Source organism: Nycticebus coucang, chromosome 2 (genome assembly GCF_027406575.1).
Source record: "Nycticebus coucang isolate mNycCou1 chromosome 2, mNycCou1.pri, whole genome shotgun sequence".
NCBI classification, from domain to species: domain Eukaryota; kingdom Metazoa; phylum Chordata; class Mammalia; order Primates; family Lorisidae; genus Nycticebus; species Nycticebus coucang.
This window is the reverse complement of record NC_069781.1, coordinates 165,409,684-165,634,751: the sequence shown is the minus strand read 5'-3', so window position 1 is coordinate 165,634,751 and position 225,068 is coordinate 165,409,684. Positions and strand designations below refer to the sequence as shown.

The 225,068-nt window shown below is 47.7% G+C and overlaps 15 protein-coding genes across 48 annotated transcripts; 6 read left to right on the top strand and 9 right to left on the bottom strand.

The window, feature by feature from the left end:
- Positions 1-2,238: 2,238 nt before the first annotated feature.
- Positions 2,239-27,534, bottom strand: SLC9A5 (solute carrier family 9 member A5). 3 transcript variants are annotated; one of them, XM_053603912.1, is made up of 16 exons: positions 26,675-27,534; positions 22,295-22,597; positions 20,538-20,701; positions 20,312-20,390; positions 19,882-20,059; positions 19,120-19,340; positions 18,706-18,908; positions 18,382-18,471; positions 18,215-18,285; positions 17,382-17,511; positions 16,582-16,670; positions 16,308-16,434; positions 11,956-12,126; positions 11,379-11,442; positions 10,613-10,747; positions 2,239-3,675 (listed from the first exon to the last, which is right to left on the bottom strand). In XM_053603912.1, exons 1-16 carry the CDS (start codon positions 26,859-26,861, stop codon positions 3,203-3,205), a joined length of 2,685 nt encoding a protein of 894 aa, XP_053459887.1. In that variant the 5' UTR covers positions 26,862-27,534; the 3' UTR covers positions 2,239-3,202. The 3 variants fall into 3 exon arrangements, with proteins under 3 accessions (XP_053459887.1, XP_053459886.1, XP_053459888.1); XM_053603911.1 differs by having other exon boundaries at positions 11,379-11,445; positions 26,675-27,533; XM_053603913.1 differs by lacking the exons at positions 20,538-20,701; positions 22,295-22,597; positions 26,675-27,534 and having other exon boundaries at positions 11,379-11,445; positions 19,882-19,973; positions 20,312-20,389.
- A 970-nt stretch (positions 27,535-28,504) lies between these two features.
- On the top strand, positions 28,505-44,300 carry FHOD1 (formin homology 2 domain containing 1). 2 transcript variants are annotated; one of them, XM_053603908.1, is made up of 24 exons: positions 28,505-28,948; positions 35,986-36,092; positions 36,501-36,565; positions 36,869-36,936; positions 37,008-37,113; positions 37,188-37,282; positions 37,499-37,610; positions 37,696-37,790; positions 37,888-38,031; positions 38,156-38,304; positions 38,440-38,616; positions 38,736-38,759; positions 39,159-39,212; positions 40,365-40,480; positions 40,568-41,172; positions 41,592-41,747; positions 41,964-42,146; positions 42,235-42,354; positions 42,429-42,590; positions 42,911-43,101; positions 43,201-43,393; positions 43,479-43,641; positions 43,715-43,900; positions 43,979-44,300. In XM_053603908.1, the coding sequence occupies exons 1-24, from the start codon at positions 28,748-28,750 to the stop codon at positions 44,059-44,061; spliced, it is 3,555 nt and encodes a 1,184-aa protein (XP_053459883.1). In that variant the 5' UTR covers positions 28,505-28,747; the 3' UTR covers positions 44,062-44,300. The 2 variants fall into 2 exon arrangements, with proteins under 2 accessions (XP_053459883.1, XP_053459884.1); XM_053603909.1 differs by lacking the exons at positions 38,736-38,759; positions 39,159-39,212 and having other exon boundaries at positions 43,979-44,299.
- Positions 44,301-44,354: 54 nt separating this feature from the next.
- TMEM208 (transmembrane protein 208) lies at positions 44,355-46,758 on the bottom strand. Its single transcript, XM_053603921.1, has 6 exons — positions 46,637-46,758; positions 45,892-45,987; positions 45,187-45,246; positions 44,969-45,105; positions 44,732-44,816; positions 44,355-44,637 (listed from the first exon to the last, which is right to left on the bottom strand). Exons 1-6 carry the CDS (start codon positions 46,640-46,642, stop codon positions 44,500-44,502), a joined length of 522 nt encoding a protein of 173 aa, XP_053459896.1. The 5' UTR covers positions 46,643-46,758; the 3' UTR covers positions 44,355-44,499.
- LOC128595187 (F-box/LRR-repeat protein 2-like) lies at positions 46,646-63,358 on the top strand. 7 transcript variants are annotated; one of them, XM_053603917.1, is made up of 8 exons: positions 46,646-46,884; positions 51,227-51,328; positions 57,764-58,756; positions 60,139-60,354; positions 60,483-60,626; positions 60,818-61,035; positions 61,140-61,314; positions 62,443-63,358. In XM_053603917.1, exons 1-7 carry the CDS (start codon positions 46,702-46,704, stop codon positions 61,306-61,308), a joined length of 2,025 nt encoding a protein of 674 aa, XP_053459892.1. In that variant the 5' UTR covers positions 46,646-46,701; the 3' UTR covers positions 61,309-61,314; positions 62,443-63,358. The 7 variants fall into 7 exon arrangements, with proteins under 7 accessions (XP_053459892.1, XP_053459890.1, XP_053459891.1 ...); XM_053603915.1 differs by lacking the exon at positions 62,443-63,358 and adding an exon at positions 61,482-61,733; XM_053603916.1 differs by lacking the exon at positions 62,443-63,358 and adding an exon at positions 61,404-61,733.
- A 1,273-nt stretch (positions 63,359-64,631) lies between these two features.
- Positions 64,632-69,308, bottom strand: ELMO3 (engulfment and cell motility 3). 3 transcript variants are annotated; one of them, XM_053603903.1, is made up of 20 exons: positions 68,889-69,308; positions 68,703-68,743; positions 68,543-68,615; positions 68,289-68,339; positions 67,932-68,101; positions 67,694-67,793; positions 67,449-67,600; positions 67,295-67,373; positions 67,150-67,200; positions 66,943-67,065; positions 66,730-66,861; positions 66,528-66,629; positions 66,311-66,419; positions 66,061-66,197; positions 65,806-65,969; positions 65,605-65,717; positions 65,408-65,512; positions 65,221-65,303; positions 65,053-65,139; positions 64,632-64,969 (listed from the first exon to the last, which is right to left on the bottom strand). In XM_053603903.1, the coding sequence occupies exons 1-20, from the start codon at positions 68,964-68,966 to the stop codon at positions 64,757-64,759; spliced, it is 2,163 nt and encodes a 720-aa protein (XP_053459878.1). In that variant the 5' UTR covers positions 68,967-69,308; the 3' UTR covers positions 64,632-64,756. The 3 variants fall into 3 exon arrangements, with proteins under 3 accessions (XP_053459878.1, XP_053459877.1, XP_053459879.1); XM_053603902.1 differs by having other exon boundaries at positions 66,943-67,200; XM_053603904.1 differs by lacking the exon at positions 66,528-66,629 and having other exon boundaries at positions 66,943-67,200.
- A 53-nt stretch (positions 69,309-69,361) lies between these two features.
- E2F4 (E2F transcription factor 4) lies at positions 69,362-77,878 on the bottom strand. 2 transcript variants are annotated; one of them, XM_053603905.1, is made up of 10 exons: positions 77,676-77,878; positions 77,152-77,261; positions 76,848-77,009; positions 76,483-76,526; positions 75,681-75,742; positions 75,173-75,458; positions 74,506-74,703; positions 70,607-70,654; positions 70,350-70,394; positions 69,362-70,263 (listed from the first exon to the last, which is right to left on the bottom strand). In XM_053603905.1, exons 1-10 carry the CDS (start codon positions 77,808-77,810, stop codon positions 70,148-70,150), a joined length of 1,206 nt encoding a protein of 401 aa, XP_053459880.1. In that variant the 5' UTR covers positions 77,811-77,878; the 3' UTR covers positions 69,362-70,147. The 2 variants fall into 2 exon arrangements, with proteins under 2 accessions (XP_053459880.1, XP_053459881.1); XM_053603906.1 differs by lacking the exon at positions 74,506-74,703.
- A 64-nt stretch (positions 77,879-77,942) lies between these two features.
- Positions 77,943-85,448, top strand: EXOC3L1 (exocyst complex component 3 like 1). The gene is made up of 15 exons (XM_053603740.1): positions 77,943-78,079; positions 79,580-80,284; positions 80,474-80,620; positions 80,810-80,985; positions 81,061-81,280; positions 81,834-82,446; positions 82,527-82,644; positions 82,762-82,887; positions 82,987-83,087; positions 83,280-83,390; positions 84,110-84,239; positions 84,369-84,491; positions 84,577-84,732; positions 84,812-84,936; positions 85,037-85,448. Exons 3-15 carry the CDS (start codon positions 80,575-80,577, stop codon positions 85,224-85,226), a joined length of 2,235 nt encoding a protein of 744 aa, XP_053459715.1. The 5' UTR covers positions 77,943-78,079; positions 79,580-80,284; positions 80,474-80,574; the 3' UTR covers positions 85,227-85,448.
- Positions 85,449-85,570: 122 nt separating this feature from the next.
- Positions 85,571-98,289, top strand: MATCAP1 (microtubule associated tyrosine carboxypeptidase 1). Of its 5 annotated transcripts, none has more exons than XM_053603838.1 (8): positions 85,571-85,803; positions 86,222-86,295; positions 88,653-89,278; positions 89,362-89,505; positions 89,751-89,883; positions 90,809-91,114; positions 91,210-91,307; positions 92,265-93,957. In XM_053603838.1, the coding sequence occupies exons 3-8, from the start codon at positions 88,709-88,711 to the stop codon at positions 92,427-92,429; spliced, it is 1,416 nt and encodes a 471-aa protein (XP_053459813.1). In that variant the 5' UTR covers positions 85,571-85,803; positions 86,222-86,295; positions 88,653-88,708; the 3' UTR covers positions 92,430-93,957. The 5 variants fall into 5 exon arrangements, 4 of the variants coding, with proteins under 4 accessions (XP_053459813.1, XP_053459800.1, XP_053459809.1 ...); XM_053603825.1 differs by having other exon boundaries at positions 85,701-85,803; positions 86,222-86,419; XR_008382659.1 differs by lacking the exons at positions 85,571-85,803; positions 92,265-93,957 and adding exons at positions 97,461-97,598; positions 98,079-98,289 and having other exon boundaries at positions 86,096-86,419.
- NOL3 (nucleolar protein 3) lies at positions 94,159-97,207 on the bottom strand. Its single transcript, XM_053603900.1, has 4 exons — positions 97,018-97,207; positions 94,923-95,230; positions 94,425-94,772; positions 94,159-94,322 (listed from the first exon to the last, which is right to left on the bottom strand). The coding sequence occupies exons 2-4, from the start codon at positions 95,215-95,217 to the stop codon at positions 94,315-94,317; spliced, it is 651 nt and encodes a 216-aa protein (XP_053459875.1). The 5' UTR covers positions 95,218-95,230; positions 97,018-97,207; the 3' UTR covers positions 94,159-94,314.
- HSF4 (heat shock transcription factor 4) lies at positions 97,719-103,683 on the bottom strand. 9 transcript variants are annotated; one of them, XM_053603764.1, is made up of 14 exons: positions 102,746-103,683; positions 102,361-102,527; positions 101,644-101,752; positions 101,430-101,557; positions 101,205-101,329; positions 100,875-100,950; positions 100,612-100,676; positions 100,006-100,108; positions 99,632-99,756; positions 99,283-99,510; positions 98,667-98,811; positions 98,516-98,593; positions 98,287-98,356; positions 97,719-98,021 (listed from the first exon to the last, which is right to left on the bottom strand). In XM_053603764.1, exons 2-14 carry the CDS (start codon positions 102,481-102,483, stop codon positions 97,870-97,872), a joined length of 1,527 nt encoding a protein of 508 aa, XP_053459739.1. In that variant the 5' UTR covers positions 102,484-102,527; positions 102,746-103,683; the 3' UTR covers positions 97,719-97,869. The 9 variants fall into 9 exon arrangements, with proteins under 9 accessions (XP_053459739.1, XP_053459789.1, XP_053459768.1 ...); XM_053603814.1 differs by having other exon boundaries at positions 98,516-98,581; positions 98,667-98,772; positions 99,283-99,406; positions 99,632-99,782; positions 102,361-102,928; XM_053603793.1 differs by having other exon boundaries at positions 98,516-98,581; positions 98,667-98,772; positions 102,361-102,928.
- FBXL8 (F-box and leucine rich repeat protein 8) lies at positions 103,068-105,448 on the bottom strand. The gene is made up of 2 exons (XM_053603899.1): positions 105,297-105,448; positions 103,068-104,713 (listed from the first exon to the last, which is right to left on the bottom strand). The coding sequence occupies exons 1-2, from the start codon at positions 105,446-105,448 to the stop codon at positions 103,741-103,743; spliced, it is 1,125 nt and encodes a 374-aa protein (XP_053459874.1). The 3' UTR covers positions 103,068-103,740.
- On the top strand, positions 105,355-113,413 carry TRADD (TNFRSF1A associated via death domain). Of its 4 annotated transcripts, XM_053603896.1 has the most exons (7): positions 107,556-107,597; positions 108,873-108,958; positions 109,548-109,667; positions 111,036-111,194; positions 112,075-112,352; positions 112,434-112,623; positions 112,746-113,413. In XM_053603896.1, exons 3-7 carry the CDS (start codon positions 109,622-109,624, stop codon positions 113,054-113,056), a joined length of 984 nt encoding a protein of 327 aa, XP_053459871.1. In that variant the 5' UTR covers positions 107,556-107,597; positions 108,873-108,958; positions 109,548-109,621; the 3' UTR covers positions 113,057-113,413. The 4 variants fall into 4 exon arrangements, with proteins under 4 accessions (XP_053459870.1, XP_053459872.1, XP_053459871.1 ...); XM_053603895.1 differs by lacking the exons at positions 108,873-108,958; positions 109,548-109,667 and adding an exon at positions 105,355-105,489 and having other exon boundaries at positions 107,378-107,597; XM_053603897.1 differs by lacking the exon at positions 109,548-109,667 and having other exon boundaries at positions 107,537-107,597.
- A 315-nt stretch (positions 113,414-113,728) lies between these two features.
- On the top strand, positions 113,729-119,737 carry B3GNT9 (UDP-GlcNAc:betaGal beta-1,3-N-acetylglucosaminyltransferase 9). Of its 3 annotated transcripts, none has more exons than XM_053603863.1 (2): positions 113,729-116,509; positions 116,886-119,737. In XM_053603863.1, exons 1-2 carry the CDS (start codon positions 116,348-116,350, stop codon positions 118,098-118,100), a joined length of 1,377 nt encoding a protein of 458 aa, XP_053459838.1. In that variant the 5' UTR covers positions 113,729-116,347; the 3' UTR covers positions 118,101-119,737. The 3 variants fall into 3 exon arrangements, with proteins under 3 accessions (XP_053459838.1, XP_053459851.1, XP_053459843.1); XM_053603876.1 differs by having other exon boundaries at positions 116,386-116,509; positions 116,881-119,737; XM_053603868.1 differs by having other exon boundaries at positions 116,422-116,509; positions 116,702-119,737.
- Positions 119,406-152,402, bottom strand: PHAF1 (phagosome assembly factor 1). 2 transcript variants are annotated; one of them, XM_053603891.1, is made up of 17 exons: positions 152,359-152,402; positions 152,111-152,231; positions 145,701-145,783; positions 141,186-141,269; positions 136,611-136,654; positions 134,668-134,747; positions 134,298-134,392; positions 133,590-133,687; positions 133,389-133,501; positions 125,949-126,082; positions 125,172-125,255; positions 123,165-123,247; positions 122,694-122,737; positions 122,122-122,165; positions 121,931-121,989; positions 121,232-121,304; positions 119,406-120,571 (listed from the first exon to the last, which is right to left on the bottom strand). In XM_053603891.1, the coding sequence occupies exons 2-17, from the start codon at positions 152,172-152,174 to the stop codon at positions 120,485-120,487; spliced, it is 1,269 nt and encodes a 422-aa protein (XP_053459866.1). In that variant the 5' UTR covers positions 152,175-152,231; positions 152,359-152,402; the 3' UTR covers positions 119,406-120,484. The 2 variants fall into 2 exon arrangements, with proteins under 2 accessions (XP_053459866.1, XP_053459869.1); XM_053603894.1 differs by having other exon boundaries at positions 152,354-152,376.
- A 10,052-nt stretch (positions 152,403-162,454) lies between these two features.
- On the bottom strand, positions 162,455-224,184 carry CBFB (core-binding factor subunit beta). 4 transcript variants are annotated; one of them, XR_008382643.1, is made up of 7 exons: positions 223,841-224,184; positions 223,514-223,600; positions 216,894-217,010; positions 189,721-189,837; positions 177,737-177,832; positions 173,720-173,792; positions 162,455-164,671 (listed from the first exon to the last, which is right to left on the bottom strand). XR_008382643.1 is itself a non-coding variant. In XM_053603721.1 (7 exons), the coding sequence occupies exons 1-6, from the start codon at positions 223,916-223,918 to the stop codon at positions 173,755-173,757; spliced, it is 564 nt and encodes a 187-aa protein (XP_053459696.1). In that variant the 5' UTR covers positions 223,919-224,184; the 3' UTR covers positions 162,455-164,671; positions 173,720-173,754. The 4 variants fall into 4 exon arrangements, 3 of the variants coding, with proteins under 3 accessions (XP_053459696.1, XP_053459704.1, XP_053459686.1); XM_053603721.1 differs by having other exon boundaries at positions 177,706-177,832; XM_053603729.1 differs by lacking the exon at positions 173,720-173,792 and having other exon boundaries at positions 177,706-177,832.
- Between the last annotated feature and the right edge of the window lie 884 nt (positions 224,185-225,068).

Below are 225,068 nucleotides of genomic sequence, written 5' to 3'. Positions count from 1 at the left end.
AATAACAACTATAACAAAAAAATAGCTGGGCATTGTGGCTGGCGCTGTAGTCCCAGCTACTTGGAAGGCTGAGGCAAGAGAGTTGCTTAAGCCCAGGAGTTTGAGGTTGCTGTACCAAGGGTGACATAGTGAGACTCTGTCAGAAAAAGAAAAAAGAAAATGGGGGCTCTTGGCCTCATTTCAGAGAGAAATAAGAGAACCACAGTCATTCTCTTCACTCTACCCCAAACCTTGCCTACCACACTTCAGAACTGTCCCAAATAGTGAGGGCAGTTAAGTACTCCAAAACTTCCAGACCTCTCTTGCCTTTCTCCTAAATAAACTCTAAGCTCTTTAGTATAGCATTTAAGGCCACCTCGAGGCATCACAGCCTTCCTGTTCTCCCAGACTGACCTAGAAAATGAATCTGATCATAAGCCTTTTCTGCCTGAAGGCCCACACCTACCTCCATGATCAAAATCCTCCTGCTTCGGGAAGCCTTCCCCAGTTATCTCTTGTCCAGGCAATTCTGCCCCAACCAGACCCTGGCTGTGTTTACCTCCCTTCCTGCCTTGCTGCATCAGAACCTTTGGGGTAGGCGTGGGAGTGTGCATGTTAGACAAGCTCCCAGTGATTCTGAAACTAAGGTCTGAGAGCTGACTGAGGCCTACCCTCCCCAGCACCAGCCCTTCACATCCCTGGACTGCTGGAGCCGCTTCCCTACAGGCCTTCTATCTCTAGCCTTTCTTCCTATGCATCCATCCTCTACCTGAGGTTTCATACATCTCCCACACTGGACCAGCCACACACACACACACAACTGACTCCTCCCAGAAGCCTGCCCAGATCTCAAGGACCCACAGCATTTTCCATGCACCCCAGCCTTGCAGTATAAGACCTGTGATGACAAATATTTATTGTCCCTTACTGTGGAATAGGCCCCCGGGCAGAGTCCTGCCCATTTTGTCATTTAGTCCTGGCAGCAACCTTATGAAGTATGACTGTTATCTCATTTTAGAGATGAGGATGCTGAGGCCCAGAAACATTATATAACATGCCCAGAGTGACATAGCTGGTGAGTGACAGCTAGAACAGCCTGCTAACTGCTAACTACTAGTTAACCAGTAGGCCTTACACCCAACTCACCCTTCTTATCTTCCTCCCACATAAAACAGAAAAAGTAATTGTTAGTTGGCTAAGACTGTGACCTTCAAAGGGTGTCAAGTCATTCAGATCCACAGAGACAGAAAGTAGGTTAGTGATTGCCATGGGCTGGGGAGAGGAGGGGATGAGGAGTGAGTGAGTACAAGGCTTCTTAGGGGGATGATGAAAATGTTCTAAACTTAGATTGTGGCAGAGGTTGCACACCTCTGTGAATGTATTAAAAACACTACACTGTACATTTTAGGTGGGTGAATTTTTATGGTATATGAGTTATATCTCACATTTTTTAAAAGGACTTTAAACACAGAATTGGGTTTGGGGATTGCTATTATCTAGGCATTTTTAGCCATGTTTGTAGATGCCACACTACGATTTGTATCATAAATACTCAGGGTAGCCAAGTTCCTGAGATTGTGTTCCCACCTGTCATGTACGGAAGGACTTTTGTTCATTTGTTCTACACCTGCCTCCAGGTTTTCAAGAAATGTTTATCTGGTCCCAGGTATATGGTTACATTTTAGGGCAGGTTGGCACCTGACTTCTTGTGTTTCTTTCCCTGCTAGCTTCTCTCATTTTGTGGACTCCAAGTTCTGGGACCCTATATCCCCTAGACTGCCACTTCAGGTCCCTGCTCAAGGGACAAGATTGGACAAGTATGGGAGAGGTAGTTGAGGGAAGGCAGAGACTAACCGTCCTACCTAGGATCCCCACTCCCCCGACCCCTGTTCTTTTTTTCTAGAGACAGAGTCTCATTTTATGGCCCTCGGTAGAGTGCCGTGGCCTCACACAGCTCACAGCAACCTCCAACTCCTGGGCTTAAGCGATTCTCTTGCCTCAGCCTCCCGAGTAGCTGGGACTACAGGCGCCCACCACAACACCCGGCCATTTTTTGGTTGCAGTTTGGCAGGGGCTGGGTTTGAACCTGCCACCCTCGGTATATGGGGCCGGCGCCTTACCAACTGAGCCCCAGGCGCCGCCCCACCGACCCCTGTTCTTTATCCCTGGGGCAGGCAGCTGAAGTTTCTGCTTCTCACCAGATGCCCTTGTTGTCTCTTATCATGGAACGCCCAGACACGTGGACACGGAACACCCATTCATCTGAGAGATGTTTAATGTATCTTAGGTTCAAGGTATAGAACACAAGGCAGGTGCTAACCCCTGGACAGTCACCTGCCATCCAGTCATCTTTCCCCTTACCACTGCAGCCAGGCTTCCAGCCCGCAGAACAATGGAGCAGTGGCCTTGGGATATCTGGTCTCCACCCTGCTTGGGGAATGTTGAGGTGGTGACATGAGAACCCAAAGGCCAGTGTGTCTCCTCCTCAGAAAACTCAGACCCAAAGATCAAAAGGTTTGGATTTGGACCCAGAGCAGCAAATCTCTAGAGTGAGCTGAGGAACAGCTCTGAACTAGAGCCTGACCCAGCCCCAGCCTTGGTCCCAGTTCTTCTTTGTAAAAGAACTTTTACCCCAATATCTGACAGCAGAGGGAAAGGGGGCTAAGCAAGAAGGAGAAGCAGAGATTCTCACTGCCCTAAAAAAAAATGGACTGTGGGCAGCTGACCCAACAGGGCAGCAAAACACAAGGTTGAGGGCTCCCCTGCCTCCCACCCCAGTCCCTCAGAGGACCAGCCCCTCAGTGAGCCTCACTGTCAGTACACTGTCCCTGACCCCATGCTGGAAAGAGGTAGAGGGCAGGGAAGGCTAGTATCTGCTAAGGAATGATGCCCTTGCTTTGGGGACAGAAACAGCTGCCTATTGTAACCTTAGAAATACCCACTGGGAAGGGGCATCAGCTACCCAAGTGTCAGAGCCTAGAATCTGGTCTGGGTCCTGAGCCAGAGTAGGGGTCTTATTGAACTAGAAGGTGGGAAGGGTTAGGAGCAGAGGGTGGTGAGAAGGGTCCCTGTGAGGACCAGCTCAGGAGACCCTTCTGACCAGTCCCAAGAAAGGCCCTGTTGCTACTTCAGTCCAGGCCCAGCTGGCAAGCTGAGCAGGCTCCTCTGCCCAGGGAGCCCTTCCCCCAGGGGCTCCACCTCTTGTTCTCCCCCAGGCGCTGTGCTACAGCTGGCTACCTCTGTTGAACTGGATACACCAGTGGGAGTTAGCGGTGCCTGGGCTAAGATGGGTGCGGTCCTTGTGGCCCATGAGGGGCTGTAGCTCCTGCTGCTGGGGGATGTCAGCACTGCTCTCACTATGGGAGCGGCCAGCCTTGGCCAGGCTCGGGGGAAAGGCAAAGCTAGGATGTGGATCAGAAGGCAGGAGGAGAGGGGCCTGGGGCTCTTCAGTGTCCAAGGGGTGGCGAGGCAGGCCGGTCAGAGTCTGGGCCTGGGTGCAGGGAGGGGATGCCAAGCTCTCCAGGGATGAGATGCTCTGGTTCCAGCCTGTCTGCATGTCCACAGGCACTATCTTCGTGGTTTCTGAAGACACATACACTGCCAGGTCCCCATGCCCACTCTTCCAGGGTAGCTCCTTCTCTGCACAGGTTGGGGATGGGGGGATGATGCGTGGGCTTGGGCACACCTCAAGGCTTCCTGGAGACAGAATACATAGGCGTTCATTACCAACCCAGTGGAATTCTTCTCAAGTATAAGCACACTTTCATAAATAACTTATTACGCAGTTGCCATGTTACATCCATGTGTGCAGTTGTTCAATGCATGTCTGGCTAATGGTAACCCTTGCAGCTGGTTTACTCTCCTGTGTCTCCCTTGCTCCTAAAACAGGACTGGGTACACAGTAGTTGCTCAAGAAGTACCTGTTGAACAAGTGAAAATAACTAAAGCAAGAGAAAGCAGGAACCAGGCAGAAAGGAAGCCCCATCTTCAATGTCCCAACTCTGACTCATAGCCCCAGTCTTAGAAACTACATCTTGCCAACCCCCATCCCAGCCAGCCAGCCAGGGAGAGAAAAACCTGGAGGCTCTGGGCCAAAGGCCTTGCTGCTGGGCGCCCTGCCTGAGCACCCACCACAGCCTTTTGATGGGACATAACCCAGGAGTGTGAGCTCATGCAAACCTAACAGCAGGCCAAAGCTGTGCCACAAAGAGGATGACACAGCATGGGGGATAGTAGCTGAGGATCCCAGAACAGCTGCTGCTGAATTGCTGGAAGTCTGAGGTTCTGAAAGAGGAAACTTAGGAAAGAGAAGACCTATGGTTGTCTACTACCCAAGCTCTTCAAAGTCAAGCGCAGTGCTTGCCTAGGATAGGTGCTCAGCGGCCAGGCACTGTAATCCTAGCACCCTGGGAGGCTGAGGTGGGAGGATCGCCTGAGCTCAGGAGTTCGAGACCAGCCTGAGTAAGAGCAACACCTTGTCTAAAATTAGCCCAGCGTTCTGTCAGGCACCTGTAGTTCCAGGTACTCAGGAGGCTAAGGTAAGAGGATCTCTTGAGCACAAGAAGTTGAGGTTGCTGTGAGCTATGATGCCACAGCACTCTACCCTGGGCTGACAGAGTGAGACTCTGTCTCAAAAATAATAATAATAAAGAAAAAAATAAAGAAAGAATAGGTGCTCAGCATGTATCTGCTCATTGATAAAGTCCTGAACAGTACAATAAACTTGAGTACATTATGAAATATATTGATGCTATCGTTAGAAGTAAAACTATGGGGGAAATAAGGAACAAAAAAAGTAAAACTATATTCTTTAAACTGGTCCCCCACCTTTTTGGCAGCAGGGACAGGTTTCATGCAAGACAATTTTCCATGCACGGGGGAAAGGACAGGCGGTAGAGCTCAGGTGGTGACACTCTGTGGCCTGGAGGTTGAGAACCACCATCTTTTTTTTTTTTTTTTAATAAAGAGACAGAGTCACTTTATCACCCTCGGTAGAGTGCTGTGGTGTCACACTGCTCACGGCAACCTCCAACTGGGTTTAGGCGATTCTCTTGCCTCAGCCTTCTAAGTAGCTGGGACTACAGGTGCCTGCCACAACACCGGCTTTTTTTTTTTTTTTTTTTTTTGGTTGCAGTTTGGCCAGGGTCAGGTTCGAACCCACCACCCTCGGTATATGGGGCCAACGCCCTACTCATTGAGCCACAGGTGCCGCCCAGAGAACCACAATCTTAAAGGACCAGAATCATTAGAATTGAATAACAAAAACCTAGGTCAGGTGTGGTGGCTCGCACCTGTAATCCTAGCACTCTGGGATGCTGAAGTGGGTGGATCCCTTGAACTCAGGAATTCAAGACCAGCCTGAGCAAAAGCAAGACCCTGTCTTTAAAAACAGCCAGTCACGGCGGTGCCTGTGGCTCAGTGAGCAGGGCGCCGGCCCCATATAGTGAGGGTGGCGGGTTCAAACCCAGCCCCAGCCAAACTGCAACAAAAAAATAGCCGGGCGTTGTGGCAGGCGCCTGTAGTCCCAGCTACTCGGGAGGCTGAGGCAGGAGAATCGCCTAAGCCCAGGAGTTGGAGGTTGCTGTGAGCTGTATGATGCCACGGCACTCTATCGAGGGCAACAAAGGGAAACTCTGTCTCTACAAAAAAAAAAAAAACAGCCAGTCATTGGGGCAGTAGTCCTGTAGTCCCAGCTACTGGGGAGGCTGAGGCAAGAAGATTGCTTGAGCCCAAGAGTTGGAGGTTGCTGTGAGCTATGATGTCACAACACTCTACCAAGGATGACAAAGTGAGACCGTCTAAAAAAGAAAAATAAAAACAACAATAACAAGAACCTTCCATGTTCACCTTTAGAAGATGCTAGGGAACTAACACATGGGTCTGAAAACTGTTAAATGAAAGAATCAGGTTATCCATTCTTTCCTGAATGAACACTGTATCTCAAGAATAACCAAATAATTGATGAGGGGAAGTTTTTAATAGAAAAATTCTTGCTAATAAATGCAGGTGAAAAAGTAGGTTTATTAAGAGAATATCACCATTGTACATGTATAACCTCTAATGAAATTTTGGATCTAGCAATGATCTTCAATGCCTGTTGAGACTGACCATTGGAGGAAAAGCTGATGGGAGGGCAGCGCCTGTGGCTCAGTGAGTAGGGTGCTGGCCCCATATACCGAGGGTGGCAAGTTCGAACCAGGCCCGGCCAAACTGCAACAAAAAATAGCCGGGTGTTGTGGCGGGCACCGATAGTCCCAGCTATTTGGGAGGCTGAGGCAAGAGAATCGCCTAAGCCCAGGAGTTGGAGGTTGCTGTGAGCTGTGTGATGCCACGGCACTCTACCAAGGGCAATAAAATGAGATTCTGTCTCTACCAAAAAAAAAAAAAAAAGAAAGAAAAGAAAAGTTGAAGGGGAACTTGATAATGGATGGCTCAGGGGAACAACATCTGAGCCCAGTGATCAGTGTTAACCTTATGAAAAGAGAGACAACCAGATGGTGTTTGCTAATGTGATGCATAGGAAGTACACCATCTCGGTGAAGTGTTCTTTTTTTTTTTTTTGAGACAGTTTCATGATGTCACCCTGGTAGAGTGACGTGGCAACACAACTCACAGCAACCTGAAACTCTTGGGCTTAAGCGATTCTCTTGCCTCAGCCTCCCAAGTAGCTGGGACTACAGGTGTCTGCCACAATGCCTGGCTATTTTTTGTTGCAGTTGTCATTGTTGTTTAACTGGCCCGGGCCAGGTTTGAACACACCAACTTCGGTGTTTATGTGGCTGGCGCCGTAACTACTGTACTATGAGCACCGAGCCGTATGAAGTATTCTTAGCAAAAGTTAAAACTGAAATATGATCTACATTTAATTGCTGATTCAAAGGAAATATTAGAGATGGAGAAATACATTAAATGACACTTTGGGGATGCAATCAGCAAACTCCAGATAGAAAAAGACTAGAGGACAAATAATCTGCTTTCTTCAATAAATACATGGAAGGCCAGGTGAGGTGGTTCACGCCTGGAATCCCAGCACTCTGGGAGGCTAAGGAAGGTGGATCACATGAGCTCAGAAGTTTGAGACAAGCCTGAGCAAAAGTAAGATCCCATCTCTATTAATAATAGAAAAATTAGCCAGGCATTGTGGCTGGTGCCTGTGGTCCCAGCTACTCGGGAAGCTAAGGCAAGAAGGAGGATCTCTTAAACCCAAGAGTTTGAGGTTGCCATGAGCTATGATGCCACAGCACTCATCCCAGGGAAACAGAGTGAGACTCTATCTCAAACAAAATAAAACACTCAAAAGGGAAAAAAAAGGTGAATGGGAACCTATAGATCATGGTTCATCAAAGTTAACACTTGACATTTGGGGACAGCTATTTCTTTGTTGTGGGGACTTGTCCTGTGCATTGTAGGATGTTTATCAGCATCCTTGGCCTCTGCGCACTCAATCCAAATGCACCCTCCCTAGTTGTGACAGCCCAAAATGTCTCCAGACATTGCCAAATATCCCCGGGGCTGGGATTATTGTACCACTTCTCTCTATGAGAACCACTGCTATAGGGTAAAAGGGACTTACTAACTAAATTCAATGAGTGGACCTTATCTGGATTTTTATTTGAACAAACCTATTGTAAAAAAATATTGACAGGAAAGTTTGATATTTGTCATCAAACTAGATATTTGATGACAGAGCTTTTAGATATGGTAGTAGTATTGTGGTTATGTATTTTTTAAAAGAATCTTTATCTTTCATAGATAGCTACTGAAGTATTTATATTGATGAGATACTTGAGACCTACTTCAAAAGAACCCAGTGGAGCAAGGGGCATAGGCAAAATAAGAGTGGCTATGAGTAGGGTGGCGCCTGTGGCTCAGTCGGTAAGGCGCCGGCCCCATATACCGAGGGTGACGGGTTCAAACCCAGCCCCGGCCAAACCGCAACCGAAAAATAGCCGGGTGTTGTGGCGGGCACCTGTAGTCCCAGCTACTCGGGAGGCTGAGGCAAGAGAATCGCTTAAGCCTGGGAGTTGGAGGTTGCTGTGAGCTGTGTGAGGCCACGGCACTCTACCGAGGGCCATAAAGTGAGACTCTGTCTCTACAAAAAAAAAAAAAAAAGAGTGGCTATGAGTAGGTAATTATTGAATCAGAGTAATGGGTAGATGGGAGTTGATTTTACTGTTCTATCATATATATTTTGAAATTTTCTGTAATAAACATTTAATAATGATGATAGAGGATGCTGAGCTGACCACCAGTGATACCTAACATTAAGATAGAATACATATACAGGGACACATGTACACATAGCATACTTTTGTTTTGGGGGTTTATAGTCTTTAAAAAAAATTTTTTGCCGGGCACAGTGTTTCACACCTGTAATCCCAGCACTTTGGGAGGTTGAAGTGGACAGATCGACTGAACTCTCAGGTTCAAGACCAGCCTGAGCTACTGAGACCCCATCTCTAAAAATAGGCATTGTGGCAGCCTGCTCAGGAGGCTGAGGCAAGAGAATTGCTTGAGCCCAAGAGTTAGAGATTGCTGTGAGCTATGACACCAGAGCACTCTACCAGGGGCAACAGAGTGAGACTTTGTCTCAAAAAAAAAAAAAAAAAAAAAGACTCGGTGCCCATAGCACAGTAGTTACAGCATCGGCCAAATACACCAACACTATCAAACCCGGCCCAGCCCAGCTAAACAACAATGGCAACTGCAACAAAAAAAAATAGCAGGGCGTTGTGGTGGATGCCTATAGTCCCAGCTACTTGAGAGGCTGAAGCAAGAGAATCTCTTAAGCCCCAGAGGTTGAGGTTGCTGTGGGCTATGACGCTATGGCACTCTACCAAGGACGACATAGTAAGACTGTCTCAAAAAAAAAAGAAAAAAAAGAAAGCGGTGCATCTTACAAGGGTATATGTGAAACTTAGTAAATGCAGAATGTAAATGTCTTAACAGAATAACTAAGAAAATGCCAGGAAGGCTATGTTAACCAGTGTGATGAAAATGTGTCAAACGGGGCGGCGCCTGTGGCTCAAGGAGTAGGGTGCCGGTCCCATATGCCGGAGGTGGCGGGTTCAAACCTAGCCCTGGCCAAAAACCAAAAAAAAAAAAGAAAATGTGTCAAATGGTCTATAAAACCAGTGTATGGTGCCCCATGATCGCATTAATGTACACAGCTATGATTTAATAAAAAAAAAAAAAAAAAAGGCAGCACCTGTGGCTCAGTGAGTAGGGTGCCAGCCCTGTATACCGAGAATGGCGGGTTTGAACCCAGCCCCAGCCAAACTGCAACAACAAAAAGAAAAAAAAAGTTAAATTTTATTTATTAATTTTTCAGAGTCTTACTCTGTCATGTTGGGTAGAATGCAGTGGCATCATAATAGCTCATGACATCCTCAAACTCCTGGGCTCACGTGATCCTCCTGTCCCGGTGCCCCCAAACAAGTAGCTGGGACTACAAGCATGTGCCACCATGCCAGGCTAATAATTTTTCTATTTGTGGCAGAGACAGAGTCCCGCTCTTACTTGGGCTGGTCTCAAACACCTGAACTCAAGTGATCCTCTTGCCTTGGCCTCCCAGCATGCTAGGATTTCAGGTGTGAGCTACTATGCCAAGCCTGTTTTTTGTTTTTGTTTTTTTGAGACGGGGTCTTTGCTCTGTTGCCCAGGCTGGAGCTCAGTGGTACAATCATAGATCACTGCAACCTCCGACTCCTGGGCTCAAGTAATTCTACTACTTTATCCTTCTAAGTAGCTGGAACTATAGGCCCACACCACCACACCTGGCTAATCTTCCTGTCTTTTGTAGAGATGGGGTCTTAAACTCGCGGCCTCAAGTAATCCTCCCACCTTGGCCTCCCAAAGTGCTGGTCTGAGGCTCTTTGCCCATCACCACCCCTCAAGCCCCATACTAGTTTCTTAGTTATAATAATCCCATTGTGATGAATACAGACTCCTCCCCCAAGTCAGGCTTCCACCTCACCAGGGCCTCTACCTGAGGGCAGGTGTGCTAAGCCTGGGTTTGTTTACCACATACTGTTCCTAATCAGACCTAAAGGGAGGCAGCATGGCAGTGAAAGTATGGGCTTTGGAGTCAGATGGGTCAGGTTCAAACTCTGGTTCTGGTTCTTGCTGTGTGACACTAGACAAATCAAAAGCCCCTTAAGCTCTATGAGTTCCATTGCTCCATCTTGGTGGTTGGGAGGGTTGAATCTGGTCATATGTATCAGGTGTATAGTATAAATGTGATGCTCAGTAAATGATGGTTGGTGAACAAACTAGTGAATAGAAAAAGGGAGTTGTGGGGCGGTAAGGCGCTGGCCCCATATACCGAGGGTGGCGGGTTCAAACCCGGCCCCGGCCAAACTGCAACAAAAAAATAGTCGGGTGTTGTGGCGGGTGCCTGTAGTCCCAGCTACTCAGGAGGCTGAGGCAAGAGAATCGCTTAAGCCCAGGAGTTGGAGGTTGCTGTGAGCTGTGTGATGCCATGGCACTCTACTGAGGGCCATAAAGTGAAACTCTGTCTCTACAAAAAAAAAGAAAGAAAGAAAAAGGGAGTTGTCTGGAGTTGAGGCCATGAGTGAAGGAGAAGGAAACCAGCTTGCTCCACGAGGGAAGGAGGCAGCAAGGAAGCCATTACCTGAGACCTTGCCCTCTTGGAGAACCTCACTGGTTGCCCGAGCCACAAAGATGATCCCCTCGTCATCCTCCTTCTCAGTTTCTGAACTGTCACTCTCCTCCTCATCATCAGACTCCACAGTCAGTATCACTGCAGCTGGACAGAGACAAAAGAGTTGGGCAGCCAGCCCAGCAACTGCCTCCTCATACTCACAACCCCAAGCCAGCTCCCTGGCCCCTCAGGCATAGCCTACATTGACAAGAGGCACTTGCTTTCTCCTCTGGCTGTTTTGAGCACTGGCCTAGGGGATAGGGACTTGAGAGAAAGGGATGTGACATTGTAGAGCCCAAGGGGGCAAGCAGAGGAAGCTAAGTGCTCAGAGGAAGCCATGAGGGTCACACTTTCCAGCTCCCCCATCCTCTTCTGTCAGCCCCAGATTGCATCATCAACTGAAAACATAAGTATCTGCAGAGCTGGAAGGCCCATCAACATCCAGCTCATACAAAATATTTTGCAGATGGGATACTGGGCTCTAGGGTCTACCCATCCTTCAAGGCCCAGACCAAGCCTCCCACCCCCCATGATACCTTTTCTAAGTCTTCAGGAGCTGTAGCCCATAGTTAGCACTCAGACACCGCCCACCACACATTGTCCAATAACTACTTTGAATATTTACAACTTGAAAGTCAAGTGTGCCCATCTAGTCCCTGATGCACCCCCAAGCAGGTCCTCTAGGGTGCTAGGCTCTTCCCCATCTCCCTCAGTCCCACCCCTGTTCCCCACTTGCCTGTGTCCTGAAAGCCCAGGTCTTGAGGTTTCCCATTTGGAGCCTCAGCATTAGCCACACCATCCTTCTAAGGACCAAGAAAGAAAACCTGAGCCTCTGGCACAGGCTTTATATTCCCACCCTGTCATCTAGTGGGATGAACAGGAGGGCATGTTTTCCTAACTCAGTAGCCCTCCCCTATTGAGTTGAGGAACTTACATCAGTCCCAGTGGTTCCCACAACCCTTTGCCAGCCAGGCAAGAACTATGGAGTCTGAGTAACCCATGCCCCAGCAGGGGCTCTGTGTATCAGCCTGGGCTGGTTAGGGATGCCTTTGTCTTGCTTGTTTCATCTCTGCTTGCCTGCCTCCCAGCAGGTAACCTCATGGCCAAGAGGCTGCTATCCCTCTGAAAGGCTCACCTTACCCTGCTGGGGCTCTAGGAAGATCTAAAAGGGAACCCAAACTGCTACAGTCATCAAATCTCTGAGGACTGTCCAACTGGGGGGTCCCTCTAGGCTGGATTCCAACCCTTGGAGCCTCAACACTGCTTGGTGTCAGCCTCCATCCCCAAAGAGGAGTCCTAGAGAAAGGACATGCCTTCCTGCGGCCAGTCTTGCGGGGTCGTAGCTTGCTCTTAGTGAGGCAGATGTTGTGCTTGGTGGACTTAAAAGACTCCAGCCGCCGCTTCATGTTCTGCTGGAAGACCTCCTTGTCCTGCCGCTCCTGCGCGTCCTCTGAGATGAAGTGGCGGCTGCAGCTGGCTTTGTACTAGCAATGAATGACAGCCCCACCCTGCCATGAGGCCAGGTGCCTTGGCCTTCCACAGGAACCCTAGGTAGCAGCCCCAATATGTTCACCACAGGCCCTGCTAGCCCAGCTTTTCCAGAACTAGCCATGGATTGAAAAACAAAAAGTAGATAGGAATGCAGCCAGGGGTCCTGTGTTCTCAGTTCTCTGGGGAAAGGCTTTCCTTTATCCCAGAACTTCTCCAAAGCCTGGCCTTCCCCATCCCCTGCCACGCTTTCCCCAATACTCTCTGATTTGAAGGTGACCCTCTGTCTTGTCCTCCAGGGCAACTGTGAGACCATAGGCCACATTTCCTTCTTTGAACCTGAGCCTGGCTTATATACCTGGCCCACCTGCCCCTCTGCTAGCCACACAGGATCCACCACCATGACATCCCGAGCTGTGCTTTGGACTTTCACAACTATCTTCCCTGACACCCTGAACCCTGTGGGTCCCAACAATTCAGGACCACCCCCATCATCTACCTTTAACTCTTCCTCATAAAAACCAAACCCATACCCAGTTACCTAGACTACCTCAGTCTCTGCCCTGGGCTGCTTAGTAACCCTTTCATTATCTAGCAGTAATCCCCCAAAGTATTCCCCAGTGGTTGCAAATCAGTTGGTCTTGTCCCACCTTCCCAGTGTGGTCCATTTAGTCTCCTGCCTGTCTTTTTCCACTAACATAGCAGGAGGTTGCCCTTTGCCCACCTCCTTCACAAGACCCACAACCCACAACCCTCCTTCCTGCCTCCATCAGCTCCTGCTTCCTGCTATTTCCCAGCTCTCCAGCATCTGTATTCCTTCCCTCCCCACTTGTCTCCTCCCCTTTGCTTTCAAGCAAGCCCCTGCCCTTGACTCCTTAAAGAGAACCTCTCCATTGGTACTATTGTCTCCCTTTTTTTTTTTTTTTTTTTTTGTAGAGACAGAGTTTCACTTTATTGCCCTCGGTAGAGTGCCGTGGCGTCACACAGCTCACAGCAACCTCCAGTTCTTGGGTTTAGGCGATTCTCCTGCCTCAGCCTCCCGAGTAACTGGGACTACAGGCGCCCGCCACAATGCCCGGCTATTTTTTGGTTGCAGTTTGGCCGGGGCTGGGTTTGAACCCACCACCCTCGGCATATGGGGCCAGCGCCCTGCTCACTGAGCCACAGGCGCCGCCCTTGTCTCCCTTTTTATAATTTGATTCTGACACTTTCTTTCCCACTTGTACTTCCTTAAATACCAAAAATGCAACCCCAAGGACTGCAAATCCACAATGCTCCTTCTCCCTTGTCACTGGTGCTATGGCCTCTGTCTAGGTGCCAGCCTTGCCTCTGTACAGCATCCAGCCCTCCTCCTATCCCTGACCCGCAGCAGCACCATCTGCTACTGCTTCTCCAAAGGACACTTCTCTCCTCTGCTGTCTCCTTTCCTTCCTCCCATGTACATTCCTCAAAGTATAATCCAAGCACTCTGGGAGGCTGAGGTGGGAGGATTCCCTGAGCTCCTCTTTCCTCTCTAAACACTCTTCCCAGAGGACTTATCCTAATCCTCTGGCTTCACCTAACCTAATGATAAAGATCTTGGGTTCCCAAACACCAGTCATCAGACTAGCTGCATTTGAATCTCCTGGGCATATTAGTAAGAACATAGATTCTCAGTCCCACTTCAAAGTACAGAGTATTCTGGGAGGTGAAACCAGGAATATAGTATTCTACCAAGTTCCTCAGGAGATTATGAGGTAGCCAGGTAAGGAAACCTCTGATATAGATTGCTTCCAAATCTTCCTCTCCAGCCCTTAGCTCTCTTAAGCTATCATCTTTCTAACTGCATAGTAGACACTTCTGTCTCTCTGTAATGACATTTCGGTGAAGAACATGAGGAATTCCAGATTGTGTCATGGTACAACTAAGTGGATTCAGAACTGATTGAGCAGTCATACCCCAAAAATGGTTGATCCATGTCAGTCTGGAGGAAAGTCTTTAGTAGCATGCCACAGAGCTCTGTCCTCAGCTCTATCCTGTTCAACATTTTTATGTTGATTTGGATGAATGCAAAGTTAACAGGTTTAGCATATTTTCAGATGATATGAATCTGAGGAGACATTTGGTGGCGGACATGGGATCCAAGCAATGGAATGATAGGCTAAATCAAATAAAATTACATTTAACAGGGTAAGTACAAACTTATTCTTGATTTTTAAAAAGTTGAGTATACATGAACTGATTGGACTGAGTTCACTGACCAATTTCTCTCTCTCTCACACATACACACACACACACACAGCCAATTGTCATGTACTTCCTGATGTGACAGAATACATAGCATCCCTATTGAATATCCCTGAATCTGATCAGGCCTCTAGATTTAAAGACCAAGAAATACAGGGAATGGAGGAACATGTTAAACACCATCACTAGAATACACTCAGCAAAATCTAGAAAATGGGAAAATTTCCAAGACAAAGTATCCAGTATTCTTCAATAAATAAATAGCAAGGGGGAAAAAAGGGAGGATATTTTATTAATGAAGAGACATATTTCCCAAATGCAAAGTATCTTTATTTGGATGCTAATTTGAACATCCAGCTGGAAAAAAGGTATTTATTAAACACCAACTGGATGAAAGTTCTTGCTACCTAGAGATACACATTAATATTTAGAGATGATGTGATATCTGAAATTTCCTTTAAGATAAAGTGTGGGCAGAGTATGTACATAATTATAAAAGTATAACTATGCATTGATAATTATAAGAGCTGGGTGATGGATAAATGACTTATTTTATTCTCTCTACTAGAATTTTACATGAGAAAAAAAGAGGGTATTTTTTTTGTTTTAACCATACAGGCTGGGGCCAGGCACAGTGGCTCATGTCTGTAATCCAAGTACTTTGGGAAGCTGAGGTGGGAGGATTGCTTGAGCTCAGGATTTCAAGACCAGATTGAGCAAGAACAAGACCCCATCTCTACTAAAAATAGAAAAATTAGCCAGGCTGTGTGAGGGGCACCTGTCATCCCAGCTAGTCAGGAAGCTGAGGCAAGAGGTTCACTTGAGCTCAGGAGTTTGAGGCTGCAATGGGCTATGATGACACTACTGCACTCTTCTCAGGGTAACAGAGAGAGACTGTCTCAAAACAAAAACAAAAACCCCACACAGGTTGGGATGAGACAGGGTCTGGACAGCCATTAAGGGGTTTGGAGGAAGATATAGGGGTTTGGCAGATTGTGGGGATGATACGGGGCCCCAGCTGGTAAGCCAAAGCTGAAGAGATCCCTGGCTGTGGAAAAAGAATGTCAAGTTCCAGAACTACAAAGGTGAAAGGGTCCCTCTGCCCTGCTCTGGCCAACCACAGCTACAGTAGCACCTTACATTCTGGGCTGCATTTCTTATGGCCAGAGAAGACATATCAGAGGCAGATGTTGGGTTAAAGGAATAGGGGCTTGTATGAAAGGAACCTGTCTTGGAACCTTGAAAGATTTATTCTGCAGAGCTGCCAAATCAGGACCAGAAGATGCAAATTAAAGGAAGCCAATGGTAGAAAGAGCCTTGACTGTTAAAATTGTCAGGCATGCTAATGGCTGGCTCCCATTTCAGAAAGGTTCTAGGTAATAGCTTGCTGCCCCCTTGTGGGATTAGAACAGATTCTCCCCTGGATGGGCTGGGTTTTTTCAGCCATAAAGCTTAATGATCTGTATTGAACAGATGCCTGCCTTCCTCATGCTAAGCTGGTCCCACAGGCTTCCTTGGAAACCCTGCTTCTGTCTGACCCTGTCATTCTCCAGCAACCCTCAAGGCCTCCTGTACTCTGTCTCCTCCTCTCCCCTTCAGGGCCAGTCACCTAGGCCTACATATTCTTCTCTCTGGCCCTCACCCAGCTCTCATCTGCAATGTTTCACTCTAGCTTCCTAACCGGCTCTCCTGGCCTCTCAACTCACCCCTTCCAATTTGATCTGCACCCTGCTACCAGAGAAGGGATCCTTAACAGGCCAACCCTTTCTCAAAAAAAAAAAAAAAAAAGAAAGAAAGAAAGGAAAGGTTTCTTATTATGGACAGGATGAAACACACACTTCTTCTGGGCATCTACAGTTCTCCATGAGCTGGTGCCAACTGCCTCTTGAGCCTCTGATCATGGCGTCCCAGCCCCCTCCCACCCAATGAACTCATGCCTGCCTGCTCTCACCCTGCGGCGTGGCTTGTAGAGGCCTCCGCAGAGCAGATGATGCATTGCAGCATCCTCACGGTCCCGGCCGCTGCGTACTGTGTCAATCACCTGCAGATCCAGACACGCTCCACTGCCACTCTCTCTCCTACAGGAGTTGGGGGACAGTATGCTAGAGAGGGAGCAGGAGGCACAGGGGAAGGGTAGAAACAAAGGTACTGGCCACTCTTCCCCAGAACGGATTAAGAAGGCTCAAAACATAGTTTGAGGAAGGCGTCGGGGTTCAAGGACTCACAGCAGGTTGGTGACAGAAGTCTCTGCAACAGAATTGCGGCTGGGCATAGAGGGGAGTGTGAGGCCTGCAGAAGACAAGACGTGGCCTCCCTGCAGGGGTCACAAGCAAGGTCAAACAGCAATCAATGGAGAGTGGCCCAGGCAGTGAGAGGGTAATAAACATAATGACAATAATTAACACTTATTTTGCTCTTTTGATGTGTGAGGTACTGTGCTAGGCACTTTACATAGAAAAATCCATGGCACAGATACTCTATTTTTTTTTTTGCCGCCCTCAGTAGAGTGCTGTGGTATCGTAGCTCACAGCAACCTCCAGTTCTTGGGCTTAGGCAATTCTCTTGCCTCAGCGTCCCAAGTAGCTGGGACTGTAGGCGCCTGCCACAACACCCAGCTATTTTTTGTTGCAGTTTGGCTAGGGCCGGGTTTGAACCTGCCACCCTCGGTATATGGGGCCGATGCCCTACTCACTGAGCCACAGGCACCGCCTGGCACAGGTACTCTTATTCTTACAGCTGAGAAAACTGAGTCTCAGAGCATAAGGGACTTACGTAAGGTCACAAGTTTGCAATTAACAGCTGAACCATATCTGCAGACTCCAGAGTCCACCTTTCTGTACTGCCTACCAGACTCGAATGGCGGGACCAGGCCTGGTTGGTTCCTGCAGCTGTCATTTCACTATGGAGCCAGCTGGGAATTTCCAACTCCCTGCTCAGGGCCTACGTGCTGGTTGCTCCTCTCTTGTCCTGTTCTGCTGGCCACCTGCCCACCCACCACTGGCCTACCTGGTAGCTGCTGGCCCACCTGGTCCACAAAGCTGATGGCATCCCGGATGTTGAGTCTGTAGTACACATCCCAGATCTGGTCCCGGATACGATAGGCAGACCGCCGCATCAGCAGCTGACTCAGGTACTTCTTGTCAAACTGCTCCCACCTACAGAGGATGTCAGGCCCAGTCCTGAGTACCATCCACAAGGCCCAGCCTGCTGGCTTTTCCTCAGATGGGGCAGGGACACCACCAGCACTCTCCTGCCTTTCTTGGTATGGGCCTCAGTCAGGGAGAATCTCAAGTCTAGTCCCTTCCTTTATGGAATTTTTAGTGTTATGGGAAAGTCTGATGTTAATTCAAGTTTTTAAAAATAACTGTAAACTTGCAACTATGACAAGAAGTAGAAAGGATAACTATAGAGTAAGTACAACAGGGCCTTGTCCTCCTAGTCAGGGAGGCCAGGAAAGGCCTTCCTAAGGAACTGATAGTGAGAGCTGAAGGATGACCAGTAGTTGAATAAGTGAAAGGGAGTGTTCTAGTGGTGAGAATGACATGTACAAAGGTCCCAGTGGCCAGGCTGGGCGAGCATGGTAGGTCCCGAGGCTCTAAAACAGGGTCCATGGAATTAGCAAGCGTACAAAGACAGAGCAGAGCACAATGAGGCTGCAGTGACCATGCAGGGCTGGCCAGGCCACGCAGGGAGCCTTGTCTTATTCTGAGAGTACTCGGATGCCATTGAAGGGCTTTAGGCAGAGGTCACTCAGCCTCAACCTGCCTCTGTCCCTTCTCAGAAGTGTGGCATACCCCCCATGCTGCCCTGGCTGGTGGGGCTGCTGCTGCTGAAGGAGCCTCGGGGCAGCTCCCTCACCTGTCCCTCCAGTAGTGATAGCCATGGTGCCCCACAACGTCCTCCACTGCAGCCAGAATGTGGTCAAAAGTCTAGAAGGGGGCGGGTAGGGGGACTGGATCAGGATTCTGCCCAAGATAGGAGAAGGGAGAGAGGGAGAGGTGGAGGGATGGGTTTCTAGTACCCACGTGCTCATGTAGCTCCTGGTTCAAGGTGGGTTTGTGATGTTCACTCCTCTTCACCTTCAGCCACTTGACCAGTGGCTTGATGGTCAATCCCTATGGACAGGCAAGAGGTAAGCCCTGTCCTATTCATTTCCCTGCTGTTTTTCTCATCCCATAATTAGGGATGTACCATACCTAATTATGTACCACCACCCCATTGGACTCAAGGTCTGAGAAGTCAGGTCTCTGCATCCCCTGATGGGAAGAGGAGGCAGTGTCCCATAGGCTCCAAGACTCCCCTAGGGCCTGCCGGACCCTCTCCCCACCCAGCCTCATGGGCACTCCCACCTGTACGATGACTGTGAAGAAGACCACCACAATAGTGGTGGCCACAAAGTAGTCCTTGGCAGGGACCTTGGTCCTGTCCAGTAAGATGACGAGAGCAAAGGCCACAGCCCCCCGTAGTCCTCCATAGGACATCACCACCTGATCAATCTTGTCCAGAGGGACCAGCCGGAACTGGTTCAGCACCCATGTCTGCAGGACTACGCCTACAGTGGGAGGGAGGCCAGTGGGAGCAAGGCGTTGGGAATGGAGGACATAGGAGTGGATGACACCAAGTACCTGGGCTAAGGTCTAATGGGGGTGGGAAAGGTGAGCAACAGGAGAGGCTTAGGAATAGGCAAGAATGTGGACTGAGACTGGGGAATGAGCTAGAGGGGTGAAGACAGGGGGATAGGCAGGGAGTGGTGCCAGCAATACCGAGGGCTCGGAAGAACAGGATGAAGACAAGAGTGCCCAGCACCAGCCCAGAATCCCAGGCCCACTTAGAAGAGTCCACAGCCGAGATGCCAAGGAGCATGAAGATGACAGTCTCAGCGCAGCTTGCTAGAGTCTTCATTGTGTATTTGACAGCTGTGCGTGACTTATGGGAGATGTTGGCCTCCACATACTTCTTACAGCCCAGGCCACACATGGTTACCCTTGGAGAGGGATGGAAATAGGGCAAGTCAGGAGGGCTCCCAGGGACCTCAAGGCTCTGAGGTTTGAGCAATCTGTGGAAGGGGGTTTTGCCCAACCCAAATGTCAGACTCTCAGAGTGAAGCCCAGGGAGGCATGAAGTCTGCTAGTTAGTGGTGAAGAGTCCAAATTTCCAGGCTTTCCCTCAAGCCTCCTAGAGAAGAAGATGAGAGAAATACGTTCTGACTAGCAGGCCCTCTGACACCTTGTGGAGGGCTATAGCCACCAGACCTGGATGTCTACTTCCAACCCATCCCACACCCCAGAGGGCACTTCAGACAGAGGAAAATTGGGTTCTAGGGTGCCCAGGACAGTTCGGGAGGCAGCTCCTGAAATATTATCTAAAGTTTACTATCTCCCCAGTAGAGTTTGAGGCTCCTACCACCACAAAGGTTCAGGGAAACCAAGTAGGATTCCCCAGGGTCCTACTTCTGTCCATATGAGGGGCTAACTATCTCCAGAGCCCCTTCCCAGATGCATGCCTGCAAGGCCCCCAGGACTCACGCAAGAATGGCGGAGAGCGAGGCCATTTCAGCAGTGAGGTAGGCTGCATAGGCGAGGAGGAAGACCAGCAGTGGCTCGATGATGCGGACCCGCTTGGTGAAGCGTGTGGTCAGGGCCAGGAGGAAGGCAAAGACTAAGCCCACAGCTGCCCCGCCCAGACTGACCACAAACAGGGAGGCTGGGGGAGGAGTTGAATTATCAGCATGACCCCTGGCCCCTGGGCTGACAAGACTGCTGCCTGGCAGGGAGTGGAGGATGATCCCCACCACACTCCCAGGGCAAGCCCCTCCCAGACCCTATTTCTCCATAGAGGAGGAGCAGAAAAGAGGCAACCAAGCCAGCCTCTTCTGTCCTGATGTGGGGTGGGAGGGACTCAGCAGTCCAGTGGAGGCAGACCTCCAATGCCAGCTGAGAGGGGTGAAATACTGACCGACTCCCTTCAAGTAGTCAGTGGCCTGCACGTTGGCAGAGCCCATCTCCACAAAGGAGTTGCAGACCTTGTACAGCACCTGAGTGAGAAGAGAAGAGTTAGGAGTAAGGCAGGGAAGGCAGCGACCGGGCCTTTCTTTCCGAGGGGGCTGAATCAGCTCAGACACCCAACTGGTCAGAGCACACAGCTTAGGGTCAGGGAATGGCAGCCAGCTGAGCACTCTCACCACGGTGACTGCATCATTAAGCAGGGACTCGCCAAAGACGATGATAAAGAGAGTCTCATTGACGTGCACCTCCTCAAAAACAGCCAGCACGGCCACGGGGTCCACTGCTGAGATAAGACTCCCGAACAGTAGGAAATCCAGGAAGCCAGCCTGCACCCTAGGTGCTGTCAAGGGAAAGATGGAGGATAGGCCAGTAATTAGTAAAAGTGACCAGGTCTCCTGCGGCATTCCCTAGGACCAGCTCCAACTCTACCCTTCCTGATGAAGCCCAAGGAGGACTTGGGATGGTGAGGAGAGCACTGGCCTGCACATCAGGAGAACTGAGCAGAGCTGGCCTTGCCACTTACCACCTGTGTGATATTGGCTCTGTCACTGTCACATGACTGCTCTTAGCCATGCCTCCTCATCTGCCTACCTCACAAGATTGCTGCAAAAATCAACCCAACCCTTTAGAAAAGATAAAACAACCCAGGAGATGGCTAAGAAAGCTCTATGTGACCTAAAAAGCTAAGGTGGCACACGTAATAAAAACTGCAGCAACAGTAATCACAACTGCCAGCAGGTGGAAACTGACTGTTAGCTGGCTTTTATTAGGGGGAATAACAAAGGCGTGCTTTCTCCCACACCTATGGTTCCCAGTCAAAGTTTTATGACACAATTCTCTGAATAAAGTATGAAAAGCACCACAGGTGGGACTTGAACATGTGATATATACATGACATTTTCAATACATACATATAATATATATTAGGGCATGTTAAAGTCTGTGAGCCTCCTTGTGTATAAATTGAGAATAATACCTATCTCGAAAATGTCCTTATCTAGCTAGTGTCTGATATAGAGTAAGCCCCCAAAAGATACTCCGTATTATGAGGATTACTACTATTATGATCTGATATCCTCCCTTCCCTTTCTGCACCAAATAGTTCACTATCTCAGTAAGGAAACCAGGTGGGAATTGCAAACCTCTCCTTGTTACTTGGAAAAAGTCTGAATTATCAACATACAGGGTTGAATGGATTTCATGGGTCAGGAAATTAAGAAGGTAACAAGAGAGGCAGCCTAAAGGCAAAGAGCCTCAGTAAAACAGACCTTTCCTGCTAACCTTGGACCTGATAGCAAACAAATTTAAGAAATTCTATTTCCCCTGTAGTCCCAGCTACTCGGAAGGCTGAGGCAGGAGAATCGCCTAAGCCCAGGAGTTGGAGGTTGCTGTGAGCTGTGTGACGCCACCGTACTCTACCGAGGGCCATAAAGTGAGACTCTGTCTCTACAAAAAAAAAAAAAAATTCTATTTCCTCATCCATTAAATGTGACAAATTATACCCTCAATAGGATAAGTAAGGAGAGAACACCCAGTGTAGTGCCAGTACTTTGTAGATGTATAATATGTACTTACTAATAATAAAAACAGAAACCACTCTGGCATGACCAGGGCAGAGCCAGGATTGTAGGGCCTTGCAGGAAAAGGGAACTGTGCCCCAGGGGAGCAGGGCTGGCAAGTGGCAGTGTGGTAACAGAGGGCAGAATGCAACAGAGTGGTAATGCAGGCTCCCCAGCCTTGGCAATCCACACACAGCTGGGAGCCAGGCTCCTGCTCAGCTGTCATGTTGCAGACGCCCCAACTTGATTGGCAGAGACCTAAACAGGGCTGAAGCCTATCTGGCGTGTTGAGACCTCCAGAGTTGGAGGAGAGGGGAGTCAGTGGAGGGTGTGGGAAAGCCTCCCTCTGCCAGCCAGGTCTTACAGTCACTCACCCACAAGTCCAGTCTGCTGCAGGCCCCAAAGAGCAGCACCTGTTGTGAAGGCATTCCAGAGCGTGCCCACCACAGCATAGGTGAGGATGGCGCCCAAGTTGTCAAAGAACAGTCGGCTAGGCATGAAATATCCCGAGTCCAGCACAATAGGAGGCAGCAGGAAGAGGAAGAAGGTGCCTGGCTCCAGCTGGTACTCAGCTTTCTTGGCCACAGCCAACACAATACCCCCTAGCACCAGGCCCAGCAAAATCAGCAGGCAGCTCTCAGGGACCAGAGACGTTACTTTCCGAGACAGATGAAACACTACAATGCAAAAAGAGAGCAGGATTTATCGCGTCTGCCTCAGGCTGTGGGAGGAGAATGCCCTCCCACACACTGGCCTGTAACCCACCAGTCTTAAAAGGTTACCTAAGGTCAGGATCTCAGATCCTGGAACCAGAGACTTCTAGAATCTCCAACCTTCAGGACTACAAACCCTCCACTGCAGCCAAACCTCTCATTGTCTTGCAGTTCCTCTCCCACCAAGGTAACCTACGCCTTTGCTTGCTTTTCCCTTCCTAGAAATTCCCTCCCCTTTCTTGAAAGCCATTATTTGAACCTCAGTAAATACTACCTAGTATCTTTTAATGTGTGATATAGTTGCAAAAATCAGGGCCTCTGGAGTCAAGCTGCTTAGGTTCAAAGCCTAAGTCCTCCATTTACTAGTCCTGTGATCTTTGGGCAAAAATAACTTCACCTCTCTGACCCTCAATTTTCTTATCAGCAAAATGGGAGTAAAAACAATAATGACCTCATAGGATTGCTGTATTAAAAAAGGCAATGTAAAAAAAAAAAAAAAAAGTAAACAAACAAAAAAAGGCAATGTATTCAAAGGCACTTAACACACTGCTTATAGGGCGGCGCCTGTGGCTCAAGGAGTAGGGCGCCAGTCCTATATGCAGGAGGTGGCGGGTTAAAACCTAGCCCTGGCCAAAAACCACAAAAAAAAAGAAAAAAACACACTGCTTATAGTAAGCACCTAATAAATTATTATCTATTATTAAATTATGTCTCGCCTCCCTAATTGGATCATAATGTACACAATTCCTAGCACAATAAAGCACATTCCTAGCCCAATGTGCTTTTCATTATATGGACTCACTTAGGACGCAGTAGTTTAAAAAATTTTGGGGGGGGGTGGCACCTGTAGCTCAAGCAGCTAAGGCACCAGCCACATATACCAGAGCTGGCAGGTTTGAATCCAACCCGGGCTTGCCAAACAATGACAACTACAACCAACAAGAGAATAGCCGGGCGTTGTGATGGGCACCTGTAGTCCCAGCTACTTGGGAGGCTCAGGCAAGAGAACGGCTTAAGCCCTGGAGTTTGAGGTTGCTATAAGCTGTGGCAATACGGCACTCTACCCAGGGCTATAGCTTGAGGCTCTGTCTCAAAAAAAAAAAAAAAAAAATTGGGGGGGGGGGCAAGCATGGTGGCTCACATCTATAGTCCTAGCACTTTGGAAGGCCAAGGTGAGAGGATCATTTGAGGCCAGGGGGCCTGGGTAATACAGATGCTGACTCTACAGACTTTTTAAAAAAAAAATTAGCTTAGAGAATGGAAGAGAAAGGCGGTGCCTGTGGCTCAAGGAGTAGGGTGCCAGTCCCATATGCCGGAGGTGGTGGGTTCAAACCCAGCCCCGGCCAAAAACCACAAAAAAAAAAAAAAAAAAAAAGAGAATGGAAGAGGAGAGAGAGGGGAGGGGAGGGGGGGTATGGGAGTAGGGAAGGTATTTGAGGGGACTCACCTAATGTGCATGATGCAGTGGTACATTTCAAAATTATTAAGAAATGAATATAATTGTGATGGATGTGTTACTTAGTTCAATGTAAACATTTCACATTGTATATTGAAACAGTACCCAGAACCCCATAATTGCATCAATGTACAAAGTTATGATTTAATAAAAAATAATTAATAAAAAATTAGCTTGGCATGTTGGCACATGCCTATAGTCCCAGGTACTCAAGAGGCAGAGGCAGGAGGATCACTTGAGCCCAGGAGCTTGAGGTTATAGTGAGTTTGCACTGCTGTACTTCAATCTGGACCACTGAGTGAGACCCTGACTCTTAAAAGAAAATAATAAAAATAAAATAGATAAAAAAAACTTTGAGTTTAGCAATCAAGAGATCTCCAGGTCTTATTCCAGCCTTAGCATGTCTAATTGAATGATCTTAGACAACTTATCTCTTTCCTGAACTCCAACTTCTGTAATATAAGAAAAATAACCATCACAAAGGGTGAGAATAAAATGATAGAAAGTATGCAAATGTACCTCATATACTATCAGTCACGTTGTGGGTTCTCAACAAATGTTAATTATATCTGACTGCAGAAAAATAATTAACAGTTCATTTTGTCTCTAGAAAAGGGATAAGAAAAGGGTTTCTGGGCCTGTGGCTCAAAGGAGTAGGGTGCCGGCCCCATATATTGGAGGTGGTGGGTCAAACCCGGCCCCGGCCAAAAACTACAAAAAAAGAAAAAGAAAAGGGTTTCTAGTACTATTGCCTCTCCCACTTTTGTCCGCTAAAATAAACTCTTGGCTCTCCTTTGGGCCCTCAGACCACAAGTGAACACCTCTCCCTACACAATCCCTAGAGTACTAGTGGAGGAGACCTCCATGTTAGCCTATGTGAGACACTACGCCAAGATAGTGCCCTTTGAAAGCTGCACCTAGAGGTGGTAGGACAATGCCTGGCACATAGTGGGCTCTACATAAATATCTATTGACTAAAAGAGAAAAAAATTCCTAGCAATGAAGTTGGGAGAAAGTATTCCTAAATGTTCTGCCTATTTTTTCCCCTTGCTGAGGATATTTTTTAGCTAGTGAGAAGGAGATCTCTTCTCCCACCTCCATAGGAGGTGTCATCCAAACTAAAAAAGCTCTATGGCTTATGGGGAGGAACTCCAGTTGTTGCTATAAACCCTAAGACAGGAACTCTTCTGCAATTCACAGACTTCTCAGCAAACTTGAGTGGTGGCTCCAAATCTGAGGCTCCCTTCCGTCTAACTCTCATTGCTGCTGGGCCTCTAGGGTAAGCTCAGCAACAGATCTCTCCATACTCATCCGACCTTGGAACCCCTTCTATTTCATCTTTATCTCTTTGTGCACCAATCACAGCCCTGCAATCCTAGACCCATCACAAAAGCCATTCTCTGGCAGAACTAGGCTCCCTAAAGGCATTTTAAGTCTTGTTTTCCATTATTAATACCAAGCTGTCACAGTAGGGTGAAAAGTTCTTTTGTTTCTGCCCAGCCCCCAGAGTATCCCTGGGAGAGAAGGAGAGCAAAGTCTAGGCTGTGTGATTCCATGAAGGCTGTATTGGTGAGACTGGAGTACAGACTGTGCCAGCATAGTTGGGGAGTGAGTAGCAACGCTCATCTATAATTAGTCACCCCACAGCAGAGCCTGCACAACAGGGAGGAGGAGGGTCTTGGTGGAGGAGGGACCACTGGCTGCTTAGAAGGCAGGAGGAAGGAGCAGAGGCAGGGAAAAGGAGCTCTATTCAGGGAAAAAGGAGTCTAAAGAACAACCTTCAATGCTGTGAGGACTGAAGGAGGTTGGATATATAGAAGCATCTCTGGTAGGCAACCCACAGTGCCCTCCCCAACCCTAGATGGAATTTTCTTATACTCTGAAGTGGGAGGAATGTGAATTCCGATGGGGAAAGGGGGTTTCCCTCAACTAGGCATAAGAAGGTGGCATATTTAAGTGGGGAGTAAAGGAGAGCTAGAGGGAAAGTGGCAGTTTAGTATCCCACCCAAGAGAATGGGCGCCTGTAGCTCAGTGGTTAGAGGCAGAATCTGAGCACCAGGGGTGGTGGGTACTAACCTGGCCCAGGCCTGCTTAACCAAAAACAACAACAACAACAAAACCAAGCCGAGAATGGACACTTGAACGTGGTCTACAGGGAAGGTTGCCTCCTCAGGACCAGGATGCCTGGGCCGTCTAGAGAATACCATCCCCTCAATGTCTCCACGTGTGCTCACCACTAACAGAGGTATCTAATTAGCTGGGGATTGGCGGATGCAAGACCAGATTGAGGCCGGCTTACTGTAACAGGAAGAGGAGAGCAGAGAGGGCAAAGGAGCCTAAAGATGGAGGTGGGAAGAGCGGGGACAGCCCTTCAGCAAGGCAAATCCTCAGAGCTCCCACAGGAGGATACGAGGAGGAGAGCGAGCCGCAAGAGGCGGCTGATGAACTGAGTGAGAGCCCGGATTTGTGGAATCAGAACCTAAGTCCCCCCACGAGGCAAGAAGCTGGCTCGGAGCTGGGTACTTGGGGGCTTTGGGGTGGGTCTGCTGCTGGCCACGGGCCTGTGCACGCACACACGCACTCACCGATTTTGGCCAGACTGGCCACCAAGATCCACAGGGCCACCAGGTAGGGCGCCTCGACCTCGTGCCACTGCCAGCGGAAGAGCGTCAAGCCCGGGGAAGGCTCGCCCGGGAGCCCCGGCTTCTGGGGGGATTCTTCGGTCGCCCCGGCCAGATGCAGCGAGAACAGGGGCAGTGCAGCGCTCAGCATCCTGCCTCCTGCCTAGCAGCCCTCCTACACGCCACCGCCGCCGGCCCAGCGTCGCCGTCGCCGCCTACCGGGCGCCCCCGCGTCACAGGCACGTGGGGTCCGCTCCCCCCAATCCTGGCTCCGATACCTCCAAGCCAGGTCCGGGCTCCGAGATATTTCCTCGGACGTCCGTAGTCGGGACCCCCTGCTGCTTCCACCCACGCTTGTCCCAGCTTCGGAAATTCCCCAGTGCAGCCCTGTCCCAAGTCCCTCACCTATTCCTGGGAATCTATTCCCCCAAAATCGCCCCCACAGGATTCAGAGAAGTGAGCGGCCTCCGCCCTCCAGAGACAGCCCTCTGCGGGAGAGAAAAGGGTCCGCCCGGGCGCAGGCTGGGCGGGAGGGGTTCGGCTCCTCCACCCCTAACGCCACCCGGCGGCTAGCAGCCCGCCCCTGGTGCTGAGGCTGATGGCCCCGGCGTAGCGCGGTGCAGCGGCAGTGGGCGGTGCTCCGCGGCCTTCCTGGCCACCCTCTCAAGCCTGGGACCCCCTATCGGCCCTGGGCCAGAGCTGCGCACGCGCACTGGGTGCTCCCCAAGGCCATGGTGGGCAACGCTGACCCCAACATCCCCAAAGACTCCAAGACCCAAACTAAGCCCAGCTCATTCCAGGCAGAGAAGGAGGCTGTTCTTCATCTCCCAAACCAAGGGGCATCTGGCCCTTCCTTTCCCTCATACTAGAGAGAATTATTTTTTTTTTCTTTTTTTTCTTTTTTTGTAGAGACAAGAGTCTCACTGTACCGCCCTCTGGTAGAGTGCTGTGGCGTCACACGGCTCACAGCAACCTCTAACTCTTGGGCTTACGCGATTCTCCTGCCTCAGCCTCCCAAGCAGCTGGGACCACAGGCGCCCGCCACAACGCCCGGCTATTTTTTTGTTGCAGTTTGGCCGGGGCTGGGTTTGAACCCGCCACCCTTGGCATGTGGGGCCGGCGCCCTACTCACTGAGCCACAGGCGCCCTACTCACTGAGCCACAGGCGCCGCCCACTAGAGAGAATTATTATCACCTTTTCCATGAAGTTGAAGGGAACCTGTGAAAAACTCAGCCTATTGATTCCCTTCAAACAACTTTCCCCCCAAATCTGAAGGGCGTTCGGCTCATCTCGCCCCAAAGAAAGATCATCTCCATTTTTCATTCAAGCTGAGGGGCAGCCATCTCACTTCTTCCCCCAAACTGAGGGGAACGTGTTCTACCTGCCCCCTCAAGCTGACTCATCCCATTCTTTTCCCAGAAGGGCATCCATTCCTCTTCTTCCCACAACTAAAGGAAACTGATTTCACCTCTTCCTTCAAACTGGGTGAAATTTATTTTCACTTTTTGCTCCAAACTGAAAGGGACACCTTTCACTGCTTTCCCCAAATGAGGGAAACAGATCCACTCACCCTTCAAGGAATTACAGGTATCTGGTCCCTAAACTGAGAGACCAGGCGATCACTAAACTGAAGAAACTTCTGCGCCTGCCCACTCCCTAACACCCCTCAAATAGAACGAAACCCCATCTACCCAAGACCAAAAGAAAGCCTGGCCCTTGCCTCTGCGCGCTTTCAAAGGCGGGACGCGAGCTCGGGTTTTCCCGCCGACCTAGCCAGTAAACTAACGGGATTCTCACTGGGTTTTCTGAGTGGCTGGCGCAAGCCCCGCCTCCGACAGTGGTTACCCCGCCCCCGCGAGCGTTCAGGGACAAATCTTGACTCCACCCCCTTCCTCGGTCCCGCCTCCGTCTGGCTCCTCCCCTCCAGCCGCGTCCGGTCCGGCCCGGCCCAAACAGCGGAGTTTCAGTGTAGTTGAGTAGAAGCTGCTGCACGGCCGGGACCCAGAGGCGCGAGCACAGAGTGCGGTGGCAGAGCCATGGCTGGCGGGGAAGACCGCGGGGACGGGGAGCCGGTATCGGTGGTGACTGTGAGGGTGCAGTACCTGGAAGACACCGACCCCTTTGCATGTGCCAACTTCCCGGAGCCGCGCCGGGCACCTACCTGCAGCCTGGACGGGGCGCTGCCGCTAGGTGCGCAGATACCAGCACTGCACCGCCTGCTGGGGGCCCCGCTCAAGGTGAGAGAGCTAAAGAGAGATTGGGGCGATCGGGGCTTCTGGGTAGGCGCTATGAAAGCTGGTGGGAGGTACCCCTTGGGGAAAGGCTAGAGTGGGTGCTCTGCTTTCCTGTGGAAAGGTCTCAGAGTCCACGCTGCCCCGCCTGTGGGAAGATCTCTCGAGTTGCGGAGAAACTAAAGAGGGGTGATAGCAGCTGGTGGTTTGCGCCACACTAGCTGCCTCTCTAAGTGAGGCCCACCTGGGGAGATGATCGAGATCCACTTGCTGCCTATCTGCCAGTGTGGCTGCCCTGGCTAGAATGACCATAACTATTCGGGGTGTAGCGAGCTCTGGAGGCGGAGCTGAGAGGGACCAGCTTCCACCTGCTTCAGGTGAGGCGAAGGCGGGACCACAAGGAGGGGCGGGTCCAGGGCTGGCCACCAGAGGTGTGAGGCTTCCAGCGGCATTTGGAAGCCAGATTGGGTGCTGCGCTCTAGTCTTACTCCTGCAGGTGGGAGCTCCACCGGGGAGTGCCGGCTGAGACTTCACAGTGTGCAGGGAGTCCCGGGAAGCGGCCTGGCCCGGGATGCGCCGAGCGCAGGAGGCTGCACGAGTGGAAAAGCCCTCTGAGTCACCGCCCCCAGCAGTCCTTACACCCGTCGCCCATCGGCCGGCGCCTGGAAGCGAGAGGGAGGGCTGCGCTGATTTTAAACAGCCGGCCTGCCTTAGGTTTTCGCCGCCCGGAAGTAGGCTTGTGCACAATGCGGGAAAAGGCCCTTTTCCAGATGGCGGCCCTACCTCCTCTTCCCTCCAGCTCGCAGCCCCCAGGTCCCCGCAAGCAGCCCTTTCCGGCGCGCTGTTTCCGGGCCAGTACTCTGGGAGGCGCACTAGTACCCACCCCTCACTCTCAGGGCTCCCCGCCAGCCTGTCGGCTCCGAGCTGGTGGGGGTGCCGCCCTGCTCCCAACCACAGCTAGGTGCCGAGTTGCGCAAACTTGCCCCCTGGGTCCGGGGTCTCCCCTGGAATGTGCCCCGAGCGCCGGGCCCCCAGCCTGCATTCCTGGCGCTGCAGCCAGCGCTGCCTCCAAGTGCTGGCGGGAGGGGTGGTGAGACTATTGGCTTGGGGAGTGGCGCGTGTCCGGGCAGAACCCCGGGCTTCAAGGCCATGGCTGGAATATTGCAGCACACTGCTCGCCTCCGGAGTTTTGATGCAGCCCCCGCTTGCCCTGCTTTATTCAGAGTGTCAGACTGAGAGATGGGTCTGGAAGAAGCAGAGGCCACTTCCCATTCAGGATGGGGGCTAGGGAGAAACGAATGCTGAGCTAAGGCGGGTTCTCACTTCCAGGCTCCTGAAACTCCTGGTCCTGATGTAAGGCTGGAGCACTACAGAGAAGATAGTATTCTCCCCATCCTGCCACTCCAGGACTGGACCTAGGCCTTATATGTACCCTCTTCACATTTGGAGGCAGGCCTGGGAGGTCAGCTGCAGGAAAGAGGCTCAGAACCACCCTTTACTTCTCCACCTCACCCTCATCCCACCAGGTGCTCTGCCCTCTGTTCTTTGCTCCCTAGCTGAGGACTCTGCTGAGCTCCGGTGGAAAATGTAACTTTCCCAGTCTCAGGTCACGCTCCTGGTCTCCCCATTGTCTTGTTCTCCCACCTGGAGTACCACAGGACTGCCTCCCCTCCCCCACAGGGATATGGGAGCAGGCACACTAGGTTACCACAGCGCCTGGAGCCAGGACTCCTTGGGGCTGGCAGCTCTGCCAGGAATGGTCAGATGCACTATGATGTGCTCGTCCCAAATATAAACTGTGACCACAGCCCTAGAATAGAAGGTTGGAGGAAGAGGGGCTGAAAATAGGGCAGGGGCAGGGACATCAGAGAAGGGAGGGAGGGGAAGCAGGGCCCCTCCTTGCAGGAAATGTCAACAGCTGGTTCCTCCCCTCCTCCTATAAGTGGGTGCCCCAGAGACATAGACATGACTCAGGCCTCCCTCGCTAACCTTCTAGAGAGGGAGATGTCCCAGAAATCCAGGCATCCCTATCTCAAGCTATAAGACAGAAAGAAGAGGAAGAGGCTCTCTTCTCACTGCCTCATCCTACACACAGCTGTCCAGCAGGAGACAGGTCACAGCCCAGTGCCCTCTGCCTTCCCTTTCTGGGCACTGGCCTCCACCATCACTATAGACCCCGCCCCCACCTTGGGGCTGTATAGAGGGTGGCCCACACACCCCTGTGGGCTGAGTTTAGCTCCTAGAGTTCTCCTGGGGGCTTCCTTTTTAAAAAGCTTTCAGGTCTGAGAAAGCCTTTTGCTCATTTCCTCCATGTCTAGGAGGAAGCTCCTGGCCACAGCATCTGACTCATCTCCTGGCCATGGTTGGTTGGGGGAGCATGGCAGTGCCTTGGGCCAAGCCTAGTATCCCTAGAGGAACTCAGCAGTATCTTCTTCCCCTTGGTGCAAGAGGTTCTCCTAGCCCAGGGACTTGCCCTTGCCCGAGGGGAGAATGTGTGCCTCTCACCCTGTATCTCAACTCCTAATCCAGAGCTACTCAGTCCCTCCCTCCCTTCTGGAAAGTGCCTCAGGAGCTTCTCCCTGAATCCAAAGGCCCTACCACATTTGGGATAGCACTGACTTCTCCCAAGGCTCTGGGCAGAGGGACCTGGGGTGCTTCTCTAGCAACTTTTTCCCCCAGCAGTGGCTAAACATCAGAGTAGGGTAAGAGGGGCACTGTTTCAGAATGTTTTCTGACCCTACCCCAACACTTTCCAGCCTCTTTTATCAGGGACCCTTGTGGCAAGAAGGCTTAAGGGTGAACTGGACCTGATAGGATAGGGGCCAATTAAAGGGATTCCTGAGGATTTTTTTTTTTTAAGAGACAGTTTCATTTTGTCGCCTTCGGTAGAGTGCCATGGCCTCACAGCTCACAGCAACCTCTAGCTCTTGGGTTTAAGCAATTCTCCTGCCTCAGCCTCCCATTGTGGTGCACCCGCCACAATGCTCAGCTATTTTTTTTGTCGTTCTTGTTGTTGTTGCAATTTGGCCGGGGCCAGGTTTGAACCCGCCACCCTTGGTATATGGGGCTGGCACCCTACTTACTGAGCCACAGGCACTGCCCAAGATTCTTAAAGGGACAGTGGGGGTGCACTGGTGATGAACTTTAAAGAATATGAGAGTCTCTTTGGGAGACTGTAGAAGACTGGGGCTTGGGCATGAGTTGTGGCCTCGCCCAGTCTTCCCTGGAGCACCATGTCTGCTGGTCATTCCAGGCTAGAATGGCTGAGATGCAGCCTGGTGAAGGACCCTAGGACCTAGTTCTTGGCAGAGGAAGGCACTGTTACCCTACCACGATCATGTATGAGGTGGGGATAGAGTGGTGTTATTTCTTGTTTTTTTGGTGGAACTGGGAAGACCAGTTTAGGGTATTTGCAGAGTCCAGAGAGCTGAATGGCAGTGTCCAGTCATTGGCAATCGCAGGCACCATCCCTCACTCCACTTCCCTCCAGGGTTCCCTGGAGCACTTCCAAGGCAAATCCACCAGAGATCTGGTTGCTTAGCTCTGGTTCTATTCCTAGCTGTACAGCATGGGGCAATTCAGTCAATTTCTGATTCTTGGTTTCCTCACCTGTAAAAGGATTATCAAAAGAAATAGGCAGTGCTGAATCTGGCCAAGACGAGGCGTAACAAATATGGATTTCTCTCCCTGAGGCCCATCCAGAAGTCACAATCTAGTTGGAGAACCATGATAACAGGAAAGGAGGGTCTTCAGAACACAGGGTCCTGTGTTTATCGGAAAGGAGACTAAAGAGACAGATAAACGATTCTTTCTTTTTTTTGAGACAATCTCACTATGTCACCCTCGGTAGAGTGCTATGGTGTCACAGCTCACAGCAACCTCAAACTCTTGGGCTTAAGCAATTCTCTCGCCTCAGCCTCCCAAGTAGCTGGGACTATAGACGCCCACCACAATGCCCAGCTATTTGTTTTATTGCAGTTGTCATTGTTGTTTAGCAGGCCCAGGCCGGGTTTGAACCGCCACCCTTGGTGCACATGGCTGGTGCAGTAACTGCTGTGCTAACAGCACTAAGCGTAAACGATTATTTCTTAAAACAAAATCCTTCAGCATATAATTCTGCCTGTTTTCCATCTTCCTTGTGCCCTGCCCCTGACAAGTTCATTCTTACCTGATTACACTACTATAAAAAAAAATATTGCAGCATAGAAACCATGGTCCCCTAAGCTTGACTCTACATATAAAGCCATATGTAACCAGCTGGTTTTGGGCTGCCAGGAAAGCCTGAGCCTGGAGTGTCAAGAGAAAAGTGGGCCAGAGGCCAAAACAAGGGACTGAGTCTGGGAAGGAAAGGGGGAGAACTCTACCCCAAGATAGACCAGAGAAGTGTGGAAGACAAGAGCTGAGAAGGAGTAAAGACTGTGGATCCATACTATGTGCTGACCCTAGGCACTGTCAGCAGGAACCAGGGTTTGGGCTTACTCAAGCCTGGCCCAGCCCCACAGTGTGAGAAACAAGGCCCAGAGGTTTGGCTCTCAGAATGGTGACTCCAGGAAGGGGCCAAGGGTGTGAAGGACAAGCACCATCCTGCTGGCAGGAAGTCTCCCCTCTGTACTGCCTTTGTGATCCTAGCCTAGCCTCTTCCCCACCCCAACCTGACAAACAGCTGGGGGTGGGGGACAGTGTCCTGAAGGTATTGAATTGTTACCCCTGGACCTCCTCCCCAGAAATTGGGTCCTGACAGGATTGGATAGGTGAAATGGCTAGGGGGGGCCACTGCCACCACCATGGAGGGAAAAGTTGCTTAGCTGAGGAGGCTAAGGTGGATCATTAATTAGCCTTTGGGATTAGAGTATGCAAGTGTGCATGCAGGAAGGGAGAACAGCAAGGGGAGCCTGGCCCTTCTGTGGCTGTGTTGCTTTGGCCTGTGTTGGCCAGTGAGCATAGACCCAGCCATATTCCTGGGTGTGAAAGTAGCTACCAGATGTAATACAATCGCCCCTCCCATGTTTACCTTTACAGCACTCCGCCCCTTCTCTTTCTTAGCACCCATGGAAGTTGTGATTAGATACTTATTTGTGAACATTTTCTGAGTCAAGCCTGTCTGTCTCCCCCACTGGTCTAGAAGGAAGGGAAGTCAGAGACAGTGTCTGGTTTCTGCTTTATGCCTCTGTACTTAAAACCAGCCTGGTTTGTGAATGTTCAAATGAATCAGCTGTTCTTTATGTGTGTGGTGTGGGGGGAATCCCCAAGGGGGAGTTTTGACTCTGGGGGAGGTTTTTTTCCTTTCTCTAGGGTCCCAGAATTCTCCAGTCCAAAGTGGAGGGAGATGTGGCTAGGGGTGGGGTGGACAGGCTGCTGAGTCACCATGTGGAAAGAAGGACCAGGAGGAAGGAGCTGAGCTGACCCCGGATAAGATACCCCTAGCCTTAAGACCTTGCCACCCCCTCTCAGGCATGTTCCCAGTAGGCCCTGGAGAAGATGCCTCTGTTCCCAGGGAGGGGTGAGAGGCCAGGCCCGCCCAAGGCGCCCAGGAGAGGGCAGGCAGCCAGGCAGGAAGTGGGACAGAGAACAGAACAGGCTGGAGTGTTTGTCCTATGTCCCAGGTCTGGAGAGGTGGGTGGGGGGACCAGAGGGCCTTGCAGGCTGAACTGCCAGGAAGGAACCAAATCAGGCTCTGAGGCATGAGCAGGAGTGGTAAACAGAGGCAAGGGGAGGAGCTAGACTCCCTTTCCCCCAGGGGACTCAGGGCTGCTGGAAGCCCTTGGGCCGAGTCCAGTGCAGGGCAGGGCTAACCAAAGACAAATGTTGGGGTTGATTTGCCCAGTAAGATGGAGACCAGCAGGCCTTCAGCCTTTCCAGAAGTGGGCTCTCCTTTGGGCAAGGCATCTACCTCAAGGGTCAGAGCCACTCAAGTCAAGGGGACTTTGCTGATTCCACATACCAGCACTGTGCTGTGGGGGAGGAGTCATGGAGAGACAGAGTGCTGCCTTCAGCCTCATTGAAGACATCTCACTCAGGACCTCTCCAGAGGTACTTCCCAAGGAGCCAAGTGCCTGCCTGCTGCTGGGGCTGTGGCAGGGGACTGCCAAGCTCAGGCAGGAGAGAAACACAGGGAGTAGACACATGGATGGAACACATACCTTCCTGTTAGAAATGCAGGTTTCAGGGTCCTACTATATAGATGGCTGAGTCAGCCCTAAAATCTCATTTTTAATAGGCCCCTTGGGGCCTCTGAGCTCTAAATTAGGATCATTATGACTAACCTCCTGGGGGGAGGGCACAGACCCTAAGTCTGCCCCTTCCCTTCACTGTCTTAATCAGAATCTCTCTCTCTCTCTCTCTTCTTCTCCCTCTGCCCCTCCTTCCCTCCTCTTCCTCCCCCCACTCACCCTAGGTTGATTTATACCTCCCTGCACTCTTAACGCTTTCTCTCTGGAATTTATGCATTGTGACTACAGCTTATCACTCCACAGGGCTATGAGCTTCCTCCAAGGCAGGAACTCCCCCCATCTTCTCTCCATTCCCCTTCCTCCTTTGTTCCTATCCTCAACAAGCCTGTGGTGAGCAAGAACTTTGTGTCTGGTGCTGTGTGAGGCTTTGCAGATATAGCAGGAAGAAGGCGGACAGGGTGCCTGGACCCAGAGAATACAGTGGGGAAGGAGATAAGTGTCTAGGACTTTCTAATGTTGTATGGAAAGTCTCAGAGGGGAGTGCATGCACAAAGTGGAGTGGACTGCATAGCATTGCCTAGAGGTGTTCAGGAAGATGTTCCCCTAAAGTGTTACCTAATATGAAGCCTAAAGAATGAGTAGGCCAGAAGAGATTGTGCATACAAAAAGGGTAAGAAAACCTAGCGCCTGAGACAGATGGGCTTTGCACATAGTAGGTGCTTGAGAAACAGTTGCTGAAGGAATGTTCAGTTGCACTGCAGACCTTGTGTGCCTCTCTGCCACACTCCAAGTGGGAGGTAGGAGGCCACAGGGTCTTCGTATGTTCTGTTGCCACCTCTTCCCTAGTCTAACAGTTGTTCCCTTTGACCTCAGCTGGAGGACTGTGCCCTGCAAGTGTCTCCCTCTGGATACTACTTGGACCCTGAGCTGTCCCTGGAAGAGCAGCGGGAGATGTTGGAAGGCTTCTACGAAGAGATAAGGTTAGAGCTGAGGGGCCTAGGGAGGCAAAGCTTGCTCTTACCCTTGTCCCCACAGGGGCTGGTTTAGGTGTTAGCAGCTGAGACACTCAATCTCTAGCCTGGGTCGTGGGTTACCTTCTGCCTCAGGGAACTGTGCCAAGGGAATCTCAAAGCCTGGCCAGTGTTACCTGTTGCCCAGGATTGTGTGTGTGTAAGTGTGTGTGTGTGTTGGGGGGGGGGCTTGGCTTTTCCGCATACCTGAGATACCTGTGTTTGCACCAACCCTTCTGTCTGGCTAACCCTTGGGCCGTTGGAGGAACATTTGGGAAAGAAGGAGCTAGGCCAAGGTTAGCATGTGGGAGTGTTTGGCCTTGGCTTTGGAGGAGGGATGCTGAGGAACGAGCTGCTGATTAGGCTCCTTGATTCTAGCAAAGGTCGGAAGCCCACGCTGATCCTGCGGACTCAGCTTTCCGTGAGGGTCAATGCCATCTTGGGTGAGTGTGTATCAGTGTCCAGCAGCCTTTCTCTCCCCACTATTCAGCCCAATTGGCCTAGTTTCTTTTAGGCCTGTGCTAGACAGTGGCAAAGCAAATCAGAAACTGGATATGCTCCTTCCCCTCCTATCCCAACCTCCAGGGCCAGGGCTGATGTCACAACTAGACTGAAGTAGGGAGTGCCCAAAGTCAGGGATTAGGATACAAGAATATTCTTCGATGGAAGACTATGGTTCTTCCCTAGTGGAGAAAGACAATGTGTCTGTGTCTCCTTGAGAATTTTATACCCACCTACCCTTGCAGAAAAGCTATATGGCTCCAGTGGCCCTGAGCTCCGCCGTTCCCTCTTCTCACTGAAGCAGATCTTCCAGGTGAGACCCAGAGATGGGATGGGGGTGGGTGTCCAGGCCACACCTCCCTAAACTCCCCCATGGTACCCCAGGAGGACAAGGACCTGGTGCCTGAATTTGTACATTCAGAGGGCCTGAGTTGCCTGATCCGTGTGGGTGCTGCTGCCGACCACAACTACCAGAGCTACATCCTCCGAGGTCAGCCCCGCCCAGCCCCCATGACCTCTGCCCCAGTGATCCTCACTGATGTCTTCTCATCCCTGTGTCTCCAGCACTAGGCCAGCTGATGCTTTTTGTGGATGGGATGCTGGGGGTGGTGGCCCACAGTGAGACTGTGCAGTGGCTGTACACACTATGTGCCAGCCTGGTAAGTGGCCTTTGACCCAGACATACACTCTTTTTCCTTTTGCTCTTCTTCGTGCCTCTCTAAGCCCCTCTAAGCCTAGAAGGTACTTCAGTACCAGGGTCTTTCTGCCTAGACCCTCTTCTCTGGGCCCAGCCCCAGGAGCCCTTCCCATCCCCAGCAGGACCTGGCACAGGTCAGGCTCAAGCCCCTTTCATATGTGGTAACCTCTCCCTTCAGTCTCGCTTGGTGGTGAAGACGGCCCTGAAGCTGCTGCTGGTGTTTGTGGAATACTCTGAGAACAACGCACCGCTGTTCATCCGTGCAGTCAACTCTGTGGCCAGCTCCACTGGTCAGAGACTGTCCCTTCCTCCCCACCTTTCAGAGCCCTTTCTCCTACCTATCCCCCAATAACTATTCCACTTTCTGTGTAATAGGCACTCCTCCCTGGGCCAGTCTGGTGTCCATCTTGGAGGAGAAGAATGGTGCTGACCCAGAGCTGTTGGTGTATGCCATCACCCTCATAAACAAGGTGTGGGCAGGGACCAGGTGTCAACTCTGGGCCCTTGGAACTCCTGACCTCTGGTCCCCATTGGCCTCAGACTTGCCTTCCTATCCCCACCCTCCAGACTCTGGCTGCACTCCCAGACCAGGACTCCTTCTACGACGTGACAGATGCACTGGAGCAGCAGGGCATGGAAGCACTGGTCCAGCGCCACTTAGGCACCGCAGGCACTGATGGAGACCTGCGCACTCAGCTTGTGCTCTACGAGGTGGGCCGGTCGCCAGGCTCTGAGTGAGACTGTGGGGAGGAGAGAGAGAGGTGCAGTTACCAAATGACCCACTCCACCCATGTGAGCGTTGACCACTTGTCACGTCCTGGCCCATCTTTCTTAGAACGCTCTGAAGTTGGAGGATGGAGACATCGAGGAAACTGCAGCCGTGGGTGGGCGGCGAGAGCGACGAAAGCCTTCTTCGGAGGAAGGCAAGAGGAGCCGGAGATCTCTGGAAGGCGGGGGCTGCCCAGGGCGTACCCCAGAACCTGGGTAAGTATGCTCCTCGGTGGATCTGCCAGGCCTGACCTTGTTTACTGACAGGCCCGGCAGAACCTACCGATGGACCCCACCTCCTCTCCATTTGCCCTGCCTTCTCCCACCCCTGCTGACAGACCCCACCTCCAGCCCCACAGGCCCCGCCTCACCAATAGGCCCCACCTCCTCCACCGGTTCTGCCCTGCTGACAGGCCCTGTCTGCAGCCCTGTGGGCCCTACTTCTGGCCTCAGTACTTCTGTGAATCTCTTTCCTACCATCTCTGTGGCATCCTCAGCTGACAACTCCTGCGAAAGGAGCATCTACAAGTAAGTAGGGAGATAGAGGCTACTCTGGGAGTCCTTTCTCCAACTGTCCCTGCACTTTGCGCCCCTCCATGGGCCCTCAGCCTCCTCTGCCCAAACGCGTGCTTTCTCTTTCTTTCCAGACTTCACCAAACTGCTCCTGTTTGGTAAGTGACCGCTGGGGTGTGGGGTCGGCTCCTACTGGACCTCCTCCTCCTGCGGCTTCTCTTTATCTCCTTCTGACATTCCTCCTGTCTTTGCCTCTTGTCATTTGTCTCTCTACCTGCTGTTTCTCTGTCACTCTCTTGTCCTGCTCTTTTTCTTTTTTTCCAGCTGATGAAATGAACACCGAAGTCTTTGTCTCCTATTGCACCCTGTCCTGCTTCCTGTCAGTCTCTCCCCTCCATTTCCAGTTTCCTATGTCATGCCTCCCCTACCCTCTCCTCTTCCCACTGTGGTGGGGAAGGAACCTCTAATATCACAGCTTTGTGTGGGTGTGAGCAAGTGGGCCTTGCAGTGGAGCTGGCACCACAGTTACCATCTCTTCCTCTTACCCCCCTACCCAGCGCCCCTGAGAGCCCACCTGTCCATCAGTCCCCTACTGGGCAGGCCAGGCTAGAGTAAGTATAGAGGCCAGCCTGCAGGCTTACCATGTGCTCAGGGCTTCAGCATTGCTTCCCCTAGCTGGGGTTCCACATGCTCAGTACAGCCAGAGCTGAGGGACTCTCAGGCCCATTCTCTCCCAGACTTACGTCTTCTCAGTAACCCAAGGACTGAGCCCTGGGAAGCAGTTCACTGGGGTCAGAGTGGTCCCTATGTTTCAGTAGTGATACATTAACAAATAGCTTAAGCCAGACATGAGGGTGGGGATGCCCCTTTTCCGTGACCTCAGCCCAGGGATGGGGCAGGGAGGATCTAGGGTGCTGTGTAGTATGGGGCGGAAGATAACCTAAGGCTAAGAGGAGGGCAGAGACTGAGAGCTGACAGAGGCTGGAGAGGCCAGAAAAGAAACACTGGATCAGGTTCATTATTTCAAGATAAACTTGAGTACCTACCATTTGCCAGACCCTTTTTTAAGCATAAGCCATAGCTCTCAGAAGCTGCTAGACATGCCAAGGGAGGGATAACCTGGTATGCTCATTGGGATAGCTATCCCCTTCCCCTCCTGTAAGGATTCTCATTTAGAATCAGGATAGTGAGGGTGGGCACGGGCAGTCACACCCCTAATCCTAGCTCTGGGAGACTGAGATGGGTGGATTGCTGGAGCTCAGGAGTTTGAGACCCCCCAGCCCGAGCAAGAGTGAAATCTCCCTCTATTAAAAATAGAAAAACTAGCCAGGTGTTGTGGTGGGGACCTGTATTCCCAGCTACTGGCAAGGCTGAGGCAAGAGCATAGCTCGAGCCCAAGAGTTTGAGGTTGCTGTGAACTATGATGATACCATGCCACTCAACCCATTAATAAGAAAAAAAAAATAGAATCTGGATAGTGAACATGAATAGCAACAAGGTTGCAAGCGGGATGTCAAGTAGAACATTTCCCTGTATTTTCACCTGGGAATGCTGATTTGGTAATAACCCTTTCCAGATGTGGAGGACTGAACAGGGGCTGGCCTTGGGGTGGGGGCAGGTTCTGAGTCTGCTCAGTGCATGGACTGCTCCCTGTGTGTCTGTGAGGCTGCAATTTCGGGGGCAGTGTCCAGGGGCTCAGCAAGGCATGTGCACCTGGGCTGGTGTTGTGTCGGACACGGTTACTGACAAGTACCTGCCCTCAGAGCCCGGTTCCTGGAGAATGTGGCAGCAGCAGAAACAGAGAGGCAGGCTGCACTGGCCCAGGGCCGGGCAGAGACACTGGCTGAGGCTATGCCTGATGAGGCTGATGGACACCCAGGTGCGTAGGTGGGTGGGCAGAATCCACCCATGCTGCTCTGTTGCCCCACAAAGGGCATGACACTGATAGCTTCTTCCCTTTTTCCAGATACTCGGGAACTGTGGGGCTCCCCAGATACAGCCCCTGCACCCAGAACACCCCAGAGTCCTGTTTCCCAAGTCCTGCTCCGGGCCCAACGGAGCCTTGAGCTTGAGCCTAAGGAGCCCCTGACACCACCAAGCCCCAAAACTGAGCCCATTCAGATGCTTCCTTCCCGTGTACCCAGGCTTTGCATTGGGGACTTAGACTTCTCAGATCTGGGGGAGGATGAAGACCAGGATGTGCTGAACATGGAATCTGTGGAGGCCGGACAAGGCATCCCGCCCCCACCACCCCCATTGCCCCTGCTTTCTGGAGGTCCCCCTCCTCCTCCTCCCCCACCTCTCCCATCCTTCAAAGGCCCCTTCCCACCACCTCCACCCCTGGCTGCCCCTCTTCCCCCTTCAGCACCTGACGGCCCAGTCCTCCCCACCAAGAGAAAGACAGTAAAACTCTTCTGGCGTGAGCTAAAGCTGGCTGGAAGCCGTGGAGTTTCTGGAAGCCATTTTGGGCCATGCCCCACCCTGTGGGCCTCACTGGAGTCTGTCTCAGTGGACACAGCCCGGCTGGAACACCTATTTGAGTCCCGTGCCAAGGATGTGCTGCCCTCCAAGGTAAACACACTGATCTGCAAGGTAGTCCCATAGAGGTGGGAGGGAATCAGAGCTTAAGGGTCTGAGCTATTTATTGGAGCTATTCATTTCTTTTTTTTTTTTTATTTATTTTTTTATTTTTGGCCGGGGCTGGGCTTGAACCCGCCACCTCCGGCATATGGGACCGGCGCCCTACCCGTTGACCCACAGGCGCCGCCCTGGAGCTATTCATTTCTCATGTGGGGGAAACTGAGGCAAAGAAAGGGATTTGCCTGAAGTCTCTGGAATCAGCAGAGCCTTAACTACAATCTAGTTTCATCTAAATGCCTTATATAACCCAGATCCCCACTCATTAGAGAAGGGCCTTGGAGTGTTCTTGTAGATTGTTAGCCAGCTAGTCCTTTCCTCAGTCTTATGCTTCCCTTCCCTCAACCTTGCAGAAAGCTGGTGAGGGCCGCCGGACAATGACCACAGTGCTGGACCCCAAGCGCAGCAATGCCATCAACATTGGCCTGACAACATTACCACCTGTCCATGTCATTAAGGCTGCCCTGCTCAACTTTGATGAGTTTGCTGTCAGCAAGGATGGCATTGAGGTAGTACCCATCTGTGGGTATTAGAGGGAAGAGGGAGGTCTGGTCCTCTCCTTTGACATTTCCTGTCCCTCTAGTGGTGGGCATGGCATTTCTGCAGGGCAATCCTCAGATCCTGGGGCTCCACCAGATGAGGAGGGGAGGAGTGTGTCCAAGACCAATGCCTAAAGCCTCAGGCCTGCATTGAAGGTCCCAAATGGGGTGGTGGTTGCATCCTAGAAGCTACTGACCATGATGCCTACAGAGGAAGAGCGGCAGAAGATTGAGGAAGCCCAGCTGGCCAACCCTGACATACCCCTGGGCCCAGCTGAAAATTTCCTGATGACCCTTGCCTCCATTGGGGGCCTGGCTGCCCGCCTACAACTCTGGGCTTTCAAGCTGGACTATGACAGCATGGAACGGGTACCTGGGTCATGGAGTGGGACAGGGAGTGGGGAAAGGTGAGTATGATGACTGTGTAATCTGAAGAGTCCCTGGTCCCTCACACCAGGAAATTGCTGAGCCGCTGTTTGACCTCAAGGTGGGCATGCAACAACTGGTACAGAATGCCACCTTCCGTTGCATCCTAGCTACCCTGTTAGCTGTGGGCAACTTCCTCAATGGCTCCCAGGTGAGAACTCATGAAGACTGGGGGATCAGTGCTCTGGAGCCAGACATGCTGAGGCTCAGATGAGGTCCTTTCAGAGCAGCGGCTTTGAGCTGAGTTACCTGGAGAAGGTGTCAGAAGTAAAGGACACGGTGCGTCGGCAGTCATTGCTGCACCATCTCTGCTCCTTGGTGCTCCAGACCCGGCCTGATTCCTCTGACCTCTACTCAGAAATCCCTGCCCTGACCCGCTGTGCCAAGGTAAGCACCCATCAGCAACAGATGGAATCTAAGACTGAATAGGGCTTAAAGGAGCAGATTCCTGGACCTGGCTCCTCCCCCTTCTCCAGAATTCAGCATCTTGCCTACTTAGTCTTTCAGTCTCATTTTAGCTGCCATCTCTCCCAAGAAACTTTGTTTCCCATTGAATCAACTGGACTTACCTGTCTCTTCTATTAGACTGTGAGCCTTTGGAAAGCAGGAGCCAGAGCTATATCCCTAGGGCCCAGGCTGGCCAGCCCGAACAGAGGCAGCCTCTTGTCTATGGTGGCAATAGCACCTGCACGCCCTTGCTTTTCCAGGTGGACTTTGAGCAACTGACTGAGAACCTGGGGCAGCTGGAACGCCGGAGCCGGGCAGCTGAAGAGAGTCTGCGGGGCCTGGCCAAGCATGAGCTGGCCCCAGCCCTGCGTGCCCGCCTCACTCACTTCCTGGCCCAGTGTGCCCGCCGTGTTGCCATGTTAAGGGTAGTGCACCGCCGTGTCTGCAACAGGTAGGGTCATGGGCCAGAGAGAAGTGAAACTGCCCACCACCCTCCTTCAAAAAAACACCAAGCAGAACTCACTGTCCCTTCCCACTCTGGCCTTCCTAGGTTTCATGCCTTCCTGCTCTACCTGGGCTACACCCCGCAGGCAGCCTGTGAAGTACGAATCATGCAGTTCTGCAACACACTGCGGGAGTTTGCACTTGAGTATCGGACTTGCCGGGAACGCGTGCTCCAGCAGCAGCAGAAGCGGGCCACCTACCGTGAGCGCAACAAAACCCGGGGACGCATGATCACTGAGGTGGATGCCCTTCCAGGTCTTGGTCTTGACTGCCACCCCCATGGTTTCCTATGCTACGCCCAGCTCACCCTTCTTCCCTCTCTAGACAGAGAAGTTCTCGGGTGTGGCTGGGGAAGCCCCTAGCAACCCATCTGTCCCAGTGGCCGTAGGCAGTGGGCCAGGCCAGGGTGATGCTGACAGTCATGCCAGTATGAAGAGTCTTCTGACTAGCAAGCCTGAGGACACTACCCACAGCCGACGCAGCAGAGGTCAGACCCACAGCCACTGGGGGAAATGGGTTGTAGGGCCACCTTGGCCTGACTTCCCATGTGGCCTCCTCAGGCATGGCCCAGAGCAGCTCCCCAGTGACAGCTACAGTGGGGCCCTCCACTGCATCACCAGAACCTCAAGGCTCCAGTGACACATCAGATGAGATCATGGACCTGCTGGCGCAGTCAGTGACCAAGAGCAGTCCTCGTGCTTTAGCTGCTAGGGAACGCAAGCGTTCACGTGGCAATCGCAAGTCTTGTGAGTAAACCAACCTCCACAAGCCCACTGTCCACTTTAAATCCATCAACTCCCTCTAAACCTGCTCTATCCCTGTAGTGAGACGGACATTGAAGAGTGGGCTTGGAGATGACCTGGTGCAGGCACTGGGACTGAACAAGGGTCCTGGCCTGGAGGTGTGAAGGTGCTGCCTCCCCAAAACCTATCAAGCAAAATTCTGGCCCTGGAACTGTGTCCAGGGGCCAAGCCTTGAGCAGTATTATGTGTGTGTTGTTTGTATCTGTGTGTATGCATGTGCACATGTGTGAGCTCCCTGAATTCATGGAGTAAAATAAAGTTTTCCTAGCTAATCCAACAGCCTTTTTCTTTGTTCAAGGTCCCCCACCAGACTCAAGTCCTGAGTCTATAGGAGGAGCGAAATCTCATAGGACTAGCTCTTCCTGCCTCATCCCTCATCACTCACACAGCCACTAGCCACATTCTAAGCCATTTATTCAACAACCCTATAGGATACAGCCTGAAGTATACCCTAAATACCTCGGATTGCTTTTGGCCCCTGGACTAGGCCCTCATTGCTCCAGGCATGGGGACTGTGCAGCCTGTGGCCACATTGTCAATGGCTATAACCGCTTCATCTGTCGCCGCTCCTGTCGGCGCTGACGTTTCTCACTGTGCTCTGGTGCTGGGGCACTACTGTCTGCTGTAAACCAGGGACCCAGCACATTTACCCACAGGAGGTAAAGGGCCCGGCCCGGAGCCTAGGAGAGAAAAGGTTATCTTGAAGCCAAGTGCAGGGAGTGAAAGGCAGGGAGAGTTACATGTCCCTTCTTGGGAGCCTCCCAGCCCACATACCAGAAGCCAGAAGGACCAGATATAAAGGGAGAAGCAACTGAGCACCTGCACGATGGCTGTCAGTAGGATCACATCCTTAAGGTGCCTATGAATAGAAGGAAGGTTGCCACAGATAGCATATGGCCCCCAGTTTCACTCCCTTCTACCCTTTTCAAGTTGCAGGTCACTGTGGATCTTGGACTAGCTGGGCCCCAGCCCTAGGACCGCTCACCTGGGCTGGCGGTGGGGGACACTCACTCTGCCATGCCCTGCTCCATGTTGAGGTCCATGCCACCATCTATCAGAGCCCCATCCTCAGAGAAGGCTGCTCGTGCCATCGAGTTCATAGAGTGGTAGCTGGCCCCATATACAGCCAGACTAAAGCCCAGGGCCACCTGCAAAGCAAGAATGGGGGTAAACAAAGGCCATCCACTGACCCTATGCACTCATCTACTTTCCAGGATGGGGACACTTACCCAGGCCCAAAATGAGGCAGATGAGTAAAAGAAGACTAAGGTCACAAGGCAGTAAATGGCCTGCAAGAAAACACAGCATCAAATGAGTCAAAAGCTACCCCTAAACCATGGGCCTCCCTTAACTATAAGAATTAGGCCAGGCTGTAAGAGGAGCCAGGTTGTTCTTATAGGGTTGGAGTAGGGCCTGCTCCCTGAATCTTGAATACTCAGACTCTCCCCTGACACCCAAGTCAGTATAGGAAAGAGGATTTTGTGTTCTTGGGGGTGGGAAGGACTCAAATCCAGCTGGGACTCATGCCCTTATTTCATTTTTGTTTCTGTTTTGCTTGTACTAGTCAGCATTTTCTCTGATTCTTCTTTCTTTTTTATTTTGAGATAGAGTCTTACTATGTTGCCCTCGGTAGAGTGCTGTGGTGTCACAGCTCACAGCAACCTCAAACTCTTGGGCCTAAGCTATTCTCTTGCCTCAGCCTCCCACAGGCACCTGCCACACGCTGGATATTTTTTGATTGTAGTTGTCATTGTTGTTTGGCAGGCCAGGGCTGGATTCAAACCTGCCAGCTCCAGTGTATGTGGCTGGCGCCCTACCCACCGAGCCATGCCATTTCTTTTTGATTGTAGTTTTATTCTGTTACATACCATCACTCCTCGCCAAAGAGGCCTGAGCACCATGGGATTATGAGTGAGCCAGAGGGAGGCACTTACATTGGCCCCTAGTATGATCCGCAGATAGAACTTCAGGGTCTCTCTGTTCTCTTCAAATATCTGCTTCTTTCCTCTGGTGCCCACTTTGCCCTTGGGCTGCAGAGGGATGATGAGAAGCTGTCAGAGCTCTTCTCTGCCACAGTGCTTCCCACTCTCCTCACCACACTGGTTAGTTACAGAGTTCTATCTGCACCTTATGTAGGTCTCCCTGGTGCTCAAACCTAGCACAATCCCTCAGACATCCACGCATCTTTCAGTCCATCCTGTCTACGACTGACAACATTTTTTTCAGCACCCCCAACTATGATCGCCTCCTATTCGCTCTGAAACGATGCAATCCTAGGATAATTTCTTCTCTGGCTCCCCTGATAAAGACTAGCTTTGGGCTGATAACCTCTCTAGGGTGCCCTGAGTGGAGCTGGAGAGTGCCTCTCTCTGGCCTGTGCTGGAATAGTACAAATCTGGGCTAAGGTCCATCCCCCTTTCACACCTCAAATCTCTGGCCTGCTCTAGTACTACTGTATAGTACTGACGTCTACCCTCCTCCAGCACTGATTCTGATACGGTCCAGCACAGCCAGCCCTCCTCCAACACCCCCCTTCCTGAGCTCGGTCTAGTACAGTCTGGCCATTGGATAGCGCCCCCGCTGGCCCACTCGCATCTCTTGATGTCCTTCCTCTATTTTCGCTCATCAGCCCCAGGAGCGCTTTGCTGATACGGACTCCGCTCTACCCATTCTCCTTACCGCCATGGCGCGACGCAAACACCCAGCCCGGGAAACAAGAGAGAGCGACCGAAACCACAGTCAGTATGCACCACATCGGCAATGCATGCACTTCCGGTGCGGAGCAAAGTCGTCAGGTCTGGGACGGAAGTGGTATCCACTTCCTCCCCAAGCCCCGCCTCCAGGGCGGAAAAGACTACACTTCCCAGAAAGCCTTGCGCGGGGGCGGAGGCGTCAGGGATGCGATGGCGGAGTCGCTGCCCCTGGAGGTGAGAGGAAACTGTCCTCAGGCCTAGCTCCGGACAGGCCCCGCCCTCGGGGTCCCCGGCTTTGGGGAGGGGCTGTCATACTGCTAGCCCGGCCCTTCCTGCCTGGCGGAAACGACCCGCCCGGCGGATCTTGGGACCTGCAAGCTCTGGGTAACGGCCCCGCCTTTGGGCCACTCTGTCCCCTTAGCTTGAGGACTGTCTTCTTCATCCGTCCAAGAAGATGGCTGCTTTGTCACCCTAGAGAGGACAGCAAGGACAACCCCTCTACCCATCCCCTTCCCTTGAGATGGCCATCCCCTCCCCCTCAGTTTTGGAAGATGTCTGCTCCATCTCCTCGTCCCGGAAGGGTAACCGATCTTATCCCCATTGGTCCCTTGCCACGGTCGTTCATTTCCTCCGCCCTGAGGAAGACGGCTGTCTCCTCTCCCTGGCAGTGGGAAAAAGACTGCTTCCTCCTCATTAACTCCACAGAAATTCTCTGATGTCCATTAGTGAGGACAGGCCTGTTTCCCACTCCTTAGGCCCCTAGCGATGACCGCCTCCACCTCTTTTACCCCGTGGGGTATTTGCTCCCCTCATTAGCTAGGGGCAAGACACTTATTGGCTAGGAAAATAAGAGATATTGTCCCCAGTGGCTAGGAAGATAAGAGATACTGTCTTGGAATGGCCTCTCCTTTTACCTTGAGAGTTGGCAGCCCCCCTCACTGCACACAGGAGACAAGCCACTCTTTCCTATCAGTCTTGGAATAATGCTTCCTCTCCTTAGCAAAAATATGCCTGTTCCCATCCCATAGAGCCCCTTGCAATAGCATCCCTTTCTCCTTTGGTCCCATCCCCATAGATCCCATAGATGACTAGTCATATCTCCAGTAGCCCCTAGGATGGGGTTCATGGGATGGCCACTCCATCCTTATTACTGCTTCCTCTGGTCCTTCTAGAAAGGCTACCCCATTCTCAGCTTAATAACTTGTACCTTACCCCCAGTAGTGACAGGTTTGTTCCCCTCTCCTTTTGCTTCTTGGGTTGACTGGTCAGCCCCAGAAGACAAAATGGCCACTATCTTAGACAGGCTTCCCTGACTCCCCCCAGGGAGGAGGGCTTGGTCACATTTAGTCTCCATCTAGCTGTGATACTAATCTTTATTAGTATTCTCTTCTCCATGCTTATCCTCCCTGGCCCAGGAGGTCCAGTAATTGTGCTCTAATGATCTACTTTATCTTCCTACCCCTTCCCTGAGCAAATCTTTGGTGAAAATAGAGGTAGAGGACTGGACTGGCCATCCTTAATTTAATCTAGTAGGTATGTTGTGTGCTCAGCATCTGAGAAGGGGAGAGATCAGAATGGGCTGGTGAAGTCAAGCATAAGGAAGGGCATCCCAGGGAAGAAGTTCACATAGACAAAAGGAAATAGATGTGTTTGTAGGACAGTAGGGAGACTAGATTGGAGATGCTCTGGACCAATCAGAGCTTGGAAGCCTGGCAGTGATTCAAAAGTAAAGATCTCACGCTGAAGGGCTGGGTGCGGTGGCTCACACCTGTAATCCCAGCACTCTGAACCGAAGCTGGTGGATCACTTGAGCTCACTGGTTCAAGACCAGCCTGAGCAAGAGTGAGACCCTGTCTCTAAAAATTAGCCGGGCATTGTGGCAGATGCTTGAGGTCCCAGGTACTTGGGAGGCCAAGGCAAAAGGATCTCTTGAGTCCAAGAATTTGAGGTTGCTGTGAGCTGTGATACCATGGTACTCTACCAGGGGTGACTAAGTGAGACTCTGTGTCAAAGAAAAAAAAAAAAAGATCTCATGCTGAGAGTACTGGTAACCCTCAAGGTTTATAGCAGGGTCATGTTGAAACTGAAAACTGCTTTTGTGGCAGTGTGCAGAATGGATTAATAAGGATACACTTGAAGGCAAGGAGGACATGTGGAAGGAATCCAGGTCTGGGGTGATAGAAATATGAGCTACTGGGTGGCGCCTGTGGCTCAGTCGGTAAGGCGCCGGCCGCATATACCGAGGGTGGCGGGTTCAAACCCAGCCCCGGCCAAACTGCAACCAAAAAAAATAGCTGGGCGTTGTGGCGGGCGCCTGTAGTCCAAGCTACTCGGGAGGCTGAGGCAAGAGAATCGCATAAGCCCAGGAGTTGGAGGTTGCAGTGAGCTGTGTGAGGCCACGGCACTCTACCGAGGGCCATAAAGTGAGACTCTGTCTCTACAAAAAAAAAAAAAGAAATATGAGCTACTAAGGTGGTGAAGTTGCAAAGGTAGAAATATCAGTACTAGCAATCCGGAAACCACTTATGAAAGATCTATTAACTGTTGAGCACACTATATATATGTGTGTGTGTGTATATTTATATGTATACATATATGTAAAATTCAATGCCCATAAGACTATGACCTGGATTTTTTAAAACATCCCCATTTTGGGCGGCGCCTGTGGCTCAGTGAGTAGGGCGCCAGCCCCATATGCCGAGGGTGGCGGGTTCAAACCCAGCCCCGGCCAAACTGCAACAAAAAAATAGCCGGGCGTAGTGGCAGGCGCCTGTAGTCCCAGCTGCTCGGGAGGCTGAGGCAAGAGAATCGCGTAAGCCCAAGAGTTAAGAGGTTGCTGTGAGCCGTGTGACGCCACGGCACTCTACCCGAGGGCGGTACAGTGAGACTCTGTCTCTACAAAAAAAAAAAAAAAAAAAAAATCCCCATTTTACAGATAAGGAAACAAAGCTCAGAGAGGTCAAGTCCCTTGCCTGAGGTCACACAGCTAGGAAGTAGTGGGACTGGGGTTTGAATCAGTCTAGGTTAACCTGGCCTAAAGTCTGTGCTTTATCTGAGAGCCAGGGATAGAAGAGCGTGAATAGTCTAAATTGTGATCAGGTGGGTACACTGTAGACATTGGAGGGGAAAGTTAGGGGGAGGGGTTGTTTTGGACTGATGGCGAAATGTGAGTTTTGGTTGAGATTAAGGTGATGGTTAAATATTTGGATGAAGGATCCAGTGGACTGTTGGTAATACTGGACTAGAACTTGGATAATAGGACAATATTAGGGGTAATATTATAATAATAGGGATATTGAATTATGGGTTATTCCTGTATTGGTAAACAGAAAATCAAAAGACCCAGTCTGAGCTCTGTGGGACCCACAGAAGAATCCAGAAACTGGCCACTTGGGGTACTGGGTGAAGCCCTAGAAAACAGGACTTAGGAGGGAAGATTCTGGAAGAAAAGACTTGTTAATATCAAGCATTCTAAGCCTAACAGACAACTTTTTCCCCTGTCCCTTAGCGTATCCAACTTCACCACCCCAGACTCATAGCATGGCATCACAGCTCACAGCAACCTCAAACTCTTGGGCTTAAGTGATTCTTTTGCCTCAGCCTCCCAAGTAGCTGGGACTTACAGGCGCCTGCCAGAACACCCCGGCTATTTTTTTTAGTTGTAGTTGTCATTGTTGTTTAGCAGGCCCAGGTGGGGTTCAAACCTGCCAGCCCCGGTGCATGTGTCTGGTGTTCTAGCCGCTGAGCTATAGGCACTGAGCCCTAGGATCATATCTTAACAGCTAGGTGAGTTGGCAGTGGAGAAGATGGGAAAAGACCAGTTTTCTAGAGCTTGACCTGTGAGGATAGGAGGAAGAGATGTGACTTCCTGAGGATCAGTGGAAAAACCCCTGACTTGCTGTGTTACTTAATGTTCACAACAATCCATTTAAATCTCACTACAAATGCCATTTTACAGATATAGAAAACAAGACTCACAGAGGTCAGCTGATAGAGTAGTGATTTGAACTAGGTTGTCTAGCTCCAGTGTTTAGACTTTCTACCAAACTTGGCAGGAATTTTGATTCTTGGAATGAGCCTGTACCCAGAGAGGGCTCAGGAAAGGTTTATTCACGGTAAAGATACCTGAAGACTGAATAGTGGAAGGGAATCCTTCCTGAAGCATCCGTTCCAAGATGAACTAGAAGCCAGTACTCTGGTGCCCTCAGATGCACAGTGCTATCAGCAGGAGTCAGTTCCAAAGTCACTTCTTTATTTTATTTTATTTATTATTATTTTTTTTTTTTTGTAGAGACAGAGTCTCACTTTATGGCCCTCGGTAGAGTGCCGTGGCCTCACACAGCTCACAGCAACCTCCAACTCCTGGGCTTAAGCGATTCTCTTGCCTCAGCCTCCCAAGTAGGTGGGACTACAGGCGCCCGCCACAACGCCCGTCTATTTTTTGGTTGCAGTTTTGCCGGGGCTGGGTTTGAACCCGCCACCCTCGGTATATGGGGCTGGCGCCTTACTGACTGAGCCACAGGCGCTGCCCCCAAAGTCACTTCTAACAGCCCCCAATGCCCTGTCTTTCCTTCAGATGCTCACATATATTCTGAGCTTCCTGCCCTTGTCAGATCAGAAAGAAGCCTCCCTTGTGAGTCGGGCTTGGTACTGTGCAGCCCAGAATGCCCTTCGTGAGGTAAGGTGCTCACCCTCACCTGACCCATCCTCAGTTATTTCTCACCGACTTGTTCATGGCCCTGCTTGTATATCATCCATTCTTCCATCTATCCATCACTTGGCTCTGGGTACAGTGCTGGGCTATACAGATGAATAAGACATAGTCTTCTAAGGAGTTTACTGTCCAGTGAAGGAGAAAGACAAGTAATATGAATGATCGTGATATTGTATGCTCAGTGCTGTGACATTGAATGAAAAGGTGCGATGGTTGGGCGGCGCCTGTGGCTCAGTTGGGAAGGCGCCGGCCCCATATACCGAGGGTGACGGGATCAAACCCGGCCCCGGCCAAACTGCAACCAAAAAATAGCCGGGCATTGTGGCGGGTGCCTGTAGTCCCAGCTACTCGGGAGGCTGAGGCAAGAGAATCGCTTAAGCCCAGGAGTTGGAGGTTGCTGTGAGCTGTGTGAGGCCATGGCACTCTACTGAGGGCCATAAAGTGAGACCCTGTCTCTACAAAAAAAAAAAAAAAAGAAAAGGTGCGATGGTAACGTGAAGAAGGACATCAAAGGGAGACCAGCAGCATTAGGGAAGGCTTCCTGAAGGAATGAGGATGAAAGTTGGGCTGCCAGGACTGGTAATAGCACAAGAGAAGGGTTGTGGAATAGTTCTGGAAATGACTGCACAAGTTCCTTATGACTGAAACTGAGAAGTGTATGGGAGAAGAAGTGGGACATGAGGCTAGAATGGAGTCAGATTGCAAACTAGCAGTTGTGCCAAGCAGCAGAGCTTAGTTTTCTGCTGATGACCATGATGGAGTCTGTTAAGGCAATCAAGTGACACACTGTGATTTGTGTCTTAAAATGCTGCAGTGTAGAGTAGACGAGAGTGGGTGAGACTGAGCGAAGGGAGGCAGCCCAGCTGGGTAGTGAATGCAGACATCTGTGCCAGTTTGAAAGGTAGGAACAGTTCCTAATTTTGATTTCTTTGATTATTAGAGAGGTTGAACTGTTTTGTTTTGCATTAGCTGACACTTCATATTTCCCCTTTGTTTATTTGTGCTCTTTATCCATTTACCTGTTAGGGTCTTAATATTTTTCTTACCCATTTGTATGAACTTTTTATACATTAAAGAGATTATTCTTTTTCTTTTTCTTTTTTTTTTTTTTTGAGACAGATCCTCAAGCTGTTACCCTGGGTAAAGAGCTATGGCATCATAGCTCACAGCAACCTCCAACTCTTGGGGCTCAAGTGATCCTCTTGCCTCAGTTTTTCTATTTTTAGTAGTGACAGGGTCTTGCTTTTTGCTCAGGCTGGTCTCAAATCCATGAGCTCAGGCTGCGACGTCCCAGAGTGCTAAGATTACAGGTGTGAGCCACTGTGCCTGGCTTCTTTTCTATATTTATTGGAATATATTCTTAGTATATCTATCTTTTAATTTTGTTTGTAGATGTGTGCTGTAATTTGTGAGATACAGAAGTTAAATTTCTATGTTGTTCATTTTGAACTTCCTTTTTTATTTCTTAAGGATCCCTTGCCCCTTCAGAGATTTGATAAATACACACTTGTATTTTTCTTCTGTTTTTCCAAAATAGACTTTTATTATTTAGAGCAGTTTTAGGTTCACAGCAAAATTGTTTCTTCTGTTTTATGGTTGGAATTCTTTTTTTTTTTTGAGACAGAGTCTCACTTTGTCACTCTTGGTAGAGTGCCTGGTGTCACAGCTCACAGCAACCTCAAACTCTTGGGCTTAAGCGATTGTCTTCCCTCAGCCTCCCAAGTACCTGGGACTACAGGCGCCTGCCACAATGCCCGGCTATTTTTTTGTTGCAGTTGTTTAGCTGGCCCGGGCTGGGTTCAAACCCGCCACCCTTGATGTATGTGGCTGGCACTGTAACCACTATGCTCCAGGTGCCGAGCCTATGGGTTTGAACTTTTGTATTCATGCTTTTATTGGTGAAATTTATTTTGATTTATGTTATGAGATAAGAAGCTAAACTGATTAGTTTTCAAATAACTCAGATACTATTTACAGGTAATCTTCTCCCTTTCCCTGTTGGGTAGGGTAGGAGTCGTCCTCTGTCACTTTTTTTTTTTTTTTTTAGAGACAGAGTCTCCCTTTATTGCCCTCAGTAGAGTGCTGTTGCGTCACAGCTCACAGCAATGTGTCCAACTCCTGGGCTTAGGCGATTCTCTTGCCTCCCAAGTAGCTGGGACTACAGGTACCTGCCACAATGCCTGGCTATTTTTTTGTTGCAGTTTGGCCAGGGCCAGGTTCAAACCTGCTGCCCTCAGTATATGGTGCCGGTGCCCTACCCACTGAGCCACAGGCGCTGCCCCATTTTTTTTTTTTTCCTGAGACAGAGTCTCACTTTTTTTCCCCCAGTAGAGTGCTGTGCCATCATAGCTCACAGCAACCTTAAACTCTTGGTCTCAAGCAATTCTCTTGTCTCAGCCTCCCAGGTAGCTGGGACTACAGGTGCCCACCATAGCACCCAGCTATTTTTTTTTTTTTTTTTTTTTGTAGAGACAGAGTCTCACTTTATCACCCTCCGTAGAGTGCTGTGGCGTCACAGCTCACAGCAATCTCCAGCTCTTGGGCTTAGGCAATTCTCTTATCTCAGCCTCCTGAGTAGCTGGGACTACAGGCGCCCGCCATAACGCCCAGCTATTTTTTTTTGTTGTTGTTGTTGGGGCTGGGTTTGAACTCGCCATCCTTGGTATATGGGGCCGGCACCCTACTCACTGAGCCACAGGTGCTGCCCAGCACCCAGCTATTTTTAAAGATAGGGGTCTCGCTGTGGCTCAGGCTGGTCTCGAACTCATGAGCTCAGGCAATCCACCCAGCCTCCCAGAGTGCTAGGATTACAGGTGTGAGCCACTGCGCCTAGCCTCTCTGTCACATATTGAATGTTTGTGTGTAAGTAGAGTCTGTTGTCAAATTCTCCAGTGCCGATTGACCTCATTGTCTAAAGGAATTTGATTTTGTTGAAGATTTGAAGAGTGAAACATCTAGATGGTAAAATCTAGTCACTAGTTGGATTTCTGGCTGAGAAATTCAAGAAAAAGGTCCAGTTAATAGGTATAAATGTAGATATCATTAAAGAATGGTTGGGGCTGGGCCCAATGGTTTACACCTATAATCCCAGCACTTTGGGAGGCTGAGATGGGAGGATAGCATGAGCCCAGGAGTTTGAGGTTACACTTAGCTATGAGAGCACCGCTGCACTCCACTCTGGGCAACAGAGTGAGACTCTATCTCAAAAAGTAAATAAAATAAATAAATAATGAATGTGTAGAAGTTGAAGCCACAGATCTGAGTATCTTCCCCCAGGTAGTACATGAAGAGCCATGGGAATAGCAGGTCACAGAGAATGCCCCAGGGAAGGATAGCCATCTAAGGGTGTGAAAAGGAGATACCCAAAGTGGGTATCTCAAGTGGGGCTGAGATCCCAGAGAGAGAGGCAGGTATAGAGATCAAGGGTGGGAGAACATTTAAAGGATCAAGTGGATAGTTAAAAATGTCCTAGATCCCACAGAATCCAGCAAAATAAAGACCAAATAGTGTACATGAGATATGTTATCTAAGGAGGCCACTGTGGCTTCAGCAATATTTGGCATATAGAGGGGAAAAAAAGCCAGGTGGGTTGAAGAGTGAATGATAGAAGACAGGAAGTGTAGGCCGGGCATGGTGACTCACACCTGTAATTCTAGCACTTTGGGAGGCCAAGGAAGGAGGATTGCTTGAACCCAAGAGTTGGAGGTTGCTGTAAGCTATGACACCACTGCACTCTAGCATAAGCAATAAAGCCAGACCCTGTCACAGAAAAGAAAAGAAAGAAAGGAAATGTAATGAATAACCTCGCTGGCAAGAAAGTTCCCTGAGGAAGGAAGGAAATAAATAGGGCAGTCAAGTTACATGTGTCACTTTAGCAGGTTTAGGGCATTTCCCAAATGATTTAAGATGCCAACATTGGGAAAGGAGGGGACCAGGGGCTAGTTGGACCCTCTGTGGATGGGGCAGCTGAAACTAGAGCAGGTGTCCTTGCAGTCCTTTTTCAGGTGGTTCTAAAAGCATCTTCCTGGCTCGGCACCTGTGGCTCAAGCAGCTAAGGTGCCAGCCACATACACCTGAGCTGGTGGGTTCAAATCCAGCCCCAGCCTGCCAAACAACAATGACAGCTGCAGGCAAAAAATAGCTGGGCGTTGTGGCAGGCACGTGTAGTCCCAGCTACTGGGGGGCTGAGGCAGGAGAATCGCTTGAGCCCAGGAGTTAGAGGCTGCTGTGAGCTGTGAAGCCACAGCACTCTACCCAGAGGTGATGGCTTGAGGCTCTGTCTCAAAAAAATAAAATAAATAAAATAAAACCATCTTCCTAAGGCCTAGGAAGGGAGTGTCCTACACCAGGGTCAAAGTCCAGACCCCAGGAGACCTGCTTCTGCCCACTGCTGTGCCCCTACCAAGAGAAACAGCCCCAAAGCTCTGGAAGTGAGGTCTGGAAAGGGAACGTGGTTGACCCTTGATTCTGGTGAAAGAGCCCAGGAGCTGATTCTAGTCTCTTACACACACTTTATCCTGTCACAACAGCCATGGTGGCCACTTCTTTCTTTTGCAGAAGCCAGGCTAGATTCTCACATTTAGGAATGAATTCTGTGCTTCCTGGGAGAATCCTGTTGATATTTATGTTGCAGGAATGCATCCTATATGTCACTTCTACCTTGCTGATTCCCTTTTAAAATTTATTTATTTATTTATTATTTAGGTCTCACTAAATAATTAGACTAGGTCTCACTTTGTTGCCCAGCATGTAGTACAATGGTATGATCACAGCTACTGCAGCACCTTGAACACCTGGGCCTAAGCGATCCTGCCATCTCAGCTGCCCAAGTAGCTGGGACTACAAGCATGCACCACTATGCCTGGGTAATCTTCTAATTTTTTGTAGAGATGGGAGTCTCACTATGTTGCTAGGGCTGGTCTTGAACTCCTGGCTTCAAGAGATCCTCCCATTTCAGCCTCCCAAAGTGCCAGGATGACAGGTGTGAGCTGCCACACACAGGCTCTGCTTCTCTTCTAAGGGTGTTCTGTGAGGTAGAAGCAAGGAATGGCAGCTTGTTTTTGCAGTTCTTGACAAGATAGATTTTTCAGGGAGCTTGATTTCTTGCCTCAGGACTATATCGATATATTAAAATAGGGGTTTTCTTTGGGTACCACTTGCCTGCAACCTGGGGCTAGGACTTTAGAAGCCATGGCCTCTTCTCCCTCTCTCCATAGACCTGTTCCACACAAATTGTACCAACTTCCCTTTGACTCCCTCTGGCACAAGATCAGGGAAGGTGCTGTGAAACTATCTCCCTAGCTGGGGCCTCCCAAACTCCTGCACAAGCCAGCTTATTCCCATGGCTTAGCCCTGATCTTGTCTCCCAGTCTTACCTAACTTCAGCTGTGTACCCATTCTTGCTCCCCTGTTCTCTACAGCAGTGCCAGCTCAACTTCCTTGGCACCTTGTTCTATTAGCTTCTACCCACAGAAATGGGAGGCTTCTCCTTCCTTACCTGGACTGATAGATGTCCCCTCCAGAGATGTGCCACAGTGATCACAAGCATATCTTGAACGCTGAAGCATCCAGGTCCCAATACCAGGTGGCCCTACATGTTTATAGATACACAAACACAGGCACATGCATTTTGCTTACACACAAAACCCACTTTTGCGAACATTCACGTGACCGAGATACTCTGAAGCCACCAGAGGACCTAGGCCTCACTGCCTGCCCCAGACCTCTGGCACCTGAGCCACAGGAAGTTGTGGTGAGTGACATCTGTCTTATTTCTCCCCACTTTGAACTGTTCTGAAGGCTGTTTATATCCTCTATAGAAAGTAGGGAAGCTGGGGCGGCGCCTGTGGCTCAAGGAGTGGGGCGCCGGTCCCATATGCCAGAGGTGGCGAGTTCAAACCCAACCCCAGCCAAAAACCACAAAAAATAAATAAATAAAGCAATTCTCTTAAAAAAAAAAAAAAAAAAAAAAAGAAAGTAGGGAAGCTGGCTGCTTTAGCTAATGCCAAGTCCTTAGAGTAGGAGGCCGAGTCCATCAATTTCAGGGCCTCCTGGAAGTCCTAAAGGTTGGGGTGCAACATAGTTTGTTCTCCCACTTCTTGGAGGCTTCAGTGGGCTTCCTCCAGGTTGCATCTCAGCCCTTCTGTGTTCAGCATGCCAACTGCCCATTCTGTCCCTGCCCCCAGGAGGCATCCAGTCCCTGCCCCCAGGAGGCATCCAGACCTGTCCATTGCTAGCCTTCCTGCCCTCTCCAAGTCATCTCCGTTTGAACCCCAGTGTGATTCACCTTCCCACCTTCCCCCTTCTGTGATCTGCCCTCAACCTCTGGCTGGTGCCAAACCCAAAGCACAGCACCATGTGAAGCCAGAGGGCTAACCCAGGCCTGCTGCTACTCCTTAGACAAATGTGCGGTACAACATCCCTGTGTCTTCTGCCTCTCTTCCGGCCATCAAGAACCTGGGCCTCCGGGGCATCTCCTGTATCAGCCTGACCGACCTGGATGGCTCACCCACTTCACATCAGGTGTTGCAGTCTGTGGCCCACCACATGGGCCCGCACCTGCAGAGCTTGTGCCTGGGTGGGGGCAGTCCCACAGAGGCCTCTTTTGTGGCCCTGATCCTGGGCTGCCCAGTCCTACGTATCCTTGATCTCAGTGGCTGCAATAGCCTCTTCACATCAGGCAAGCTGCTGTCTCAGCCCGAGATGGCACAGAGCGTCCGAAGGGCACTGAGTGGCCTCCGTGAGCTGAACTTGGCTGGCCTGCGTGACCTAGCTGACCTCAGCTTTAACCAGCTCAGCAGCTGTACCCCCAGCCTGGAGCGCCTCTCCTTGGCCTATTGCCACCTCACCTTCGAGCTGGGCCCAGCCCGGGGCTCCATCGGCCCCCAAGACTCCTCCACATCCCAATTCTCCTTCCGCAATCTACTACGATTTGTGAAGGAGAGGGCTGGCAGGCTACATGCCCTGGACTTGAGTGGCACTGGCCTGCCCCCTGAGGCCCTACATGCCCTGGGCCAAGTGACTGGGCTACAGCTGCAGGAACTGAGCCTACACAGCTGCCGGGAGCTCTCTACAGAGGCTGTGGCCACCCTGTGCCGCCAGCAACCAGGCCTTACCTCCCTGGACCTCAGCGGCTGTTCAGAACTGACAGATGGAGCACTCTTGGCTGTGAGCCGGGGCCTGCGGCACCTGCGGTGCCTGAGCCTGGGGAAGCTGCGGCGACTGACAGATGCGGGATGTGCAGCCCTCGGGGGCCTGCAGGAGTTGCAGAGCCTCAACATGGCTGAGTGCTGCCTGGTGAGCGGGAAGGAACTGGCCCAGGCCCTGGGCTCAGTGCACAGAGCCCCACCCCACCTGGTGTCCCTCAGCCTGGCCTTCTGCTCTTCACTTAAGGTAAGTACACACCATCCCCCTCCTTCCTCTGTAGGGCCAGCGTGAGAGGGGCGGGGGGACTGGGCTGTGGTACCAGAGAGACTCCCTAGTATTCATGTGCAAGGATTACTAGTTAAAACTGAATGTGGAGGGGCAGTGCCTGTGGCTCAAAGGGATAGGGCACTGGCCCCATATGCCGGAGGTGGTGGGTTCAAACCCAGCCCTGACCAAAAACTGTAAAAAAAAAAAAAAAAAAACCTGAACGTGGGCCACAATCTGGAACATAAATGGTGCCTAGAGACAATGCTTCTGCCAGCACTGCTCCCCAGAGCTCTCACTCTAGGCTGGGGAGGACCAGGAGACCAGGGTGGTCCAATACCTCACATGCCAAGTGCTAGGTGACCACTGTAGTCTGGGGAGAGGCACTATGGATGAATGTTCTGGAGGTGGGAGGGTGCTGGAGAAAGAGGGTGATGGAAGAGAAAGGTGAGGAAGGGGCAGTGAAGAAGGCGCTGGGGCAGGCCTGCTGAAGGTTATGTGACATGGGAGCAGCAGGTCATTTCTTGGTTGAGGCCAGACCCTTCTATAGGGTTCAACCTCTGGGTGGTGTCCCTGTCTTAGCAGTGTCAGTCTGTTCCTCTTCAGTGAATTATTCCTTCAGCCCATCCATGTGACCAGGGCATTTTCAACCTAAACACCTTCCCTGCCCCACTCCACTTTCTTTATTACCGAGCCTCTCTCAGCTGCTCTCTCCCAGGTCCCATGTTCTGTGCCTCTGCAGCTCCCACCTCTGGCTGTGTACAAACCAGCTTCCTCTAGTCTACCCTCAGCTCCTGCACCTCGACCCTGCCTTCTCCTGACCAGTGGCAGCTCTACCCTCAACTGCAACCTCACAGTCTGGTTCAAATTCTAGAGGGAACTTACCAGATTGACTCAGTCAGGGGCAGTGTCAGCTGTCCGCCTCAGGTCCAGTGAGCTTCGGTCAGAGGGCTGCCTCGGCCCACCCTCAGCAGAGGCTGGGAGAATAGCCAGGGCACTACCTTAGAAAGTTCTACCTGCCCCAGCCACAGTAGGCCTTTGTCTTTCAGCAACCTCCTCCAATTCTCCTTGTCCACTCTGACCTCTCACTGCCAGCACAGGGACCATAGTGCTTCCCTCCCTGGATCTTTTGGTGTCTCCTGTGCCTCTCTCCTGCCCACAAGGCAGTAACTTTAGACCAGTGGTTCTTAACCTTCCTGATGCTGTGAACCTTTAATACAGTCCAAAGGGGGTGGACCCATAGGTTGAGAACCTCTGCTTTAGACAGGGACTCTAAACCTCTGCTTTCCTAGGGACTCCTGCCAAGCCTGATGGCACAGGCACAAGCTGTCACTCCATCCTCTTTCTTCCTACATTCCTCCTAGGATGCTTCAGTGCTCTCCGTGATCCCTGCATTGGGCCCAAGCCTTAGAGTGCTAGACCTGTCATCCTGTGTGACCCTCACCAACCGGACTGTGCAGGCCATCTGTACTTACCTCACCCACCTTTCAGTTCTGCGCCTGGCTTGGTGCAAGGAGCTCCGTGACTGGGGCCTTCTGGGGTTGAGGGAACCACGTGAGGAACCTGCACAGAAGCCCCAGGTGTGAGACCCTCACGGTCATGGGGTGGCCCAAGGGCTCAGCTACCCTCCTGCCTCTCCCAAAACTCTGTAGGAGCATTTAAAGACAAACTCAGGAAGAACCTGAGAAGCAGGGGCTTCTTTCCACAGCCACACCCTGAGCTGGAGCATCAGCTGCCAGACCTGAAACACCTCTCTCCTGAGCCACAGGGCCCCTCCCTGCTCATGCTTCGGGCCCTGCGGGAGTTGGACCTCACAGCCTGCAGCAAGCTAACTGATGCTAGTTTGGCCAAGGTGTGGGGCTGGGTGTGTGGAAAGACTGAGGACTGGGGGGCCTGGGCCAGCCTGCTTTTCATAGTTCCTTTCTCATTGACTTCTGCTGCCCTTGGGCACTCCCATGGCTGGGGGTAGGGGAAACTGGGAGGGCCCCAGGCTCTGGCTCCAGCACCATACCGCACTTAGCCCACCCTACCCCATCACTGCAGGTGCTCCAGTTCCCCCAGCTAAGGCAATTGTCACTGAGCCTGTTGCCAGCACTCACAGACATGGGCTTGGTGGCTGTGGCCAGGGGCTGTCCTAGCCTGGAGCACTTGGCGCTGAGTCACTGCACCTGCCTCAGTGATGAGGGCTGGGCCCAGGCAGCCAACTCCTGGCCAAGGCTGCAACACCTCAACCTGTCCAGCTGCAGTCGGCTCACAGAACAGTGAGTGTATCCAGTGACACTGAGCATGTGGAGCCACGGTGCAGGGGTGGGCGGGGGGCCGGTCCCAGGCTGGGCCAGGCACTCATTCAGTGGCCTCTCCACAGAACTCTGGACACAATTGGGCAGGCATGCAAGCAGCTCCGGGTGTTGGATATAGCCATGTGTTCTGGCATTAACATGGCTGCCGTTAGGCGCTTCCAAGCCCAGCTGCCCCAGGTGACCTGCATCCAGTCCCGCTTCGTGGGAGGAGCTGACCTGACCCTAACGCTCTGAGGCCAGGTCAGTAACCAGCCGTGTGGCTCAGTCTCCTCTACCCCTGAGACCCCAGCCCTGGCTTCTCTATGCCTCTTTGTCATCCTCTGCTACAGACCACTTGTCTAGGACTAAGGGTGGGACCAATCCCAGGCAGCCCAGGGATTTTCTTCCCATCTGCCACCTCTTTCCAGCTACACATCACTGCCACTGGCTCCTGCTTTCCTGGCCAGGCCCTGGTTGGAAGGCCAGGCCCACAGCAGGCTGAGCCTGGTGGTGAAGAGAAGCAGACCTGTGCCTCTTGCCTGCCCACCTCTCAGACTACAGGCCTGTGCACTGCCTGTCCCCTGTGGGAACCATCCTAGCCCCCCATGAGCACTGGGCTTTAGCAGCTGAGCCCAGGTCTTTGCTGTAAACCCAAATAAGATTAAACATTCCAGATAGTGCCTCCTTGCCTTAAGTTCTCAGACTAAAGTGCCCCTCCCCTCCCCACTTCAGTTGAAGTGGCCTTGGGGCAGATGGAGAAAATACCAGAGCCATAGAGACAACTTAAAGACCCAGGCCCAGCCTGCGAGGCCACTCCCAACACAAGCTCTTGGGTTGTGCAACAGGGCACAGTCATATGGACTTGTCCCAGGCAGACCCCACGAGCAACTGATTAAAGATGGCTCAGTCAATGAGGCTGCCTTGAGGGGGTAGAAGGAAAGAAAGAAAAGAAAGAAGACAGCATTTCTGGGTAGGCCCGGTTTTTGTTTTTTTTTTTTTTTTGTAGAGACAGAGTCTCACTTTATGGCCTTCAGTAGAGTGCCGTGGCCTCACACAGCTCACAGCAACCTCCAACTCCTGGGCTTAAGCGATTCTCTTGCCTCAGCCTTCCGAGTAGCTGGGACTACAGGCGCCCGCCACAACGCCCGGCTATTTTTTGTTGCAGTTTGGCCGGGGCCAGGTTTGAACCCCCCCCCCTCAGTATATGGGGCCGGCGCCCTACCAACTGAGCCACAGGCGCCACCCTGGGTAGGCCCAGTTATTAGAGTTTACCTAGTCCAATCCCTTAAAATAGTGCTGGTAACTTTTCAATGGCATCTCTGAGAAACAGTCTGTCCAGCTGGTCCTCAGCATGTCCCAACACCTTGTCTATCTGTTCCTGGATTCTAGGAGCAGCTTCCCAAGGCTCCAAGTGCCTGCAGGTGCTGTGCTTTATGTGGGGATTCAGAGGCCACAGCTCCCCTTTCCCAGCTCCCAGGCCAGCTAGGGAGGCAGATGAGCCACTAGGCAAGGACCGTACGTTTGGAGTGTATGGAGAAACAAGTACCTGGGACGAGGAGCCTGGGAGAACAACAAACTTGGCCTGGAGGGTCCAGGACGGAATCAAGGCAGTGAAAAACGGGCAGAAGGGACTGTGAGGATATAGAGGTGCAGGCCAGAGCCAGCAGAGGAGGGTCTAGGCCTCGATGGGGTGCAGGGAGGATGCTAGCTGAGACCAAGCACCAAGAAGCCTGCAAGCCAAAAGTACTCAGTTGGAAGGGCTAAACTACATGTCTGCAGCCCATCAACTCAGAGCTCAGTCATGAAAACCATGACCATTAACCCTCGGACAATAGGGAGACGCTGAGGAATATAGGGTGTGTCTGTGTGGGCAGGTCAGACTCACATGTGAGAAAGCGGAGTAGCTAGTATTGAGAGGACTGGAGAGGCAAGACTAGAGGCCAAAGTCAGGAGATTGTTGCCAAAATGACAGTGGCGTGGCCAAAGTCAGTAGGTTGTTGCCAAAATGACAATGGTGTGGACAAGGGACTGGAGATGTTGAGAAGGAAGAATTGACAGGATTGGAAGACCAACTGTGTCAGGGACTTGACCCCATTTCCACTCAAAACTCAATAGCAGACTCAAGTTGGGGGAGGAGTCTCTGAGCCAGGCACTGGCATGCAGGGCCCTGGATGCCAGGAACCAGAAGCTTTGCTGGGGGAGAAGAACTGAAACCCCCGGAACATTCTCCAAAGGTGCCATTTCATCAGTTTTCAAGGTCAGCTTGAAATCTTGCTTGTTAACACTGATTTTTTTTTTTTTTTTGAGACAGAGTTTCACCTTGTCACCCTCAGTAGAGTGCCGTGGCGTCTTAGCTCACAGCAACCTCAAATTCTTGGGCTTAAGCGATTCTCTTGCTTCAGAGATTCTCCCAAGTAGCTGGGACTACAGGTGCCTGCCACAATGCCCAGCTATTTTTTTTTTTTTTTGTAGTTGTCATTGTTGTTTAGCAGGCCCCAGGCCATGTTCAAACCCGCCAGCCCCGGTGTATCTGGCTAGTGCCCTAGCTGCTGAGCGCTGAGCTACAGGCCCCAAGCTGTTTATTAACACTGTTAAACTTGGTATTGGAGAAGGTGCTGGGGAGAGAAGAGATGAGCAGCATGAAGAAAGGAAGTCAGCATGGTGGCAGCTTTCAGCCTGCCCTGTGGGTTCCACAGACTGCTGGGCTATTTCTTCCTCAGGTGGTTAGTCTATGCCCATAGCCTCTGCACCTAAGCCCAATACCACTTCTGTTCCCAGGGGCTCTGGTTTGCCTAAGGCCCAACCCTACCCATGCTCCTCAGTTAGGTTTCATTTTGAAAGCAGGGCTTCCTGCACAGAAGTACCTCCTGTCAGAATCAGCCCATATCTTCCCACTGGCCTGGGGATGCCCTTCAGAATTTTTTTTTTTTTTTTTTTTTTGAGACAGGGTCTTGCTCTGTCACCCAGGCTGGAGTGCAGCAGTTGATCATAGTGCACTCACTGCAGCTTCCAACTTCTGGGTTCAAGCTTGATACTCCCACCTTGGCCCCTCACAGTGCTGGGATTATAGGCACAAAGCACCAGCCCAGCACTCTTTGGCATCTTGAGTTTGCCCTTCAGCAGAAAGCAGGCCTAGCTCCACATCTCTTCCTTTATGCCTGTCACCAGAAGCCTCCAAGTCCTACAAAGGACACCAGGCAGGGCTACCAGGGTTGAGGACTGAGTTCAGACTGTCAGGAGCCCTCTGGAATCATGGTCCTCAAACTAGTCTCTGTTTATGCTGCCCAGGGAAGTATCCATTTGGGGCGATGCCTCCTGCTCTGCTCTTTCCCTTGACTGGTATCCCCAGACCACAGACCATCCCTGTCCACAGACCCAGCACTGAGGGAGGTCGAGGGCTCATACTGAAGAAGAGAAAGAGCTCCAGCCTGTCTGCCCCCCAACTGCAGCTGCCTAAGTTGTGGTTCTAGCCCAAAGTCCTATCTTATCTACCAGCTAAATTTGAAGGCAGAAGGGGAAGACTTGTCACTGTCGGTCACAGGCTAGGCCCATAAAGTTCAGAGCTGGCTCAACACATATCCAAGAGCCAAGCAGACTTTATTTCTGTTGTGGTCCCTGCGGGTCAAAGTGCTGTATTTCTGTACCCTCCACCCTTCAGGGCTGTAGCAGTGGCAGCAGCTGTGGCCCTTGGCCAATCTCCCTGTCAAGGTTCAGTGATGCTGCAGTCATAGCAGAAGTTGAAGTTTGTGGGGGGTGGAGGAATGGGGGGTGGCTGCTCAGGGATGGGCACATTCTCCAGCTCCAATAACCGCAGCTTGGTCTCCATGGTTAGCAGCTGCTCCAGGTCCTGCCGCGTCTGCTCACTACCCATGGGACTGCCCAGCAGGGCGCTCAGCCCATCTGTCCACAAGTAGAACTGAAGACAGAACCAGCTCCATGAGGACCTGCCCACTGTTCCCCCTGCCCATCCAGTCAACTCAGCCTGGCCCAGACACTCACCTCCCTCTTGGAGGGTGCAATGAAGTTGAGGTGTGCCTCCTCCTCCCCACGGTCATAGCTGACTGAGAAAGCCAACTCACAAAGGTCCTGGGGAAGCAAGGCAGCAGGGGCACTGAGCAGGGAGCAGGGCAGGCAGGGGCAAGCAGGAGGGAGCCCCCTAGCACTCACCTTATTCTGTTTCCCAGAGCCCTTCTCCCGGACGTGGGGACAGTCCTTGCCTGTCAGGAGTGCCCTGATGTCCGCCACAGGGACTGCAGAAAGAAGACTGGGCTGACCACTGGGGGCCCAGGTGGCCCCAGGGCATGGGCTGGTCTGAGGGGAGCAGGTGTCTAGCCCCAGCCCTCACCCTTCTTACGCTGCTCAGGCAGGCTCTCAGGGGTGGGTGTGTCAGTGCCTTCGTCCACATCCCCATACTGTAGCACTTTGTGGTTGGGGGACAGACAGCAGAACCATAGCTTGTCTATGCAGAGAAAGGGGAAGAGAACAGGAGTGCTGCTGGGGCCCTGACCCCAAGCCAACCACTCTCCACCCCACCTCTGCCCACTGAGAGACCCTGGCGCCTGCGGCTGCTGATCTTGCGAAAGAGAGTCCCCTCGCAGAGGCGGAGCAAACGCTGCTGGCGGATGAGGCCCAGGAGCTCTGGCTTCAATTTCTCTCGCAGCTCCCTGGATTGAGGGGAAAATCACTGACCAGGACTGACCTGGGGCATGGCCTGTGGGTGCCCAGGAAGATGGGGCCAGAACTGGGACTCACAGTATGGGAGGAGCCAACGTGCCCTCCTGGTGTAGCCGCTCTGTCTGCCGCAGCCGCAGCACCTCACCATAGGTGAGTGCATTCACCTTGGTGCGGAAGAGCTCCAGGGAGGTGGGCTTCAGGGCCAGTGTTCGGGCCAGCTGCTCCCGTACCACCTGCATGACCTGCAGCACCCCAAGCTCAGCTCAGGGCCTAAGCTCTGTGCACATGCCCAGAAGAGCCCCCTGCCCTGACCCAGGTTTCCCAGCTCCCTACCTTGTCAAAGTCCTCCTGCGTAGCCCGCATCTCCTTCCAGGTCTTGTTCAGCAGCTGGATGCCCACACAGAAGAGCTCATGGAAGCTGTGGTCTTGGCCGAAGAACATGGGTGAGAAGTCCTGGGCCGTCTCGGAGCCTGGAGCAGGGGGGCAGGAGGGGCTCAGGGAGAAAGTGTGTACAGCCCCTGGCCCTCTCTGCCCTTCCGCACCCTGTTCTCAGATACACAGTGCCCAGGCAAGTCCTGCTTACAGGGGTCCCCAACATGGAGCAGCTCACACAGCAACACTGTCAGCTGGACACTGCTCCGGGCAAAGGGGCACTCGTGCTTGTCCTCACGGCTGCTGTTCTCCAACACAAACTGGGGTGGTGGAGAGCAGAGAATGGGCTAGATAGTCATAGACAAGCCCACAGAGACCTTGCTAAGGGAAGAGGGGTGCTGCTATCCCCCACCCCTCCCTGCACTGACCCTACTGTATGCACTGGGTGCATGTCTGGAGAAGTACACCATGTTGTCCAGGGCCAGCAGGCCAGGGGGCACGCGCTCTAGGTCCTGCGCTGGGTTGCTATTCTGGGGGAAGGGGGTACATGCAGTTGAAGAAGGGCTCTGGCCCTTTGGAACAATAGCCCTGGGCTGAGGCAGTGGTGAGAGCTGGGTAGAGGTCACTCACTGAGAAGCCCAGTTTGCGGAACTCTCGGGCACAGAGGGAACGGCGGCGGTCAGCACTCAGCCCAGTGCCCAGGGACTCCCCCTCTGGCTCAAAGGCAGCCTGGCGCAGGGCCTGCAGCTGCTCCCGCTGCTCCTGGGGGCATTGTTGGGGAGAGTGTCAAGATTGTGGATACAAAGCCTAGAGCCAGCTTGTGCCCTCCTCAAATACATGTACCTGACTATAGGGATCCAGAGGCGTTCGCATGCGCTGCTCCAGCAGCCCCAGTGTGAGGGCCTGCAGCACATACAGGTGATGAGCCATCTCGTCACCCAGGGGTGCTGCACTGTGGATGATGTTCTGGAGGATAGCCAATTGTGGGGGTGAGCATGGGCTCACTGGCAGAGGAGCAGGGAAGGATTTCCCTGGCCCATTCCTTCCTACCTTATAAATGAACTGGCGAAGATTTTTCTGCCAGAGGTAGTCAAGCATGTGCTGAGGGATGGGAAGGGGGCTTAGATGACTTATCCTCAGGGCTGAGCATAGTGCCTACCAGCTTTGCCCCATCCAGCCCCCAGTGGACACTGACCTTGCGTTCCTCAGTGATGGCCCCCTGCAACAAGGCTGTGAGCAGTGCCATGGCCTTGGTTTGCAGCTGCTGGTTCATCCTGTGGCCAGAAAAGGACTCAGCTGAACACCTAGGATCCAATCCTGCTCCCCCCCATCTGTACCCAGAGGCTTACACCTGTAGGTGCACCAGCAGTCTATCCAGTGGCACCTCACTCTTAACCAGCTGGCCCAGGGCATGGCTGCTCAAGGTCACACTCTCTAGCAGCCCAAGGGCTAGGGGTTGCACAGAGGCATCCATCAGGTTCATGTTCACATAGCTTACCACCTATGAAAGGGGTAAGGAGTGTCACCACCTCCCCATCATGGCAGCTAGTTCCAGCACTGCTCTGCAGACCCCACCCACTGCCCCACCACCTACCTTCTTTACAAAGGGGATGCTGAGAGTCTCCCAGGACACCACACCATGTTCCATGAGCTCCATGAAGGCCCTCAGGCCAAGGGCAAGGACTTCTCCTAGGCTAAGAAGGACATCTGAAGCTGAGCAGGACCAGACCAGGATCCTTAAGCCCCCCCCACCTTTCCCCCCACCAGTGTCCCCTTAAGCCCCACCCTCTTCCCCCACCAGTGTCCCCCAGCCATAGTAGTCTTGTGCTCACTCGTCCCCATCTTCAATGATGGTGCCTAATCTCTGCAGCCCATCACGGCTGATGACCTCCCGGGCAAAGGTCATGTCTGAGGCCAGCAGCACGAGGCGTCTCAGGGCTTCCCGGCGCCCTTCACGACTCCCACTTTGCAGCCCACCCAACAGCTGCTCAGCCTGTAGGTCCTAGCAGGAGCGGGAGCATGAGCAGAGGTGAGGAGGCTGGGTGCTGCAAGGGTGAGAGCTGAAGGGCAGGAACCCTGGTGTCCACAAGGTGGTGCACTGCTTGGCTGGGACTCGGGGCAAGGGAGCCGGGCAGAGGAGAGACCAGGGGAGGGGCAAGAAATGAGGGGCTGGCAGGGAGGGACATTACTGGGGCAGTACTGAGGCACAGGATGCTGCCATTCTTGATCTCAGCGCGGTTCTGGAGAAGAGAGCGGAGAGGGCAGTAGAGTCAGGACAAGATCTGAGGGTGGTCAATTAGGTTGTCAGAGAAACTGTGTGTGTGGGGGGGGTGGTGTCCGTAAAAGATCACATTCCAGAGAGTGGGATGAGTTTGGGGCCCCAGGGCTAGGTGTTTTAGAGGGGTCAGAGTGGAGTGTGTGGGCTGGGGGAGAGGGGACTCACATTCTCGGTGATGTATCTCCTGTGCCCATCAGCAAACTGCAGGGCATAGCGCTCAGAGTGAGTCAGGCTCCATCTGCGGGGCGCGGAGGTGCGGTGAGGCAGGTAGGGTGCCCCTCCTGCCCGCCCTCTCCCAACCTCTGGCCCGGCTGGCCCCACTCACGCGTCGCACACCTCCTTCAGCACAGCGGCCAGGGGCTTTGCCTGCAAGTGGAGCGGTCACTCACCGGGCAGAGTAGAGGGGGCTGGGGAAAAGCCTCGGGGGAGGAGTGGGGTGGGCTGTTCCCAGGGAAAGGGGCGGCCCAGGGAAAGGCGGTAGGGCAGATGGAGGTGGGACAGGTCTGGTGACCTGGTCCAGCTGGATGAGCTGCGGGATGGCGTCACGCATCTGGACGGCAATCTTCACCACGTTCCGCGGGGGCGACATAGTCCAGCCTGGGCGTGGACGCCCACACTTTCAGCACACTGTGCAACCTCCAGCCGAGGTTGGACTCAACTGGCCCGGGGCTCCTGGGAACGAGGGCGTTCCTCTGTTCGCGACCAGGCCCCAGTGCAGTGGCCTGCACTCACGGTCCAGGCTCCCGCTCCTGACCAGGGACTGCGGCCTTCCCAAGGGAAGCTAGTTCCGGGTTGGAGTCCCGGGGTAGGAAGGTAGGACGGCGCCTGTTCTGTTCTGCCCTGCCCCGCCCCAGCCGGCTCGCCCCGCCCCAAGGTGCGGCAGGTGGAGGCGGGGAGGGCAGGCTACCTCACCTCCCATTCCAGTCCCACCACCAATCCGGCCAGCACAGTCCCAAGGAGAGGCCCAAAGAACCAGGTCAGAGATAGCCTTAGGCATTATTTTTATTCACTTGGACACTGTACAAATATTACAATTTCCTTTTGCTGCAAAAAGTATAAAAATAATCTTTTATATAGGAATCCATTTGTTACTGTAAATCTTTCTAAATCTCTGCAAATGGCTCTACATGAGGGTAAATGAATAAATGGAAATAAAGGGGGCAATGGGGCAGCAGGAGGTTGGGCTAATCCTCAGGTACAGAGCACCCAGTTTTCTAGCTGGAGACCTCTGTTCCTTCCTGTTAACACCTCCCCACCACCACCTGCAGGTTGTCAGGACTAAGGGCCCAGCAGAAGAAGGGGCACATAGGAGGTCCAGGAGGAACTGGAGGGTCAAGGGGGAGGGAGCAGCGAAGGAAGCTAGGGGTGGTGCTGGGACGTGCCCAGTTCCACCCCACCCTTTTCTCCTAGAGAGTGACCCGCTAGCAGGAATAGGGCAGTGGGGCTGGACAAGCTGCTCTAAGGGGGCAGTGGTGAGTCCTCAGGTCTGTGCCACTGGGTGGCAGCTCGGCCTGCAACGAACAAGCCCCAGAAAAGGAGAAACAAACACTTTGGCTCCATGGTGGTGGGGGCTAAACCCCTTTCCCCTACACAGCAAGCACAGTGTGAGTGCCACAGCAGGAATGAGAGCTGTGGCCAGAACTGTGCAGAGGGGAGGCTGGGGAACCAGGAGTCTGTGGCTCTCAAGCTGTGTAAGGGTGAGTGAGGGAGGTCCCCAGGCAGCCCCCAGGTCAATCTGGGTCCTGGCCACACAGGGAATGTCCCTGTCAGTCAGAGGTTGAGAACAGGCACATCAAAGAGGTCACAGACACCTTCACTCTCGTCCAGGTTGTAGATGTAATCGTGGTCTCCCGGGGGTGGAGAAAGGCGGAGGAGAGGGGCAAACACTGCAGAGAGCACTAGGCTGAGGCCCCACCCAGCAGCTGCCCAACCCCCTGCCCAAACCCACCCTCCACCATCCCAGGCCACCCACCTTCTGAGGACATCAACTCCTCCAGTAGCTCTGAACTCATGCATTCTGGGAAGGGAGAAAGAGCTCAGTTACATTCCAGCTCCCACCTCTCTACCCACCAAAGCCCATAAAAGGGAACCCCCACTACCCCTCAGGAGCTTTACCCTTTCCCCAGGTACCAAGCATGACCATAAGGTCCTCAGAAGGGCAAGAAAACAGCCATACAACCCAATGAGCTATGTCCCTTACTCCCAGGCCCAGGGAGGACTGCAGCCTACCTCTTGTGGGATCAAAGATTTCTGACAGCTCTTTGGGAAGTTCCAGAACTGAAAAACAAGGAAGCCATACTCAAGGTACAGAGGTCCAGTCTGGTCCCATTGCAGCCCCTGCCTTTCTCAGATCCTATACCACCAACAACCTAGGGCTCCACATGTCCAAGGAAACACAAGCCCTGCCCTAGGCCGTGCTTGCATCATCTCTTGGTTTCACCTGCTAGACCTGAATTCCTCAGTGCTGAGCCCAGAATACTAAAGACCCACTGCAGGTAACCAGTACAGTCTTTCTTTTTTTTTTCCAGACAGTCTCACTCTGTTGCCCCAGGCTAGAGTGCCCAGGCATCAGACCAGCTCACAGCAACCTCAAACTCTTAGACTGAAGTGATCTTCCTGCCTCAGCCTCCCAAGTAGCTGGGACTACAGGCCCCCACCATAATGCCAGGCTAATTTTTCTATTGTTAATAGAAATGGGTCTCACTCTTGCTCAGGCTGATCTTCAACTCCAGAGCTCAAGGGATCTTCCTGCCTCAGCCTCCCAGAGTGTTAAGATTACAGGCGTGAGCCACTGTGCCCAGCCTGATACAGCCTATAGCCTCTCTAACTTGGAGGTGCTACAGAAGGGCAACACACGCCCCTCCATTGCTGGGCTGAGTGTGCGCAAAAAGATGCCCCATTCTTTCCTACTCTTGCTGAGCACCTGCTCTGTGCAAGGATCAGAGCCCACACCTGGGTCAGGTCACCTGGCTAAAGTGGGGATAGACACTTCAAAGGGAGGGGCTAGTGCTACAAAGCTCTGACCCAGAGGACACATATGGGAAGCAGAAAATGAAACTAGAAAGGACCACAAGGAACTTCACATGCCAGATTCAGGAGCTTAGATTTTATCCAGTGGGCCTTAGGGAGCCATTAAAAAGGTACCTTTGGGCCAGGCATGTGGCTGATGCCTGTAATCCAACACTTTGGGAGGCTGAGGCCAGTGAATTGCTTGAGACCAGAGGTTCAAGACCACCCTGAGATAGTGAGTCCCCTATCTTTACAAAAAATAAAATAAAATAATTGGCTGGTTACGATGGTTCACGCCTGTAATCCTAGCACTCTAGGTGGCTGAGGCATATGGATTGGTTAAGCTCCAGAGTTCGAGACCACCCTAAGCAAGAGGGAGACCCCCATCTCTACTAAAAATAGAAAGTTGGGAGTTGTGACAGGGAACTGTAGTCCCAGCTACTCATAAGGCTGAGGGAAGAGGATCACTTGAGTCCAAGAGTTTTTTTTTTTTTTTGAGACAGAGTCTATGTCCCTTGGTGTAGAGTGCTGTGACGTTACAGCTCACAACTTCAAACTCTGGGGCTAAAGCGATTCTCTTGTCCTCAGCGTCCCAAGTAGCTGGGACTACAATGCCCGGCTATTTTTTTTGGTTATAGTTGTTGTTTGGCAGGCCCAGGCTGGGTTCGAACTCACCAGCTCCGGTGTATGTGGCTAGCGCTCTAGCCGCTGAGCTATAGGCGCCAAGCCAAGTCCAAGAGTTTGAGGTTGCTGTGAGCTATGACACCATGGCACTCTCCTAAGGTGACAAAACAAGACTGTCTTAAAAACAAAAAATAAAATGGGGCTGGGCGCCTGTGGCTCAAGCAGTTAAGGCACCAGCCACATATACCTGAGCTGGCAGGTTCAAATCTAGCCTGGCCCCCGCCAAACAACAATGATGGCTACAACCAAAAAATAGCCAGGTGTTGTGGAGGGTGCCTGTAGTCCCAGCTACTTGGGAGGCGGAGGCAGACTTGCTTAAGCCCAGGAGTTGGAAGTTGCTGTGAGCTGTGATGCCACAGCACTCTACCCAGGGCAACAGCTTGAGGCTCTGTCTCAAAAAAAAAAAAAAAAAATTAGCCAGGCATGATAATACATGTCTATAGTCCCAGCTACTTGGGAGGCTAAAGCAGGGGGATTGCTTTTAGCCTGGGCGTTCAAGGTTGCAGTGAGATATGATCAGCCACTACACTCCAGCGTGGGAGATAAAGCAAGACCCCTATTTCTTGAAAAAAAAAAAAAAAAAAAAGTACTTTTGTAAACAGAAATGCCAGTCAGGCTTGTGTTTCAAGAAGATTGTTCTGTTAGTCAGGGTAAAGAGAAAGATGCTAAAGAATCTAAGAGGTGGCCAGGAGTCATCCTAAGTGCTAAGGATGCAAGAGAGACAGGAGGAGGTGTCTGGGATAGAATGCTCAGCTAACAGGGGACAGGTAGCGGAGGGAGGAGTGAGAAGATGAACTGGAGTGATACAGGGTATGCACCAAGGTGGAAAAGCACGTTTTGGGAGGAAAGTGAATTTGGCTGAGGACACGTGGGACTGAGGTGTCCACTGGATATGAAGAGGATGTCAGGTGGATATAGCAGTGTGGGGATCAGGCAAGAGACCAAGAAAGGCAGTGTCTGGCCATTCACCCACCCAAAGTTGAGGCCCTCTTAAAATGGGATAAATGGGATAAAATGGGATAAAGGCCCAGATGTGCCAATGTTCAAGGAAGTGCCAGAAAGAGTTCAAGGAGAAGCCAGTGAAGTTAAAAAAAAAAAATCTGGCATCATTAAAGCCAAAGGAGAAAAGAATATTAACATGGAACAAGAGGACACCTAAGCAAAACATGCCAGAAATTCACTGGACTTGGTAGTTGAGTTTTCAGCAACTTCTCAAAAGTGGCACTGCTGTGGTGCTAGGGGTAGGTGACTGTTACAATCTGAGAGTGACCAGAAGAGCAAGATTTAGAGGGAGGGCCGGGCGCAGTGGCTCACACCTGTAATCCTAACACTCCAGGAGGCCAAGGCAGGACTATCACCTGAGCTCAGGAGTTTGAGACCAGCCTGAGCAAGAGCGAGACCCCATCATTTTTTTTTTTTTGTAGAGACAGAGTCTCACTTTATTGCCCTTGGTAGAGTGCCGTAGTGTCACACAGCTCACAGCAACCTCCAACTCCTGGGCTTAGGCTATTCTCTTGCCTCAGCCTCCAGAGTAGCTGGGACTACAGGCGCCTGCCACAACGCCTGGCTATTTTCTTTTTTTGTTGTTGTTGTTGCAGTTTGGCCGGGGCCGGGTTTGAACCCGCCACCCTCGGCATATGGGGCCAGCGCCCTACCCACTGAGCCACAGGCACCACCCGAGACCCCATCTTGAGAAAAACTAGCTGGGCATTGTGGCCGGTGCCTAGAGTCTTAGCTACTCAAGAGGCTGAGGCAAAAGGACTGTTTGACCCCAAGAGTTTGAGGTTGCTATCAGCTATGACATCACAGCACTCTACCCAGGGTGACTGAGTGAGACTCTGTCACAAAAAAAAAAAAAAAAAAAAGGGCGGTGCCTGTGGCTCAGTGAGTAGGGCGCCGGCCCCATATGCTGAGGGTGGCGGGTTCAAACCCAGCCCCGGCCAAACTGCAACAAAAAAAATAGCAGGGCGTTGTGGCGGGCGCCTGTAGTCCCAGCTGCTCGGGAGGCTGAGGCAAGAGAATCACGTAAGCCCAAGAGTTAGAGGTTGCTGTGAGCCGTGTGACGCCACGGCACTCTACCCGAGGGTGGTACAGTGAGACTCTGTCTCTACAAAAAAAAAAAAAAAAAAAAGGAAGAGATTACTTTTTCAATGAGTCCAGACAGAAAGGAAGGTGAGAGAGGGGACACAGAAGAACAGTATCAATTAGAGTGGTAAGAGAGACTTAGTGGTGTTCTGAGGGGTGGCAGGCAGGGCTTGAAAGAGGGCCAAGGAGTTCTCTGCACAGGAAGGAGGAAAAAAGGGTACTTCACTCTGGCTGGCAGAGAGCTCTGTGTCAGGTGGGGGTTCACAGGCGAGCTGGGTTCCGGCCCTAGTGGTGCTTCTGACCTAGGTAGAAGCTGGATCCTTTCCACCCGAGGGTGGACAGGTACTCACCACCTGTGGGATCTGCCTTGATGGGCTCAAAAGAGGTAGAAGGGTTGGGTCCAGATGAACTGCTGCTATTACTGCTGCTGCTGCTGCTGTCTAGCAGGGCAGAAGACTGCAGTGGCCGGGTGTCCAGTGCTGTTGGGCCCAGTGGGAGTGAGCTAAGCTCACTATTGTCCTTGCTATCGGTTCCAGGGCCACCACTAACTGCAAACACATCCCCCAATTCCAGTCACATGAGGGCAGGAAGTGGGTCATTGAACCTAACTGTGCTAGAACCCATGGCCAGGATGGACATTCCTAATTCTCAGATCCCAGGAGAAACAGGCATTGCCAGTTGACCCAAAATAGGTATCCTGCAAACGAGTCACTAAAGGAGACACAGACATAAGGCTTAGAAGACGGAGACTCATGGATGTATCTGCTGTGGCAGATAAAAAAGGTGGTAATAATAAGTTACACACCGGTGGATCTGGGGGAACCGTCACCATTAATGGCCCTGTGCACGGTCAGAGCTTCCCTGTTAAAGAGATCATTCGCTGCCCTTGCAAGGGGAGGCTGGTGGAGGCCATGAAAAGGACAACCCCCTCAAAGTCTCTTCTAACTCTGAGTATAGGATTCCACAAAACACAAGTGTCACCTCTTGGACCCATTACTAGCTCCTACTGTGCCTCACCTGTGATCTCAGCTGCTGGGCTGGCCACCCCCAGGACTTCGGTGCTGCCAGAAACAGGGGCTGGGGTGCTTGGCTGGGGACTGCCTGGGCGTGAGGCTTCCAGGGTAGGCTTGGGCAGAGGTGGAGGGGTAGACACAGCAGGTGGGCTCTGAAGCAGATCTTCAGGTGGTGGCACAGGCACAGCCACAGGTGGTGAGCTCCATGCCTCCTTGTTCACCAGCAGCACCTCGATGGGGCCACTCACACTCTTTAGGTGAATCTGGTACTTCTTCTGCCCATTGAGACCCTGAAGGTGAGTGGTAGAGGAGGGGACAGGTGGAACTGGAGGCAGGCTCGGCTCCTGCCTGACCTTGGGTCAGGGCCACTGTCCTCTCCCACTCAAGCTGCCCATCCTCCTAGATAACCCCAAACCCTAGGCCTCCCCCTACCTGCCCCACCCGGGACTTATCACGCTCCACAGCCAGCACCCGCCCTCAATCAACCCCGCCTGCCTGAGCTGAGCACCCACCTCTGGGATGGGCACCTCCAGGCTGGTGCCCGATGGGGCCCGGATGGCCAGGAGAGTATCTCCTAGAATGACAAAGAGAATGGGTCAGAGCCCATGGGCTCAATCTGGCTGGCAATGCAAGTTCTTGCCCCTTGAAGCAAGGCAGGAGACCACAGTCTGAGGGACCAGAGAATAGGCCTCACCTATCTCCCATACTGGCTGGACAAAGCTAAAGCTTTTCACTCCCCAAGAGGTCAGGGTCAGTAACAAGGAAATCTGGATTCGAAGATATGCAGCAAAAGATTGCTGGCCATGACACCTCACTCTTTGATTGACAAAGCTGTTCTCTGGGTACAGGTATTCTGCCTAAGGCCAATGTCCCCTTCCTAAGACTGGCTTGAGGGAGGTATAAGGTAGAAAAAGAACAGCTCCTGTGTCCACAATGCCATCAAATTAACTACAAGTTAAAAGAAGGTATCACCATCCGCTGCGCATGAGCATGCCAGAGCCAGCACACAAGCATATCCACACACACTCTCTCCCTCCCGTTGTGCCTTTATCATGCCCAAGAAGCCAAATCCAGGGGATGATGCAAATGGGAACAAACCCAGGGACCTACTCCAGAATTCTTATACCCTCTTAGTATAGTTGGGTTCCACAGGGTCCCAGTGACCCTCAGACAGAAGACTTACCCTGCCTGGTTCCTCCTTGGGCAGGCCCCAGGATTTTAAGAGATGACTCTCCTTGGACACTTAGCCCAATACTCAGGGCTGTAACCCAGCCCAACCCCACCCCTGTATCCCCCTACCCAGGCTCTGCTCACCAGCAAAACATCTGCAGATGTCCTCATGAGTCACGTAGGCCAAAGTGTGGGGGTTAAGGAGAATGGCTGATGCCCTGCCTATGGCGACAGACGGCAGGCTACAGAGAAGACCCAACTCTTCAGCAGAGGTCTGACACACAAGCCCTCAGATTAAGTTCTGGGGACTGGGGTCCACATAGGCATGGGTTACAGGCCCAGACTGGAGGAGAAGGGGCTCTGAAGAAGGGGCCTGAGGCTGGGACCTCACCAGAGGCTACAGGACAATCCTCCCAAGAGGAACAGGGTCCAGGGCACACAGAGAAACCCCAACTAAAACAGAGGGCTCCTTGCCCACTCCCCCAGAAAAGGGACCGACAGGAGGATATCAGCTGTTTTGTACATCCTCTGTAACATTCCGGATGCTTTGCTGCACCCACACCTTGTGCTGGTCCAGTTCTTGCTCCCTCTGCTGCAGCTCTTCGATCTCTGCTTTGAGCTCAATCAACTTGTCAGCAATCTCTCGGGTATTGCAGCCAGGCCCCACACCCCTGAGCCCAAGGAGTGGGGATGAGAGAGACTGCCAGGAACTCTGGGTCCCATGGCTCCTGTCCTCTCCTGCACCCTCCACCCTATACCCCTGATTCTTCTGGACAGGATACCCTACTGCCCTCCCATATATCCCCCACTCACTTCCACTGGATGCTGTTCTTGGATTTTTTCTCGATTAGCCCAATACCTTCCAACACGTTGGTAATGTCATAAATCCGCCGCTTCTGGCGCACAGCTAGGGTGTCAGCTGCCTGACAGACAGAACACAGTGGAGAATGCTCAGCTCCACTCTCAGGTGTACCCCCGGCTATCTGAAGAGGTGGGTGACTTGGGTCCCAATCCTGTAGTGCTTCCCACTACTGCAGCTCAGGATCGCAGAGTGAGAAGAGACCTGGCACAACCCTGAACTGATGTTCTGATGCTCTTCTCATGCCAGCCAAGAAGGGCCACGAGGTCGAGCACCTGCAGCCCTAAGCCTGGCACACAGCTGACGCTCAATGACCTTAGCCAAATGAATGAAACAACCTTCAGCCTTTCTCCTGTGAAAAAGCGCACGCTAGCGGCTGGCTCTGGGAAAATCCAGCTGGACCACCCCAAGGGTTCCCGCTACCAGCCCCGGCCTGGTCCACCATCCCCTCCTGGTCGCCTCTTAGCCCGGGCCGCACCAGCTTGAGGTCAAGCACGCCGTCCTTGGCCTCTTGCAGAAGGGACACGAACTTGGTGGTAAGAAGTCCCAGACTCTTCTCGTGTCGGCTTGGAGTGCCCGGGGGCGGCGGCGCCTGCGGCCCGGCCTCCGCCATCACGCCCGCCCGCCGCCTGCCTACAGCCAGGCCAGGCCAGGCCGGCGCCGCCGCCACTTCCGCTTCCGTTCCTGGCCGCCCGGCCGCCGGAGCCAGAGGCGCTAATTCCGCTTCCGCCCTATGCATCTTCCAGGGAACCTGGTGCATTTCTGTCTGAGGGAACTGACGCAAAACTTCAGGGACCATCTGCAAATGACTAAGTGTTGAATAAGACGAAATTACTCCGGAGATCCCGGAGACCTGATAAGTTGGGAAGGAATGTGTTGGAGGTCAGTGGGCAGCCCCGGCAGTAAAGAAGTGGGAGCCACCCGAATCTGCTTCAACATCACACTGCCTGATGAACCCAACCACTTCCCTCAAACCTGCTCCTAAAGGCTGCCCCACTGTCTTGGGGTCACCCACTCAATTCCTGTCCTCGCTTCCTGCCAAACAGCAAGCATTTTACTTTTCTCTAACCATGATCCCAGCCTCATCTTCCCCTTGCCTCTACACTACAGTGCACCAGTGCAAACGTATCTACCTATGTATAAACATAATAAGTGAAGTACTTATAGCAATTCTTGGCATGTAGGAAAGATTATGTGTTTGCTAGGACCATTTGTTATTTTTAATATTATTTATTACTCCTTTTTAATTAATTCATTCATTAATATTTTAGAGACAGGGTCTACTGCTCTTTCTCCCAAGTTGGAGTGCAGTGGCCCAATCACAGGTCATTATTACCTTGAACTCCTTGGCTCAAGTAATCTTCCTGCCTCCAGAGTAGCTAGTACTACAGTCACATCCCACGATGCCTGGATATTTATTTATTTATTAGAGACAAAGTCTTTCTCTGTCAGTGGGGCTAGAGTGACATAGCCTCAGCTTAGCTCACAGAAATCTCAAAGTCCTGGACTCAGGTCATCCTCCTGCCTCAGCTTCCTGAGTAAAGGGGAACACAGACGCATGACACTACTTGCTAACTTTTATATTTTTAGTAGAGACAGGTTCTCCCTCTTACTCAGGCTGGTCTCGAACTCCTGAGCTCAAGCAAGCCTCCTCCCCTGACCTCCCAGAGTGCTAGGATTATGGCATGAACCACTGAGCTCAGCCGATTTTTTATTTTTTGTAGAGATGCGGTCTTGCTATGTTGCCTCAGGCTAGTGTGCTGTAGTATCAGCCTAGCTCATAGCAACCTCAAACTCCTGGGATCAGATGATCCTTTTGCCTCAGCCTCCAGAGTAGGTGGGACTATAGGGACCTGCCACAATGGCTAGTTTTTCTATTTTTAGTAGATACAGGGTCTTGCTCTTGCTCAGGCTGGTGTCTAGAATTCCTGAGCTCAAGCAATCCTCCTGCCTCAGCCTCCCAGAGTACTAGGATTACAGGCATGAGCCAGAGTGCCAAGCTCAGCCTAATATTTTTACTTTTTGTAGAGACAGGTCTCATTATATAGCCCAGGATGGTACTGAATCTTGGCCTCAAGTGATTCTCCACCTTGGCTTCCCACAGTGCTGAGATTACAGGCTTAAGCCACTGCACCTGCCCACTAAGTTATTACATCTTTTAGGTCAGATTCTCTGAGAAATGGACTCTAAGACAGGGATTTGCAGCAAGCTTATTGGGGATCCTCATTTGTAAGGGAATGAGACAGGCAGAATTGGCCAAATGCCATTATAATAGAGTCCTCAGTCTGTTCCACCAAGAGCTCTGAAATTGGGGTAGTCCTTCTGAAGTGGTCACATCCAGGCAAGGATACCAGGCCTTTTTACCCCAATATTGATTGACAGACCCATCTGTGAGACATCACTACCTTATACTCCTGGCAGCTGGGGGAATGAGTGGCTGACCCCTAGAGTCCTTCCTCTGGCTCCCTGTAACTGTCAAGGTAACCCAGCTTTCATGACCTCTCTCCTGCTATGGTTCCCCTTAGCCAACCTTCACAATAGGCTGCATCTGTTTCTCCTCTGCAGAGGTATACAACCTCCTCTGAGGGGTGCATCAACACAATATTCATACTGTGATGTCCTTTGTGTCCATATCTGCACACTCCTCCTCAGCACCAGGTTAAGGCTCAGTCTAGCTCACATCTGTGTCCTGAGCACGGAAAGGTCCTGGGTGGGCTGGTCAAGATTTGATCACAGGAGCACACCCTTCCCCCACCCCTCAGGGAAGTGGCGCCCAGCCCTCCCCACTCTCAGTGCAGATGCTCTTTCCTGTTGGGAATAAAGAGGCAGAGACCCAGCTTCCTTCCTTTCTGTTGGTGGCCTCGGGGAGGGAGGGGCATTGATGGGAAGAAGGGGCTTCTGTGCTGAGAAGTGGGAGACCAGCTTCCTTGGAGAGAGGAGTTGTCCTCCTGTGTGCTGAAGTCAGCTGGAGTCACCCAGCCCCTGTGAACAAGTGGAAGGCGTGCTTAGCTCTGCTGGGGGAGAGGGCCATTCTCAAGGCCAAGGCCATTTGTGGAGGAGGGAGAACTGGACGTCTAGTCAAGCCTGGTAAGTTCTGTCCTGTGCTGCTCAGGGTAGAAAAGGGGTCCAGTAGAGCCTGTCCCACCCTGCCCACTTGGCATCTGCAGTGGCACAACTGAGAAAGCCAGCAGGCAAGGCCTCCCAGGTGACTCCCATCACACTGCCTCCCTCTCATTTCCTGAGGGGTCTGGGCAAGAGCCTCCCTCCTCCTCACAGGGGCCCTGACTGCAGCAGCTGCTCAAAGGAGCATCCTCTCTTCCTGCTCTATCTGAGACCCTCATCTCAGCCTACTTCAGCTCCGGCTTCTCCAGGCCTGCATGGACTCAGCAGCCAAGGACGAGATGCAGCCCGCACTTCCCCCTGGTATGAGCCCTTCCAAGTGGGCTAGGGGAGGAACATGGCAAGTAGGTGGGAATGGTGGGGTTGGGTCATTCCTGCCAGGTCTGGCTGGAGCTCTATAGCCCTGTCCTTGGGACAGGCTGAGGGGTAGGAAGGCGAGCAAGTCTGGAGGCCACTTCCTGCAGGCCCTTTCTGACTGACACGGCTGCCCAGGCTCTTCCTGCCCAGGGCCTGAGTGGCCAGAGCAGGAGAGGGCGGAGCAGCTGGCCCGAGGTGCCGCACTCAAGTGGGCTTCAGGCATCTTCTACCGGCCAGAACAGCTAGCCAGGCTAGGCCAGTACCGCAGCCGCGAGGTGCAGCGTACCTGCTCCCTGGAAGCACGCATCAAGGTGAGCCAGAGCAGGGACCCATGCTGGGGTGGTCTACTGGGCTGGCGGTGCCTTACCAGCTGCTTCTCTCCTTAGTCGGTGGTGCAGTCATACCTGGAAGGTGTACAGACTGGTGTGTGGCAGCTGGCCCAGGCCCTTGAGGCTGTGCAGGAAACCCGGGAAGCCCTGAGCCAGGCCCGTGGGTTGCTCCAGGGCATATCCAAGTCCTCCCAGATCCTACAGCCTCTACGGGAACAGGTTTCCCAACACAAGCAACTGCAGGCCCTGTCTCAATTGCTGCCTTGTCTGCGGGCAGGTGAGTGTGCGGGGATCCTGAGCCTCAGCTTTCAACAGTCAGTCCACAAACACCCATCACTGATCAAGGGGCTGGGGTGCTATGTGGGGGATTGCATTGAGGGGCAGACCAGGGACCTACTAGGGGGTAACCCAGGCTTCAAATGGCATATAAATCAGGGTGCAAATCAGCTCATCCAGGGCTTCCCAAACATGGGATGCTTGAGTCAGAATTGATATGCAGTCGAGTGACTTGACCATTCTGGCCATTAACCTATTGAAATGTTTCCCTAATAGACTGAGTGAATAGCCACTAGCATCACTTGTTAATTCTCCTTGCTTTTCCTCCAGGATACTCTACTTTCTCATATTCCATTAGCTCATGGGTTGATACCTGGTCCACCAGGCCTCTAGGACTTTGCCTGGATCCTTTTAGATTAGCCAATGATTTACTGCATCAGTTATTAAATATTTTATACGTCACTCCAGTCCCAGGGCCTCAGTATCCCCTGGTGTACCCACTGTACTGGTGGTAAGACTGAGACCCAGGGCTGTCTCCTTTCCTCCCTAATTAGTGCCTGCTGCAGTAGCCCACACACAGACCTTGATTGATGCCAAACGGCTCTTGGAGGCATATGTAAGCCTTCGGGAGCTGGAGCAGCTGCGAGAGGAGACATGGGCACCCCTGGGGAGCCTGGAGCTGCCAATCTTCCAGGAGCTCAATCTTCTGGCTGAGGCACTGGGCCAGGCTGTGGAGGCAGCTGCAGGGGCAGCAGGGCAGCTGGCACGAGAGGATCCAGCCCTGCTGGTGGCTGCTCTGCGTGTGGCAGAAGTGGAGGCTGGACGAACAACCCACCTGGGGCAGGCCCACCGGGACTGGCGGCAGCGCTGTCTTCGGGCACTACAGGAGGGCCTGGAGCAGGTCCATTTTGGGACATCTCTGCTGCCTGGTCCAGGGGCTCTAGCAGAGTGGCTGGAGGCTCTGCGAGTGGCTCTACCAGCCGAGTTGGCCACAGCTGAAGCACTAGTAGCACCCTGCTGCCCGCCACACTACAGAGTGGTCCAGCTATGGGCCCACACTCTGCACAGTGGCCTGCGCCGCAGACTGCAGCAGCTCCTTGCAGGGCCTGAGCTGGGAGCTGCTGATGCCTTTGCCTTGCTGCATTGGGCTCTGCACGTGTACCTGGGGTCAGTGTCTCTGGGGCATGGGGAGTGGGCAAATCAGATGCTGGGAGCTCAGTGTGACACCTTATGCCACCTATCTCCAGGCAGGAAATGATGGGGAGCCTGGCGTTGGGGCCTGAGGCTGATGTGTCCCAGCTGGAACCCCTCCTGACCTTGGAGAATATTGAGCAACTAGAAGCAACATTTGTGGCCAAAGTCCAAGTGAGTAATTGGGGCACAGGTCCAAAGAAGCTGTGGGCCTTTATCTGTGAATATCTGCTCACCTATGGCAAGGTCAGTGCCCTGCTACATTCTTTTGCCCCTCACCCTCTCCCCCAGGAAAGTGTGGCCCAGTGGATGTGGAAGGCACTGGATGGGGAGGTAGCTGAGTGGCTCCGGGAACAGGAGCCCAGTACAGACCCATCTGGTTTCTACTACTCACCAATGCCAGCTATTGTGCTGCAGGTGGGTAGGGAGTGGCCAGGCAAGTGGGCAGCTTCACGGGGAAAAGAGAGGAGGGCAGGGGTAACAGCTTTGCTGATGGCAGCCCATCCCTGCCTGTAGATCCTGGACGAGAACATTCGTGTGACCAGCCTCGTCAGTGAGTCACTGCAACGGCAGGTGCATGGCATGGCACTGTCAGAGCTGGGTGCCTTCCTGAGAAGGTCCGCCAAGGCATTGACCCACTCCCAATTTCTAGCCCTGCTCCTGGCCCAAAGGGGCATTGAGTAAATAAGACACACCAGTGGGAAAGGGCACCTTCAAACAAGGACTGGAGGGTGGGACAGGAGTATCAGGGACTGGGGTTGTGGGGGCTCCAGGGGAGCACCAAGTCCAGCCACCTCTGCCCATTGCAGCTTCAGTGATGCTCTGATCCGATTCTCCCGCGACCACATCAGGGGGGAAGCAATGGCCCCTCATTATGTGTCCTACCTACTGGCCGCCCTCAACCATCAATCAGCACTCAGGTACCAGGAGGTCCCCATGGAACATTCATCCCCCAACCAAGTGCCTATTATGTGTGGACCCAGCCCACCCTCGGGACTTTGGACTCACATAGCTGGGCGTTTCCATCCTAGTTCTGCTAATTACTACTTGGGTAAATTACCTAATCTCTCAGAATGTCACTTTTCTCATTAGTATTATGTGGGTAATAATGGAGTGTTCTGAGAATTACATGAGATAGCGGATGGGAAGTACCTACCATAGGGCCTGGCACATAGTGTCAGTTATTCTAATGAATGAATAATGCTCAACAAACATTTGTCAAGGCCCTGGTCTGTGCCAGAAAATGTCTGGGGTTACAGAACAGAAAAAGTTCCCCTCCTCTTAGGGTTATGTTCTTTATGGTGGGGACGAGGAGGGCACACAAGTTGATGATTTTTACTCTTTCCTCACTGGGATTAGCTCCCTCCCCTTACGGATGAGGAAACAAAACCTGAAAGAATGATTTGCTCAAGGTGACACCGCAAATTAAAGGCAGGTCCCTTTGGGCTGTGTCCCTTCCAGCTCTCCAGCCTCTGTCCAGCTTTAGGCCTTCAGAAGTGCAGGGAGCCTTCCTGCTCGCTCCCTCTGCCACACACTTGCGCCACAAGGTGGCGTCGGATTGGCAGGAACACTGAGGGCCACGGGGGCCTGGGCTTGGGCCTTGGCCTTGGTCCTGAAGCTGTGATTTTGGTCCGGCTAGCTCCTCATTATCGGTCCTGCAGCTCGACTGGGTAGCTTCAGGGGCTTTGGCTCCAGTGGAAGCTGGGCTGGACGAGTTGCAGAGGAGGATCTGCCGTCTAGTGTTAGAAGCGCTGCTCGCGGAGCTCCAGGTGAGGCTTCTTCAGATTTGGACGGAGGTGGAAGGTGGAGATATAGCATATATATTGGGGTCTCAGCGGGCAATGCGAGGTCTGGGTCATTTCTCAAGCTCCATCGCTGCCCCCGTCCCCCCGCCTCAGCCTCTTTTCGAAACTCTGCCCTCGCGCCAGTGGCTATCTAGCCCTGAACTGCTGGACAGTGTGTGTGAGCGGACTGAGCGCTTCTGCCGGGATTTCTGGCGTGTGCGGAATCCCACAGTTCAGGTGCGTCGGGGTGGGGGTAAGACTGGGGAGAGGGCAGCGCGGGTGGGAAAGGCGACCTGGACCCACCCGATTGCCTTTCCCGCAGCTGCTGTTGGCTGAGGCCGAGCGTGCTGTGGTGCTTCAATACCTACACGCGCTGATGCAGGGCCGTCTAGTGTGCCATGGAGCCGAGGAGAGGACCCAAGTGGCCGAGCGCCTGCGGCACGATGCTGCCCAGCTTCGGGAGCTTTTCCTCGGTTTGGTGAGAGCTCGCGGGGCAGATAGACGTTTGTTGGGTTGGGGCCGAGGGTCGGCGCCATACCGTACCTCAACCTACACAGGGCTTGGAGGAGAGCGCTCACTGCGCGCCGGTGCTGCTCGCCCTGAGGGAGCTGCTGAACCTCCGCGACCCCATGATGCTTGGCCTCGAGGTGGCGAGCCTGCGGCAACAATTTCCTGACGTGAGGTGCGGGGGATGGGGCGAACTGTGTGGTTGGGAGGGAGGAGAGATCCGAGAGGGGCATAGTGGGGGTGGGGCTGACATGTCTTCGGTGGTGCCCCTGCAGTGAGGACCATGTCTCCGCCCTCTTGGACCTGCGCGGGGACGTGTCCCGAGAACAGCGCCTCGCCGCACTCAGCTCTTTGCAGGCGGGCCCGCCGCCCTCACCCCCAACTGGCGGCCGCGCACTCTTCAGCCTTGTGCCGGTGCCGGCTCCTGCGCCGTCCTCCTGCCTCATGTCTGGGTCTTGCGCTTGATGCCGGGCTGCCCGCAGAATAAAGCTACGGCTAACGTACGCCTGAATCTATGTGTTTTGGGGAAGGGGGTATGGAATTAACGTGCCGGCGAAATTTAGGAGGCACACGCACAGTGGCACGCCTAAGACATCCTGGCTCCGGTCCTGGCATACGGGCTGCGACCTACCTATCCAGATCTCAGCCCTCACGGTGACTGGTTTCAGAGGTCCGGTCTTCTGCCCCCACATTCACCCCAAGGCAGTGAACTAGTGTCTTGACAGCCTTAACTCCAACCTCTCGCTGGGTAGCACCTGCGGTCCCCAAACCCACTCACGCTTTAGGAAGAGGACCCGCTTTACCATGGCGCCCCTAATCAGGGGCGTGGCGTGTGACCTACACCACCTCCCAGCCCAGCCTGGCCCGCCCCCATTGGGCTCGGGGGCGCGCCGCCGCGGAGACTGCTGCGGTCTCCACCCCGTCGTGTGAACGTGCGCGCGCCCGCGTGCGTGCGTCATCGGCGCTGGCTCCCTCGGGCTAGGGGGCAGGCGACTGGCGTTGCAGAATGGGAACGGCGGGCGGCAAGAAAAGGAGAGAACAGGTGGGGGCGCGGCACACGGACAGAATTACCACAAAGGCTGACAGAAGGCAAGCGAGGCAACCCCTCCAGTTCTAGCGGAGAACCCCCACTCCATTGTCCTCTGACCCCACCCTCCATTGGGCACGCCCTTCGCCCTTTCCCCGCCGCTTATTGGTTCTAGGTCACGCCCCTCCTCGATCTCTGGGTCCCCATTGGCTCCTCTGCCCCGTTATCTCCTGGCGTTTCTTACTGGCACAGGTCACACCCTCTCATTTGTCACCAGACCCCGCCTTTACTAGTCGGGGGCTCCTCCCCCATCCAGCCCTCATTCATTCGGCTCCTAGAGCTGGGTGTCTGGGACATGGGGGTGAATCAGAACTGGGCTTGCCTTCGGGGAGTTCAGGGGATGGTAAGGGTACTTGGACCTTGGCTCCGACAGTGACAGCCTAGTGCGGTAAAGAAGGTGCCAAAGCAGAGGGATCCTCTAGACGCTGGGAAGGCTTCCCGGAGGAGGTGAGGCCAAAACCGAGTCCCGAAGAATGATTAAGAGCTTGCTCCGGGGAGATATTGCAGGGCATCCTTGGCGGAAGGACCTGAGACATGAAAGAAACAGGCGTATTCTGGTAATTGCGAGGAGGTAGGTCAAATGAAAGAAGGGGAGATGGAGGGAACTGGCCCAGGTAGAGGCCTGGAGATCAGTGAGGAATCCAGAAAAATGTACTGTTAGTTGAGGTGAGTGAGGCCTGAAATCTTTGTAAGGAGCTGATTATTAAGCAAGGTAGAGGAGGGTGGTGAAGAGCAGGTCTCGATGGGGAAGGAAAGCTCAGGGAAGGAATGATTCTAGTTCTGATAAGGAGAAAGGCTTTGGGGTTCATTTATTGAGTAACTGCTCTGGGCAGGCACTGTTCTGCATCTGGGAACACAGCTGTGAACACTGGAAAGGATAAAACATAACTAACCATCAAATTACTATACAAGTTTAAAGTGTACTGAAATACACTTCAGATGGTGATAACTGCCACAGAGAACAATAACTCAGGGAAGGAAAGATTGTGATGGAAGGAGGAGAGAAGGTTTACTATTTTTTAAAGAGTGTGTTAGGGAGACTTTCTTTTTTTTTAATGCTCCCTTTAACATGGTAGATAGGCTTTTTTTTTTTTGAGACAGAGTCACTCTGTTACTTGGGTAGAGTGCTATGGCATCATAGCTCACAGCAACCTCAGACTTTGGTCTCAAGTGATCCTCCTGCCTTAGCCTCCTGAGTAGCTGGGATTATAGGTGTGTACCACCACACCCAGCTAGTTTTTCTTTTCTTTTCTTTCTTTCTTTTTTTTAGTAGAGATAGGGTCTCACTCTTGTTCAGGCTGGTCTTAAACTCCTGAGCTCAAGCAATCCTCCTGCCTCAGCCTACCAGAAGGCTGGGATTACAGGCTTGAGTCACCTCACCCAGGCAAGCCTTTTCTACTAAGACGGTATTTATGCAGAGATTTGAAGAAAGAGAGAGAGTAATCTACGCCATTAATTTGAGACAGAGGACATGCTCATTTTGATATGCCTGTTAAAAAAAAGTTGCATTGAAACTGACAACACTAAAGTTTATGAAGAAGTCTAAGCTAGTATTTGGATGAGATCACCTACGGAGAAGAGGAGAGAAGTTCCCATAAACAAGCCCTGGGACATTCCACTGTTAAAGGTCAGGGAGATGGGGATGACCAGCAAGGGAAACCAAGAAGGAACAGCTAGTGAGGTAGAAGGAGAACCAAGTTTGAGTGTGTTTGGAAAGTCAAATAGAGGGGGTGTTTTCAGGTGAAGCGATTAACTCTGTCAGGTGCTGCTGATCAATATTAAAGTCATTGGTGACCTTGATCAGTTCAATTTGGATGGAGTGCAGGGAACAAAAGCCTAATTGGAGTGGATTTAAGAGACAATAGGAAAAAAAGGAATTGGAGATGGGTATAATATAAATGACTCTTACTGCTGCAATAAGGAGCAGATGGAAGGAGCTGCAGAGTGACTATAGCTGGATGAGTGTGGGTTCAAGTGAGGGTTTTATTTTGTTTCTTTAAGATGGAGAAATAAAAGCATATGTTTATGCTGATGGAAAGACTCCAGTAGAGAGAAAGAGACTGATGATATAGGAGAAAAGAGAAATGTTGGAAATTGCATCCCTGGGCAGGCAAGGAAGCTTAGAGGCTGGAGTCTCCAGTCAGTCTCTGGGGAGAGACTGGATTGGCCTGAGCCCTGGCACAGAGTCAGGGGTTGAGTGCCCTGACACTGGCCCAAGAAGATGCCTCAGATAGGGGACAGGCCTGGATTTGTTGAAGTTACCCTCTGCTCCCAAAAGCAGGTTTTAATTTGGATTTGAACAAATAGCCTAGAGGAGAGAGGGCATTCCCAGGAGGCTAGCATAAGCAAGGGGTACTCAGGGATTCAAATAGACTGACGCCAAATGGTCAGGAGGATGTGGGTGGAGCCAAGTGGGAGGGGAGTGGTGGGACTGAGAAGACACCATGGGCAGAAAGCAGCCCTGAGGACCCCCATCTATTATCATCCAGGCAAGTGAATACTGCATTGTACCAGCTTCCAGACGAGGTGAGTGCTGAGCAGATGAATAGCGGCTCAGTCCTTGTTCTCTGGAGCTGAGGGAATTCCGGTAACTAAGAATCTTCTTCATCTAGGTGGATATATAAAACTCTTGCTTTCTGCTTGGGTGAGCTTGCTGGTAGGAATGGACACTGCAGCCACCCAGACCCCTGGCAGCAGAACCTAGGTCTGTCAAGGGCCCTCCAAGTGTTGTGTGGAGCACAGAGCCTGCTGATCCTCTGGCCACACCCACTCATGCTGATCTCCACATGCCCTTGTGTCCCCAGAGGTCAGCTGAGTGGGGAGTTGGAGTGACCTGGCTGGATGTGACCCCCAAGACAGAATGGTGCTGGACTCAGGGGATCAGGCATATGAGCAGGCACCCCCCAGCCCGCCTGGCAGTCCCTCATCTCTGCACCATAGGCTGAAGCCCTCAGACCAAGATGTGCCACCGAGGTACCCCTGGCCTCCATCCCTGGCCTTGCCCCTGGCTCTGGCAGTCCCCTCAGCACTGCAGCCCCAGCCTGAGCGACAGCCCTCCTCAAAGCTGCACTTGGGCCACCGTAGCCACATGCGTCGCAGTGAAAGCACCTACACTGTAAATAGTACGGGCCAGCAGAGGTGTGGCACCCAGCGACGGGCTCTGTCTGGACAAGGACGGAAGCCAGGTGGGGGCACCCTGCGGTCTGCAGCATCCCTGCCTCACATTGCTAAGACTCGAAGGGATGGAGGTCATGGTACCAGCAAGAGCCCCTGCATGTTAGTGGCCCTGCGACCAATCAACATGGACCATGAACGGGACAAGTTCTTTCAGTCCCATTACACCTACAACCCACAGTTTGAGTACCAGGAGCCCATGCCCACGGCTGTACTGGAGAAGTACTGTGAGGCCTCTGGACAGTTCATCCATCAGGTTAGTCCAGCCTATCCACCTCACACTGGTCCTGATCCCCCCCAGGAGACTGTCCTAACTAGCTGCTATGGCCTTGTGTGCAGGCAGTTGGCATCATTGAAGCTGTTCTGGAGAAGTTTGGTACCTATGAACACTTTGAGGCTGCTACTGGGGGCCAGCTGCTGACCAAGTGCCAGATTTGGTCCATTGTGCGCAAATACATGCAAAAGGAGGGCTGCGTTGGGGAGGTGAGCTTGCCATATCTGCAACCTCTCTTCTACAGGCCCCAAATCAGTGTGTCACATCTGGCCAGCTGGTGACCCCAGACAAACCCTTGCCCCTGCCCCAGTGAGGCATGAGCTGGCTCTGGCAGGGATGATGGATTGTTGTCTTGGCCTGTTGTCCAGCCTGGCTGACTGGGGGCATCAGTATGTCCCATCTGTACACTGGCCCCAGGGCTGGTGGCTATGGCTCAGAGCATTGCCATCTGCAGGTTGTGGTGCAGCTGAGTGAGGACCTCCTGTCCCAGGCAGTCATGATGGTGGAGAACAGCCGACCCACACTGGCCATCAATCTGACTGGAGCCCGCCAGTATTGGTTGGAAGGGATGCTGCGGCATGAGATAGGTCAGGGTGTGGGCAGGTGGGTGGGTAGAAGGAATGAGAGGGGGCTGGGGCCTGGGAGCTGGGAGAGGCAGGGAGAGGTCCCAGTAACCCCTTTTGTTTCTCTGTCTTCCCTCTGGAGGATGGGCCCTTTCCCTTTGTGAGCAGCTTCTTCCTCCCTCTTGCTCACAAAGGTAGGCCAGAACATGCCTGCCCACTCTGGGCTCACCCTCATCTCTTACTCCTTTAGAGTGTCTTTTTCTGCCTCCATTTCCTCTCTGAGTTCCCTTGACAGTGGGGGCAAGGCTAGTGAAGCCCTCAAAGGCCAGAGGGATAGAGCCCTGAGGGTCTCACCAGGCTAGCCAACACTCCAGGTGTGGGTGGAAGCCCAGATCCTGGCAACAGACTTGGCCTGAGGACACACAGTTCCTGGTTTAGGAGAGACAGGCCAGGCTGGGAATAAGGGCACAAGGCACTAATCACTATTCTTTTCTATCTATCCCTCCTCTTCAAGAATCCTGTTGCTTTGGGCAAGAGGTGGTTTTTGCTGGGGCATCAGAGTTACTGTCAAAATGATATGGGCACTCAGGGTGTTGGGACAGGTGGTTTCTGTGTTCCTTGTCTCCAGGAGGGGTGAGGAGATGTAAATTTGGGGAGTTTATGTGTGTGGGGTAGGGGTCCCTGGACCCGTGAGGGAGGATTGATGCATGTGAACCTCTATGGGTCCTTGGATACCGAGTTCGCTTGAGGAGAGTCTTAGCGTTGCCTGGTGTTGGTCTGGGGAAATACTTGTGTGATAGCCTAAGTTTGAGGCTTTGAGGACACAAGAGTCATGGGTAGAAGTCCATCCAGAAGTCTGGCCTGGCAGAGTAGGGCACTGGCCAGGACCGCAGATGGGTCCCCCAGACGCCCCGCCCAGCACCTCCTCTTCTTTCTGCCCACCCCCCAGGCACCCACTACCTGCGAGGCGTGAACAATTCGCGACAGCCGTGGCACAGCGCCGAGGGCCGGCTGCGGTACGGGCTGCGCCCAGCTAACCCCACGGAGGAGGGCCTGGCCAGCCTGCACAGCGTGCTGTTCCGCAAGCAGCCCTTCCTGTGGCGCGCCGCCCTGCTGTACTACACCATCCACCGCGCCGCGCGCATGTCTTTCCCACAGCTCTTCCAGGATCTGGCGCGCTACGTGCAGGACGCAGACGTGCGCTGGGAGTACTGCGTGCGCGCCAAGCGCGGCCAGACCGACACCTCAAAGCCGGGTGGGCACGAGGAAGAGCCCTGGGCGGGGCCGGGGGCTGAGAAGAGGGGCGGGGCTTCGGGGCACCCGGGGCTCACCGCCCTCCTGTACTCCCAGGCTGCTTCAGCAAGGACCAGGTGTACCTGGACGGCATCGTGCGCATTCTGCGACACCGCGAGACCATCGACTTCCCGCTGCTGACCTCGCTGGGCAAGGTGAGGGGCTGCGGACCTTCATAGGTCCCAGCCAGCTGTCCCTCCCCTCGCGGCATTCCCCGAGCCTCTGATTGATACTAGGGTGAGGGCTGGGCGCCAGACCTCTCTGGCTGGGGGCAGTGCGGGTGAAGGTGAGCCCAGGAGATGAAATGATGGTCTGGCGGACAAAAGCGGGTGTTTGGCCCAGCCTACAGGTATCTGTAGATACTGCATCTTTAGGGACATTCAGGAAGGCCTGAGGAAAAAAGCTGGAGAAGTAGCCATGGTCGAGGTCCCTGGTACTGGTATTTGAATCAGCCTGAGAAAAGCAGACCTCATTCGAAGCAGTGGAGGAGTGGGAGGAGGTTTAAGTAGAATAGTGGCTCAGGTGTTTGCTTTGCAGACTCCCTAAGGAAGGCCTAGGGAAGGGAGTGCAGGGTCGAGAGGAGGAGGCCTTTCTCATCATTCCTGCAGAATTTATAGTGACCTGACCCAAACATGCAGTGTCCATACATTTGGAAAAGGAACCAGAAGGAAAGCTCTTCAGAGAGTGGAATCCTTTTAACTCAGGGCCATCCTGAGTGGGAGGGTGAGAGTCTAGGCCTCCCTCCCCAGAATCTGACCTGGGTGACTGTTAAGAGAGTGGGGCTGGTGTAAGTGGCATCCAGGAGTTTACTGTTGGATGTGCAGAGGTTCCTGGAGATATGGGGGGAAAGCGTTAAGGAGGCAGTTGGATAGCCATGTTTGGAGGTGAGGGGAGAGGTTGGGCTAGAGAGATGAATGGGGGTGTAAGGCACAGATTATAAAAGAAGGTGTTGAAAGAGCAAAGACCCAGGACTGAGCCTAGAGTTACAAAAACTTGGGAGTGGGTCAGGAGGGCAGAGGAAGGAGCCCCAGGAAAAAAAGTGGTAAGCTAGGACCTGCTACCTGAAAACCACAGGACTCTGCCTACCCCTGAGGTCACCTCCCTCCCTGCAGGTGTCCTATGAGGATGTGGACCACCTGCGGCCCCATGGGGTGCTGGATAAAACCCGGGTACCCCACTTCATGCAAGACTTGGCACGCTACCGGCAGCAGCTGGAGCACATCATGACCACCAACCGGCTGGATGAGGCAGAGCTGGGCCGCCTGCTGCCGGACTGATGTTGGTTGAGGGCTACAGATAGAGGCCCCAGAAAGAGGGCTCCAGATCAGCCCCCAGAACATGAAGCTGTCTGCTCTGTTCATCCATGGCCTGGGTGTTTCTTGGGGGCATTGGGAGGGCAGAAGCGTTCCAAGATGAGGAGTGGCAACATCTGAGGGTTTCTGTCATGCCTAGCATGTTGGGCAAACTGAGTTGCCCTTCGGCCTCCAGCTCTCTGTTGAGCAGAGGGGAAGTCTGGGGGTAGGAGGAGAGCTGAGCATTGAGGGGGATGGGGGGAGGTTTGGGAGTAGAAACTTGTTCTTGCATGGAATGTTTTTGGGTGCTCGGGTACTCCAGTCTCTCCCTTCCCCTACCTGGCCCCTTGGTGCTCCTTCAGCATTCATGCTGTCTACCTCTTACTGGGTCCTGGTGGAGGTTGGGATCCCTGGGGTGATTGCCTGAGCCTAGAGTCTTGGCTTCACACAGGTTCAAGGGGCTGGGTCCTGGTAGTAGAGACCCAGCTGGACTGGGCTGTGCTTAAGCATTTGGTTCTCCCACCAAATATGGTCATGTATTTATTCCATATTTATGTACTCTACTTCCTGAGGCTGGGAGGCAGCAGCTTCTGAAGGTTTTTTTTTTTTTCCCTTGGTGTCACAGCTCACAGCAACCTCCAACTCCTGGGCTTAGGCGATTCTCTTGCCTCAGCCTCCTGGGTAGCTGGGACTACAGGTGCCCACCACAACACCTGGCTATTTTTTTTTTTGTTGCAGTTTGGCTGGGGCTGGGTTCGAGCCCACCACCCTCGGTATATGGGGCTAGTGCCCTACCCACTGAGCCACAGGAGCCGCCAGCTTCTGAAGGTTTGATGGAGGGAATAGGACACTCCTAGTCCTACTCTCATTTTACACACACACACACACACACAAATGCAGGCCTTGTGAGTCAAGCCCAAGAGCTCACCTGGCCCTATCCCTATTCTCTCTGCTGTTCTTGTTTTCACCAGCATGCTCACAGCTGGTCTCTGGCAGAGGTTGGCATAGCCTGGAAGCAGCCACAATCGAGCCTGAGGGGCAGGCCCCCAAGGCCCTAGCCCCTCTGGGACCAGAGAGGTGCAGAGGTGGTTGATGCTTCCAGTTTCACTTCTGACTCAGCTATGTGCAGTTGATCCAGTGTCACTCTTACCCTTGGCCTTAGTTTTCTCATCTGTAAAACTCAGAAATGCGGTTGGAAAATCTTTATTCATTTAGCCAATGAGTATGTATAGAGCACCTTCTGTGTGCCAGTTACTAGTCAGAATCCTCACTGAGCTACCAGTCCAGAGGGAAGCCAGTCAATTAAAACAGGAATGACAATGATGTGTGTGGCCTCTGTTTACCTAAGATCCCTTCCCCTTCCCCTTCTCTAATCTCAGCTTCATGTTCTAGGGTCTAATCTGGAGCTCTCTTTCTGGAGGGAGCTCTAAGCCCTCCCTAAGTGGAGAAAAGTTTCCTTTCCCTTGCTCTCTGCATCAAGCCCAGGGGCTTCCATGAAGTTCAGCAGGTGCCTATACAGGCCCCCATATGGCTCCTGAGGGGAAAGGGTGATGCAGCATGTGTTGGGCTCTTGTCCTATCAGGAGCCTTATTCTGAGGTCTCCAGTGTGCAACTTGGGTTACTGAAGATAAGGATGAGGACTGGGTGGCGGGTGTGGTGGGGCCCGGGGCTGCCCAGGTTACTGGGACTCAGAGGCAAACAGCCAAAACAGCCAGAATTGTGAAGAGAGTCAGGCCCAGGCCAACCTGGAATTTATTCACTGCCAGAGGTTCTGGGTTGGAGGAACTCTTGGTGGGATCCGATCTAGCTCCAGCAGGATCCCAGCTCCTATGCACCTTGGGCAGGGAACAGCCGATCAGCGCTCTGGTCTTCAGGAATCTAGAGATGACGGGGGCAGTGGTCAGTGAGGTGGAGCCCACCCTCCGCTTCCCAGGCCATGTCCTCCTGCCAAACCTGTGTGGGATTTGGGCAGCCTCACACCTTCAGACTCGTCCCCCTCCTCGAAGTCAGGCTCCGGCTCGGGGTCGGGCTCCAGCTCCGGTTCTGCATCCGGTTCCGGATCCATCTGGGGTTCTGGTTCTGTCTCCAGTTCTGGTTCCTGATCTAGATGGGACTCTGGCTCCGGCCCAGCTCCTTCAGAGGCCTCTGCTTCCAGGTCTGGCTCTGGTTCCTCTGGGGTCCCGGATTGCACCGCCTCGGAGCCCTCAGGGCCCCCAGCCTGGTCATGGTCTGAAGCTCTGGGCAGCCCGGGGAATGCGTTTCCTGAGCCGGGTGCCTCAGGAGACCAATGGCCAGGGCACGGAGGGTCGTAGTAGCGGTCCCGGTAGCCTGGGGCGGAAGTGGGAGCGACTTGGGATCAGTTTACCGGTATGCGGTTCCCTCCGCACGAGCTAGTCTACCTTTCGGGGAGATGACTACGCCTCCCGCTACTTAGCCTTTGCCCCGCCCCCAGCACGTCCCCGCCCCGCCCACGCTCACCCGGGCCCACGTGCTGCCAATCCCAGGCGGGGTCCGGCGCGCGCGCCGTAAGCTGAGCGCAGCGCAGCAGCTCCTGGCAGGTGGCCTCGCCCTTGCTCTGCACCAGCAGCAGCAGGCGGCGCACCCTGCGCTCGGCATCAGGCAGTGCATCCAGCGCCTCGTATTCGGGCCCGGTGAGCACGCCCCGCGCCAGCAGCGCGTCCAACAGCAGCCCCGAGTCCGCCTGCAACGTCTCCACCAGGCGTTTCCGCTCGCGGTCGATTGTCTCTGACGGCCGCTCCTGCGCGTTGCCCATGGTCAGGGCTGCACTGGGGACCCGGAGAGAAGTAGAGGGGGCTGAGAGGCTGGGCCTTTCCCAAGGCCCCAGTGAACACCCGTAGCTGGGACCTTAGTTGACCTTGACCCCTAGCGGCCAGTCGGCTCCGCAGCGCAGGACCTGGAGGCCACCGCAGGAACTGCTGTTCTCGTCTCTCTGGCCACTTCTGTCCTGTCACCTCAGGCCCCGCCTTCTATCCCTAAACGTCAGCTGTGGATCTCCTAGGTTTCCCATCTACTGGCTGAATGCTCTCCCATCCAGGACATCCTCCTGAGCCCCAGCCATCAGCAAATCTTGAGACCAGTTCAGACCCAGTTTATCCAAACCTCTTTCTCTTTCCCAAATCTGCTCCTTTCAGCTCACCAGGCAGAAAAACCTAGGATTGACCTTCATACTCCCACCCAGCCTGCAGTCGAGTCATTTCCAATCTGTCTGCTTGGGGTTTCATCATCACCACTGACTTAAGTCTAGTATCTTACCTCCTCGTGGACCTTGCGGAACCCGGGGTCCAGGCTTCCTACCTCCACACTCTGCCCTCTAATCCCCTCTGCACCCAGAGCACAGGGTGGAGAGCCTTCCTCTGCTCCTCTTCCTATCCAACCCTGAAGAGTTAGCCCTTCTCCCAGGCCCCTAAGCAGTGACCAGACTACCCTTTGCGCCTCCATTTCCCTTTGTGACAAGTACTGCTTTTCCACCTCTCAGTGAGTCTCCATGAGCTCTTGCCTCTTCACCCCACTGTTGTCACATGTTTTGCAACAGTTCCTCTGAGTATCTCACTCATTCCCACTCCACCACCCCCATAGCATAGTGACTTTAAGAACTCTCTGGAGTAGGATTTTATTATATCCTTTTACAGAAGAGGAAACAGGCAAGGAGGGACCAGGTGGTAGAACTGGAACCCGGTTTACTCCAGCCTGAACTACAAGGGGGGTCTCCTGTTTAGAAATGTCAATTGGAATCATCTCCCACCCCACCCCCACTACCCTCAATGAGAACCCAATCTATGGTCTGATTACTCTGGCCACCTCCCATCATCCAGGACAGCCAGGCCCTTCCCCACCACGCAGTGCTTGAAGAACTCGCTGAGCCCTTGGCGCTCCAGAGCCTTTGCTGATGCTGTTTTCTAAGCCTGGCATGGCTGTCCTCTGCCTCCATTGCGTTGACCCATCCTCCACAGTCAGGTGCTTCCTGTTCACACCAATGCCTCAGTGTCCAAAAGGCAGGTGGTTCTCTCCTATCTGTACCCCACTGAACAACATTCACCTCACCACCGTGCTAACTGACATTACTGCACTGCTTACGTGGAGGACCCTCTGCTCTCTTTAGCTAAGTGTGCCAAAAAGTGTCCCTCCAATTGTGGACCACAGTAAGAGAGAGGGATACAGCACCTACGCTGGACAGACGCAGAATGAGGGCGCAGATTGGATTGTCCCTGCTTCTTCACTCCTGTCATTACCCCAAGTCCTGCTCTGGGTCCTGACTAGGGGTACAGGCCCCAACTGGCCAGGGCCTTCTCTTTGAGTCTATCACAGCTCTAAAGTGAAAGCCAGGCCAGTCCTTCAAGGGTCACAGGCCAGATTCTTCCCAGAGAGCCACATGGCGAGGCGTGGAGCCTGGTCCCTGTCCCCATCCCCACCTCGCTGCTCGGGCTCTCTTTCCCGCAAGGGTGGTGGGAAACCACGGGAGCCTTTGCGCATGTGCGACCGTCTGGCTCCCCTCGCTTCCGCTCCACCGGGTCCCAGAGCCTGAGAGTCCTGCGGCAGGGCGGGGCTCACAGACCTCCGAGTGTGGCTGCTGGTGGCTGGGCGCTGATTCTGCCCAATCTCGGTTTCCTTTCCCTCCCCCAGCCGGGTGGAGTGGTGCTCTGGGTTCGGCCCGTTTCGGGCGGCCCCACTCACGGGTCGAGCATCGGCGGGGCAGGAGATGACGGTGCAGAAAGGGCCGGGCAGGGTGGGGGTGGGTGCAGCAGCTGCGATGGGGGCGGGGCGGCCAGGGCTGCCGGGAATGGGGGTGGGGGGGTTCTTCCCCGGGGCACCGGGAGCCAGGCGGTGCGCTGGCTAGGGACGAGCTTATAGGCCATTTTCCCTCCTCATCCAGAGATGTGTCAGGGAGGAGACAATTCGGTCCGTGGCTCCACATGTCCAGCACCCACTCTGGGCCTCCCAATTCTCAAGCTCCTTACATCTGTTCTCTTGTCGACCCCTTCTCTTTTCCTGTCACAGATGAGGCTCACGGACCGGAAGCGACTTACCCAGGAACACTGAACGCTGGAATTGCGGAGCTGAGTGTGACTTAGAAGACCACCCCCCACCCCCGGAGTTTGCAGTGGCTACACCAGCCCAAGATCAGAGCTTAAATGAGTAAACTCCCTAGCGGTTCTTCCATTTAAAGCTCTAGGATCTGGATGCTTCTATGAATGCAAAATAGCTCCCACCCATGACTACTGTGATCCCTGACTGGTAAAGAAAAGAGAGCAGAAACACAGAAAAAATGCAATTTATGTGCAGGGCTCGCAGGCTGTTGAGTATTGGGGGCTTCGCTCACCCCCCGCCAGGGGGCGCCAGGAAGCCCAGAGGAGTGTGAGGCTGCAGACTGGTTCCTTGGCCAGCCTGGCTTCAGAGGCCTGCGTTCTCAGGGGGAAGGACTGGCTGCTGGGCCGACGTAAGAGGCCCTGCTCTCAGGGGTGCTGTAGATGGTTAAAGCCCCAGGCAGGCCAAGGGCTGGGCCTCCCAAAGCAGCCTGGACATCCAGCACGAGTGGGGCCCCAAGTGTGGGGTCCTTCCCTAGGAGAAATGGGGCTGTGCTCAACAGAGAAGAAAAATCTCCTCTCCTTTATTTAGGGAAGGAGAGTCCTGTCTGCCTGCCTTCTGCTCAGTTCGGATGAAACATCCATTCTCAATTTCCTACTCTCAGCTAACAGTGAGGGGTTGGGTGGCTCAAAATGTACTCCGTGGGGACTTCCCTGTAAAACAAACTGCCCAGCCCAGCCCAAGGCACCTCAGCCCAATCATGGCCTCCTCCCAGGTCCTGAGTCACTACAACCATTACCTGGGCCTGAAGAATTTAACCCCTTGGCTGCCAGCTCAGGCTCACCCCTCTCTGGAACCAAGGGCTGCATCTGCATGAGAGAACCCCAAGAAGCAGCTGGGGAGGGGGCCAAGTAGCTGAGGAGAATTACTGGGTCAATCCTCAGATATGGCTCTGGTTCCCAGAGAATAGACATGGACTAAAGGCTTGGTTCAGCAACACCAGGTCCCCTCCTCCACCCCTTTCTTACCAGGGACAGCTCCATGTCCAGGTCCATCAGGGTCCATTCTCGACTTTGGAGGCTGGGGCTCAGCACCTTGGGATAACTCTAGGTCAATGGTGTATAGATAGCTGGATCTCATCAGGTCTCATGCCCCTACCCCAGTGGAATGTATACTCACATCCAGGGGCCCTGAAGGCTCCATACTTTCTGGTGGGGGCCGAAGCAGCATTGGAGGCAGCAGATTCTCTGGGCTTTGGTCCCCCCTCTCCAGGCCCAGAGGCCCCCTGTGCACAGAGAAGTGCTGTTGGCCTGCAGTGCCTGTCCTACATGAGGTTTCCAAGGAACTGATACATCAGGATTGAAATCCCCCAACATTTAGAAAATCCTCTTTCCCCACAGGGCACTTAGCGCCTTTGCTTCCTAGCTGGGACCTGAGATTTGTGTTGTGGAGCTGGGGTCTTGGGACATGTCTCCTTGCTATGCAAGTGTCAATACCAGTGGTTCTTAAACTGTTGTGTACTTTCCAATCACACTGGTGAACTCATTTATAAAATATAGATTCCTGAGCCCTTCCACAGAGATGCTGACCTGACTAGGTATTTTTACTTTCCAGAGGACTCTACTGATACTCTTTAGAGCACACTCTGAGAAACCAAGTTAGTATTACAGACTCAATCCCAATCCCCCCCTTAGCCACCATGCAGAAGACAAAGATAGGAAGTGTGGGCTGGCACATGCTGGTCTATCTGCAAAAATGGCTCACAGGGTTTACTGTCAAAAAGGGCTCTACTCACCTGTCAGCTATCTCCCTGGGGTCCTTTGGTTCAGGCTGTTGGGCACTCCTGGGCCCCTCGGGGCTGAAGCTCCCTTTCCCTTCCAGGATGGCCTGTACCACAGCCACAGGCAGTGGTGGGGGTGCTGTCACGCAGAAGTCACACTCGTTTGGGGCCAGGGCCAGCCCGGCCTCGCCATCCCCCCCTGGACTGGCCGGCTCTTCTTTGAGCAGTGCCAGGCCCTTCTCCCTGCACCGGAGAAAAGCTTCAACCAGACCCTGACACTGACTTCTCCCCCATCCCCACAGCCATCTGGGCTGCCTGGCCCTCCCCCCCAAGCTCCCCAGAAGGCAGTCCCTGTCCTCCTTACCTCCTGCCACCACTGGAGGAAGAAAGCCTGGTTCCTTCAGGGGATGGGGAGTCTTCTGGGATGTCAGAGATGATGGGGCCCCTGGCTCTGTGAGGGCTAAGGCCCAAGGTAGCCTCTGGGAGGGGCTGTAAGCAGAAGGCGAGGCCCAGCCCTTGGCCTCTAGGCACAGGGAGAGCTAGCACCCTACCCATACCCACCTAGGACAGGTCTTAGAAAGAAGGTTTGAGGGAGGAAGCTCAGTCCATGCTGGGGAGCCTGTGTGTGGTTGGGGGAAAGGCTGGCTTCCATCCTTTCTTCTTTTGGGGGAATGGGGAGAGAGAATGGGCTCTCCATAAGCCCAAATATGACCTAGGGAAGGGGGAAGAAAAACCTACCGACTGGATATAGTAGGGGTCCTGCAGGAGAGCGCCAGGTAGGGAGCAGGCATTGAATTTGGCAGGTGTGGGGCATGTGCTCCCTTCATCTAGCATCAGAGACCTATGTGAGGTGACCAGGACACAGGCAGGTTCAGGCCCCATGCCCCTCAGCCTGCACTTCCCTCCCTCCCTCCCTCAGGCCCCAGCAGCCAAGTCAGCAGAGCTGAGGCCTGTTGCCAGGGCATCAGTCACATGCTGGAGGTGGAAGGGGCTCCCCCCAGAGATGGGGGCCCTTTTGGGTAGAGAGGTGAGGAAGGGAGCATGGTGTGAGCCCACGGCTCTCTGCCATTAGGAAGCTTTTGGGATGAGAAAGGAGCTGCTGGGTGTGGATTGGGGGAGAAGGTCCTGGAACAGGAGGATCTGGAAGTGGAGGGTACCTGGTGGTTGAATTGAGGGGAGAAGAGGGAAGTCCTAGAGGGAGTGAAGGAACCTGTAGTGCAGGGAGAGGAGTGAGGATTCCTGGGGAAGGAGTTTGTGGAGAAGGCGTTCCTGCTAGGGACCTCTGTAGGTGAGGGTCTTGGACATGGGGAAGTGAGTGTGAGCACCCCTGGCTTTCTCACTCACAGCTTTCTCTTGGCTCCCGAACTGCTGGGCCCCGCCTGAAGTGGCCCAAAGAGACACTGGATCAGCTGAAGAGAATGCAAAGGGCTAATTCGTACTTTAGTCCTTGACCCCATGGCCTAGCAAGGCACTTCCGGATGGGGGAGTATGGGGTTAGGAGGGGGAAAGGGCCTTATTAGGACGCGGGGGGCTGTGGGGGGCACTGGCCAGAGCCCGTGCGGTGCGGAGGAGCGGGAGGGAGAAACCAGGTAGTGGGAGAGGAACACCTTGCCAATGACCCGGTGCTGCTGACCGTGGCTCTGCCGTAGAGTCACCACCTCCCTCCACAAGATCTCGTTCTGCCTAGGGGAAGGGGTGAGAGGGTGCTGAGGCATCTGAGAGTTCGTCCAATCACTCCCCAACCCCCGCCAAATGCCAGACGCGCACGACTACCCTAGGATCACCTATCCTATAGATCAGACCAAAGTTTCACAGCTCGGCCCAGTTGTCATGATGGAGAGGCACTAAGGCCCAAGCGTAGAAGGGGCTGCAGCAGAACCGGTTACCCTCTCACCCCAGCCCCCTGCCTCGTCTTCCCCCGCCTCCACCTCCCGTACTGCCTGAGCTCCCGCAGCCGCGCCTCGGTGCTCTCCTGCGCGCCCCGCAAAGCCTGCACCTCGCCCAGTAGCCGGCCCAAGTCCTCCGGGCGCCAGCGGCCGTCGTCGCCTCTCAGCGCGGGCACCTGCGGGTGGGAGGCACAGTCGGGATAGGGTCGTACCGAGTCGGGCAGCCAGTCCCAACACCCCTATTTGGGTTGGCTCCTTCCCTCAGGCCGCCCTCACCTTGCGCCGCACGCGCTCCAGGAGCTGCTCGCGGCCGCGCACAAAGCTTGGGTGCTGGAACTCAACATGGTCGCGCTCCGGCCTGAGCAGGCCGCCCTGGTCGATGCTCACCACCTTCCGAAAACCGTCTGGCGAGTGGGCCATGGGGGTGTAAGTTGCCCCATCCCAGCACCACGTCACCCAAACCCGCTTCCCGCTGCCCCTGAGGACTCACACATGTTGAGTTGTCGCACAAAGCTCGCCATGTTGCTGTGCTTGAAATACTGGGGCAGCACTTCCTTGGCGAAGCGGCTCTGATCGCTAACGAGGAAACTGGTCCCGCTCTACCGAGAATGCCGCCCGCCCACGGTGCAGGCGGAGACCAGACCCTGTAAGTGGTGTCCGCCCACGGCCAGGCCCGCGCTCTGGCGCACAGGCACACACTCACAAGCACTTGGGGTCCCGGCTTGCCGCTTATCTCCATATGGGACGAGGCCGGGCCAGAATCAGCTCTGAGGCCTAGCCTGGGGCGACCACAGTGAGTCCCACCCCCACCACTCGGTACTTGGTTTTCACAATGGAGGAGCTGAGGCCGGCTCGGGTTCCAGCCCGGGGCGGGTCCCTGACTCGCGACGTGACCCTGAGCTCCAACCAGACCATCCCCTTTTTTCTTTTGGCCTCTTGTTTTCAGGACGGGGTGGGGTGGAATCTCAATGACCTCGGATCCCTTAGGCTCTAGGTGTTCAGGGGACTCCTAACTCTTCTTTGGCGGCAAAGGAAGTCGCCTGACCCCCATCTCGCACACCCCCTCCAAGGTGAACTACCCTGAATGGCTGTATTGCGGGAACCCACAGCCCAGTCCCAGGCGGAGGTTGGGTGGGCAGGGACGTTCATTCACATGGAGAGACCCCGGGGAGAACCACTGGGGGAGTTAAGGGGCCCCGGCCCTCACCGGGCTCCAGCGGATCAGGTGGTCGGTGCCTGGGTCGCCCACCAGCGCCCACAGCTTGCCGAGGAAGGCTGGTACGGGGCTGGGGCCTGGTTCCGTGGGCAGCGCGGCTGGCACTTCCTGCATGGTGCACTCTCATCCGGCTTAGCTCTCGGCCCGGCCGCACTAGCCTGGTCAAAGCGGCGGAAAGTGCTGCGTTTGCCGCCCGCTGGGCCCTACTCCGCCCCCGTCCGCCAGGTCAGGCGGGGGCCACGTGCGAGCCTGCGGGGCGGGGTCGGACAGCAACTGTGGCACCAACAGACAGAAAGGGCTTGCTGGACCCGAAGTGTGTGGAGCGTAGGGGTAGGGTGGGTTGGGGAAGGGAGGGAGACCTTAGTTCGAGTCCCACCTTTCTTTATTTTGGGGGGAGAAATCGCACGTGTCCACACTGGTGTGGGCTGGGAAAGTCCTAGAGGGCGATGGCACAGTGAAGCTCCAGGTGGGACGGGCAGATAGGATGGAGGACTGCGGCACTTGCCCCCCTCCCGCCGGACCCTGAAACATAAGTCTTTCCAAGGGTGCTGAGTACCCCGATCCTGACCACTGCAGGCTCATCCGTTACAACGGACCTTGAAGAGACTTCCCACCTCTGCCAGGACGGCTCGTCTGGTCTCTGCGTGTTCCCACCCTCCCACTTCAGAGCCAGTCCGGCTTTTCACCAGACACCGAGACACTAGGCAGGATTTGTTTATTTCACACATCCTTGACGCCTCGCCGGCATCCGTGCCCTCTCTCCCCTGTGAGCCGGCGGCCCAGTCCGCAGAGTGGTGGGGGTGGGAGGCTGCCCAATACCATCTGGGCCTGACAGAACAGGAGGTCTTCTGCAGAAGTTGTGAACAGCTAACACCAAGTGGAGGCAGGGTGCCCTGGCTCACGCCTGTAATCCTGGCACTGGGGGGAAGAGGGCAAAGCAGGGCTATCGCCTGAGCTCACGAGTTCTAGACCAGCTTGAGCAAGAGGGAGAACCCGTCTCTAAAAAAAATAGCCGGGTGTTGTGGCAGGCACCTGTAGTCCTAGCTATTTGGGAGGCTGAGGCAGGAGGATTGCTTGAACCCAAGAGTTTGAGGTTGCTGTGAGCTAAAGACGCCACGGCACTCTACCGAGGGTGAACAAGTAAGATTCTGTCTCAAAAAAACTAAACTAAACTAAACAAACAAAAAAAAAAAACACCGAGTGAAAGCGGGTGCCCTGGACTGGTCCCATGCCATTCCATAATTCCCAATCCTAGAGAGGCACAGGAGGCCACAATCCCGAAGAAAGGGGCTAGCAGTAGGGGAGGGCCGGGCACCCCCATCTCGCATGTCAGAGGTCTCACATGTCTGGGGGAGAGAAGGGGTTGCCCACTCATGCCACAAGCGTGGGCCGCCAGGGATGGGGCTCACGCGTTAGTTTGAGCGTGTAGGCACGCAGGCGCGGGCAGTGTGCGCGGAAAGCGTCCCGCACGGAGGGGCTCACTACGCAGAAGCAGTGTACCTCGCGCAGGCCAGTGCAGCACGACGCCAGCTCTTCGAGCGCAGCGTCTAGCTCGGCGGAAGCACTGGAGCGCACCTCGAGCGCGCGCAGGGTTGCAGCGTAGTGGCGCGCCGCAAAGCGCACTGGGCCTACCGTGTTGCAGGAGAGATTGAGGCGCAGCGCAGCCACCGGCACTGCTGGCTGCAGGACGCACGTCACGATTTCGGCTGGCAGCGCAGGCTCTAGCTCCAGCTCCACCGCCAGCCCAGGGTGGCGGCGGCGCAACGCGGCCCAGGCTTCGTTGGGCAGGGGGGACGCGCGTGCATCTTCAGGGCACGCGCACCGCAGGGCCAGGAGAACTAAAGGCGTGCGGTCCGGCGCGGCCAGAGCCTCCAGGGAGGCACGCGACATACTGGCCAGATGCAGGCCGAGGGCGCGCAGATGCGGGCAGGCCTCCAGTAGCTTAAGCACCGAGCCGGGCCCCACGCTGCCAATCAGCGTACCATTGTCCAAAAAAAGGCTGTGGAGCTCGGGGCAGTTACTTGCTGCCTTCAGCACCAGTGCGTCGTCCAGTGTGAAGGGCAAGCGCCGCAGGTCGAGGTGGCGCAGCTCGCGGGCAGCCGCGCAAACAGCGTGCACTGCATCCAGAACGTCTCGGCCGGCATCGAAGAGCGGCTTTTCTCCGCGGCATTCCAGGCGCAGGCTTCGCAGCCCCGAGGCACGGCCCGCCAGCTCCATCAACAGCTCGGTGGCCGTCTGGCGGCTTGGCTTCCTTGATGGCTCAAATTCCAGCCGTAGGTTGCGAATGTGGTTCAGGCAGTCAGACGTATGTGGCGGCAGCATGTCTTCCCTCTCACGGTTGCAACTTGTGTTGGAGCCGTGTAAAAAAGGAATCGTACGTCCCCGAGACCGAAATTGGGAGAGAATCACCTCTGAGCTGGGGTTCCAGCTGCCATCCCACCTCCTGCCCCCACTGCAGACCATGCCTGTTGCCCCAAGGCAGCCGCTGGTAGCAAGAGGGAACTTCCATCCTATCCCTTTAGAAGACTTCAGTGGAAAGCCAAGTATACTTAGGAACTGGGCTTTCCTTCTCAGCTGTCTTTAAGGAGTCAGGCATGGCCTTGGGACTGCTAACTTCAAATTCTGCTTCTGCCACTCTCTAGCGTAGTGACCTGTGGGAGGTGATTGAGTCTTTCTACCTCAGTTTCCTATCTGTGCAATAGAGATAATACACTACTACCACACAAGGTTTTTCATGAAGATTAAATAAATTAATGTATGTAAAGCACTCAAAAACTATGGTTGGCACATATATGGTACTCAGTCAATAACGTTAATAATTACGTTTTTTAGTATGGGTCAATCACTGAATCTCTCCAATCCTCAGCTCCATAGACAGCAAGGAGGGAGTGGGAGGTAGGAGGCAGAAGGTGGGGGAGCAGGCTCACCTGATGTTGATGTCATGCCAGACAGCGCTGCAGGTGGCAGCCATGGCCCATGCCCTGCAGACCCTGGCAGCAGCAGCACGGTCCCTCAGGGGCAGGTGGCGAAAGATGAACACTAGCACCTCCTCTGGCAATTGCCCTCTAGGCTCAACCATGGCTCAGCTTGGGTGGGACCTCTGGGGCTGTTGGCTCTGGCCTGGAGAGAGAGGGATGTTATTGGGCTCAGGAAGGCCCAAAGTGTCTTGGGGACACTGGAGCCTAGGGATAAGCATACAAGTGCTATGGCCTAGGAGCTGCTACATTGGTTTATAGAGTCCAGTGCAAAATGAAAATGTGGGGGACTCCTGTTCACCACATTATTAAGAATTTCAGGACAGCACCAGCAGAGCTTTTAATCAAGTATGGGACCCTAGCCAACTGCACAGGTCTCAGGCCTATGAAGTCAGTCCTAGATGCCAAGGGTTTCTGGTTCTCCTTGAAATTACTTTCTCACTTGTTGAACGAATCCACATTTTATTCTCTGTTATAAGGAATGGCAACCACCACCTATGTGGGAGGATGCTCAAAGAGCCCATCTCCCCCTACCTCTCTACCACAAACTCAGAGCTGCCCAGCAGGGATCACTGAGCTTCCTTCCAGACTTAAGGATTAGTAAGGAACTGGGCCAAGGTCAAAAGTGAGGGCCTCTCAGATGGTGCAGGGCATCAGAACATCCGGACAGTTTTCACAATTCAGATTTTACCACCCTATGTACTAAATCAGGCTGTCGGGAAAGTCTAAGCCTAAGGAATCTGCATTTCAGCAAGCTCCCGGTGACGCCACAGGTTGTAAGTTGAGAAACCCCATTCTAACCCCTCCAGTCACTAGAGAGTGACTATAAGGTTGAAAAGGCAGGAACAGGGGGCGGCGCCTGTGGCTCAGTGGGTAGGGCACTGGCCCCTTAATACCAAGGGTGACGGAGTCGAACCCCGCCCCGCCAAACTGCAACAACAACAAAAATAGTCGGGCGTTGTGGCAGGCGCCTGTAATCCCAGCTACTCGGGAGGCTGAGGCAAGAGAATGGCCTAAACCCAAGAGCTGGAGGTTACTGTGAGCTGTGACCCGATGGCACTCTACCGAGGGCAACAAAGTGAGACTCTGTCTCAGAAGAAAAGTGCACAGTCGGCAGGGGGCCAGCCACATACACCAAGGGTGGCGGGTTCAAACTCGGCCCAGGACAGCTTCAAAAAAAAAAATAGAAAAACTGAGGCAAAGAGGATCGCTTGAGCCCGAGTTGGAGGTTGCTGTGAGCTATGACGTTACGGCACTCTAACCCAGGGTGACTGCTTGAGACTGCCTCAAAAAAAAAAAACGAAAGAAAGATAAAGAAAAGGAAAGAAAAGGCAGGAACATTAGCGAAGACCTAATTGTCAGGGACCACGAACCAATCAGGAAGCGGGAGGGCCCAGCTGGATCCGCCCAGAGAGGGGCGGTTCCCTTCCTGTCTCCGCCTTGCCGGGGGGATGTACCAGGTGTTTCTTTAGACCTTCCCAAGAGGTGCAGAAAGGTTTGAAGTTCTGGGGCCCGGCGGCTCTGGAGTCTGAGGGGCTCAAGGTTCAAGTTCTGACTTTGACCCTTGAGCATCCCTGGCTCCCCCTGGGCAATTTATATTCGGCTGGAACTCTGCAGACTCACCCTGAAGCGCAGCTTCATTGGAAACTGCATCCTCTTTGAAGTTGCCAGTTTTGTTTTAAGGTGCATGAAGGTTTGCGTACATATTCCACACCACTAGCTAGTTAATTTTCCCAATCTTCCAGGCTAATCGTCTCTCCTGGAACTTCTGAGAACCTCAGCTGAGATTGTATCTGAAATCCACAGGCACCCGGTTTTGCGTGCCTGGGAGTAGCAGAGATCAGAGACCCATCAAGCCAGAAAATTCTGGTCTCCAGGGGGCGCCCCCTTGTTGATCAATCTGTTCCCGGCTGGGGGAAGTCTGGCAGCTCTCACTCTGAGGCGCCTTGGCCTCTTAAGAACCGCAACCCCTCAGAGTCCCGTCCCAAAGACAGTTCTTCCTGCCGTCTAACCTTGGGCGCCAGTGTCTTACCTGCTCAGCGGACTTGATGGTGTTTGCCAAGGGCTGGAGACTGGCCCAGAAGGGCAGGGGGGCGGGAAGGACAGGCCCGGAGCCCGAGGGGCGGAACGCGCGAGCGGACGGGGCGGCCCGGGCTGGGGCACCGCCTCGGTGCCTACGCGCACACCCGGAAGCGGTGCAAGAGGAGCGGAGCCTGGCCAGCGTGGGAACCCAGGCCCGGCCGAGGTGGCCAGGTTAGTGCGGAGGGTGAGTGGGCTTCCCGGGGCAGGCAAGAGCGGAGGCGGATTTTGTCGCCTGAGCGTGGGCACAACGCAGTTGTCACTCGTAGCTGCCCCACCCAGCTGGCGGCAGAGGCCTATTGGTCTGTTTCTGTGGGAAGTGGGGGTGAGTAGGGGACTTGATCCCCACACAGGTTCCTTGTCCCAGCAGAGGACTTTCAAGGTGGGGCGGGGGGAAGAAGAGGGCCCTGCAGGTGAGAGGGCGGCGGGACTGATTATGAACACTTCTGTGAACCGAGATCCCCTGACCGCTTTAGCCCAAACGACATGCGAAGGTGGGCTAGTGGGAAGTAGGAGAGCGCCAGAGCAGCGCGGCTGAGTAGGGGGTGCGCCCGACTGGTCGCTGGGAGTCGTCAGCTTTTAGTCATTGTGCCACTCCCGCAGGCCGTCCCCGCCCACCCAGCCAGAGGTGGGCTGCCCAGGGACCATTGTGTTAGTGGGGTGAGGTGCTTGGCTTGCCCCCGGTGGAAGGAGCAGTTGTTCTTAGGTCTGTACCCCAGTGTCGCCCATGGTCTTCGCCCACTAAGCGTTTTCTGGACTCAGTCTGAAAGCCTCAGCCCCGCCCGAAGAGGGGCGGACTCCGGGTAGGTGGGGCACCGGGCTTCCCAAGAAGGGGGACCCTGTGGAGGGACACATAAGGAGCTGCCAAGGAAACGAGGGAAAACTAGGGCCCCAGTCTTGTCTCTACCTTGTTAACTGAACTCTCCACCTCCAATACTGCCGACTTCCCCTAGTTGTGTGTACTAGTATGACGGGACATACCACATCTCCAGGCTCCAGTACTCCCTGGCAGTCCTGATGGGCGGACTCGCGCCCCATTTCATACTCACTTCCGTCCTTTGGGGTGAGATCACATCCATCAGGTCAATGTTCCAAAGTCTGGGGTCCCTGGGGCCACTGTCTCAGGCCACACACACCCCCACCTCCCACTTGTCCCACCTCCTTGACTGGCTCAGCTAATGCTCTTGGACCCAATTGTCACCTGCAAAGTTCCACTCCATGTGTTTTTGTTTGTTTTATTTTGCTTTTTAAGAAAGACATTTATTTTGCCTTTTATTTTTTTTTCAGACGGAGTCTCCCTCTGTCTCCTGGGCTAGGGGGGCTAGAATGCAGTGGAATCATCATAGCTTACTGCAACTTCACACTGCAACCAATTTTTCTGCCTCAGTCTTCCAAGTGGCTGGGGCTACAAGCGCTTTTCACTTGGCTAATTTTTTTATTTTTTTGTAGCGATGAAGTCTTGCTCAGGTTGGTCTGGAACACTTGACCTCAAGTGATCCTTCTGCCTAGGTCTCCCAGAGTGCTAGGATTTACAGGTATGAGCCATCACACGTGGCCTTATTTTGCCTTTTTAATACAAAAGAAATGTATCTACATAAAGTATTAAATATAGCTAAACACAAAGACGTAAAAATCACCACAAATCCTTTCCCTGTCCTTCCATCCTACCCAGCAATAAACACAATACTAGCTTCCTGTTAATTTCCAGACTGTCATTTTGGGTAAATGGACAAGTTTTAATATGTTTTCTATGAGAAGACCAGAGGAGTGGGGGTGCCAAAGGACATATCCCTTATACTCAGACCCAGAGTAATGCCATCACCAGATATTGTTTCTCTTGCCAGGGGCTTGGTGATGCTGCAGGGCCCCTGCTCAGTTATGCTCTCAGCTTTGGCCCTTAGGTTAGGGCATTGGTTCTCAACCATCCTAATGCCATGACCCTTTAATACAGTTCCTGTGGGTGGCGAACCACAAGTTAAGAACCACTGGGTTAGGGTCTGGGGGCAGATTGAAATGCTGCCTCTGCTCTGAGCTCAGAATTGCTCCCTAACAATGTACAAGGCTATAGTCCTTGTTCCTTCTTGTACCTCCTCCCCTGAATCTCCCTGTTCCTCATGTAAATAGGTGCCAGCTTAGGCCACCGCATCTGTCCTGCCCATAGCTGGAGCTCAACACCCCTCCTAGCCCAGCATATGTAAATGCTGAACACCACAGAGTACAGGACTGTGACTGATGAGACAGGAGGTAAGGCCTTGAGCCCACAACTCTAGGAAAAGGGTGAGATTTTGCCTCAGCTAAGGTGAAGAGGAAAAAGCAGGGCAGTTCTCCACCTGCCACCCATGGGACAGTAATCGGGAGACTACTAAGCTGCAAGTTAGTGCCATGGTTCTCTGGCTGGGAATTTTGTTTCCATGGTTTAGGGCTAGTGTTTTTTTTTTTTTTTTTTTGTTGTTGTTTTGGTTTGGTTTTTTTGTTGCCCAGGCTAGAGTGCAGTGACATGATCATAGCTTACTGCAACCTTACTCTATCTCCTGGGCTCAAGCAATCCTCCTGCCTCAGCCTCTCCAGTAGCTGGGACTACAGGTGTGCACCACCAATCCTGGCTAATTTTTCTATTTTTTTTTTAATTTTTTTTTATTTTTAGAGATTGGGACCATGACTCTATCTGGACAGGGAAGGAATCAGTAGAAGAAAAATTTGAGTTGGATAAGACAAGAGCCCAACTCCAAGAGTTTTATAACAAAGGGAATGATTTAATTCATATAACTGAAAAATCTAGGTGTTAGAGACAGCTGAATCTTGGGCCATAGCATGGGTAGGAGTGCACCTCTATCTTTTGGCTCTGTTTCTTTCTGTGTTTCTCTTATTCTCAGATTCTTCCCAAGCACTGGCAAGGAGACCTACCCTTCCTTTCTTCCAATTCAGCCCCAAGAGAAGGGAAATTAGTACCTCTTTCCTATTAGTCCAGTCGGAGTTGCAGAGTTGATTCTCATTGGCTCAACTTGAAGTAGTCATTGCAGAAGGGTAAATGGATATGCAAATTAGCCAGGCTTGGTACACACACCCAGACCTAGAGCTAGGGAGTGGGACACAGGCACATGGATTGAGAAGAGAGAGGAGGGAAGTCCACAAAGGTAAGTCAAGTGTTGGGGAGAGATCTGGATAAATACATACTACAGGTGTCCTTTGAACGAAGCCAGTAGGTTTAGTGGGAATGCAGGTAAGAGAACCTAATGGTGGGGCAGGGCCCTTTTAGTGATACTAGGGGCTCAAGTTCAGGACATGGATCTTGTTGGCTCTGGGGCATGGGCATGGGCACCATCCAGAATGAAGATTTTGTAAGAGAGGTACACTGGCCTGAGCAGGAGGCAGAGAAGCCCCACTGCAGGATCTACCTCTACTTTCCCTCCACTGGGGCCCAAGGCTCTTTCTCTGAGGGCTCCGTACAGAGTCAGAGACACAAGGGGCTGCCTGTGAGACAGTGACTTTTGTCCCAAGTGTGCCAGCTAGTTGAGCTTAAGCCTACCATGAAGGAGACAGCTGAGCCACATGGGACTAGACAGTATCCACGGCTGGGGGATGACCTGGATGCCTGACTGTCTGCATCTCTAGGAGGTGAGATGGCGGCTGGGCAAAATGGGCATGAAGAGTGGGTGGGCAGCGCTTACCTGTTTGTGGAGTCCTCGCTGGACAAGGTGGTCCTGTCGGATGCCTACGCACACCCCCAGCAGAAGGTGGCAGTGTACAGGGCTCTGCGGACTGCATTGACAGGTGCGTTGGGGGGAGGGGGGAGGATGTGGACAGGAAGAGGTGACCTGGGGCCTTTTGTGGGGCAGGGCAGGGACTGAGGTTCCAGGTCCTTGGTAAGCCTGGGCTTAGATACCATTAGGAAAAAGATTTGGTGGGGATGGTGGGTGGAAAGTGCTGGGGTGGGAGGCAGAAGACTCCAGCTGTGTAGGCTCCTTCTCTGCTTATGGCTTGTGTGACCTTGAGTGTAGACATGTGTCCCCGTGTCCGTGTATGATCTACCTACTTGTGCACTAACACTGCCCACCTCAGACCAACCGGCCCCCTCCTTTCTACTAATTGGCTATCTTTCTCTCCTCTTTTCCTCTCACTGCAGCAATCCTTGCCCAAGACTCCTCCCCACACCTATCCTTCCAGTCCCCCTTTCCCATCTTAGTGCAGAGGCCACAGGAGGCTGAAGCAGGTTGGGGGATCTGTTCCTGGTCCCAGAGCTGCGGCAGCCCCTCTTCTTCCTGGGCAGCAAGATCCGCACTTGGTAGAGGCTGAAGACTTGAGACCTCTTGCCCCTCCTCTGCCCGGTGGGCTGCCTGCCTATGGGGCTAGGCTGTCCCGGGCACAGGTCCTTTCCAATGCTGTAAAGTCATTCCCCTTTGTCTACCCTAATATGAGGTGTCAGAAATGGGGCTAGTTGGCAGTCACTCTATCTTGGAGTGCACCTGTGATAGGTCTTTGACTTCCTTCTAGGTTATTGCTGTTTGCATCCCAATTTTGTTTCCCAGCTGGGTACTCTAGGGTAATCGTGCACACCAGATCAGGGGATGGGGACGGGGGCTCGCCTCTCCTACGGCCGCTTGGAGAAGGGCCGCTCTTGGGGATCGCTGGACCTGACTGCCCGCCTCCGCAGAAAGCGGCGGGAGCCCGGAGGTGCTGCAGATACTCAAGATACACCGCGGCGATCCGCAGCTGATAGTGCAGTTGCGATTTTGCGGGAGTCAGTCCTGCGGACGCTTTCTCCGCTCCTACCGCGAGGGGGCACTGCGCGCCGCGCTGCAGAAGGGCTTGGCGGCCGCCCTGGCCCATCACTCTGTGCCGCTCCAACTGGAGCTGAGGGCCGGCGCGGAGCGGCTCGACGCGGTGCTGACAGATGAAGAGCGCTGTTTGAATAGCATCTTAGCTCAGAAGGTGCGGCCGGCCTGGGGTCAGGATGGGGTAGGGCGGGAATTCGTGCCGAAGGCCCCACTGACTGCGCACTCCTTCCCCTAGCCCGACCGGCTCCGGGACGAGGAGCTCGCTGAGCTGGAGGATGCGTTCCGGAATCTGACGTGCGGCTTAGGCGGCCACGGTGGCAACACGGAGGTAGCTCAGGGTTCTTCGCAGTCCCTGGTCCCCTCTCTCTTGGAGAAGGCGCCGCCACCGTCTGGCCAGACTTTTCTGTTCCAGGGTCAACCCATAGGTGAGGGTTAGGATTAGGCATACAGGGAATTTGGAGCGGGGAGGAGCAAGGGCTGGGCGGGAATAGGAGGGTGCTGGCTCCGGGGTGTCCCGCGTTCACCTGCTTCCCCTCTTACTTCGCAGTGAATCGGCCGCTGAGCCTGCAAGACCAGCAGACATTTGCACGGTCCGTGGGCCTCAAATGGCGCAAGGTGGGGCGCTCACTGCAGCGGGGCTGTCGCGCCCTGCGGGACCCGGCTCTCGACTCGCTGGCCTATGAGTACGAGCGTGAAGGGCTGTACGAGCAGGCCTTTCAGCTGCTGCGGCGTTTCGTGCAAGCCGAGGGCCGCCGCGCCACGCTGCAGCGCCTGGTGGAGGCGCTGGAGGAGAACGAGCTCACCAGTCTGGCAGAGGACTTGCTGGGCCTGGCCAGTCCTGATGACGGCTTGGTCTAGGTCAGGTGCTCAGCCAGGGGTTTGGAGCACCTGGATGACACTAGGGTCCCTTCTGCTGCTATCCAGGGCCCCCTGTCCATGCACAGGACTCTGAGACCACACTTACAATCTCACTTGCCTCTCTGCTGGAGCTGCTGTGGCAGAGTTGACTGCTGGGGTGCACCATGGGGGATTCTGCCCCCATACCCATCCAGCAGGACTTGAAACTGGTGTTTACTTCTTCACTCATTAAACACCTGGCCCCTGGGTATCCTAGGCACCATCCTGGGTGCTGCAGATGCTGTGGTGAGCAAGATAAACGATTCCAGCCTGCCATCTCACACACAGTGTGGGACCAACATTATTAAGCAATGGAAATAAAGTGTAACCCTTTTTTGATGTGAGGTATACCAGGAGTTGTGGGAAATGAGTGAGGGGCCTAACCCAGACTGGGGTTGGGCTTCTAGGAGAGATGAAAGAGGTGTGTGTGTGCCACGGGGTGCTGAGAGAAAAGCTGTGCTCTGGGGCGGCGCCTGTGGCTCAGTGAGTAGGGCGCCGGCCCCATATGCCGAGGGTGGCGGGTTCAAACCCAGCCCTGGCCAAACTGCAACAAAAAAATAGCCGGGTATTGTGGCAGGCGCCTGTAGTCCCAGCTGCTTGGGAAGCTGAGGCAAGAGAATCGCGTAGGCCCAAGAGTTAGAAGTTGCTGTGAGCCGTGTGACCTCATGGCACTCTACCCGAGGGCAGTACAGTAAGACTCTGTCTCTACAAAAAAAAAAAAAGAAAGAAAAGCTGTGTTCTGGGCACAGCCAGCCTCAGGTGAAGCCTTGAGGCAGGTGAGAAGGAGGGATGTTAGAACATAAAGTTTAGAGCGGCTGGATGTGGAGGTGAGTGGATTTGTTACAAGGTCAGTTGCTAAAGCAGATAGAGTGAGGGCTGGTAAGCCATTTTACAGAATGCGGATTTTATTTTTATTTAATTTACTTTTAGACAGGGTCTCACTCTTTTACCCAGGCTGGAGCATAGTGGTGCAATCATAGCTTATGCAGTCTCCAAGTACTGGCTCAAGAGATCCTCCTCTTTCAGTCCCTTAAAGTGCTGAGATTATAGGCAGGAGCCAATGTGCTTAGTTAGCATGTGCGGATTTTATAACCGGGCCAGTGAGAAGCCTCTGAAGGGTTTCAGGAGTGAAGACTGGAAGGCTGGTGAGGAGAGAGGAAGGGAGGGAAGAGAAGAGAGAGAGGAGAGATAGTAGAACAGACTGTGGGGCAGTGGCAACAGAAATGGAGGAAAGTGAACACAAAGAGCTGTTGGGAGGAAGAATGACAGATCTGGTGACACTGATGGAGGGGAGGGCTGCCTGCTGGGATGGGGGTCCTGGGGAAAGCTAAATGCTTGCTCTATTTGGGACAAGTTGGGCATGATGGGATACCCTTGGACAGAGGGTGAGGGCAGCTGATCTGTAGTTCTGAGTTGAGAAGAGGCAAAGCAACAGATCATACATTAACAGGTGGGGGTGGTCCCTGGGAGAGGTCCTGAAGTACACCAACAGGAAAAGGGACAGCCCATAGAGAAAGGAGGAAAACCAGGAAATTGGGAAGCCAGGGGAATACCCACCTGCTGTAATGGAGGCTGCAGATCAGTTAAGACTAAGGAGTGTGCCCTGGATTCTCCTAAAATGAGGTCCGAGGTAGGGACTCGTCCTGGAACATGATGGGAATAGCACAAAGCTGTACCTCAGGAGGCAGTGGGTGGTGAGACAGTGGAGAAAGCCAGAGTAGAGGACTCCTGACTAGTCTGTGGCCATAAGGATTGGCATTTTAAGGGAGAACATTGGTGGGAAGATGCCCTCAATAGGAGTAGACACAGCCCTTGGGAAAAGAATGGTGCTGAGTAGGATGGGAGCTGTCTCCAGTAGCCTGTTCTCATAGACACTGGGGGGCGGCGGGGGGGGGTGCTGTCTACTCCAAGTTTCATGACATGGGCTTGGACCCAGAGACTCTGAGTCTTCAGAAAAAAAGAGATGATGGCTCGGCACCCATAGCACAGTAGTTACAAGTGCCAGCCACATACACTGAGGCTGGCAGGTTCAAACCCGGCCTGGGCCAGCTAAAACAACAATGACAACTGCAACAAAAAATAGTCAGGCATTGTGGCAGGTGCCTGTAGTCCCAGCTACTTGGGAGGCTGAGGCAAGAAAATCATCAAGCCCAAGAGCTGGAGGTTGCTGTGAGCTCTGATGCCACAGTACTCTACCCAGGGTGACATAGTGAGACTCTGTCTCAAAAAAAAAAAAAAGAAAAGAAAAGAAAAAAGCTGGGCTGGGCGGTGCCTGTGGCTCAAGGAGTAGGGCGTCGGTCCCACATGCCAGAGGTGGCAGGTTCAAACCTAGCCCCGGCCAAAAACCAAAAAAAAAAACAAAAGCTGGGCAAGGACTCAGCTCAATGTCAGAGCACCTCTTTGCCCACCTTGATCCCAGATCAAACCCTTACCAAAGGCTTCCTCCAGGAGCTCCCCCACCCCCAAGCTGTGCCTATCCATGCCAGCCTACTCTGGCCTGTAATGGCACAGGCATGGTCATTTCTTCTACCTGAGGGAAGCTCTGCTGGGGACTAGGTGACTCAGAACTGCACTTGGGATCAAGTCTGTCAGTCCTTGAGCAGACAGGTGGAAGTGCTTCCTAGTGAAATGAAAGCAGGGTGAGATGGATGAGAGGGGGTAAGGAAGCACAGAGAAAAGAATCCTGAATTCCAAGACAGGGGCGGAGAGGGGGGAGTGGGGAGGGACAATCCTTCCTGCCTGAGATCCTAGCATGTTATTAGCACTTATCTTGCTGAAAAGCAGTGTCCCCATCTGCAGGGTTGTGAAGACTGTTATGAGCAGATTTGTCCGTGTGCGTGCAAGGAGTAAGGAGGCAGCTGTGTGTCCCAGGGCAGTTTATGGGCCCTGCCTGGTGGAACTAGGACTGCTGAGGGGAGGTGCTCCAAAGGACCAGCGGTGATAGGCGGGGATGGTGGCTAAATCGCTGCCTAAGACACTTGACCCCAGGAATTTGGGACTGGTCGCTGGGGGGCAGAGGGCTTCCCGGCAGTCCAGCCCCGCCGCACTCCGGAGTGGCCAGGGTGGGGGTGGAGGGGGATAACTAGAGGAGTTGCCATTTTTTTCAATCCCTGGAAGGGCAGATTTAGGGAGTCTAAGCCATAATCGAGACCAGGCCTTCCCAGCGAAAATTGTCCGTTAGGAGGATGCCTCTTAGGGATTAGACTCACTCCGAGATCGCTCTCCCGGCGCAGGGGCGGAGCTGAGCTCCAGATGTCCTGGCGCACACAGCTGGAGGGTCACGTGGCACAGCCGGGTCCCCCTTCCTGCCAACGTTGCATTTGGCCCAGGCCCCGTCCATGGCCGCCCTTGGGACCCTGCGCTGAGCCCCGGAGGCCCCGCCATCCGGGGCTGCGCCGCTCCCGAGGGCCGAGAGTGAGTTGGGATCCCGGGGACCGACATTGGGTGGAGGTCAGGGAAAGGAAGGGATTCAGTCTCAGTGCGGGGAAGGCGGGCGGGGGTGGGGCTGAGGTTCCGCGGGTCCCTGCCTGGCCTTGGGGTACCGTCCTGGGCCGGAGCTGAAGATACAGGGAATTGGTTACAAGGGGGAACTTTTTGCCCTTTCAGGCTGCTAGTCCCAGAGGGTGCGCCAGGGCCCAGAGCGGGAGTACGAAGGGAGGGAATAAACCGCCCTTAGCTGGAGACCCCTGGGGCGTGGCTCCCGGCCCCTCCTCTCGGGGAGGGCGGAGCTGGGAGCTGCAGCTGCTTCTGATTCGGGAGTCCTTGACTGCGACCCTTCTTTGAAGGGAAGGTGGGCACCGGCCACGCGGACATGAGGCGGCGGCTTCGCTTACGGCGGGACGCGTTGCTCACGCTGCTCCTCAGCACCGCCCTTGGCCTCCTGCTCTACGCGCAGCGCGATGGCGCGGCCCAGACGACGAGCTCGCCGCGCGCACGAGGGCGGGCGGCACCGAGACCCACCCTAGGGCCCCGCACGTTCCAGGTACGGGACCTGGGCGCAGCCCCTCCGGCCTATGAAGAAGACACGCCGGCCCCGCCCACACCCACAGGCTCCTTTGACTTTGGCAGCTACTTGCGTGCTAAGGACCAGCGGCGCTTTCCGCTGCTTATTAACCAGCCACGCAAGTGTCGAGGCGCCCAGCCTGACCTGCTCATAGCTGTCAAATCAGTGGCAGCAGACTTCGAGCGGCGCCAAGCCGTGCGCCAGACATGGGGCGCTGAGGGTCGCGTGCAGGGGTCGCTCATACGCCGAGTGTTCTTGCTAGGCGTGCCCAAGGGCGAGGGCACAGACCAGACAGTCACCATGGGGGCGGGCATACGAACACACTGGCACGACCTACTGCGTGCTGAGAGTCGAGCATATGAGGACATCCTACTCTGGGCCTTCGACGACACTTTTTTCAACCTCACGCTCAAGGAAATCCACTTTCTGGCCTGGGCCTCAGCCTTCTGCCCCGACGTGCGCTTCGTTTTCAAGGGCGATGCTGATGTGTTCGTGCACATAGGGAACCTGCTCGAGTTCCTGGCACTGAGGGATCCGGGTCAGGACTTGCTTGCTGGTGATGTGATTGTGCAGGCACGGCCCATCCGTGCACGGGCCAGCAAGTACTACATCCCTGAAGCTGTGTACGGCCTGCCAGCTTATCCGGCCTATGCTGGTGGCGGTGGCTTTGTGCTTTCAGGGGCCACGCTGCACCGCCTGGCCAGTGCCTGTGCGCAGGTTGAACTCTTCCCCATCGATGACGTCTTTCTAGGCATGTGCCTGCAGCGCCTGCGGCTCACCCCCGAGCCTCACCCTGCTTTCCGCACCTTTGGCATCTCCCAGCCTTCAGCCGCACCCCATCTGCGTACCTTCGACCCCTGCTTTTACCGCGAGCTAGTTGTTGTGCATGGACTCTCTGCTGCTGATATCTGGCTTATGTGGCGTCTACTGCACGGGCCACAAGGACCAGCCTGTGCACATTCACAGCCGGTTGCTGCAGGTCCCTTTCAATGGGACTCGTAGCCCATTGGATCCATCCCAGCCCAAGCTCCTCTCAAGACTAAGGATGGGGCTGGGCACGGTGGCTCTCGCCTGTAATCCCAGCACTCTGGGAGGCCGGAGGCGGGTGGATTGCCTGAGCTCAGGTTTCCAGACCAGTCTGAGCAAGAGCAAGACCCCATCTCTGAAAATAGCTGGGCGAACTCAGGAGGCTGAGGCAAGAGAATCAATCACTTAAGTCCAAAAGTTTGAAGTTGGGAGAGTGACAAAGTGAGACTCTCTCTCAAAAAAAAAAGACAGACTGAGGGTGGAGTGGGAGAGACTTTGCAGGGAGTTCCCAGGTGGTTTACTGCAGTGTACATGGTTCTTCCCCAGATCTCCTGGTCTCTGCCTCCACAAGATCCCAGGGAGTGGAGATTGAACTTGCCTCCTGTGGGCCCAGCCTCCTGGGAGCCAATCTGGAACCAGTATAAGGGTGATCCTTTGAAATAGCCACGAGTGACGTGGTGGAGGACCTTCTCTTGTCCAACAGGCTCCAGGATGGTAGACATGTTTAGTTCTCCTAGTAGCAAATGTGTGTTTTGGTGGGTGCCAGGGGTTCATGGAATCCTAGCACACTCCCTAGTTTAGAACCCCTAAAATGACCAGACACATGCAGGACTCTGCAAAGCCAGGCCTTATAGGGTGGTATGAAGGGGAGGCATGGCTCTAGCCTTGACTGACCTGGCAGACTTTCTGCCACAGCTCAATCTGAAAGTAGACAGATTGCTTCCCACCTGCTCCTCTAAAATTAGATTCCCAGTCCTGCCCAGGTCTTTAGATCTTGCCCCTTTGAAGTCTGCTTTCTTAAAGCCAACCTCTCCTGGGCTCAGGAGGATAGAACTATGTATAGGGACACCCTCACAACCATGCCAATCTCTTACTGGAGGCTGTACCATCCCCTTCAGAGGACCCAAGGAACACCTTCCCTAAGACCCCTCCACTACTAATTTCCCTTTATTCTTCAACAACTCCCTTCCTCCAAAAACTAACACACTTATTTTTAGTACAAACATCTCAGCAACAGCGTGTGGGGGCCATTGCTGAGGGCACAGGTGCTTTATTGGAGAGGGGATGTGGGGAATAAGGAAGGTTCCCCCATTGCAGGAGGATGGAAACATTCCTGGCTGCTCCCAACAACAGGATGTGTGGGGCTCTCTGGCCAGGTCAGTCCACATGGGAAGACATAAGTCAGTCAGAAAGTCACACAAGCCTGGCTATAGGCCAAAGAGCCCAAAGCAGGTCCCCTGCACATTCATCATTAAACTATACAGGATGAGGCTGTACATAAGTTAATTACAAAAGAGTCATATTTACAAAAATCTGTACACACATTTGAAAAACTCACAAAATTGTCATCTATATATCACAAGTTGCTAGACCAAAATATTAAAAGTGGGATAAAATTATCCATTTCTCTTCTCAATTCTTTTCAAAAGGACTAATATTTTTTAAAGCATTTATATGCTACTTTCCATTAGCATGACCCATGAAGAGACTGAGCAGCCCAGCCTTCCTTGAGCCCCCAGAGGCCGTGAGCCACGAATGGGCCCAGCCAGGGGACAGTGCCCAGGGTTGGGGCAGGGAGCAGCCACAGTTCAGAACAGAATGCTGTAACACAATAAAAGGAAGATGTCTTTGGCTAAAACTTTGGCATTAAATAAAAGAGGCAAACAGGATGGAAACATGCAGCCAGGTTGGGGCTGAGTAGGGACACTGGTGACCTTGAAAGCTGGCTCCAAGAGGGTTGGGAAACAGGCCTGGGCAAGTACCTGGATGGTAGAAAGCTATGTTTCAACCAGTTGGCTGTGCCTACTGGGCCTGGCAGGGAGCACGTGCAAGGAAGGAATAAGAAGGGCCACCTTGGCCACAGCCAGCTCATCAAGTAACTAAAGTGGATGTAGTGCAAATGTTGCAACCAAGTACTATAGACAGGCTACCTGCTTGCCTTAAGGGTCACGTGGCAATGTGTGGCAAAGGCGGGACCTTGTCCTCATTCTGGGTCCCTGTGCCCTCAGCCACAGAGAGAGCCCCAAGCTTTCCCAACATATGTAGAACAGGGGTTCACATGTCCTGCCTCCTTACATGTCTGTTGAGAGCTTCAGCATCCAAGTATCAAGGCTCAAAGTTTGTGCTTCTCTTTGCAGTCTGTGTCCCCTGCTGGCACCAGCAGGCTGATGGACAGAGGAATATCTGGGCCCCTCATACCTCAGCAGAGCACCCAGCCTGAGCCCTGCTTTAGAACATCACAACAGCTTTTCAACACTGGAAAGGTGTCCAAGAAGATCCACAGGCTGGCACATGGAGGCCTGCTGAGCAGGATCCAATGCACAGTTTCATGGGGTAGAGGGGCATGGGTGGTGATGTCCCTAGGGGAGCTCCGCTGTTCTCAGGTGGGCACCAGGCCTTGGAGGGCCATACAGGGTCACTGAGGCAATGTGGTTGTTCTGCATGACCTGATGTGAGAAGAGGACAGTGGGCAGGAGTAGAGGGATGTAGGCCATATCCTGTGCACAGGGGCTGGAGGTTGTGTGTGCAACGAAACTACACACAAGAGCTGAGCTTCCTGATCCCTCAACCCTCCCTCCCCCAACTCATACTAGGAGCCACCTTGTCTGAGGACCTGCCTAGTTCTCATGGGATACATACAACTTTTACCACACTCCTCAGTCCAGTCCTGGAACCGAGCGCCGACTGAAAGTATGCCATCCAGAGGGAAAATAGAGGCGAGTCTGCTCTCCCAAATTAGGAGGGCCTCCAGAGCCACTCACCCACAGTATATCTGTCTACATGGTACTCATAGGTTCCCAACACCCCAGGCTGGGCCCCACTTGCCCTGTGGTTCTCTTCCCTGCTTTACTCATGTTTCCAGATATAAAATTGAGATCCCTGTTACTCTCATTTTGCTGGATATAGACCATTGCTTTGGCTTCATGACCCAAGATTTCCCCATCATCACTTCTGAACTCTCAGGCCAGGTATTCAGCAGACAGGGTTGCTGGGAAAGAATTAACATGGCAGTCACAGGCTTTTCCCAATTTCCCTCAATCACTTGCCTGTCCCTGCCATGTCCACTCATCCCTTAGCAACTTATTTCTAGGGTCTCCAGGGCTTACCTCAAAGATCATCCGCTGAAGACCAAAGCAGAAGGTGGAGCCAAAAGGGTTGGTGTTGTTTGGGGAGGAGGACCTGCGGCCAGAGAAGCCAGAATTAGAGGAACAGACAGAGGCCAAAGCCAAGCAAGAGATCCAGTTCCTTCCAGGATGTGGGGTATATGACTGTGTGTGTCATGTCTGTCTCCCACACAGACCTCAAGGTCCCAGGGGTAGGGATGGCCTCACTCGACTCAGAATCCTACACTGCCCCCATACGATACAGAAAATCACTGGGACTCTGGACTAGAGTGGTGAGAAGTCAGGAGGGTCCTTTCAAGTAAGAAAATGCCTCAGGAAGCATGCCAACCTAGCATGGAATAGAGCTATGGACTACAACAGGTAGTAGCTTTGATGGGAAAAAAAGAGCCCAGAACAGCCAGCCAAGACCACCTCCTTTTCTGAATAACTAAGGGTAAGGAGGCCCCATACCTGGAGAAAGGGTGAGAAGAGGGGAACCATCTTCAGGAGCATCCTACCTATCACAAGTAACATGCAGAACAGTTGGCCCAGTTCTAATATGCAGGAAGCATGTTTGTGGCAACACCAGAAACTTCTGACTTCTGTAATTTCTAAGAAATACCCACTGTGCTAGGCTTTTCTGGACCTTCTGGGCTATGAGGAATAGGGTGGAGTAAAGAGAGACAACAACCTCCCACTCACCTGTGTAGGACAACAGGCTTCTCCACAGGGTGGCCCAGGAGCTCTTGAATGTTGTCCCACTGCAAAAGGGATAGGGAAAAAGAGGAGTTAGCAGGGGCCTAAACATGCCCAGTGGACATGGCCTCAGAGTGCTAGCAGGCTCATGCCCACCTCAATCTCAGGCTGTGTCAAGTAGCAAAATAGGAACTTACCTTGCTGTAGGTTGTGCATGTTTCTGTCTGTCCATCTGTGTTTTCTGAAAAGAAAACACAGGGGGCAGGTTGGTAGTTGGTCCAGCCCACCTGTGTCTCCTGCCCTAGGCAGGACCCAGACCTGGCTACCTTTTGCACTGGGGTTGCATAATGTAAGGAGAACAGCCAGGCTATTTTGGAGATCCAGGGCGGAAGAGGATAGGTGGAAGGTGACAGAAACCCAGTCAGTTTGGGTTTGGCTTGGGTCATGAAGCCAAAGCACCAAACACCAACTAACAGTGGGCAGTAGGCACCAAGGATGGGCTAAAGACACCTGGATGATAATCTGTGGAGAGGAAATGCTCCCTTTCAGAGGCCAGCAATCCCACAGTCATAGAAAAACACTAGGGCCTACAGGAGACTCTGGACTAAGGACAATGCAGCCTTCAGAACAAGGAGCTGAGGCCATGGGCAGAAGCTCCGTACACCTAACCATTACTTCCTTCTCTGCTTGGATCTTTTCCCCTTCTTACAGAGGGAAACTGACTTCAAGACTCTATCCTTACCTTTAAGGCAATTACTACTCTACTCACCTTTCTTTATGGCTAGTGGGATCTTGAACTCACAGCGATGATAACTGAAGAGAAGGCAGATGGTTAAATGCTGGTCCTTTTAGGAGGCCTGACCACTCCTACATCCCAACCCTGCACCCCATGAAAAATAGAACCAAATACATCTTCCCAAAGACTTGGCTCTGAGCCCCTGACACAGCATTCACTGGGGGATTCAGGCTCTGAAGTTGAACAGAAAGGGGCACTAAAGAGCCTAATACCTTAAAGAAGACATCAAGCTTGCTGAACTGATTTTCTTATTTATAAAATGGGTCCAAACGGAGAAATGTAAGGCACTGGACACTGTGCAAGGAACACAGCAAGCACTCAGTAAATGTTTGCTTCCGATGAAAACAGCAAGAATTGTAAATAAATTAATAAACACCCATTGCCACAGGCTTTCTTGTTTTTCAGCGCCAAACACTTCACAGAGAGGCAGATAGGTGTACTCACATGTTGAAATTGTAATGCCCAGGGTAATTGGTGTGTAGAACAAACTTCTTTACTTTGTGTGTATTTGCATCAAAGAGGATGTCCTAGGATAGAAAAGGAGGGTACTCGAGTAAGGAAAGTTACTGAGGCAGGGCAGGTTTTTCCAACACCATGCCCAACTTGGAGACCCACTCCACAATGCAGGCATCAGCTTTCTCCCAAACAACAGTCAAAAGGATAGCTAAGGCCAAGCAGCTTTAACTAGAGATTGAGTAATGGGGGGATCCAACCATCCATGAACCTCAAAGGCATAGGGGCAACACCTACATGTAAGGGAGATCATTCCTGCCAATGGCACGTGATAAAAAAATCTAACTGAAAGCAAATTTTGGCTGAAAGGCTACCAGGGGTCACCTAACTTGAGGGGCTCACGGTACCTATTTTGAATGCCATGGCTTGCCAGACCCTCTGGCTCCTGTTTTTGTGTTGAGTCAGCAACCCTCAGAACTGCAGTTCCAACCTGACCTATCTGAATTTGATGCCACAAATTGAGCATCCTCCTACCCCTCTGCATGCCCTTTTCAGCTTTATCTTGTCAGCTGCTTAGGCCTGTGACTCCAGGGTCACCTCTGACTCTACCCTCCTACCTTTGCACACCTTTGTGTATGCATGCAGCTATATCCATGCCTAGGCTTCGGGGGACCTAGCCCTTTCTGACTTGCCCACTACTATTTTACATAGCCTCTGATACCCCAGAGTAGACCTTTTCTGCCACCACAATTACTAATAGTTTTACCTACAGATTCTTGATACATGTTGACTTCTTTTCTGAGAGAAATATGCTTCATAAATGGAGGCCATGGAAATCTGTAGGTAAAGCTATTTAGGGAACTTCCCATTTGTACAACATAGGACAGCCAACAAAGTCATTTTAAGGCTGGTCCATTATCTCCCTCTTTCCTGCCACTTATCATCACTGGCTCTTGAATTCAGAGGTATAGCTGCATCAGCACCATTCCCTCCTGCCACCATCCTATCCTTAGAGTTTATAGTCCTAAAGCAGTTCTCCCACTAACCCTGGATCATGTTTGGTCTTTCCCACATAGGTAGAAGGAGAAGGTTATTTCTCCTTCTCTTGAATCTACCTTTTGCTGCCTTAGGACCTTGGATCCTAGAAGGCTCAAAGGTTAGAAGACCCAGGGTGCAGGCCAGCCCTGACCTCTGACATATCTCCTGCTGGCACACTGTTTACACAGTTTACTCTTATGTGCATCCTAACCACCAGCTGGACTGTCAGCATCGATGGTGGCTATCAGCTCTGGCCACCACTAGGTCCTAAGCACAGGGTTGCAGCAATGACTCTGGGGTGGTCCTCTCAAGTATATAAACATATCCCTACTGTCTTGAGCCTTTTCAGACTATTCTGACTCCAGAAGAGGGTCCTATGTTGTACAAATGAGAAGTTCCATAAATAGTTTTACCTACAGATTTCCATGGCCTCCATTTATGAAGCATATTTCTCTCAGAAAAGAAGTCAACACAGGGCGGCGCCTGTGGCTCAGTGAGTAGGGCGCCGGCCCCATATGCCGAGGGTGGCGGGTTCAAACCCGGCCCCGGCCAAATTGCAACAAAAAAATAGCCGGGCGTTGTGGCGCCGCCTGTAGTCCCAGCTGCTCGGGAGGCTGAGGCAAGAGAATCGCGTAAGCTCAAGAGTTAGAGGTTGCTGTGAGCTGTGTGATGCCACGGCACTCTACCTGAGGGCGGTATGTGAGACTCTGTCTCTACAAAAAGAAAAAAAAAGAAGTCAACACATATCAAGAAACCTGGTGTTTCTTAGTAATTGTGGTGGCAGAAAAGGTCTACTCTGGGGTATCAGAGGCTATGTAAAACAATAGTGGGCAAGTCATCTGGAGCTAGGTCCCCCGAAGCCTAGGCATGGATATAGCTGCATGTGTACACAAAAGTGTGTAAAGGTGGACTACCCATGCCAATGGAACTGAAATGCTTCTCTAAGGAATCACAACTTACCACTCCAAGAGTGAAGTAGTTAAAAAAGTAGTCATTGCACTTGGACGGAACTTGCTTATGAGGGGAAGGAGAATGAATTTTCATCTGTAGGGAAAAAATAACCATAAATCAAAATCTAGTCCTCCCCCATCCCCAAGGCTAAAGCATGGTGGTGTCAGCATAGCTCACTGTAACTTCAAAGTCCCAAGGAAAAGTGATCCTCCTACCTCAGCCTCTTAAGTAACTTGGGACACTAGGTGCATATCACCACATCTGGCTAAGTTTTCTATTTTTTTATACAAGGGGTCTCACTGGTTGCCCAGGCTGCTTGAACTCCTGGCCTTAAGTGATATTCACATCTCAGCCTCCTCAAGTGTTACTTAAAATCTAACCCCTTAATACAGTCCTTGATTAAAGATGTACAAATTGTGTGTGTAACATTAAACTGTTGAGTAAGCAAGACTGTGGGGAGTCACAGCTACTAGTGCTGACCAATTCAGGAGGAGAGGGGGCCAACTGCAACTAACTATGGACTAGACCATGGTCTCCAAGAAAAGGCAGCCACTATGGACAGAGAAAAAGTCAGGGTAATTTCATCAACAGGGATAAGAAAATTTTTTAATTTATTTCATCATCAGTTGTAAGTAAAATGAGAATATCTATTCTCAGCAAATATACAGTGAGTGAGTTCTTCAGGAAAGTAGCAAACAGCTTCTATTTACTCAATATTTAATTAGAGTTGACTGAAAAAAAAAGGGTGAGAGTGCCTATTTACTCTGTAAAGCACACTTCCCCTACCTTGTCTTCTGATTTATAGAAGACCTTGTGTGGAGAGCCAAGCATGCTAAGAACATCTTGGCAGGAATCACCAAAATACACTGAACGTTCAAATACCCGCATCTTGGCATCTGCTAATAGGCCAGGTCCACAACCTGTAGAGAATGAGGGGAGAGGTTGTCAGGTTATGGTTAAGACCAGAAACCCTGGACCTCTGAGGACCCCAGAGAAGAAATGGCTATGTGCTACATTATTAGATCTGGCTGAGAGGCAAGACTATATGCAAGTGGAAATATTAGGTCACCAGGGCTTAAGACTCTACAAGAGATCACTATCTACTCAAGACTTATTCAGCCAAAGTGACACGTCATTCATTACCAACTATTTCCTTATTGCTTACCATGAGCTACAGACACTGTGCTAGAGGTTGAAGAAACAAACAGTACGGTTTCTGTCCATACACTCCGTCAACGGAGCCTATGGTATGATGGAGAAAACCCTAATCAAATCATCACACAACTGTGGTAAGACTAGTAGCAGGAGCAGGTGTTATGAAAGTGCATAATGACAAGGTAAGAGGATTTGTGTTAAGAATACTTTGCAATAGGTAATCCGCAAATGGAAACCAAACCCACAAGACTGCACTATGAAAGTCAAGAGTGAAATACCCATAAATCACTCCCTAATTCTACACAAACACCTGACAGAGGTTTCAAACCCAGATAAGAACCACTGTCACAGGCAGCGCCTGTGGCCCAGTAGGCCCTATATACCAAGGGTAGCAGGTTTGAACCCAGCCCCAGCCAAACTGCAACAACAAAAAAATAGCCAGGCATTGTGGCGAGCACCTGTAGTCCCAGCTACTTGGGAGGCTAAGGCAAGAGAATCACCTAAGCCTAAGAGCTGGAGGTTGCTGGGAGCTATGACACCACAGCACTCTAGTGAAGGTGACAAAGTGACTCTGTCTCTAAAAAAAAAAAAGAAAAATAAGAACCACTATCACTCAAAAGAGACAAACCTGGTAAGTGTAGGAATAAAAATACCTTCTAATTTGCCAAGTTTATTCTCTGGGAAGAATCTTTTTTTTTTTTGTAGAGACAGAGTCTCACATACCGCCCTCAGGTAGAGTGCCGTGGCATCACACAGCTCACAGCAACCTCTAACTCTTGGGCTTACGTGATTCTCTTGCCTCAGCCTCCCGAGCAGCTGGGACTACAGGCGCCTGCCACAACGCCCGGCTATTTTTTTGTTGCAATTTGGCCGGGGCTGGGTTTGAACCCGCCACCCTCGGCATATGGGGCCGGCGCTCTACTCACTGAGCCACAGGCGCCGCCCGGGGAAGAATCTTTTTTTTTTTTGACAGAGTCTCACTATGTTGCCCTCGATGGAGTGCTGTGGTGCCACAGCTCACAGCAACCTCCAAATCTAGGGCTTAAGTGATTCTCTTGCCTCAGCTTCCTAAGTAGCTGGGACTATAGGCACCCGCCACAACGCCCAGCTATTTTTTTTGTTGTTATTGTAGTTGTCATTGTCTGGCAGGCCCAGCCAGGTTCAAACTTGCTAGCCCTGATACATGTGGCTGGCGCCCTAGCTGCTGAGCTACAGGTGCCACCCAGAATCTTTATTTTTATTTATTTATTTTATTGAGACAGAGTTTCACTTTGTCACCCACGGTAGAGTGCAGTGGCGTCACAGCTCACAGTAACCTCAAATTCTTGGGCTCAAGGGATTCTCTTGCCTTATCCTCCCTAGTAGCGGGGACTACAGGCACCCACCACAACTCCCAGCTATTTTTTTGTTTGTTTGTTTAGCGGGCCCAGGCCAGTTTAAACCCACCAGCCCTGAAGCATGTGGCTGGTGCCCTAACCACTGAGCTATAGGCATCCCCTGGGAAGAATCTTTAAACCCCGACTTTCTATAATATATTTCAGAAATGGTTCTAGTTAATGACACTCATACACACACAAATGTAGAAGTGGCTGTGGAACACTGAGACACATCAACAGTAAAATTTTCCTGTTCTGGGCGGCGCCTGTGGCTCAGTAAGGAGGGCGCCGGCCCCATATACTGAGGGTTGTAGGTTCAAACCTGGCCCTGGCCAAACTGCAACCAAAAAATAGCTGGGTGTTGTGGCAGATGCCAATAGTCCCAGCTACTCGGGAGGCTGAGGCAAGAGAATCCCCTAAGCCCAGGAGTTGGAGGTTACTGTGAGCTGTGTGACACCACAGCACTCTACCGAGGGCGATAAAGTAAGAGTCTGTCTCTAAAAAAAAACAAACATTTCCCTATTCTGTGAATGAGGAGATAAGGTATTATGCCCAAAACAAAAAAGGAAGCCAAGGATCAGAGGAGGACCACAGTTCCTGGGGCCATGACAACCACTGACATTACCTTACTTGGCATAAGGCTTTACAGTTGTCAAAGCTCTTTCATGTGTAACAATCCATTTGCTCTATTCAGAAGCTACAGAGAACCAAAATCTGAATTGACTAGATACTGAGCTCTTCAACTAACCCAAGAATCTCCATTCTCAGCAAATATAGTGAGTGACAAATAAAGGCTATGTATAAGTTACCTAGGTCCTGGGAAAAGCATGATCTTCGTTAACCTCTGTTAGTAAAATCTTCAGCTTAGACAAGCCTGGGCAACCTACGGAACCTGCCAAAAATCCTATCAAGCTGGACTGAGGGCCCAAAGTATCTTGTTACTTCTCCAGGCTACCACATACCTGTGAATGTCCAAATAGGCCTGGAGGGAAGGGACCCTTTAAAGGTGAGTCTTCTCATTTGTCTCACTTGGCTTAAAGCCTATCCAAGTAGAGTTATCTACAGTTTTAGGAGACTACTTTAGTTTATTTATTCTATAAATTATTGTAGGGTCCAAGACAGCTGACCTGACTTCCTACATCAGAAGCATCATTACAGATAGACACACAGGAAATAGATTTAAGAAATAGGTCAGTGGAGACCCTATGCTTGTCAAACAAAACTCTCAATGAGGACCGAATTGGACAATAATTCTGTAAGGCCCTGACTTAACAGAAAGAGTCTTCTCCACTGACAGTGTAAGCAGTGAGAGGTCTGACTGTTGAGAGAGTGCTGTAGGGGGTGGCAGCCAGAATTGGTTGAGAGCTTCACCCCCAAGGGGTTCCTGCTGTGATTAATGGTCCCAATCCTGTTTTTTATTTGAGACAGTCTTTTTTTTTCCTTTATTAAATCATAACTGTATACATTGATGTGTTTATGGAGTACAGTATACTGATCTGATATACAATGTGAAATGCTTATATAGAACTGATTAACACATCTATCACCTTGCTTACTTATTTGTTGTGGTAAGACAATTATACTCTTTTCTTTTTTCTTTCTTTTTTTTTGAGCCAGAGTCTCAAGCTGTCGCCCTGGGTAGGGTGTTGTGGCGTCATAGCTCACAGCAACCTCAAACTCTTGGGCTTAAGCGCTTCTCTTGTCTCAGCCTCCCAAGTACCTGGGACCACAGCTGCCCACCACTACACACGGCTATTTTTTGGTTGTAGTTGTCATTGTTGTTTGGCAGGCCCAGGCTGGATTGGAATCTGCCAGCCCTGGTGCATGTGGTTGGCGCACTAGCCGCTGAACTACAGGCGCCAAGCCATACTCTTTTCTTAATAATTTTAAAATGTACCATTGCATTATTCACATTAGGTGAGGTCCCACCAAACTCCTGGCCTCCCTGAGACAGGGTCTTACTCTGTTGCCCAGGCTAGAGTACAGGGGTGTCATCATAGCTCACAGTAACCTCAAACTCCTGAGTTCAAGTGATCCTCCTTCCTGCCTCAGGCTCCCAAGTAGATGGGACTATAGCACAGGTGTGCACCACCATGCCCGACTAATGGCCCTGATCTTTCACTACCCTGCTGTTTCAAGCAGCAATCATCCTGAGAAAGCAGACTCTAAAAATCACTTCACCTTGATGCCACATCTGAATTCTCTCAAAAACCACAGTTCAAGTGCAATAATCCTTTAAATAGTTGTTCTACCTTGGCTTGAAAACCAGACATTTTAAGAAGTCTAACCTTGAGGTTGTAAACTATCCAATTATTCAAGGGAATGAGTTCAGAGTTTATGTACCAGATTCTTTTTTTTTTTTGAGACAAGAGTCTATGTCACCTCCGTAGAGTGCTGTACAGTCACAGCTCACAGCAACCTCAAACTCTGGGCTCAAGTGAGTCTCTTGCCTCAGCTTTACAAGAAGCTGGGACTACAGGCACCCACCAAAATGCCCGGCTATTTTTTGGTTGTAGTTGTCATTGTTGTTTGGCAAACGCAGGCTGGATTCGAACTCTGGCGTATATGACTGGCACCCTAGCTGCTGAGCTACAGGCGCTGAGTCATAGGTACCAGATTCTTAACAGTTAGGAAGCAATGCCTCAGAAACTGATGCAAGACCCTAATTTATAAAAATGTGCTGATTAGACTATGAGCTCCAAGAAGTCATGGCCCTTCTGTTGGGTCTCTTTATTGGGTCAAACTCCACACTGAAGACCCCAGTTCTATTAAGCATGATCCAAGGCCCAAAGCAGCTGATAGCCAGACATGAGAAAGTCACAAATGAGGCATGGATCCTGAAGAGACCAGCTATAAAGGTGGCAATTTTTTTGTTGTTGTTGTTGTTTACAAGTCAGCAAACCTCTTGGCAAAGTGTGGCCAAACCACAATTCAACAAATCTCTTCTGCCACCTACTCTGAGAACTTGGCACTAGGGTTTTCGTGACAGCAGGTAACACTGAGTGTGGCTCACAGGATATACCTCCAGGAAACAACCTAGAAACTGCAGCAAAGCTACACAGAACATAGCTGGTCTGCCTGTATGCTGACGGAAGCTGTGCTACTGTTGCTTACAAAGATTTGATAACAATAAGATTGTGGAGCTCAGCGCCTGTGGCTCAAGTGGCTAAGGCGCCAGCCACATACATCTGAACTGGGGGGTTCGAATCCAGCCCGGGCCCGCCAAACAACAATGATGGCTGCAACCAAAAAATAGCCAAGCGTGGTGGCAGGTGCCTGTAGTCCCAGCTACTTGGGAGGCTGAGGCAGGAGAATTGCTCGAGCCAAGGAGTTGGAGGGTGCTGTGAGCTGTAAAGCCACGGCACTCTACCCAGGGCAACAGCTTGAGGCTCTGTCTCAAAAAAAAAAAAAAAAAAAGATCATGTCCTGTCCCTTGACAAAATCACACAAAGCTTTAACCATAAATATCTGCATTATTGTCTTCTACCAACTATCTGGCAATGGACTGAATACTCATGTTCTCCTAAAATTCACGTTGAAATCCTAACCCACAAGGTATTAGGAGGTGGGGGCCCTTTGGGAGGCAATCAGGTTATACCTATAAGGGCAGAGACCTCAAGATTGGAATTAGTATCTTTCTAATACAGACTCCAGAGAGCTAGCTAGCCCCTTCCACCATATAAGGACACAAGAAGTCTGTGAATCAGACAGTGGGCCGTCACAAGATACTGAATCTGCCAGTGGAGACTGGACTTCCCAGTCTCCAGAACTGTAAGAAATAAATTTCTGACCTCTACAAAGAAAATTATGAAATCCTCAGAAAGGAAATAGCAGAGGATATTAACAAATGGAAGAACATACCATGCTCATGGATGGGAAGAATCAACATTGTTAAAATGTCTATACTTCCCAAAGCAATCTACCTATTCAATGCCATTCCTATTAAAATACCAACATCGTACTTTCAAGATTTGGAAAAAATGATTCTGCATTTTGTATGGAACCAGAAAAAAACCCGTATAGCTAAGGCAGTTCTTAGTAATAAAAATAAGGCTGGGGGCATCACCACACCAGATTTTAGGCGTATTACAAAGCCATAGTGCTCAAGACAGCATGGTACTGGCACAAAAAATAGACATAGACACCTGGAATCAAATAGAAAACCAGGAAATGAAACTAACATCTTACAACCACCCAATCTTTGATAAATCAAACAAGAACATACCTTGGGGGAAAGACTCCTATTCAATAAATGGTGTTGGGAGAACTGGATATCCACATGTAAAAGACTGAAACTGGACCCACACCTTTCCCCACTCACACAAATTGATTCAAGATGGATAAAGGACTTAAATTTAAGGCATGAAACAATAAAAATCCTCAAAGAAAGCATAGGAAAAACACTGGAAGATATTGGCCTGGGGAAAGACTTCATGAAGAAGACTGCCACGGTAATTGCAACAACAACAAAAATAAACAAATGGGACTTCATTAAACTGAAAAGCTTCTGTACAGCTAAGGAGACAACAACCAAAGCAAATAAACAACCTACACAATGGGAAAGGATATTTGCATATTTTGAATCAGACAAAAGCTTAATAACTAGAATCTATAGAGAACTTAAATTAATCCACATGAAAAAACCCAACAATCCCATACATCAATGGGCAAGACACATGAATAGAACCTTCTCTAAAGAAGACAGACGAATGGCTAACAAACATGAAAAAGTGTTCATCATCCCTATCTATTAGAGATATAGATAGGGATGCAAATCAAAACCACCCTGAGATACCATCTACCCCAGCGAGAATGGCCCACATCACAAAATCTCAAAACTGCAGATGCTGGCGTGGATGTGGAGAGAAGAGAACACATTTACACTGCTGGTGGGACTGCAAACTAGTACAACCTTTTTGGAAGGAAGTATGGAGAAACCTCAAAGCACTCAAGCTAGACCTCCTATTTGATCCGGCAATGCCATTACTGGGCATCTACCCAGAAGGAAAAAATTCCTTTTATCATAAGGACACTTGACTAGACTGTTTATTGCGCTCAATTTACAATCGCCAAATGTGGAAACAGCCTAAATGCCCACCAACCCAGGAATGGATTAACAAGCTGTGGTATATATACACCATGGAATACTATTCAGCTATTTAAAAAAATGGAGACTTTACACTGGAGACTTGGTAAAGTCTCTTCCTGGATGGAAGTGGAAGACATTATTCTTAGTAAAGCATCACAAGAATGGAGAAACATGAATCCTACGTACTCAATTTTGATATGAGGACAATTAATGACAATTAAGGTCACGTTGGGAGTGGGGGAAGGGGAGAGCAGAGAGAGAAAGGAGGAGGGACGGGTGGGGAAAGGAAGAGCAGAGAGAGGGAAGGAGGGAGGGGGGTGGGGCCTTGGTGTGTGCCACACCTTTTGGGGGCAAGACACGATTGCAAGAGGAACTTTACCTAACAAATGCAATCAGTGTAACCTGGCTTATTGTACCCTCAATGAATCCCCAACAATTAAAAAAAAAAAAAAGAAAGAAATTTCTGTTGTTTAGAAGCCACTCAGTTTATGGTATTTTCTTATAGCAGCCTAAATGACTAAGACATAGTTCTAAGCACATGGGACTTTACAACATTTTAACATGGGTGTAATGGGGAATCCACCCACTTCAAAGCCAGTCACTGACCTGCAGCAAGTAGGCGAAGTCGTAAACCTGCAGGTCCAGTTCCGTCTCGAAGAACATCTACACTCTCAGCATACACATTGCCCAGGAAACAGCTCAAGGGCATCAGTGGAGCCCTGGAGGAAGGCACAGAATGACAGAGGCTTGGTCCTCCCTCCCAGGAAGCCATGGCCTTAGCCTAAAACTCATGCTCCTGACACTTACTTGGTATCCTGTAGACTGTTTCCGCTGTAGATATACATTCGTTTTACAGTTGCTCCATGGGGTATCTGGAGAGAAGCCAGGCCATGGGCAAAATTGGGCTGCAAGTACAGGATGTGAGTTGTATTAAGGGCACACTGCAGGTCATGGGACTTAGGCTCTGGTCCTCCCTGACACTCATGGTTTTCAAGATCTGGTCAGGTAAGAGCACATAGTCAAACCTGGCTCTGGGTCAATAAACTCCCCACAACCATGCAAGTTCACCTTTAATTCTGGTGGTTTTTCTTTTCTTCATCAGGAAAAAATGCTGGAATGCTTGCTTAATAAAATATAAGCCCTACAAAAGCTATCATTTTCACAACCCTAAGGATGGTATAGCCTAAGCATGAATGAAATGTTTGCTGAAAACAACTGAAAATCCAGAGGATGAAATCTCCAAATTCTAGGCCACTGAGAAAATTGCAGCGATTAAGAGCTTGAAAGTAAGGCATTGCTGGATTTATTCCTGAAAAATGAGCCCGACCTCACTCCTCTTCCTAGGGATGCCAACCTAATCCATGTTCTTCCTCTGTCAACCCCACACACTCTCCTCTTTCTTGCCCCCTAAAAAGCCCCCCACCCTGGGAGTGCTCCCCACTCCCACAGCACTATCTGTTCAACCATACCACATGAGCACTGAGCAACAAACACCAGGGGACAAGAAGGGCTAACCTCGTACTTGGGAGCCTCAGTCCACGAGTCTAACTGAAAAGAGAAAGACAGTCCTCTGAAGTTGAGGTGGAAGAGCTGCTCAGCAGAGTTGTACACTGTGGGGGTGGGGGAGAAGAAAATGACATGGTTGACTGGCATCTGAAGTCACTAATATAAACCAGTCTGGCATGGAGTAATGACTGCCAACACTTTCCTTAGGTCTTATTTCTAAGCTGATCTAGTAGGCTGAAAACAAGGAGGATAAGCAAGTACCAACCCCACAATCCTATGGGGTCCTGACTTTAGGGAGAATGGTAGGATATGCCAGTGTCCAAGTTTATTGCTATGGGCTGTCACGGATGACCAGAGGAATCAGATAGACTTGGCTTACCTCCAGGATGTGTTGCACCAAAAGACTGATCAATCTGCTCAATGGTAGGAGCTATGGCCTGAGAATTAAAATGCACGCCACTGAAAAACAAAAAAATAATGTATATATACATTATATATATATACACATTTTTTTTTTGAGAGAGTCTTAAGTTGTTGCCCTCAGTAAAGTGCTATGGTATCATAGCTCACAGCAATCTCCAACTCTTGGGCTTAAGTGATCCTCCTGCCTCAGTTTTTTCTATTTTTAGTAGAGATAGGGTCTTGCTTTTTGCTCAGGGTGGTCTCAAACTCATGAGCTCAAGCAATCCACCTGCCTCGGCTTCCCAGAGTGCTAGGATTACAGATGTGAGCTACCCTGCCTAGCCAACGTTTTTTTTTTTTTTTGTAGAGACAGTCTCACTTTGCTGCCCTTGGTAGAGTGCTGTGGCATCACACGGCTCACAGCAACCTCCAGCTCTTGGGCTTCCGCGATTCTCTTGTCTCAGCCTCCCGAGCAGCTGGGACTACAGGCGCCCGCCACAACGCCCGGCTATTTTTTTGTTTTTGTTGCAGAATGGCCGGGGCTGGGTTTGAACCCGCCACCTTTGGCATATGGGGCCGGCGCCCTACTCACTGAGCCACAGGTGCCGCCCTAGCCAACGTTTTTTTTTTCTGGAAAAATATATATATATATATATTTTTAGAAATATATAGAAAATAAGTATATATATATATATTTTTAGGGACAGAGTTTCACTTTATCGCCCTTGGTAGAGTGCCATGGTGTCACAGCTCACAGCAAACTCCAACTCCTGGGTTTATTTAGGTGATTCTCTTGCCTCAGCCTCCTGAGTAGGTGGGACCACAGGCGCCAGCCACAATGCACGGCTAATATTTTGTTGCAGTTTGGTTGGGGCCAGGTTTGAACCCCCCACCCTTGGTATATGGAGCCAGCGCCCTCCCCACTGAGCCACAGGCACTGCCCTCAATTTTCAAAAATATTTTTTTAACACAATTCATAAGATGGGTTCACAGATCATGAGATATGGCGGCTGCAAGAGTTACTCTTAAGATGCAGGCAGGTAAGTCTATAATTATATTGAAATTAAAAGTTTAATTAAAGAACTTTTAAAAAGAGAATTAATGAGCTCAGAAGGTTTATCCTTATGAGGCTGACTCATACAGTATAGTGTTGATGCTCTGGGGCTTCCCAAGACACCACTAACTCTCAACAAGAGGGTAGAGAAGGGAAGCCACCAGACCCTGAGGTATGAAGGCCCTAGCAAGACTAAAAGAAATTAGAACCTGCTGAGGCAAGTGCTATCAAACATCTACTTTTCCACTCCTTTATTAGCAAAAGCTGCCTAAGCCTGCCCCAGGTATCAAGTCCTCTTCACACCTTCACAAAGAGAAAGGGAAGCCTGTTAGTGAGGTATACTGAAAGGATTCTAGATGCTGGCATAGTGCTTTGCCATAATGGGGGGCTCAAATGTCTATTGATTATACCGGTCATTCCCACTATAATTCTAAAAAGTGTATTTTGGCTCTAAAGCGGTAGTCTCTTTGGCATTTCCTTTAACATAACTTTGGAGTCAGACCTATAGGGTTTGTCCTACTTCTGCTGCTCATGAAAGCATTAAAAGAAGTGCTAAGCCATGTGGGGGAGGCCAGCTATGATGCCAGAGATTGTCATATCACTTCTGAGCTGAGGTCCTATTTTGTTGGGAGGATTAAATGAGATAACATGTATGTGAAGTATTTAACACACAGCCTGTTCTTATTGAGCTTTACTTCTTTTAATCCAGGAAACTAACCAGGCTTAGATGTCACCTCAGGAAATCAGGGCACAAGGCTGTAATTCCCGGACTACTACAGCTGGAAATCTTTATTAACTTAATAAAGATAGTAGATAAGGCCTGTCTGTACCAAGCATGACATATACCAGCAGGGGAGAAAACTTACCAGTATTTTAACTTTACTTTAGTTAAGTCATATACTTCAATCACCTAAAAAGAAAATCAAATGTTTAAGAGTTGTTAATGCTCTAAAGTTGATGACAGACTGAAAATGACATGTATAGAATAAAGAGTAAAAAAAAAAAAAAAATCCCCAAACTTCATTACTAGCTGAAAATTCTCCTGAAGCACTGTATGTTATCTTTTGTTCACCTTTTTTTCTTTCTTTGAGACAGACTTGCTCTGTCACCTTGGCTAGAGCACAGGGACATCATCGTAGCTCACAGGAACTTCCAACTCTTAGGTTTATGCGACTGTCCTGCCTCGGCTCCCCTAGTAGCTGGGACTTCAGGTATGTGCCACAATGCCTAGCTAACTTTTATATATATATATATATATATATATATGTATATTATTATTATTATTTTTTTTTTTTTTTGAAACAGGGTCTCACTCATGCTCAGGCTGGTCTTGAAATCCTGGGCTTAAGTAATCCTCCCACGCTGGTGTTTTAGAGTGCTAGGATTACAAGTATGAGCCACCAGACCCAGGCTTGTTCCCATTTAAACTATTGGACTGTTCAACAAATTTCCATGGATGCTCTGGGTCAAAGTCCTTACATTTAATCTATCACTGGGACCCATACCACCCCATAAGACAATGATACCTTCCACAGAATCAAATTTATGCAGCTTTTTAAGGATATGCCTTGGATACTGAGACCTTTCCTTCCATTTCATACTTTGCTACATTATAAAAACGCAAATCAAGTCACTTTCAAAAACAGCTTATTTTGAAGCTTGTATTATTGACAAAACAAAAAGTTAGAAAAGGAGGTCTACTCTGCTGGAAAATAAGCCACAATACATTAGCTTAGAACAAGTGTGACAATATTCAGTTATGTCTCTATTGAAAGGGTCTGTTGAACCTGGAGAAACTTAGGATCCTTGTGAAGTTTGCTCTTTATGGGTTCAACCTCAGGTGAAATGCCAAGAACTTGGGGCAGGGATCATGAAAAAGCATCGTCAAACACTCAGCCATTAATGCTGCCAAGTAATAAGCACTTTGAAGTCCTCCATACAATAGTGTCAGGGCTTGGCAGCCAGAAGCTTGGCTGGCTGGGGCCTGGGGCCCCATCAACCACCCTTTAGCTGGGTGGTTAAGTCCTCATGTAGAGACACAAGCAGAGCTGGCTCACACTGTCTATTTGTCCTGCCAATTTGGGCCTCATTGTGGAAGGAGCCACAGGGCATTATGCGCAAAAGAATGTGGTACTACTACAGAAACTGAAACATAATCAATAGTTCATTTTTGGCCAAAGACCCCGTCCATAACTTTAGAGATCATAACACTAGTTGGGCATAGTGGCTCATACCTGTAATTCTAGCATTTTGGGAGGCAGAGGTAGAAGGATAGTTTGAGATCAGGAGTTTAAGACCAGCCTGAGCAAAGCAAAATGCCATATTTACAAAGAAATAGAATTAGCTGGGCATGGTGGTGCATGCCTAGAGTCCCATCTACTGGGGAGACTAAGGCAAGAGGATTGCTTGAGCCTAGGAATTTGAGATTGTGCTAATGATACTACTGCATTCTAGTTGGGGTGAAAGAGTGAGACCATGTCTTCAAAAAAAAAAGTGAAAAAGTAGAATCATTAATACCAAACCATTTGGAAACCTCTTACCTATTATCCAGATATTTTGATTCTACCTGCTGGAAAAAAACTGCTCCCTCTACTGGGCTGTTTCAGCACTTAAATGAACCTTTTCTCCATACTGGTGTATGCTTTTTTTTCACTGGTTCAACTGTAAGTTAAACCCCTTGACGTCTCATTCATTAGTTTGCACAGGGAAGGTCCTCAATACATTTCAGGCAAGTTGGCCATACCTGAAGGGAGGTATGGGCGATATAAAGCTTAAAAGTATGAAAAGAAGTGCTGGGAGGGGCAATGGGAGGAAGGGCAGAATAGCTGTGATTCAGAAGATAACCAGTGCCCCCTTCTGAATGCCTGGGCATAGCAGCATACCACAGCTAAACTGGTATGCCTTTTCACTGAGGCCATAGCCTTGCACTGGGCACAAGGACAAGTAACTGGGAAGTCTAACGCCAGAAGCCCTCTCTGCTTGTAGTAGGTGCAGGTTCTCACTTCCCTGTCTGCTATCCCTACAGTTGGCCAATGATCCCCTAAAGCAGTGGTTCTCAACCTTCCTAATGCTGCAATGTACTTTCATTGTTAAAAAGGAGTCGCGACCCACAGGTTGAGAAGCGCTGCCCTAAAGTCTTCCCACCACCCACCTTGTGGGAGTGGGCTTCCAGGATGTTCCTCTTGTGTCACTGTCACCTGCCTGTCAATAGCCATATAGGTCCAACACATACCGGTGGTTCAATTCTGCTTGCCTAATAGGAAAACTCTGGACCAGGCCTACTCACAGGGCATAGGGTAGCACTTGTGGCAAGTGAGCCAGAGTGCTGGCCATAGTGAAATCTTTCATGTCACTAGGAAAATCAATAAGTAGATTTCACTCCATGGAGCTTGCTGGGGCATAGGACAAGTGGCTGGCAAGTCTAAAGCCTATGATTTTTCACCTCTGGGCTGGAAAGCCTCTGATTTCTCCAGAGGAAAAGATATGTAACAGCAGCTAAGATAAAAATGGAAAAGACAGGTGGCTGTAAAGGTTATGATTTATAAAGCCTCGTTCCACAGGGCTCTCTCTTTCTCTCTCAGGCTTGGTGGGGGAAGGGGAGCAACTACAAGAGACTATATCAGAAGGGGAAGATTCTGAAGCCTTTGGATAGAAGGGAGGCAGATAGGTCAAGTCAGAGCTGGGTGCTCACTTCCTTAGTTTCCAGAGACTCAAGCAGAGTTCCAGTCCCTTCTTCATAGGGATCCCACAGAAGGCAGAAGAAGACTATTAGCCTTGCACTGGGCCACAATGCAAGGTACTTTCCCACTCAAAGGTACTTTCCATTCCTCCTATTTCTGCACAATATTTTCTTCTTCTTTTCTCACCTATTTATTTCCCGTACCATCAATATAGCCTGCCTTAAGCCACTCCCATTCCCAGTGGCCAGTCACCACATACTGGTAATGTAGGGTTAAGAGCCTGGTATCAGGCTTGTTAGGCTTAAATTAGAAAATGCATGTGAAACACTGTCATGTACCTAGCATACACTAAGTGCTCACTAAACAAATGATATTGTCCTCACCATGCTGTGATTCTATGGGCTGCCTAGCCATCATTTTTTATTGCCCATTTAGGTTACTTCTGGCTTCTCATTACTATGAAATGCCTGGCTATAAACAAGTGTACTTTTATCAAATCAAAGGCAAATGACTATTTGTAAGGGCATTTCCATGTTACCAGATTAATTTTTCCCCATTTGTGATGATGTCACAAGGAAGATCACCCTTTGCCCTTTCCCAGTGTGGAACTCCTGGCTATTGAAGACAGGATGGAATGAAGAAGTCTTACTCCATATACTGATTCCCTTTCCATGTTCTGTGTTCTCTCATCAGCAGTTCACATGTGATGGGAATGGTAACTAGGAGGTACCCAAGTCTTTTGAAAAAAACTACTCAATAACTTAATCAGGACAATGGTTCTGGCATAGCACTGCCCAGAGCCCACATTCAACCTCGTGACTTTGAGGCATGAGTCTGGTGTTATATGACTAACCTATGAGGCCCAGACATTTGTAAACAGAGTGTATTAAAAAACACCCTCAACTAAAACAGGTGTTAGCAAATTGCACTTGAATGCCAATTAAGACAACTCTACATACAAGCAAGTTGTCTGTTTACATTTTCTCAACAGAGTTAAAGAAACAACCCATTATTGGTGATATTAACCTCAGCCTCAGCATTCTGGGAAGAACAGTTTCTATTTCCTATCTCCCAAGTCCCACTATTTCACAAAGAATGGAGCGGAAAAACCAATTAAATTCAAGTAGGTGGGGGAGGGGTAGAGGGAGGGAGAAGATGGTTTGGTAAGCTCTCACCCAACAGGTGTAATGTAGGGATATGTATATGGCACACCGGCTCAATTACAACTTGGACTTTTACCAACAAACACAAACAACGTAACCTAATTGTATGGATGTATTAAGCTGAAACTAAAATAAAAAAAAAAGAATGGAATAAAGCAAAAAGGATATGTAAACATGACAAGTCATCTGGTCCTATTTGTAGTTAGTTATGCCCCATTTTTAGTATCTTCTTTTCCCTCCACCACTGTACTAAAGAGGATTTAGTACCTTTTTAAATACACACTAAGGCATGCTGTGCCAACTACTTAGCTCCTCCCTTGTTTTCCTATTCAACAGAAAACCCCTTCCCTACAACATATTCCTCAAAGCTTCAACACTCTTTCAGCTCTGTCCCCTTCCCCTTTGGTACTTGAGGGAGCAGCCCTTCCTAGACTCTTTCTAACCACCCCAACCCACTCCTATCTTTCCACTTTTTAAGGGAACAGGTACCCTACGTTGCAGTGATCTCTGAACCAAAGAAGTCCATACCCATTTATTAATCAGCTCCAGAAAGACCAGCTCAGCTGGACATGAAACATTACTTGTCATTTAAAGTTACCTTAAGTCTCTGATTGAAAGCATCAAACAGTAGTTTGATCCCGTCCTGAGTCAGGTTAAGGATGAGGTCATGGCTTAGAGGAGACTACAAAACAAAAATAAAATATACTGTGAACAACTGTATTTTAGTAGATTTATCAGCATCTACTAAAAGCCTTACAAAATAAATGCAATGCACAGGGAATACCTAAGTGCAGGCAGTCCCTCTCTCCCCCAGCTAATGAGGTTTGGAAGCCAGGAAAAAAACTGTTGTACTATTGCATGAAAGCATAGTGTCTTCTACTTCCAGCCTGCAGCTGCTGCTTCATAATATTGGCTGAAAAGAGCCTATCCCTTCCAGGCTTGAGTAAAAATACCTGGGGGAAAGGGACAAAATTATGTGAGAATATAGGTCACTTTCTTTTGAGGCTCCAGGGTCCACATCTGCAATATGAGTACTGCCATCAAATCTACAGGGCAGTCAATGAGAAATATAGGTCATGTGAAAAGGCCTAGCCCAGGATCCAAACTCAGCAGATACTGCTTATGCACATCAGCTGAACCCACATCCATCCACACCCAGGCCTTCCGTACCATCTACTGGGAACACATTTAATTCTTTGTATGTTTTAGGCCAAATTCTAGGACAAAGAAATACCTTGTAATCTGAGAATATATGGGATGAGCCCCTTACTCCTTTCTTTCCTCCCTTACCCCTCCCCATCCCATATTACATGTACTTCTTTCTGGAAAACCTAAGTCTAAAATCTGAGGAGTCACATTTCTATCTACATTTGCCCTTCTGAGTCCTGGGGGAAAGAAGCAACACAGAGCTCTGGTGACCTTAGGTGACTTAAAACATCTCTGAGCTCTGGTTTCTTTATGAAATATATTTATCCCTTCTCTCCAGGGTTGTTCTGAGGGCTGGGATATTAGGTCAGAAAGCACCAAGCATCTGGCACAGCACTCTTTACTCTTATACCTGCCCCATCTGTCTGCTTTTGGTCCAATGCAATCAAGGACTGAAAGTCTGAAGAGTCACCAAACCCCTGACCCAGGCGGTCCAGTGCAGAAAGAAAACTATCCCCATCCCAAACCCCACCCTTTGCAAAATTAGCACCCAGATGCTTGAAAGGTTTAGAGAAGTTTCATTATAAAGCTTCTCGAGGTAGACAAAGTGAATAATGGAGGTGTGACTGTCAGAGAGAGAAACATGGGCTGGAAGACCATGTACCATTGCTGGTATGCACTTTATTGGAGAAATACTCTCCAAAGAGCTTTCTGGAATTAGCTCAGTCTGCTTCTCTGTATCCCATGGATCGTCACAAGATAACAGGCCTAGGTAGCACCGTTACGGTTGACAAAAATGTTCTAATTTTTCAGTAGGTCTATCTATGTCAGTAGGGCCATACTAACGTCTAAACCATATGTCCCAAGCGAGATAATGGAACAATGAACCCTGAACTTGGGTTACCCACAAAGTTCCATTTGGGAGAGGGCCAGTCCATGGAAGCAAGTAGGCTGAAGCAATACTTTTAGTCTCCTTCAGGTATCTTTCTTGGAGGAGGAATACTGGGAAGATCTGGATTTTTTTTTTTCTCCTGGCATTGTTACGATTCAGAATATAACTAAGCAATTTTCAAAAGCAAGCAAATCATTCTCACAATGTTTTATTAATATTTTATATCTCTAAAACTAAAATATACATGTACTATGTGGTATTTAAGCAGTCCTTTCCAAATAACCCAGCTGTCCTCCATATGAAACAGTCCAGTAAAGTTGTCTGCTGCTAGCTGTTAACATTTTTTCCCCTTTAAAAATGAAGGATTTACTTGACATACACATTTAATTTCAAAGGTATGATTTGTGTAGAGACAAAAAGATGGAATTTTTAATGGGGGCAAAATGTTTTCTGCACTTAGTAGGAAACAAAGAGACAAAAGGGAAAGGAAGGGAAGAAAGCAGGCAGGAAAAAGGGACAGGACCCACATTTATGAAGGACTACATCAGAGAGCCCATCTCCTTTTATCCTCATCCTGAGATTATTCTATTACCAGGAAACCATGTGCATTTCATCGGAGAACCAGACTGGTTATTAACTTGCAACAAGTACACAATTGAGAAATGAGAAGAGCAGAGATCAGAATCAAGATCTGGACTCAAAAACCTATGTTTCCTAACCTGGTACAGTTGCTTAGAAGATACTGGCGAAAACTACCTTAGTGCTAACTCTAGTGTTTGTACCCAAATACTAGAATGATACAAAAAAGGTAGTAATTTAAGAAATAAACTTCGGGGAGGTGCCTGTGGCTCAAAGGAGTAGGGCACCGGCCCCATATACTAGAGGTGGTGGGTTCAAACCCAGCCCTGGGGAAAAAAAAAAAAGAAAGAAACTTCATTCTTACAAACTGACAATATTTAAAGTTTATTTTCAAATGCATCCAATCTGGGGGTATCTAAATCTGATGTAACCAAAGATGTACATGAACATAAGCTCAAGAAGCAAGCACATTTTTCCTGTTTTTATGGCTGCTACTTGTCATGAACTAATTCCCTCATGGTCTACACACTTAAAAATCATACTAGGTTAAGCATGATCTGAGAACAAAGAAGAAAAGCCACCATCCATCCTCACTTTTTAAATGAGAAACCACTTAGGCAGTTTGGTTTCCTAGCCACTCATATAAGTCTCCTGTTCTGTGGTAGGCACTATATGAATACTCAAGCACTTACTAAGAGACTAAGCATTTCCTGTTTCAAAAAGATCCCTTAGAGGCTAGGAGTGGTGGTTCATGCCTATAATCCTAGCACTTTGGGAGGCTTGAGGCCAGGCATTCAAGACCAGTGTGAGGGCAGCGCCTATGGCTCAGTGAGTAGGGCGCCGGCCCCATATATGGAGGGTGGTGGGTTCAAACACTGGCCAAACTGCAACAACAACAACAACAACAAAAAAAAATAGCCAGGTGTTGTGCTGGGCACCTGTAGTTCCAGCTACTTGGGAGGCTGAGGCAAGAGAATCACCTAAGCCCAAGAGCTGGAGGTGCTGTGAGCTGTGATGCCACAGCACTCTACCAAGGGTGACTCTGTCTCTTAAAAAAAAAAAAAAAAAAAAAAGACCAGTGTGAGCAAGAGCAAGGCCATGTTAGCTCACGCCTGTAATCCTAGCATTCTGGGAGGCAGAGACAGGTAGATCACTTGAGCTCACAAGTTCGAAACCAGCCTAAGCAAGAGTGAGACCCCCATCTCTACTAAAAATGAAAAACTAAGGCAAGAAGATTGCTTGAGACTAAGCGTTTGAGGTTGCTGTGAGCTATGACACCACAGCACTCTATCAAGGGCAGACAAAAGGAAATGGGCTCTCTGATGCAGCTGTCTGACCTTGGTAGAGTGCTGTGGTGTCATAGCTCACAGCAACCTCAAACTCTTATTCTTTTTTCTGTCTCAAAAAAACAAACAAACAGCAAGAGCAAGACCCCTTGTCCCTACCAAAAAACTAATCAGGTATGGTGGCATGCATCTATAGTCCCAGCTACTCAGGAGGCTCACACTTGAGCTTAGGAGTTTGAGGGTGCAGTGAGCTATGATGGTGCCACTGCACTCTAGCCTGGGTGGTGACAGAGTGAGACCTTGCCTCAAAAAGAAAAAAAAGAAAAGAAAAAGAAAGATCCTTCTCACAAGACCTCACTAGCCTGGCAGAGGAGTACGGTGCAGCAGAACATAATCTGTGGGTATATATATCAGGCCCAATCCTGACTCTGGCCTAAGTCAAATTGGGAAGCCTCACAGAAATCTGACCAACCTGTAATCTACAACATTATTCAGATCTAAAATAAGCTGTTGTTTGCTTTAGGATTTGAAATTAATTGTAACAAACAGAACTGAAATCAAAGAGCCAGTACTCAAAGGGTCTCAGAAAAGCCACGAGGGACATCATTAGCATCTATAGGAGGTTCAAAACCATTTACTGAGGCTTGTGACACAAAGAGTACTACAAAGGCTGTTGCACATGTCAGCACATGGTCTGTGTCATATAAGAACTGTAGGTTTCAGAGAGTCCAGTGGAGAGAAACTGCTCTTTGAGAGAGATTAAGGGGTGAGAGAGATATAGATTAAGGGCTATATCAGTTTCAAATTGGGTATCCTGCGCTAGCTAGAGATGTGCACTTGAACAATCCTGAACACAAACCAAGGATAAAGCAGAAAAGACACAAAAGTGGAAGACGAGCACCATAGAAGACCAGAGGCAGCCCCTGCAGTGATCTCCCACTGCAAAGTCCTTGTCTAAGGGCCTGTAGGTGAGTCAAACACAGGCGAAAAGAAAGGTTCGATTATTACCGCTCTTCCAAAACTGGCAGCACTAGATAACCAGGAGGAAAAGTTACAGAATCAAAGAAAGTGTACCTGATGACTGACCAGTGCAAGAGATTTTCCCAAACACACCAATCTCTGCCAGTCAGTCTCTCCCACAGTGTCACCTCTGGAGGTGACTCACTGCCTAGGGCGCTATTCCAACAGACAAAAATCAGCCCCAACTCACCTGTTCACTGTACAGAACCTGGACATTTTTGATGATGCGACAGTGCTTCTGCAGAATGGCTACTGCTTGAGCAAGAGGCATTCCTGAAATAAAGTAAGGACATCTGTGTGGTTATTTGGGCTATCCATTTAATGACATCTACAACTGTGCTAGACATTGGTTCCTGCAGTAATGCCTGGGAACAGTCTCATGAGTAAATTAAAGTTCAGTAAGCAGTATGAGCTAAAATAAAGTTAAGCAGCAAGCATTAAGGGAATACTTGGACTGTCTAAGGGTAGGCAGTGAAAATACAAAAAGGTTTTCTAGAAACAGGAACTTCTACACTGCTCCCAAGCAGGCAAGGGGTTTGAGAAGGCAAAGTCAGCAAGAACCAAAGAATAGAGTGAGAAAAGCACTGACTGCATGACTCTGGAGACCAAGGTTTTTGTCTTCACTTTGCCATGGCTTATTAGATATGACCTCCAGGGTGGCTCCTGTGGCTCAGTGAATAGGGCACCAGCCCCATATACCGAGGGTGGTGGGTTCAAACCCGGCCCCAGCCAAAAAAATAGCCAGGTGTTGTGGTGAGCGCCTGTAGTCCCAGCTACCAGGGAGGCTAAGGCAAGAGAATCACTTAAACCCAAGAGCTGGAGGTTGCTGTGAGCTGTGACGCTACAGCACTCAACACAGTGAGACTCTGTCTCTTAAAAAAAAAAAAAAAAAAAAAAAAAAAAGATTTGTTTTTTCCAGCAGGTCCCTTCTCTTCCTCTCTGCACCAGTCTCTATATTTCTCTCAAATGAGGGTGTATCAGGGCACATTACTTTTAAGGGCCTATTAAAAATTTTTAAAATAACACATTCACCAGAATCAACTTATTTGGCTCGGTGCCTGTAGCTCAGCAGCTAGGGAACCGGCCACATACATAGGGACTGGCAGGTTCGAACCTGGCTACAGCCTGCCAAACAACTACAACAAAAATAAATAGCTGTGAGTTGTGGCAGGTGCCTGTAGTCCCAGCTACTTGGGAAGCTAAGGCAAGAGAATCGCATAAGCCCAAGAGTTTGAGGTTGCTGTGAACTGTGATGCCACAGCACTCTACTGAGGGAGACATAGTGAGATTATCTCAACAACAACAAAAAAAATCAACTTATTTTACCAAGGATTTCACTAGATTTTTTTTTACTCAAAAATCCACAAGAATCTAACTGAACATTTACTTTTTGAACTCATGGCAGATTTATATATGCCTCCAGTTTAAGTAATCTAAATTCCAATGATATCTCAAACATTTCAAGGGCTCACAGAGATGACGAAAAAGTTTGTTTTCAGTGTCCATTTTATTTTAAACTAGAAGAAAGATACACAGAGACAGATCTTGGATAACCCAAAAACAAAGACTCATAGTTTCATGAATACAAAGACAATGTGTCTGTTATTCACCACTCTCTGTATCCCCTGCACCCTGCTCAGAAATGACCACCTAGTGGCTGTTGAATATTTATTTAATGGTACTGTGGCACTGTGGGTGGGTGAGAAGAGAAAGAAGAAGTATCATTATATCACCCTAGGGCAGCATAGTGGCTCACATTCAGGATCAGTTGACCTCCAGATCAAGGAGATGAGACGTGCAGAAAATAGCTTGCAAATAAAGAATTAGAAGGTTAAAAACTTGTGGCTCATCTACATTTAAACAAATAATCTTCCCACCCTAATTTGACAGGTTTATTCTTCAGTTTGAAAAAAGGTGAGGGGAATCAGAAGGCCATTTTTGTTCTTTTCCTTTTGTATGACTTATAATCTTAAATGAAGTACTTTATAGCCTTCTACAGCATGGGGCCTGGCACAACAGCAGAGGCTCAATAAATGTTTGTTGAGAATATGAACAAGCTGTATGCATCACTCAGCCTTGTCATTCCCGAGATGGAACATCACGTGGAGAAAAAAGATAAACTCAGATGCCAAGAAAGAGAAAGCCATGTGGCTTCTCTCATCCACATGGCACATACAAGTTTCTTGAAGAAAGATTCTTTTCCACTTAGCCACATCGAAGTGCTGGTCTCAGCATCTTTAATCACCCAGGGAGAAACCCACCCAGTAAAGACAAAGCAGCCACAGTGATTGTCACATAGCTAATGGTAAGCAGTGGTACAAAAGGCCTCTAAAGTGAACCAACTATATGAATGACAAAGAAACAGGAGCATTGTTCCAGCTATAACAGAATGGTCAACCTTCTATGCTGCACAAATCTAACTTACATATCTCATCACTTGCCTGCTTATAACCCCCCATGGCTTCCCATTATAGGAGGATAAAACCTAAACACCACACCATTGCCTACAGGCCCTGAATATTCTGGGCCCTGTCCATCTCCATTTTTCTTTCCACTGTTCACCACGCTTCACCTTTGTTACTAGCATATGTCAAGTTCTTTTCCACATCAGATCTTTGCAATAGATTTTTTTTTTTTGAGACAGAGTCTCACTCAGTCGCCCTGGGTAGATTACTGTGGAGTCACAGCTCATAGTAACCTCAAACTCTTGGGCTCATGCAATCCTCTTGTCTTAGCCTCTCAAGTAGCTGACAAACCTATACCACAATTTTTTATCTTTTTTTTTTTTTTCTGAGACAGAGTCTGAAGCTGTCACCCTGAGTAGAGTGCTGTGGCATCATAGTTTACCACAAACTCCAACTCTAGGGCTCAAGCAGTCCTCTTGCCTCAGTTTTTTTTCTTTCTATTTTTAGTAGAGACAGGGTCTCACTTTTACTCAAGTTGGTCTTGAACTCATGAGGAGCTCAAGCAATCCACCCATCTCAGCCTCCCAGTGTGCTACGATTATAGGTATGAGCCACTGCACCTTGCCTTTTCTAGTTTTAGTAGAGATGGGGTCTGGCTCTTTCTCAGGCTAGTCTCAACTCCTGAGCTTAGCCAATCCACCTTCTTCGGCTTCCCAAGAGCTAGGATTAAAGGCGTGAGCTACTGCCTCTGGTCCAATCACCTAATTTCTGACTCACATCTTAATCTGTTTTTTTGTATACAACTAAAGGCAAATAAAAGTTAACAGATTAAAAGTGACCTTTTCCAAGTGGTGCCTGTGGCTCAAAGGAGTGGGGCGCAAGCCCCATATACCAGACGTGGTGGGTTCAAACCCTGCGCTGGCAAAAAAAAAAAAAAGTGACCTTTTCCACCTTCTCTGTATTCTAGGCCTCAATACTTCTAACATCTACCAATCTCTCAAGTCAGAAACTTCTAGATTTCTCCCTTTTTCCCTATTTCTCCAAATCTAGTCTCCACACTGTTCTTCTTAAGCCAATTCCCACAATTACGCTGTCTCTCTTTGCAGAGACTCCTTTACAGTGTCCCAGGTAGATCTAACCAAATAGAACTAGGACTCTGGTAAAGCCATTTTCTCTTCCTCCAGTACATCACGATGTAATTATAATGCCAATCGCTCGTGGTTCCATGCACATGCCATCTATCTTTTCTACTGATTTTTTTTTTTTTTTTCTTTCACTTGCCTAGAAGGTTTACAGTTCCCGGAGATAAGACAGGAAGCCAAGATCAGACCAAATCCTTTCTCTCACTCCACAGCTCCCTATACATTATTTACTTCATTATAATAAAGTGACCTATTTATATAGTCTTTCCTTATCACTACATTAAGCTCTTCAGAGCATAAGATCACTTCTTATTTAATTTTCAACATTTGTGAGCAGAGTCCACAAAGGTGCATGCTGTCTTTGGCAAAGTGAACCTCCAGTCTCTGGATCAATATAATCTCAGAGAAGGTAGTTTCTTCAGTGACCCTTCAATCTACTTTCTTTGGGCATTTTCAAGACTAATTTCAAAAACAGATTCAGAAACATGCCTCCACATCAATACATTCTTTAACTCTCATTGAAAACATTATTTCAAATTTGCACCTTTACTCCATTACTGTCAAACCTTCAGTGGCAGTTAACAGAAACTGAGCTTGGCCTAGGTTTTCCTGTCCCTGTGTTGTTGGCTTTCCTCAATCTCCTCAATTTCCATTATACAAAAGCCAGGAAGGCAGCCAAGAAGCTGGATGCAGCTCCCCATTGTGATGCCCAGAGGATGATTTCAAGAGCCAGATATATCTGCATTTCCACAGATTTCAATAAGAAACCTAATGATGAAGTTAAGCCTATGCTGAGAAGGGCAGAGCACTGGGGAACCCAAGAAATCCCTGCCTGTTTGGCCATTTGTTTATCACCTCTATTTCTCTGAGCCTGTTCCTCAGCTGACAAATGGAGATAATAACACTTGTCTTACAGGTTTATGGTGAGAAGTATGGTCTGGTTCACTAGCCTAAGAACATAATTCTAAAGCCCAGAGTCCCTCCCCAGACCTATCTCTACCTAATAGTCTCAAACATAAATTGGATGTGTTGAGGGTAGGAGAGAAAATAGAGAGAGAGGAAAAAATGACTTAAAAAAAAAAAAGTCTGGGAATTTAAATGACCATCGTATCTCAGGCAGACACCATTTAGAATTGCAGATTTTAAGACACGTGGAACCATGAAGGCTCAGGCTCCCTCTATGAACTTACTCTCAAAGTTCAATTCTGTACCTAATATAGAAATGCCCTTCTTACTGTTTTTGGTTGCTATCTGCACAGTTGAAAGAACTGCCAAAACCCTTGATTACGGGAAATTGTCAGAGCTAGGAATCAGGGTTATACTGTCAAAACAACAGTTGAGGGCGGCGCCTGTGGCTCAGTGAGTAGGGCGCCGGCCCCATATACCAAGGGTGGCGGGTTCAAACCCGGCCCCGGCCAAACTGCAACCAAAAAAAAAAATAGCCGGGCATTGCGGCGGGTGCCTGTAGTCCCAGCTACTCGGGAGGCTGAGGCAGGAGAATCGCTTAAGCCCAGGAGTTGGAGGTTGCTGTGAGCTGTGTGAGGCCACGGCACTCTACCGAGGGCCATGGGGTGAGACTCTGTCTCTACAAAAAAAAAAAAAAACAAAAAAAACAACAGTTGAGAGAAGTTGTCTTGTTCTCCCACTCAGTTTTCAGGAAATCCTGATCTTAATTGACACCCCCAGCACTACTTTTGACCAAAACTCTAAATAATGTTTGTACCACAAAAAGATCCACAGTGTAGTCACATCATCAAGCACAGCTGGAAGCTGTGGTTCCTATCAGGGAGTCCTGGTAGTGGGAAGAAGCTGTCAAAGGGAGGGGAGGAATGAAGTTACCTAGAAGCCAAACAGCATTAGCATGATGTCATGAACCTTCACAAGAGGCTGGAACATTCCATACTAGCTAACATTTTGGGAAGAACTCTGTGGGAATGGTAAGTTATGAGAAAATTCAGCCAAGACCCCTCAATAAAACGGACTCTTTACAACACACAGGGGGTATGTAGTCATTAATCACCAGCAGGGCACTAGCAGTAATCTGTGTCTTTCTTGATTCTCTAATATGCTACGTCTCCATTCACACGAACCTTCAAGATTCAAGGACAACCAATAATCCAATGGAGCAAGTGAGTCAGTCCAGGAGTTCACACTAGAGTGACAAAAGTTCAAGCCTGCATGAACAGCACCAACATCTGCTCCGCCCCCTTTTCTTAGTGTTGGAACATCAAAGTAAACACACTGGGGTTACTAAAAACAAGACATCTTTGTACACACAAAAGTAGTGATGTTGGGGATGGAAAGAGTGAAGGGAGAAAGGTAGGCCAACAAACCAGAAAATGACCAAACTACATTTCTTTTTTGTTTTACAAACTTTCTTTCCCTTAACTCCTATTTCATCCAAAGTTTAACTCTCACAGCTGAGGTCCAGGTTTAAGATTACAATATCACACACAAACTACATTTCAAAAGAGAAGAAAATGAGTCAGATGTTCCTTCTTTAATACACACAGACTTTCTAACTCCCTTGACCAGATCTCCACCAACAGATTATGGAATCCAAGCCTGGATTTCTCCTCCAAAATGAAACAACCAGCAGCCCAGAAAAGCAGAGGGAGACAGACCAGAGACCACAGCGGTGATCAGAGGTGTCAGTCACTTCTTAGCCATTATTTAGTCAGTAAAATAGGAATAAGAATAACAATAGTACCACTCTTCAGTACCAATAAATCAGTGAGGGTTACTAGAGATAATTACGTTCAAATAGAACAGCGGTGGGCTTTTAGTATTTTGGGCCAGCCAGGTATTATTATTACTACTATTACAGTCTCACTAGCCCAGAAAAGACCCTGCTTAGGCCCGAGGCGAGGGCTTTGGTGTCTAGCAGAGCCACTAACAGGAAGATTCGGCCGGTCGGAGCCCAAATAACTTAAGGATGGAAGAGGCGAGGAGCCTCGGGAGCAGGGGCACATAAGGGACAGAGAACAGATACGGAAAGGGCTCAGAGAGGACAGATCAGCAAATGGGGTCCTGACGGAAGATTCCAAACTCACCCAGCGTGAATTCCCATTGCTCGTTCCCCAGAGAGCGTTCGGGCACCACCTCCAGGTCCAGCATTGGTTCGGCTCGCCGGGCCCGGGCGGCCTCCCAGCGGCAGCACAGATGCGACCAGAGCTAATAAGACAAAGCAGCGGCTGACAAGCTGCCCCCACCGGTCCGAAGAGGCCCTGCTCTCCACCTCCTTCCTGGGCGGGGGCGAGGGTACCAGCCTAACAGCACACCTCACTTCACCTCACCTCACCTGACCGGCAGCAGCCGCAGCGACACACACAGCGGCAGCGGCGGGAGCGACTGCAGCAAAAGTGACGCGCCGGGCCGTAAAGTGTGGGGAGGGCGGGGCGAAGGCGGGAGTTCAATCGCGGGGAGGAGCCTAGGGTGTAGTGGCGCACGCGCAAAGGCCGGATCAGGCGGCTGAGCTGGTGGAGGCGACAACTAAGGGGTGGCTGTAACGACCTGGAGGGTGAAATCTCTGGGAACGAGGAGCTCCATATTTCGTGAACCCCCACGTCTGCACGCCATAATACACAAGTTTAACACGTCTACGCATGGAAGGAAGGGTACACCACGCAACATGCACATGTCAAACAGCTACACAACACCCGTTTGCGGTCTTCACACACGTCCCACTCGCATTCACTGGGCTGGAAAGCGAGTACTGAGGGCACCAGGTCTAAGGCCCAGCGGGGAGGAAGGCTGCGGGCGCCCCCCACCATCCACTTTGGGGTCGGAATTCGACTGCCGCTGATTTTAGTTGTTGAGGAAAGACTCCCTCCTCACCCAATCTCCCTAAAGGGGTATTAGAATGCATGTGGGGATGGGGGTGGGAGGAAAGGGGTTGGTTTGGGGGAGAGGACTGGGTAGAAGGGAAAGGAAGAAGCCCGGGCCAGGCCTCCCTTTAGATGACGTCCAGATGTGCGCAGCCCTCCTGGGCCCCAGGTCGGATGCCGCCTGCCACAGCTCAGACAAATGCTCGATGGTCTTCACCAGCCCTCTGGCATTTTCTGTGCCTCGGTTTCCTCATCTACAAGTGGGGGAGGGGCTCCTCTAGTTTGATCAGCCGCTGCTTTAGCCTGTGCGCTGGAGCATCCTGAAAGGCAGCCAAGCCTCTTCTACTGCCTAGGCATTATGCAAGCAGTCTCGATTTTCAAAACCAATTCGAGACATGAAATTTATACCCAACTTTACAGGTGAATAAATGAAGCCCATACACATTAAAGACCTAAAGTTCTTTGGTTCTAGGGGCAGAACCCCAGTACATCGCTTCTCCAGGAAGGTTTTTAGCAGGGAGAGAGTGGCATGCTAAATTCTCAAACTGGCTTTTAGAACTCTAACTTGGGAGGCTCTCGATAAATCTAAAGTCGCTTCTACTTTAATTAAAACAAATGACATGGAAAAGGATATCCATTGCAGCATCTTATACCAAAACAACAGGGCTGGGTTATTGAGATGTTCAGTGGAGAGGTGGCTAAATAACCTCGAATATGCATAATTAGATACTTTTTTTTTTTCTTTTTTTGGTTTTTGGTCGGGGCTAGGTTTGAACCCGCCACCTCCGGCATATGGGACTGGCGCCCTACTCCTTGAGCCACAGGCACCGCCCTAGATACATTTTTTTTTAAAAAAAGAATTTGTCCCTATATGCTGATGTGGAAGGAACTCCAAAAGAGAAGAGCATGGTATGACCCCTCCTGTAAACACAATGAAACATTGACCATACTGAAAACGGAGGATATTTCTGGAAAGATAAAAAGTTGTAAATACTTAATATAGGGGTAGAAAGCTGGGATCAGGGTGACATTTACTTTTACCATGGCAAACATTAAAGATGTGTCTAGGAAAGGCTAGTTGGGCAGCTGGGCTAGACAGCCTGGGAAAGGGACCTGGAGGAAAATTCTTGTCCTAAAATTGTTAAGGAATAATCTTAGTCAACTGAAAGTGTCTTAATTGAACTAAAATCCAACAACAATGGTTGGAATGGTTCTTTTGTATAATAAACATTTTGAGGGACCTATTTCTGTTTTGTTTTGTAGCGACTGAGTCTCACTTTATTGCCCTCAGTAGAGTGCTGTGGCATCACACTGCTCACAGCAACCTCCAACTCCTGTGTTTAGGCGATTCTCTTGCCTCAGCCTCCCAAGTAACTGGGACTATAGGCGCCTGCCACAACGCCCGGCTATTTTTTGTTGTTGGTTGTTGTTGTTGCAGTTTGGCCGGGACCAGGTTTGAACCCACCATCCTTGGTATATGGGGCCAGTGCTCTACCCACTGAACCACAGGCGCCGCCCATGTTTTTTTTTGTTTTAGACAGTCTCACTATTTTAGTCTTGGTAGAGTGCTGTGGTGTCAAAGCTCACAGCAACCTCAAACTCTTGGGCATAAGCTATTCTTTTGCCTCAGCCTCCCAAGTAGCTGGGACTACAAGTGCCTGCCACAATGCCTGGCTATTTTTGTTGTTGTTATTGTTGCAGTTGCCACTGTTGTTTAGCTGGCTCAGCTGGGTTCAAACCTGCCAGCCTCAGTGTATGTGGCCGACACCCTAACCACTGTGCTACGGGCATCTGGCTGAGGGTGTGAGACAGGCAAGACAAAGAGGAAGCTGCATCCCTCTGGTTAACAAAATGTAAAGGATTTTTAATTTGGATAACTCAAAAAACAGGAAGAACAAGGTTGTTGGGGAGGGCCCTAAGAAATTCTCTTGTTGGAATAATAAGCAGATAATGTTTCTTTGAATAGTTAACAACAAAAGTTTATCTTTGCTTATTTAAGTGTGATCCACCCAGGTTTTTGTCAGAGGTGAGAGTGATAGCTTTGGGATGATTGGTACTCGAAGGTAGGAGCCCAGAGCCCAGAGCCCAGAGCCCAGAGCCCAGTATGTGGACTAGAAGCAGGAGGGGCCTCATGGGAGTAGGCCAACTTTTTCCTCCAAACTCAGGGTGGGATGTTCAGAAATATTGAAGAGTCTAATGAATTCAGGGAGAACAGGTGGTCATGGCAGCAGTCAAAGCCAGATGTACAGGAACAGCCACAGGTTAGAACATGGTGGTTAAGCTCAGGGACTAAGGGACTAAGAATTTGAATCTCAGTTCTGCCACTTAATAGCTTCGTGCCTTGAACAAGTTACCTAACCTCTCCATGCCTTAGTTTCCTCATCTGTAAAATGATCACACCTACTTTACAGATTTGTCCTTGTAAGAGGGTCTGACTTACAGGCCCTGTGTGTAATTAAATAGAGGAAAAAATCTAATGGTGGCAGGGAATTGATGGACTTCATTGGCGGGATTTACAGATTGGATGTGGGAGATGAAGATTAGGAATCAAGAATAAAGACATAAGGGTTCGAGTGTGGTGGCTTATGCTTGTAATCCTAGTACTCCGGGAGGCTGAGGGGGGTAGATTGCTTAAGCTCAGAAGTTTGAGACCAGCCTGAGCAAAAGAAAGACCCCATCTGTAAAACTAGTTCAGTATTGTGGAGGCGCTTATGGTCCCAGCTACTTGGGAGGCAGAGGCAAAAGTTTGAGGTTGCTGTGAGCTATGATGTCATTACGCTCTATCTACCAAGGATAACAAAGTAAGACAAAGTCTCAAAAAAAAAATAATAATAATAAAGACATACGAGTTTTCCAGCTTCAGTAGCTAGCTTTTAGGATGGTGGTATCCAGGAAGTGGCTGGGAGAACCGACACTGGAGGCTGGGTGGATGCCAGTTCTTTTAGTAAAGCTGTCACGTGTGATAACTTGGAAGTGAGGCAATATTAACAAGCTCAAAGCCCTTGCTGAAGAACTGGGAAAAATCGGATCCTAGTACCATGATTATTATTATTATTGGAAGATTAAAACAAAGAAAGAAAACAAGTTTGAAATCAGGAATGAAATGTAAATTTGTTCAGCACATCAGGGATGGGGCCAAGGGTCATGGAAGGCAGTGTCCTGGGGAACCCCTCTTAATAGGAGATAAGGCAGGAGGATTGTTTGAGTCCAGGAATTTAAGGCTGCAGTGAGCTATGATCACATTACTGCACTCCAGCCTGGACGACAGAGCAAGACTCTGTATCTAAAAAATAAAAAATATAATAATTGAAAGAGTGGCCTATAATAGTCATCAGAATTATTAACAAATTGGGCCGCGCCTGTGGCTCAGGGGGTAGGGTGCCAGCCACATATACTGTCGGCCCCAGCCAAACGGCAACAACAAAAAAAAATAGCCAGGCGTTGTGGCGGGTGCCTGTAGTCTCAGCTACTCGGGAGGCTGAGGCAAGAGAATCACCTAAGCCCAAGAGTTGGAGGTTGCTGTGAGCTATGATGCTACAGCACTCTACCAAGGGTGACAAAGCACTCTACCAAGGGTGACTAAAAAAAAAAAAAAAATTATTAACAAATATTTAGACTCTCTCTTGGACAAAAAATAGGATTGCAGTTCTCTGCTCAGCTGAAGTTGTGTATGGCTATGACTTGCTTTGTCCAGTGAAAACCGAAGTCACATGTTATCAATTCAGGTGAGTTTTCAAAGCCAGTTACCCTTTCATCACACTATCTTCTTTCTTGGCTTTGTCATGATAGGTGGCAATGTTCCAGTTCTGCTCTGTTAGCCTAGATCAACCACTAATGTGTATTTAGTACCTAAGAGATAAATCTTTAGGCCAATAAATGTTAGGTCTTTTAAGGCAACACAACCAGCCTATCCTCACTGGTAAGAGAAACTAGGAAAATTGTAAATTATGTCTCCTGTGCTTTTTTCTCAGCTCTGAAATATCTCTATGCCCAATAGCCTACCCTGAATCCCCCTATCGGGTTACCTTATCATATGATCAGAGGGACCAAGTTCCTCTGGCTCCCATCTTGTTCTCTCCAATCAAGCAGTTAAGTTTTCTCAAGTGCCCATTCTATCAAGCTCACAACCCCTCGGTGGCTTCCTGTTCACCCTTAGGAATGATCCAAGACCCCACGTTTTCACAGAGCTAAAAAGGCTGGCTCAACACTGCCTACGACTCTTACCCTGGTCCTTTCATATTCATCTTACTGCTTAGCCCTTTTATTCCATGTTCTACCTATATCAACTGCTTAGTTTCTCAAACTTGTCAAGCTATGTTATTTTTTTAGACAAAGTCTTGATCTCTTGCCTGGGCTAGAGTGAAGTGGCATCATTGTATAGTTTCACTGCAACCTCAAACTTCTGGCCTTAAGTGATCCTCCTGCTTTGGCCTTCCAAAGTGCTGGGATTACAGCCATGAGCAGTGGCTGTCCCAACCTTTCTTTTATTAAGTAGAGTTTATTTGGGCCAAGCTTGAGGACTGCAAGCTGGGAGCACAGATTCAAGCTGCCCTGAATGTAAACTCTCTTGTCAAGCTATTGCCTGGCCACCTCCAATACTTCTGTCACCTTTTCTAGTTGGTATAATGTCTGCCATCCTTTAATGACTTCCCTTTTTTTTTTTTTTTTGCAGTTTTTGGCTGGGGCTGGGTTTTTTGCAGTTTTTGGCCGGGGATGGGCCTGTTACCTCTGGCATATGGGGCCGGCGCTCTACTCTTTTGAGCCACAGGCGCAGCCCAATGTCTGTCATTGTTTAGAACTCAGCTCAAATACCTCCTCAGGGAAGTCTACCCAAATCAGGATAGATGTACTGTCAAATCCAGTACTTCTAATATAACTTAAATTTTTTGGTGAGTTTTTGGTCTAGACTGCAGGTTCCCTGTGGGCAGGGACCATGTATGTTTTGGATAATGAATATAATTTTTTTTCCCCTACATGATCCTAGGGGGTAATTATACTTTGTTTTAATCTCTTTAAAAAACAGTAATAGAGCCTCAGTACCTTTCTTTTCTTTCTTTTTCTTTTTTTGAGACAGTCTCACTATGTCTCACTTGGTAGAGTGCTATGGCGTCACAGCTCACAGCAACCTCAAACTCTTGGGCTTAAGTGATTTCTCTTGTGTCAGCCTATAGGCACTATAGGCACCTGCCACAACGCCCAGCTATTTTTGTTGTTGAGGTCGTTGTTGTTTAGGAGGCGCAGGCCGGGTTTGAACCCGCCTGCTTTGGCATTTATGGCTGGCGCCCTCATCACTGAGCTATGGGCACCAAGCCAGTATCTTTCATTTTCAAAAATTATTTTTCTTTCTGGTTGTATTATCTATGTTCTTTGCCTCTTACAGTTTATTTATGTGAGCCAATATATGCAACTTAAAAGTTTTCTAGAAGCCACATTAAAATGCAGAGATACATTTTAGTATGTTTTATCTACTATATCAAATGTCAAAATACTACCATTTTAACATGTAATAAAAATTAGAAATTAAGGAGTCATCATACATTCCTTTTTATGTACTAGGTCATAGCTATCGGTATTTTATACTAACTGCACATCTCAACTTGGGCATTAAATTTTCAAAGACTAAAATGAAATGCAGTCCAAAACAAAAGTTTTATTTAACAGAGAAATACTTAAATCTGCTTCAGCTTTTTTTTCTTTTTTTGTAGAGACAGAGTCTCACTGTACCGCCCTCGGGTAGAGTGCCGTGGCGTCACACGGCTCACAGCAACCTCTAACTCTTGGGCTTACGCGATTCTCCTGCCTCAGCCTCCCGAGCAGCTGGGACTACAGGCGCCCGCCACAACACCCGGCTATTTTTTTGTTGCAGTTTGGCCGGGGCTGGGTTTGAACCCGCCACCCTCGGCATATGGGGCCGGCGCCCTACTTACTGAGCCACAGGCGCCGCCCTGCTTCAGCTTTTAAAAGTTAAAAAACCAAACAGTTTAGTTCTTCACATTTAAAGTGCTCAATAGCCGTACTACTATATTGGAAAGCATGAATACAGATTAGTCTTCTCTAGTCAAAAATTTCCCTCTATGGACCAGGTGCAGTGGCTCATGCTTGTAATCCCAGCACTCTGGGAGGTCGAGGCAGGTGGATTGCTTAAGCCCAGGAGTTTGAGAAGAGCCTGAGCAAGAGTGAGACCCGGTCTCTACTAAAAATAGAAAAAATTACCTGGGCATTGTGGCGGATGCCTATAGTTCCAACTACTGAGGTGGCTGAGACAAGGGGATCTCTTGAACCCAGGAGTTTGAGGTTGCTGTAAGCTATGACGCCATAGCACTCTACCCAGGGTGACAGGGTAAGACTCTTGTCTCAAAAAAAAAAAAAAGGTGCTCTTTTAAAATAGCAAAAAAATATCCCTGCATGGGCTGAGTATGGTGGCTCACTATGGGAGGCAGAGGGAGGATTGCTTGAGCTCAGGAGTCTGAGCAAGACTGAGACCCTGTCTCTACTAAAAACAGAAAAACTAGCTGAGCCTGGTGGCAGGCACCTGTGGTCCCAACTACTTGGGAGAGTGAGACAAGAGGATCTCTTGACCCCAAGAGTTTGAGGTTCTTGTGAGCTATGATGACCATCGCACTCTACACAGGGTGACAGTGAGACTCTGTCTCAAAAAAAAAAAAAAAAAAAACAAACCCTCTGTATCTTTTTTTTTAAAATCTATTCAACATTTCCCCAACATCTCTGAAACCTGAATAAGGTCAGAATGACCTTACCTCTTAAGTTGCTTAAATTGTTCTAACCAAAAGCTGAGTGTTAACTAATACTGTGATTTATGTATTTTAGAGTATCCTATATTTAAATGAACTAAAGTGACAGTTCCAGCCACGATTCCACTCTGCAATTGTAAATTTTAAGCATGTTGAAAGGCCATTTTATGTATGTATCAGTGATTCAAGAGAAGGAATTGGGGCTTGGCATCCGTAGCTCAGTGGTTAGGGTGCTGGCCACATACACTGAGGCAGGCGGGTTCAAATCTGGCCTGGGCCTGCTAAACGACACCTCAACAAAAAAATAGCTGGTTGTTCTGGCAGGAACCTATAGTCCCAGCTATTTGGGAGGCTGAGGCAAGAGAATCTCTTAAGCCCAAGAGTTTGAGGTTGCTGTGAGCTTTGATGCCGTGGCACTCTACCCAGGGTGACACAGTGAGACTATCTCAAAAAAAAAAAAAAAAAAAAGGATTGGCTGGGGGGTGGCTCACGCCTGTAATCCTAGCACTCTGGGAGGCTGAGGTGGGTGGATTGCTTGAGTTCATGAGTTCGAGACCAGCCTGAACAAAAAGTGAGACCCCCTCTCTACTGAAAATAGAAAAACTGAGGTAAGGAAAACTGAGGATCGCTTGAGCCTAAGAGTTGGAGGTTGCAGTGAGCTATGATGCCACAGCACTCTACCCAGGGCGACTTTGTCTCAAAAAAAAAAAAAAAAAAAAGAAAGAGAGAAAAGGAAAGGAATTGATGCTGTGCTATCTAAGGGGAATCATGCCTTGAAATCTGCCTGTAAGAGACCGAAATCTTACCTTGAAATAACGTTTGAGAGATTAAAACACCAAAGTTGTCTTGCAAATACTTAAGTTTTATATATGATAATATTGCTGTGGTGGTTTTAAAAATATGTCCACAGATTTTTTTTTTTTAAGAGAGACAGAATCTCACTTTGTCGCCCTAGGTAGAGTTCCGTGGTGTCACAGCTCACAGCAACCTCCAACTCCTGGGCTTAGGCGATTCTCCTGCCTTAGCCTCCCAGGTAGCTGGGACTTCAGGCACCCGCCACAACACCCAGCTATTTTTTTCTTGCAGTTTGGCCCGGGCCGGGTTTGAACCCTCTACCCTAGGTATATGGGGCTGGCGCCCTACCCACTGAGCCACAGGTGCTGCCCTGTCCACAGATTCTTTCACATCCCTCTAAGAGAAGGGGCTTAATGCTCCTCCCTTTGTGTCTGAGCTAGACCCAGTGACTTGATTCTAACAGAGTATAGCATTCCCAGATTAGTTTATTAAAAAGACTATGGCTTTCATCTTGGGCATACTATTGGATCACTTACTCTGAGGGAACCCAGCTGTCCCACTGTGAACTGTCCTACAAAGAGACTCATGTGCCAAGACACCTAAGGGGGTCTCTGTCCAACACCTAGTAAGGAATTAAGGCTTTTTTCTAATAGACTGCAGGGAACCGAGTCTAGTCAATGACCACTTGGTGAGCTTGTCCTAGTCAAGCCTTGAGATGACTGTAGCCCAGGCTGACTCTAACCCTGAACCAGAACCACTGAGCTTAGTTAGCTACTTGTAGATCTCTGACTCACATAAAACTATAAGACAATGTAGGTTTACTGTTTTAAGCTGCTAAGTTTTGGGGTAATATGTTACATAGCAATGGATAATACAATGGCTTATAGACTGAAAAGCTCTCCATTCCTAAATGAGGCATAATCAAGTAAGATATTTAGCACCAAGCAGTCCAGAACTAGCATATCCAAGTATCTGCTTTTAGAAATCATATAATTACTTAAAACCATGCTGTTACTGCTCAAATGATATTTAAATTAACCCTCAGAGTATGAATCCTACTCTTTGGAATTTTCCTTAATGGTGCCAAATTCAGCATTTAAAAGCATTTTTGTCATTTGTAGTAAGTCTGGTGCTAAGTAAATTTGTTCATTACAGATCAGGCCTAAGGCATGCATACCTTTCCCCCACTTCTAACAGGCTTAAGGCATACATCTAAAGAAAAATGCTTAATTTCTGATGTAGGAAAATGCTGGAAGGAGTCCTAAGAATGTCTGATATAATACCAGCACAATCAAAATAAGTATACAGGGTGGCCATAAAGTTCGTATACAATTGAAAACAGTGTGCAATTTAAAATTGTATACAAACTTTATGGACACCCTGTATATTTTCAAAACAACTAGCTTGAAAGATGGAACTAATTTGGATATGTAAAAAAATTCTTCCTTCTCACGAAGGTCACTACCTTATGGTCATACCTCATAAACTGGGTAAATCAAGCCAGGTCTTTTTTTTTTTTTGTAGAGACAGAGTCTCACTTTACGGCCCTCGGTAGAGTGCCGTGGCATCACACAGCTCACAGCAACCTCCAACTCCTGGGCTTAAGCGATTCTCTTGCCTCAGCCTCCCGAGCAGCTGGGACTACAGGCGCCTGCCACAACGCCCAGCTATTTTTTGGTTGCAGTTCAGCCGGGGCCGGGTTTGAACCCGCCACCCTCGGTATATGGGGCCGGCGCCTTACCGGCTGAGCCACAGGCGCCGCCCCCAAGCCAGGTTTTTGGAAACTGTAATATACTTTAGAAAATTATAGTATACCTTGTGATATCTACATTTAAAATAAAGGTCTTCTTTGGAATCAGCAGAAATGACCACTAGATGGCATTGTTGTTATTCTTTCTTTTTTTATAAGGAAAAAAGCAGGATCAAAGAATGGTGCAGAAACAACAAAATCAATTTTCATGTTACAAATAACTAGAATAGAAATTGTTGGATTATGTGAACAAAGAGTCAAGACTCTGATTTCACTACACGTAAGTTTATTGTGAAAGAAAACATACAAACACACAATATGGCTAATGGTGGCAAAAAGCAATCTGGTAGCTTAAGGCAAGTTTTAATGAAGATGAATTTAGAAATGATGATGCAATGATGTAATTTTGTTTAAATACAGATTATGAAAAATATCAAATTGCATCAATAACTTAACAATAAGTTTTCAAAGCCTGCAATATTGGAGAAAAAGGGCTCATGATCTTAATGCCAGCATTAAGACGGACAGAAGCAGCATAGTGCTAAATGACAGAAGAAATTCAGTATTTACAGAAGAATGGCAACAGTAACATTTAATAACATTTGATCTTATTTACTGGTGGACTGAAAGTCCTGGCTAGAAGTAATAGAGAAAAATGTACCATCATCATGTTATTTAAAAACAATTTTAAGTGCAGAAGTCAAAAACCAAGGAGCTTTGTGATAAAGTAACCTTAAAACACCACTGTCAGGAACACTTAAAAAGTGATTCCCTCAGGTGAAATGAGGGCACTGAGTGTGTAAACATGTGAGCTGCACAACACCAATACCAACCAAATTAATTCATAGTTCTTATAGTTACACAAGATCAGCATGGTCTTTTATGATGCATTATTGTTTATAAGAATTGAAACACACTCCTTACCATGCATGATTTCAAATATATAACATTTTTATTCTGAGATACAGGATATTTGCTTATGAATTATAAGACCTATATACAATGAAAGTCACATCTCCCTCATCAATCAAGTATAGTTAAAAGCTTTTTAAATGTAATGACCTTACTCAGACTTCAGTTCATTTTCTGAATCAACTGTCAGTTTTTCAAACTCTTTAAAATAATGCCATTGTATTATGATAAAATACATTTTTGCAAAAATTCAGAAATGTAACATTTAATGAATGTGATCATGAAAAATATTTGTAAGGAGGTGCCACATGACTTGGCACTTTTTTCCAGTCTTTTATTTAAAAAAAAAAAGTTGCACTTAATTTGACAGTTAAGCCTATTTTAAAAATATTCTTGCACTAATTCATCTCAAAAGGTTCTATTAACAGTCCTTTTGCAAAATACCATATATATAACTGTGACTGTTTTCTTAAGAATTAATGGAAGAAAATGTATCTTCTGCACAGATGAACATTTTCTCTCTAAGACTGATCTTTCATCACCCAGCATGTTTTTACAAAAGCATGCAATATAAAATACACATAAAAGCAGCTATCTTAAACATGATTTTAATACAATATTACCTTTGTAGCTGATTCATCACTGTCTCCAGTTTAATATGCTGTTACATACATGAAGAAGTTCCAGTATCCCTTTTCTGATTGACTTTTTAAAAAAATCCCTGAATAAAACAGAAGCCAGCCTGCGACTTCTTTAGGCATTTCAGTAGAAGATTATAATCTATGGAGATCATCTCCACCCAAACTCATGGTTACAGAACAGAATCTAAAACAGATCTGGGGCAGATTACAGACTTAATATCAATTAAAAATTTTTTATGTTTAAAAAAGAAAGAAAGGGTGCTGATTATTAGCATTTAAGAGGATACTGCAACTTTTTAACAACTGTAAACTCTTGTGTTAGAAGGCTATGGCAGACAGCTCTATGCTACTAGGTTTTTAGCTTGTAAATAATGCAAACATCAGCAGTTTTAAAATGCTGTAGACTATAAAAACACAAAAGGAAACGGGGAAAACTAAACAAAAAACAAGAACAGTTATCTAAAATGAAGCTGTATAACTAACACATCTAAAAGTACAAAAAAATTAGAGCAACTGGTATAAATTTTAATTTCTTGACCTGTTTTTAAATGACATGAACCTTTAAATTAAAATGGAAAAAGAGTTTTACAAGTAGATAGTTTCAATTTCAAAATAATGCCAACAAGGTAAGCTTGCATAGAAAAAAATTTCAAATTATTACTGGCTACACGCTTAAAAATTAGAAATGCAGATATTATAATCATAGTGCAAAACCATGGCAGTTTGTGATGTCTGTTACTGCCTAAGGTTGGAAAATAGACTGTAGTACCTCCAGTTATCACAGTTTCTGGTCGTTTAATTAATTATTACTGCCAACTAGAAGCAATGTGTAATGTAAAGATGGGTGGCACATCTGCTGTGCTACAAATTAACGAAGTTTGAGGTCATCACCACCACCTAAATTGGAACCAGGACTAGGGTCTTGTTGTCTTCTTGCCTGCAATGACAAAATCATAATTTGGGGTCAAAAAGTATCCTGAAAATCAAAATGCTAGATATATAAAAGATAGTAGCAAATATGAAACGTTCACAACTAAAAACTTTACAACCAATATATTCACATGTAATGAAAAGAACAATTAAAATTATATGACATTATGCTAATATTTCCTTAAAAATCAAGAAAATCATTTTTATTCAGGAGATGATTATCATAAATATGTACTATTTATAAAAGAAAAACAAATCTGTTTCCAGTTTTGAAACTAGAGGTTTAACACATCAGTCAATTGCCTTAGAAGCAAAGTCTTTCTTTTAGTGACGGCTGACATTTATTGCCAGGTACTGTTCTAAGTTCTTTCCAGAAATGCACTAATTTTTTTTTTTCTAAAGAAGATGAGTGTCTTCCTATGTTGCCCAGACTAGAGTGCAGTGGCTATTCAAGGCATGATAAAAGTGTGCTATGGGCTTGTACACACTGTTAGAGAATAGGCTCACACAATTCTTGTGCCTCAGCCTCTTGTCACCACTATGTCTAAGTTCATTTAATCCCTCCCACCAATTTATTACATAGATGCTATTATTTATCCCTCTTTTATGGATAAGGCAATTAAGTCACAGAAAAGTATATGGTCTGCTAATGACATGATTGAAAAATGAAGTAATAAATTCCATCTCTGACCACTTAGTTTTAACTGGAAATCTCTACCTCAAATAGTAAAATACATAATTATTAAGGATAAAATATTGTCTCTTGAGTAAAAACAAATAAAAACTGGAGTCCTTGGTGCACTTATATACTCAGAATTATCTTTATAACAATGTTTAACAATTAAAAGGCTTGACAATTATTATTATTATTATTATTTTTTAAGACAGTAGAATGCCATGGCACCATAGCTCACAACAATCTCACTCTTGCGTCAGCCTCCCGAGTAGCTGGGACTACAGGTGCCTACCACAACGCCTGGCTATTTTTAGAGGTGGGGTCTGGCTCTGGCTCAGGCTGGTCTCTAAACCTGTGAGCTCAGGCAATCTGCCCGCCTCAGCCTCCCAGAGTGCTGGGATTACAGGTGTGAGCTACCATGCCCAGCCAGACTTGACAATTATAAACACTTAGATTTCAAGACTGACTTTAGAGTAAATATTCCTATTTACACTACTGGGGTTGAGTGCTGTGGCATCAAAGCTCAGAGCAACCTCAGACTCCTGGGCTCAAGTGATCCTCCTGTCTCAGCCTCCCAAGAAGCTGAGACTATAGACGCCCACCACAATGCCTGGCTATTTTTAGAGACATGGTCTCACTCTTGCTCAGGCTGATCTTGAACTTGTGAGGTAAAGCAACCTGCCCACCTCAGCCTCATGTAGTGCTGGGATTACAGATGTGAGCCACCATGCCTGACCTCAGGTTGGTCTTGAACTCCTGAGCTCAAGCTATCCATCCACCTCAGCCTCCCAGAGTGCTAGGATTACAGGTATGAGCCACTGTGCCTGGCCCACATTCTGAATTCAATTTCTGAATTGTTAGAGGAGAAAAGCATCCTTGACCTTCAAAAAAACATCTCACCAACAACTACAACAGGAACCTTACCCAACAAATGTAAACACATAACCTAATTGTGTGTACCCTCATATTAATCTGAAATTTAAAAATAAAAATTCACCAAGTCACATTCATACTATAAGATCAAGTTTAGTCAGAAGCTCCAGCTATGTCATCATTTCTCAAAAGGCTTATGTTATTTAGACAAAAACAATTGCTTTATTTACTTTTAAACAAACCAAATTAAATTCAACACTAATTTCTTTAATCTGTTTATAAATTTTGATACATTTCTTTAGTAGATTTTAACTATTTTTGTTAACATTCTGAACAATGACTATATTTTAGTACATTCCTTCCAATCAGGTTAAAGTTACGCTGCATGGTCACAGCCTGAAAGAGCTTTGGAATACATATGCATTAGAAAAACAATTTATGTCCCATACACAATCAATGCTAAAGTAGTGCGAGGACAGATCAATTCTACGAAATCAGAGATGGTGATATAGCATCTGGTTTCAGTCAATGAAGGTTAGAAAGGGGCTGAGCAATGAAGAAACCCTGAGACAAATCAATCCTAATTATATATTTATAAATCCTGACTAACCTACCAATACTTTGTGAAAAGACTATTTCAGCTTTTGTCTTGGGACAAAAGTAATTTTCAAATTACTTTATAATCATAGGATCACCACAAATGGATGACAAAGAACAGTCACCCTATTGGTTATGGTTGTGCAGAAACAGCCATGGATTTATATTATAGTTTTGGTAAAAGCATGGAGAATAGGAGTAAAAGTAAGTAGTTTTGCTATTATTTGTGATTTTAATTTCTTTCCTTTTTTTTTTGGAAAGAATCCACAAAGCTAAAGGCGATATATATGGCTTTAGTTTCTATTTCACTATGAGGGAACTCAGGAAAATATAAGGAAGACACTGTGAAGGGGAGTCAAGAGTAGAAACAAAAAAGATGAGGGGAAGTCTGACAGAGTATGAATGAAGAGAGCTAGGAGGACATTTAATGCCAAAGATACGTGTGCTGTCATATGAAGGAGATAAATACAGAAACAGATTTAAATTCACTGAAATAGCTTCTACAGAGGTGGGATTGAACAGCTGGATGAGCAGCTGCCCTGCCCTATTATGGCATTTTTCTAATGGAGGCTGGATAAAATGTTTTAGAAGGAATTCCTCTATGGTCAATTAGCTAGACTAGATGATGCCAAAGAAACTCTAAACTCCATCATCCTAAAAGCATAAAGTCTATAATTTTTAGTTTCTTTCTCCCTAGTGAATCCACATGGGCCCTTGATCCTAACCTTTTATTAACAGTTATTTCAGAATTGGGTTTTAATATAAAGCAGACATCCATGAGCCTGACTTCAGAACACAAAACTGTTTTTAATATTTATAAAGAATAAATCTAGCTATTTTACTACAGGCCTCTTTTTTTTTAAAGAGACAGAGTCTCACTTTATTGCCCTTGGTAGAATGCCGGGGTGTCACAGCAACCTCCAGCTTTTGGGCCTAAGCAATTCTCTTGCCTCGGCCTCCTGAATAGCTGGGACTACAGGTACCCACCACAACGCCCAGCTATTTTTTTCTTTTTTTGTTGCAGTTTGGCCAGGGCCGGGTTCAAACCCGCCACCCTCAGAATATGGTGCCAGTGCCGTACTCACTGAGCCATAGGCACCACCCCTACTATAGGCCTCTTACTACCAGTTGCTCTTCTATTTTCTTAAGTATATTACCACCTAGAAACATAGCAAATAAGGAGGCAGTCATGAGATGACTCCAAATGAAAGACAAAGAATAGTCACCAGCAGCTGGAGTTTTCCCTACTGGTCAAGGTTGTGAAAAAAATAGCCAAGATGGAGGGTATCCAAATGAATAAAACTTCTTGGTTGATCTCCATTCTTTCATTGGGATCTTCAAAACAATGCCTGAAAATTCCTCATGAGAAAATGCCCTATAATTAAAAACAGCTATACTTTATTGAGTGTGTACTATGTCTAGATGTTGTGTTATTCACTTTATTTTTATTTTTCTTTTATTGAGACAGAGTCTCAGTTTGACATCAGAGCTCGCAGCAATCTCAAACTCTTAAGGTTCAAGTCATTCTCTTCCCTCAACCTCCTAAGTAACTTGGACTACCGGCGCCTACCATAACACCTGACTATTTTTTAGAGATGGGATCTCACTCTTGCTCAGGCTGGTCTCAAATTCCTGAGCTCAGGAAATCCACCCACCTCAACTTCCCAGAGTTCTAGGATTGCAGGCATGAGCCACTAAGCCCAGCCATGTTATTCACTTTATGTTCCAAACTTAGCTAAAAGTCAGAACACAGACTTATGGAATTTTAGAGGGGCAAAGTACTTCAGAGATCAGATTCAACTCTCATTGGACAGATAATAAGCCTGAGATCAAGAAGGTTAAGTGATGCCCCTAAGGTCACACAGTTAGCTGGGGGTACAGTCAGAACACAAACTTAGACCTCTGGAAAAGATAAAACTTTAACTTAAAATTAGCATTAATGTCAGCCTCTTAAGTCATTGCTATTTCTCCCTATTGCTAAGTCTGTAGGAAACAAAGTAAAAATTTTAAGTCCTACATAAGAGAAAGGAACTTTCCCTGAACTCCTAAGTTAAAAAGAAGTTAAGCAGATAATTATAAACACCTGTCAGATGAATAGACTAGAATAGCAAGAGCTGGTCGAATAGGTGTGACAAAAAATAAAGGTCTTAAAAGTATGCAATTTCAGGAAAATTTTAAATATAAAGTAACATTTTATTATTATTTTTATTTATTTTTTTGAGACAGAGTCTCACTTATGTCACTGTCTGTATGGTGCTGTGGCATCACAGCTCACAGCAACCTCAAACTCTTGGCTTAAGCGATTCTCTTGCCTCAGCCTCCCAAGTAGCTGGGACTACAGGTACCCGCCACAATGCCCAGCTAGTTTTGGAAACAGGGTTTCGCTCTTACGCAGGTTGGTCTTGAATTTCTACACTCAAGCAATCCACCACGCCTGGCCAAAATAATATAAATCTTAATAAAGTCTATATATAGCTCCTATAATAGAAGGCAAACCAAGAATCTTCCTCTCTCAGTATGAGAGAAAGTCAGATCTGGTATCCTCTTCCTCTCTCATTGATCCTCCTAAGATTCTCATTCTTAGGCTGAGTTCACATCCCCAGTTCATTCTGGATCTACTGCCCTGACCCAAAATACATCTCAAGAAGGCCCAGTATAGACACAGTATGTTGACTTGTCCTTACTCAAGAATGAACACTGGTAGAGTTAAAAGATTTAAAAACTAAAGTCTTTGAAAATTTACAATAAATAGATGCTGAGATTTTTTTTTGTGGACCACACAGAATTGAAGGCTCCCAAAACATGCAAAACACAAATATAAAAACCACACAAAGCTTTTTGCCTATTTTTATTTCCAAATAGTTTCCACATAAAATTCTATGATTTGCTGAACTGTATTAAAACTGTCTATAGTTGAATAAACAATAATTATTTACCCATTCTCTGACATTAAAGACAACCAGTTATTTGCTGACACTTTATAATCTAACTAAATGAAGGCATTTCCTAAATAATGATAGAGAACATCTCTTTAGGAACTCTGTCACCTTGAAGCTGAATTAGAGCCAAAAGTGCTATTATAGTTTTAGGTCAAGAGGCCAATAAAGTTGAAGGTAGTATCTAGAAACAGACAGTATACCTGCTACAACAGAGCTGTCTTGCCAATTCATTTATGACAAGAGCACTAAGTCTATCCCTTAGTAACTTCAATCTTCCTTCATAAAACTAAAACATTTTAAATATAGTTATAGTGATATATAACCTGAAGTGAAGTGCCATGGAGACATGTCAATATTTTCAAATTGAAGGATTCTCAGATAGAAAAAGCATTCCTTTTAAAAATCCTCACAGGGAATTAAGATATTATACACATATTCTGTATTTTTTATGTATCATTTTATTGTATACCAGTGAGTTAACAGTATTTGGTAGAGGTTACTAAATAAATATGTTTCTTCATTTCAGTAGTTTTCATTTCCAAATTAACAATCACCTGTTATTACCTCTGAAAGGTAAAGAAAACATTATGCTACTGAAATCATCTTTTCCAGAAAAATCAAAAAGAAAATGCTACATCCTACTATGAAGGAAAAACTTTCTGAATTTTACAGATGGTGAGAAATAGAAATATGCCTGAGGAGTCTTACAACTGATTTCAGGTTAAAAGACAATGGTAAAAATCAAAACCCCTAGGGTTACCAACAACTTCGAGTTCTGCTTCTCACTGTTAGTAACTTTAACCTTACATATACATTAAATCCTCATGAGCACCACTGTTGCAAGTTTAGCATGGCACACCTAAAGGCCTCAGAGGTTACCCAAACAGCAGAGGATACCTCTAAGCCTCTGTGCGGCCAGAATCTCAAGCTTCCAAGCACCATTTACTGGGTTACTGCCACCCACAAGTTACTACACTGTTCCTTGGCCCTCTTCTCCAGTCAGGCATCAGGACCACCCACTAGAAGAACATTATCATTCTTTTCTGCCTCAGCCTTTTCTATTCTAGGCAAAACATTTTCTAATCTCTCTTGGCTGATTCTATTTTCCAACTTTAAGAATCTTTATGGGTTAACACTATTATGTGAGGGTCTTTATCTGACAAAAGCAATCAATGTAACCTGGTTCTATGTATCCTGAATGAATCCCCAACAATTAAAAAAAAAAAAAAAAGAATCTTTATGGGTGGTATAAAAATTAACTTCCCAGTGCTAGGCTGTATTTACAGAGAACTCATTAGGAAAAGATGGTTTAAGTTCTCTTTTTTTCTTCTAGTAATCAACTATATGAAAGAAAGCACGTCAATTAATTTTTCTATGACTCAGTTTCATCAGCTATGTGTACAATTAGATAATATTTGAATCTCTAAAGATGTCTAAATTACAGAGAACTACAACATTTCCTCCAGTATTCTCCTTTTAGGAGAAAGGAGGTAAACTGAGAGAAAATAGGCTGATGTTATGATTTTTTTTATGGATTAAAAAAAGAAAGGAAGAAGCTAGGTACAATGGTATGTCCCTATAGTCCCAGCTACTGAGGATGCTGAGGCAGGAGGATTACTTAAGCCCAAGAGTTCGAAAGCCTGGGCAATATAGTGAGACACTGCCTCTTAAAAAAGAGAGAGAGATAAAGAAGCGAAGTATATACAAATACAAAGTGCCAAAAGACATGCAAACCTAAATCTCCTCTAAGTGCCAGTTCATGCTCTATAGTCAGATTCTAGTCTAATTTTCTAGATGACAGTTTCTAAAACAACCATCGTTTTAAATTATTGCTGTAAGAGTCTACAGGATCTTAAATCATTGATGAAAATTTAACCATTTTTTTCTATGCTCTAGGTCATAATGCATGGAAAGTGCCCTGAGACACTTTATAGAGATCTAAAAGGATGTTCTTGTTAGCCAAATAATTCAATTAGCTGGAACAAGCATTGTGGTAGAGCTTTTAGTGCTGAAGAAGTACTTTAGAGCTATTATTTACTATAGGCATACACACCAAGCACCATCCTAAGTGCTTTACAAATATTTTCCCATTTAACTTTCAACAATTTCTATGAGAAACTGAGGCTTAAGAGATTGACAAGTCATGCTGCAAGGAAGCTCCACTAGGCCTGACTATAAAGCCCATGTTCCCAAAATGACTACAAACCACCTACCTGAGGAAGAATTATTTGATGTTTATATCAACAGATTATATTTTTGTCTTTCTTCAAGTAATACTGTAAATTAGAAAAATCAACTATCAATTTAGAATAGATAATTCTTTTTTTTTGGCCGGGGCTGGGTTTGAACCCACCACCTCTGGCATATGGGACCGGTACCCTACTCCTTGAGCCACAGGCGCTGCCCCTAGAATAGATAATTCTTAGTCAATTAATCTACATTTTATAAAAGTAAAATACATATAAAAAGTTCCTAAATAATTCTTCCATTAATTGTCAAATAGTTATTCTTTAAATATAATGTATCTGAAGAGCACTTTTCTTACATTCATTTAAAGTCCAGAAAAACTGACCAACCACGGGACAGCATCTGTGGCTCAGTGGGTCACTGGCCCCATACACTGAGGGAGGTGGATTCGAACCCGGCCCTGGCCAACTGCAACAAAAAAAATAGCTGGGCTTTGTGGCGGGCGCCTATAGTCCCAGCTACTCAGGAGGCTGAGGCAAAAGAATCACCTAAGCTGTGACACCACGGCACTCTACTGAGGGTGACAAAGTGAGACTCTGTCTCTGAACAAAACAAAAAAAAAACCCTGACCAACCATGTTCTCTGATTTGGCAAGCTCTTTTCCTTCTCCATACCTTTGCATATACTGTTCCTCCTGCCTAGAATGTTTTCCCCAGCTTGTCTAGCTGGCAAACCCATGCTCTCCCTTCAAATCTCTTTAAGTGTATTCTCCTGTAAATCTGTCAAGCAGGGACAGACTTCAGTGTTCCCTCTGTTACATTACTACTATTCCCCTTTTGAACCTCTATTATGTACAGGGACTGCTAAAGTACATTGCAATTATCTGTTTATACCTCCATTTTCCCTTAATTAAAACTGATAGCTGCTGGGCAGTGTCTGTGGCTCAAAGGAATAGGGCGCTAGCCCCACATGCTGGAGGTGGCGGGTTCAAACCCAGCCCCAGCCAAAAAAAAAAAAAAAACACTGCAAAAACCAACAAACAAAAAAACTGATAGCTGCTCAAAGACAGAAAGCATGCATCCTCATCTATGTATTTCCCAGTTCCTAATTCAGAATACAGGGGTTTATTATTTTACTTATCAATATAAACCAACAAACTGTAAACATTTAGGATCTTTCCTATTAGTACTATTAGTACAAGTGATAGTACTAATTTTTCTTTTTCTTTCTTATTTATACTATCAATATGTACTATTTACTTAAAACTATCCTAAAGGCTATCCAGTAATTCTAGTTTTCAGATTTGTATGATAGAAGGTGTCTTTTAAAGATATCCATTTAATAATTAAACAGCTAAATTACTATGGTAGAAAATGTAGAAGATAAAAAAAACAGGGTATCCATCTCATGGGATCACAAAAAAGTAGAGGACAGACATGTTTATAATTATTTCAATACACGAATAGAAATAAGAAGTGCTACATAAACTATAAGTAGAAGGGCTAATTATAGTTAAGAAGACTAAGGAAGGGCCTGGCAGTTAACATTCTAGCTGGGCCTTGATAAAAAGTACATTCTACACCAGAGACAAGTAGCATAAGCAAAAAAATTCAGAAGCATAAGATAACAACTGCACATTATACATTTTAAAACTTCTAAATTTTATAGATACAGAATGAAAGAACATGGTGTGGAAGTCTTGTATTCATGAGTAGAAATCACAAGAATTGTAAAAGCTTCAAAGAAAACAAATAGATCACATATATCCCCTCTTGTATCCTACCTAAGAAGTATTCTTGGGGATATCTTCAGTTGTTATCAGTCCATCAGATAAATTAACTCACTGACAAAGGGTTCTAGAAATCATGACAAGATACTGAATTTTATTTCACACACTAATCCCTCAATAGGCATGATTTTTTTTTCCACATTAGGAAAATTATATTTTAAGATACTTACACAAAACTTAACACAATATGATTGACTTTGAAGATAAGCAATATACATGTTGCTAAGTCTTTAATAGGTGTGATTTTTAAATTTATTCTAAATAAATAAATTTTAACACAACAGGATCTTTTGCATAGTATTTTATTATTATTATTTGCATAGTATTTTAAATAACAGCAGCTGACATCTAGTCAATACCACAAACTCTAAAAGTGCTTTAACACGTATTTACTATTTAATCCTCACACTGACCCTATGAGAGAGGCACGATTATTATCCCTATTTTATAGATGAGGAAACTCAGCCACAGAAAAGTGAAGTAAGCTGTTCAAACTGATACTTAAGTAAATGACACAGTCAAATTCAGACGATTCAGTCTAGCTGTAGAGTCTCGGCTCTTCACCAGTGTCTTTGTCCACACATACTTACAAGTTAATTTAAATAATAGTGTACCTATAAACCCAAATTTTATGCATTATTTAACATTGACTTAAAAACCTGTTAAAAAATTTTAAGTGTAAAATAAACATAATAAAATTCGTCATCTTAACCATTTTTAAGTGCATGGTTCAGTAGTTACATACATTTACACTATTGTGCAATTAACCTCTAGACCTCTTTTCATCTTGCAAAATGAAAATTCTATACCCATTAAACAACCACTCCCCACATTCCCCAGCAACTACCTTTCTACTTAGTCTCTGTATATTTAACAACTTTAGGTACATAATACTGATTTTGTTTTTTAGGATATTTTCTTTTCTTTTTTGAGACAGAGTCTCATTATGTCGCCCTCGGTAGAGTGCCATACTGTCACAGCTCACAGCAACCTTAAACTCTTGGGTGCAAGTGATTCTCTTGCCTCAGCCTCCCAAGCAGCTGGGACTACAGGTGCCTGCCACAACACCTGGTTATTTTTTGGTTGCAGTTGTCATTGTTGGTTAGATGACCCGGGCTGGGTTTGAACCTGCCACCTTGGGCATATGTGGTTGGCGCTGCAACCACTGTGCTATGGGTGGCGAGCCAGGGTTTTGTCTTTTCTTTCTTTCCTTTTTTTTTTTGAGACACAGTCTTGCTCAGTTGCCTGGGCTAGAGTGCAGTGGCGGCATCATAGCTCACTGAAACCTCTAACTCCTGGGCTCGAGTGATCCTCTTGCTTCAACCTGCTGAGTAGCTAGGACTACAGGTACACAATACAATGCTCAGCTAATTTTTTTTTCTGTTTTTTTTTGCAGAGACTGGGTCTCACTATGTTCCCCAAACTGTTCTCAAAATCCTGGACTCATGTAATCCTACTTAACCTCTTCTATTTCTTATGTGAAATGTCTATATTGGTAAGTTTATAACTTGAAGCACACGATAGATATTAACATCTGACAACATACTTTTTCTTTTCTTTTTTTTTTGGCCAGGGCTGGGTTTGAACCCACCACCTCCGGCATATGGGGCCGGCGCCCTACTCTTTGAGCCACAGGCGCTGCCCTGACAACATACTTTTTCAAACACATTAGTTCTTGTCTTTATTTCTGATTTGTTAAGAGTATACTTTTTTTTTTTTGTAGAGACAGTCTCACTTCATCGTCCTCGGTAGAGTGCCATGGCGTCACACAGCTCACAGCAACCGTCAACTCCTGGGTTTAGGTGATTCTCTTGCCTCAGCCTCCCAAGTAGCTGGGACCACAAGCGCCCGCCTCAATGCCCAGCTGTTTTTTTATTGCAGTTTGGCAGGGGCCAGGTTTGAACCTGCTACCCTCAGTATATGGAGCCGGCACCCTACCCACTGAGCCACAGGTGCCACCTACAAGTATACTTTTTTTTTTAATTTTCATCTGGTTTATTTAACTCACCATAATTATTTTCAGATTCATCCATGTTCTTGTGTGCAACAACAGTTTGTTTCTTTTTTTTTTAAATTAAATCACAGCTGTGTACATTAATGCACTCATGGGGTAAGAGTATACTTTTTTATAGAATATTGCTAAACAATTTGTGTAAGAGCTGTGCGCAGTGACTCACACCTGTAATCCTAGCACTCTGGGAGGCTGTGGCAGGTGGATTGCTGAGCTCAAGAGTGCAAGACTAGAGCCTGAGTAAGAGTAAGACCTTTTCTCTGAAAAAAAAAAAAAAAAAAAAAAGCCAGGCATTGTGGGGGGCACCTGTAGTCTCAGCTACTCTGGAAGCTGAAGCAATTGGACTGCTTGAGCTCAAGAGTTTGGAGGTTGCTGTGAGTTATGACATCATGGCACTTTACCTAGGGCAAGGAAGTGAGATTGTCTCAAAAAAATAACACAGGCTCAGTCCCTGTGGCTCAAACAGCTAAGGCACCAGGCACATACACCTGAGCTGGTGGGTTCGAATCTAGTCCAGGGCTGCCAAACAACAATGACGGCTGCAACCAAAAAATGGCCAGGCGTTGTGGCGGGCGCCTGCAGTCCCAGCTACTTGGGAGGTGGAGGAAGGAGACTCGCTTGAGCCCAGGAGTTGGAGGTTGCTATGAGCTGTGATGGCACAGCACTCTACCTAGGGTGACAGCTTGGGCTCTGTCTCAGAAAAAAACAAAACAAAACAAAACAAAACAATAAAATAGGGCTGGGCACAGTGGCTCACACCTGTAATCCCAGCACTCTGGTAGGCCGAGGTGGGTGGATTGCCTGAGCTTACAGGTTCAAGACCAGCCAAAGCAAGACCTCATCTCTAAAAACAGCTGGGTGTTTTGGTGGGCACCTATAGTCCTAGCTACTTGGGAGGCTGAGACTGAGGTTGCTGAGAGCTATGATGCCACGACACTCTACCAAAGGCGACAAAGTGAAACTCTGTCTCAATAAATAAATAAAATAAAATAACATAAAATACAATGATTTGTATATACTGTATTAAATGTTATAACTGCGGTCTGCTTAAGCAGGGTTGCAGTTTTATGTAGAAAAATTAAAATTCCATGTCAGTGTAAAGACTTATCAAATTTTAAAACTGGGCAAGATAAACTTCAATGTCTAAAACTCAAAGGTAAAAGAACTATACAGAGGGTGGTGCCTGTGGCTCAAAGGAGTAGGGCGTTGGCCCCATATGCCAGAGGTGGCAGGTTCAAACCCAGCCCCAGCCAAAACTGGGGGGGGGGGGAATATATATATATATAAAGAAACACAAAGCAGCAATTTCTATAAAAATCAGGATAATGATTACTTTTGAGTGGAGTCATGATTAGTCATGAACAGGGAGAGGATTAATGGGATAGCTGCCAAAGTTTTATTTTTTTGACCTAAATAATAGTTTTAAGGGTGTTAGCCTTCATTAAGCTACAGATTTCTTTAATATATATTTCTGTATCTGTATTTTACTTTACAACAAAAATGTTAAAAGAAAAAGTTTGTTAATTCCATTCTTTGAGTAGTTAAAAAATATAAAGACATCACATAAATGACTAAAAATTATACTGTTACAAAATCAAGACAAACATTCATAGAGAAGGGGGAAGTAATAATGTTCCCAGAGTTTTAGTAATATTCTAAAAATATATATTCTATGTTAACAAAAGACAATTTTTATAAATAACCTGAAAAATTAAGAAAAAATGAGGTATTTACATCAATGAATTAAAAGAAAATATACCTTTTAAAGTAAATTATCCTTACGAAGACCAACAAATGAAGAATTCATGTAAAATCTCAAAATTAGAATAAGTTTCTTAATGGTAATTACTTTTAGTAAGTACAAAATCAGAGTCCACCCTTTTAAAATGAAAGACAAAATTTAACTATTAAAAAACATTATGCACAAACATCACAAAAACAGCCTGAGAGTTTGGGGGAAAGTACTAACCAGTTACTGCCAGCAGCTGTGAAACTCTCACCTCCATTTCCTCCCTGTGAGACCTGTCTCTGTCTTCAAATTCACGTGTTCTTCTACGAGCCTCTTCAAAAGCCTGTTGTGCTAAAGCATCCTCCTGCTGTCAGAATACATGAAATACTTTTTAAATTTTGATTTATAATATAAAATTAAAATATGAGAATGTTTTTATTTTTTGAAAGAAACAAATAGCACAGAATTTCTCAAAACAACACCATAAAAAAACTAATGTCAGAGTTTTTTTTTTTGGAGACAGAGTCTCACCTTATCACCCTTGGTAGAGTGCCCTGACATCACAGCTCACAGCAACCTCCAACTTCTGGGCTTAGGCGATTCTCTTGCCTCAGCCTCCTGAGCACCTGGGACTACAGGCGCCCGCCACAATGCCCGGCTATTTTTTTGTTGCAGTTTGGCTGGGGCTGGGTTTGAACCCGCCACCCTTGGTATATGGGGCCGGCGCCTATCCAGTGAGCCACAGGTGCCGCCCTGTCAGAGGTATTTTTAAAAGAAAAATTTAGTATTTTCATTTTTTATATTACACTTTGGAAATAGAATCATGGTAACAGTAGTCTTCATGTTAACAATATTCTAACAATTGAAAATGCTCTTCCCTTATCTTTCCTAACCTCATTCTATTCACCAAAATAAAACCCTGGTCAATACAATACTTAAATCACAGAGGAATGAGAAAAAACGTTGGTAATACTTCTATCATTTAGGGATTTAAAAGGCCCTCCCTAAAGCCAGAAATATAAAAGAGAAGATTAACAGAATTGACTACACCAATGTTAGAAATGTCTAGATAACAAAAAGCAAATAAGAATCCAAGGGAAATTATCAAGACAAAAATATCTGTTGACATTTAACAAATCTATCTTAATCCTCCCCAGCTAGTGGCTAAAGATCTGCACATGAAAGAAAACCCAGATACTTCAAAGATTGTGTCTAAAAATGCAAGCAAGTTAAACTTTCTCCTATACTTTGCTTCAGCCTCAGGTGGCAGCACCATCCATTCATTTCTACTAGAAACCTGAAGCTTTTTTTTTTTTTTTTTTTTGAGAGAAAGTCTATGTCTGTCGCCCTTGGTAGAGTGCTTGTGGTGTTACAGCTCACAGCAATCTCAAACTCTTGGGCTTAAGTGATTCTCTTGCCTCAGCCTCCCAAGTAGCTGGGACTAGGGCGCCATCCACAATGCCCAGCTATTTTTTTGTTGTAGTTGTCACTGTTGTTTAGCAGGCCCAGGCCGGGTTTGAACCCTGCAGCCCCGGTGTATATGGCCAGTGCCCTAGCTGCTGAGCTACAGGTGCCGAGCCAACCTGAGGCATCTTTTACTTCTCATTCTTTCCTCATCTCTCCAGAGTTTATAACCACTGAGTCTATCCATTTAATTTCCCACATCTTTTTGGAATTTTTAGTCTCCTTTTCATTCCTATAAACATTTTCCTAGTTCAGGCCCTTAAGAACTTTTACCTAGGCCATTGTAAGTCTTCTTCACAGTCTCTTCCTACTTCCCTTCTATCACTTTCCAATTCAACACACAGCCATGAGAGCACACCTTCTAAAGCATAATCTGACCACAATGCCCACCCCCCCAGCTTAAAAAAGCTCCCTATCTATAGCACAGGATGACCTTTGCACTCCCATCCTTGTGAATACTAGGATTTTCCATGACATACTCGAAGAAACTATTATAAGATCCAAAACAATACCAAAAAAGTCATGAATAATACTCACTTTCCCAGATTCACTGCAACAAGAGCAGCCATGTAACTCTAATTCTACTCAGTGATATAGAAGAATAAGTTGCCTAATGTGTTTAAGGGACATCTCATCATTCCTCCTTCCTGGGAAGTGATGAAATGGCCAGAGATGCAGGAACCAACTTACAAACATAATAATGAGGATGTAGGTGGAGCCCATAACATAGAGGGTAGGGTGCCAGCCATGTACTCCCAGGCTGAATGGTTTGAACCCGGCCTGGGCCAGCATAACAATAATGACAACTGCAATTAAAAAAAAAAAAAAAAAAAAAGCCAGGCACTCTGTAGCTACTTGGGAGGCTCAGGCAAGAATCGCTTAAGCCCAAGAGTTTGAGGTTGCTGTGAGCTGTGATACCACAGCACTCTACCCAGGGCAACAGCTTTAGACTCTGTTTCAAAAAAATAATAATAATAATGATAATTAAAAAAATAAAAATAATGTAGATGTAGTCACCAGCACTTTCTCTAGGATGAGTTTGCAAGCTTAACTGTCAGACCTTAAACAACGACAGCTCTGATGGCCATTACAGAAAAAGAGTTCCAAAACTAAAGGGTGGACCAGAGGATGGCGTTGGTGCATAGCTTCACAAGGGGGGTACCTTGAAGGTGACTACAGTGTCATATTCAGCAATGAGGTGTGTAGCTTTTTTTATAGAATGAGTTTGCAAACTTAACTGTCTGACTTTGTTCAGTAGAGGAAAAGTAGGAGATTAAATGAGGGCATGTAATGTGAGATATGATCAAATTCCCTAAGGAAGTTATTAGCCAATAATGTGTATTCTAGCAATGATTGTAGATTTTTCTTTTATTAAAAGAATAAAAAGAATACTTACGAATATTTGCAGTAAAATCAGCCCAAAGAGATTTGGTAGCTGTCAACTTTCTAGTTCCAATTGCTGTCTCAGACTTTTTTTTTTTTTTTTTTGAGACAGATAGTCTCACTATGTCTCCCTCAGTAGAGTGCAGTGGCATCACAGCTCACAGCAACCTCCACTCTTGGGCTTAAGTGATTCTCTTGCCTCAGACTCCCAAGTAGCTGGGACTACAGGCACCTACCAGAAGGCCCAGCTATTTTTTGGTTGTAGTTATCATTGTTGTTTGGCAGGCCTGGGCTGTGTTCAAACCCGCCAGCTGTGGTGTATGGGGCTGGCGCCCTAGCCTCTGAGCTACAGGTGCTGAGCCTATCTCAGACTTTTCTAAATACGTGTGAGATGTATGTACAGTGAACAGAGTTCATATTTTAACAAATGGCAAAATCATAAAGATGAGTGGTGATTACCAGTGTTACCCTGATCCTTTCCTGTTGCAATGTATGTAATGCCTCCCTTTCAAGGCATAGCATAAATAGCTTTGGATACTGTTTGAGGATAAAATTACATGCTCACCCAAAGTAAGGAGAGGTTTTTGACATTCTGGTTCCCACCAGCCACTTGTTCTGTCTGTTACACCATGGTCTATATTATAACCTGTACAAAGTCTTTGGAGTCCTGTTATAGAGCATATGCAGAATATTTTGGGCATATTTGCGGCAGTAATTATCTTTATTGTACTGTCTAGATGTGTATTTATTTTGTAGTTTGCTAATACCTTTCTGTAGCAAACAATTTTAAAACTACAAGTTCACATTTAATAAAAAGTTAAGAATTAAATTCATTTCTGAAAAAGTTGATGATGAATGTGCAATTTGCACAAAATATAGACACACACTATTCTCTGTGGGGACCAGAACAGAATGATATCACTGATCACATGAAAACCAAAAGATAGAAATTTGCTGAAAAAGCATCAGCATCTACTTCAAAGAAAATTCAATATGTGCAGCTGAAAACAGTACATTTAACACATCACTCTGCAGAACATAACTTTTCATTTAAATCAATGACTCATCCAAATTAATTTCACCAAATAACTCTTCCAAATTAATTTCCCCAAAAATCTTGTGTACATATAAAACAACAAAGCTGTTTGTATGTTGGTTTCATTAACAGAAAAACTTTGCAAATAAAATACACTAGTTTTATATCAGTGTCATCACGTACTTCTTATAGAAAATCTGCTAATTTCAATAATGGTTCAGCTTTTTCTTAGCCAATCATGAACTCAAATAAAACTTTTCAAAGGTCATCATCTTAAAGGTAAGACATTCATGACTGCCAAAATCAAGTCAATTAAAAGTACAATGAAGATTAAATTACTGACTCTTATATCAACAATGTAACACAAAGGTTAGTGGAGCACACATTATATAAAAAAAAATATTCTCATTGAATTAAAAACTGCAAAATAGAAATTTACTAAAAATTATTTGTGGTACATACATAATTCATAATTGCATCCAAGGAAGTGACACATTCAGCCAAATCACTTAGAAGTTACAGCTCTGTAACTTCTAAATATATTTATATAGCCATAAAGTAACTGAACTATATAATTTTTATGAGAAAGTTATGGTGAATTTAAAAAAAAATCATTGCAACAGTACACATTTATTTTGGATTTTTAGAAAATCTGAACCTTTTAAGAACTACCCTGAAACAACCTATTTCCTACCATTATATTGACCTTTTTGGTGAGTCCTTGTAGTTACATTTTGTTCAAAATTAGTTAGAAATCTCTTGATTAAAGTACTCAATGGTGAAATGTCCAAATTTTCAGTTTTTCAAACTTTGAGAATTTCATTATTAAAAACCAGTGTGTTGGCTTGGCACCCATAGCACAGTGGTTATGCACTGGCCACATACACCAAGGCTGGCGGGTTCAAACCCAGCTTGGGCCAGCTAAACAACAATGACAACTGCAACAAAAAAAATAGCTGGGTGTTGTGGCAAGTGCCTGTGGTTCCAGCTAGTTGGGAGGCTGAGGCAAGAGAATTGCTTAAGCCCAAGAGTTTGAGGTTGCCGTGAGCTGTGATGCCAAAGCACTCTACCAAGGGCAACATAGTGAGACTCTATCTCAAATAAAAACAAAAACCAGTGTGTAAAGAAGGCATTAAACTTTATCCCTACAAATAAAAGAAACTAAAATTAAAAGATGAAAATACAGGGGTGGTGCCTATGGCTCAAAGGAGTAGGGCGCCGGCCCCATATACCGGAAGTGGTGGGTTCAAATCCGGCTCCGGCCAAAAACTCAAAAAAAGAAAAAAAAAAAAAAAAAAGACTGAAAATACAATAATCAGTAAGCACAATTTAAATTTGAGTTTCTATAACTGTATTCAGAAATATCTTCCTTTATGGAAAAACTCACAAAACATTTTATTTGCAGTGTATTAAATATACCCCAAAGTACATAATATCTTGAGGCTGTGTTGTCCAATATGGTAGTCACCAGCTACATGTGACTATTGCATGCTAGAAATATGACTAGTCTGGGTTGAGATATACTGTGATTTTTTTTTTTTTTTTGCAGTTTTTGGCCGGGCCTGGGTTTGAACCCACCACCTCTGGCATATGGGGCCAGCGCCCTACCCCTTTGAGCCATAGGCGCTGCCCTGAGTTTTTTTTTTTTTTTGGAGTCAAGAGTCTTACTATGTCACCCTCGGTAGAGTGCTATTGCATCATAGCTCACAGCAACCTCAAACTTTTAGGCTTAAGCAATTCTCTTGCCCCAGCCTTCCAAGTAGCTGGGACTGCAGGTGCCTGCCACAATGCCCGACTATTTTTTTGGTTGTAGTCGTCATTGTTGTTTGGCAGGCTTGGGCTGGATTTGAACCTGCCAGCTCTGGTGTATGTAGCTGGCACCCTAGCTGCTGAGCTACAGGTGCCAAGCCTGTACTGTGGTTGTTTTTGTTTTTTTTTTTTTGCAGTTTTTGGCCGGGGCCCGGGTTTGAACCCACCACCTCGGGTATATGGGGCCGGCGCCCTACTCCTTTGAGCTACAGGTGCTGCCCCTATACTGTGGTTTTTAAGTACAAAAAAAGATAAACTACTTCCAATATATTTAATTTCAGACTGATATAAGGATACAAATGTTTAGGTTATACTGTTTTCACTTCTAAGGTAAAGTTCAAGTTGTAGTTGAGCCCTTCACCCGGAGGCATGCTGAACACCCTCACTACTGTGTATATTAGGTGAGATCTCAAAAATTACCCTCCCCTCTCTCTTTTCTTCCCTCCCTTTTGCTACACTACACTTGTGTTTTTGTTTTGTGTGTGGGACTGTAGTTGTTTATATATTGGTTTTGTATTAGTATTGAGTACATTAGATACTTCCTCCCCATTCTTATAATACTTTATTATGAAGAACGTATTTCAACTCCATCCAGGTAAACAAGAAAGATATAAAGTCTTCATCTTTTCTTATGATTGAATAGTACTCCATGGTATACATATATCATAGTTTGTTAATCCATTCATGGGTTGATAGGCACTTGGGTTAATTCCATCAATAAATTTTTATATTGATTATCTGTTCCAGTAATAATATTTTGAATATATTGGGTTAAATAAAATATAATATGAAAATCATACTTGTTTTTCTTTTTGAATAGGAGTTCTAGAAAATTTTAAGTTACCGTATATGACTTGAATATTAATCCTACTGGGCAGCACTGTCCTAAAATATAGCTTGATAAATGTTTACAAATTAAACTGCCTATACAATTAGAATCCACATAGAGGAACAAAACCAGTAGCAGCATCCTGGAAGCCATCAGCTTCACTCTAATAATCAGCCCTCCTCCTCTAAAGGGTAGATCATTCAAGCATGTATTAGTTTTGCCCATATTTGACTATTATATAATAGCTTCATACAGCACATGCCTCTTTGTAAATTTCACCCATACAGGTGTATTAATTGCAGTTGTTCAATCTCATTGTATTTCTTTATGTGAAAAAAATGTACTTAAATTTTACTGCCGGTGAACAAGTGGGTAGTTTACAATTTCTGGCTATGATTAATAATACTGCTATACACATGTCCTGGTACCTGCACATGTGCCTCAGAGCAGAACTGCTAGCTCACAGATGTATACATATGTGCGGCTTCAGTATTTACATTCCATATGTTGTGCCAATTTTCTAAAACCAACCCAAACTGCTGCTCCACATTCTTGCTAGTGTTTAACATTATCTGTCTTTTTTATTTTATCCATTCTGATCAGTGTGTACTTTCTTATGGTTTTAATAATCATTTCTCTGATGACTAAATAAAGCTGAATACCTTTCACTTGGATAGCCTCATCTGAAGTGCCTGCTAATCTTTTGCATATTTTCTATTGGGCTGTTGGTATTTTTTCTCAATGAAAGTATTTGCTCACTGAATGTTGGAGTTCTTAATATATTCTGTGTTAAGTCCTTGCCAGGAATATTTTACCCTGATGAAATGTTCATAAAGTTCATGTTGCCTTTAGATTCTCCCTCTCTTTTTTGTTGGAGACAGAGTCTCACTTCATTGCCTAGAGTGCTGTAGCATATCAGCTTATCTCACAGCAACCTCAAGAGATCCTTCTGCCTTAGCCTCCCAAGTATTTGGGGCTACAGGCACCTGTGACCATGCCTGACTAATTTTTCTATTTTTAAATTATTATTATTACTATTATCATTAGAGACAGAATCTTACTCTGTCACCCTGGGTAGAGTACCCTGGTGTCATAGCTCTCAGCAGTCTTCAACTCTTGGGCTTGAACAATCTTCTTGCCTCAGCCTCAATAGCTGGGACTACAGGCATCTTCCACGTCCAGACGGTTTTTCTATTTTTAGTAGAGATGAGATCTTGTGCTCAGGCTGGTTTCGAACTCCTGTGCTCAAGTAATTCTCCTGCCTCAGCCTCCCTGAGTGCCAGTATTATAGGTGGGAACTACCTCACCTAGCTCTTTATAGTCCCTTAATATTGTCTTTTGATAAAGTTCTTTTTTTTTTTTTGAGACAGAGCCTCAAGCTGTCACCCTGGGTTGAGTGCCGTGGTGTCACAGCTCACAGCAACCTCCAACTCTTGGGCTTAAGCGATTCTCTTGCCTCAGCCTTCCAAGTAGCTGGGACTACAGGCAGCCACCAGAAGGCTATTTTTTGGTTGTAGTTGTCATTGTTGTTTGGCAGGCCTAGGGTGGATTCGAACCCGCCAGCTCTGGTGTATGTGGCTGGTGCCTTAGCCATTTTACCTACAGGTGCCAAGTCTTTTTTTTTTTTTTTTTGTAGAGATAGAGTTTTACTTTATCGCCCTCGGTAGAGTGCCGTGGCGTCACACAGCTCACAGCAACCTCCACCTCCTGGGCCTAGGCGATTCTCCTGCCTCAGCCTCCCGAGTAGCTGGGACTACAGGCGCCTGCCACAACGCCCAGCTATTTTTTTGTTGCAGTTTGGCCCGGGCCGGGTTTGAACCCGCCACCCTTGATATATGGGGCCGGCGCCCTGCTCACTGAGCCACAGGCGCCGCCCAGGTGCCAAGTCTTGATAAACATTTCTTGGTTTCAATTTATTATTTATTTGTAATTTAGCATCTTTTGCACCTTGTTCAAAATATTTTTGCCTACTCCAAGGTCATAAAAAGGATCTTCTCAATTGCCTTTAAAAGCTTTACTGTTTTACATTTTATAAACTATCCATCTGAAATGGACTTTTGTGAATGGTGTTGGGGCTTTTAACGTATTTTTCCTCCAATAAGGATGTTTTATTGCCCCAGAACCATTTATTATAATAAACAGACCTTTTCCTTGCTGGGTATGGTGGCTCATGCCTGTAATACTAGTACTGTGGGAGGCTGAGGAAGGTGGATCGCCTGAGCTCAGGAGTTCAAGACCACTCTCAGCAAGAGTGAGACCACCATCTCTACTAAAAATAGAAAAACTAGCCAGGCATTATGGCAGGTGCCTGTGTCCCAGCTACTTAGTAGGCTGAAGGGATCACTTGGGCCTAAGAGTCTGAAGTTGCTGTAAGCTAAGATGCCAGGGCATTCTACCCAGGGTACAGAGGAAGACTATGTCTCCAAAACGAAAAATAAAAAAAGGAGAGCTTTTCCTTTGTCTGCGTTGCACTGTCACCTTCCTTTGTCTTTATTTATTGTTGGTATGTAGAAATGCAATTCATTGTATACTGACCTTGTATTATATCCAACGCTCTTTTAAATTCATGTGTGAATTTTTCTGATAGTTTGTAGATTATTTTGGATTTTCTAAGTACATATAACTACTGCAAAAAAGACAGTTTCATGTCTTCCTCTCCAATTCTCATCTCTTACTTCTATTTGGGAAGTATCTTGATGCAGCTCCTATTTTTAACTGAAATTAATTTGATATTTAGGGAGCTATAATTCTGAAGTGAGCCTGGCAGAATATTCAGAAAAGTCTTTAGGAAGAGATAATTTATGTGACAGGTTTTGACTTGTACAAATTTGTTTAAAAAAGGTACTCTAGAAAAGAATAAAGAGAGACAATACCTATTAAAATATTTTAGCCTAAATATTTATATTATTTAATTATTTAGCCTTTAAAAACATTATTATAGGCGTTGCCTATAGCTCAGTGGGTAGGGCGCCGGCCACATACATTGAGGCTGGCAGGTTCGAACCCAGTCCCCAGCCTGGGCCAGCTAAACAATGACAACTGCAACAACAACAACAAAAAATAGTTGGGCATTGTGGTGGGCACCTGTAGTCCTAGCTACCTGAGAGGCTGAGACAAAGAGAATCGCTTAAGCCCAAGAGTTTGAGGTTGCTGTGAGCTGTACTCTACTGAGGGCGATACAGGGAGACTCTTGTCTCAACAAAACAAAACAAAACAACATTATACTAACAGGGATAATTTAATTTTTTTTTTAGACAGAGTCTCATTATGTCATCCTTGGTAGAGTGCCATGGCGTCACAGCTCACAGCAAACCTCAAACTCTTGGGCTTAAGTGATTCTCTTGCCTCAGCCTCCTAAGGAGCTGGGTCTACAGGCGCCCGCCACAATGCCTAGCTATTTTTTGGTTGCATTTGGCAGGCCCGGGCCAGGCTCGAACCTGCCAGCTTCGGTGTATGTGGCCTGCTCCCTAGTCACTGAGCTATAATTCTTTTCTTTTTTTAGACAGAGTCTCACTTTTTCACCCTGAGTAGAGTGCCATGGCATCACAGTTCACAGTAACCTCAAACTCTTGGGCTCAAGTGATACTCTTGCCTCAGCCTCCTGAGTAGCTGGAACTATAGGCGCCTGCCATAATACCTAGCTAGTTTTTGGAGACGAGGTCTTGATCTTGCTCAGGCTGTCTTGAACTCCTGTGCTCAGGTGATCCACCCCCTTTAGCCTCCCAAAATGTTAGAATTATAGGCGTGAGCCACCACACACATCAGCTAATTTAAAAAATGTTTTGGTGAGATAGGGCCTTGCTATGTTGTACAGGCTTGTCTCAAACTCCAGGGCTCAAGTGATCCTCTATTCCAACCTCCCAAAATGTTGTGATTATAGGTACAAGTCAACATGCTCAGCCACTAATTTTTTCTCCTGTCAGCTCATATCTACTATTGAGTTTGTAATTTTTTTCAGTTATTATACTATTCAACTCTAGAATTTCTATTTAATTGCTTTTTATAATATAGATTTTTTTTTTTATATTCTCTATTTGAAAGGTCACTGCCACGATAATCTCCTTTAATCATTATAGGAATGAATTTTTCTTTAATTCTTATAACAAATTTATAGAAACTACTATGAAGTATGTGTAACTAAGAATCAACATTTGGGCTTCCTCAAAAGATAGTTTCCATTGCCTGCTTTCTTCCCCTGGATGAATCATATGTTTCATATTTATTTCTATGTCTCATAATTTTTTGTTGAAAACTGGATATTTTTGCAAAGCTTAGCTGTTAATCAATGGTTGGTCAGAGGTTTTGCTTAAACACCTTGAGCCAGTAGGCTTTTGTTTTTTTGCCACTGGATTTGTGTGTGGCTTAGAGAAGGTTTTCAAAGTTCTGGGAGTTTACCAGTTTACCCTGTGGTTAGCCAGGGATTAGTAGCTTGAAAGGGCCTTCTGAGTTCTCATCAGAGCAGGTGTAGCCTTGCACATGCACACGGTTTTCTGGACTATTTGAGTACAATCTTAGTAGGACCCACTTTAGTTAACTTTTTCCCTGGATTTTCCAGATAAATTTCTGGTTGGTCTGCCATTTTGCTGCTTCCTGTAGCAATATTAACTTTATGAGGTTGTTTGTCAATCTAGCATTTTCAGTAACATCCCTGGGTATGTATTTTTTCCAAGCTCTGCTTTAAGGTAGCTCTCTCTGACAGTGCAGCAGAGCTACCAGTCCTCATGGCTTCCTTGCCTGCCCAGGGTAGAATCTCAAGGATCACAGAGCTAGAGGAGAGATGGGAACAATCTTTGACTAAAATACCACAGACTGTCATTCATCTTATTAAAATTCAATAGCTTTGCTCAAATAAATGCCTCTAAATTTATGTCCTTTGGTTAATTTCCAAAGACCTTAAATGGTTGTGTTTTTCTAAATAATTTTTGTCCAGTTTTATAACTGCTTCTTGGGGAGAGGACTTGCTAAGCTCCTCACTCATTCAAAAAGAGCTGCTCCTACATTTTATTTTATTACTTTTTTTCTCTTTCTTTTGTTTTTTTGAGACAGAGTCTTACTATGTTGCCCTCGGTAGAGTGCCGTGGTGTCATAGCTCATAGCAACCTCCAACTCTCCGGCTTAAGCTGTTCTCTTGCCTCAGCCTCCACAATAGCTGGGACTGCAGGTGCCCTCCACAACGCCTATTTTTTTGTAGTTGCAGTTGTTATTGTTGTTTGGCAGGCCCAGGCTTGTTTTGAACCTGCCAGCCCTGGTGTATGTGGCCAGTGGCCTAGCTGCTGAGCTTCAGCGCTGAGCCCCTACATTTTATTTTGAACTGTCTGTCTTCTCTCATATATATATATTTTTTTTTTTTTTTGGCAGTTTTTGGCCAGGGCCGGGTTTGAACCCGCCACCTCCAGTATATGGGGCCGGCGCCCTACTCCTTTGAGCCACAGGCACGGCTCCCCTCATAATGTTTTAAAGAACAAGAACAAATGCCAGAAAGAGCCAATAACTGGACTTTGAAGTGCCCACGGAGCAGATAGGGTAATACAATAAACTGAGCACCACTCTAAGAAAAACTTTCCCAAAATTAGAACCAGAATTTGGATCTTAACATCTTCAGAATTCCTCAGTATTACTTAAATGTAACACTTTATATACTTACTCTTAAAGACTAAGTAGTAGGTCTCCAGACAAAGGCAAGATCAGGGCTAAATAAAGGAACCATGCTCAGTAAAGCCTGAAGTCGCCCTACCTGTGCTCGTTCCTCATCAAACTCCAAGCAGCCCATACCATCCAGTCTCTGGAGATCAATCCAGCCTTTCCAGATAACACAGACTCCATTCAGAATCATGGGAGCTTTCAAATACACCTAAGACACAGAAAGACGAAAATCATCAAAAAGCCACCAGACACATGGAAATCAAACTAACCTTACTTACATAAACACTAATTTTCTTAAAAAAAAAAAATTAAGAATTATAGGAAAGTATGGGCGGCGCCTGTGGCTCAGTGAGTAGGGCACCGGCCCCATATGCCAAGGGTGGCGGGTTCAAGCCCAGCCCCGGCCAAACTGCAACAACAACAACAAAAAAAAAATAGCCGGGCGTTGTGGTGGGCACCTGTAGTCCCAGCTGCTCGGGAGGCTGAGGCAAGAGAATCGCGTAAGCCCAAGAGTTAGAGGTTGCTGTGAGCCGTGTGATGCCACGGCACTCTACCCAAGGGCGGTACAGTGAGACTCTGTCTCTACAAAAAAAAAAAGAATAACTGACTGCCAATAATTACAAATATGGTAGAAAATTACGCTTGAGACACCTGTAAAATAAAACCTGGAAGATTTATGCCTTCCTAGTATATGTCATTCTCCTTCACTACTAACCATAGTTAATTTTTAATAAGGGCTTCAAAAAACCACGTTGAACCAACATCTACTTAACAAAGAAACCCAGAAGATTCCATTTCTCCTCCCATTTGGACCAAGGGAAATAGTCTACAGTTACAGCTAAAACCGTTTAACCACATATTTCCTTCTGTTCTGATAAGTACTCATTCCCTTTCACATTTGAATTTAAAACTCCGATCTGCACCTAGTCAAACAAGTGACTATGACCACCTCATGCTCAACATCTCACGAAACCTAAAAATAATACTCCTCTACATCGCATATCAATATAACTTGACCCACAACATTGCTCATGAAGATTTCTACCTTTTAACAGATGGAGGGAATGAATGTGCAATGGAGAGTGTAACATTTCATCTATCAACGTACCTCATTTAAAATACTCATACTACTCCTAAGTAGAACTCTTCTTAGTTAATAGCAGAAAAAGGTCAACTTCACACCACTTTAATCAGATTTTATATTCTTTATCAATGATTTACAACATCATTGAAGATGATATCCATATCTCTCAGCTTATTCATATTAATGTCCAGTCAAAAGTATTTTCCTCATGAAATTACTAAATTTTTTTCTATTTTTATTTTTTTTTGAGACAGAACCTCAAGCTGTCACCCTGGGTAGAGTGCTGTGACATCATGGCAACCTCTAACTCTTGTGCTCAAGCAATTCTCCTGCCTCCGCCTTCCAAGTAGCTGGGACTACAGGTGCCTGTCACAACACTCAGCTATTTTTTGGTTGCAGCCGTCATCGTTTGGTGGGCCTGGGCTGGATTCAAACCCACCAGCTCAGCTGTACGTGGCTGCCATTTAAGCCAGAGGTGCCGAGCTGAAATTACTAAATTTTTTAAAGGCCCACTTATTACTGGTTTTTTTGTTTTTTTTTTTTTTGAGACAAAGAGTCTCACTCTGTTGCCCAGGTTGGTGTGCCATGGTGATAGTCTAGCTCACAGCAACCTGAAACTCTGGGGTCAAGCAATCCTCCTACCTCAGCCTCCAGAGTAGCTGGGACTACAGGCACATACCACCAAAACCTAGCTAATTATTACTTCTTTATAAACATTTCAACATTCTCTCATGACAAAGAACACCACAGATCTGGTTTAGGGAATTCCTAAATGGTTTTAGAAAATGGGTACAGTTCTTAACACATTAATTGCCATATGAGTTGTATTTAACTCATGCTAGTTTTGAGCCTGGGGCCTCCTGAAGCTGTGAATCCTCTGTTCATTGTTTTTTTTTTTTTTTTTTTTTTTTTTTTAATTTGGCCAGGGCTGGGTTTGAACCCGCCACCTCCGGCATGTGGGACTGGCGCCCTACCCGCTGAGCCACAGGCGCCGCCCATGTTCATTGTTTTTGTTGTCACTCAGCACGTCTCCCCGACCTCTTGTTGCCCTCCTCTAGCTGGGCTGTCTAAGCACACCACACTTGCTGGACTGTATTCTCTAATTACCATAACTCTAGACTACATATTTCACCTTGGATGTTAGCCTGGTAGCTCTTTGAATAAAATCAATATGATAGCATGCAGCAATGTGACAGTATTGTATGTTCTTAGGGGGTATGTTTCAGAAGTCCTCATCTAGGGCCACACATCATCCAAGACCCCTCAAGGGCCATTCCAGATATAACTAAATACTTGTAAAATGATAAAAGACTCAATTCTCAGAAACAAATTCAATAAATATGTCATGAGTCACACACAACTCACATGGCATGCAGTGTAAAATTAACTCTAGCATCATGTAACTCGCAAACAGAAAACAATCAAAAAATAATAAAATTTTCATTAACAAAATTTCAAAAATGACAAAATTTTCATCATTTTGTTTTCAAAGTTTTTATTGTATTTTTATAATAAAACACCTTGGCCCCAAAGAAAAAAAATTTTTTCTAGTGTGGCAGCCCATGTGTTAATCAAGACCAGTGTTTTGCCTGTAATCGTAGTACTCTAGGAGGCCAAGGCAAGAGAGTGCTTGAGCTCAGGAGTCTGAGACCAGTCTGAGCATGAGCAAGATCCCATACCTACAAGAAAATACAGAAAAATTAGTGGGGTGTGGTGGCACACATCTGTAGTCCTGGCTACCTGAGAAGCTGAGGCAGGCAGATCGCTTGAGCTGAGGAATTTGAGGTTGCTGTGAGCTATGATGATGCCACGGTACTCTAGCCCAGGTGACAGAGTGAGACTCTTGTCTCAAAAAAAACAAAAACAAAACACACACACACACACACACACACACACACACACAACCAGTGTCTGGAATCAAAATTCAAAATAATATTTAGATAATCCCAGTGATTTATTTAAATGTTCTCATTCAAATCACTCAAATATAGTTTTATGTGTAGATCTTCAAAGTAAATGCATGGTGCTTTCATGCATTCAGGAATACCAAACCTTAAAGTACAAAGAATATAAAATTCTGTCTCTTAACAGTTAGGATTTTGTAATAAAATTCAATAATGTCATTTAAACACAAAGATAGTTTTCACTGAAAATGATGGTACCTTATTTCAAACTTTGAAAAGAAAAATTATTAGAATATGACGTAGGGATTAAACCCATTGTCCTAGAACAGTAAAATATTTTATACAAAACTGATTTTATAAAGTCTTTAAAATGAGTAAATAGGTGCAGCTAATCAGACACAAAATAATACACACAAAAGTAAAATATCACAGAATGTGTTTGAGACTGCCCACAAAAGTGACTATAGATTAGATGTGTTGGCATGTGCCTCTAGTTCCTTCTTTGAGGGTCTGAAAGCTACTTACTTCAAATATCTAATTTAGAATAAGCAGTGGCATCCTCAACTGCCTTTTCCTCTACAATACTGTGTACTTATAGAAAAGATCAGGATTTCTAGCTACAAGGAAACTGAGCTAAGAGAAACTAAAGGTACAAAGGATAGGCAAAGGTTCCTTTTTCTGAGTGATTTCAAAGATAATTTCTAGGCAATTAAAACACAGTTACTGGGGCAGCACCTGTGGCTTGAAGGAGTAGGGCGCCAACCCCATATACTGGAGGTGGTGGGTTCAAACCCGGCCCTGGCCAAAAACTGCAAAAAAACAAACAAACAAACAACAACAAAAAAAACAACCAGTAACTGTAGATTTGCCCAGACTAAGCAAGAGTGAGATCCCCATCTCTATTAAAATTATAAAAATTAGCCATGTCTGGTGGCTGTAGTCCCAGTTGCTTGGAAGGCTGAGGCAGGAGGATCAGATGAGCCCAGGGGTTTGAGGTTGCAAAGAGCTATGATGACGCCATTGCACTCCAGCTTGGGTAATAGAGACTCTGTCTCACAAAAAAAACTGAAAAGAACCCCTCCCCCGCAAAGAAACCCATGTAGATTTGTGAGTAAGAACCCCATGCAGGCTGGGCATGATGGCTCAAACCTATAATCCTAACACTCTGGGAGGCTGAGGCAGGTGGATTGCTTGAGCTCATGAGTTTGAGACCAGCCTGAGCAAAAGTGAAACTACGTCTCTACTAAAAAACAGAAAAACTGGGTGGTGCCTGTGTCTCAGTGAGTAGGGTGCCAGCCCCATATACCGAGGGTGGCGGGTTCGAATCTGACCCTCACCAAACTGCAACAAAAATAGTTGGGCATTGTGGCAGGCGCCTGTAGTCCCAACGGAGGGCTGAGGCAATGGAATCACCTAAGCCCAAGAGCCGGAGGTTGCTGTGAGCTGTGACACTAGAGTACTCTACTGAGGGCAATAAAGTGAAAGTCTGTCTCAAAAGAAAAAAAAGAAAAACTGAGGCAAGAGGATAGCTTGAGCCCCAGTTGGTGTGAGCTATGATGCCACAGCACTCTACCCAGGGAAAAAGCTTGAGACTCTGTCTAAAAAAAAAAAAAAACAAAGAAGAAAACCCATGCACAGGCTCAGCACCTTTGGCTCAAGCGGCTAAGGTGCCAGCCACATACACCTGAGCTGGTGGGTTCGAATCCAGCCTGGGCCCACCAAATAACAATGACAGCTGCAACCAAAAAAATAGCCAGGCATTGTGGTGGGCAGCTATAGTCCCAGCTACTTGGGAGGCGGAGGCAGGAGAATCGCTTAAGCCCAGGAGTTGGAGGTTGCTGTGAGCTGTGATGCCACAGCACTCTACCCAGGTTGACAGCTTGAGGCTCTGTCTCAATAAAAAACAAAAACAAAACAATAACAACAACAAAAAAACAAACCCATGCACATCAGTACTAAGAAAACAAATAATGCAAAAAACCAATTGTAAAAGCTATTGACAAAGGTAAGCTGCCTTGATTTCACCCTCAAAAAATTCCTTTCAAGTGGAAAGGATTTTTTTTTTTTTTTTCAGATAGAGTCTCAGTTTGTTGCCCTCAGTGGAGTTCTGTGCCATCATAGCCCACAGCAACCTCAAGTGATCCTCTTGCCTCAGACTCCCAAGTAGCTGGGATAACTGGTGCTGGCCACAATGCCCAGCTATTTTTTTAAAGATGGGGTCTCACTTCTTGCTCAGTCTGGTTTCAAACTCCTGAGCTCAGGCTATTTACCTGCCTCACACTCCCAAAGTGCTAGGATTATAGGCATGAACCACTGAGCCTGGCCTAGAAAGGATACTTTTCATTTCTCCATCACTTGTTAGAGCTTAAATGTTTGTGAATCTAGTCTATAAAGTTAAGTATTAGGAAAATATTAATAGTAAGAGAGAATGATCATTACCCCTTAGGCTCTCAATAAATATTTAAATACTGATTAACAAAAGAGCAGAAAACAACTAGAATTTGCAATTTTTTCCCTGTAGCTTCTCTATACTAATCTCCATTTTGAAAAGATCTACTTATACAACAAATGTTTATTACCCATCAACTATGTACAGGATATGGTCATAAAGGCAATGGGAATATAAGATGAATTAAAAAAATAATTATATCACTCACTCGAAAAGAGATTCTATCACCATAATAGCACTGAAAGCTTTTAATGAGGAAGAGCGAAATAAATTCTAAAAAAGGAACTCTTTAAGAATTAACTGACTCCACCAATTAAATTTAAGTATGATTCACTCAACTCTTAAGGTTATGAGAAGTTCCACTGACGGTAAAATGTAAAAAGCCAGACTTAGTATCTTTGCAAACTCCTTTTAAAGATCACCGATTGGTTCAGTGCCTGTAGCTCAAGTGGCTAAGGCACCAGCCACATACGCCAGAGCTGGTGGGTTTGAATCTAGCCTGGGCCACCAAACAATGACAACTACAACCAAAAGATAGGTAGGCATTGTGGCAGGCACCTGTAGTCCCAGCTACTTGGGAGGCTGAGGCAAGAGAATCGCTTAAGTCCAGGAGTTTGAGGTTGCTGTGAGTTGTGACACCACAGCACTCTATCTAGGGTGATAGCTTGAGACCTATCTCAAAGAAAAAGACAAATAAAAAAATAAATAAATAAATAAAGATGGGCGGCGCCTGTGGCTCAGTGAGTAGGGCGCCGGCCCCATATGCTGAGGGTGGCGGGTTCGGACCAAGCCCCGGCCAAACCGCAACAGAAAAATAGCCGGGCATTGTGGTGCACGCCTGTAGTCCCAGCTGCTTGGGAGGCTGAGGCAAGAGAATCGCATAAGCCCAAGAGTTAGAGGTTGCTGTGAGCCGTGTGACGCCACGGCACCCTACCCGAGGGCGGTACAGTGATACTCTGTCTCTACAAAAAAAAAAAAATAATAAATAAAATAAAATAAAGATCACTGATTGAGGCTGGGTGTGGTGGGGCTCACATCTGTAATCCCAGCACCTCGGGAGACTGAGTAGGGAGGATCATTTGAGCTCAGCCTAAACAAGAGTGAGACTCCATCTCCACTAAAAATTGAAAAAATTAGCCAAGCACTTTGGTGTGCACCTGCAGTCCCAGCTACTTTGGGAGGCTGAGGCCAGAGGAACCCTTGAGCCAGGAGTTGAAGGTTGCTGTGAGCTAGGGTGATGCCCCAGCACTCTAGCCTGGGGAAACCAAGTGAGACTCTGTCTTAAAAAAAAAAGAAAGAAAAGAAAAAGATCATAGATCTTGACAAAATTGGATATAAATATGACTAGGAAATGTCATCTGAAAAAATCCACGATTCAACTGAAAAACCAAGTAAATACATGAGTTCAATAAAGTGGATGGTCGTAAAATAGAAAAACAACATATTTCCTCTATTTACAATAATAACAATATAATAAGATAAAAAAATTATTAAAATATCAATGAAAGTATCAACTACTAACAATAAGCTTGATAAGAAGCATGTGGGCTCTACAAGAGCATATCAAACTTCTGAAAGACAAAGATTTGAATCACTAGTGAGATGTCATATTCTTTTTTTGAGACAGAGTCTCAAGCTATCACCCTGGGTAGAGTGTCGTGGCGTCACAGCTCACAGCAACCTCCAACTCCTGGGCTTAAGCGATTCTCTTGCCTCAGCCTCCCAAGTAGCTGGGACTACAGGCACCCGCCACAACGCCCGGCCATTTTTTGGTTGTAGTTGTCATTGTTTGGCAGGCAGAGGCTGGATTCGAACCCTCCAGCTCTAGTGTATGTGGCTGGCGCCTTAGCTGCTTGAGCTACAGGTGCCACCCATATTCTTTTTTTTTTTTTTTGAGATAGAGTCTCAAGTTATTGCCTTGTGTAGACTGCAACAGTATCACAGCTCACAGCAACCTCAAACTCTTGGGCTTAAGCGATTCTCTTGCCTCAGGCTCCCAAGTAGCTGGGACTACAGGTACCTGCCACAACGCCCAGCTATTTTTTTGTTGTAGTTGTCATTGTTGTTTGGCAGGCCCAGGCTGATTCAAACCCGCCAACTCCAGTGTATGTTGCTGGTGCTCTAGCTGCTGAGCTACAGGTGCCAAGCTGAGATGTCATATTCCTGAATGGCAAGACTAAAAGTGCCAATTTATCCCCAAATAACCTTTATTTTAATGACATTCCAGTGAAATCTTATTGATAAAATAATGTTAATGTTTTCTGGAATTTAAGAACTAAGTCTACAGTTCATATAAAAGAATCAGACTAGTCAAGGAAATACTAGAAAAAGAATCATTTTTTGCCCTTTCAAATATTAAAACATTATAATAATAATAATTATTATTTTTTTTATAGAGACAGAGTCTCACTGTACCCCGTCAGGTAGAGTGCCATGAGGTCACACGGCTCACAGCAACCTCTAACTCTTGGGCTTACGCGATTCTCTTGTCTCAGCCTCCCAAGCAGCTGGGACTACAGGCACCCGCCACAACACCCGGCTATTTTTTTGTTGCAGTTTGGCCGGGGCTGGGTTTGAACCCGCCACCCTCGGCATACGGGGCCAGCGCCCTACTCACTGAGCCACAGGCACCGCCCTTAAAACATAATTAACACAATCAACAAATGTGTGGTAGCACTATACCACAGAAACTTAATGAGAACAAAAAAATCCAAAAATGAAACAAAGTATACAAATAATATATGAAAAAAGCAACATTTAAAATCAGTGGTAAAAAGGATATTTTATTTAACCTGTGGAGTTGAGAAAACTGAGTAACCATTTGGTAAAGATGAGTTCAGAATAAAATAAATGGCCAAAATTAGAAAAAAAGTTCACTATCAACAATCAAATATTAAATTAGAACAAGATAACTATTTTGAGACAAATACGAAAATGAATTGAAAAATATTTTGACAATGTCTACCAAGTCAGAAATCAGGTTCTACTACATGGTCAGGGGCTATCTAAACTGGCTAATGATTCTGGGAAGGCATTTTGGGGAATCAGTGTGCATTTTCCTTTGACCCAGAATGCCATGTCTATAAATGCATCCTAAAACTTAATTAAAAGTATACACGAAATACTCGATTACAAGGAAGTTGACTCTCAGGGGATTTTTAAAATAATGGCAAAAGATTAGAAATAACCCAGATGTCCAACAATAAAGAGCTAAATAAATATAAATGTCCAAGATAAAAATATTTAACCTTTACAAAGCATGCTATGTTTACAACATGCTGTTAATGGAAAAACATAGACAGTAAGAACTAGGTAAAGTAAACCGTTAAGTCTACACACATACACACACAGACAGTTGATTCTCATTATTTGCCTCAGTTATGTTCTATAAAGTCTCCATAAACACTGAATTAGAGAACACAAAACCACTGTTCTTAGGTGAAATATGGAGTTAGTTTCCTTCCAGCCTAATCTTCTCAATTGACCAATACATAATCTTGTTTTACGCGTGTTTCTGTTCAAACACCTTCTTCAATATATAGCCGATTCATTAACACTGGACTCATGGCAAACAGCACTATAACTCATGCCTGAAGGGAACTCATCTTAAAATATGTATTTTCTCCATAAGGCACATCATGGCCCTCTTAAACTTAGGAACACAAGACAGCACTTCAACACCATGCTTAGGGGCCATTTAAAACAGCAAAATCACCAACAAAAGTCATCAAAATGTGAAAAATGTGCCACTTAATAGAACTTAAAAAGGACACTTGTTTACAGTATGAGAACTGAAACAAGAAGGTAGAACATTGTCTTAATTGGCAACGTGATCTAAATGTCACTCATTTTTTCCCCCACTCTGCACATGTCAGCAAAAGACCACAAATGATCCTCATTATTTGTAGATTCTGTATCTGCAAATTCATCTATAACCCCCAAATCAATATTCATGGTGCTTTTCACAATGATTCACAAACATGCTCATGTGTATGTATTATTTTTTAAAGAAAGGTAATACTACCATTGTGCTTAACTCCAACACAGCATGGGAACAGTGAAAACAAAATGTGCTTCGGAATCAGACAAAACCTCGGTTTAAATTCTAACTCTGTCAAGTGTATCTGAGACAAATTACTTACATTAATATTTGCTTGTTAAGTCTCAGACTCCTTATATATACAGTCAGGGTTAAGTAAAACTCCCTTCATAGGTGATAGGAAATACTACATATTAGACAAGTCAATGTATTATATTTAAAACTTAAAAAAGATGGAGAACACCACAAAAACATCAATTGCTTACACACACATTTCTACCAATCTTTTACACAGTAATTTCTCTCCAAAGGAAAGAAGCCATTTTTTCCCAAAGAACAGTTTTGTTCCTGCCCACAGACCAATGAATCAGAACACAAGCACTAATACTGGGATAGCCATAGGCACCCAAGCAAACAAGATATTCCACTGAAGAAGTACATACCCTGCAGTTTACTTGTTATCATTTCTGGTGTCTGCTTAACAGATTCCTTTAGAAGACACTTGGTTCTGACTCATCCTCCCTTAGCCACATGCTCTCCTTGTTCGTAAATGCACAGTCAGCTGTTCTAACTGCCAGATAATCACTACAGACAGTCATTCAATCTCTTTTGCCTCTGAATCATAATTGGGTTGCATGCACATAGATATAAAAATAGCTTTTTCTATAGTGATTTAATATAATTTGTTAATCTACTTCTAATACTTCAAAAGAGAAATCATAAAATGGAAAACTATAGAATGTGTCTGGAACTTAATAGATTGTGTGTATGTATACAAGTATAAATACATGTTCAATAATGAATGTGTTAACCAAACTCAGACTTTTGTTAAGGATGAGACCTGGCTTGGTGCCCATAGCTCAGTGGTTAAGGCACCTGGTAACATGCACTGGAGCTGGTGGGTCTGAACCCGGATTGGGCCTGCTACACAACAATGACAACAAAAACAAATAGCTGGGTGTTGTGGCAGGTGCTACTCGGGAGGCTGAGGCAAAAGAATCACTTAAGCCCAAGAGTTTGAGGTTGCTGTGATACCACAGCACTCCACCCAGGGCGACAAAGGGAAACTTTGTCTCAAAAAACAAAACAAAACAAACAAACAAAAAAGAATGAATGAATGAAACCTTACATCACTAATACGCTCTCTATCTAATTGCTTCAATTAGGTTTCATTGTATTTTTCTTTTCCTAAATGAAAATTTAACATAAGATAAATTCTGACTTGCTTCAGTTGCAGACCCTTGTTTCCTCTGAAACTCTCTAAGACAGTAAAAATCTCTCAATTACATCCTGAGATAAAAATACTGTACCTGATAAACAAGAATAGGATGCTACCAAAAAGGGAACATTTAAACAATGAAAAAGAACTGTAAGAAAATATGATAGTTGATATTATGACTCAGTAAGATAAAGCAGAGGAAATTTTCCAAAAGGTAGACCAAAGACAGAAAAGATTAACAGGATCACTGTTAGTCTAGGAGAGTGATTTTCAAACATTATGTTGCAAGAAGTTTTAAAGATTAATTAAATTATTTTTTAAAGAAGTTTAAGCCGGTGCCCATAGCTCGTAGGTAGGGCACCGGCCACATACACCTAGGATGGCAGGTTCTAACCTGGCACAGGCCAGCTAAACAACAATGACAACTGCAACAAGGGGTTGTGGTGGGCCCAAGTAGTAGTCCCAGCTACTTGGGAGGCTGAGGCAAGAGAACTGCTTAAGCCCAAGAGTTTGAGGTTGCTGTGAGCTATGATGCCAGAGCACTCTACTGAGGGTGACATGAGACTCTGTCTCAAAAAAAAAAAAAAAAGAAAAGAAAAAAATAAAGAAGTTCAAAGCACAATAAGCATATTCTTTTTTTAATTCTTTTTTTTTTTTGATCAACATAATTTAAGTGTGCCATGGAAGTTAAACTATAGGTTCAAGTGTGCCATGAGATAAAAGAGGTTGAAAAACATTGGGGTCTAACAAATAGTGGGTGTTCCAAAAAGAGAACAGAGAAAACACAAGAAAATTTCCTTATGAAGGACCTAAGAACGAAGTATGACAGCAGTATACTAGATGTAGAGGACAAGACAATCAGTCAAGATTACAGAGACAGACATTGAGGTTGGTCATCACTAAGATCCTTTTTAGAGACAGAGTCTTGCTCTGTTTTAGCGTAGTAGCACAATTATACCTCATTGCAGCCTCCAACTCCCAGGCTCAAGCAATCCAACTGTCCTGGTCTCCCAAAGTGCTAGAAAAGATCCTTCTTTTTAAATTGAGAACAGAATGCTCACATAAACCTGCCCCTTACCTAAGGACACTCATTCCAGCTCACAGAGGTGATCTGATCTGACCTACTCCTGTGAAAAGGAGTTAGCTCATGGTGAGCTTAGAAGCAGAAAATACAGAATGAGTCACACCCTTTCACCATATTTCCCCCAGATCTCTAGCACTCCAGTGTGAGTTTGCGGTTTTCCAGAATTCATGAATGACTGCTCATGAACTTCTCCAGAGGAACTCTTGAAAATTCCACAGGAAAGGACGGCATCTGTGGCTCAGTGAGTCAGGTGCCAGCCTCATACACTGAGGGTGGCCGGTTCAAAACCCACCAGGGCCGAACTACAACAAAAAAATAGCCAGGCACTGTGGTGGACGCCTGCAGTCCCAGCTACTTGGGAGGCTGAGGCAAGAAAATCACCTAAGCCCAAGAGCTGGAGGTTGCTGTAAGCTGTGACGCCACAGTACTCTACTGAGGGCAACAAAGTGAGACTGTGTCTCTAAAAAAAAAAAGAAATGAATCAAGACTTGACTCTGAGATTCTGTTCAGCTTAGGTAGCATCACCTTAAAGTGACATCAAAGTCCTTTATTTACACAGCCATGAGGTTTATACTTACACTGTTTTCATTTGTTTCAAAACTACACAATTTGTTATTTAGAGACACATGAGTACGCCAGGCACAGTGCCTCATACCTATAATCCCAGCACTTTGGGAGGCTGATGCAGGAGGAATATCTGAGGCTAGGAGTTCAAGACCAGCCTGGGCAATGCAGCGAGACACCATCTCTCAAAAAAAATAAAAATTAGGTGCTAGGTGTGGTGGCTCATGCCTGTAATATAAGCACACAGGGAGGTGGAGGCAGATGGATAATCTGAGCTAAGGAGTTTGAGACCAGCCTGAGCAAGAGTGAGACCCCATTTCTACTGAAAATAGAAAAACTAGCTGGACATTGTGGTGTAGGCCTATAGTCCCAGCTACTCAGGAGGTTGAAGCAAGAGGATCACTCAAACCATTAGTTTAAGGTTGCTGTGAGCTATATAATGCCACAGTACTCTACCCAAGGTGACAGACTGAGACTCTGTCTCAAAAAAAAAAAAAAAAAAATTAGCTGGGCATGGTGGTGTACACCTGTAGTCCCAGCTACTAGGGTTGCTGAGGTAAGAGAATCACTTGAGTTCAGGGATTCAAGGCTGCAGTGAGCTATGATTGCTCCACTTCCCTGTACTCCAGGGCCTGGGTAACAGAGTAGAGTAAGATCATGGCTCAAAAAACAAAGGGGGTGGGGTGGGGAGAGAGTTGCACAGGAAATAAAACAGTAAAGAAAAGCAAGGGAATAAATATATAAAATAGTGATTAATTTAAAAATGTTACTTAACCCAACATATCTAAAATATTATTTCAACAGGCAATCAATATAAAAGTTACTGCCATATCTTACACTACTATTTGAGGGGTTTTCTTCTACATTTCAAAATCTGATTTGCATTTTTTCACATAATCACACTATTAATTCAGACCAGTTGTATTTCAGGTATTCGACAGACATATGTAGCTAGGGGCTACTGTACTGGACATCATAGTTCTAATGCACTAGTAATGTTATTTAAGTAGTATTACTTACATGTTTTCTTATTATTCCTAAAACTTAAAAAATTTTTTGAAACACAGTCTCACTCTGTTACTTTGGGTCGAGTGGTGTGGCATCACAGCTTACAGCAACTTCAAATTCTTGGGTTTGACCAATCCTCCTGCCTCAGCCTTCTGAATAGGATTGCAGGCATACACCACTACACCTAGCTAGTTTTTCTTTTTTTAATAGAGATGTCATCTTGCTTTTTTTAGTAGAGATGTTGTCTCGGGCTGGTCTCAAACTTGTGAGCTCAAGCAACTTAAATGTTTTATCTATTCTTCTATTTGTAATATATAATTAATGAATGAAAAATGACTTAGCAGAATTTTTAACAGAAAAATGAGTGAAATACAACAGTCTCTTCCCCTACATCCATGGTTTTGCTTTCTGCAGTTTCAGTTACTCACAGTCAGCCATGGTCCAAAAATACTAAATGGAAAAATTCCAGAACCAAACAATTCCTTAGTTTTAAACTGCATACCAATCTCTCTTGGTCCCATTTTGTCCCTCCAGGGACATGAATCATTCCTTTGGCCAGTGTATCCATGCTGCATATGCTACCCATATATTAGTCACTTAGTAGCCATCTTGCTATCAGATCAACTGCTATAGTATTGCAGTGCTTATTTTCAAATAACCTTTATTTATTTTTATCACAGTAAATTGCTTGAATTATTCTACTTCATATTATTAATTGTTCATCTCTTATTATATCTAGTTTATAAATTAAACTTGATAGGCTGTGCGTGGTGGCTCACACCTGTAATCCCAGCACTCTGGGAGGCTGAGGCAGGTGGACTGCTTAAGCTCATGAGTTCAAGACCAGCCTAAGGAAGAACAAGACCCCTATCTCTACTAAAAAATAATGAAAAAACGGAGGCAAGAGGATCCCTTAAGCCGCAGAATTCAAGGTTGCTATGAGCTATGATGCTACAGCACTCTACCCAGGGTGACAGAGTAAAACAGTCTCAAAAAACCTCCCAAATGAAACCCCCCTCAAATTCAACTTTATAATAGGAATCCAATTTGAAAAATACCACATAGAGGGAGAGCAGCGAGAGAAAGGAGGAGGGAGGGGTGAGGAAAGGAAGAGCAGAAAGAGGGAAGGGGAGTGGGGCAGGGCCTTGGTGTGTGCCACAACTTTTGGGGGCAAGACACGATTGCAAGAGGGACTTTACCTAACAAATGCAATCAGTGTAACCTGGCTTATTGTACCCTCAATGAATCCCCAACAATAAATTAAAAAAAAAAAAAAAGAGTTACATAGCTGACCAGATTTATTTTATTGATAGCAGCTATAAATAGGGCCTTCACACTTACTTAGGAAGTTGCTGCTATGATGATTACTTATCCTGTTTATAGAATCCTTGAGGGGGAAACTGGGAGTGTATGTTCCTCAAGAACTCGTCTTTAAAAATACTAAATAAAAAAAAAAAATACTAAATAATATAGAATAAAAAAAATACCACATAGAGTTTAGTACTGTTATCATGCAAATATCCATTTGTAGTAAATTGAATCATTTGTACTAAACATCACTTTTCAAAAGACTACTCCACCTTCTAGAAACACTCCTGGTCCAATGTCTGGAACAGCCATTCCTTCTGTGAGCAATCTGAGAAGATGCTTGTGTACCAGTTACACCCATACTCTCAGATATACATAGCTTTGTTAAGCAGAAAACATTTTTACCCTAACGTAAGTTTGGGTAATCAAATTAATCAATTTGTAATATGATTAATATTCTTAAATAAAATTTTTCTTCATAAAGTTGTATTTAAAATATCTGGGCTCAACGCTTGTAGCTCAATGGTTAGGGCGCTGGCCACATACACTGACGGTGCGGGTTCGAACCTGGCCCAGGCCTGCTTAACAATGATAACTGCAAGAAAAAAATAGCCGGGCATTGTGGCGGGCACCTGTAGTCCCGGCTACTTGGGAGGCTAGGCAAGAGAATCGCTTAAGCCCAAGAGTTCGAGGTTGCTGGGGGCCATGATGCCATAGCACTCTACCGAGGGTGACATAGTGAGACTCTGTCTCAAAAAAAGAAAAATCTAGTGGCTTTCTCACTATATAAAAAAGTAACGTTCCAATAGCCCAAATATCACAAACTACCATAAGCTTGAACACTGAGACCTCAACTGCTATTTTTGGCCCAGGTCTCCATCTCAATGAGTCTATTGTAAACTCGCTTTGCTTAAAGAAGCCCCCATACTATGCCAGAACAGCTCCCTTCATTTCTTAACTCTTTCTTTCTAATACTTTTTTTCGCTCAGGTTTAACCAGTATTGCCATCTTATACTGTGTATAAGAATAGGAAAGAAAAATGTAAATGAAGAAATTAAAACTGAGAGAGATTAAATAGCCCACTTGCAGGTCACACAGATGGTAAGCAGTAAAAACCACATCCAGAACTCGACTCTATACGTTCACCTTAACCACAACTACATTTGTAAATTATATCTTCAACGTTTTCTAAATATTGCAGGGTATGTTAAAATAGAGTATGTACTCCCTTAAAGAATATATGGAGACCAGATAGTAAATTTTTTTTTCCCTTTTTTTTTTTTATTGTTGGGGATTCATTGAGGGTACAATAAGCCAGTTACACTGATTGCAATTGTTAGGTAAAGTCCCTCTTGCAATCATGTCTTGCCCCCATAAAGTGTGACACACACCAAGGCCCCACCCTCCTCCCTCCATCCCTCTTTCTGCTTCCCCCCCATAAACTTAATTGTCATTAATTGTCCTCATATCAAGATTGAGTACATAGGATTCATGCTTCTCCATTTTTGTGATGCTTTACTAAGAATAATGTCTTCCACTTCCATCCAGGTTAATACGAAGGATGTAAAGTCTCCATTTTTTTTAATAGCTGAATAGTATTCCATGGTATACATATACCACAGCTTGTTAATCCATTCCTGGGTTGGTGGGCAGATAGTAAATTTTATAGTTAAATTCACAGCATCTATACTCCTTACCAGTAGTGCCCAAGTTACAAACATCTGACTAACATACGACTTGCACAGGCATGAGCCACTGCGCCTGGCACTTAAAATGTATTTTTAAAAATCTGATTACTTTCACTAAACTGTCAAAACCCAAGTGCTAGAAAACATACTTCATATTTTAGTTTAATTGGGCGGTGCCTGTGGCTCAGTGAGTAGGGCACCGGCCCCATATGCCGAGGGTGGCGGGTTCAAACCCAGCCCCAGCCAAACTGCAACCAAAAATAGCCGGGTGTTGTGGCGGGCGCCTGTAGTCCCAGCTACTCCGGAGGCTGAGGCAAGAGAATCGCTTAAGCCCAGGAGTTGGAGGTTGCTGTGAGCCGTGTGACGCCAGGGCACTCTACCCGAGGGCGGTACAGTAAGACTCTGTCTCTACAAAAAAAAAAAAAAAAAAATTGAAATACTTAAAATCTAAATGTGACAAGTCAGTTGTAAAGTTGTCTCAATTTCTGTTGGGGAAAATCACATTCCAAAGCTTACCACGGATATCTTTTACTTGGAATGTCTGGGCTATCTAAAAAGGATAAGGAACTTGTTGAGCTTAAATAAGGTTTTCTCTAAACTAACCAAGGAGTACTGTAAATTCTGCCAAATTGTCAATGGTATATAAACAGACACAATATTTATTTTGGGACAAAGATCATTCAGACAAGTAACCAAAAGTTTTCAGGAGAAGCAAGAGTCACAAAGAGACATTTAAATTAAGATTCTGATCCGGTGGCTCATGCCTGTAATCCTGGCAATCTGGGAAGCCGAGGCAGGAGAATCACGAGTTCAGGAGTTCAAGACTAGCCTGAGCAAGAGTGGGACCCCCATCTCTACTAAATATAGAAAAACTAGCTGGGTGTGGTAGTGCAGGCCTCAGTCAGGAGACTGAGCCAAGAGGATTGCTTGAGCCCAAGCAGTTTGAGGTTGCTGTAAGCTATGATAACACCATGGTACTCTACTCAGGGATAACAGAATCTCAAAAACAGTCTTGTCCTCATTCATCAAATCAAATGCTATTAAAGTTTGCTTTGCTATTTTACGCTCATAAAAATGAATGATAAAAATATTATTTTAATTATCATTAGTCCAGATAAGAAAAAAAAAGTAATGTAACTAACTTATAAAAATGTTAAAAAGTACTTACTCAAAAGATATACTTTACAACTACTTCTCAACATCTGATATTAATGTTATTTGACTATCAATTAAAATCATAAGTTACAAACAGGAATGCAGCAACCATTAAAAAAAAAGTTTAACCTTGTCAGGCATGGTGGTTCATTCCTGTAATCCTAGCACGCTGGGAGGCTAAAGTGGGTGGACTGCCTGAGCCCACAGGTTCCAGACCAGCCTGGGCAAAAGCGAGACCCTATCTCTAAAAATAGCTAGGTGTTGTGGCAAGTGCCTATAGTCCCAGCTACTTGGGAAACTGAGACAAGAGAATCACTTGAGGCTCGGCAGCACCTGTAGCTCAATGCGTAGGGCTCCGGCCACATATACAAAAGGTGGTGGGTTTGAGCCCAGCTCAGGCCTGCTAAACAACAATGACAACAACAACAACAAAAAATAGCCAGATGTTGTGGTGGGCACCTATAGTCCCAGCTACTCAGGAGGCTGAGGCAAGAGAATCACTTAAGCCCAAGAGTTTGAGGTTGCTGTGAGCTGTGATGCCACAGCACTCTACTGAGAGCAACAAAGTGAAACTCTGCCTCAAAAAAGAAAAAAAAAGTTTAACCTCTCTCTGTAATCAATGTAGTAAAACCAGAAAGCATATTTAATTTCCATAGAAAAAATGATGGACAAACATTAGCACTGTTCAGTTTTTCAATTATTAAATATTTTATTATTAAATACTTTTCATATGCTTTATCTTTACACTGACAAACAGGGATCATATAGTAAGTATATAAAATCATTATTTAAAAATCCCGATGAAGCTTTATGAAATAAGAATACACACAAAACCCACGAATCTGACTACTCAAAACTATTAACTTATGGTCAACCATAACCATCTGCACTTATTTGAAATAAAAAGTAATTGGAGGGCGGTGCCTGTGGCTCAGTGAGTAGGGCGCTGGCCCCATATACCGAGGGTGGCCGGTTCAAACCCAGCCCCGGCCAAACTACAACAAAAAAATAGCCGGGCGTTGTAGCGGGCGCCTGTAGTCCCAGCTACTCGGGAGGCTGAGGCAAGAGAATCATGTAAGCCCAAGAGCTGGAGGTTGCTGTGAGCTGTGTGACGCCACGGCAGTCTACCGAGGGTGGTAAAGTGAGACTCTGTCTCTACAAAAAAAAAAAAAAGTAATTGGATTTTTCCTAAGAGAAAAAATCAAAGAAATGAGAGTTGCTCGGTCTGTAAAATTTTAACACTTAAGGATGATTTAAATTCTGGTCAGTTACTTTTTCCTTGTTTAAAAAAAAATTAAGGCTCTGGGAGGCTGAGGCAGATGGACTGCCCGAGCTCACAAGTTCGACACCAGACTGACCCAGAGTGAGACCTCATCTCTAAAAATACCTGGGCACTGTGGCAGGCACCTGTAGTCCCAGTAACTCAGGAGGCTTAGGCAAGAGAATCGCTTAAGCCCAAGAGTTTGAGGTTGCTATGAGCCATGACGCCATGGCACTCTACTGGGGGTGACAAAGTGAGACACTGTCTCAAAATAAATAAATAAATAAATAAGAATTAAGAGTATTTTAGCTGGTAGGATTTAAAACATACCAGGACAGACCATTTGTAAAGATGTGGTGTTCAAATATTGTTCAACTATTTGAAGTGAGCCTTAATGAAGTAGGCATGCTACAGCACTAAAAAACTCCCATTAATCAGTGAGCTATAACTTCACCCTACAAAACCATCAAATAGCCTAATTTGGGATAGCAATTTACAATTTAAAAGACATCTTCACACATTCCAGTACCTACTTTAATCCTGACATGAGGTACGTGAATAGGATATGTATTCTGATTGTCCTTTACAGGTAAGGAAAATAGCTATGATTGTCTTGACTTAAATCCAGAGCTTTTTACTATACTGTATTATTTTAAATCTCTTTTGAGGAAGATCCTTATTAAGAGCCAATGCAGACAGCTCACTATACACCTTGGTGCAAAAGTTTCAAATATACTTGAAAAACAGATTATAAAATTCTGTGCTAGGACTTGATTTTACATAAAGTACCTGATTTTACATAAAATACCATGAAGTATTTATGGTCAGTCACCATTAAGAGAACTCCCTTATTGAAGACTCTTAGTTTGAAAATACTCCTACAACCACATAAGCAAAAGAATGGATAAAAGAACTGATTTCTATGAGCCCATTTTCTTAAATCATAAAATCATACTTCAAGTACAAGAGAATATTGAAGATTTGGTTTCCATTGTAATAGAATTCTAATTATTTCCTGAATTCACTAAATTTAAGTGAATGTCATTGTGGCTGGCCTCCAAGATGGCCCAATGATCCCAGCCTCCTGGTATTCACATCCATGTGCAATCTCCCCTTGAGTAATCCCCCTGTAAGTGTGGGCTACACTTAGAGACCAGCTTCTAATCAACAGAAAAGGACACAAGTGACTTAGAGAACAAGTCTTATAAAAAGCATGGTGATGGGCGGCGCCTGTGGCTCAAGGAGTAGAGCGCCGGTCCCATATGCCAGAGGTAGCAGGTTTAAACCTAGCCCCGGCCAAAAACCAAAACAAACAAAAAAACAAACAAACAAACAAACAAAAAGCATGGTGACTTCGGGCGGTGCCTGTGACTCAGTGAGCAGGGCACCGGCCCCATATGCCGAGGGTGGCGGGTTCAAACTCAGCCCCGGCCAAACTGCAACAAAAAAATAGCCGGGCGTTGTAGCGGGCGCCTGTAGTCCCAACCTACTCGGGAGACTGAGGCAGAAGAATCGCCTAAGCCCAGGAGCTGGAGGTTGCTGTGAGCTGTGTGACGCCACGGCACTCTACCGAGGGCAATAAAGTGAAACTCTGTCTCTACAAAAAAAAAAAAAAAAAAAAAAAAAAAAAAAGCATGGTGACTTTGTTCTTTTTCTCTCTATGGAAAAGTACACATGACTAGGAATTGATGCCACCTCCTGTGAGTGAATTTAGAGCTTGGAAGTGGATCCTTCAGCTCTAGTCAAGTGATTGCACAACCCCAGCCAACAGCTTGACAGCAGCCTCATGAGAAACCTTGAGCCAGAATCACCTAGCCAAGCCACTCCCAGATTCCTATAAAAGGGCACAAAGAAACTCAGGGGGTGACTTAAACATTATTTGGTTGTGTGTATGTATACATTTGTTAAAACTCAAATGATATAATTAAATTTTATTGTATATACATTATATAAATTATACTAAAATTGATTTTTTTTTAAAGACCTCTGAACTCTTGACATAAGCAGATAAACTGTCACTTAAAAAGCAGACCCATAAATTCAGGAGTTAAGAATGGGTGGTGAGGAAATAGAAGCTGCAATAACAAGTTACCACCACAAACTCACATACCCTAAACTTACCTAACCTGCTCCTCAAAACTGCTCCATCCACAGCTTTTCCCATCTCAGATGACAGCAACCCCATATTCCCAGTTGCTCTAGCCAAAACGTTGGAGTCATTCTTAACTCCTCTCTTTCTCACACACTACCTCCCAATAGCAAATGCTATTGGCTTTATCTCAAAATACATCCAGAATTGTGACTGGTTCTTACCACCTCTACTGCTACTACCCTAGTCTCTTGCCAAGATTACAATAGCCTGCTCACTCTTGCCTTCTATGGTCTACTGTTCACCCAACTGTTAAAGAGAACCTGTCAAAACCTAACATCATATTATTCGTCTGCCCCAAAACTTAAAACTACTCCCATTTCACTCAGAATAAAAGTCCATGTTGTTACAATGGCTTACCATGGTCACATGAACTGGCTCCTTGTTATCTCCCTGATTTTACTATTCCCATCTTTTCCCAGTTTACTCCAGCTACAATGGCTTGCTTGTTGTTCATTAAACACAAGGGGCAGCTCCCACTCTGAGGGCTTTACTGTAGCTGTTTCCTCTGTATGGAACATCTTTCCCCTCAGATACTGCATGACTCATCATTCTCTAACCTTCTTCAGGTCTCTGTTCAGACATGACCTTCTCTACCCAGAGTATCCCATTTAAAGATGCACGCCAGGTGCCATGGCTCACGCTATAATAGTAGCACTTTGGGAGGCCAAGGTAGGAAAATTGCTTCAGGCCAGGAGTTTGAGACCAGCCTGGGGAATATAGCAAGATCTCATCTCTATTAAAAATGAAGAAAAAGGAATGAATCAGGCACGGTAGCCTGCCTGTAGTCCCAGCTACTCAGGAGACTGAGACAAGAGGATCACTTGAGCCCAGGTCAAGGTGGCAGTAAGTTATGATCCTGGGTGACAGAGTAAGATCCTACATTAAAAAACAAAAAAATAAATCTGCAAACATTTCCTTCTTTTTCTTTCTTTTTGACACAGAGCCTCAAGCTGTCACCTTGGGTAGAGTGCCATGGCATCATAGCTCACAGTAACCTCCAACTCCTGGTCTCAAGCGATTCTCCTGCCTCTGCCTCAAGTAGTTGGGACTACAGGCACCCACTACAATGCCCAGCTATTTAACATTTCTGTTCATTGATCACCCTTAATCTACAACTACTTTTCCTTTTTCTCCACAGCTATTATCACTTTGTAACACACGATATAACTTATTATGTGTATTATCTGCTCTTCCACTTACTTCATAAAACAATTTGTAGGACAGAATCTTTGTTTTGGGCACTGATGTATCTTAAGTGCCTACTACAATGCTCAGTACACATAAAAGGTGTTGAATGAAGATCTCTGAATGACCACAGTTCACTGTAAGTCCTGGGCTCAAGGGAACCTCCCACTTAGCCTATGAGTAGGTAGGACTACCCACCACCATACCAATCTAATTTTTTTTTTTTTGTAGAGACAAGAGTCTCACTTTATGGCCCTCGGTAGAGTGCCATGGCATCATACAGCTCACAGCAACCTCCAACTCCTGGGTTTAAGCGATTCTCTTGCCTCAGTCTCCCGAGCAGCTGGGACTACAGGCACCCGCCACAACGCCCAGCTATTTTTTGGTTGCAGTTCAGCCGGGGCCGGGTTTGAACCCGTTGCCCTCGGTATATGGGGCCGGCGCCTTACCAAATGAGCCGCAGGTGCCGCCCACCAATCTAATTTTTAAAACACTTTTTTGGGCTGAGGTGGCTCACACCTGTAATCCTAGCACTCTGGGAAGCCAAGGTGGGAGAACTGCTTGAGCTCAGGAGTTCTAGACCAGTCTGAGCAAAGCAAGAGACTCTGTCTCTGCTAAAAATAGAAAAATTAGCCAGATGTGGTGCTGCATACCTATTAATCTCAGCTACTCAGGATGCTGAGGCAGGAAGATCACAACTTCCAGGAGGAGTTTGGAGGTTGCTGTGAGCTAGGCTAAGGTCCTGATACTGTAATTATTTCAATTTTATTTGCTTCTAGCCCTAGTCCAATGGGGACAGAAATAAAATCTAAGAATTATAGAAAAGAGATCATAAAAAGGAAGAAAGAGAAATAAGAACCCTGTTAGTATAAGCTTCCCGAATGAGAAATACAGAACAGTACCTTTTCTTTAAATTATCATTAGAGTACTTCATTGCAGTGGTATAGAACAATATATGTATTAGAAGTTTCTGCCTTGAGGGCGGCACCTGTGGCTCAATGAGTAGGATGCCAGCCCCATATACTGAGGGTGGCAGGTTCAAACCCAGCCCTAGCCAAACTGCAACAAAAAATAGATGGGTGTTGTGGTGGGCACCTGTAGTCCCAGCTACTTGGGAGGCTGAGGCAAGAGAATCACCTAAGTCCAGGAGTTGGAGGTTGCTGTGAGCTGTGACACCATAGCACTCTACCAAGGGTAACAAAGTGAGATTCTGTCTCAAAAAAAAAAAAAAAAGAAAAAAAAAGAAGAAGTTTCTGCCTTGAAACTTTTTTCCTTCTAGATCTTGTTGGCATAGTAAAAGTGTGGGCAAAATTACATTTGAGAAATACATGATCTATACATAAACATTTACAGATTTACATCTGAGAAAAAGAGACTGATTTCTGCAGATGTTACCATTCCTAGAACACAATCACATTCATTTGCTTACATATTATCTATGGCTCTTTTCATATTACAACACCAAAGTTAAGCAGTTACAAAGTTGAGTAGCTGTGACAGAGACTGTAAGTTCCCCAAATGGAAATACTTACTATCTGTCCCTTTACATAAAAAAACTTCTAAAATCAACATTAATAAAATGTACATTATTCCCTGATACCTTACATCAGTGCTATCACTCTTCCTGATAGATCTGAAAAACTCATCTTTTATTTATTTATTTATGTATTTATTTATTTTTGAGACAAGAGTCTCAAGCTGTCGCCCTGGGTAAAAGTACCATGGTATCACAGCTCACAGCAACCCCAAACTCCTGGGCTCAAGCGATTCTCCCACCCCAGCCTCCCAGGTAGCTGGGACTACAAGAACTCCTGGCTATATTTTTTCTTTATGGTTGTTGTGATTGTCATCGTTGCTTTAGCTGGCCCAGACCGGGTTCGAACCCGCCAGCCTCGATGTACGTGGCCAGCGCCCTACCCACTGAGCCATGGGCGCTGCCATGAAAAAATTATCTTTTAAATTCAGTCATGAAGCATATAACCACATTTTAGTCAACAATGAACCACATGTATGATGGTAGTCCCCTAAGATTTATAATTCAGCTCAAAATTCCTTTTGTGGGGCAGTAAGTTTAGTGTGGCTTAAGTGTACAATATTTATAAAATCTACAGTAGTGTACACAATGTCCCAAGCATTCACATTCACTCATCATTCACTCACTGACTCACTCACTCAGTCCTGCAAGCTTCAGTTCTGTAAGCTCCATTTGATGTAAGTATACAGTTGTATACTTATACATACCCTATATAGCAGTGGTTCTCAACCTTCCTAATGCCACAACCCTTTAATACAGCTCCTCATGTTGTGGTGGCCCCCAACCATAAAATTATTTTTGTTGCTACTTCATAACTGTAATTTTGCTACTGTTATGAATCGTAATATCTGATATGCAGGATGTATTTAGGCAACCCCCATGAAAGGGTCATTCGATCCCCAAAAGGGTTGTGACCCACAGGTTGAGAACTGCTGCTATACAGGTATACCATTTTTATCTTTTATATTTTCACTATACCTTATATAGGTTTACATACACAAATACTTACTTATACACAACTTACAGTTGTGTTATAACTGCCTGCAGTACTCAGCACAGTAATATATTGTACAGGTTTGTAGATTAAGAGAAATAAGCTATTCCATATAGCCCCACGTGTATAGTAGACTATACCATCTTAGAGGCCTATGTAAGTACACCTATGTTGACACAATAATGAAATCACCTAATGACACATTTCTCAAAACATACCCCCATTGTTAAGCAACACACAGCTGTGCTAGAATAAGCCATCTAATATTTTTGTTATTCTTAGTCATATAATTAAAAACATTTCAATGGCTTACGTCCAAAGACAATTCGGTCTTTAAACTAGTGAACAGATACCATTAATTAAATTAATTCAAGCAAACATTTGTCTACTAAACACCCATTTATTAGTTATTAAATACTGGAAAACTTCAGTAACATTGAGATGTCAATCTTGAAGTCTTAAGATTGTTTTGCATGGCTGGGTGCAGTGGCTCATGCCTATAATCCCAGCACTCTGGGAGGCCGAGGTGGGTGGATTGCTTGAGCTCAGGAGTTCAAGACCAGCCGGAGTAAGAACAAGACCTTGTCTCTAAAAAATAGCCCACTGTTGGCGGTGCCTGTGGCTCAAAGGGATAGGGCGCTGGTCCCATATGCTGGAAGTGGCGGGTTCAAACCCAGCCCCGGCCAAAAACTGAAAAAAAAAAAAAAAAAAAAAGATATGGGGGCAGCGCCTGTGGCTCAAGGAGTAGGGCACCGGTCCCATATGCCGGAGGTGGCGGGTTCAAACCCAGCCCTGGCCAAAAACCACAAAAAAAAGAAGAAAAAAATAGCCAAGTGTTGTGGTAGGCATCTATAGTTCTAGTTACTGGGGAGGCTGAGGCAAGAGGATCACTTGAGTCCAAGAGTTTCAGGTTGCTGTGAGCTATGAGGCCACTGCCTTCTACCAAGGGCAACAAAGTGCAACTATGGCTCAAAAATAAATAAATAAATAAATAAAACAAAAATAAAAATAAAAATAAAAAAAGGCTCAGTGCCTGTCGCTCAGCATCCAGGGTGCCAGCCACATACATTGGGGCTGGCGGGTTCAAATCTGGCCTGGGCCTGCCAAATGACAATGATAACTACAAAAAAAAAAAATTGCCAGGCATGTGGCAGGCACCTATAGTCCCAGGTACTGGGAGGCTGAGGCAAGAGAATCACTTAAGCCTAAGAGTTTGCAGTTGCTGTGAGTTGTGACATCACGGCACTCTACCAAGGGTGACATAGTGAGACTCTGTCTTAAAAAATAAATAAATAAAAATAAATAGTTTTGTATTAAAGTGGAATGGAAAACAAATTTGTACGGGTTATGACTTTAGTATCTGAGTTAAACAAGGACAAAATAATTTCTTCATTTAGTCACATATATATGTACCAAAAAGACAAAAGAACCCAATGATCCTACAATGACTTCCCAACTTCTTCCTCATATACTCTATAAGAATTACCAAATAGAAAATCTGAAACATGTGCTTTTAATTTCCAAGCAAATAAGTTAATACATAATAATAATAAAGTAAGTTACTTGATTATTACTCATTTTAAAAATCCTATAATCCATTTGTCACTTCCCAATATGAAGATTAGTTGTTTTGTCATCCACAAAAGATCAAACCTAATTTCAAAAAATTAAAAACAAAAAAATTCTTCATTGCATATATACAAGGTTAGTAATCCTCTTCCTAAACAGCCTAGCAAAAAAATCCTTTAATTTTCTCAGTAAAATATTTAGACATTGATGTTTTACAAATAAAGTGATAGGTTATGCTCTTCATGACACTTAGAAAATTTAGCAAGTTGAAAGATACAGGTATGGAAACATACTACAAAAAACAGGAGAACTAATGAATATGAAATTGGATCCAAAAAAGTATTTTTTTCCTTTAAAAATTATATTTCAAGAAGTCAAGGATCAACCAACTGAAGATACTATTCAGCAAAATTTTACCAAAATCATATAGTACATTTAATAAAGATTTTAACCAGGGCTCTCAGCTTGAACATTTCCACGTATGTTTTTCAGATCTTTAATCTAAGCTTGCAAGATCAAAATTATAAGGCATTTATTTGTTTTCCAAGAAACTTTTCCTCAAAACAAAAAAGTTATTTCCAAGTTAGTTGTTACAATGTTTTTTCTCAAAATTAAATCTGCCATGCTAACAGAATTAGAAAGATACCATAAGCTATTTCTAAATATTATTAATTTTAAAGCCTACAGGACCTTTTTTCATTTTTCTCTACTTTTTTTTCATAGCACTGTAGTTACATATATATATAAATATTTTAGTAAACAAAAAATACCCTGTCAATACTTTTAAAAGAATTAGGTTTTGAATGCTAAAGGTAAGAAAACACACTTTTTTAAGTGCCAGAACTTTCTGTGATGAATATAATGCTCATGAAATTAGTAATGGAGTTATAAAAGTTTAACAGAGATTTTAAAAAATTGTATTACATTCTTTTAACATGGAATGAAAACAAATCTGATCATATGCCTATGTAATTAAATCTGTAATCTCTTTATTAATATATAAATCACCAGATAATCTCTAGTAAAACAATCCACAGTATTTTAAATCGCAAAGAAATGTTTCCTACCTTGCCTGCTTCTCTTTCTAAGTCGACATACTCCCGGCTAGGTGTTTGTCGCTGTTCTCCCTGCCAGCTGGCCGGAAAAAACTGGAGAGACAGATTGGTTCCTGTGGCCACAAAAGCCTTTTAGAAAAATCAATACAAACAGGATCAGGAGCAGGACATTACATAAATTATGCAGGCAGTCATTTATTTTTACATCAGTTTATGTCTTAAGTCAGGCAGCACTGAGAATACTTAAAAGTAAAAAACATGCACTCATCATTTTTCTTAAGTATTAGGTTACAAACATCTGATTCCATTTTGAGGACATTTGCCATCGGCTGCTTAAATATAAAATCAGACATGGAATCAATACTTTCTTTCAGGTCATTTTTTGCTGATGTTAGATCTTACACTGCTAATGTCTAACCAGAAGCCACCATCCTTGCATTTAAAAATTTATATTTTCAAATGTGAAAGTCACTGAAAATCTAGAGATTTTGAATTTTAAAGCACACCACAATTTAAAGTTGCATAAATGAGACATGTTAATTTTTTATTTCCTTTGCTGAGAGAAACACTAGATGGCCTGTGGTACATAAAAAAATGCACTTGGGATTGTCTCTCCTGTGATAAACCATACTTTAGCATATGACAGTAATTCTCTCTAAAACTTTAGATGATGAAAAAAATACATTTCCTAAAATTTGACTTTAGGAGAACTAAATCTGACCTTAACAAAGAGAAGAGTATTCATTTAATATTTATAAAAGATTTGGGTGGAACAGCTCAAAAGACAGAACAACCTAAAATCATTTCAATAAAGTGTCATTCTATGTAGCCCTTGGGCAAGTTAAATTTAAATTTCACCCATGTAAAAAACAAAAACAACATTATTCCTCTTCCCAACAGAAATTCAGAAGGAAAGAAGTAAAAAGTAGTTTTTTAAAAAATGTTTCTCATCAAAAACAAAAAAAAGTTTTTCATCATCTACATGTAAATTCTTCTTCGCTGAAACAAGAGAGTTTTTGTTTAGTTTATTTTACTAATTAAGTTCTGAGGCATAATTTGTTTTCAATATGGAATCTTCATCTGAAAATAAGGGGTTTGCATTTCGAACAATCTGTTTAAAGCCATCAGCTTTAAGCTAACAGATTTAGCTATCCACTAATTCCCTTGATGCTTAAAAGCTTAGATTCTTTAGAGGTAAAAATGACATTTCCTGTTTTTATTATTGGTACTATAGGTACACTTGTTAACCTAACTGCTAAATCTCTAGAATTCTTTGATGGTATTTCCTTAATTGACTGGGATACCATATTCTTTTATTTATTTATTTATTTATTTATTTATTTATTTATTTAAGATAAGAGTCTCAAGCTGTTGCCCTGGGTAGAGTGCTGTGGCATCACACCTGACAACAATCTCCAATTCCTGGGCTTAAGCGATTCTCTTGCCTCAGCCTCCCAAGTAACTGGGACTATAGGCACCCACCTCAATGCCCAGCTTTTTTTGTTTTTTTCTTTTGGTTGTAGCTGTCATTGTTGTATGGCAAGCCCAGGCTGGATTCAAACCTGTCAACTCTGGTGTATGTGGCTGGCGCCTTAGCCAGTTGAGCTATAGGTGCTGAGCTAGGATACCATATTCTTTTTTTTTTTTTTTTGTAGAGACAGAGTCTCACTGTACCGCCCTCTGGTAGAGTGCCATAGCGTCACACGGCTCACAGCAACCTCTAACTCTCGGGCTTACGCGATTCTCTTGCCTCAGCCTCCCGAGTAGCTGGGACTACAGGCGCCCGCCACAACACCCGGCTAGGATACCATATTCTTATGGGAAACATTTTATATGAACAAAACTGAATACCAATATTACAACATTAACCTTTAAAAATATCTTCCCATGGACTATTAGCATAGTTTTATCTACAAAAGCCCCACCAACACTAGGTCAAATGAAAAGTAGACTACTTAGGGAAACTACATAGGCTGCATGACTTGGAAGTGTACCTCAATTTCCTCACTAATTACTATTTGTAAAGTACTTTGAACCGTATCAAGTTAACACTATGTAAGCGTTTGCTAAACAATATAAGAGAAGTAACTTTGGGCTCAATAAGAGAACCAACTTTTTCAGCCTCAGATAATGAAATTCTCACAGCACAGAGATGGCAGGTAAGAGATTCAGCCCATGTATCAAAATCCCTCAGCAATGTTTCTTCAGCCACGTATCAAAATCCCTCAGCAATGTTTCCCCTATAGCAAATCCTACCACCTCCAGTGTACCCCAAATAAACTTTCTAAGACACTCTGCATTATCTTATTACCTCATCTTCTGTCTGAATGCCAACCTCAGAAGAGATTTCTTGCTTCATCACTCTATGCCCATTATCTTATAAAGATCCCTCTTTGAGACAGAAGTGGTAAAAATATATCATTCTAGAATAGCATTTTTCAAACTTATTTGATCACAGAACTCTCTTTTTTTTTTTTTTTTTTTGAGACAGAGCCTCAAGCTGTCACCCTGGGTAGAGTGCCATGGCATCATAGCTTACAGCAACCTCCAACTCCTGGGCTCAAGTGATTCTCCTGCCTCCGCCTCCCAAGTAGCTGGGACTATAGGCGCCCACCACAAAGCCTGGCTATTTTTTGGTTGCAGCCATCATTGTTGTTTGGCGGGCCTGGGCTGGATTCGAACACGCCAGCTCAGGTGTATGTGGTTGGTGGTTGGTGCTTGAGCCACAGGCGCCGAGCCGATCACAGAACTCTTTTTAATAGAATACCTACACATACATAAGAGTTGGGAAATTTCTCTTAGGAAACACTACATAAGTGTTTTCTGACTATAACAGTGCAATGTTACACTAGTATAATGTCTATATATAAGATATCCAGGTTATCTTGATTCTGATTCTATTTTATAGGTTTCATAAATTCTACAATGGCACATCTTAGTCAGTCCAACATACCTTTTACCCATTTACTCTTCAGGATTAAAAATACATACTAGGTCAAGTGTAGTGGCTTGTACCTTTAATCCTAGCACTCTGGAAGGCCAAGGAGGGAAGACTGCTTGAGGCCAGGAGTTCAAGACCAGCCTGGGTAACACAGCCTGTCTCCTCAAAAAATAGAGAAAGTAGCTAGGCACAGTGGCATATGCCCATAGTTTCAGCTACTTGGGAGGCTGTAGCCCAGGAATTTGAAGTTGCAGTGAGCTATGATTACACCATGGCACTCTAATCTGGGGGAAAGAGACCCGCCTCAAAAAAATATATATATTTTTTTTTACTCTTCTCATAGTAGAATCACCACATCTCTATATTTTTTTCTTTTATTAATTATTAGTGTTGAAGATATCTCCATCTCCAACATTCTTACTACAGTAAGAATTCGCGAAAGGAATAAATTGGATTTTACCAAATGGACTGTCTCATCCATAATCTGATTAGGAGTCTGGTTGAATTTTATAGTTAAAGAGAGATGAGCATCACAGCCCTTAAATTCTTTTACATCTAAACAAAATAAATTCTTCATTAACCTCGCTTTTATTTTGAATATCAAAATAAAAAGGGCAACGGGGCCAGGAGAAGGGTTAGGAATAATTTTGAAAACTATCTATATTCTTACCATATGTAGCTGCTGTCCAAATAGAGGTGAAATAATGCCTCTTTCACAACCAAATAGGTAGAAACAATCTTATGACTGTTCATAAGTCATAAAATAAATTTTAGCCATTAAATTAAGTAACCTCTAAATTCAAATCTGTAGCTATCAAGTACCTATGACGCAAAAGGCATTGTGCAAAGTACCTGCATCCAGAGGAGTATATACAGAATTAGTCTCCATCCTCTAGGAGCTAAGGATCCTGAAACTCAAACGTGGGTAACACTGTATTAATGAAGGAAAACTAGACAGAGAGGGAAACATGAAATGCCCTCCCAAACAGAAATAGTTACGTTATTCAACAAAATAAGACTTGTGCCATCTTAGCGCAAATCTTAAACAGGATTCAATCTTTTTTAACTTGTAATATTTATCAGAAATGTAAAACTTTTAAAACTGGTAGGATCAGACATTTGGAAGGGGAAACTTAGAATGTCTAATTCATCCTGGAAAGAAATTTAGGACAAATACAAATGACCTATAACACTGCTATAATACCATATTATAGCAATTCAGATATACTGTGGGTTAATTTATATCCCTCAATTCACAATTTCATGCAGCAAAGTCTGATGTGACAGAGAACACCCTATCAGCTATGCTTCACTAGATTTAAAAAAAGCAAAGCTTTAAAAAATAGTGACAGTATATGGAACCAGACACAGAGGCAAGTATGCCTGTAAAGTCCCAAGTTGTTGGAAGGCGGAGGAAGGAAATTGCTTGAGCCCAGGAGTTTGAGGCTATAGTACACCATGATCAGGCCTGTGAACAGCCACTGAATTCTAACCTGGGTTAAAAAGCTCGATTCTGCCTCTTAAAAAAAAAAAATAGTAAGAGTAAGAGTATTTCATACATCATTTTTTACACTTGTATCAGTTACCTCCAGGAAATCCTTTGGTCAGGGGTACTATCCATCTTTTGCAAAAGGAAACTCAGGCAAAAGATGATATACAGTCACTATACCAACTAATGAATGACTCTTTTCACTCAGTGCCAAAACCAAATAGTATGATATTTGTCTCATACATCTAAGTCGTGTAAGTATTAACACTACTCAAAAAACTTGGAGAGTATGGCCAGGCATGCTGGCTCACGCCTGTAATCCCCACACTTTGGGAGACCGAGGTGGGAGGATCACTTGAGTTCAGGAGTTTGAGACCAGTCTGAACTAGAGCAAGACTCTGCCTCTAAAAATAACTGGGTGTTGCAGCAGGCGCCTGTAGTTCCAGCTACTCAGGAGGCCGAGGCAAGAGAATCACTTGAGCCCTGGAGTCTGAGGTTGCTGTGAGCTATGATGCTACAGCACTCTACTGGGAGCAACAAAGTGAGATTCTCTCTCACAAAAAAAAAAGGAAAGGGCAGCACCTGTGGCTCAGTGGGTAGGGCACCGGCCCCATATACCTAGGGTGGTGGGTTCAAACCCGGCCCCAGCCAAATTGCAACAAAAAAATAGCCGGGCGTTGTGGCGGGCGCCTGTAGTCCCAGCTACTGGGGAGGCTGAGGCAAGAAAATCACCAAAGCCCAGGAGCTGGAGGTTGCTGTGAGCTGTGTGACCGCCATGGCACTCTACCAAGGGCGATAAAGTGCAACTCTGTCTCTACAAAAAAAAAAAAAAAATTTGATAGTAAGCTAAAAGCTGAAAATTTTCTTTTATAATGTGCATTAATGACCAAAAATTCTAGATAAATATAACTAGTACCTCCACGCTATCTGTAATTCTAAAAAGCCTTCCCTTTAAGTATCAAAATATTCCTTATAAAATTGATTTTGGTGATAAGAAAGGTGAACTCTGTAGTGTGTGAATTATATCTCAATAAAAATAAAGGAGGTGGTCAGAGAAAGTAAATTTTCTAGTATGTCTTCCTACTGTTAGCCCAAATTCAAACTGCATGCTGGCTTCCAGTTTCTGCCAATGTTACAGAACAGATGGTAAGTGCTGACTGTTTCAACTTTTTAAGAAAATAATCAACCTCTTTTCTTTAGTTTCTTCCCACCATTCCCTCCTCATCAGCACCTCCAATAGGACAAACCAAAAGATGAGAACTAGGACACTGAGTTTTTTTTTTTTTTTTTCAACCCAATGTTTGATGAAGGAGGCTCCAAATCTACCTACTTAAAACATAGGCCATGACATCCACTATTTCAATTACCTACCAGGGTTGTCCGACCTTTCTTTTCGCTTGTTTTCTGCCAGACCCTGGAAGAATTGTCTTGGGCTGCACATTAAACAAACACTAACAGATCAGTTTTTAAGCTGATTAGCATTAAAAAAAAGTCCTGACACACTTTTTGTGACATCCAACACAAGGAAGCAAAAAAAAAGAAAGCCTTCGCAACATCAGCATGCAGTCCCTGGGCTGAAGGTTGAACTCCCTCGATTCTGTGCACTTGCACTTTAGGTTTGAAAAAACAGGTGAATGATCTGTCTGATTCTCCTGAGGCTTAACATTCTCACAAAAGATGAAGACAAGTCCTTATAGAGCTTTTTCCCAACCCCCTTGTATCAGGGCAGTAGGTAACTGGCGAAAAGATTTATTCTCAGCGACAGTGGGAGACGGCTTCATATGTAGATTTGCCACCAAATCTAGTTTTAAGAAACTATCACTAACCTTGAATGAAGTTCCATTTTTTTTTTCTTAATAGGTGTTTTCTTCCTACAAATGCCCTGAATCGGTGTCTCAGACTACACAAAGACCTTCCCTTGTTTGGTTTGGCTCGGGTTTGAGCTCCGATCGCGGTGAACTGTTCAACGAGCCGGCTCCGGGAAACGTAAGCCACCGCAGCCGGCCACAGGGAAAGCGTCTGCCCGAAAGGACCGGCCCGCCAGTGTCTGGTTTCGCATTTTTGAATCCGGAGTAGGAAGTGAGACGGCGCCCGCTCAGTTCCGGCAGCCGCGGCGTCCGCGACGCTGTCCGGAACCGGCCTGGGCCGCGGCTGCCCCCGCGCAACAAGTGACCCGCGCGCATCCCCGCCCCGGCGACTTACAATTTCCGAGCGGCCATCGCGGCAGGCGTTCTGGAAGCGCGCCTGACGCTCCTCGTGGGGCCGGTCCCTGAAGCCCGTGTACTTAATCTGCAAGGCAGAGACGGCCCGAAATCAGGAGGCAAATCCGCGGCGCCGCCCGCGCGCCCGCCCGCCCCGCGACGCGCCGATAAGGGCAAGCAGAGTCTGCGGGCAGGCGGCTGCCCGGGCGAGATTGCCCCTCCGCGGGCGCGCCGGACCGGGGCTCCCGGGAACCGCGCCGCCCAAACTTTTCTCCTCCCAGGCCCACTCGGGGCGCACCGCGGCCTCCGCGCCGCCCGCCCGCCTCACCTCACACTCGCGGCTCAGCTTCCTGAAGAACTCCTCGTTCTCGAACTTGCTTCTCTGGTCAGGCACGACGCGCGGCATCTTCCCGCCCTGAGTCCGCGCCAGCCGGCCGGGCTCGGAGCTTGCGCGGGCACCCACTGGCCGGCTCCGCGCTGACCGACTGACCGCCCACCCGCGGCACCCGGACTCCCGCTTCCCTTTGTTTCAGGCGCCCGCCCGCGTGGGCTCCCGCTCCGGGGAGTCTGAGGTGCCGCCGCCCTCTCGAGCCCTGCCCACGCCGCAGCCGCCGCCACCGCCTCAGCCGTTGCCTACCGCCCGCGCAGACCCAGCTCCCGCCGCCCACCGGCCTCCGCCGCCGCCGCGGCCACTTCCTCTCACCGCCCACCCCGTTCGCCCGCCCCGCCCCGCCCCCGCCAGCCCCACCCCTCCTCTTCCTTGCGCGCCTGCCCGCCTCAAACTCCAGCAAACAAGACGCACCATTCACAACTCTGCGGCCCGCACGGCGCATGCGTCACCCTTCTGCCTGCTGAGCCGCGGGGCTGCAAAGACTTGGGGCTTCTTCCGCAGCGCGGCCCTCTTCCCCTTGCCAGCCCGAGTGCCACTCAGTGTGGAACTGCCCTGTGAAGATCTGCCCAACCCTCAGCAGCCGGGAGTGGCTCGCGCTGGTCTTTTCTTCCGCCCTTCCCCAGCTATCTGGAACTTCTGTGTTCCCTGGCCGCGCGGAGACCCCAGATTGTCATTTGAATGTGAGGAAACCTGTATCCCTGGGGAGTTTTGTCTCCAAACCGACTGGAGGGGTGAAGGCTGTTCATATCGAAGACTAAAGGTGGAAACAGACCAAAGAATGCAACCGAATCATGGTGGAAGGGGTCGTGGCTGTTGGAGTGGAGTCAGATGGCCCTAGGTGTCCCCCGCGCGCTGTCTGGAGCCTTCTAGGAGAACTGGATCGCTAAGCTTCAGTGTCCTTAATTCCAAAATGCAGACACTCATAAGCTTGCAGCGTTAGCGTTAAAGCCATTATGTAGATCTAGTACGTAATGGGGTCTCAATAAATTTATGTTTCTAAAGAAATACAAACTGAATTACATATGTACCTAATTGCCAGTCCATATATTTACCCAAATATACAATTACATCCAAAAAACAAGATCTATAAATTTTAGAGAATTCATTTAGTCCAACCTGGAGAAAGTCTGATACTAAGTGTATAGTAGTTTGGCTCTAAGTTGGT

What these genes read in the sequence shown, in the direction of transcription:
- SLC9A5 (XM_053603911.1), bottom strand. Translation starts at nt 26,861, where the DNA reads ATGCTGAGCGCTGCACTGCCCCTGTTCTCGCTGCATCTGGCCGGGGCG. An exon ending in CCTGTTCTTCCGAGCCCTCG is followed by an intron (nt 18,909 to 19,119) that starts GTATTGCTGGCA and finishes CTCCCACTGTAG; the next exon opens with GCGTAGTCCTGCAGACATGG. An exon ending in ACTTCTGTCACCAACCTGCT is followed by an intron (nt 16,435 to 16,581) that starts GTGAGTCCTTGA and finishes CAACTCCTGTAG; the next exon opens with GAGAGAGAGTGGCAGTGGAG.
- FHOD1 (XM_053603908.1), top strand. Translation starts at nt 28,748, where the DNA reads ATGGCTGGCGGGGAAGACCGCGGGGACGGGGAGCCGGTATCGGTGGTG. An exon ending in CTCTGTGGCCAGCTCCACTG is followed by an intron (nt 37,611 to 37,695) that starts GTCAGAGACTGT and finishes TCTGTGTAATAG; the next exon opens with GCACTCCTCCCTGGGCCAGT. An exon ending in CCATCACCCTCATAAACAAG is followed by an intron (nt 37,791 to 37,887) that starts GTGTGGGCAGGG and finishes CCCACCCTCCAG; the next exon opens with ACTCTGGCTGCACTCCCAGA.
- TMEM208 (XM_053603921.1), bottom strand. An exon ending in GGATCATACTAGGGGCCAAT is followed by an intron (nt 45,247 to 45,891) that starts GTAAGTGCCTCC and finishes GTTTTCTTGCAG; the next exon opens with GCCATTTACTGCCTTGTGAC. An exon ending in ATGGAGCAGGGCATGGCAGA is followed by an intron (nt 44,817 to 44,968) that starts GTGAGTGTCCCC and finishes TTCTATTCATAG; the next exon opens with GCACCTTAAGGATGTGATCC.
- LOC128595187 (XM_053603917.1), top strand. Translation starts at nt 46,702, where the DNA reads ATGCACCACATCGGCAATGCATGCACTTCCGGTGCGGAGCAAAGTCGT. An exon ending in CCCAGAATGCCCTTCGTGAG is followed by an intron (nt 51,329 to 57,763) that starts GTAAGGTGCTCA and finishes GCTACTCCTTAG; the next exon opens with ACAAATGTGCGGTACAACAT. An exon ending in TGCAGTCGGCTCACAGAACA is followed by an intron (nt 61,036 to 61,139) that starts GTGAGTGTATCC and finishes GCCTCTCCACAG; the next exon opens with AACTCTGGACACAATTGGGC.
- ELMO3 (XM_053603902.1), bottom strand. Translation starts at nt 68,966, where the DNA reads ATGTCGCCCCCGCGGAACGTGGTGAAGATTGCCGTCCAGATGCGTGAC. An exon ending in CTGAAGGAGGTGTGCGACGC is followed by an intron (nt 68,616 to 68,702) that starts GTGAGTGGGGCC and finishes CGCGCCCCGCAG; the next exon opens with ATGGAGCCTGACTCACTCTG. An exon ending in CCATCACTGAGGAACGCAAG is followed by an intron (nt 67,201 to 67,294) that starts GTCAGTGTCCAC and finishes CCCATCCCTCAG; the next exon opens with CACATGCTTGACTACCTCTG.
- E2F4 (XM_053603905.1), bottom strand. Translation starts at nt 77,810, where the DNA reads ATGGCGGAGGCCGGGCCGCAGGCGCCGCCGCCCCCGGGCACTCCAAGC. An exon ending in GAGGATGTACAAAACAGCTG is followed by an intron (nt 76,527 to 76,847) that starts ATATCCTCCTGT and finishes TAACCCCCACAC; the next exon opens with TTTGGCCTACGTGACTCATG. An exon ending in CAAGGCAGATCCCACAGGTG is followed by an intron (nt 70,655 to 74,505) that starts GTGAGTACCTGT and finishes CTTGTTTTTCAG; the next exon opens with TTCTGGAACTTCCCAAAGAG.
- EXOC3L1 (XM_053603740.1), top strand. Translation starts at nt 80,575, where the DNA reads ATGGACTCAGCAGCCAAGGACGAGATGCAGCCCGCACTTCCCCCTG. An exon ending in CATTTGTGGCCAAAGTCCAA is followed by an intron (nt 82,645 to 82,761) that starts GTGAGTAATTGG and finishes CCTCTCCCCCAG; the next exon opens with GAAAGTGTGGCCCAGTGGAT. An exon ending in CAACAATTTCCTGACGTGAG is followed by an intron (nt 84,937 to 85,036) that starts GTGCGGGGGATG and finishes GTGCCCCTGCAG; the next exon opens with TGAGGACCATGTCTCCGCCC.
- MATCAP1 (XM_053603838.1), top strand. Translation starts at nt 88,709, where the DNA reads ATGGTGCTGGACTCAGGGGATCAGGCATATGAGCAGGCACCCCCCAGC. An exon ending in GATGCTGCGGCATGAGATAG is followed by an intron (nt 89,884 to 90,808) that starts GTCAGGGTGTGG and finishes CCCACCCCCCAG; the next exon opens with GCACCCACTACCTGCGAGGC. An exon ending in GACCGACACCTCAAAGCCGG is followed by an intron (nt 91,115 to 91,209) that starts GTGGGCACGAGG and finishes CTGTACTCCCAG; the next exon opens with GCTGCTTCAGCAAGGACCAG.
- NOL3 (XM_053603900.1), bottom strand. Translation starts at nt 95,217, where the DNA reads ATGGGCAACGCGCAGGAGCGGCCGTCAGAGACAATCGACCGCGAGCGG. An exon ending in TTGGCAGCACGTGGGCCCGG is followed by an intron (nt 94,773 to 94,922) that starts GTGAGCGTGGGC and finishes CTTCCGCCCCAG; the next exon opens with GCTACCGGGACCGCTACTAC.
- HSF4 (XM_053603753.1), bottom strand. Translation starts at nt 101,892, where the DNA reads ATGGAGATAAGCGGCAAGCCGGGACCCCAAGTGCTTGTGAGTGTGTGC. An exon ending in TGGAGCGCGTGCGGCGCAAG is followed by an intron (nt 101,330 to 101,429) that starts GTGAGGGCGGCC and finishes TCCCACCCGCAG; the next exon opens with GTGCCCGCGCTGAGAGGCGA. An exon ending in ACCCCTACTATATCCAGTCG is followed by an intron (nt 99,757 to 100,005) that starts GTAGGTTTTTCT and finishes TTCTGCTTACAG; the next exon opens with CCCCTCCCAGAGGCTACCTT.
- FBXL8 (XM_053603899.1), bottom strand. Translation starts at nt 105,448, where the DNA reads ATGGTTGAGCCTAGAGGGCAATTGCCAGAGGAGGTGCTAGTGTTCATC. An exon ending in TGGCATGACATCAACATCAG is followed by an intron (nt 104,714 to 105,296) that starts GTGAGCCTGCTC and finishes CTCCAACACAAG; the next exon opens with TTGCAACCGTGAGAGGGAAG.
- TRADD (XM_053603895.1), top strand. Translation starts at nt 107,393, where the DNA reads ATGGTGTTTGCCAAGGGCTGGAGACTGGCCCAGAAGGGCAGGGGGGCG. An exon ending in ATAGCATCTTAGCTCAGAAG is followed by an intron (nt 112,353 to 112,433) that starts GTGCGGCCGGCC and finishes TCCTTCCCCTAG; the next exon opens with CCCGACCGGCTCCGGGACGA. An exon ending in GTTCCAGGGTCAACCCATAG is followed by an intron (nt 112,624 to 112,745) that starts GTGAGGGTTAGG and finishes CTTACTTCGCAG; the next exon opens with TGAATCGGCCGCTGAGCCTG.
- B3GNT9 (XM_053603863.1), top strand. Translation starts at nt 116,348, where the DNA reads ATGTCCTGGCGCACACAGCTGGAGGGTCACGTGGCACAGCCGGGTCCC. An exon ending in GCCGCTCCCGAGGGCCGAGA is followed by an intron (nt 116,510 to 116,885) that starts GTGAGTTGGGAT and finishes TTTGAAGGGAAG; the next exon opens with GTGGGCACCGGCCACGCGGA.
- PHAF1 (XM_053603891.1), bottom strand. Translation starts at nt 152,174, where the DNA reads ATGCTGGACCTGGAGGTGGTGCCCGAACGCTCTCTGGGGAACGAGCAA. An exon ending in AGGTTCTGTACAGTGAACAG is followed by an intron (nt 141,270 to 145,700) that starts GTGAGTTGGGGC and finishes TTTGTTTTGTAG; the next exon opens with TCTCCTCTAAGCCATGACCT. An exon ending in AAGCCTGTTGTCCTACACAG is followed by an intron (nt 121,305 to 121,930) that starts GTGAGTGGGAGG and finishes CTCTGGCCGCAG; the next exon opens with GTCCTCCTCCCCAAACAACA.
- CBFB (XM_053603721.1), bottom strand. Translation starts at nt 223,918, where the DNA reads ATGCCGCGCGTCGTGCCTGACCAGAGAAGCAAGTTCGAGAACGAGGAG. An exon ending in AGCTGAGCCGCGAGTGTGAG is followed by an intron (nt 223,601 to 223,840) that starts GTGAGGCGGGCG and finishes TCTGCCTTGCAG; the next exon opens with ATTAAGTACACGGGCTTCAG. An exon ending in GCGATGGCCGCTCGGAAATT is followed by an intron (nt 217,011 to 223,513) that starts GTAAGTCGCCGG and finishes TTTTTCTAAAAG; the next exon opens with GCTTTTGTGGCCACAGGAAC.